Genomic DNA, 288358 nt, shown 5'->3' with positions numbered 1-288358 from the left:
AGTGTTTAAGATGTGTACCTGTGTGTGTGTGCCTGTGCACGCAGGTAAGATTAGTTTGTTCAGCTCTAGTTGTTACTTTCAGCCCAAATATTAGCCGGAGCTAATTTCATTTTTCCCTTGTCTATAAGGAGGCCTGTGGTCCAGGATCATGTAAATACTACCTGGCATTAAGTCTGCTGAGAATCACAGGAAGAAAATGGAATAGCCCATGTGAAGTTCTTTACACTGTATTTGGCACAATGGGAAAAAAAAAAGATAAAAAAAAAGAAGGGAGTTCTTTAAGGGGAATGTTGCAAGAATTCTCCAATCACATCGTAAGTTAATAGCCTAGCAAAATCACACCCAGGCACATTTGTGTCTGGAAAGATATTGGGTGTTGCTGTCATATGCTTTATTACACATTTTTATCCATAATTTATGAATATAATATACTAACATTTAAAGTTACAGATTTTAAGACTACATAGCACATCATGACATGCATTATAAGTAATCTATTGTAAGTGAGCATTTAAGTTGTTTTAAATGTTTCAATTGTATACATTTGACTACAGTGAATATCTTTCTTTACAAAAATTTGTCTAAAGATAGAGTCTGCTAAGCAGAACTGCTAAGTAAAAGGCATGAATTTTTATAAGACTATTGAAATTGAATGTCAGATGATCTATGTAGGAATATTCCTTTTGCATCATACCTTATCAGGATTATGTGTATAAATACATACACATACACACGCACATTTTATCAATTATAATTATTTTAATTTCCCTACACATTTATTTAAAGAGGTTTTTATATTATTTTACACAATTCAGGTGACAAGTATCAACCCTATTTTTAATTAAGAAAATTGCAAAGCTGAACATATTAATCTTTAAATAAGCAAGGTCTATTTTAAACCATATTCCTATGTTTAGTATTCAAAGCTGTGTATTGACTTGACATGCTTTCTTTCCTGTTTTTTCCTTAGGTGTTAATGTCTCCACAGATTTTGCCTTTCATGACTTAGGTTTATCATTTAAGTAAACATATAATGAAGGTTCAAGTTCAGGTCTTAAGACTGGGCTATCGCAGCATTAATTTCCCTTTGCTATTAATTTTTGGTTACTGATAGGCAAGGCACTTCTCAAAATGCCTGTTTGGCTCTACACTTGAAGAAATAGTTACCTATTTAACTAGCGTTTTTCCCAGAAAGCTAACGTTTGAACTAATAATTTTCTATTTGTAAAGGGATTAAAATGTGAACTCAAATATAGTATGCTATTTCAGTTTTCAGATTCCAGGAAATTTCTACTGTCTCTGAGTCCATACCATGATTCGTATGTTGACTCGCAAATGTAGCTACATCTTGGAACTGATCCTGGCTATAGAATAAGTACAGTTGTCTGAAAAAACCCAAGCACTTCACCTCTCCCAGGAAAAGACTTGTAGCCAGTTCATCCTTTTACTTGCTTACTGATCTAGACCGAAGCATAATGGCCATAAATCCAAACCAGTCACTGGGCAACCGTAAAAGGCATAGACTTAACTATTTTAGTTCATGTGACACAACCCCAAAGTACGCAGACACACTCACATGTTGTTATTCCTATTTGCCCTATTAAAAAAAAAAAGTAAAAAGCAAGCCCTGCATCCAGGGAAACTGATTTAGTTTGGCTTGATGAGTTTTGTTCAAGAGTTCACATGTCTGTGGATGATCTATGTCATATCCACGGGAGGATGGGCTGGTGTATCTCTGTGTGAGCTTTGGTAATGAAATTTGGGTTGGGGAAATACAGTTGGGTGCTATCTGCAAGCAGATGGTTATTGAAGTCATAAAAGTGAAAAAGGATATTCAGGCTGTACCAACTGAGATGAGCACAGAGATAGTCGAGGTGGTGTTTTGAGTGAGGGTGAAAGAAAGAAGAGTTCATAATCGAGTCTGTGAAAGAATGGATAGAGAAGAGGAAAAGAAAAAAAAAACATGAGTGCTATCAGAGATGCCTAGGAGGAATTTTGGCAAAGAGGGTAATATTGATAAGAAGTCAATGATGGAGGAGGGCCGAAAAGTAGCTATTTGCTTTGGCAACATGGGAGTTGTTACAATTGAGGTTTATTAGAATTGGTGGGAGTTGTAGGTGGGGTCCCATTAACGCTGGGTGAGTAGTGTGGTCCCTGAATGGGAGAATACAGTCATGGACAGTCCGAGGGAACAAGGCTCATTGGGTTAGGGTTAGAGCTATTTCAGTAGGGGAATGTAGAGACAGATTTTTATTGTTATGTTATGTTATGTTATGTTATGTTATGTTATGTTATGTTATTTTTACTTTTAAATGTGTCTTTATTTATTTTTGACAGAGACAGAGCACTAGCAGGGGATGGGCAGAGAGAGAGAAGGAAACAGAATCCGAAGGAGGCTCCAGGCTCTGAGCTGTCAGCACAGAGCCTGATGCGGGTCTTGAACCCACAAACTGCGAGATCATGATGTAAGCCAGAGTTGGATGCTCAATGGACCGAGCCCCCCAGGTGCCCTAGAAGGCTCTTATGTTAGAATTGAGAGGACTTCAGGCATATTTGAGTGCGATATCCATCAGCCATCTCTCAGTATCTAGCGTGGAACCCTCTGTCTTATCCAACCCCAACACTCACTGTCTCCTCTTCTCTGCCAGTGCCGCTGTGGCTCCAGTGCCTGGGAGCCCCTTGAATTCTAATTACAGCACTCCTTCATGTCTGCATACGTCTGCTCATTCTTGTCCCTTGGTGTGCAGTTCCCCTCACCCTTCTGTGTGCCTACAGATGGGATTTGAACAGTTTTCACTATGAGGCACTGTGTTACCACAGCCGTGGCTCATCTTTCACTGCAGTGATTCTCAGCAGCGCCCGGTGTATAATCTCGATGTGTTGTGATGATTGTTATTTTTACGTACCTGCAGCACCACTAGGCTTGTATTCCCAGACAGCTTTTATTCCTTTTGTTTGTTTGTTTATTTAGAGAGAGAGAGAGAGAGAGAGAGAGAGAGTATGAGCTGGGGAGGGGCAGAGAGAAAGGGAGAGAGAGAGAGAGAGAGAGAGAGAGAGAGAGAGAATCCCAAGCAGGTTCCACGTTGTCAGCACAGAGCCTGACATGGGGCTCAAACTCACAAACCGTGAGATCCCGACCTGAGCTGAAACCCAGAGTAGAACACTTAACTGACACGTGCCCCTGTGTCCTTTTCTTTGACGTAACAACTTATACTTCAATTCCTATAATGATTTCTGGGATGTATATTGGTCACCAATGTTTTGCATCATGAATGGAGTAAAGTATGACTGAAATAGATGAATGGCTTTCTCTACCAGATCATGCAACTCTCTCAGGGAAGGGATGCGGTTCTATACCTTCATGTACCTAGCACTGAGACAGAAAGCTTTGTATCTAGGAGACATTCAGTCTCCCTCCCACTCCCCCCCACACCCCGCCCAGTAAACAAATAGTCGCTAAAATGGATTGGTTGCACTTTTCCACGTGTTGTTGGCTTTTGCATAGGTTGCTGGGGCTCTCATGCTGTCCCTGGTTTCCCATGACTTCACATGAGGTGAGATCCATTTGCTGTTACTAGCCTAATTCCCACCTATATTCAGGTGACTCTCTGATTTATTATCATCTGCTCTAATCTTCCTGAGTTCCAGAGCCATATATCTCTCTCAAAATCATCATATCCCAAAACACACTTCCAATCTTCCCTACTAGATTGGGTTGTACCCTAGGGTTTTTTTTCCAGTAAGTAACAGTACCATCCACTGAGTTACAGTGTCTAGATGTGATTCGTTCTTTTTCCAATCCTTATGTCTCATATCATTAAAGAGTTGACTTGGAATTTCTGAATAATTCCCGTTGCCATCCCCTTTCCTGCTTTTCTACCTCATTACAATTTAACCAGTTTATCATCCCGTCTATTTTGGAGTGCTGCAGTGTCTCGCTCATTGGTCTGACTTTACCCTCTCTGCTCTCCCCTCCCACGTTCACACACGTATAAAAGTGAGGCCAGTAACACAGGATGTGGACCCATCTGGCAGATCTATCTTTAGAACATCATGTGTCCCACTGAACATGCTTCCGGGACTGTTCCCCTTGGCTTATCTCCTTAGCATTGCAAATAGACAAGGCTTTTTAATGGTCTGGAAAATATCACGGTGGTAACTGTTCAAGAGAATATGGCATTTGAACTGAAAGGAAGCACAGTGATGTAGGAACTTGAAGATCCTTGTGGGTAGTTTCCCATAATGGTTTAAAGCAGCCAGCGCTTTTGAAGGAAGGCCTCAGTCCAGCACTTACTGGCTACGTTATTTAAGGAAATCGGCGTCCAGGCAGCGAAAGGAGAGACAATTTCTGCCTCTTTAGGGTTTTAGAATTTTATTAAGGTGAAATAAGTAATGTGTGAAATTGCCTAAAGTAGTAAATGACTCTTAATGATTATTTCATAAGTGAATGGTTGTGGGAAGGGGTGTGAATTTGGAAAGTAGGTCTTGTAGCACTTTTTGGCCACATTATAGAAACAAACCGTATTTTTTCTGTGTATCGGCATTTCAAAGAGTTCTGTTTTCAGGAAACTGGAAGGTGGAATGAGTAAATTCTAATCGAAGCAAATATTAGAGAAAAGTAGAATTGCTCTAAAAGTTAAGGTAAAAGAAAACTATCATTGTCCTCTTTTTCTCTGGAGTTTTTTTTTTTTTTTTTTTAAACCTTTGTGGTCACAAGGGAACTCCTATTGTCCTGAAATCATGCATTACTGGACTGACAAAGACCTTGGTTTGAAGACAATTACATACTCTCTCAGGAGTCCATCACTGAGTGATAATGAGGTGTGAACACATTCCTCAGAAACCACAGACATGCCAAAAGGGCAATTTAACACCTCTTCAAAAGATAGATGAGATATGAATTATTCATAATGAGCTCGGCCAGACTCCCTCTGCACCTGCCTGGTTCGGAACACTGACTGGAGTGATAGGAACTCTCTTCCATGGAATGTGCCTGTGTTCCTTCTCCCCAGGCAAAGGTCACAATCTTTAATCCTTTTAATACTTCTACAGCAGGGAGAAGAGAACTCAGAGAACTCCCTGTCTCTCTTTTTGCTTGAATTTCATCATTCCCTTTACCACTTCATCTACGATGTTTGCATGTGCATAGATGTGTGGACACCCATGTGGCCTCTCTCTCTCTCTCTCTCTCTCTCTATATATATATATATATATATATACATACATATGTGTGTGTATATATATATATATACATACATATGTGTATATATATATATATATATATATATATATATATATATATATATGTATACACACTACATTTGAGCCCAAAGGTTAGTAAATATTTTCTTTTTTGTCTTTCATTCTTCAAGTCTGCGTATTTTATGCTCTTGAGTCATGACTTCTCTAATGAAAGTTGATGGCACCGAGTTAAAACACAGCTATTCATTCCCTCCAGCTTGGCTGGGTTATGTTAAAATTCATGCCCAAGACCCCGGGTGAAGCAGTGATGTTTGCAGCCGTTCCCATATCTCTAAGCATGGGAAATACTTTCATTGAATTGAGCCAGTAGATGAGTACATGGCCAGACCTACCTGCTTTAAACCATTGTTTGTCAAACAGTTTCATGGACCCTCGATGCTGCCATTCAAATTGAGCTCCTAGAGCCATTTTGCAAATAAAGATTGGTTTTAGATAATCATGTGAAATAATTCGTTTATATCATTGATAAATATTTGCGGAAGGTCTTGATGAAAGTTTTACTTTCTTATCCCTCTAAATCACACACTCATTGATCCAGTAGTATTTTCTCTCTTGAAATCGATAAATAGGCTAGAATATATATTGGAAATATAATAACACCACTAGGATAAACATTCGGGATATTTCTCTTACCGATGAGCATGACTATTAAAAGGAATTCTGAAAGAGACATTGAACAAAGCAGTTTGTCTTCAATGGTACTTAAAATTGAAAACCCATTTTCCTCTTTTAAGACTGTGTTGCTGTTTTTAATGTTGTTACATTATGCAAAATTTATTTATTTTTAAAATGCCCAAATTTAAGGGTTCCTGAGTGACTCAGTCAGTTGAGCGTCTGACTTCGGCTTGGGTCATGATCTCACGGTGCGTGGGTTCAAGCCCCGTGTCGGGCTCCGTGCTGATGGCTCAGAGCCTGGAGCCTGCTTTGGATTCTGTGTCTCCTTCTCTCTCTGCCCCTCCTCTGTTTGTGCTGCCTCTCACTCTGTCTCTCAAAAATAAATGAATGTAAAATAAAAGAAAAATTAAAACAAAATGCTCAGATTTAAACTCTCATTAGTAAATGCAGAGAGAATGCATGCAAAGAACAGCTCAGTGCCCTGATGCAGTAGCCTAGCTGAGCATGTAAGCCCTCGAGGATTGTCTAAAGTGGCTTTTGACCACGGGCAGCCCATCCGGAAGCACCTGTGTCTCTCTTTTTTTCTCCTGTTTTCCATGTAACAGTTTTCTTTCATCAAATCATAATTCCAGATGGAGCCTGAATAAACCTCTTTCATGAAATTAATCTAACCCAAACTCTGTTTCCGTTTTTCTCCTGTTTAATTTTGTATATTCTTTTTTTTCTTAATATGATAGCATTTTCATTTAAAGACACTGTCAATTTTAAGAACACCACCATTTAAATAGTAAATTAGAGAGGAAATAAAACATCATCAATTAAATAAGCCTATCAATTGCATGACACCCCAGATTTTTGAAAGAAAAATTTTTTTCTTTTAAAACATAGTTTTATTATTTTTAAGTTCATTTTTAATTATTTTGAGAAAGAGATTGAGAGCAAGTGGGGGAGGGGCAGAGAGAGAGAGAGAGAGAGAGAGAGAGAGAGAGAGAGAGAGAAAGAATTCCAAGCAGGCTCCACACTGTCAGCACAGAGCCTGATGTGGGCTTGAACTCACAAACCATGAGATCATACCTGAGCTGAAGTCAAGAGTCAGTCGCTTAACCAACTGAGCCACCCAGGTGCCCCTGAAAATAAATCTTTAGTGAGAAAATACGTTTCTTAGAATTTAGAATATAGAGACATTATGCTAAAGTTTTGACCATTTTACAGATTTCAGTCTTAATAGGAATAAATTATTGTGATAATTCCTGCATTATATTATTTTTATTTTCTAAGTTATTTTAAATATACTATTTTACTTCGTTTCAGCTTGCTTTGGCTTGGTTCCCTTTTTTTAATCTTACTTGGACTCTTTAGTAGATTATTTTTATTTAACTTGGTTGATTATTTTTATTTAATTAAGAAAGAGCTAAGGACAATTGTTTACTTCTGAGTGAACTATTTGCTAGATTTCAAAAGTTATGTCCTGAAACATCCCTATTATTATTATTAAGGTCAATTTGTTTATGCATTCAGTTAAGAAAGTGGTCTCCATATTCCACACGAATGGAATGTTTCTCTAATAGATGCTTAGAATAAAGAGAGGGGTAAAAATAAACTCTGACACTCATATTCCAGTCAGGTGCACAGCTATTACACAAATTGTCACACAAGGATGTAAAACTAAAATGTGGCGAGGGTTACAAAGAAGAAATTCATGGTGCTCTGGACAATTAGTTATTAAAATGTACACCTGAGATTTTAATTAAAAGTCGTGACTGAGGGTTGACAGAGAGCAGCTAAGGCCATTGAAGAAGAATTTATCTCTTCCATTTCTTGAAGGGAGGGGGCCAGCAGTACCATACGGGGCCACATGGGAAGCACGAGTGTTGGTCAGGAGGCAGGAGAAGGGAAGTGTGCCCCGGGGTCTTTATTGTGTCTTCCATGGAAAGGGCAAGGCAGGAAAGAAGGAATAGTTGGGGCTCCCGGTTTGAATAATGTCAGCAGGCTTTGGGCTACAGGGGGACCTCTGTCATCTGCTGCTTGCCCTGGGTTGGTTAGGGCAGAGGAAATAAGTAGCTTGGGGGTATGCACTCAGGATTGGTTGGGTTGCATGTGAAAGCTGTGTTCCTGGTCTCTGACAAGTGCTTATAATCTCTAGGAATTAGCCCTGGGACGGCAGTCAGTTCTCAGCCAGCTAGGTCCCTTAAGATGTCAAAATGTCAAGAAGTCTGTTTTCAAAAAGACAAGATTCATACACATTAATGGCTGGAGTTTAACGTAGGCGAGGTGCTTAGGATTTTCTGAATGTTATTTTGGGCCGAAATTGTCACTGAGTGATTATTTAGCGTAAGAATACTTCACTAGGTGAATGCAGACGTAAAATATCTTGCTTGTGTAAAGGGCTCCATAGGAGATGCTTGTGGCTTTGAGGCTATATGATATCTGTTTCAACTACTCACCTCTGCTGTCGTATGGGAAAGCAGCCACAGACAATACATAAGTAAACAAGTGTTGGAGGATTGGGCACCTATATTATTTATTTTTATTTTCAATTCCATTACAGGTAACATACAGTTATGTTAATTTCAGGTGTACAATATAGAGATTCAGCCGTTCCATACATCAGCTGGTGCTCGCCACAACAAGTGCACTCCTTAAATGGCATCCACGTTTAAACACCAGGGAGAGTTTTTGTTGTTGTTGGTTCAAGATTTTACTTAGATTCTAGTTGGTTAACATATAGTATGATATTGGTTTCAGGAGGAGAATTTAGTGATTCATCACTTACATACAACACCCAGTGCTCATCGTAACAAATGCCCCCCTTAATGCACATCACCTATTTAACCCATTCCCCATCCACCTCCCTTCCCGTAAGCGTCCGTTTATTCTCAATAGTTAACGGTCTATTATGGTTTGCTCCCCTCGCTCTTTTTTCCCTTCCCCTATGTTCGTGGGTTTTGGATCTTAAATTCCACATATGAGTGAAGTCATGGTATTTGTCTTTCTCTGACTTATTCCTCTTAGTATAATACTCTCTATCTTTATTCACGTCATTGCAAATGGCAAGATTTTATTCTTCTTGATTGCTGAGTAATATCCCATTGTATATATGCCATAGCTCCTTTATCCATTTATCAGTCCATGGACATTTGGGCTCTTCCCAACTTTGTTTTCCTCTTTCTTTTTTTTTTTTAAACTTGTTTTATTTTTTATTTATTTATTTTTTTAATTTACATTCAAATTAGTTAGCATATAGTGCATCAATGATTTCAGGAGTAGATTCCTTAGTGCCCCTTACCTACTTAGCCCCTCCCCTCTCCCACAACCCCTCCCATAACCCTCAGCTTGTTCTCCATATTTATGAGTCTCTTCTGTTTTGTCCTCCTCTCTGTTTTTATATTATTTTTGTTTCTCTTCCCTTATGTTCATCTGTTTTTTCTCTTCAAGTCCTCATATGAGTGAAGTCATATGATTTTTGTCTTTCTCTAATGGACTCATTTCACTTAGCATAATACCCTCCAGTTCTATCCACGTGGTTGCAAATGGCAAGATTTCATTCTTTTTGATTGCTGAGTCATACCCCATTGTATGTATACCATGTATACCACATGGCATACATATACATACATATACATATACGTATATACCATATGTATACCACATCTTCTTTATCCATTCATCCATCAATGGACATTTGGGCTCTTACCATACTTTGGCTATTGTTGATAGTGCTGCTCTAAACATGGGGTGCATGTGTCCCTTCAAAACAGCACACCAGTATCACGCGGATAAATGCCTAGTAGTACAATTGCTGGGTTGTAGGGTAGTTCTATTTTTAGTTTTTTGAGGAACCTCCATACTGTTTCCCATAGTGGCTGCACCAGCTTGCATTGCCACCAACAATGCAAAAGAGATCCTCTTTTTCTGCATCCTCGCCAACATCTGTTGTTGCCTGAGTTGTTAATGTTAGATATTCTGACAGGTTTCAGGTGGAATCTCATTGTGGTTTTGATTTGTATTTCCCTGATGATGAGTGATGTTGAGCATTTTTTCATGTGTCGGTTGGCCATCTGGATGTCTTCCTTGGAGAACTGTCTATTCATGTCTTTTGCCCATTTCTTCACTGGATTATTTGTTTTTTGGGTGTTGAGTTTGATAAGTTCTTTATAGATTTTGGATACTAACCCTTTATCTGGTATGTCATCTGAAAATATCTTCTCCCATTCTGTAGATTGCCTTTTAGTTTTGCTGATTGTTTCCTTGGCTGTGCAGAAGCTTTTTATTTTGATGAGGTCCCAGTAGTTCATTTTTGCTTTTGTTTCCCTTACCTCCGGAGATATGTTGAGTAAGAATTTGCTGCAGGCAATGTCAAAGAGGTTTTTGCTGCTTTCTCCTCGAGGATTTTGATGGCTTCCTGTCTTACATTGAGGTCTTTCATCCATTTTGAATTTATTTTTGTGTATGGTGGAAGAAAGTGGTCCAGGTTCATTCTTCTGCATGTCGCTGTCCAGTTTTCCCAGCACCATTTGCTGAAGAGACTGTCTTTATTCCACTGGATATTCTTAACTGCTTTGTCAAAGATTAGTTGGCCATACGTTTGTGTGTCCATTTCTGGGTTCTCTATTCTGTTGCATTGATCTGAGTGTCTGTTCTTGTGCCAGTGCCATACTGTCTTGATGATGACAGCTTTGTAGTATAGCTTGAAGTCTGGGATTGTGATGCCTCCTGCTTTGGTTTTATTTTTCAAGATCGCTTTAGCTATTCAGGTTCTTTTCTGGTTCCATACAAATTTTAGGATTATTTGTTCTAGCCATGTGAAGAATGCTGGTGTTATTCTGATAGGGATTGTATTGAATATGTAGATTGCTTTGGGTAGTATTGACATTTTAACAATATTTGTTCTTCCTATCCAGGAGCATGGAATCTTTTTCCATTTTTTGTGTGTCTTCTTCAGTTTCTTTCATAAGCTTTCTATAGTTTTCAGTATATAGATGTTTCACCTCTTTGGTTAGATTTATTCCTAGGTATTTTATGGTTTTTGGTGCAATTGTAAATGGGATCAGTTCCTTGATTTCTCTCTGTTGATTCATTGTTGGTGTATAGGAATGCAACCAATTTCTGTGCGTTGATTTTATATCCTGCAAGTTTGCTGAATTTATGCATCAATTCTAGCAGTTTTTTGGGGGAATCTTTTGGATTTTTCCATATAGAGTATCATGTCATCTTTGAAGAGTGAAAGTTTGACCTCCTCCCAGCCAATTTGGGTGCTTTTTATTTCTTTGTGTATCTGATTGCAGAGGCTAAGACTTCCAATACTATGTTGAATAACAGTGGGGAGAGTGGACATCCCTGTCTTGTTCCTGACCTTAGGGGGAAAGCTCTCCATTTTTCCCCGTTGAGGATGATATTAGCGTTGGGTGGTTCATATATGGCTTTTATTATCTCAAGGTATGCTCCTTCTATCCCTACTTTCTTGAGGGTTTTTATCAAGAAAGGATGCTGTATTTTGTCAAATGCTTTCTCTGCATCTTTTGAGAGGATCATATGGTTCTTGTCCTTTCATTTATTGATGTGATGAATCACGTTAATTGTTTTGCAGATATTGAACCAGCCCTGCATCCCAGGTATAAATCCCACTTGGTCGTGGTGAATAATTTTTCTACTGTATTGTTGGATCTGGTTGGCTAATATCTTGTTGAGGAGTTTTGCATCCATGTTCATCAGGGAAATTGGTCTGTAGTTCTCCTTTTTAGTGGGGTCTCTGTTTGGTTTTGGAATCAAGGTATTGCTGGCTTCATAGAAAGAATTGAGAAGTTTTCCTTCCATTTCAATTTTTTGGAACAGCTTTAAGAGAATAGGTGTTAACTCTTCCTTAAATGTTTGGTAGAATTCCCCTGGAAAGCCATCTGGCCCTGGACTCTTGTTTTGGGACAGATTTTTGATTACTAATTCGATTTCCTTACTGGTTATGGGTCTGTTCAAGTCTTCTATTTCTTCCTGTTTCAGTTTTGTAGTGTATATGTTTCTAGGAATTTGTCCATTTCTTCCAGATTGCCCTTTTTATTGGCATATAATTGCTCATAATATTCTCTTATTATTGATTTTATTTCTCCTGTGTTGGTTGTGATCTCTCCTCTTTCATTCTTGATTTTATTTATTTGGGTCCTTTCCTTTTTCTTTTTGATCAAACTGGTTTAACTTTTTGGTCAAAATTATCAATTTTGTTGATTCTTTCGAAGAACCAGCTTCTGGTTTCATTGATCTGTTCTACTGTTTTTTGGTTTTTTTTTTTTTTGTTTGTTTTTATTTTTTGGTTTTGATAGCATTAATTTCTGCTCTAATCTTTATTATTTCCTGTCTTGTTCTGGTTTGGGGTTTTATTTGCTGTTCTTTTTCCAGCTCTTTAAGGCGTAAGGTTAGGTTGTGTATCTGAGATCTTTCTTCCTTCTTTAGGAAGGCCTGGATTGCTATATACTTAGGTCTTATGACCGCCTTTGCTAAGTCCCAGAGGTTTTGGGTTGTGGTGTTATCATTTTCATTGACTTCCATATACTTTTTAATTTCCTCTTTAACTTTTTGGTTAGCCCATTCATTCTTTAGTAGGATGTTCTTCAGTCTCCAAGTATTTGTTACCTTTCCAAATTTTTTCTTGTGGTTGATTTTGAGTTTCATAGAGTTGTGGTCTGAAAATATGCACAGTATGATCTTTTATCTTTTTGTACTTACTTAGGGCTGATTTGTGTCCCAATATATGGTCTATTCTGGAGAATGTTCACTGTGCACTGGAGAAGAATGTATATTCTGCTGCTTTAGGATGAAATGTTCTGACTATATCTATTAAGTCCATCTGGTCCAGTGTGTCATTCAAAGCCATTGTTTTCTTATTGATTTTTGGATTAGATGATCTTTCCATTGCTGAGTGCGGTGTTGAAGTCTCCTACTATTATGGTATTACTATTGATGAGTTTCTTTGTTTCTGATTAATTGATTTATCTATTTGGGTGTCTCCATTTGGCGCATAAATGTTTACAATTGTTAGGTCTTCTTGGTGGATGGACCCCTTAATTATGATATAATGCCCTTCTTCATCTCTGGTTACAGCCTTTATTTTATTTTATTTTATTTTATTTATTTTTTTGTTACCTTTTATTTTATTTTTTTTTAATGTATGAAATTTATTGTCAAATTGGTTTCCATACAACACCCAGTGCTCATCCCAAAAGGTGCCCTCCTCAATACCCATCACCCACCCTCTCCTCCCTCCCACCCCCCATCAACCCTCAGTTTGTTCTCAGTTTTTAACAGTCTCTTATGCTTTGGCTCTCTCCCACTCTAACCTCTTTTTTTTTTTTTTCTTTTTTCCTCCCCCTCCCCCATGGGTTCCTGTTAAGTTTCTCAGGCTCCACATAAGAGTGAAACCATTTGGTATCTGTCTTTCTCTGTATGGCTTATTTCACTTAGCATCACACTCTCCAGTTCCATCCACGTTGCTACAAAAGGCCATATTTCATTTTTTCTCCTTGCCACGTAGTATTCCATTGTGTATATAAACCACAATTTCTTTATCCATTCATCAGTTGATGGACATTTAGGCTCTTTCCATAATTTGGCTATTGTTGAGAGTGCTGCTATGAACATTGGGGTACAAGTGCCCCTATGCATCAGTACTCCTGTATCCCTTGGATAAATTCCTAGCAGTGCTATTGCTGTGTCATAGGGTAGGTCTATTTTTAATTTTCTGAGGAACCTCCACACTGCTTTCCAGAGCGGCTGCACCAATTTGCATTCCCACCAACAGTGCAAGAGGGTTCCCGTTTCTCCACATCCTCGCCAGCATCTATAGTCTCCTGATTTGTTCATTTTGGCCACTCTGACTGACGTGAGGTGATACCTGAGTGTGGTTTTGATTTGTATTTCCCTGATAAGGAGCGACGCTGAACATCTTTTCATGTGCCTGTTGGCCATCCGGATGTCTTCTTTAGAGAAGTGTCTATTCATGTTTTCTGCCCATTTCTTCACTGGGTTATTTGTTGTTCGGGTGTGGAGTTTGGTGAGCTCTTTATAGATTCTGGATACTAGCCCTTTGTCTGATATGTCATTTGCAAATATCTTTTCCCATTCTGTTGGTTGCCTTTTAGTTTTGTTGGTTGTTTCCTTTGCTGTGCAGAAGCTTTTTATCTTCATAAGGTCCCAGTAATTCACGTTTGCTTTTAATTCCCTTGCCTTTGGGGATGTGTCGAGTAAGAGATTGCTACGGCTGAGGTAAGAGAGGTCTTTTCCTGCTTTCTCCTCTAAGGTTTTGATGGTTTCCTGTCTCACGTTCAGGTCCTTTATCCATTTTGAGTTTATTTTTGTGAATGGTGTGAGAAAGTGGTCTAGTTTCAACCTTCTGCATGTTGCTGTCCAGTTCTCCCAGCACCATTTGTTAAAGAGGCTGTCTTTTTTCCATTGGATGTTCTTTCCTGCTTTGTCGAAGATGAGTTGACCATACGTTTGTGGGTCTAGTTCTGGGGTTTCTATTCTATTCCATTGGTCTATGTGTCTGTTTTTGTGCCAATACCATGCTGTCTTGATAATGACAGCTTTGTAGTAGAGGCTAAAGTCTGGGATTGTGATGCCTCCTGCTTTGGTCTTCTTCTTCAAAATTCCTTTGGCTATTCGGGGCCTTTTGTGGTTCCATAGGAATTTTAGGATTGCTTGTTCTAGTTTCGAGAAGAATGCTGGTGCAATTTTGATTGGGATTGCATTGAATGTGTAGATAGCTTTGGGTAGTATTGACATTTTGACAATATTTATTTTTCCAATCCATGAGCAGGGAATGTCTTTCCATTTCTTTAAATCTTCTTCAATTTCCTTCGTAAGTTTTCTATAGTTTTCAGCATACAGATCCTTTACATCTTTGGTTAGATTTATTCCTAGGTATTTTATGCTTCTTGGTGCAATTGTGAATGGGATCAGTTTCTTTATTTGTCTTTCTGTTGCTTCATTGTTAGTGTATAAGAATGCAACTGATTTCTGTACATTGATTTTGTATCCTGTGACTTTGCTGAATTCATGTATCAATTCTAGCAGACTTTTGGTGGAGTCTATCGGATTTTCCATGTATAATATCATGTCATCTGCAAAAAGCGAAAGCTTGACTTCATCTTTGCCAATTTTGATGCCTTTGATTTCCTTTTGTTGTCTGATTGCTGATGCTAGAACTTCCAGCAGTATGTTAAACAACAGTGGTGAGAGTGGGCATCCCTGTCGTGTTCCTGATCTCAGGGAAAAAGCTCTCAGTTTTTCCCCATTGAGGATGATGTTAGCTGTGGGCTTTTCATAAATGGCTTTTATGATCTTTAAGTATGTTCCTTCTATCCCGACTCTCTCAAGGGTTTTTATTAAGAAAGGGTGCTGGATTTTGTCAAAGGCCTTTTCTGCATCGATTGACAGGATCATATGGTTCTTCTCTTTTTTTTTGTTAATGTGATGTATCACGTTGATTGATTTGCGAATGTTGAACCAGCCCTGCATCCCAGGAATGAATCCCACTTGATCATGGTGGATAATTCTTTTTATATGCCGTTGAATTCGATTTGCTAGTATCTTATTGAGAATTTTTGCATCCATATTCATCAGGGATATTGGCCGGTAGTTCTCTTTTTTAACTGGGTCTCTGTCTGGTTTAGGAATCAAAGTAATACTGGCTTCATAGAATGAGTCTGGAAGTTTTCCTTCCCTTTCTATTTCTTGGAATAGCTTGAGAAGGATAGGTATTATCTCTGCTTTAAACATCTGGTAGAACTCCCCTGGGAAGCCATCTGGTCCTGGACTCTTATTTGTTGGGAGATTTTTGATAACCGATTCAATTTCTTCGCTGGTTATGGGTGTGTTCAAGCTTTCTATTTCCTCCTGATTGAGTTTTGGAAGAGTGTGGGTGTTCAGGAATTTGTCCATTTCTTCCAGGTTGTTCAATTTGTTGGCATATAATTTTTCATAGTATTCCCTGATAATTGTTTGTATCTCTGAGGGATTGGTTGTAATCATTCCATTTTCATTCATGATTTTATCTATTTGGGTCATCTCCCTTTTCTTTTTGAGAAGCCTGGCTAGAGGTTTGTCAATTTTGTTTATTTTTTCAAAAAACCAACTCTTGGTTTTGTTGATCTGCTCTACAGTTTTTTTAGACTCTATATTGTTTATTTCTGCTCTGATCTTTATTATTTCTCTTCTTCTGCTGGGTTTAGGCTGCCTTTGCTGTTCTGCTTCCATTTCCTTTAGGTGTGCTGTTAGATTTTGTATTTGGGATTTTTCTTGTTTCTGGAGGTAGGCCTGGATTGCAATGTATTTTCCTCTCAGGACTGCCTTCGCTGCATCCCAAAGCGTTTGGATTGTTGTATTTTCATTTTCGTTTGTTTCCATATATTTTTTAATTTTTTCTCTAATTGCCTGGTTGACCCACTCATTCGTTAGTAGGGTGTTCTTTAACCTCCAATGCTTTTGGAGGTTTTCCAGACTTTTTTCTGTGGTTGATTTCAAGCTTCATAGCATTGTGGTCTGAAAGTATGCATGGTATAATTTCAATTCTGGTAAACTTATGAAGGGCTGTTTTGTGACCCAATATATGATCTATCTTGGAGAATGTTCCATGTGCACTCGAGAAGAAAGTATATTCTGTTGCTTTGGGATGCAGAGTTCTAAATATATCTGTCAAGTCCATCTGATCCAATGTCTCATTCAGGGCCCTTGTTTCTTTCTTGATCGTGTGTCTAGATGATCTATCCATTTCTGTAAGTGGGGTGTTAAAGTCCCCTGCAATGACCACATTCTTATCAATAAGGTTGCTTATGTTTATGAGTAGTTGTTTTATATATTTGGGGGCTCCGGTATTCGGCGCATAGACATTTATAATTGTTAGCTCTTCCTGATGGATAGACCCTGTAACTATTATCTAATGTCCTTCTTCATCTCTTGTTACAGCCTTTAAAGTTTAAAGTCTAGTTTGTCTGATATAAGTATGGCTACTCCAGCTTTCTTTTGGCTTCCAGTAGCATGATAAATAGTTCTCCATCCCCTCACTCTCAATCTAAAGGTGTCCTCAGCTCTAAAATGAGTCTCTTGTAGACAGCAAATAGATGGGTCTTGTTTTTTTATCCATTCTGATACCCTATGTCTTTTGGTTGGCGCATTTAATCCATTTACATTCAGTGTTATTATAGAAAGATACGGGTTTAGAGTCATTGTGATGTCTGTATGTTTTATGCTTGTAGTGTTGTCTCTGGTACTTTGTCTCACAGGGTCCCCCTTAGGATCTCTTGTAGGGCTGGTTTAGTGGTGACAAATTCCTTCAGTTTTTGTTTGTTTGGGAAGACCTTTATCTCTCCTTCTATTCTAAATGACAGACTTGCTGGATAAAGGATTCTCGGCTGCATATTTTTTCTGTCTAGCACACTGAAAATCTCGTGCCAATTCTTTCTGGCCTGCCAAGTTTCAAAAGAGAGATCTGTCACGAGTCTTATAGGTCTCCCTTTATATGTGAGGGCACGTTTACCCCTTGCTGCTTTCAGAATTTTCTCTTTATCCTTGTATTTTGCCAGTTTCACTATGATATGTCGTGCAGAAGATCGATTCAAGTTCCGTCTGAAGGGAGTTCTCTGTGCCTCTTGGATTTCAATGCTTTTTTCTTTCCCCAGTTCAGGGAAGTTCTCAGCTATTATTTCTTCAAGTACCCCTTCAGCACCTTTCCCTCTCTCTTCCTCCTCTGGGATACCAATTATGCATATATTATTTCTTTTTAGTGTATCACTTAGTTCTCTAATTTTCCCCTCATACTCCTGGATTTTTTTAACTCTCTTTTTCTCAGCTTCCTCTTTTTCCATAACTTTATCTTCTAGTTCACCTATTCTCTCCTCTGCCTCTTCAATCCGAGCCGTGGTGGTTTCCATTTTGTTTTGCATTTCATTTAAAGCGTTTTTCAGCTCCTCGTGACTGTTCCTTAGTCCCTTGATCTCTGTAGCAAGAGATTCTCTGCTGTCCTCTATACTGTTTTCAAGCCCGGCGATTAATTTTATGACTATTATTCTAAATTCACTTTCTGTTATATTATTTAAATCCTTTTTGATCAGCTCATTAGCTGTTGTTATTTCCTGGAGATTCTTCTGAGGGGAATTCTTCCGCTTGGTCATTTTGGATAGTCCCTGGCGTGGTGAGGACCTGCAGGGCACTTCCCCTGTGCTGTGGTGTATAACTGGAGTTGGTGGGCGGGGCCGCACTCCGACCTGATGTCTGCCCCCAGCCCACCGCTGGGGCCACAGTCAGACTGGTGTGTGCCTTCTCTTCCCCTCTCCTAGGGGCGGGATTCACTGTGGGGTGGCGTGGCCCGTCTGGGCTACTTGCACACTGCCAGGCTTGTGATGCTGGGGATCTGGCGTATTAGCTGGGGTGGGTAGGCAAGGTGCAGAGGGGCAGGAGGGGCAGGCTTAGCTCGCTTCTCCTTAGGTGATCCACTTCAGGAGGGGCCCTGTGGCAGCGGGAGGGAGTCAGATCCGATGCCGCGGTTTGGCTCCGCAGAAGCACAGAGTTGGGTGCGCGGAGCGAGGAAGTTCCCTGGCAGGAACTGGTTCTCTCTGGGATTTTGGCTGGGGGATGGGCGGGGGAGATGGCGCTGGCGAGCGCCTTTGTTCCCCGCCAAGCTGAGCTCTGTCGTCCGGGGGCTCAGCAGCTCTCCCTCCCTTTGTCCTCCAGCCTTCCCGCTTTCCAAGCAGAGCCGTTAACTTATGACCTCCCAGACGCTAAGTCGCGCTTGCTGTCGGAACACAGTCCGTCAGGCCCCTCCGCTTTTGCCCGCCAGACTCGGGGGCTCTGCTTGGCCGGGGAGCCGCCCCTCCGCCCCGGCTCCCTCCTTCCAGTCCGTGGAGCGCGCACCGCCTCGCCGCCCTTCCTACCCTCTTCCGTGGGCCTCTCGTCTGCGCTTGGCTCCGGCGACTCCGTTCTGCTAATCCTCTGGCGGTTTTCTGGGTTATTTAGGCAGGTGGAGGTGGAATCTAAGTGATCAGCAGGACGCGCGGTGAGCCCAGCGTCCTCCTACGCCGCCATCTTCCCTCCGGTCCACAGACTTTATTTTAAAGTCCGGATTGTCTGATATAAGTATGGCTACTCCGGCTTTCTTTTGTTGACCATTTGCATGATAGATGGTTCTCCATCCCCTTTTTTTCAATCTGAAGGTGTCTTTAGGTCTAAAGTGGGTCTCTTGTAAACAGCATATAGATGGATCTTGTTTTCTTATCCATTCTGTTACCTATGTCTTTTTTTTGTTGTTATTATAAAGAAAGTTTATTATGATATTCCAAAATGACAAGTTATACAGACTCAGTTTCTTATGTCCAGTAAGATTAAACCTCTAAATGTCTCTGGTAATTATAATAAAATACTAATATTTGTATTTTATAAAATATACAAAATGTATTTTATCTTAATAAAAGAGCTATGAGTTAGGGACTATCAGCTATGCAAAACTAAACGAGCACATCATTTTGGGGAAGATACCAAGTCTCAAAAATTAAAATCACATGACAGAAATTTAAAAAATTCATGTTGTTTCAAGTAAATCTTCACATTAGTAATGGCCTCAATCTAATAACCAGTGGCTATTGAATCATTTATATGTAAGCCACCAGGTTTTATTAATCCCAACCAAATTCTGCAACCTGGATTCCTGTAAAGGAATGAAAATTATTCAGAAATCCTAGGAAACTATCAACATAAATAAAGCAATAACTTTGGGTGTTATAAGAATAATAAAAAATAATTTATATCTATGGTGTTGATGCTTTAGATCAAGTTAGGTGCACTGTGCAAAGCTGAGTTTATAATCTTTGTACCTGTGCAGGTTTGTCTGCTGTTTAAAGGAAAATATTTGGAGACTCAGCCATAATAATATTTTACATTTTTTAAAGGAAAGTATTGAGGGGGCACCTGGGTGGCTCAGTCGGTTAAGTTCCAACTTCAGCTCAGGTCATGATCTCACGGTTCTTGAGTTCGAGCCCCTCGTTGGGCTCTGTGCTGTCAGCTTGGAGCCCGGAGCCTGCTTCAGATTCTGTGTCTCCCTGTCTCTCTGCCCTTCCCCTGCTCATACTCTGTCTCTCTGTCTCTCTCTCTCTCTCTCTCTCTCTCTCTCTCTCTCTCAAAAATAAATAAAAAACATTAATTAAAATTTTTTTTTAAATAAAGGAAGGTATTGAGTAAAATATGTAGTAGTTACTGTTTAAATTCTTGAGACAAATTGGCTTTCAGAATTTATTTAATGGAGATGTAACGTCAATACATCAAATATGAAGCCAAGTACAAATAACAGCAAATATGTCTCTTCACATGTATGATTAGTTCTCACAACTAAAACACTGGTACTCCAGTGATACAGAGGTGCACAGCCAGATCCCCTCTGCTGGCCCAAAACTTTCCTTTCCCCAGGTGTTATGAATGTTGTGGAATGATGATTCACAGCTAGTCGGTCCCTCTAGTAATTACTTCTTGCTGAAGGGAGTCGTCTTTTCCAAGGTTATGCCCCTCCCTAGGGACAGCCTCCATTTAGTGGCTGATGTGGGTACATAAAGTCTCAGATTTCAACATGGGACAGCAACGAAGAGCCATCATGGCTCCAGAGCTCCTGTAGGGTGGGCTGAAGCCTTCGTTGCAATAGCATCACCCTGTTCTGGGTGTTCCAGAGCAGTCACTCTCCAGTTGATCTTCTGTATGTAAATCTCTGTTCAAAATCTATTACCTAGGGAACCCTACCTAAGGCAGGGCTAATTTATTTTTTATTTCCGTAATCAAATATTTACTAAATTGACAACTATATGATAATTGTTGAGTTATTGGGATAGGCATTGGAAATACGAAGACATATTTCCTAATCTAAATTTTCAATTTATATGGGTAGGCAGGGCATATATATAAAACACTGATAAACAATACATATACACTGTGAACCAAATGTCTTTTGTTACCCTATGTCTTTTGATTGGAGCATTGAGTCCATTGACTTTTACAGTGAGTACTGAAAGATATGAATTTATTGCCATTATGATGCTTGTAGACTTGGAGTTTCTGGTGGTGTTCTCTGGTCCTTTCTAATATTTGTTGCTTTTGGTGTGTGTGTGTGTGTGTGTGTGTGTAATTAAAATTATAAATAAACATAAATATAAATAAATATAAAATATAAATATAAATATAAAAATATAAAGAATAAATATATGTAAAAGATGAAAAAATATATTTTATATACATATATATGTGTATATATGTATATATACACACACACATATATATACATATACATACATATATATGTGTGTGTGTGTGTGTGTGTATATATATATATATATATACATACATACATATATATATATATATTCATCTTTTCTCCCCTCAGAGAGTCCCCCTTATAATTTCTTGCAGGGCTGGTTTAGTGGTCACAAACTCCTTTAATTTTTGTTTGTCTGGGAAACTTTTTATCTCTTCTTCTATTTTGAATGACAGCCTTGCTGGATAAAGAATTCTTGGCTGCATATTTTCCTGATTCGGCACATTGAATATATCCCACCACTCCTTTGTGGCCTGCCGGGTTTCTGTGGATGGTCGGATGCAAACCTGACCTGTCTTCCCTTGTATGTTAGGGACTTTTTTTCCCTTGCTGCTTTCATGATTCTCTCCTTGCCTGAGTATTTTGTGAATTTGACTATGATATGCCTTGGTGATGGTCAGTTTTTGTTGAATCTAGAGGGTGTCCTCTGTGCTTCCTGGATTTTGATGTCTGTGTCTTTCCCCAGGTTAGGAAAGTTTTCTGCTATGATTTGCTCACATAACCCTTCTACCCCTGTTTCTCTCTCTTCCTCTTCTGGAACCCCTATGATTCTGATGTTGTTCCTTTATAATGAGTCACTGATTTCTCTAATTCTTAAATCGTGCTCTTTTGCCTTAATCTCCCTCTTTTTTTCTGCTTCCTTATTCTCTATACGTTTGTCCTCTCTATCACTGATTCTCTGTTCTGCCTCATCCATCCTTGCTGCCGCTGCATCCATCCGTGATTGCGGCTCAGATATAGCATTTTTAATTTCATTCTATTTTTTACTTCTTTTATCTCTGCAGAAAGGGATTCTAATCTATTTTCGACTCCAGCTAGTATTCTTATTTTCGTGATTCTAAATTCTGGTTCAGGCATTTTGCTTGTATCTTTGTTGGTTAAATCCCTGGCTGTCGTTTCTTCGTGCTCTTTCTTTTGGCATGAATTCCTTAGTTTTGTCATTGTGAAGGGATAAAAGAAATTAATGAGGTAGAAAACTTAAAAAAAATTAAAAAACATATTAAGTTAAAAACTTAAACACACACACACACAGTCTAATAAATGATGCTAGATCCTAGGTATGTTTTGGTCTGGGTGTTGAAAGTGATTTGACAGATTAGAGGAAAAAAAGTGGGAGGGTAAGGAAATTTTTTGAGAATTTGAAAAAATGAATACACTGAAGTAGACTAAAATGAGATGATGGGAATAAAGTAGAGTTTGAAAAAATATTTACACAAAAGTTAAGAATATAGTAGGGAAAAAAATTAAAGAAACATATTTTTAATAAAAATTAAAAATAAAAATGATTTTTTTCTCTTTCTGTATTCAAGAAAAAGAATAGTGTAAAAGAGTAAAAAAAAGAAAAGAAAAAGGAAGAAAATTGAATAGATGGGCCTGCTAACAGATTGAAGTAGGACTGAAATTACTTCATTTTCCCTTAGAAGTCAGACTATGTAGTGCTTTATAGTCCATAAATTAAGCTGGCGGTGTGACTTGTGTTCTTGAAGAGCGAGGTCGGCCCAGTTGGGCGGGGCTGGCCCATTTGGGCGGGGCTCAGTGTAAAGGCTCCGCTCTCCACTAGATGGCGCTGCTAGCCTACTGGGGTGGAGTGTTGCAGGGTTTGTAGGTGCGTATGCGCATGCACGGGAGTGGTAAAAATGGCGCCACCCAGCAACGCAGTGTGTTCTTCCGGATCAGCAATTGTGCACCCATCCTCTGCCTTCAGCTTTCGTCCACTTCCCACTTTTTCACTCTTCGTGACTAGGCCACAGGCAGTGCCTCTGTCCCAAGTTTTGTCTCAGATGCGGCTGTTTTCCCCGACCCCTTACTTCTCAAGGACTGTGGCTTTGCCCCATTACGCCCCCCTGCGGGAGGGTCTCACTGAGCAATGGCCGAATGAGCAACGGCCAAATATCAGCTGCACCCAGGAACGCCTGCTGGACCGTGCTGCTGCCGGTGCACCAAGACTGTGGCCAGGTGCCAGCTCCACCCCCCCCCCCCCCAAATCGCGGACAGTGTAGCAGCAGCTTTTCAGGGACTATGGAAAATCACAACACACATCCAGCACCTGGCTTCACCCTTAACGACCTTGACCCAGCACCAGCGAATGTGGCCGCCTTCCGGGATCTGCTGGGACCAGGTGGCCTCAACAGTCTCTCCCAAATGCCCTTCCAGCAGTGGAACCGCTTTTCCCCTTGTGGCCCGAGAACCTCAAGGACGCCACTCTGTTCCTGGGGATTCGCCCTTCCCACCAGAGCACTGCCAGGTATGGAGCTGTGGAGTTGCAGCCTTCGTGCTCCCCTTGTTTACAGTCTTAATGGAATTTAAACCCTCTCCTTTCTCCTTTCTCCCATTTTAGTTTAATCCCTGCGGCTGTTTCCAATTTTACACTTTCTCTCCAGCTGCTTTTGGGGAGGGGTGCTTTTCTGTATTCTCCCCCACCCCAGTCTCCGTTCTCTCTCCACCTGCAAAGGCGGCTCCCTGCCTGCCACCTGCTTCTCTCTCCCCAAGTTCATCTCTCTACGCCACGTACCTACTGAATTCTGTGGTTCAGGTTGTGCACTGTTGTGTTAATCCTCCAATCCGTTTTCTAGGTGTGTAGGATGGTTTAGCCGTCTGGCTGTATTTCATGGACACGAGACACACAAAAAACTTCCATGCTGTTCTGACATCTTGGCTCCTCCCCCCTCCTCTTTCAATATGTTGTTCTGTGCTCTGTTTGTTTTCAGAATCAGTTTGTGGATTTTCGCAAAATAATTTGCTGGGATTTTGACTGGGATTTCACCGAATCTACCAACTATGTTGGGAAGAACTGACATCTTGACAATATTGTTTTGTTATCAATGAACATAGAGTATCTCTTCACTTATTTCATTCTTTGATTTCGTTCACCAGTGTTTTGTAGTGTTCCTTATATAGATCTTATACATATTTTGTTAGAGTTTTACCTAAATATTTTATTTTTGAGGTCTTATCTGAATGATATTGTGTATTTCATTTCAAATTCTACCTGTTTATTGTTGGTATATACAAAACTAAATGATTTTGCATATTGACTCTGCATTTTGCCAATTCTTTATATCACGTGTTAGTTCCAGGAGGATTTTTTTTGGTTGATTCTTTCCGATTTTCTACCTATATGATCATGACATTTATGAACAAAGACAGTGTTAGGTTTTCCTTTCCAAAGTTTATACCATTCTTTCTTGATTTATTGCATTAACTAATTCTTCCAGTATAAGGTTGAGAAGGAATGTTGGGAGGTGACCTCCTTGCTTGGCCCCTGACCTTGGTGGGAAATCTTTACTCTCTAAGTTTCTCATGGTAAAGTATGATGTTAGCTGTGGGTTCTTAGTAGATACTTTTTTACAAGTTAAGAAAGTCACTTGTATTCCTATTTTACTGAGAGTTCTTATCATGAATCGGTTTTGGAGTTTGTCAAGTGTTTTTTTCTGTAACAGTTGGTATGATCATCTGATTTTTCCCTTTTTAGATTGTTTTATGATAGATTTCATAGTTAATTTTTGAATGGATCAGTGTTACATACCAGAAGTAAATCCCGCTTAGTCATGTTGTATAGTTCTTTTTACCCTTGTTTGGAATTATGTTGCTAATGTTTTCTTGAGGAATTTTACATCGATGTTTATGAGAGATATTTGTCTGTAGTTATGTTTTCTTGTAATGTCTTTGTCTGGTTGCAGTTTTACACTAATGCTCGCCTTAGAGAATGAGTTAGGAATTATTTCCCTGCTATCTGTCCTCTGAAAAAGATTGTAGAAAACTTGCATTTTCATTTTTTTAAATGATTGGTAGAACTCACCAGTGAACCCATCTAGGCTTGGTGCTTTCTGTTTTGGGAGATTATTATTTATTTAAATTATTTAATAGATATAGGCCTATTGAGATCATCTGTGTTTTCCTGTATGAAAAATTGAATTTCAAGGAATTGTTATCAAATTGTGGGAACTGAGTTGTTCATAGTATCCCTTTAATATCCTTTTAATTTCTAGTGGATCTAGTAACATCCTCTGTTTTATTTTTGTTATTAGTAATTTGTAGCCTCTTTGCCTTCTAAATAGTTAGCTTGGCTAGAAACTTATCAATCTTATTCATCTTTTCAAATAGCCAGGTTTTATTTTCTTTGGATTTATGTTGATTTTATGTTTTCAGTGTCGGGGCGCCTGGGTGGCTTAGTCGGTTAAGCGTCCAACTTCGGCTCGGGTCATGATCTCACGGTCTGTGAGTTCGAGCCCCGCGTCAGGCTCCGTGCTGACAGCTCGGAGCCTGGAGCCTGCTTCGGATTCTGTGTCTCCCTCTCTCTCTGACCCTCCCCCATTCATGCTCTGTCTCTCTCTGTCTCAAAAATAAATAAACATTAAAAAAATTATGTTTTCAGTGTCATTGGATTTCTGTTGTAATTTAATTATTTCTTTTATTCTGTTTACTTTTGACTTAATATACAAGTCTTTTTCTAGTTCCTAATGTTGAAACTTAGATTGTTGATGTAAATTCATTTTTTAAAAATGTTTACTTATTTTTGAGAGACAGGGATAGACAGAGTGTGAGCAGGGGGGGGGCAGAGGGAGAGGGAGTCACAGAATCTGAAGCAGGCTCCAGGCTCTGAGCTGTCAGCACAGAGGCCGATGTGGGGCTCAAACTCATCGAACCATGAGATCATGACCTGAACTGAAGTCGGGCGCTTCACTGACTGAGCCACCCAGGAGCCCCTCTTTTATGGTTTTAATTGACGCTTTTGTGTGATCCCATTTTCTTCTTTCTTAGCGTATCGTTTACATTTCTTACCTTGTTGAAGGCCAAGCATGTTAATAAGCCTGGAGTAGGTAATGGTGAGGTGTATGGGTAGCAGACATGTCCTATAGTCCTGTGATTAGATGTCTGTCTCACTGAGCCTGCACCTCTGAACTAGAAACTTCACAAGTACTTCTCAGTTTTTTGTTTTGTTTTGTTTTGTTCTCTTCTTATGTGGGACAGGCTGGTAGAGTGGGTGCATTCGGAGATTTCCCTTCCTCAGGTCATTTTGGTTCTGGTCATACAGAGGGTGGTTGGGTCGTGGTTAATCTGTTTCTTCTGAGGGTTGGCCTTCGTAAGAGAAACAGTTGGGCAGTGACCTATTTCTGTTTCCTTTCCCCTCCCCCTGCTGGCAGCTCAATGGGATTTTTCTCTAATATTTCATGTGGGAGCCTGGTCACGTTCCTGGCAATAAATCTCATTATATGTTGGGACACCCCCTATGACTGGGTCTCCTTGGAGCTTTTAACTCTCAACGTTTTTGCGCTGGATTACATTTCTGGTTCTCCTGCCCTGACACTAGTTCCTGCTGAGTCTCTGTTCCAGGAGGCCTTGATTCCTTGCATTTGCCTGTCTGTTTCTCCCATCTGGCAGTGGGACTTTGTCCTTCGTCCTCCCCTCCCTTCTGGATCAGCCTGTTCAGCTTTACACTTGTTAGCAGGGGGGAGAGACTTCCGTGCTCCTTATCTGCAGGATAGGAAACCCCGTCGCCACTACTTAAACAGATTCTTCTTTCCCAATATCTGCATTTTTTATTATAGCCTTTTACTGTGTGTGTGGTGATTTCTCATTATGGTTTTGATTTGTTATTTCCCGAGAACAGGTGTTTGTGTGCATATTGGTCATTTATATACCTCCTCACAGAAATGTGTACTTAGTTTCTTACCCATGACTTGAGCTATTTAGCATTCTGTTATTGAGTTGTAAGTGTTCTTTATGAATACCAGATAGAAGTCCCTTATTAGATACAGGATTTGAAAATATTTTATCCATTGTACCTTGTCTTTTCACTTTGTTCATGGTATTGTTTGTAGCCAAAAAACATTTTTTAATGAATTTAAGAAGTTTTTAATGTATAATTATTTTTGAGAGACAGAGAGAGAGAGAGAGAGAGAGAGAGAGAGAGAGAGAGAGAGTTTGAGCAGGGGAGGGACAGAGAGAGAGGGAGACATAGAATCTGAAACAGGCTGCAGGCTCTGAGCTGTCAGCACAGAGCCTGATGTGGGGCTTGAACCCACAAACTGCGAGATCATGACCTGAGCTGAAATCAGACGCTTAACCAACTGAGCCACCCAGGTGCCCCTGTAGATGCCAATTTTAAAGTTGAGGAAATTACCTCATATTTCTAGCCTATTACATGTTTTTGTTTGTTAGTTTTCTCTGTTTTTGGTAAAGATGTGTTGAACTTTTTCAAATGTTGTTTTTCTTTGTCTATTGAGATCTTGTTTTGTTCTTGTTTTGTCCTTTATTTTGTTGGTAGGGCATATTGCATTCTTTGACTTTTGCATCTTAAACCAACTGTTAGTGTTCAACCAACTAACATTTATTAGAAGCTAACTGCTGAGTGTAACAGCAGACCAGCCAGAAGGTGAATGGTGAGACCAGGAAAGAGACAGTAAAAGCTGAACATTTCTGTTAATATATCATAGCAACTCTGGACACTTGACCAGGGCTGGAATTCATTGTTTACTCTTGTGTTGCTCTTCAGAGGATGCAGTCTGGGTATGTGCCCACCACCCAGGGAGGGGTTGTTGTGCTTTTAGCTGGTTTTCATTGATGGCTCTATTGTTTTTTTTTTAAATTTTTTAATGTATATTTATTTTTGAGAGCGAGAGAGAGTAGGGGAGGGGCAGAGGTAGGGGGAGACACAGAATCCGAAGCAGGCTCCAGGCTCTGAGCTGCCAACACGGGGCTCCAACTCACAAGCTGTGAGATCATGATCTGAGCCGAAGTCAGATGCTTAACTGACTGAGTCCCCAGGTGCCCCCCTAAGAGAACCCTTCTTAGCCATCTCTTCTCTGGTCTTCCCTGTTAAACCTCTAATGATCAACTCTCACATGTTGCTATTAGAAGGACAGGAACTTCTATTGAATCACTCACCACCAAGATCTCTATCAATTTGACACTTCCCTTAGGACTGAACGTCCCTAAACTCTGTTCCTCATAAAGTCAGTCCAGTTGGTGGGGTCTGTGGAGCTCTTACAGACTTTCTTATTGCTCTTATGACCTTTATTTAGTTGAATATATTTGACACATAACCTTGTCTGAATCTAAGATATGCACCGTGTTAATTCAATACATTGATATATTGTAACGTGATTGCCATTGTAGTGATATTTAGCACCTCTCTCACATTGCATAATAGTGCACTATCGTTGTCTATATTCATTATACTATGCATTTAATCTGTCTTATTTACTCCCCATTGCAAGTTCGTACCCTTACACAACATCACTCTTTTCCTTACCCCACATCCCCCTGTGGACTTCTTTCCCTCCTGAGCAGACCTGCCCTGTGACCAGTGCTCCAAGGACGGCAACAGGGACAGCAGCTCACTTCTCTGGGAGCGATGCCCCTGTTCTATTCATTGGATGCTGATTCGGATGGTAGTCCTTTGTCCTCTCGTGTCTCGTTATTCACCATGGAATTCATACCCTGATTGTGAGCTGGGGCAGGGCAATTGGGCCCCAGTGTTTTCAAACTGCCATGCTCGGGGTAGAATCTCTGTTCTCCAAGTGGACCCTTGGGTGCAGAGTAACAGCCCCGGGCCTCCTTTGTGTTTGCTTGCAGCTGCGGGCCAGGTGAGACGTGCTGGTGCCCATTCCCTGGGCACTAGGCTGGGAACCTAGCTGAGTGGGAGTCTTCCCTTTTCTACCTGAGCCTGAGCTGAGGCCACACTGCCCTGGGGGCCAGTGGGAGCAACTGGGTCATGGCTTACATGCCGCAGACTCTTAGTGAAGTTCAGTAGATTTTCTTGAATAAATGTTATTTCCTTTGCTTGTTTGCTGTGAGCCCTTGAAGAGATAACCAGAGTCTTCATGTGTTTGTTTTTTTCTTATTTTCACAAGCTGTGACAATTTCACTGTGGAGACAATGCACTGAGTACCTCACATCCTATTTCAGAAGCACTCCCTCCTTTTTTGTTTCCATCTTTTTTTTTTCCTTTTCAACTGTAATCACCACTCCCTTCCCATATCCCCCTGAAACTCACTACAGTGGACCTTGTGCATTTGCTCAATTCTGTATGTACCTTAGAATTTTACGTAGATTTGTTCTGTGGTGTTGTATATGCACATCTTCAGACTTGATATGAGTAGCGTCAATATTCACATACACACACGTGTACACCCATGCATTTTTCAGACTACACACTGTTTATTGAAGATCTTTTTGTGTAAATCTTTAAGCTTCCAGCTCACTCTTTCTAATAACTGAAAAATATTCCATTGTACTGATAAGGTATTTACTATCTGTATGGAATTGAACAGTTCTTGGCACATAATGAACACTTTCATCTTATTGATGAGATTTCCTTGAGATGAACGTGTAATATTTGCATCTCCCTATTGCCACACGCAAGAATAGTGCGATGGATATTCATAATCAGCTGTCCTTGTGGATGGGCGCAGGGAGCTTACTAGAGTATTGTGTCTGTGGATGGGTTCCTGAGCCACTATGAACACTTGTGAACCTTGTGGATGTGCACGGTGGGCTGACTCGAGTATTATGTCTGCGGATGTGTTCCTGAGGCAGTGTGAACCCCTGGGTGTATGTATGCTCCTTAAGATCCACTGGAGCGCTGTCCAGAGAGGCTGTAATAGGCTTCATTCTTATTCAGAATACATGAAGCTTGTTTTTCTGTAGTTGCCAACATCTGGTGTTACTTAACTTTGTAAATTTTTACAATCTGTACAGCAAAAATATTGTTTTAATTTTCAATTATCTGGGTAATACAGTGAACATCACTGTATGAAATTAGTCATTATAATTTTCCTGAATATGAAAAGCCCATTCCCTGATCATTTTCCTACTCTTTTCGTATCATTTTCAGATAATGCATAAATTTTTAGATATTTTTAATTTATATACTTTTCTGATATAGCCAGCCTTTTCTCCTAAATTTTTGAAAAACTCGTAGCCTTTTGTTGTATTGATGATTTTAATTTTATGTAGTCAATGTTTGGCATCATAAATTATGTATTCAGGGTCGTATTTAAGAGGTTCTTCATCAGTTAAAGGAGACAAAGACGTTCTTTGACATTTTTGCTATTATATTTGTATTTTAGCTTTTATATAAGGAATTTAATTTATGAGGGTCTTCTATTGCATATAATATAAGATAGGTATGCAGTTTTATTTGCCACTTAGAGTTTTTATTTCAATACCATTAACTGAAATTTTATATTGTATACTATATATATACATATTTTATATTGTATATATACATATATACACAAATATGTTTATATGTATATATGTGCAAATTGTATGCATAGTTTTCATGTGCACATGGGTATGATATTGAACTGCCTATTCCATTTCATTTACCTGTCTTTGGGTTAGTATTGCAATTTCTTCTTATTATGCCTTGTAGTATAACTTGCTATTGGGTATGACAAGTGTATTCTCATTGGTCTTTATCAAAATGGCTCTAGTTCTTAAATCTTGGTATACATTTGGAAAAATATACTTAAATTCTCAAAAACTGCTGTGGAAATTTTAATCCAGAATACATTGAAATGCATTACTATTAATAGTACATTAATGTACTATTATAATACATACATTATAATGCATCAGTGTGAAGAGGTTTGAAATTAACAACTTTCCTTAACTTTCTCTATCCATGAAGACTGTATGCTCTCCCGTGCAGTATCCCCTTTTTCTTTGAATAGAATTTTAGTTTTCGACATTAAAATCTTCTACTTTTACTTTCAATTTATAGGTATAGTTTAACCTTTTATGAGTATTGTTTTACCTTGCAGCATATTTCCTGGTATAAATAACAGGATTCATTTTTTTTGTAAGGTGGTCTGGTATCCCCAAGATTTTCTTTTCATTTTTTGATTTATATAGGTTCTTGATCCTGTTAAATTTTCACTATACATCATGATTTCATATGCAAATGGAAATGTTCTTTTTCCTTTTGTACCTCTCATTTGTCTTCATGATATTGCATTGTGTTGTCCAGGACCTTCAAATTCTATGTTTAAAAAAAAATAACGGTGATGGACACTGGGTGGAATAATCAGTTGAATGTCGGACTCTTGATTTCTGCTCAGGTCATGATCCCAGGGTCATGGGTTCAAGTTCCCCATCGGGCTTTGTGCTGAGTGAGGAACCTGCTTGAGATTCTCTCTCTCCCCCTCTCTCTCCCTCCACCTCTCCCCTGCTTGTGTTCTCTCTCTCTAAAAATAAAATAACATAATAACAGTGATAGTGAATACCCTTTGATCTTGTTTTCAAAAGACATGAGTTATGATAAAAAGTTTACATGAGTTGTTAAAAACCTATCAGGTTAAGGAAGCTTCCTATTTTTGATGGTTTAATCATAAAAATGTTGAATTGCATTAGAAGTTTACTCTGTTCATTGAGATAATCATGTAACTTATTAATTTATTAACATCATGAATTTCATTGACAGATTTCCTGATATAACGGTACTCTTGTGTTTCTTGAGTATGTTTAACCATCTGTTTCATCATCCACTGTCAGATGAAATATTCCAACTACAATATGAGCAATTAAGTTAAAGCTCAGATGTGAAATAGGACTTTGATTCTTCATCATTCTTATTTTAAAATCAATAGCCCCCTACCTATGGTATATAGAAATAGGACAAAGTATACAAAAAATTGTTAAATTTTTGGAAAACACATTTTACAAAGGTTAATTTTCTTTATAAATTTAATGCAGTAACACGTAAGACATTGTGTTTGTGTGTGTAGATGAAGGTCTTTAGCATTTTAATTGATTTATGGATAATTGCTTATGAATATGTATCAAAATACATTGGCATATATTTATCATTTTGGGGCATGTTTACTTTTCTGTAACTCTTTTTTTTTTAATTTTTTTAAGTTTATTTTGAGGGAGAGAGAGAGAACAAGAGGGAGGAGCAGAGAGAGAGAGGGAGAGAGAGAATCCCAAGCAAGCTCCATGCTGGCTGTCAGTGCAGAACTGTGAGATCATGACCTGAGCCAAAATCAAGAATCGGATGCTTAACCAACTGAGCCACCCAGCCGCCCTTATTTTTCTGTAAATCTTACAATTTTATATTTTATTTATTTCTGTAATCCTGTTTTTGTTCTTGAATAGTCTTTCCAGGTGTTTTCTTCTCCTTTAAATCCATTATTACAAATCTTTTATCCCTTATTTATTATGTTATCACTTCTTTTTTTTTAAATTTTTTTAATGTTTATTTTACTTTTAAGATGGAGACAGAACATGAGTGGGAGAGGGACAGAGAGAGAGAGGGACACAGAATCTGAAGCAGGCTCCAGGCTCTGAGCTGTCAGCACAGAGCCCAATGTGGGGCTCGAACCCATGAACCACGAGATCACAACCTGAGCCAAAGTCAGACACTCAACCGGCTGAGCCACCCAGGCGCCCCTTAGGTCATCACTTCTTTAATTTTTTAAAGTTTATTTATTTATTTAGAGAGTGCTCACGTGTGTGGGAGGGGCAGAGAGAGAGGGAGAGAGAGGGAGGATCCCAAGCAGGTTCTGCAGTGACAGCGCAGAGCCCCACACAAGGCTCAGTGTCACAAACTGTGACATCATGACCAGAGCTGAAATCAAGAGTGGGACACTTAACTGACTGAGCCACCTGAGTGCCCCTGTTACCACTTTTGATCCTAATGATGTCCTCTATTTCACTGCTTCCTTCCCTCATCTCTATTATGTCATTGCTTCTTTTGGGGGGTTAATTGTGTAGTTCCTATTCGAGTTTTTGTGTTCATGCTTCGCACGCTTGTTTGTTTTTTTTTCATTCAGTTTTTCTGGTAAATGTATTTAAAGCTATAGATTTCCTTGTAAATGGTGTTTCAGTACCACAGTTTGTGTGCACTTTTAATGTGTTCTGATTTATGTGTTCTGTGAGATTTTTTTTAATGACTTCTTTAATCCAAGGGTTAGAAGGTGTGTGTAAGTTACTTCCTAGGCATGTGCTTTGTTACTGATTCCAACAGTGAGAGAACATATTCTGTGTGATGATTCTTTAGAATTAGAGACGTTCTTTTCTGCCCTGTACATCATTCTATTTGTTGGTGTTTCATGTACAGTCAAAAATAATATTCACTCTTTATTAAATATAAAATTCTGTGTGTATGTGTATTTATTCATGCATATATTATGTGTGATATGTGTGTAAAATATACAATTTCAGTTTATTTAAATTGTATATGATTTTGAATAATCTAGGTGACTTATTTGTTTCCTAGAGAATATTAAAAAAATAACATTTTTATTTCTTTTTGAGAGACAGAGAGAGATGGGGCACAAACGGGGGAGTGGCGGAGAGAGAAGACACAGGATCCGAAGCAGGCTCCAGGCTCTGAGCTGTCAGCACAGAGCCTGACTTGGGGCTGGAACTCATCAACCATGAGATCATGACCTAAGCCCAAGTCAGATGCTTAACCGACTGAGCCACCCAGGTGCCCCTCGTAGAGAATATTTCAAAAACCCTTAACTATCATCGACAACTAATCTGTGGTTCCATGTCCTGGAGACCAAGGGTGTCTCCTTCTCAGGGCTTTGGCACACACCTTGCCCAGTCCAATGGGGCACCACTGTGCCAGGGAGTTCTGTGACCACTACAGGGAGGGGACAGAGGCAGCCAGCTGTTCGTACTTACCTTTCCAGGAAGGAAAAGCTGAGTATTTAAATAATATTAAAAAAATCTTTTCAGACTTCTTATGCTTTATTGATTTCAGTAATGCTGCCAGTCATTTTACAAACGACTTTAACATTTTGATCTCGTTTTGTTTTTGATGGGCTGAAAAGTCTCCTTAAGTGTTATTTGCAGATGAATAATGTGTGAGTGAGTTGTCTGAGTGCTTGCCTAGGTAACAGTACACTTGCCTTGTCTTAAAGCAAGACCGGCTCTTACACACACACACACACACACACACACACACACACACACTGAATTAGAACTTTCCCCCCATCAATCAAAGGACTTCTGTAAGACCTCTTTCTTGTTTCTGTTTATTATTATTGCAGACACATCAGAAACCATAGGATTTTGTGTTATTTGTAGGTGGCATTTTGGCTTTTGACTTCATATTTTAGGGTCAGTCCTCTTCTGTTATAAGTCAAATATTTTTTTGGGTATCTGATCTATTGATTGCCCCCATCCTCACCCTGTGTATTGTCTCTTACACGATTTGAAGTCATTCCAGGACTGACTTTTTTTCTTCACCCTAATAAGACTGTGAGTGGTCCCTGGTCTCAATGACAGTCTCTACTCTTGCTTGAAAACCCTCAGGGCTGCACGTAGCAGGTGGCTTGATGCACGTCCTTAGGCATGTGTTTTCTGGCAGTGCTGTCCTCATTTCCAGTGTGAGGCGCTCCCGATTCCTCGGAGAAGCCCTGCTGTTGTAAGTTCTGTCCTTTGCTCTTGCGTCTGAGACGTGTACCACTGCAGTGTATTTGCACACATGGGAAATATGGCCTTGGAGATGTTTTGGCCCCTTCAAGCCCCAGCAGATGTGCCAAAGGCAGGTGATCACTAAGCATTGGGCCCAGCATCGAATGTGGGTGTTTCTGGTAAGGGACATAGATCATGGAAGGGAGGAGGTGGGATGTTTTCGTTACTGATCTTGACTTCTCTTTCCTGTGTTGAGATTCTTTCTGTATGGAGACTCCGCAGCTTTCAGAGAAAATAATCCTCGCGTGGTGTTGAAATAGTTTGTTATGGTTTGTGTTCAGCCTATCCATTCCGTTTTGTATCACATATACATTTTAGTGGATGGGGGGGAGCACTGGCATTTTGACCCTGAGATAGAAGAATATTATTTCAATCATAAAACTTTATACACCACTTGAGGGAAAATAATTTCCAGTTTCACATCTCTCTTCCAAACAGGTGTTTTGGGGCACCTGGGTGGCTCAGTCGGTTAAGTGGCCGACTTCGGCTCAGGTCATGATCTCACAGTCTGTGAGTTCAAGCCCCGCGTCGGGCTCTGTGCTGACAGCTCAGAGCCTGGAGCCTGCTTCAGATTCTGTGTCTCCCTCTCTCTGACCCTCCCCCGTTCATGCTCTGTCTCTCTCTGTCTCAAAAATAAATAAACGTTAAAAAAAATTAAAAAAAAAAAAGAAAGAAGTTATAAAAAAAAAACAGGTGTTTTGGGCTAAAATTAGAGAGCAGTATTTCCAAAAGTAACTGAATTTCTTGAAGACTAGCCATAATTTTGAATCTCAATTTTAATGGTAGGCATCGTCAGTGCCAGGGAAAGTTAGAAAACTGCCTCTGGTCTTATAGCTTAAATCTGTGTGTTCCAGATGACAGTTGATACAACTTGTGGAGTCCACCCTCTTAAGATGTTGTGTCAATGATTAAGAGCAAAGCACTGATCGAGCTGGTGGTTTCTGCTCTAAGACATACAACGCACGTGTGGAGCTTGGTGTCCAACCCCACCCATCCTCTCTGGATTTCTTCTCAGGTCCTCGGAGTCTTGTCTTCAAACCAACATTGTGTTCCTAAGTATAAGATACAATATGGAAGATATGATATGAGAAGACAAACCCTGGGACATACGTAAATGCAAGAAAACTCAATGGAAGGCTCAGTTTTCCTTTCCTTGATATAGCAGTTTTTCTCCATACTGTATAATGTATTAGAGATTTTTTTTTTAACTATAAGGAAGAGAATGATACATTTTCACTGCATTGCTGCCGGATACTCCCTCCCAGCAGATGTTCTAAGGCCACTGGAATAGCCAGGTTGCAATCCAATGTCATGATATAAAGAAATTTGCAATGGGAGCCAAAGCTCTTGGTCTCAGTATTCCAGGCAGGGCTGGCTACACCCTGGGAGGAAGAGCACATCTGATCCCAGAGTCTATTTTAGTAAATGCTTCAAAACCCAGGTTCAGACATCTGGGAACCAAGTGCAATTCCATTAGAAAACCCCAGAGAAACCTTGTGCGTCTGGATTTATGCTGTTTGAGGAGTCACTGTTACTCTCCAGACCACTTTGGATGTAAACCAAATTGAGAAGATAGTGAGGAAGAGTGCAGTGATATTTGGCATGTTTTTCTCTGGAAAAGTGCGTGCCTGTACCTTCTGGACAGTCTTTAAATAAGAATCATTTTAGAACCTACTTTGTTTCTTTTTTCCTTGAGTGACACTTTACAAAAGCTTTATTTAAAATCAGAATCTCTACTGAGATTAATTTCTGACAAATGTATATCTTTTTGAATCAAGTGGCTGCAATGCGTTCAGGGCTGATGTTTCTAAATAAAAATTGAACTAATAATAAATGCATGAACGTTATGGTAGTTTCTTGGGGATGAAATAGTGCATTGCAAGAAAAGAGGTAAGAGGAATAGGATTCCCCCCACCTTTCATTTTTAGTTTAAGATGTTGCCAGAGAAATCTTATCATACCATTTAATTATAATTAAATACTATCATTATATATATTATAACCTTATATTATTAAGGTTATTTTTTCTTTTTATACTGGTAATACTGCAATTAGATTGAAAATGTGAACTCTGTCTCGTGTCTACCAGAAGGCATGGGGAGTAAGATTTCTTTCTGTGTCTTTGCATTTAAAGAAATCTCTCATGTGGAGTTCTGCCAGGGAATTGAGAGTATCTTTTAGCCAGTTGAGTATCACCTGTGTTGTGTGTGTGTGTGTGGTGTGTGTGTGTGTGTGTGTTTTGTGTTTTTTTGTTTTTCATGTTTTTTGGTGTTGTTTCTCACCAGCACTTGCTGTGTTCCCACTCATCATTTTAGCTCCTCCTTAAGATCTGTAAGAAACCACATCACCTTTGTTTTATAGAGGAGCCCACTAAAATAAAGAGTGAATTTGAGTGGATGGTCTGTAATGTCGTTTCTAATTTTAATATTCTACGAATCTAGTATATTTCTCAATGTCAAAAGAAAACATGTAATTATGTGTGCCTGTGTCTTGTGCAGATTTTTAAACATTTGATATATAGCCACATGATGAATGAATAGATAGCAGGCTCAGAAAATATGAATAAAGTGACAAATATATTGAAAGGAACTCCTTTTCTGTGTTCTCCCAAGGCCTCAGTAGGGCACTGTATCCACTGACCAGTCTGTTGCGGATGAATGGCCGAGCTAGAGTTCCTGACAGAAATCTTCTACAATTAAAAGTGGAAAATGAGGTTGAAAGGTGAAGTGGCATTGGCGAATAATCGGGACCTGTGTCCTTAAAGTGGATACAGCTCCAAATAGCTTTTTGAGGTCATGATTCTAGGACTTGATTCCCTCCCATGAAAGATGAGGGAGTTGACTTAGGTGGTTTCTGAGGTCTTTGCTCACTGTGTATTTCTGAGATTCTATTTAATATTCACCATTTCCACAGTTATTCAACTACAGAGAATGAACAGCTACATAGCAATGTCTTCAAAGTTCTACTCGTGGAACTAAGCGTAATAGAAATTTACTTTAACCTTGATACAAGTTAGAGCAAATGAAATGGAAAACATTAGCCTGAATGCCAAAGTCAGATTAAAATAAAATGGAAATCTAGATTTTGCTCTGTTAGATGTATTAATTTGACTTTCCTTCTTTACTACATTTGTAGTAATGCTATTTGACATTAGTATTAGGAAGTCAACTTAAAACATTATTAGTTCAGCTAAGTGTCAGATTCTCATTAAAGTCTAAAGAACTCAGGTAAAAAAGAGGAAAGCAGTGGTTATCATTTCTAGAAGGAACAGCTATATGTTCAAAGTGTGCATTTATGTAAGTAGAATGTAAGTCTGAACAAGAGGATTGCATAACTACCACCTAAATAGTTATTGTGATGCATATGAAGACCATCTCAGGAAACTTACAAGATTCAAGATTTTGTTAATTTCACAAGCTTTGAGTCAGGGATAATGGCTCCAGATAGGGGGCTATTTAAAATAGTCCACAACAATGAGAAATGATAGGACCCTGGACTAAAATTTTGTCAGTCAAGATAGTAAGAGCTAACACTTACAGTGTGTTGTTTGTGTTAGGCACTTTTCTTTGTGCTATACATGTATTAGTTAATTCAATTTAATTCCCACTATGATTTGTGATCATAACCTCAGATGTACAATGAGGATGCCCTGTCTGACTCCAGAGCCTATGCCTTGAATCATTGTCTTACACTGCCTCTTCAAGTACAGAAGGTCAATAAGGGACATTTTTGATGAATGATCACTTGTTGAAAACAAAAAACGGTGGTGGTCACTTTGGTGTAACTAGTCATGCAGAGCCATAGTGAACCAAGTATGAAGGTTTTCTTCCAGAAATCTTCTGACTAGTAAATACATATATTTACATGCATATTTATACTCTATATGTGATTTCACAAGCACCTCACTGATACTTTAACAGTTCTTGTGAGGTGTTTATTAACACTGTGTTTTCAGAAGATGAGTGTCTGAGATCTGAAGTCAGTCATCTGAATTCACACAGGTTCAGACCCCTCCTTTCCCACCACAAATCCAGGTTGGTTTGTTTTTTGTTCTATGACATTACAGATTCATGAGGATTCAGGAAGAAGACAAGTGAGGCAGCACCAGCCCTCTTGACTTGTTTATTTTATAAATAACAATCCGGTACAGAGATTTTCCTGAGTTTAGTTTTTTGTAAGATCATAGTTCCCAGTCAGGTAAATGCTAGTCTGACTTATGTTATGATACTGATGGCTCCAGTGATGTTCATGAACTTGATTTTTATTAGCTCATCATTGGAGTTCAAAGATGGACTTTTAAAATTCATTCCACAGTGCCCGGGAAATGTGGACAGTATTACTTCTTATATGACTATTGTGGAAATAGATTTATTTCTCTTGCTATTGAAAGTGGGTCATACTCCCCAGAGTTCTTCATGCAAATATGGAATTCAGGATTAGAGGTTTGATTGATTCTGGTTGTTTGCCTCTGGAAAGAATAAGATGAAACAGAATCAATCAATCCATTAGACTTCAATAACTGGCTCAAAATGTCCTGTCATGCAGTTAAGTGGGAAAAAAATCTGAAAAAAAAAGAAAATAAAGAAATGGAGAAATGCATTAAAGTTGTTTTATGTATGAGAAAGAACAATTTGAGTCAGTCATCATAGATAAGTGTGCTTTTAGCACTTAAAACAAATTCAGAAGTCCTGGAATAGCTGAATAATTTAGGCAGACTTTATTTTTATTTGGGCATGTCTCTTTTAATATTGCAACAATAGTAAGGTATCTCTTTGGGTCTATATCAGTAATTAGGTAGGAATAAAAATAGAGTCCTAGGTCCTTCATTTATTTTGACTTTTCTCCTTAAAAATAGAGTGCCCCAAATCTCTTGGGACCTCAAGTGAGTTCACTAGAGGTGAGAAATGAAACACATATATTCAAATATGAAAGGTGTGCAAGGGGCAAAGTAGTGTAGGGCACTGAGGACATCTTGAGTTTTGCTAGCTCGTGCACTTAGGCAGGACACAGCCAGGAAGGTAATTGCCGGGGAAATTAATCTTTAGATTTAAGGATGATTTGGACAGTTTAGTGTGGCACAAATCTTCAACAATTATACACAGTTTTCATTAAGCAAATTAAGGCGGCTTTGAGAGGAAGCCTCAGTGGGAAGCTGAGGTAATAGAGAAAGGAGAGCCAGATTAGGGCAGTGTTGTCAAATCCACAGAGGTATAAGTAAGGCTTGGCATTTTGAAGTGGAAAAGAGTATGTTTTCCTGTCTTATTAGTTTTTCCACCAGAAAATGGCTTGCGGTTCACACTTGTGGTGGGCGTGCTTGCACGTGTGAGTTGAGAGGAGGGATTTCATTTCCATCCTTGTTAGTTTCTGCCTAAATCACTGCATGGGATTCATATGGCTGGCTCCAGTAATCGTAAGTATGTTTTGCCTGATTTGCTAAAGTAGGGAATGTGGACTATATGGGGAAGTCGGGTTTCATGCCAACATGTAACTGGTTTCTACAATGCTCGACACTCTCTTTACATTTGATGCTTCTCAGATTGGGAATGTATAATCAAAGCTCGTATTTTATTACTCATATGGAGATCACTAACATGGCAAAGAATTATTCTGGCTTTATATTCAATATCGAGAAGACATTGACTCCTTTCATATTCATCCAAAAACCTTCTCCCTCTTTATTTTGGCATGTTGACAAGTTGGGAAAACTTAGAATCAGGAAGTATATCACTAATATTTCTATATTTTATTTATGTCCAAATCACTTATGTTTCCCAAGGACTATATGTATGGGAATCAGAATTTTGCTATGCATGTAAAATATTGTCTTTTTAAAACTTAAATAGGGGTGCCTGGGTGGCTCAGTTGGTTCAGCGGCTGACTCTTGATTTTGGCTCAGGTCATGATCTCGTGGTTTGTGAGTTCGAGCCCTCCATCGGGCTCTGTGCTGACATGTAGAATATGTTTGGGATTCTGTCTCTCACCTTCTCTGTTTGCCACTCCCCTGCTCTCTCTCTCTCTTTCTCTCTCTCTCTCTCGATAAATAAATTAACATAAAAACCATTTAATTAAATAAAAGCACTTTCTTGGGGAACCTTGGTGGCTCAGTGGTTGAGCATCTGACTCTTGATTTGGGCTCAAGCTCCTGGAACTGAGCCCCATGTCAGGCTACCTGCTGAGTATGGAACATGCTTGGGATTCCCTCTCTCTCCCTTGCTGCCTGTCCCCTGCTCATGCTCTTTCTCTCTAAAATTAAAAAAAAAAAAGGGACTTTCTTTAACATAGCTGTAAGCATAGTATAGTGGGTGATGAACAAACTTATGGTGAATGAAGCCATGGTTAAAGGAATCAAACACAAGTAGCCCCTTGATTCTGTAAAATGTGTAACTGGAAAAAGGGAGAACGAGAATGTTACAGAAATACTTTTCAGCCATTTGCAAAACCATGTTTGTGGTAGCTACTTAAATACTTGACAGCCTTAATTTGGTCATCTTTGTGAGAGACGCTGGAACGTGGCATTGTGGTGCTTATGAGATGTTGTCCGTCACCTTCTCCTACTCACTCGTGTGCTGTGGTACCACTGGAACACCCCCCCTGATACACAGCATAACAGGAGGGGGCGGGGGAGTGAATTTCAGACTCAGCATCTCCTCTGATTTCTCTCTCTTTCTCTTCTGTTTCAGAAATTCAGACATCCGTGAGCTTCTTCCACATGTGAGTAAGTACATTTATTTTCTACTTTCTCTCGGTTGCCAAACAGCAGTCCTCACCAATGCCACGGCTCTTTCCTATACGCTGCATTTTCCCATGGAACATTCACCGAGTGGGGTAAGAACTTGTGGAGACTAACATTTTGCATCGTCCAGATAGGATTTTATGGAATTCATAATTGTCCGATTAAATGACAGTCAAATTCTCAGGTATTTCATGAAGTTTTGAATGCTTAGTTGTGGTTTCCAATGTGAGATGTGTGCCAAGAAGATTCGTAACCCAGGGGATTATTAATGCTTCATATTTTAGTTTATTACTAATTCCCACTATATTGATAGGGAAGTGATTTTTTCAGGTGCATAAATAGATACTGGTAGACCTCTTAAGTGGACATGTTTCAAAGGACAATAACATGAGCCTGAAGTTTAGAGGTGATGTCAAGACTAAACACATAAATATTCAGATCTTTGGGGTACACAGGACTAATGTGTTCACCGTGTAAGTAAGCGAGTAGAAGAAGAGAAAACAAGTCCCATGGATAAGTCTCGAGCATCCCAATGCATAAGGGTTGGCAGAGAGTCCTCAGTAGTAGCCTGAGAAGGAGGGGACAGTGGAGAAGAAAGAAAATCGCATACTGCATTGAACAGTGAAGTATATTCTGTAGGCTAAAGAGAATGTGTTTCAAACAGAAGAGAGTCATCCACTGTGTGCAGGGTGCTGAGGCTTACCAAGAAGAGGTCTGAGAACTGTCCATTAGCTCTGACAGTATGGAAATTGTCAAAGACCCAGGCAGGAGCAGGGAAGGGACCAAAGCCTAGTAAGTATAAATTGAAGAGAGGAAGAAGGGTGGGGATAAGTGGAATTTCAGATCATGGAGTGGTAGGTGAAGGAAGAGGTGTTAATAGAAAGCTTTTACAGTTGAGTTCCGTAGATGTTCAGATCGACCATGTTATTGCACTTTGGTTTGCTGATGACAGTGAGTACTAAAAGGGTGGGGAGGTGGGAGATGATGCAAGAGGTAAGAAGAGAAAATTGCTGAAGCACAATGCTTGCGTATGCAAGGGGGAATCTGGTCCAATGTATAAAGTGAGGTATTGATATTCGGTACAACGTGTAGAGTAATATCACTGACATGGGAGATAGAGATGCTATGCATATGTGAATTTCCCCATGAAGTGAAGACTGCCATAGTAATAATTTATAGGATTTTGTGGACAAATCCTCTGAAAGTGATTATGCACCCTACCATTGAATTTATTTTTGCCCTTAAATTATTCTAGGTCTCTGATATGGACTGAATATGCCATGCATTATGCAGGTGGTTGACTGATGGACTGTTTTTGTCTTCAATTTCTCTTTATAAGAATCTTAGCCGTTGTTTCATCCTCATAGATACCAGAGATTTTTCTCATCGTAGGAAATGTATAAATATAGCAGGAGAGTCAGGAATAGGAGTACACAGTGGTTGGAACAGGGAAGTTTTAATATAAATAATTATTAACTATCTATAGGAGATTATATAGTAAGCTGAGATGAGGCAGAACACTAAAGAATACCCTGGGACTGAGAGAGAATCTCAAGGACAGGTCAGGCTTGGAGGGTGTCATCCTCCAATTCTCGGATGAAAACTTGAGTGCAGAAGGTGTGTTTGCAGCCCAATATGGAGGAAACTCACTGGGTGGCCGTCAGCCGGTGCACACACGTTGGTCTGCTCTGGCAGGAAGCCTTCCACTGCAGCAGACATGGGCTGAAACTTGGGTTGCCAATGGGCCGGGCGGGCAGGAAACTACCGGACGCCAGCATGGCACATCTGGAGGGCAAGAAACTATGGCCCAGACCTGACAAGTGGGAAACCTTCTGTCAGGACACAGGCAGGCTGAAGGTGGCAGGCAAGCGACCAAAGACAGGAAAACTTACATCGTCCTAAGAAATCCAAAACACAGGCCAGGACTGGCAGGTTGGAAGATGAAGGCCACCAGGTGGCTCTTAGGTGTTAGAAGGAACAGAGCAAGCACAGGGGACACCTTCCTGCCGCAGTGGTGACCACTGGCAAAGGAGGGGGGTGTTTATTTCATCCAGCTTCCTTGTAACAAGCTTCCTTGTAACATTCAAGAAGTACCTGGAGCTGAGAGGCAGATGCTGTGTGACCTCTCTGTCTATTTATGACAGTTTTTCTTACCACTGTTAAACCTTTCCTAATATCTTCTGTGTGCGTTAGAGATGATCAGATTGATCTTGAACTTCTTCTGGCCAAGGAAAGAAGGTTTAGAAAAGTTTTTACCGTATTTTTAAGCAGTGGGGAGTGGCAGAATGATACCATTTTATAGGCACAAACATAATTTAAATCACACCCCATCACATTAAACTACCTTAAATTGTGAAATTAGATTTTAATAGTTAGAGCATCCCACTACAGTTTTCTAGTAAATGACTTTCTCCATAATAATTTTTTTACATGCAACATTGCCAAATTTAACCAGCCCCCATGTGTAACCAAATAATATAAACCGCCTCTTCAGGAAGAGAATATATGGCATGTATGTGATTTATTCCCATCATGGACCAATCATTTTTTTTAATGTTTATTTATTTTGAGAGAGAGAGAGAATATGAGTGGGAGACACAGAATCCAAAGCAGACTCCAGGCTCTGGGCTGTCAGTACAGAGCCCGATGCAGGGCTTGAACTCATGAACTGCGAGATTATGACCTGAGCCAAAGTTGAAGGCTTAACCGGATGAGCCACCCAGCCACCCCTGGACCAGTCATTTGGATGATAAAGAGACCACACAAACTGTTCCGTAATCTGATAGGTTTCATATCAGACCATCTTCTATCTGTCACCTGTGATGATAAAGCATCTGACTGGTACATTTAGTTGTAACTTCTGGATGATATTTCTGAGACGCTATTGTCATTACAGAACATACAAATATTTCTTTACTAAGCTTTTTAGGAGATACTTTTCTGTGAAACCTGAGTGTGTAAGTGGGTGCTACTCTAATCTGCCAGTAATACGTCCTGCTATGTTGGGAAAGGAAGAGTCAGCAGCAAGTCAAAGCCTTTTGTTTCCTTCTACTTGAACAAGTTGAAGGAAAGAAAGAAAAACAACATCAACAAATCTCCTTGAAGATATACAAATAACACACCTAATAGCAAATACATGAATGCCATTTACTAACAGGAAAGTCTTTATGTATCTAATACTGTGTGCGAGATGTACTTGGGCTTTCTAGGATTTCTTAGGGGAAGGAAACCTGAAATTCATTAATTTGTGGGGCATGGTTCCACAGAAAATGTCATGTAGCCACCAGAGTATAAAAAGGAGGACATAAAAGAGTGTTTAAAGATTGACATGGCTTCCTCTTGTTTAAATATAGACCACACTCATCACTTAGAAATCTCATATGTTAAATCTGGACAAGAATATATTTTGTATGGAACATAGGATGTGCAGCAAGTGATTTTTGATTTTAAAAAGATATTGATGATTGGTTGGTATTTAACTAAGTGCCATCGAAATAATTTGGAATTGTAAAAATTGCACTAGCTTTAGAAGATAGCCCAATCACAAAACAAGGGCAGGATGGATTTTCCTAGTTTTTGTTTTGTTTTGTTTTTTGGTGTGTGTGTGTGTGTGTGTGTGTGCGGTGATCTACAATTACAGCATGGTGAATAAGCACACAAACAAAATTAAGAACTAATTTATTTGAAAGTAGAAAAAAATAACCCTGGATTCATCTAGTAACAACGGAAATGTTTTAAATATAGAGTTTTTCAAAATTTGTTTTAATTTATTTTGAGAGAGAGAGTGCTAGTGGGGGATGGGCAGAGAGAAGGGGAGAGAGAATCCCAAGCAGGCTCCCATGCTGTCAGCAAGGAGCCCGGCATGGGGCTCAATCTGTGAGATCATGACCTGAGTGGAAAGCAAGAGTCAGATGCTTAACCAACTGAGCCACCCAGGTGCCATGAGTATAACTTTTTAAATGAAAGTCTCATCCACGTCCAATGTTACCTTCGGCTCTGGTGAACAACCCGACAATGCCATAACTGTGTGGCTGGCTGTACTCACCGTGTGTGGAGCTACCATCTGTCTGTGTGACTTATGACTAGTTTGTGGTCTTGCTTTCTTGCCTTTTGGTATTTCTTGTGGGAAATCTGAGCTTTATGGAGCTCTCAGAGGTAAATAAGGCATCTCCACGTCAAGATTTTTGCCTTTCATGAAAAGACATGCTAGAATGAGGGAAAGAATGGGCACATCAACAAGTTCTCCTCAGTTCCTATGCCTTCAAGGCACAATCCAGTACCTGTATTGGCCAAAGGAGACCACCATTCAATGTGAAAACCTCCGGGTGGGGCTTAAACCTTTCACTGCCTGGAAGTTTTGTTGACTTTAGTTTATAGGTGACAACAAAACTCTTAAAGGTAACATATTACTTTGTTCTAGTGTTCCTTTCCAGTTTCTCTTTTGTTTTATCTACTCACCTCTTTCTCTAATTTCTAAGACAAGTGCTTTTGTAAAAAATCACAATATTGGTTGGCAACGCTGAACTCTAGAAATAAGAGCATCATTGATCCTCTTTATCACATCTCTCAGTGCTTCACATTTACATAATTAAACATCTCCAGTAGAGTTCCTGAACCAAAATATCAGCTACTGTCTATCATAACTTGACTAAAGACCTGTTTTTTTGAGCTTCTATGTTTTAAATTAAGATCTTAGTTTTAGGAAAGGTAAGGAAACTTCTAAATTCTTTTAGTCATCATTTGTATTCATTTATTTAAAAATTTGATGTTTTAAATAAATAAATAGCCTAAAGATCACATTTAGGCTTATGTTTATTTGAAAAGTCTTGAGATTGAACTCTGTGTAAAATGAGCTAGAATGACTTTATTTTTAAAAAATTTTTTTTTTCAAACGTTTATTTATTTTTGGGACAGAGAGAGACAGAGCATGAACGGGGGAGGGGCAGAGAGAGAGGGAGACACAGAATCGGAAACAGGCTCCAGGCTCTGAGCCATCAGCCCAGAGCCTGACGCGGGGCTCGAACTCCCGGACCACGAGATCGTGACCTGGCTGAAGTCGGATGCTTAACCGACTGCGCCACCCAGGCGCCCCATAGAATGACTTTAAAGGACAAACACTACTAAGTGGGAAATCAGGAAGAGCATGCATTATTTTCCCCACAAACATTGAAATTAGGTAAGGTTACCGTTAATAACAGCATCTTTTCAATTAATGATTTCCTGTAAAGTACAAGATGCATATTTTCGCTTGCGGTATTCTAAGTGTTTCATTTTTGTCCCTTCCACGAATGATGAGATAAGACACACCAACTTCTGATGTTGTGCACCTCTTTGCCCCCTTTCCATGTTTGCTCTGTTTTTTTGTTTTGTTTTGTTTTGTTTTGTTTTGTTTTTGTGGCCTGCAGCTGACCTCCAAGGTTTTCTAGAAGTTTGAATGGGGCTAAATAAAATCTATGATGCATTCATGTCTCTGATGATCCCAGAACTTCAGTCTTAGTCCAGCTCAGCCACATGTTCCACACAGATGAGCTTAGTAGTTGTTTTTAAGAACTTTTCGTTGTTACCACATACCGAAAATTTTCTGAAAAAGTGGCATGTGTGATTGAGCCCCATTCTTCAGATCTTAGAGTCACAGAAGCAAAATTTTGATGTCTAATATTTTATTTTAGTATTGTCTAAAGCAAAATTCAGATATTTTGAAAGAAAGGAATGAATTCTAGATATCAATAAATTTAAACTCAAAATGATGGTTACCTTATTTATTCACATATATACTTCTGTACATTTTTTTAAAATATAATTTATTGGCAAGTTCGCTAACATACAGTATACAATGTACTCTTGGTTTTGAGAGTGATTCCCATGATTCATTGCTTACATACAATACCCAGTGCTCATCCCAACAAGTGCCCTTCTCACTGCCCATCACCCATTTCCCTGCACCCCCATCAACACTCAGTTTGTTTTTTGTATTTAAGAGACTCTTATGGTTTGCTTCCCTCTCTGTTTGAAACTGTTTTATACCTTTTTTAAGCAACACAATATTCCCTGATGCTACTATATATTAAAATATGTTTCTATAATGGTGAAGAAACACATCATTCTTGCCATCAGGAAATTGAAGCATCGTAGGAGAGATGGCCCTTCGTCAGTTAATCACAACATCCAAAACAATGCAAAGCTATAACTGTGCTAATTGATATGAAAGAATGATACATTAATTGATAAGTGTACAATATAGGTAGATTTGGCCTAATCTAGAAGTTAAATAGAGCTTCTTAAAGATAGTATGACAAAGTTAAGATTTGGAGTAGGGAGAGGAAAGTACTCACTCAAATGCTCTAAAACAGAGGAGAGTGGAACCTGTTATACATGCTGAAACAAGGCAGCATGGCTTGGGCAGATATGTGAGGGAGAGCATGGTGTAAGGGGAGTTTGGGCAGAACAGTGCAGATCAGAACATGAAGCACCTTGTAGGCTGAGACATAAATTGATTTAGGAATACAAGTTAGGAGACTGTGGAACACTCCAAGAAAGAAGATACAGTGTTTTCTACTAACGTTTGTGGCAGAGATGGGTTGACAGTATAAATTTTGAAAGGCTTTATAGGCAAAATGTGGGCACCCTGAGATGTCTAAGTAGAGAGATACAGAAGTCAGGCAGGTATGTGCATCCAGAGCTTAGAGGAGAAGTTTTGGATGCTGTATGAGGGCTGGTACCTCATGTGATTTGCTTTCTGACACTTGGAGCATTGTTTGGCACAAAATCACTCAGTTTGTAATTCATGAATTAATAAATGATCAGTTAGTGAGGATTTTGCATCCAGCTGCTAATTCTAGCCATGGGTACTAATGAGTCCGTTGGGAGAGAGATTATAGTCAATAGTGAGGAGGAGGTGGACCAGAACTGAACCTTAACAGCAACTTTATCAGATCACTGAGACATGAGGGTGACCCCATATGAGACTGAGAATAAGTGGCCAAAGAGGAGTTGAATGGTCATAGTCACTGCTAAAAAAGTCATGTAGCATAACAAATAGGTAGAATCTTCCTAGATGGCAGAGATGTATAATCATAAAAGAGAGCAAACATAGGAAGGAATGAGGTGGGATAGGCTGGGAATTCTTTTGTGGAAATGGGGAAAGTTAACCACAAGTGAAATGCTCACCATGAAGGAAAGAAGTCAGAAGGATGGTAACCAAGGTATAAGTGAGAGCAGAAGAGAGTTGAGTTAAAAAAAAATTAGAAATGTTTGAACAGATTAAAAAACTCATGGGAAGAATGAAACTGATAGGAAGGAGTTGAATATTTAAGAAAAAAATGGGAAACTGATAGTGTAATAGTTCAAACTGATAGAAACTTTAAATTGTTATTTGGAGATGTATTCTTTCATGATAACTGCAAGAATTTATCGAGATGATAATATTTGTGAATCTGCATTTGCTGTTTCACCTTTTGAGACTGCATTAAGAGTGTGTGTGTGTGTGTGTGTGTGAGAGAGAGAGAGAGAGAGAGAGCAAGAAAGAAAGAGCACAAAGCACTTGCACTGATGCACTGAGACCATCATAGAATTCCATGCTGATGATAGGATTCTAACGCTTGCTATTTTCCCTCTGCTGTTTTCTTCCATATCTGCTGTGTTGCTTAAAATGCCTGGAGAAGTATATTATCTCTTTCTAAACAACATCAGCATCAAGACATAAAATTTCTCCATTTTCAATTCTGAAAAATCTGCTTAAGTTTGCCAAGCACGGAAGCATTGTATAAACAGCTATTGGCTTACTCAGTTCTCAATTTTCCCTTGAGGCTTCTTAGAACTTTTCTGTAATTACTTTTGTCTATCAAGGGACCCATAAAAACCACTGGAATTGTTGCTTATTTCAGGCATTGTCTGGGTGCATTGACATTCTTTGTGGTGTTGAAAGTATTCACCATACTCTTTGCAGAGAATAGTTTGGTTCACACGAGAAACAGACATGATTTTCCAGAGAATTTGTAGAGTGCCAGAATTAAGGCTACATTCGCATATGGCTACCTGGAAGAAACAGGAAGTGGAGTCACCCTGTGGCCCACTGCCACCTGCATTCCACCCACTTAGTGTCATTAATTAGATTGGGGGTTCATTATGTTGAACTTACAGTGAGTTAGATATATGGATTTTTCATGATAAATAAGACATCAGTCCTCAGATGAAAATTCCATTTAATTGGCAGAGTGAGAAGATACATGTCTAAACTTCTCCTTCTGGGATGCAATTCAGTTTAAAAAAGAAGTCTTGACGGATGCTTTTTCAAAAAAATGTAGATTAAATAAGTAACATCATAGAAATCAGTTTTCCGAGGTCAAAATTAAATACACCTTGTATTTTTTTAATTTTTTTAAATTTTTTTTTCAACGTTTATTTATTTTTGGGACAGAGAGAGACAGAGCATGAACGGGGGAGGGGCAGAGAGAGAGGGAGACACAGAATCGGAAACAGGCTCCAGGCTCTGAGCCATCAGCCCAGAGCCTGACGCGGGGCTCGAACTCAGGGACGGCGAGATCGTGACCTGGCTGAGGTCAGACGCTTAACCGACTGTGCCACCCAGGCACCCCGTCACCTTGTATTTTTTATTGGAATGATGTTTGTCAGACAAAAATCAAACTGCTTGATTTACATAATACATTTCGATGATTACATTTTTCAATAGCTTTTATCTTGAAATAATTTTAGCTGTATAGGAAATTATCAAAAATAATACAGAATTCACATATACTCTCATATACTCTTTATTTCGCTTCGTTAATGTTGAATCTCTTACCATAATGGGGCGCCTGGGTGGCTCAGTCAGTTAAGCGTCGACTTCGGCTCAGGTCATGATCTCACTGTCCGTGAGTTCGAGCCCTGCATCAGGCTCTGTGCTGACGGCTCAGAGCCTGGAGCCTGCTTTGGATTCTGTGTCTCCCTCTCTCTCAGACCCTCCCCTGTTTATGTTCTGTCTCTCTGTCTCAAAAATAAATAAACGTTAAAAAAATTAAAAAAAAAACCCTTTTACCATAACCATAGAACAGTGATCAAAGATACAAAAATAATAATAATTGGGACAATTAATTCACAATTCCTCAAATTTCCTCTAATGTCGTGTTTCTGTTCTGGGATTCAAGCCGGGTGTCACATTATATTTGGTTGTCCAATATTTTCTTAGTCTTCCGTCCTTGACACCCCCTCTTCTATTTTTTTTTTAATGTGGTAATGGTGGTAGGGGGTGTCTTTTGTGCCCTTGACATTTTGAAGGGTTATTCTGTGTAAAATTATTCTATACAAAGTCCCTTCATTTGTATTTTCTGACTTAAGTGAGGTCATGTATTTTTGACAAGAATATTGTAACAATGGTGTGTCTTCCTAGGGGCATCATCTCAGGTACTTAATATAAATATGCTTTATTACTGATCATAAAATTGTTCCCTTAGTTAAAGTGATATGGCTAAGTTTCTCTACCTTAAAGTTATTATGTTTTTCCTTTTTTAATTTAAATACTTAGGAGAGAGATCTTCAGGTTTAATATTTATATTATTTCTCTGCAAACTTTCACCCAATAATTTTGGTAGCCATTAGTGGTTCTTGCTTGCAATAATTATCAGTGTGCAATGCCAGTGGTGTTTTCTATCATTCTAACTCTTGGAAAATTTATTCTTTGAAATGATGAAATTATTTATTCATGTCAGTATGGATGTATGACTATTTTACTCTGTGTGTTACGATCTGATACTTATGTTATTTAATCTGTTGGTCAAGTTGTTCCAGTTTTAACCATTGGGGCGATTGCTTCCTTGATTCCCTTTCAACATGCATCCACCCTTTTTTGAGTAATTCCTTATTTTATGACACTACAATATATTCCGGGCTCATCTTGTGTTATAAATGATTCTTGAGAAACTTAGCCTCTTCTTCCATGTCCGTATTAATACCCTGAACACATATCATAATAGAAGTTGAGAAATGAAAGTTACAATGTTTTCAAATGTTCCCCTCTCCAAACTTTGTAATAACTGGAGTATTGGAAACTTATTTTGTCTTCATAATAACTATGGGACCATTGTTCCAAGGCTATTGCTGTATCTAGGCAGATGGGCCAGGAAGTGATATTTCTCTATCACACTTAATGAGGAGTAAACAAAATAAAGCTGCTAATTGTCCCAGATTGCAGAATGTCTACAACTCCTTGTGCAGTGAAAGATCAAATAAATCATTCACCCATTCATTCACACAACTGATTGGCACATTAAACAGAGGAGGTCAGAGAGAGAAAACAGGTGCCTGATCTCAGCAAGATTGAAGTCTAAAGGCAGAACACATCAATCGAATTTTCATAAAATATAATTACAAGCTCCAAGGGCTAGCAATTAAAATCAGAGGTGGAAATTTAAAAGCGATATCATTTATTATAGCATCAAATACATGAAATACTTTGAGATAAAGTATTAGGAATTAAAATATTTCAAGGACTTTTAAAATGAAAACAACCAAACATTGCTTAAAGAAATCAAAGAAAACCTAAGTAAATGGAAAGACACACGGTATTCATGTGTCAGAAGACTAAATCTAGTTAAGAAGTCTGTTTTCCCCAATTTGAGTTATAAATTCAATGCAATCCCAAGCAGTATTCTGTCGGTTTTTGTAAAAATTAACAAAATGATTCTAAAATTTATATGGAAATTCAGAGGACCTGGCATAGCCAAAATAGCTTAAAAAGAAAAGGAGGATGCACACTGCCAGATTTTAAAAATTATTGTACGGCTAATAAATGAAGTCCATGTGGTGTTCATGAAAAGATAATCAAAATAAATCAGTGAAACAGAAGCATAAATGGACAGCTGAATTTGAAAAAGATACAAAGGCAGCTTCATGGAGAAAAGATGGTCTTTTCCACAAATGCAAAATATGAACTCCATTTTTTTGTACCATATACAAAAATGTTACCTCAAGTGGATCATAAGTCTTGATGGAAAACTTGGTACCATAAAGCATCTAGAAGAAAACATAGGGTAATACACTTCTGACCTTAATTTAGGCAAGTATGAGATATAACACCAAAAGCAAGATCCAGAAATCCACGATTTGATTAATAGGATTTCATAAACATTAAGAATGGCTCTTCCAAAAACACTGTTCAGAGAATGAATAGAAAAGACTCGTGCTAGAAAAAACTATTTGGAAATCATTCATTTAATGATAGACTTCTTAAGAAATTATAATGAATTATCAAAGTTCACTAATAAGAAAACAACCCATTGGGGCGCCTGGGTGGCGCAGCCGGTTAAGCGTCCGACTTCAGCTCAGGTCACGATCTCGCGGTCCGTGAGTTCGAGCCCCGCATCGGGCTCTGGGCTGATGGCTCAGAGCCTGGAGCCTGTTTCCGATTCTGTGTCTCCCTCTCTCTCTGCCCCTCCCCCGTTCATGCTCTGTCTCTCTCTGTCCCAAAAATAAATAAACGTTGAAAAAAAAATTAAAAAAAAAAAAAAAAGAAAAAAAAAAAAGAAAACAACCCATTAAAATGTAAATATAACGTTAACAGGCACATCAAAGATGATATGTGAGTAATACAATTTCCAGGGAAAATAACAACAATGTCATTTTAAATTTCATTTAAACTACCATTAGTAGACTTTCAGTTTCTGGTCTAGCATGTAGAACATGAAAGTTGTCACTCTTTCCTCACAACAAGAAAAAACCTGAACACACTGAAAATCTACAACTCTTTTTAGATCCATTAGAGAATTGGAGTCATAGGGCAAACTACCTCCCTAAATATTGACTAAAGACAGAGGTGAGCACAGAGAATGAAAACTTGCCAGAGCAGAAGCCACTGCAAGAACCATCAACCAGCAGGGACACTTACAAGGTAGTTAACTAAGTGCTGTGGACCAGTGTGGGAGAGAAAATCTCCTGGGGTCCACCCTTAATGGAGACCCATATTCTCTTGAACTTTTCCTCCAGGAGCCTCTGCAAGTACTCAAGGTCAAGATTGGAGGAAACTCCCCTCATTCTCATGTCAGAGGAAGGAGAAACCTAACCCTTATGAAACAGCGTTTTGAGTTATTTTGCCAGAGCCTAAGCGCGCCTGGTGAAGGAACATTTCCAAATGTAAAAAGGGAAATACAACTGCAGCTCCATCTAGCTCCCTGCCTCTCTAAGGGGAGTCTGGACATGGTGGCATGGGGAGAACACAGGAGCCCTGGCAGAGGACTTGATGGAGGGCAGGGGGAGAACACAGAAGCACTGGCAGAGGACGTGGTGGAGAAATGGGGAGAACCCGGACCCCTGGCAGAGGACGTGGTGGAGGGCTTGGGGAGAACCTGGAGCACTGGCAAAGATCGCAGTTCAGGAGCATATTTCACTAAAATACTGTGCCCTGATCATAGGACTATGAAATGCTTTTCCACCTTTCACCCTCAACATATTGCTGCTACATTAGCAGGGCTCATGTGTCCTAACAAGAAAATATAACTAAAAGAACGGCTAAGTTCAATGAGGTACTAAGAAGGAACTTCTAGGAATACCCACGTATTAAAAAATAATAATAAAAAAATGGGAAAAGATATTGTAGGAAATGTTAGGCTCTGAATCTCACAGCTATAATAGTACAATCAGCCTGACTTGCAGTTAGAGAAACAAAACCACACACTAAATGCCTATTTATCAGTTTATGAATAAATTATGTCTAGTTTTAAGCAAAGAATTGCGAAGGACCCTGAAAGGCAAACAAAATGTTGTACGATAAAGACACAATAAGCATTAGATCCAAATTCAGAGAGGACAGAGATTTTGGAATTATATGACTTTGGATGTAAAGTACCTATGGTTAACACGCTAATAGCTGTAATGGAAAAAGTAGACAACATTCAAGAACACATGACTAATGTAAGGAGAACAATGGAAATTCTAAGAATCCAAAGAAAATGTTAGAATTCAAAAACACTGTGGCAAATGTACATAATGTCTGTGCTAGATTTATCAGCAGGTTGCACACATCTCAGGAAAAATCAGTGAGCGTGAAAATAAGTCTATAGAAATGCCCCAGATTTAAAACAACAAACAAGAGAGAATGGAAAACAGTTACACATATGATAGATATAAATCCAGTTATATCAATAATCATTTTAATTGTGAAGAGTCTAAATATATTAACTAAAAGACAGAGACTGTCAGAATAGATAAACTGAGACTCAACTGTATATATTGTCAACAACAAACCCACTTTATTTTATTTTTATTTTTTATTTTAGAGAGAGAGAAAGAGAGCATGAATGGGGGAGAAGACAGAGGAAGAGAGAGAGAGAGTGTTAAGCAGGCTCCATGCTCAGCACAGAGTCCAATGCAGGGCTTGATCCCACAACCCTGGGATCATGACCTGAGCTGAAATCAAGAGTTGGATACTCAACCTACTGAGCCACCCAGGAGCACTCCCCTGCCAGACCTACTTTAAATATAAAGGCACAGATACACGAAAGTAAAGGTATGGAGAAAAACATGTTGTACTAACAGTAATCAAAAGACACTGGGAATACCTATATGAATTTTAGTCCAAGCAATCTTCAGTATTAGGAAAATTATTCAAATATAATAGCGATTACACATAATGACAAAGGGGTCAATCCTTCAAGAAGACATACAATCCTTAATATGTAAGATCCTAACAACATAACGTACGTAACACAGACAACTTATAAAGCTACACAGAGAAACTGACAAATCCATTACAGATCTTCAAGTTGTGATGGAGTTACATCCCAATAAACACATGGTGAGTTGAAAATATATTTAAGTTAAACATGTATTTAGTGCATCTAATTTACTGAATGTCGTAGCTTAGTCTCGCCTGTCTTTAACTTTGCTCAGAACACAAACATTAGCCTGACAGTGACAAATGGAATGGTTGTTTGAGTACAGAATGGTTGTATGTGTTCTGGTCGTCTAATCTCATGATTATGTGGCAGACTGGAAGCTGTCACTGCCACAAGAAAGGACTTTGTGGCAAGTCACTAGCCAAGAAAAGGGTCCAAATTCAAAATGTGAAGTAAAGTTTCTACTGAATACATATCATTTTTGCACCATTGCAAAGTTGAAGAATTGTTAAGTTGAACTATCCTAAATTGGGGCTATCTATATTATAGTTGGAGACCTCAACACTCTTTGAACTGGAATTGACAGATCCAACAGACAGAAAATCATTAAGGATGTAGTTGAAGTAAACAACACTATGAGTCTCCTGAATCTAGTTGACATTTATATTATGTTCCACCTAACAATAATATAATGCACATTCTTCTCAAGATCACATGGAACATTCACCAAGATAGGCTACATTCCAGATTATAAAACACACCTTAAAAAATGGCAATCATATAAAACATGCTCTCAGACAATAATTAAGTTAAAGTAGAAATCAATAACTGATAATTAAAATATATTTGGAGACAAAGCAACATCTATATAACACATGAATCAGTGATAAAGTATCAGGAGAAAATTTTAAAATAACTTGGAACTAAATGAAAAACCAAAATATAACTCATTAAATTTTGTGGGATACAGCAAAACCAGTATTCAGAGGGAAATTCATAGCATTGAATCAATATATTACAAAAGAAGCTCTAAAACATATTTTCTAAGCTCCCATCTAGGAAAGTAAAAAAAGAAGAGCAAATTAAATCTAAAGTAAAAGCAGAAGAAAAAATAACTAAAGAGCCAAAGGACTACTGTCTTTTATGGACACAATAAAAATTCTCAAAAAATACTAGGAAATTAGGTTCAATTATGTATAAAAATAATTATGCACCACAATCAAATGAGATGTATTCCAGACATGCAAGCCTGGTTCCACATTCATAATTCAGTTACTGTAATCCATTATATCAACAGGCTAAAAAACCTCATGTGATCATATCAGTAAATGCAGAAACAGCATTGCACAATGTCCAACACCCACTCATGATGAAATTCCCAGAGGACTAGTAATACAGCCAAACTTCCTCAGCTTGGTCAAGGTCATCTACTTTTAGTTCTGCCCTCAGAAGCAGAAACATCTCTGTTTTAATAGGATTTATGTGATTATATTCCCTTTATAATATTAAGGAACATAACAGAAATAGCAGCAGGATGAAGGTTATGGGGCCATTGTAACATCCTGGTTACCCCACATGTACAAAAAGAGACTTGCTAATTATACAGACATGGGATGGGAGAGGGCATTTGGCTATTTCTTATGAAATAGATATATTTATAGTGGCTCATGCTTAATGTGTAAAGTAACAATGATAGTTATATGAATGACTTTTGTGAGTGGCATATATCTATATCTATATATCTATATCTATATCTATATCTATATCTATCTATCTATATATATATATATATATATAGAGAGAGAGAGAGAGAGAGAGAGAGAGAGGAGAATGAGGTAGGGAGGGACAGAGAAACATAGAGACAGAGAATCCTGAGCAGGTTCCATGCTGCCAGCACCAAGCCTGATGTGGGGCTCCATCCCAGGAAACTGTGAGATCATGACCTGAGCTAAAACCAAGAATCAGATGCTTAACCAACTGAGCCATCCAGGTGCCCCTGCGAATGGCTTTTTAAGGTTTAGAATGTCCCCATTGATTCAAAAAATCATCACTGGTGCTAAGCACAAGAGATATGCAGTGTGGTAACCTTGACCGTGTGTTTGCGCTTGAGTCACCAGGGGAGTTAATGGGCATTGAATGGTCATTGTTATGTCTATGCCATCTGAGATCTGCTGCACTAAGGCATAAGATTAGGAGTTTGTAGAGCAGTTTGTAAGGGAGGGTGCTGTAGAAAGTTTCTTCAGGATGTGACATCAAAGCTGAAATGAGTGATGTTTATGGCTTTCCTCAGAGAGCATTTCAGAGAGCAAGATGTGTACATATATTTTTAATATATATGTATTTTTATTTATTTGCATCCACGTATATAAAGTATAGTCATAAATATGTAAGTAATATATCATGCATGTATATATAATTTATATATACACATACACACTTATATACATGCACATACATATATAAAAGACGTAGAGGCAAAACATTTCAGCACATAAGTCAAGAAATTCAGGGTAGAATGCTTGGCTCCACCAGGTGGAGGTCAAACCAGATGTTAGGGACGTGGAAGAGCAGTTTGGAGGGACATGTTGAATTCAAGGCCCTGACAGAAGCCCCAGAAAAGACACCTGGAAGGTAGTCAGGTGTGCAGGTGCAAAGGTCTGCAGTAAGGGATGGGCTGGGAGGACCGAGATGAGTGTGGTGGACCCAGGGATGGCGGTGGTGATGTTGACCCCTCTGCAGGGAGCCAAGAGCGAAGAGAATTAGTCAGGGTTTTGTTGGTAGCCAGAAAATGGGGTTGCCTCTTCATTTTCTCCAGTGTAACTAAATCCACGAGGCGGCATATAGGCAACCTAGTTTTGCATGAGGGGAGAAAACATTCTGGAGGAAAATACAGCAAAACCTTTAGGGAGATTTGGATTAAAAATGTATGTTCTAGCCGCAAAATGAAATAAGATGTTTCTCTGTTGCCATATCAACGAACACCGATGAATACTTTTTCTAGTTTTAAGAATCTAATTGAAAATGCGTGCTAGGGGCGCCTGGGTGGCTCAGTCGGTTGAGCGTCCGACTTCGGCTCAGGTCATGATCTCGCGGTCCGTGAGTTCCAGCCCTGCGTCGGGCTCTGTGCTGACAGCTCAGAGCCTGGAGCCTGTTTCAGATTCTGTGTCTCCCTCTCTCTCTGACCCTCCCCCGTTCATGCTCTGTCTCAACGATAAATAAACGTTAAAAAAAAAAATTAAAAAAAAAAAAAAAAAGAAAATGCGTGCTATATGATGCGTTCCGAGTCACATCTGGGCTACCCCGGGAAACTTGAGGGGAAAGAATGTGCCTGGCAGCTGTCGCTGAGGAACCACTGAGGCCAGTCAACTGGTGAGAGGAAAGCCATGTTATATGTATGAAAGGGCTCTGGGCACGATAATGATCCTCCTCTATTTCTCAACATCAGAAGTTGCAAACATGAACCATGGGAGTATGTAGGTCCGTGGCCTAGGAGGCATCCAGTTGCCAGCAGCATGTCTCAGTTTGGTAAACAATGTGCTGTAGCAAGCAGTGACAGAAATTAATGTCTCCGGTGAAGGTTACTTATTCATCAGGTAATGCTAGACGGGCCGGCTACTAGTTCAGCAACTCAGAAATTCTGCCCAAGTTTCCAGCCTTTAGATGCAAGACTGCCATATTAATTCTCCCTGTTGGCTTGCCCTACGGATTGCGGTCTTACATTCTGGAGGTAGAATTCTGGTTTCCCCAGGAAACTTTAGCCTTTGCTCCTAGGGACTTCCAGCTGATTGCATGAAGCCCACCCACAGTGTGAAGAGTCATCTCCTTTGCTTCAAGTCAGTAGATTGTAGATGTTAATTGCATCCACGGATACCTTCACAGCAACAAACAACTGGACACTGTCACCTAGCCAGGTTGAGGCATACATTTCGCCATGACAAGTACAACCTCTAAAGTAGAGCTTATCAGTTTTTCCTGAGCTACTGAATTCTTGCTTAAAAATTTAATATGAGACCGCTGATCTGATTGGCTATCTTTGCTGAGAACTTGCATACCATTACCCAGCCAGAAAGAAGTCTTGCCCATTCCAAAGGAGTTATAGACATTTCAGCACTTTAATAATTACCAGAATATTAGTACAATTAAAATAAAAGTCATTCATCATCCATGGGCATTTTGTGGTTGATGCTTTGTTATTTATCCTGTTTTTATATTTAACTATCATCTTTGATCTCACACAAGAACAAAGTATTCATACACACACTCATTAATCAAGAATTTCAGAAACGAATAAAATAGACATGTAACAATGCTTTACAAGCTAATTGATGTTTTCCTCATGGTACTTAATATATAGTCATTTCAGTTCACCGTGAACTATGGCAGATGTGTTTTTATGCTCAAGATCTTTAATAGAAACCTGTGTAGCTTCTCTTTATGATAGAAAGTTGAACCTCATTTTCATTCTAAGGCATAGAAGATGATAGTTACTGTTATCATAAGTAATCCACATGTTTATGCATTTTTATCATACCCTTTTATGTTTGACTTTTCAGTAAAGCCAGTCAGAATAATTTAATTATAATATATAAAGAGAAACCATAGGCATGGTCCAAGTGTATATGGACATAGGACTCCTTTCCTCCATTCCTAGTCTGACTAAGGATAGTCTGGAAAAATATTTCACAGGTCTTCAGGGATAACCAATCTGATTTTAAATGCTGCTTGGGGTGTCATATAGATACTTCACTATAGTCCATATTATGGGTTGCTTTGTGTCCCCCAAATACACATGTTGAAGTCCTAATCCAGTATACCAGAATGTGACTATATTTGGAAATAGGGCCTTTTAAGAAGTGATTTGGGTAAAATGAGGTTCTTAGGTCAGGCCCTAATTCAGTAGAACTGGTTTCCTTATAAAAAGAAGAGATTAGGACACAGATAAGCACACAGGGTTGACCATGTGAGGACATAGTTAGAAGGGGCCCATCTACTAGCCAAGGAGAGAGGCCCCAGAAGGAACCAAGCCTGCTGATGCTTTGACCTTGGACTTCTAGACTTGAGAATCTTATGTGGTTCATCTTGTTGTTTCTGTTGTGGTACTTTGTTATAGTAGAATTGTAGAATCGTAGAATCTAGTACAGTCTAGTATCCAGGAATAAGCATGGATTTATCAACTGTGAACTTCCTGGAATTCAGCATGTCTGTAATATGATCCTATGCTCTTTGGGTATTAAGTTTTCACTCCATGTTGAAGATGGGTAAATCTAGGCGACACGGTAACAGAACTAGTTGCCATGTATACATTCAGAACACATTGTTTCTGCAAGAACACTGACACAGGAGGCTTACTCTTTACTAGCAGGTGACCCCAGAACATCATTTCTCAAAGGAATTACATGAAATCTCTCCAACATTTCAATAAGTAATGGAAATGACAGTATTTTAGAGTTTTACAATGCCTTCCATGAGGCACATCCATTTAGGTAAAAATGGGGATAGTTCATATCATTTTAGAATTTTAGAACTAAAAGGAAAATCAAGAAACATACTAAATATCCATATAAACATAATGAATAGGGTAAGTTTCTCCTTTGCAGATACACAGCTAGTCAGTGCTAGACATAGGAGCAGGAAGCTGAACTGGAATGGCAACCCAATACTCTAATGGTCTTGATCATGACTTAGATCCCATGCAGGTGGATCTCCTCCGTCTGCCAGTGACTCTCAAACATCAGTACACACCATCATTACATGCAGGTGTAATGCAGTCTTGTTAAAGACTCAGATTTAGGGGGGCGCCTGGGTGGCTCAGTCGGTTGAGCGTCTGACTTTGGCTTGGGTCATGATCTCACGGTCCGTGGTTTCAAGCCCCGCATCGGTCTCTGTGCTGACAGCTCAGAGCCTGGAGCCTGTTTCGGATTCTGTGCCTCCCTCTTTCTCTGCCCCTCCCCTGTTCATGCTCTCTCTCTCTCTCTCTGTCTCAAAAATAAATAAAATGTTAAAAAAAATTAAAAAAAAGACTCAGATTTAGGGGTTGTACCCCCAGACTTCCTGTTTTAGTAGATCTGAGTTGGAACCTGATGATTTGTGTTTTTCCCACATTTCCAGGTTGTGAGGTTTTCCACAGATGCACGTGAGAACCTTGGCCCTATGCTATTTTCGTTCTGTAATACATACCATCACTTCCTACTGCTTAGTCACTAAGATCCTCCAACTTTCTAATTCTCTTCTACCACCCTCAGGTTCATTCACATTTGCAACGGCAAGTAAGTCTGGTTTTGAGGCAGCAGGCAGCTAGCTGTCTGTCATAAGACAAACACCCTCACTAGTGGGTGTCGTGATGTCACCTGTACCCCAGCTGTTCCAGTCTTTACAACGGGAGGTATGCGGTGCTATTCTTCTATCAGCTGCACAACAATCCGTTTGATTCATATTTCACTGTCTGTTGGAAGGGACCTAGATATAAGCAAATGATACCAGATGATGATTTTGGTAACAGAGATAGGTGGAAAGTGTAGGATAAGCAGAGGAGGTAAAACTTGTGCTCTGGGATCCGAAGATTAGATACTGTCAGAGATGAGGCTTAGAGAATGGAATATGAATAGAGGTACCTTAGGTTTGCAAGTTGCAAAGCATGTTTGAGAATGAAGTGCTCTAAAGAGTAGTGATGTAAGTCATTCAATCATTTCATTCACCAACCATAACCCTTTAACCAAATACAAGCCTGTATTTCCACTCTGCGTGAATATTGTCTGTTGTGCAGACAGAGCATGGGAAACAAAACAGAAATAGAAACAAAACATAGAAAACAGAGCATTGTGGGTGGTTTCATGGTCACTTTGTCAGGATTCTTTCAGAGAATTGTAGAAGAGAGTGACTCATTTACTGTAAATCAGCAATTCTTATATGACGGCAAAGTTAGGAAAGAAGAAAGTGCATACTATCCTAGTTTTCAAGTTATTAATTATATTTACAATCAGAGTATAGTAACTAAGGTGGACTGTTTTTTAAAAAAAAAACAAAAACAAAACACAAAAGATCCATACACTTATATGGGCTCAAACACAAACTCACATACGTTCTTGGTAGACAATTGGCTCCTTGCACCAGAGCAACATATGGATCCAAGCTCCTGCCATGTTGTAGCTCTGGCACCCTCTAGGGTCCTGACAACATTGACATTCAGCTGGTAGAATGAGAAATAACCCAGCAGTGGCTGTGATTAAGTTCACATGGAAATGGCACCAGCCCTTTGACTCATGTTGCGTTGTCTAAATCAGTCCCCTGGCTCCATCTTGTCTGGAAGAGCAGGGGATATAGTCTAGCTGGTCCAGGAAGAAGAACAAATGAATTTCACTGAACAACTAGCTGTTTCAGCCCCAACAACTTAAAAGACTTTCAATTTGCCTAGTGAAGTGTGTCGTACAAGGGTCGAAGGAGAGAGGATACCTGGTATAATCGCATATACAAAGGCATGGAGTGGGAAGGAAGAATCGAAAACAGTTTTCTTAATTACAATACATCAGTTCACTGGGCAAGCTGTACGATTAAATCACCAAGAATTAGAACTGAAGAGAAGTGGATGATTTAGGTTATGCGTTTCTGATTCATTCTAAACATAAAGAATAATTGGCCAACACATTGTAGGCTAATGAGTTATTGTTGGCCTTAATAGAACACTCATGAATAAAGTTATACTTTATAACCAATTACAGGACAGTTGGCATCATTTTATAGAGCAGAAACCCTGACCCAGAAAGTACATATCGTTCAGTCTTACACACTTCGTTGCATTCATGAGCAAACTGAAAGCAAACATGGAAATGATACTTCTGGGTAGTGGCAGAGGTGGGATTTAAACTCACATTTCTTGAGCTCTGATATTTTTCTTCCTAACCTATTAGAAGTTGCAGGATAAAAGACTTTACAGAACCCAAGAAAAGTAGCAGCAGAAATGGGTAGTAGCTGTTCATTTCCCCACAAGAATTAGGTCAGTCGGTGCTGAGTTTCACTCCTGATGCAGGGCTGTCTGATGCTTGCACAACTTCACTTGAATATAGATGCATGGATCGTTAGTGGAAGTTGTTCTGCAAAGTGACAAAAAACCTTGTAGAGAAGGCTGTGGCGTAAAAACAGGTTTATTGAGAGCGGGTGAGGCGCTATCATCAAAAACATCTTCGGTGGCCACAGACCTATTTGGGTCTTGGGGGGGCCCAGGCATAGCCATGGGCTGGCACCAGCTCTCCTCCTGAGGGAGTTGAGGATTCTGACTCAATTTTGATTTTTTGACCAATTAACAAAGAAGCCTAGATTTAACCTTGTTCGGGGCACATGGGATCTTTATCATAACATATAGTCCATTAGAAGTGCTATACAAACATAACATACATGGCTGTTTATTTTTCTCAATATTTTCTCTGTGGGATATGTGGGTACATGGATAAGTGCTGGTAGACACTGCTGATTGTCAGTCGACATTTCCGTTTCCTCTCCTTACTAATGGAACCTGCAGTTTGCTCAGCGATGCAATGTGACTGGCTTCGAAAGATGATTTTCGGGGCACACTTTATATAGATGATTTTTTAAAGTTTTTATTTTAACTGCAGTTAGTTAACAGACAGTGTTAACTAATTTTTGACTCGCCTTGTTACATAAAGCATTGCAAAAACAATCTGTTCATTGTAATGAATGGTAGGTCTACCGAGTAGGTCTTTAGGGAAAACAACGATTTACCTGAATAACAACAATATGCTCTTCCTGACATGTGCTTCCTGCCTTTTCCTTTAATATTTATTCCTTTTTGGACTCTAGCTGTGATGGCTGTAAGAAGTAATTCAATCTTGCCACCGTGAGGATATGAACCTCAGGTTGAAGACAATAGAATGATCTCTAATTTTTTTTAAGTTATATTAAATGGTTATTTATTTATTTTGAGAGAGAGACAGAGACAGAGACGGGGGGGGGAGGGGAGAGAGAGAGAGAGATAGAAAATCCCAGGCAGGCTCCACGCTCAGTGCAGAGCCTGACACGGGACTCGATCTCATGAACCATGAGATCATGACCTGAGCCAAAGTCAAGAGTTGGATGCTTAACCCACTGAGCCCCCCCAGGAGCCCCTAGAATGATGTCTAGTTGATTGATAATGCCATTGAGCCACTGTGCTATTTGTTACTGCTCTCCTAGTAACATCATGTTACTTGGTAAATATAAACCCTTCTTTGCTTAACCTGTTACTAGTAGAATCACTGTTGCGTGTTATAGTCAACACTTGGACAAGGTCCATTAGTGATATTTTCTTTTGTGTTGTGAAGAAAAACAATTTTTTCGCCTTCTATGAATGAAGTGAATTAAGGAACTCTGGCACTTTACTTCCTAGACAAGTATGCTCCATTATAAACAATATTCTTTATTTTAGAATAGTTTTAAAGAAAATTGTGAAGGTACTTTGAAGAGTTCCCATATAATCTGCACCTACTGTTTTCTAATGTAATACCCCTAATATAACACTTTATATTAGTTCAATGAATAAACTAATATTAACACATTATTAATAACTAAAGTCCATGATTTATTCAGATTTATTTTTACTTTTACCTAATATCGATGATGTGTTCCAGGATCTCGTATAGTGTTCCACAGCACATTACATACGTGGTCATCATTCCTCCTCAGTCTCTTGGCTGTGGCAGCTTTGAGACTTTCTTGTTTTTGGTAACCTTGACACATTTGAGGAGTGCTGCTCATGTATTTTGTAGGATGTCTGGGTGAATGAAATATGTCTGCTGTTTTCCTCATGATTAGACTGGAAGTTGTGGGTTCCCTGAGAAGATCACAGATGTAAGATGCCCTTCTCATCACATTATGTCAGGGGTATGTACTGTGAACATAACTTAGGACTGTTGACTTTGACCTTGATCACCTGGCTGAGGTAGTGTTTGCTGGTTTCTCCAATATCAAGTTATTACCTTCCCACTACTTTTCCATACTGTTCTCTTTAGAAGGAAGTCACTGCAACCACCCCACACTTAAAGGGTGAAGAGTTATGTTCCATTTGTTTAATGGTGAACTATCTACATAAATTATATTATTCTTCCACATGGGAGATTTTTCTTTTCTTCCCTATTTGAAAAATATTTAATAATTTGTTTATGTCACTGTGGTTTTGTAGATATTTGTCTTGTAATTTGGATTATAATCTAATACTACTTTATTAATATTGTGGCTTGATCATATTTCAGTTTCGGCCATTGGGAGTGTGTTCAATTGGCTCCAGTGTCTCTTTGACACACCCTTATCTCTGTGTGTGTGTGTGTGTGTGTGTGTGTGTGTGTGTGTGAAAGAGAGAGAGAGAGAGACTGAGACAGAGAGAGAGAATTTGAGTACTTATCCACTTTCTGGCACTATGAGGTTCTCTAGCCTCACTTGTATAATTTCTGTCTGAGTTCCAGAATCAGTCACTTTTCCAAGGAGCCCTGGTTCTTTGTTGGAGAATGGTATTAGCAATCAAAATCTGTGAAGTAGGTGTACTTGTTACTACTGGGGTTTTATTGTTTCTAGTCCCTCTCAACTGACAGAGCAAGGGAATGTAAGTTTGTATACTAAGTCTGGCATGTCAAGACATATTTCTATAATGTAGCCATCTCTGTCTGTGTCAAGCTGTATATGAGTCCTTACTGATGTCCGCAACTCTATCCCATTGCCATATGCATTGTCACACCTTTGTCCTGATTTTCCATAACTTTCCACTCCAACAAAAGGATCTAGCCCCCCACCATCTACCGCCATCCACCACCAGTTAATTGTTCAATTCAGTGTGTGTATATATATATATACACACACATATATGTATATATGCATATATGCATATATATGTATATATACACATATATGTGTGTATATATACATATATATACATACGTGTGTGTGTGTATATATATATATATATATATATATATATATATATATATATATATGGAGAGAGAGAGAGAGAGGTAGAGGAAGAGAGAGAGAGAGTTTTAGAATTAACCCATACCTCAATGAAGGAAAAGAGTGACTTTTTCACATTTGCATACTTTAGGTTTCACTCTTCACTCTGTAACGTTCTATGAATTTTGATAAATGTATCCTGTCACCCATTAGAGTATCATCTGGATAGTCTGTACAAACAATAAAATAAAATAAAACATTGGCAACTTCTGATCTGTGTTCCATGCCGGTAGCTTTCCTTTTCTAGAATATTATTGTCACGGACTAAATGTTTGTGTCCCTCATATTTCATATGCTGAAATCCTAACCCTAAGGGTGATGGTAATAGGAGGTGAGGCCTTTTGGAAGTGATTTTTTTTTTTTTATAAATTTTTTTTTCAACGTTTATTTATTTTTTTGGGGACAGAGAGAGACAGAGCATGAACGGGGGAGGGGCAGAGAGAGAGGGAGACACAGAATCGGAAACAGGCTCCAGGCTCTGAGCCATCAGCCCAGAGCCCGACGCGGGGCTCGAACTCATGGACCGCGAGATCGTGACCTGGCTGAAGTCGGACGCTCAACCAACTGCGCCACCCAGGCGCCCCTGGAAGTGATTAAATCATGGAGGTGGAGGTGGGCACTCACTAGACACTAGATATGCCATCGCCCTCATTTGGACTTCATAGTCTCTAGAACAGTGAGAAGTAAATGCCTATTGCTTAAGGCATCCATTCTGTGGCATTTTTCTTATAGCAGCACAGATGTAAATACAGTATTTCAGACTACCTTAGTACAATGAATGTAAGATTCGTCCATGTTCCTTCATGTTAGCTCTTTCTTTCCCATTGCTCAGTTGTTTTCCATGGTATGTCGTACATCCGTTTGTTTACTCTTTCACCTAATGAAGGGCATCTTGGTTGCTTCCAGTTCTGTCAAAAAAGGTAAAACTACTAGAAACATTCATTTTTATGTGGGCATAAGGTTTCAAATCAGTTGAAAGGTCATGCCTAATGTGCTTGTTGTATTGTATGCTAAGACTGTTGGTTTGTAAGAAATCATCAAATTGTCTTCCATCATGGCTGTGCCATTTTGCATCCCCACCAGCAATGAGTGAGTTCTGCTGCTCTGTGCTCTCACCGGCACTGGATGTTGTCGGATTTTGCACTGTAACCTTCTGATGGGTGTGTAATGGAACTTGATGTCATTGGTTTTCCCCAGTGACAAATGATGTTGAGTTCCTTTTCATATGTTTGTTTGCTGTCTCTAGATTTTCTTCATTGAGTTATCCATTTCTACCACTAATGGACTTTTTAGTTGAGTCTGTTGTCCTCATATTGAATTTCAAGAGTTATTTGTGTAGGGGTGCTGGCGTGGCTCAGCTGGTTAAGCCTCTGACTTCAGCTCTGGTCAAGCCCCATGTCGGGCTCTGTGCTGACAGCTCAAAGGCTGGAGCCTGCTTCAGATTCTGTGTATTTTACCTCCAAATCCATTATTAGATATGCCTTTGTATGTATATTCATCTGAGTTTGTGGCTTGTCTTTTGATTCTTTGACAGTGACTTTTGCAGAGCAGAACTTTTTACTTTAATACAGTCTAACTCAGCAATTTTTCCTTTCATTGATTGTGGTTTTGGGATTGTATCTAAAAACTCATCACCAAATCCAAGGCCACTTCGATTTCCCCCTAATTTCTTCTATAAGTTTCATAATACTGCATTTTATACTAATGTCTATGAGATATTTGGGCTAATTTGGCAAAAGGTATCACGCCTCTGTATGAGTTCATTTTTTCCCCATAGCTATCCAATTTTTCCAGCACTGTTTGTTGAAAAGATTTTCCTTCTTCATTGAATTGCTTTTGTGCTTTTTTGGAAAGATCAGTTGGCTGTATTTTGTGGGTCTATTTTTGGCCTGCCTCTGTGTTCAGTTGATCTATGAATCTACTGTTTCACCGATACCATATTGTCTTGATTACTGTACTTTTAAGGTAAGTCTTGAAATTTAATGGTGTCAGTCCTCCAGTTTTGTGTTCTTCTTCAGGTCGTGTCTGTAATTCTAGAGCTCTGCCTCTCCATAGAAACTTCAGTGTCAGTTTGTCAATATCTACAAAATAGCTTTCTGGGGTTTTGATTGAGGTTGTATTGAATTTACAGATTAATTTAGGAAAAAAATGACATTTTAACAATATTGACTCTTCCAACTCATGACCATGGAAAATATCTCCATTATTTCAGGTCTTCTTTGATTTCTTTCATTGATGTTGCATATCATTTACTTTTTGAAACTACGATATTTAGTAGATTTTAATTTTAAGGTGTTTTTTTGTTCTCCATGTGTTCCCCCAAAACAGATGAAGCAACTCTCATGGTAATATTGAAATAAACGTCCCAAGCTTGTGACTGTTGAGTGCCTTACTTATAAGTCTTCAAATGTCATCCAAATTTTCTGTGTTAGCCGACTTTTTCTAGAAGGTAGCAATTCAAGCATCAACACTTTATTGGGAAGGTGCAAACCCGGAGTAGTGACACTAAGGGAAAAAAACAAAGACATATGCAGATGAGTTTCACGTCTCTCTGGACTAGATACCGTTTCAGAGCAAGCGTCAAAGTCACAGCAAGTCTGGACTTAGGACTTTTACTCAAAGGCTATAAGGACAGTCCCACTCTTGGGTGGCCCAGAGGAGAGAGATAAATGAGTTGATCTGCCTCAGGTTTTCCCATTGCCTGTACCCCCTGGGCCAGGTACAGTCTGGGAAGCAAGCTCTTACTTCTGCCTTTTGCACCTCAGATCTCTGGCACCCAGTCTCTCAGCGGCTGCTCAGGGATGCAAATGCCACTCCTGAGGTGAAAGTGTCTTCGTGACACTGGAAGTAGAGGGGCAGCCATGCAAACCATAGACACAGACCAAAAGGAAGAGGAGGAGGAGGAGCACCAGAGTGGCTCAGTCGGTTAAGTGCCAGACTTGGGCCCAGCTCATGATCTCATGGTCCATGAGTTCGAGCCCCGCATCAGGCTCTGTGCTGACAGCTCAGACCCTGGAACCTGTTTCGGATTCTGTGTCTCCCTCTCTCTCTGCCCTTCCCTGCTTATGTTCTGTCTTTCTCTCAACTACAAGTAAACATTTGTAAAAAATCAAAAAGGAAAAGGAGGGTATTTGTGAGAATGTGAGCTAGCACACATGGGTTATATCCCAGTGCGTTACTTCAGGGCCACACATCCTTGAGGCATACCTCAGAGACTAAAGGTAACTCCATCCAAGTCCTGAAGACAGTGTCTCTTATTCACCAGTATCTCCCCCCCCCCCCACCCTGCCTAACCCAGAACACTGCTGCTTGCTCTCCGGTTGCCCGTGAACTCATCAGCCCTCTTTGTATCCTTGTCCCTCTGGGGCCCTGCCTGTGTGATCATGGACAGTGCAGCCTCTTCTTATCTTGTCCAAATAAACAGGAAGTCATATTTCCTTTAACTCTTACATGCCAGCCTTCTTTGCTTGATGGGTTTTAGGTTAAGTAGGCAGAGACAATTTTATTCCTATTATAAGGTTAATAGCTAAACACATACTTTTAATTGTCACAGCATAATATCCTTGGCAAAACAATAGGTAAATTATTTTAGAAGAAATGCGGGATGATTTTTCCAGGCTTATAAGTTGTTATGATGCTATTTTCCATTCATTATATAAGTAAAACTGCATCATGTTGGGGGGAAAAGTAAAATTAGAAGCTTACAACAGAAGAGAGATTTGAGATTGTGGGGTGGAAAGAAACTGCAGATAATGTGGGACAGATGTATGACGTAGCTGACGGGGCCACATTTTCTTTTTAAGTCCTAGATCTTTCCTTTTGTTTAACCCCAAAATGTGAGACTGATTCTCTGTGCTGTCATAGTTTAAGAACAAAGATCTCTGAGAAATTTAAGTGATTGCAAATGGTTCCTGCATGCTTTGCAAAATTGGTATTCTTGCTTCAAACTGGAATTCACAGAGGAACATTATAGACATGTACCAATGTGATTTGTTCAGAAAAAGTGTTCGTAAGGTTAACTTAGATCAATACACATGCATTTCTATTATCTCTTTCCAAAAATCCCTGTTAGGGGCATCTTTTTCTTGGCTTAAAAGTCACGTAAAGCCTATGGACTATATTACACCATTTGGACAAACCACACAATTGCATAATTAATAATCCTATTTTAAAAATGGGTAACATTTTTACTTTTTCCAAAGCATTATCAATTGGAGGACTCCACTTGTATCTCGCACAAAATGCCCTGTGAACTTAGTAAGGAAATTATATAATTTGATTTTTCTGGAAGAAGAAATTCAGATCTAAAGATACTGAGACAATAGCTGGTTAGTGGTGATTATGAAACTATGATACTGGTCACAAGACACCTCTATTTCAAAACTTTATGTAACATTCCATTTTTTTTTTTGTTCCATATAACAATAAGATAGCTTAAAATCATTGCCTTTATTTTTTTTAATTTTATTTTTTATTTTTTATTTTTTAAAATTTACATCCAAATGAGTTAGCATATGGTGCAACAATGATTTCAGGAGTAGATTCCTTAGTGCCCCTTCCCCATTTAGCCCATCCCCCCTTCCACAACCCCTCCAGGAACCCTCTGTTCTCCATATTTATGAGTCTCTTCTGTTTTGTCCTCATTGCCTTTATTTTTATTTCATCATTATTTAAATCAAATTTACTACTATAATTTGCTTTTATAATATTCTTTACTGTGGTCAAATATATAAAACAAAAATTTCCATCTTAGCCATTTTAAGGGTACAATTCTGTGCCACTAATTGCTTTCAGAATATTGTGTAACTATAACCACTCTCTATTTCCCAAGGTTGTATTACCCCAAATAGAAACTCTGTACCCGTTAAGTGGTAACTTCCCATTCTGCCCTGTCCCCAGGCCCTAGTAACCTTTAATTTCTAAATACATTAGTTTGTCTACATATTTTATGTAAATGTAATCATGTGATATTTGTTCTTTTGGGTCTGGCTTACTTCATTTAGCTTAATGTTTCAAGGAGCATCCCTACTGTAGCAAGAATCAGAATTTCGTTCCTTTTGTTGCTGAATCATCTTCCGTTGTACACAAATGCTACATTTTGCTTACTCATCTGTTGATGGAGTTTTAGGTTGTTTCCACCTTTTGGGCTATTGTGAATAATGCTATAATAAATGTTGGTGCACATAAATCTACTGGAGTCCTCATTTTTGCTCTTTCTGCGTATATACCCAGGAGTAGAATTTTGGGGTCTGATAATAATTTTATGTTTAACGTTTTGAGGAACTGCCCAACGGTTTTTCCCAGTGGCTGCACCATTTTACATTCTCACCAGCAATAAAGAATGCTTCTTCGCGTTCTTCCCAATCTAGTTGTTTTCTTTTATTTTAAAAAATTACATCCATCCTTTATGATGTGATATGGTATCTCGTGATGGTTTTGATTGGCATTTCCCTAATGACTAATGCTGTGGAGCGTCTTTCTTATGCTTATTGGCCCCTTTTGCATTTCCTCTTTGGAAAAACATGTCTATTCACATGCTTTGCCCATTTTTAAAATCTCCTCACTTGTGTTTGTTCTAGGCTGCAGCAATTCTTTATATAAACCATAATCAGATATATGATTTGCAAACATTTTGCTCATTCTGTGGGCTACCATCTCACTCTTATAGTGTTTTTTGAGGCACAAAAGTTTTAAATTTTAATGACATCCAATTTGCTTATTTTTTTTTTTTTTATCCTGTTGCTTCTGCTTCTGCATCGCATCTAAGAATGTGTTGCCAGATTTGAGGTCAACAAGATTTATCCTTACATTTTCTTTGAAGAGCTCTATGATTTTAGCTCTTCCATTTAAGCTGTTGGCCCATTTTGAGTTAATTCATGTATATGGTGTGAAGTAGGAGTCCAAATCCGTTCTTCTGCACATGGAAATCCAGTTGCTAAAGTACCATCTGTTGAAAAGTCTAACTTTTCCCCATTGACTGGCCTCAGCACCCTTGTCAAAATCAAATGGCTGTTGATACAGGGGTTTGTGGGTTTATTCTCAACTCTCTTGTATCATTCTACCTGTTTGCCCAGTGTCAGTGCTAGACAATTGTATTTAGTATAGATTTGTATCTGTTTTAATTAGTTGTATTAAGCTTTGAAATCGGGAAGTGTGAGTCTTCTAGCTGGTTTTTTTTTTTAAAGATTTCTTTTGATTATTTTGAGTTCTTGCAATTCCATATAAATTTAGTGATTGTTTTTTCCATCTCTAGGGGGAAAAGCTGCTACAATTTTGATAGGGATTGTGTTCAATGTGTAAATTGTTAATACTATTCATAGCCAACAATATGAAGTCTCCCAAATCCGTGAACACATGATTCTGTCATTTAGGTCTTTATTAATTTCTTCCAGCAATGTTTTATAGTTTTCTGGATGATTATATTTAATCTCCTAAATGGATAACAATCTAGTTTAAACTATTGCCCATTTGCCTCCAATAGCATATGAAAATTCTACTGCCATTCAACTCTCTTTCCCAGTAACATTGTCATATATCTTATACGTTGTATGCCTAATACATGCATTTGCATTTTTTATGTTTTATGCATCTGTTTTTTTTTTTTTAGTTGTGAGAAGCAACAATTGGAATTACAGACCACAACTACCTACCAGTTTTATCTGTAACCTTTTTTTTTTTACTTTTTTTCCCCATGTTTTCCATCAACTCTTTGAGCATATTTAAGTCAGTGCTTTAAGTCTGTGTTAATAAACCCAACATCTGGATTCCTCAGGGGTGCTGTTCATCGGCTGGTTTTGCTCCTTTACATCAGGCATGATTTCCTAGTTCTTTTTAAATGTTTGCTTATTTATTTTTGAGAGAGAGAGAGGGAAAGAGAGATGAGGGGAGGGCAGAGAGAGAGGGACAGGGAGAATCCCCAGCAGGCTCCAGGCTGTCAGCCCAGAGCCCCATGTGGAGCTCGATCTCACCAAGTGTGAGATTATGACCGGAGCTGAAATCAAGAGTCAGATGCTTAACTGACTCAGCCACCCAGGTGCCCCTTCCCCATTCCTTTGATGCCACGTAATTTGTTGTTGAAAACTGGGCATTGGGACATTATAACATGGCTGTGGTGGAAATCATATCCTCTCCATTCCCTAAGGTTTTCTGTTTTGTTTCGTTCTTTGAAGGCTTACTAATTCAGTTTGTGTAGTGACTTGATGTTTTCACAAGTATTTTTGCAGAGATTGCTTCCCTTTTCATGTGTGATTCCTCAGGATCTCTGCTCCTTACGGTGCATTCTGCTGGGGTTGTGACAAAACTCTTCATGAATGCCCGGAGAGGTAAAACAGAAACAAAAGCAAAGCAAACCTCTCCTAGTGTTTGCAGATTGACCTGTGCTGGGCGCTCCTTCCCCTGTCTGCCACACTTGACCTGAGCCCGACGATCAGCCCGAGGTGTGAGAGCACAGGGACGTCTGAGACCTTTGTGGAGCATCCACCCTGCCCTGGGACACACAGGTGGCTCTTGAAATAGTGCTTCTGATGCCCTGACCAAATCGACTGTCTCCGGGCCCTGTCTCCCAGGACTTCGGTGGTTGGTTGTGGGCTCTCAACTGTAATCATTTTGCCCAGCTATCTGTAGCTTGTTCATCGGTTTACAATATTGTCAGCTAATGCCCTGTCCTTTCCCAGCCGGGTGAGTGCCGAGGCAGGTACCACAGAGAAGAGCACTAGACCTCTGTACCCCAGGTGATGGGACCAGACCTGCGCAGGAGCCCGTGACTGAGTTCTGCTCCGCTGCCTCCGGGGTCAGGGCCAGCGTCCCCCACTGGGAACGCGGTCTGCTGCCTTCATCACCACAGTGGAACCACCGCTGTCTGGGGCTTGGTTACCCTTGCCTTTCCCTCGATTCAGCGTTGGCTTGGCTGCTGTAAACCTTTGCATTTTTTCCAGAATTCTGACAAAGCGTGTTCTGACCATTTCTGCTTGTTTTGAAGTGACCTGTGAGGGTCAGGGGGCTTGTAGCTGCCCATGCTGCCCTGAGCTCCCAGCGTTCACTTGTGATAGTTTGCTGGTGAGTTCTGTCAGCCCTAAGGGCGCTGGCAGCCTTTATGTGTCAAGTTTTAATGTAGGTGTAACACAGGATTATTAACAAAAAAGTGTGATTTGTCCCTGAACTGAAATCAAAATTGACCATGTTGGGAATTCATCCCGGGGTACAACAGTATTATACTTATTTCCACTATTGGCTTTTGAGCATTTTTAATACTTTCTTTCTAGATGGCTTATGGGATTTTTAATTTTTTAATTAAAAAACTTTAATGTGTTATTTTATTTTTGAGAGGGAGACAGAAAGAGAACAGGGGAGAGGCAGAGAGAGAGGGAGACACAATTCCAAGCAGGCCTCAGGCTCCAAGCTGTCAGCACAGCGCCCAACATGGGGCTTGAACCCATGAACCGTGAGATCATGACCTGAGCCAAAGTCAGACGCTTAACCGAGTCACCGAGGTGCCCCAACTTTTTTTTAATTTTAAAAAAGTGTTTGTTTAAATTCCTCTTCTTTAACATACAGTATAATATTTGTTTAAGGTGTGCAATGTATGGGTTTTTTTTTAAATCTTTATTTTTGAGAGAGAGAGAGAGAGAGAGAGAGGAGAAAGGAAGAGACAGGCAGAGAGAGAAGGGGACAGAGGATCCCAATCAGGCTCTGAGCTGTCAGCACAGAGCCTGACGCGGGGCTCCAACTCACAAACCATGAGATCGTCATCTGAGCTGAAGTCGGACGCTTAACTGATTGAGCTACAGGAGTGCCCCTATATGGTATTTTAAATGTCTTTTTTATGGCAAGGATTCTAATTTAATACTATAATAGTTTTTATTTTAATTATATACCTATATTTTATATAATACATAATTAAAATTATGTTTTTACTGTTAATATTTCTTATATTTTTAAAATTTGTATTTTTTCAAAGTGTTTAGATGTACCAGTTTTGGTGATGTTCATTGATCAAAACATACTAATAGATACAAAAATATTAGGCATAAGGGAAATATCTTTAAGATGCTGGTACCTAAGGGATATGATAAATACACTGTTGGGAAATTCTGCCCCTCACACCCACCTTCCAACGTCAGGCTATTTATTTTGCCTTTATTATGACAGGGTAGTCGCATGTTTCTATAAAACTTCCTAAAATATGATAAAGTACAAAGAAAAAAGACCCTTATGTTTTAAAATGAAGAATAAGAAGAAAAAGCCCTTTTTCTGTCTCAAAAATAATTAAACACAATTAGAAAGAGAGAGCATCCCAGTCAAAGCAGACCGTGTTTGTGTTTCTCAGACACATTCCAGGCAGGGATGCTTAAAAGCACCAAGGCCAAGTCAGCATACCAGAAACAGGTCACTGTTGGGGTGTCTGAGTGGCTCAGTTGGTTGAGCATCCAACTTCGGCTCAGGTCACGATCTCGTGGTTCGTGAGTTCGAGCCTTGCGTCGGGCTCTGTGCTGACAGCTCAGAGCCTGGAGCCTGTTTCGGATTCTCTGTCTCCCTCTGTCTGCCCCTCTGCTGCTTGCACTCTGTCTCTCGCATTGTCTCAAAAATAAATAAACACTAAATGTTTTTTTTTTTTTTTAAATAAACAGATCACTGTGGTCTCTGCTTACAGCCAAGGGACATCCAGCAAAGGATAGTTCTTCAAAGCAGGTGATGCACCCTTCACAAGGACTGGAGCAGGACATTTCCTTAGACTTTGTCCACCATTCCTTACCATTCCTTCTAGAACACCTGGAACATGTCCGCATTTTCAGGGAAGGCAGGGGAGGGTGCTTCTGTATTCAGAGCAAGCCAGCCATGCTGTGTTTCAACCATAAGGAAAAGTAAAGGTTAAAACGTCTCCCATGTACCAAAATCCAAGCTGAAATAAGATTTCTCTAGCCGGGCACACCACCCTGCCCTGTTCCCTCACCCGTATCTGGTTTTTTGTAAACAGCTCATTCAAGAAAAATGAGGAAAGAAATGAAAAAAGAGCTGGCCTCCGATCACCGTATGGAAAGAACCATGCCAAAGGGGCTGTGGGTAGGAAAAACACGGCAACAAAGAACACTCCATTGGCAGGTCTTGCCAGAATGCAGATGACAATCAGGCCCAAATATATTGGTGTGAATTAAGAGAATGAAATTTTAATGAAGCAATTGCTTTTATAAAATAGGAGAAAATCCCCTGTGCGAAAGCGTAGGGGAAGACGTGGTGGAAAACAGACGCTAAAACATGAGCTGGCAGAGCTCAGCAAGAAGTGGAAAGAATAAAAGTATAATTGAAATGGGAGTCACAGCAAAGCTAACAAAACAAATGAATCACCACCACTGAGAACAACACTACGTGAGAAAGAGAGGACTCAGAAACATGCGAGCAACAAATTAAAAATAAATGTATAGTTAATAAATATTGTGAATAAATTGCACAGGGAGAAGACAGGCCAAGGATATTCATCATATACCTATTTGGTGTCTACTGAATAGAGAATCAAAGCCATAGCGAAAAAAACATGACAATTATAATGTGAAGGTTATTTTTAAGAAATAAGAGAATGTTCCCAATGTACATTGGAAAAAAAAAAAACAATGCACAGATATTCTGCTAAAGTTGCTGCTTGACAGAGTTAAGGAAAAAAGCTCTTTAGGTATCAAGTCAAAGACTTTGCAGCTTTTAAGAAGGAAAATACTGGCCTGGTTCACATCGCTGGTGGTAACCTTCAGTGCCTGAAGAGTAGTGACGGTTACAATGACATCAGTTCAAGTGTCACCTAATAATAAGCTTATAGCCAACCCAACCGTCATACACATACAAAGCATGTCTCAAAGATATTGAAAGAATTCTGTGAGTAGAGTTGCAAGAGGCTTTTCTCATAGAAAATACCGGGCCAAAAACTTTGCTGGACCATAACTGAAAACAACCTGGGGTGGGGGGGAGGGGGGCGGGGCATTAAAAATATTTCACTGTAGAATTAAGACTAATTGAAGTGGACGTTCATGTTACATGTAGAACACAGATGATGCAAAGCCGATAATGTAAATAAAATAAGGTATAAGTAGCAAAACTTGAGGGACAGTAAAGAAGTTGGGAGATATCCAGGGCCATGTAAGTGCGTTTATCTTCAATATTGTTTTTAAATGTATTTGTTTATTTTGAGAGAGAGAGAGAGTGAGATCAAGGGAAGGGCAGAGAGAGAGAGAGAGAGAGAGAATCCCAAGTAGGCTCCAAGCTGTCAGCACAGAGCAAGATGTGGGGCTCGAACTCATGGACCATGTGATGATGACCTAAGCCAAAATTAAGAGTAGGATGCTTAACTGACTCAGCCACCCAGGCACCCCTAAATGTGTTTACTCTTAAAAGGAAAACACTAAGGAAAAAGAGAGAAAAAGAAATCCTATACAACTGACTGCAGAGGGTGGGAAAAAAAGACATAGAAACAGGTGAATGTCCTCCTCACTCAGAAAAGCAAATCAGTGGATACTATGTGAGAAAAGAATTAGGATCATGACACAAAATTGACATTATAGAAATAACTATTGTAGCAAAAATGAAATTTCTGTAATGAAAACAACAGAACAGACAGCAAAATCTAACCTGTAAGCGACACATACAAAAACACAGATTGTGCAGTGAAAACTCTTAAAAGGAAAGATAAAAACAAAAATATAAGGAAGTATAAAATTACCACCAGTTATATGTGTCCAGTCTACAAAACTAAACTGCCTAGATTTCCCTATTAGAAGCAAGAATTCCAAGATTATGTACCTCAGTAAAATCCATCCACCCACGTTGAAAAGTTATTTATGAGTGTTGAAAGTAAACAGAAAGAACACAGAGAACCACAGTCTTAATCTCACCAGAGTTTGACTTGGGGAGGAAAGGCCATCAAGAGATCGAGGCAGAGCAATTAGTGAAAAAAAAATCCAAACGTCTATATATCGTGAAAGCAAAAATGTAGTATTTTTTGGATAGTCGAGTGCCAAGTGACGAGGTCATAATGCAAAAGCAGGAGAAAATGTGAAGTAATTATGTGGGGAAACAGTAGATTGTGGGAGGGACTGGCACGTCACTGCTCACAGGCCGGTGGATTCTGATTTTGTCATGGGAATCTCATCGGCATACAGTGGTGTCCTTTGGTCTATTGGCCAGTGGCTTTTTTGTGCGAGCTACGAAGGAGGAGCTAACTCATTTCAACAGAGCTGGGATGGCACATACAGCCTAAAGTATTTACTCTGTGATCCTTTATAGAGAGAGTTTGCCAGCCCTGGTCTAGAAGACTTTGGCCACGATAATAACTGTGGAGAAGGGGGAAAACCCCACAAAACACCAAATAACAGAAGAGTGTAAATTATTATTATACTATGTTTATGTTTATATATGATCATCTAAATGCAGAAAACACACTCAGAGTGCCGATCACCATTTTAAGAAATAAAAAACAACTTCTCTAAGTCTACAGAGTAAGCAATGTATTCTACAAAGTAGAAAAAGACATTGGCAAATTATCTGACTAAGGTTCAATAAGCTAAAAAATCTCAACATCATCAGAAAATGAAATGATGCTACTACTTGGGAATTTCAAATATTTTCCTTAAAGATCATTTGGGTCAGGTAGAAAAGTGAAATAAAGTATTATTGGGTACCTACAGTATAACAAAAAACAAACCATATGTTAAAACCTGTGGGACAGAGTTACAGCAAGGCCAAGAGAAAGACATACTTAATGTTCTAAGAAAGTAAAAATAAAAGAATTCAGTGCTTGGGGTGAAGGAGTTTCTGGTGAGTGAGGTGAAGAAGTAACTCTATAGGGGCACCTGGGTGGCTCAGTTGGTTAAGCATCTGACTCTTGATTTTGGCTGGTGACCATCAGTTTGTTCTCTGTAGTTAAGAGTCTATTTCATGGTTTGTCTCTCTCTCTTTTTCCCTGTGTTCATGTTTTTTTGTTTTTTTTTTTTTTTCTTGCATTCCACCTTTGAGTAAAATTCTAGGGACATATTTTTGACAGTCTGATAATCTGGGGCGTATTGGAACAAAAGAACAATTTGCCATGCTTGGACTCTCTGTCAGTGTGAAAGAGGTCTGCCTAATGTGGTGGGGCCCTATGGGCCTTTTAGATATCACACAGCACACGTGGATATATGACCAGTTGTTATCGGAGATCCTGAAAAAGTGGGAGCGTCCATTGGGACCAGAGCACGGAAAAGTCTGCAGGTGGTGTTGGGACTCACGTGCAGCAGTGAGCAGAGGGTCTGCTCGTGTCTGGAGCAGGCAGAAGCCTCCAATGGCGTATGATGGTGGCTGGTCCTCTCCCAGCCAGAATCTCCTGCTAGCTCTGTAAAATCCTCATTTTTGCAACCCTTTCCAAGTCCTCTCTTTTGAGATTCCTGTTAAGTCATGGGAGCCTCTGCGAATTTTCTGTCTCATGCCCCTCAAAGATGAGACAGCCAGAGTCCTTACCTAGTGCAGGTTGTATCCAGTAGCTGTGAGGATGCCCCGCTCCCCACGGCCTCCAGCGTTTTGCGTTTTGTTCTGATTTAGGAGAGAACAGAGATTTAGGAGAGAACGGAGAGTGTTTGGCTTGCCCTGGAGGGCTCGGGGTTGTCAATAAACAGATAATGTGTGAGATGGTCTTTGAGGAGGTGATATTGTTGTGACTGTAGGGGTATAAAGAGAGGTGTATTAGGTAGAAAAGAATGAGAAGGGCAGCTGGGAAAATTTGTGAAAGAATCTTTTTATATACTTTTCTCAATCACATCAGAAGCATCTTGAGGACCGATGACATAGCTAATGTAGGTTTCTCTGTCTCCTACAGACAGTACTAAGCATAGAGGTATTTTCTCCCAGGAAAATGAAGAACCAGGATGCTTAACCCAAATGAAAGCTGGTATCATAGGTATATTAATTTTGCCTTTTCATATATAATAAATATATATTGATATGTTTTATATATATGTATATATAGTAGATACACTGCATCTCTATATATCATAGACATATCTTGTGTAAATGGATACTTATATTTTATTTTTTTCTGACCACAGTTTTACCCCGTAGTTCCCATTCCTGAGTTTGTCTTAAAGTCGGTGAAAGAGCTTTTCAAAACCTACAGATTTTCAGGACCGACTCTTGATATATAAAGTCAAAATCTCAGAGCCGAGATATCCAGGATGCTAAAAGGAGGCTTTCCTGGGATACTGATCTGTAGATTATATCTTTGGGACCCACTGGAATCTACGACCAGTTATAACTGGAAGTTTGGTTATATAATTTGATATCAGGTTATATAGATTAATTTGCACTGGTTGTCTTTGGCAAAGTTAATGCGATTATCCCTAGTAACTTTCTTGTCGCCTGATATTAGTCAAAATGCAATATTCATTGGTACTTTTCCTCTTAATTAAGTTATTTGAGAAATCTTTTGGGTTGTATTTGTGTGACTACTTTAAGTGATTTTACCTGAGGGATTTATGGAGGCATGATAAAACTCCTATGCACACTCCAAAAATTACCGTATGTGTTTCCTATGACCTGTGATGAAGTGTATCGGCAATGAACATATTGTTTTTGCAGTTGTTCACATTGAGGTATCCACTGTTGTGTTAAAATTCATGTTAACACTTCTGGAGTATGTATTATATATGCACACACATATATATGCACACATGTGCGTGTGTATCTCTAACTACATAGCTATAGCCTGTATAAATATCTGTAGTGTATATCTCCAAACGTCTTGGGACTTGACTGATTTCCAGGTTTTGTGAATGTTGGCAAAGTTTACCAAAAATCTGCTACTCCGTGAACTAGATACCAGCTCAGACCTACCAGCCCAGTTAAATATGAACGTAAATCAATAGCTAAATATAAAACATTAAAATAGCTGCCTGCGTTTTGCTTTCAGATAATAAGTGTTTAGCAAACAAAAAGGAATAAAGTATCTATAAGTGCAACATCTGAGTGGTTTGTTATTCATATTGTAGTTGCTGTAGTAAAAAAAATGAATCCTGAATGAAAGAACACCATAAGGCTGTTAAATGTTAATGAGGTATGATACGTTTCCAGAGTTGGAATTAAACATTTATAAAACGCTTTATTTCTGTGTGAGGCCTTGCTTGAGACTCCAGTTTAACACCCACAGCAGCGCGTCTCCTTGAAGTATACTTCTGGAAGGAACTACAAGATGAAGGTGTCGTCTCAATAAACTGCAAAGTGCATGACCGACCGAATTCATGTTTTGAGCTCCCCAACTGCATTTTCTAGTTTAGACTCCTTAACACACTAGGAAATAGGTGCCGTTTCTGGCGCCTACTTTAACAACGGAACAATGAACCTGATACAGTGCGGTCGCCTACAGTATTTCAGGCTGTGGATCTTGAGACCAGCTTTTAAAAAAGCAAGTGTCTAAAGCTTTGGGGTTGGGAGTTTGGTAACACATGTGTTATTTTCGAATGGGAACGAAAATGCTCCCCAGCCATAAATGACATAAAGAAAAGTCATCCATTGGCTGAGAAGGTGCCCAGAGAGCCTCGCTGACACTGGAGTAAATATCCAGTTTGTTTTTCAATCACTTGAAAACTGGTTGTCTTGGTTTATTTTCCTAACACATTTTGAATCAAGTAAGGATTTATTTCCTTCATGGATTTAAGTTTGTGAACAAGATACTCTACCTCATTGAAACAACTCGCCCCATTTTATGGGGTATTAGAAACTTTAGAATCCAGGATTCCTCAAAAGTAAACTAAATGCTTTTCCAAATGTTTTTATTTTGTCCTTTGGGAGAAGAGTGGGAGACTGAAATCAAGGTGGGCAGTGCAGGGCACGTCTTTCTTAGGCTTTATGATGCCTGGACACACTGCAGACCAAGATATCTGGAAATGGGTCAGCCACGAGCTCAGCTATCCACAGGCAGAAGCTTGGGGTGGTAAAGAACCTTACATACTTTCGACCTTGTGAAAAAACAAATGATTCGGCCCAAGGCAGGGAAAAAAAAATACTCAAAATGGATACCAATGGTTGGGTTCCTACCCCAACCTCTGTTTTGTTACATTTTAAAATAATTAATTATATTTAAAGTAATGGCATATTTACATTTTTGAGTAATCTAGGGAAAGATTTCAGAAAGACAGACTCAAAGGCTGCTTCCAGCATTTTTCTCCCTACTGTGTGTGTGTCTTTTCTTTCCTGCTTAGGGGACCATTGATCCTAGAATTCTCTGCCTTCTCTGTTTTCTTTCTGCTACTTGGTTTCTATTCTTACCTAATATAGCATAAGGCAGCACCTATAAAGTTGAGAAAATACTAATGCAATGTGTCCAGAAATATTTTCGAGGCTGAACACATCCTGTACCTGCCTGCTTGGGCCAAATGATCAAGAATTTTAAAACCAAGTAGATTCTTTATAGGATAAAAGAAAAAAAAATAAAAGCAATATGTTTTCTCTCTCATTGAACACAAGTGCTAAATTTATAGTTTTATCCTTTGTCCATGCACAGAGCAATGAAGAACAGAGCCTCACAAAGTGATGCATCTCTTACATTCATTATTTTTGATGACTGAATAATTATTTTCTGGCCATGTCTCCTTGTCCGCCTCATCACCTAACTCTCCGTCCTCAGGCCTCTTTTCTTTTTGCCTTATGAACTTAGTATCAGGTCATTATTCCCCATACTTCATAGCCATTGCCTTCAAGGTTTTTCTGACCTACAGGCTAGAATTTCCAGTTGCCCAAAGAATGTATGCATATGGATTCACACAATATCTAACTCAGACTTCATTTCTCTCTCCTGACTCTGCCACTCCGCATTCATTATCGACCTCAGGTCGTGGCACCATATTCTTCTGGCGAAGCGTCACAGAGCTCAGCGACACTAGGGTGGGGTATGGGCTCTGGCTAACTGTATGTCTCTCCTTTTTTCCCACGGGGAAACGAGTTTGACTTCCTGTCTTCACGTAACTCTGCATCCCCTGCTGTCACCTTTTTCAAAACACGAATCTGGGCATCCACATTTTTTTAAAGCGGAATATCTTAATTTCGACGTAATGGCAACAAACTCAACAAATAGCCTTCTGTGGACCAAAGAAAGTCTGAGGCCGACAGATTGATAAGCGCTTGGGAATCACAGCATTTGCTGTCTGGTCCTTCCGCTTCTTCTGTGGCCCTGGGTTCACACTTTGATCATTCCTTTCTACAGGCCTTCCTTCTCCATTCTTCCTTCCTTCCTCAATTTGGTACCAGTTGTTTTCTTAACAGATTCTGTCCTTCTCGTCTGCGGTCAGATAGCTCTGTGGCTCCCGATTGCTTACAAATGAATCCAAATGCTGTTCCTCACAGCTAAAGTCCATGAGGGAGCTTCATCTTTGCAGGCCAGGACCATCCCTCACATCCCCTTTGTGGACAACCCCGTGCGATGCTGCCCTTCTTGGTTCATGTCATTCTCTCAGTGGGACATCCTCTTCTCCTTCACAACTAAACTTCCACTCATTTCCACGTGCTCTCTCCTCCTCAGAGTACCTCTGTGATAACGCACACCTAGGAAGACGTTAAAAAACAAATTAGGGGCCCATCTATTTGTCTCAGCCATTGTAATGGGTATCAATAAATCATTTGACACATAGAGTTGGTTGATTAATTACGTCTTCTGATTGTGCCGTGGCTTATACTTTGCCCAGTGCGCTCGCACGTGGAAAGGCTGTTCGTCCTCACCACCACCTTGGGACGGAGGCCGACCCACCATGATGAGCAGAGGTCACTAAATTGCCTTGTCCATGCTGCTTGGTATGACAATGAGGATTAGAACCCAATCTACCGACTGCCAGAGGCATAGAGGAAATGAGATTCGGAAACTGAGTCTGCACTCTGGGAGAGGCGCTACCCTCGGATGGAGAATATGAAAATTCAATTTGGAGCATGAAATTCAGAAAATAAGCATGGCGATGACGGGAGACATCCCGAGGCAAGTGCGGGGATGGCAGAGAGCAGAGATGCCCGGGGCGGGGCAGAGGGGAATGAAGGGGGGAGATTAAGGGCAGTGCCTGGGAGAAGTTAATTTGCAACGCAGTCACCTTGGAATGATTCATCCCTGCGTTTGACAAATATTGGTTAAAGCCTGGCCAGACTCAAGGCTCTGGGCCAGGCACTGTGTGTGCTAATGGGGGAAGCGTACGCTTTAGTAACCCAAACAGACGTTTCATCCGAACGTCAACTAGAACCGAAAAGGGAATCTGTGAATTTAAGATGTCCTCCTGCATTACATCACCCTTGAGAGGAATGTCCTGTGCTAATGAATTGAGTCCAGACTTCAGAAAGCTTTTCGGTGGTCACGCGCATCCTATGGCCTTCTTCTCTGGGGTGCAGAGGGCTTATCTGTGTGAAGACCATCTTTCACATGCAGTGAGATAAGAGACTCAAGTGGACCCAAGTTTTCAAGCAAAACCTTTTTTTAAAAAGTGAGCATATCAAGTCTTTGTCTACTATGCCATTAAAGCAGTTCAGGCTTGTCCCCACTCTCCTGACTTGACCTGTGGGGTTCCCAGCTGACATTGGTGTCATCCACCTGTCCTGCCCTCTTACCCAGGCTTCGGGGCCCCCTTTGGAGTTTCCTCTCTCCCCATTAAACTTCCCAGTTAAGTTGTCCTCCACTGATGTCTCTACCCCAGGCTTTCTGTGATTCTTACTTGTCTAAAATATTGCAATTGAAGAGGGGTTTATTATGATGCTAATAATGCATTGGAAACAGCAGATATCATTGATTCATGAATTACAATTGTAAGTATTATAAAATTTGGTAAAATCATGCGATCTTATATAAAATAATTGTGATTGTTCCACATTTGATTTGTTCCTCGGTGGAAAGCCAGAAACTTTCTGTAGTTCCTGTAGTTTCATAGTATGTGGCCTATGGGGAAGGAGAATATTCCATAGCAGACACTCAGTATTTGGGAGAGATCAAATACACCATATCTATAAGATGATAGGATAATGTATGAGCATTAGACAGGCTCAATAATCTGAACAAAATCTCATAGATACTACATCACATGGCCAGGATTCAGCCTGTTTTTCCCCAACTGTCTCCATAATCAATATTTGAATTGGTTAAGCGTCCGACTCTCAGTTTCAGCTCAGGTCATGATCTCGTGGTTTCTTGAGTTCGAGCCCGGCATCAGGCTCTGCCCTGACAGTGCTGAGCCTGCTTGAGATTCTCTCTCCCTCTCTCTCTTCCCCTCCCCCACTCACACTGTCTCTGAGTCTCTCAAAATAAATAAATAAATAAAACTTTAAAAAAATATCTGCATTGAACCTATTTTTACATTTGCTGTGGCTTTTTAATAACCATATTCATAATTGTTAATTTGGGGTGTGTGGTACACGCATCTATTTCATTTATATTTTAATAATCAGTGGACTACTAAATTTCTATGAATCCTACCAGAAAAGGAAAGTAAAAAAAAAATCATTCCAATAATTGCACATGTGGTATTCTTGAATCCACTTCTCTCTCTCTCTCATGAACGATAAAAGATTAATCTTTTGAGAAGAACCAATTGAGTAAAATGTGTCCTTAAACATAATGATGTCTTTGTGGAGTGCAGTCAGAAAGAGCTCAAGAAAAGGAAATTAGACTTAAAATATAGCAACAGCCATAACCATTTGCAGGGTGCCTAAGAAATTGGAGTGTCTTATCAATTATGTTCACCACTGCATTTTCATAGCATGAAGGCTATGCAGGTGTTTGGTTAATCATGTCACCATTGCTATTGCTGTTGCTAATGATTTGTTCAAGCCAAACGTACCAATTTCAGAGGCTACTTCTTGTAAACACACCTAAGTTATTATTAGATTTATTTGCTGCCAAATTCCAGTCACAGCTGAAACAAAATCAAAATAATAATTAGAATGTTGCACGTCTCCGACTTAACACTTTTCTTCCCTATTTCGTAGTCTTTTGTACTTTCTTTAACTGCCGTGGATTCTCTTACCAGGGCCTGATTTTATCTTTATCAAATTATGAACTCGATAGTCATTTCTCTCCTTCTCACATGCTAAATATTTTCTTAAATTGACCTCCAATATTTCTTTCATTTCAAGTGGATCAGCGTACAAATGAGTCATCCTATCCTCTTATAGTCTCTGCATTTTAATCACTTTGTATGCTCAGTGACAAGGAATGGGAATTATAAATAGTATCGTTATGGCATAACAATGGGAAAATCAGTGGGGCAACTTCACTTCCAAATGAGAACATTAATGCAGACTATGAATGAAATTCATGCACTTCAGTTTTGAGCGGATAATATAAAATATTGCAGTTAGAGTTTTAGATACATGGAACACATCAATAGTTGTTTCCTCATAAAGTAATGGAGAAATTTTCATTATATCATTATTTTGGGTAAGAAGCTGAGATGTCTCGTCTAAAAATGCTGTGTCCAGGTAATTTCCTGAAATTAATTTATAAAGTGAGCTTAGAATGAGATACTCTGGTCCTTCATTACTCCTTCCTCTTTCTCTGTAATAGGAGTTTTTAAACATCATTAGAAACTCATGTGAAAGCGTTGATCCTCTCTGGGTGGGCCTAAGTTTCAACGTCTGTGAAAAAGGGATAATGTTAGCATCTACGTTACAGACTGTTGTAAGGATTTCTTAGGAAACACATACAAAACATTCGATGATCACTTCATACAGTCAGCAGCCTGAGAATGTAAGGTGTTTTTAGTAGGAGCGCTATCTGTCTGTGAAAGTAGAAGTTGCTCTCCGGCAGGAAATGAAATTATTGATGCAATAATTTTTGTGACTTAACAACTGGCACACATGTCTTCCTAATTCACTTTCCAAAAAGGAACGTCAGTTTGGGACAAGGTTGGTTTTCAGTTTCGAAAACAAATAAATAATGTTCCTATTGGCATGAACTGCCTTAGCTATTTTGAGGACGATGAAGACGTCTATGATTTCACTAAACTTGCCCGAAACTCTGGGAAATAGGAAAGTTTAACCCTGAACAAGATACTAAAAATCTGAAATGCGGAGAGATTAAGTTACTTTCCCAGGGTCACAGAACTCGTCATTGCTGAACGGAACCAGTGCCTGGTCAGAGACACTGTCTTTTTTCTCCATCACTCAGCATTGCTAAGAAGGGGCCCTTTGACTCTTCACTGTGAGTGGGTGTAGCCGTGTCAAGTGATCGCACCTTAACTTGGGGGCCTGTAGAGTGTGGGTGAATACATGGAAGACTGGATTTGAAGTAACTCCTTGGACTATGAGTCTATGGGTACATCACCTCTTTGCTTTGGGGCCCGACAGTGTTTCTAAATCTGGACTTGAAATTTTCCCTGCTGTTCATGAACCTGAAATTGTGCCATCACATCTAGTTTATATCAGCTATCAACTGAGCCCACACAGAGAGATGTGGGTTACTTACCTCTTCATGGGCCATATTAATTCCACTTGCTGAAGAAGGAAAGAAGAAAAGGTCAAGCATACAGAGCAGAGAGGGAAGCCTGGATGGTGATGAGGGTCCCAGTCTAGGGGGGAAGCTTATTCTGAATACCAGAGAACCACCAGGAATGGGACAGGGATTTGCATTATATGCATGGAGTGTGTTTTGGGTTGATTCTGTGTCCACTGTTTCTCTGGATAATCTGACCTTCCTGAGCAGTCATACACCTTTCAAACACCACGTGGGGAATGTGACAGCTTTGTGGAAACAGCTTTGGAAGAGAGAAACAACTATTCCTGAGTGAGCTGTGACAAAATAGGACCAGTTTGGATTGTCCATTGAGACCAGAAAAGGATGAAATGTGTGGGTTGAAATGTGTGGTTTTTGGTTTTCACTTAGTACTAAGCAAGCCTATTTTTGTTTCCTTTGACTTCTTGTTCTCTCGGGCTTATTTTTGCCTCTAGGTCTGTTCTCAGAAGAATTTTTTTCCTGGTGTTTTGCAAAGGCCACTCACTTTGTCTTTTTCAAGGTTTCACACTTTATTTATCTCCTCTTTAGCCTGTTTTATTAATCTGGCCTAGGTACTAGGTTTTTGTCAGTCTCCAAATAGACATGCACAGCCAAACAAGAAATATTCCTACAGATATACCCTACAAATACCTTCTCCACCAATCATTCCTTTATCTTCTCCATTTCATTGTAAAATTCTCAATTCCTTACTTTAATTACCTCACTTTTATACACTCAACAGACCATTGTCATCTTTTTCTTTCTGTAAAGCATCCCTGAAAACGCACTTGACAAAGCAAAACAAACAAAAACAAATAAAAACCCCACAAAAGATCATGTTGCTGACTCTGATGGAAACAGCATCACTAACCTGTTCCCTCTTTTTTGAAAAAAAAACTGTTTTGTCTTCACATATTCATTATCTCAACTATATGTTTGTCCTCCTGGAATATGGGCTATTTATTTTCCATAACTTTTCTGTAGTTTGTCTTCAAATGCCTAGCTTCTACATGGTTAAGAACCTTGGGTGTTCTCGATTCTCACCTTTTTTTTTTTTTTTTTTAGCTTTCTCTCTTTTGAAGATATTCTATTTATTCCATAGCTCTTGGTTGTGTCCATTTACCAATGGCTTTCCAATATCCATGTCAGTGTCTCTTCAGGTCTAGATTTATAGTAGTTCAACTTTTTTTTTTTTTAATTTTTTTTTTCAACGTTTATTTATTTTTGGGACAGAGAGAGACAGAGCATGAACGGGGGAGGGGCAGAGAGAGAGGAAGACACAGAATCAGAAACAGGCTCCAGGCTCTGAGCCATCAGCCCAGAGCCTGACGCGGGGCTCGAACTCATGGACCACGAGATCGTGACCTGGCTGAAGTCGGACGCTTAACCGACTGCGCCACCCAGGCGCCCCTATAGTAGTTCAACTTTTAACACATCCACCCCTCGTCTACATTTCATTTGTTTATATTATTGGCAGGTACCTCAGGCAATGTTAGAGGCAAGTTATTAAATGAGTGTTTATATTTTCCAGTCGGAATAAAATTCAATTTCAATCTATTCATTATTTTAAAAATTGGATGCTTGTCATCAGCATACCTTCCCAATGGACTAAGATACCCTAGTTTTCTAGAACACTAGAAGAAGATATTTTAGAATCCTTATGATCTGAAAGATAAGATGAGAAGGGAAACACTGTACTTATCAAGAGGTAGATCAACTTGGAGAATCACCAAACAATAAACTAAATGATTTCTGTCTACCGACTGACTATGATTCATTTAATCCTAAAAAGGGACGAGAAATAATGCCGCCACAAAAACATCATTTTTTTAATTCTTCCCAGCCATGAAATTCATTTTTATATTTTCTCTTAGATGATAGTTTAGTCTCTGCATGCCCATAGCTTAATATGGATAAGTGGGATTAAATATTTATGTATCATATGTCTATAATCAGGACTTCTATGTAGGATATATAAAGAATTCTAGCAATCTTAAGAGTAAAAAAATAATAATAACCCAATGAAAAATGGGCAAAAGATGTAAATAGACATTTCTCCAAGGAAGATATACAAATGGCCAGTAAGTACATGAAACGATGCTCAACGTCTTTAGTCGTATGGGATGAATATCAAAGACACAGTAAGATACCACATTATATCCACAGGGATGGCAGATTAAAAGAAATCATACAGTAACAAGTAGTGATGAGGATATGGAGAAATGAAAACTCTTATACATGACAGGTGGGAATGTAATATACAGCCATTCGGAAAACACTCTTCCAGTTCCTCAAAACGTTCAACCTAAGTTACCCTATGACCTAGAAACTCCACTGCTAGGTTGAATAAGAACCTATGTCCACACAAAAACTTGTATACAATTGTTCAGAATATCCATGAACTGATCAATGAGAAAACAAAATGTGTTATAACCATATAATTGAATATTGTCCAGAAAACAAATGAAGTAGTGATTCATCCTCAACATGAATCAACTTTGCTTTTTAAAAAAATTTTTAATGTTTATTTTTGAGGCAGAGAGAGACAGAGCATGAGCAAAAGAGGGGCAGAGAGAGAAGGAGATGCAGAATCCAAAACATGCTCCAGTCTCGGAGCTGTGAGCCCAGAGCCCAATGCGGGGCTCGAACCCATGAACCGTGACATCATGACCTGAGCTGAAGTCAGATGCTTAACCAACTGAGCCACCCAGGCACCCCGACATGAATAGACTTTGAAAGGAAGGCTACGTGAAAGTAGCCAAACACAAAAAAGTCACATAATGTATGATCCCATGGATAAGAAATGTCCAGAATGGACAATACTATAAAGACAGGAAGGAGATCAGTGGTTTCCTGGGGCAGAGGACAGTTGGAATTATAGGGTGATACCTAGACTAAGAGTTTTCTCTTAGTCTAGGATGCTGGAATATTCTGAAATAGATTGTGGTCTTGGTTGCACAACCCTGTGAACATATTAAAACCATGGTAGTATATACATTGTATATATAAGGTGAAGCAGAGAACTATTAAATCAGGACCAGATCCCGTTTCTAGAGAATTAGATACAAAAAATCAATTCCTCTTCTGCAACAACAGCTGACCTCATTACTTTTTCAGTCACCGCCATGACCTCACCCCTGCTGGCACACTGCCCCTTTCCTTCGGAATCCTCCTCATCCCCTTTATCTGCATCATTGCTCCTCTTCCCCTAGCCAGTGTTTCCCACCTGTTTGTCTGGTAGCTTCTGTCTTCAGCCCTGCAAGGTGCAGCCCCTGACCTCACTGACTGGTACCAAGACATTTGCAAGATAACCGTGTGTCAAATACTGCTCACTGTGTAATATATACATGTTCTTAAAACACACACACACATTGAAGGCTCAGAAAAAGTTCACTGGAAGGTGGATTCAGTCTCTAAAGTTTTAGCTGTTGTTACAGTACAAAGTAACTAGATTAATACCTACTGTAGCCTGGACCTGGGCTTCTGTTGTTTTGCTTTGGTCTGGTTTTGATTCGGTTAAATCTCAGTGCATATGCTGATTCTGAATTCAGTTTTCTCTGATTTTCTTCTCTCTGATTGGCCTTGTTTTCTTGACAAACACAATGTACAAATCAGCAATCTGTTAGAAATTCAGGGACAGAGTGGCTATTAGTAGGGAAACTTATCACTGCCACTCAGAAAATTAATGTCATTTCAGAAATAAGCATAAAACCCTAAATTAATAAGGGGTATCTTTATTGGTATATCACTGCTGTTTGAATGTGGAATAATTCATCCAAAGTGCCTTAAATCTGGTTTCTGGAATATTGATTTGCACTGTGAGCAGAAAGGTGTGTATATTCTCAGATAAAGAAAGACTGGGCTCAGCTTCTAAAAATAGAAGAGATAGTTTCCGTGAGACTGTTGCCAGGTGAACTGGGGAGACCCCAGGCCCTGAAGTCTCAACCCAGCCCATCCCAAAGATGTCACTGAAACCTCTTGGTGTCATCACGAGAAATAATTCAATTAAAGACACAGAACACAGCCAACAAGTGACACAAGGGAGAAAGGTTCTTAAAGTAAAAGTATACTCTTGAGATGTCTGAGCTGGTGAGGTCAAGGAGGAGAGACAGAGAGAGAAAGAGAGAGAGAGAGAGAGAGAGAGAGAGAGAGAGGGACTGAGACTAAGAGAGAGAGAACTCTGTTCCCTGGGGGTTGGGTTTCTTTTATCGACAGTTGTTAACAAAAGAGTGGAATATTCATTACTTGGGGCAGGGATTTCTTGGGAAGCCAGGTTTCCTGCCTTTTCTTCCTTATTTGGTCAGGGAGTTCCCGTCCCGGCCCCTGCCATCTTGGGCCTGTCTGGTTTGATCCGGTTTCTTGTAGCATGCTGCAGGACAGGGCTCTGTCTTTCCCACCAGCTGGCCATGATGTCCTCTCTGCTGGCCTCCAGGCATCCTGTTAGAGCCTAGTTCCCCACATACTCAGCCGAGCCTGGGGAGGACTACAGCAGTGTCTCTGTGTACTCAGGGCCGGTGGCTCAGGGTTCCAGGGCTGAAGCGCTTTGCTTCCATGGTCTCTTCCCTGGGCTGCTGGAAGAGCCACCACACTGGTCTCTAACCCTCTTCACTGTGGCCCGTGTTCTAACCCATTTTCTGCACTGTTGCCAGTTCGGTCCTGTATGAGATACCATTTCTCTTCCCGGGACATCAGAACTTCTCCAGAGGCCCTACAGAGGCTGACGTGATGTCCTCTTTGCATCTCTCTGTCTTCACGTCAACCTCGTGCTGAGCAACACGGAAGCCGTCCCGCATGCCACACATTGGCCACCATCGCTGTGATTACTTGCCTGTGCTGTTCCCTCTGCTTCGTGCACTCTTTTCTTTCTGCTTCTCGTAGATAATTCCCACGTATTCTGTAGATCTCAGATCACGTATGCCGTCCTCCGCCCCTGGGAACATGGATTTCCCCCACTGTACGACCTGCTAATACCTTGTTTGCAAAATTGCCTGTAAATTGTCATTAATACATACAAGGGGCTTAGCCCTGTACTTGGAAAATACAGACGATGTCATGCCTACACCCATACGTTATAAGGATAGAGTAAAATAATACATAATCATAATGGATCAATTGCTCAAGAGATGAAAGGAGAAAATTGAAAAATGGCATGGCCAGTCATGAATGGATCTCACACAAGAAGAGTCATATTGTTTGTTAGAAGAAATCTGTTGCTGCTCAACAGACACAGAAAACAGAGCGCCGTGGCTCACACCTTCAGAAAGAAACAAATTCTGCTGGATGTAATTATCAACGTGAAACTGAACTGTTCACAAGTAGACAGTCTCCCAAGACAAAGCAGACATATTAGTCACACTGTTAATGGCGGCTCAGTCATGTGTGAAGAAGAAAATAAGCAATTTTCTAGCATTTCTGGAGAGCTTCATGAGATTAACCGTTCAGTTTCCTTTTCCTGCCTGTTAAAAACCCACATATTCTGCAGGTCATATTATAAGAGAAAAGGTCTTTATTAAAGAGAATTATTTAAAATAGTTTCAATATTTTGTCTGCATATTTTGGAGAGTGATGTATTCCACATGATATAGGTCAGTGTAATGAACTAAGCTGGTGTGGACAGGTCACTCTTTCTTCCAAACACACAGAAATTCTTGATGAAATATGAAATGGCGGAGTTCAAAAGAAATAAAATATTTTTTTTAATTTTTAGTTAAAATGTTTAATGTTTATTTATTTTTGAAAGAGAGAGATGGAAATGAGCCATCAGTGCGTGAGGGGCAGAGAGAGGAGACGCAGAATCCGAAGCAGGCTCCAGGCTCTGAGCCGTCAGCACAGAGCCCCATACGGGGCTCGAACCCATGAACTGTGAGATTATGACCTGAGCCGAGGTCGACCGCTTAACTGACTGAGCCACCCAGGCACCCCAAGAAATAAAGTATTTTTTCAAGTGTATTTTTCAAGTGTGTATTCAAAACAAACGAAGTATATTCAGAAAGAGGTTTAGGTCTCACGTGGAGGAACTAGGATCAGGATTAATACTGAAGTGGGAACACCATCCTTAGAAAGCGGGAAGAAGATTCCAAGCAAATGAGAGTCACAGCTAGCAATTAAGTAGCCGGAACCAAAAAATCCTAGATTGCTGTTAGCTCACAGAAGGTCAGAATTTAGAGCCTCTGGATGGTGTAATCACTTCTTTTTTTTTTTTTTTTTAAAGCAGAAAAATATAACGGGGCTCCTGGGTGGCTCAGTCGGTTAAGCGTCCGACTTCGGCTCAGGTCATGATTTCTCAGTTTGTGGGTTCAAGCCCCGCATCTGGCTCTGTGCTGACACCTCAGAGCCTGGAGCCTGGAGCTTCAGATTCTGTGTCTCCCTCTCTGTCTCTGCCCCTCCCCTGCTCATGCTCTGTCTCTCTCTCAAAAAAATAAATACACATTAAAAATATTAAAGAGAAATATATCTAAAACTGGAAAAATTCTTACAGCTTTAGCAGAAGGGAACTAAAAATATATCTGTATTTTTCACAGTGAAACTTCATTAAAATTAACTTTTATGGATGATGATGAATATAATAGAGAGAGAGAGAGAAGGAGACAGTGAGAGAGAAATTGAGATCAAGAGTCAAGGAAATAGCACCTTTCCCTGTGTCTGCTTGCCCTCTATGTGTTTTCTTTGGAAAAATGTCTATTCAGGTCCTGTGATCAGTTTTAAATCAGATTGTTTATTTTTGTTTTTGTTTTGGTCTTGAGTTTTATAAGTTCTGTATATATTGTCAATATTAACCCCTTATCAGATATATCCTTTGCAAATATTTTCCCCAATTTAGTAGGCTGTCTTTTTAAAACAAAAATTTTAATGTTTATTTATTTTTGAGAGAAGGAGAGAGAGGACAGAGTGAGAGTGGGGGAGGGACGGAGAGAGAGGGAGATACAGAATGTGAAGCAGGCTCCAGTCTCTGTGCTGACAGCTCAGTGTGGGGCTCAAACTCATGGACCCTGAGATCATGACCTGAGCAGAAGTCTGACGCTTAACTGACTGACCACCCAGAGGTCTTTTGTTGTTTTTTTTTTCCAATTATTATTGATGGTTTCCTTTGCTGTGCAAAAGCTCTTTATGACAGAGAACCTGAATTGACCTTTCCAAAGAAGACTTACAAATGTCCAACAGACGCATGAAAACTTCTCAGCATCACTAATCACTAGGGAAATGAAAACCAAAACCACACTGATATTTCACCTTACACTTGTTAGAATGGCTAAAATCAGAAAGACAAGACATAACGAGTATTAGCAAGGATGTTGAGAAAAAGAAACCCTTGTGTCCTGTGGGAATGTAAATTGGTACAGCCATTGTGGAAACAATATACAAGTTTCTCAAAAAATTAAAAATAGAAATACCTTATGATTGCATAATTCCACTACTGGTTATTTAACCAAAGAAAATGAAAACACTAATTTGAAAGGATATATGCAACCCTAGGCTTAATGCAGCATTATTTACAATAGCCAAGATATGGAAGCAATTGAAGTATCCATCCATAGACAAATGGGGTGTGTGTGTGTGTGTGTGTGTGTGTGTGTGTGTGTGTACCATAAAGAAGGATGGTATCATGTCATTTAAGACAACATGGATGGACCTGGAGGTTTTTATGCTAAATGAAGTCAGGCCGAGAAAGACAAATACCATATGATTTCGCTTATAAGTGGAATTTAAAATACATAGCAAAGGGCAGAATGAGACATAAACACAGAGAACATGGAAAGGGGTGAAGAGTGGGGAAAATGTGGGAAAGGGAGAGGGAGCTTCAGGCTTCCAGTTATGGAACCAGTGCATCTCATCAGACAAAGCAGGAGCACACAAAATACAAGGACTCTGGGGAAGGGACCCCAGTTTGGAGCTAAATGTCTAGCAGAAATATCACTCATAAGTCAGGGAAAATAAAGAAAAAAATTAATATTTTCCAAACCAATAAAGTGGCTAGGTGGGATAGTAGTTTGCATGTTTAGAAAGGCAGCTGGAGAGCGAGATGTGTGAAAACCACTGCGTGAGGACATTCGTCCTGCACAGTGTTGTTCCAAGTGATGAGAGACAAAGCTATTCGGTGTCCTTTGCTTCTGCTGACTCTTCTTCCTCTTCCCCTCCCTCCCCATCTAATACTGATGTATCGTGTTCATTCAGCCCCCATCCAACCTACCTGTTCTTATCACAGTTTGTTTTCTCCGGAAGTTTGCCATTGAGACCAGGTAAATACTGATGATCTAATTTGGGGTGGAACATTGAACTAGGCAAGGGATATGGTCTGTGTGAACCCCACCTTTCACTTAAGACAGTCTGAGCATTTCTTAAATACTTCTCTTGACCACATTAAAGGTAAGGTACTTGGCACCTCAATGACTTATTTGTATTTTTTATGTTTATTTTTTTAATGTTTATTTTTGAGAGACAGTGAGGGGGTGTAGAGAGAGAGGGACAGAGGATCCAAAGCAGGCCGTATGCTGACAGCAGAGATGTGGGGCTCAAATTCACAGAAGGCAAGATCGTGGCCTGAGCCAAAGTTGGAGGCTTAACTAAATGAGCCACCCGGGTGCCCCCAAAGGATATTCTTTTTAAATAAATGGGGACATTTGGTGGGGCGCCTGGGTGGCGCAGTCGGTTAAGCGTCCGACTTCAGCCAGGTCACGATCTCGCGGTCCGTGAGTTCGAGCCCCGCGTCGGGCTCTGGGCTGATGGCTCAGAGCCTGGAGCCTGTTTCCGATTCTGTGTCTCCCTCTCTCTCTGCCCCTCCCCCGTTCATGCTCTGTCTCTCTCTGTCCCAAAAATAAATAAACGTTTAAAAAAAAAAAAAAAAAAATGGGGACATTTGGGAAAGGAGTAAAAGTGAGTAATCCAGTTTGACTGTGTCATAGAGCATTGCTTCTCAAACTAACTGTGGTGTATTGACCAGTATTTTGTTCTAATTTTGATGCATTTCAACTGATATTTTGTAAAATACAATAAAGATTAATTACTGGAGAATTAAATAAAAACACAAAATATAAACCCAAATTGCGTGATAAGATTCCCTAGCCATAAAATTACCTTTCAATAAATTTAATAAAAACATATAGAATGTAGACAAAATAATTACAAACACATACACCATTCATTGAAAATGCACCTATTTCTGAGTATGGCGTAATTTCTTGTAATCTTTATTTTTGAGAGAGAGAGAGGGAGAGAGAGAGAGAGAGCATGAGCAGGGGAGGGGCAGAGAGAGGGGAAGACACAGAATCCAAGATGGGCTCCGGACCGTCAGCACAGAGCCCCACATGGGGCTTGAACCCATGAACCGTGAGATCATGACCTGAGTCAAAGTCAGATGCTTAACTGACTGAGCCACCCAGGTGCCCCAGATTATGGCAGAATTCAACAAGAGAACAACTGCTAGACTCTAAAGAACCAAGTCACTTTACTTTGGATTCATATCAATGGAAGATTTAGCGGGGACTAACGTCTAGGAGTGCCTGATCTTTTTGTGCACATGCTAAATGCAAAACAAAGGCCCCAAACAGACAACACTTACAAACACGCAAAGCAAAGCAAAACTTCAGGATCACATGATCTGACCCAGAAGCGACTTCTGTGACAACTAAATCATGCCCATGGTTTTGCTGCCTGAATTGAAGAACATTATTTGAAGCAATAATCCATACCCAGCCACCCAATTTATGAAACTCTTGGTGCAATTAAAAAAAAAAATCTTTATTAGTAAACAAAAAAATCAGTGAGAACTGAGCGAAAATATAATGAAAGGCCTTGATAAATGAAGTGACTAACCTGAAGAGACTGTATGGAACAGTGTCATCCCTCAGACAATGATCCGCTGGATTTGCCAAGACAAAGAGAAATCTGACATGGACACTTTGAAGAGTCATTTCATGGCTCAGCAAAGCTCAGCATTTCAAGAGTCCTTGTGAGGAGAAAGCGAATGAAGGTCAGAGCTCTGAGGTTGGGTGGTGATGAGTGTCATGTGACTGTGCAGAGGGGCACTCTCTGATCAGCTGTGTTCTGGTGCGTCTCAGTGGGAGAGGTCTGGTGTTTTCATCGGACCTCTCCCTGCCCCCCAGACTTTTCACTGCCTCTCTGCCTAAAGCAGGTGTTGTTAGTTTGAGACAGAGACGCATTGGAAGCAGAAACCTCTCTCCCTCTAAGACTGAGTGGCCCAGAAAGGACATGATAGATGAGATTTATCTTTTATATGCTTTACCACCCCACACCTCTGACCCACGGGCTCCGTTCCATTTCGACATATCTGCACTAATGTAGTACAGACATTCTGACTTGTACATGTTGGTCCAATTCACCCTGTGGCTACTGAGTAGCTGTCTATGTCCCTATAATTCTAGAAAAGAAACAGTTGTGATAAGAGGAAAAGAGTAGTGATTCTTCATATTTGTGTTTCAGTGAATGGAAATCATACTGCTTCTTTAATTTAGAGCTCCACTGTCGAGTTTCTAACAAAGACTAGTTTAGTACTGTCCTTTCAGCCACACTGGTGACTTTTTTGGGGAGTAATTGGTTTTCTTAATATACAGTTAATTAATCTGCACTTCAAATACAGGAGACAGTTTTCTCTACAGAATATGAAAGTCAGAATGACCTATGGTCGTATGCAAAACAGAGCAATGAAAAGTATATTTGTTCTCATGAAAACGCTAATGCCTATGAAATACATTTTTATGCTTTAAATTGTAAGCCTGCCTGTGCCTTTGTTTTTAGAGACAGACAGATGGTAGATGGGTAGATGATAGAGAGATACAGACTGATAGTGAGGAGGGAGAGAAAAGAACTGGTTTAGTTATTTCTTCAATGTATTTTAAAGAAATGGAAAATGTTAAAAAATCACTTTGAAAGATACATCTTTCCTTCTTATAATAGTTGTCTTCTTTATTGTATGTTTGGAAGATATGGGAATTAGACAGAAAGAATAAAATCAATAATCTAAGCCCTCTGACATACCCTATGTATTTTTTATATTTCTTTCACTTTTTTTCTTTTCAAATTCATTTTAAAACTTCTCAAATAATTGCAAATATTCTGAGAAAAATACAGACTAAAAAAAGGCACTCATCCCCCTACTACAATTCACTGTCTTATTCTCTATTTGCTTCAAATAATGATTTACTGAATCAAACTTCAAGTACATTATCGAAATGTCCTTTGCAACCCTCCTGAATTCCGTCTTAGCGCTCTGTTTCTGAGATCACGTGTCGTTCCGTACCATGCCTTTCGAAGCTTACCATAAGTGTACTTCTTTTGCAACACCGGGTTTATTATTCTTTTAAGATGTACAAAAAATGGCAACTCATTGGACCTACCTTTTGTGGTATTTTGTGTTTTGTTTAACATAAAAGAGCCTAAGATAGGTATAGTTACATGTTATTTATTTGTCTACTAATTTTTTGTTCGCTTATGCTACTCGTATTTCGTTGATGCATGCATTTCAGATAGCTCCTAATGCATTTATTTTGCCAAAACTGTTTAAGTGTTAATGTATCATAACATATCCATGTTTTTGTTATTCTTTGTGCTTTTTCTGTTTTGCCCAAGAAATTCTTCTATATTTGGAATGTACTCATTATCATATTCTCCATTGCTGTAATGTTTTTGAAGTTCTGCATTGATCACTTAGATCTTTAATACGTTAGAAATGCATTTTCTGAGTCAAGTGACATAGGAATGTAATTTTCTATTTGCCACTTAGCCAATCCACCCACCGTGAGTAATTCAGTTCATTCCCACTGGTACCACCATATCGATTCCTACAAGCTCCCATTTATGGAAGGATCTGTTGGGATTTGTCTAGGCTATTTCCGTGGTCTAGGTACCTATTCTTAAACAAGAGTCTTTTAATTATCAGAGCTTTGTGACAGTGTTGATATCTGATGATGCATGTTCTCTCTCCTTAGTCTTCTTCTAGACAAATCTATTTAGGAAGGGACCTAACGGGAGGGAGCAGAGCAGTGCAGGAAAGCCCCAGAAGAAAGAGCAGGTGTCAGTGAGCATACAGAGCTATGGCAAGGATTCGTTCATCACCAGCAGATGTGCAAGTGCCCTGCAGAACAGACATGACTGCTTCCAGTTGCCTGCAACTGCTGTTAAATTTCATCATCATAGCATATCAAAAGCCGGCAGGGATAAGACTGGAATTTCATTATAGGGCAAAGCACAAAACAGCTAAGCCCTGATGTAGTACAGTCCATGAATGAGGGTTCTTGTTGGTCCTTGAGTGCCAGTGTTACAGCACCTGCCCCACTTACCATTCTCCATGCAAGGTAAAGTCGGTAATTTGGGGGTTCATCCGGCAGTCATGTAGGTTGTCCCAGCACTTAGAGCAGTGGTTGTCTGTACAGGCTGCACAAAGGAATCACTTGAGGGGCTTTTAAAAATACTCATGTCCGGAGTACTGATGCATAGGGGCACTTGTACCCCAATGTTTATAGCAGCACTCTCAACAATAGCCAAATTATGGAAAGAGCCTAAATATCCATCAACTGACGGATAAAGAAATTGTGGTTTATATACACAATGGAGTACTACGTGGCAATGAGAAAGAAGGAAATATGGCCCTTTGTAGCAACATGGATGGAACTGGAGAGGGTGATGCTAAGTGAAATAAGCCATACAGAGAAAGACAGATACCATATGTTTTCACTCTTATGTGGATCCTGAGAAACTTAACAGAAACCCATGGGGGAGGGGGAGGGAAAAAAAAAGAAGTTAGAGTGGAAGAGAGCCAAAGCATAAGAGACTCTTAAAAACCGAGAACCAACTGAGGGTTGATGGGGGGTGGGAGGGAGGGGGGGGTGGGTGATGGGTATTGAGGAGGGCACCTTTTGGGATGAGCACTGGGTGTTGTATGGAAACCAATTTCACAATAAACTTCATATATTGAAAAAAAAATACTCATGTCCAAACCACACCCTTGTACAACGAAATCAGAATCTCTGAGGGTGGGATCTTGGCCTGACTCTGTCGTTTTTAAAGCCTCTGATGATTCTAATGTTCAGACAGTTTGGATAACAGCTTTAGTGTCAGCGCAACTATGGGGTCTCCACCTGATTTGGCATAATCAACTAGATAAGAAGGAGAGAGTTCTAGGAGGCATTCGGAAGCCTCAGCACGTCTTCGGCCGGAGTCAGAGGCACTGCCACTGGCATAGGACTAGAAATGGCTGCCTGAAGGATACTGTGTACATCAGAGAGCTAGGTAGAGCTACTTTAATGTAGCATCGAAGTGCCATGAACTCGGGGAAATTAGTCAAGGTCGTGCATCACCTGCTGTAACACGTAAAAGAGAGTTTTAGAAACACAGGGCAAGTTTGGCACTTTTTGCAGTCAGGCACCGGGGCTACCTCTCCTTTGTTCCTCTGCCCATGCCAGGGTGCTAGATAGTCCAAGATCGTTCTCCAGCTCTTCTACAGCCTGGCCAGAAGAATTAGGACAGGGAAGTGGAGGCAAATACCTTCCCTAGAAGTAACGGACACATCACTTCTTCTCTTATCCTGTTGGCCAGAAGGTAGTCACACGGTCTTGCCCACATACTAGAGTCTGAAAACTACATTCAGCGTGGCTGCATTCGAAGCTGAAAAGAAGAGTATACAGCGGATAGAAGTCAGCAGTCAGCCTTTCATAACGGAGGTACTTGGGAAAATAATACAGTTCAAATATGCATTTGAATGCTTGGTATGGCTGTTGCCACCATGGCAAACTTCTAATTGTAGAGGGAGCAGTAGAGGGGGACACGGGAGGGAGCAGTATGCCAGGTCAGCTTTCTCCTTGAACTTGGTGAAAGCATAGTGCCGATGTGCATCTCTGCCTGATCCCGGTCTCTCATCTGAGTTTCTCCTTGGAGAAGGACCTGGCTGTGTGACACATGCCCGGTGAGTCCGGAGCATCTTGTCGTGCCCAAAAGGGAGAGCTAAAACACACACACACATGCCTGCACACTCATGCGTACACACTGATGATGAGGCCACGTCAAAGGGACGTAAGAGCCAGCTGAAAGAATTGGTTAATGGTCAAAACTAGAACATTTTGAACAACAAAATAAATGCCGTAATAGCCTGTCACTATAAATACCCATGACTGATATAAATAAGATTGAATAAACCAGCTAATGGGGGAGGACAGACAAATCTCACATAAGGAAAAAATCAGAATAGTTCACGTAGATACGTTCCCCTAAAGGAGGTGGATTGCAACTCTCTACTCCTTAAGTCTGAGGCACATCCATTGGCTTATTTCCAGAGAGCACAGCATAGAAAAGGAGGGGATATAACTTTTGAGTCGAGAAAATGGACAGCAGCCAGTTCTCAAACTTAACATCAATAGGAATGAATCATGCTGTTAGTGATAAATCATGCTGATCCTTTTTCAACGTGAAAGCATAAGCCACTTTCTGTTAACGTGATTCTCATTAGCCAATTCAATTATATTAAGTTTTTAATATTATTTATTTATTTTGAAAGAGAGCGAGACCATGAAAAGGGGAGGGGCAGAGAGAGGGAGAGAGAGAATCCCGAGCAGGTTCCGCACTGTCAGCACAGAGCCCGACACGGGGCTCGAGCTCATCAACCGTGAGATCATGACCTGAGACAGAATCAAGACTTGGATGCTTAACCAACTGAGACCCCTAAACACCCCAATTATACAAATTGTAAGAAACAGTTCTACTGGATCAATGTCTTGATAAAATGTGGTGAAAATAGCACTTTACCTCTGTGGTCTTCCTCTTGAAAACTCATTACTCCCATGTTTTTCATGGGAAAAAACATCAAATTCCAGAATTCTTCAATTTGCCTGGCCACTTCTCTTCAAACCTGCCAAGGTCAATTAAACTGAAAAGCTGTCTACTGCCAAGAAATGCTGAGATAATGACCGCTAGCTGTGATGTGGCTTCTTGAGTGAGATAACGCAGCAGAAAAATAGCATTAGTTAAAAACTAAGACAGTCCGAATAAAGTATTGACTTTTGCCAGTAATAGTAAAAATAGCAACAAGCGATGGGCTAGGAACATCACGTATGCCCGAACAATAGAAAAATAATTGGAAGGAAGAAGAAGGAATATTTCTGTTAATTGGGTTTGTAATCACCTGACAAGAGATAAAGGGAATTTGCAATGATATTTGTTTTTCCTTTAGAAGGTAAAAAAACTTAGAAATATTTATCTTCTCATAATGCCAGTGAATATATCATCTCATATGTGAAATGTATAAATTGCTTGGAAAGTACAAAGTGCTACATAGGACGTATTATGCATGAACAAGGACATTTGTAGGTTTCACATAATTTTTGGCAACTTTCACCTCTTTTACCTTATGCTTAAAACACTATCACGGTGTGTGTATGGAGGGAAACATGTTTTCCATGATTTGAAGCATATTGATGGTTATTGTCAAACCTGGTAAGATATGTACAGTTTCAAATGAAGAAAAGGATGGTTGTCCAGCAAGCATTCCGTTATCATTCTGTCAAGAGTCAGAGTTAACTTATGTCACTTTACCAAGCAGTGGGCTCCTTTTTTTTCACATCCTGGGCTTAATGATGGCATTGATCAAAATGTAAATTTATGTTGATTTATCAAGACATGATGATTGTAGTGATAAGCCTTCATGATTGGTACTTCCAAAGTAAATGTACTGAAATGATAAATGTGTGTTTCCCTGGCCACAGAAATGGATTTTGCTCTGCAGTTAATGTTTCATATAACCCAAGTTCATTAGGCAGAACTCAGCTAATGACATCATGAATTTGTTTCATTTTATCAAATTGCATTAATTAGGGAAATGTGCTGAATGTTGATTGTGAAGAAATTTACTCTTTTTCCTTGGAATAAGGAAAGAAAAAACAAGGTAATTGGATTAATTTGTTCTTTTTTTTTTTTTTTTTTCTTAACCTCCATTAACTAGGATTGTGAAGATCCTTTCTCAACAAGAAAGCATGAGCAGTTTTGTGTTAACATGATTCTCATTACCCAATTTAATTGTAGGAATTTTAAGTGAGAGTTCTTCTGGACCAGTGCCATATTCTGAAAAACATATTAAACACTGTATCTCCAGGGGAGCACACATTTGATAATGAAAGCCCAAGGTTTCCTATAATGGTAAAAAAAAAAAAAGAAAAAAAAAGAAAGAAAGAAAAAAAAAAAAAAGGAAAGGAAAGAAAAGAAAAGAAGCAGGCACTGAGTACTTTCTCATGCTTCTGTAAATTATATATGTCTGGTCTGTTGTATCACCCTTCTGCCCCTAAAGCTTAGAATAATATTGTGTCCTTGGAGTTTTGTTTTTGACAGTGTACTCCAGGGTCCGTATGATTCATGGTGGTTTGTGAGAACTATTTAAAATATTGTTGTACTGTGTTTAATTATAAAAACAGATTATCCCAGAAGTTTAAAATCGTATCGTTTGCATGTAATTGTGTGTGTTCTCTAGGTTGGAGGGGGGTAGTTTTCTTTAATGAGAAAATGTGGATCTTTTGTTGCCTTTATTCCCTCAAGAACATTACTTCCCTTTCAAGTGGGAAAACGTGGTTGATGGATACAGTAATATGCAGTCCAACAATCGCCTGTATTCAAACCCAGAGAGTGCCTCCCCAGAGTGGCGTCAAATAGACCACACCCTGGAGAGGCAAGTACCTTCTGGAGTCAAAGCTGAAGTCATCTTAATGCTTCAGCTCTGAGTAACCAGGAAGGAGCTGGTGATTGTTTCATGCACAGGAATGCCATAGTCAGAGGTAAGATAAGCAAATGAAACAGGGGTTTTCATAGAAAAGTATTGAAATGTGTATACATGCATATACGAATGGATATGTGTGTCTACACATATAGAGTTAATTGTCAAAGAATGGCTCATTAGTCTCTTTGCTATCTTTTTTTAAATGTTTATTTTTGAGAGAGAGCGCGCGCATGCGTGCATGAGCAGGGGAGGGGCAGAGAGAGAGGGAGACACAGAATCTGAAGCAGGCTCCAGGCTCCTCGCTGTCAGCACAGAGCCCAACGCGGGGCTCGAACCCATGAACCGCGAAATCATGACCTGAGTCGAAGTCAGACACTTAACCAACTGAGCCACCCCAGGCACCCCTAGCCTCTTTGCTATCTTAAGGGAATGATTTAAAAGGCATATGATGAAATATTTAAAAAAAAAAATACATGGGTAATTCTCAATTTAAAATTTGGCAGGTGCGTGGCATGCCTCAAGATTTATACCACTAACTAAAGACTTCGTCAGTCTCTTCTCTTTGTAGAACTCAGTCAACTTGTGTATAAAATAGCTCATTTCCACCCTGATAGCCTATGACTCTATGATTTAAAAATTAAGCATGTCCCATCATTTAAGTCGTCTTGAATCAGCTGTGTAAACGATCTTTTATCATTATATCAATAAGTCGTCTTGAATCAGCTGTGTAAACGATCTTTTATCATTATATCAATAATGTCAATTCATCAGGCTTTATGAAAAGTAAAAGATAAGTACAGCATTCATGTGATGAGTGTATACTAGTTATCCAAATGAAAGTAGTATTCCTCTAATAATTTTAGAGAATGAAGTTAGAAGTCATGGCTGCCATAGATAGAAGGAAAGCTGGATAGGATCTAAACACGTCAGCACTTCATTTCCATGAGGTAGAAAATTAGGAAACAGGGATTTACATGTAATGACACAGGTGGAGAGTGGTAGGGCTAGAGCTTAAACCTACCAAGTAAAGGGGTGCCTGGGTGGCTTAGTTGGTTGAGCGTCCAACTTCGGCTCCGGTCATGATCTCACGGTCCATAGGTTCAGGCCGTGATCTCACAGTCCCTGGATTTGAGCCCCACTTTGGGCTCTGTGCTGACAGCTCAGAGCCTGGAGCCTGCTTGGGATTCTGTGTCTCCCTCTCCCTCTGCCCCTACCCTGCTGATGCTCTGTCTCTTTCGGTCTCTCTCTCTCTCTCTCTCTCTCTGTCTTTCAAAAATAAATAAAAACATTAAAAAAAAAATTTAAACCCACCAATTATAAAGCTTTTTCTATCACTCCTTGAAACTTTAAGATATATAAAGAACTATGAGGTTATCTGACTTGAGACAAAAATGAAGATACTAAGCATATTTAAATCATGTATTTACGTTAAAAATATTTTATTTGGGGGGCACCTTGTGGCTCAGGTGTCTGAGAGTCTGACTTCAGATCAGGTCATGATCTCATGGTGTGGGAGTTTGAGCCCCTCATTGGGCTTGTTGCTGTCAGTGAGGGGATCCTCTGTCCCTGTGTCTTTCTGCCCCTCACATGCCTTTCTCTCTGTGTCTCAAAAAAATAAACATTTTATTTTTTTAAGTTTATTTTTGAGAGACAGAGAGAGAGAGAGCAAGTGAGAGAAAGAGAGTGACAGAGGGAGAGGCAGAGAGAGAGAGGGAAAGAAAGAATCCCAAGCAGGCTCCATGCTATCAGTGTGGAGCCTACTGGGGGCTCAAACCCATGAACCATGAGATCATGACATGGTCCAAAATCAAGAGTCAGATGCTTATGAAAGTGAGCCACCCAGGCATTTCTGCTCATAATATTCTTCACGACATTTTCAATACACATGGGATGAGTAGAGATCAGTAGAAATACCTCTTTTATTTCTGACACTGGTAACTTTTACCTTCTCTTTTTCTTGGTTAGCATAGCTAAGTGGTTTGTCAATTTTACTGCTCTTTTCAAGGAGCAACTTTTATTTTTAAACTTCTATTTATTTTTGAAAGACAGAGAGAGAGACAGAGCGCAAGCAGGGGAGAGACAGAGAGAGAGGGAGACACAGAATCCGACGCAGTTCCAGGCTCTGAGCTGGCAGCACAGAACCCAATGTGGGGCTCAAACCCATGAACTGTGAGATCCTGAGCCGAAGTCAGACACTTAACCAACTGAGCTACCCAGGCGCCCCTCAAGGAGCAACTTTAATTATGTTAATAGTCTCTGTTGCTTTCTTGTTTTCAGTTTCATTTATATCTTCTTTGAATTTGATTATCTTTTCTCTGCTTGCTTTTAACATAAATTGCTTTTCTTTCTCTAGTTTCCAAGAAAGGAAGCTGAATTTATTAACTTTAGATTTAAAAAAAAAATTTAACATGTATGTTTAGTGCTATAAATATCCGTCTGCACGCTATTTTCATAGCAGCCTACATATTTTGATAACTTTTATATTTATTTTCATTTAGTATGAAATATTTTAATTGTCCTTGGGACTTTTTCTTTGACCAATGTCATTTTAAGTGTGCTCTTTAATATTCAGATATTTCAAGATTTTCTAGTTCTTTCTATGTTATCACTTTTAGATTAGTTCCACTGTGGTATGTGAAGGTACTTTGATTTCTATTCTTCTAAATTTAAGATGTGTTTTATAGCCTGTATTGTACCTATTTTGATGAATGTTACATGTGATCTTAAGAAACGTGTTGTTTTTTTGTGGGATGGAGTGTACTGTAAATATTTAGTTCAAGTTGAATGAGAACTGATCTTAAGACCATCTATTTCCTTATTGATCTTTTTTTGCTTGTGTGATCTATCATTTCTTAGGAACAGACTGTTGATGTCTCCTACGATAATAATTTCCATTTCTCCTTTTAATTCTGTAAGGTGTTACCTCACGTATCAGACATGCTGCTCTTACGTGGACACATGTTTAGGATTGCCATGCACTCATGGATAATTGATCCTCTGTGTCATATGCAGTATCCTTTTATATACCAGATGTCTGCTTTTGTGTGAGATTGATATAACTCATTCATGTCATTTTTTAAAAGTTTATTTATTTTGAGAGAGAGAGAGAGAGAGAGAGACAGCACTTATGAGCAGGGAGAGGGTCTGAGAGAGAGGGAGAGAGAGAATCCCATGAACCGTGAGATCATGACCTGAGCCAAAATCAAGAGTTAGCTGCTTAACCACCTGAGCCACACAGGTGCCTCCATATCATTTTTGATTAATTTTAGCATGATATATCCTTTTATTATTTACCTATCTTTTGCTATTCACCTATTGAGATTGAGTATTTATATTTAAAAAGAATATTTTATACAACATTTAGTTGGGCTTCATTTTTGTTCTAGGGTTTTGTTTTCTTTTTCTTCTTTAAAGACCTTTATTTATTGTGTTTAACTTTTTTAATGCTTTCACTTATTTTTGAGAGAGAGAGAGAGAGAGAGAGAGAGATAGCGTGAGTGGGGGAGGGGCAGAGAAGGAGGGAGACACAGAATCCGAACAGGCTCCAGGCTCTGAGCTCTCAGCACAGAGCCCCCGTGGGCTCTCAGACTTACAAACTGCGAGATCGTGACCTGAGCCAAGGTCAGACGCTTAATGGACTGAGCCACGCAGGCGCCCCTCTTTAAATCTCTTCTGACAATCTGTTTTTCCATCGCTGTATTTCGAACATTCATATTTGAAGTAATTCTTCATATATTTGGATTAGTAACTACCATGTCTGTCACTGTTTTCTATCCATTGCGTTTTGTTCTTTGTTTCTTTTTCCTTTCATTTTCTGTCTTCTCTGAATTTAATTTAGTATTCTATATGCATACACTCTTTTCTCTTAGCATATCAAAGTCTACTCCTTTTAAAAAAATTTATTGGTTCTTCAACATACATTTATAACTAACCTAAGTCTGCCCCCAAATAACACCATAGTACTTCATGTGTAAGGCAGGTGTCTTACAACATATTATTGACAGTCTCTCTCTGTGGTCTTTTATGACTTTGTTTATTCATTTCACTTATTCATGTGCTATATTACCTAGTATGTGTTTACTATGATTATTTTAAACAGCTCTCTTTTATAACAATGAAGAATAAGAAAAATAAAAGATTGTGTTTTACTTTCATTAATTTCTTCTTAATTGGGCTTCCTTGATTCATGTAGATTCAGGTTTCTTTCTTATATCATCTTTCCTCTCCTTGTGAATTTCTTTTCACATTTCTCATAGGACAGATCTAGAATTATGAATTCCTTCAGTTGTTATTGAAATGACAAAGTTATTATTTTTCCTTTTTTAATAAATTTTTAATGTTTATTTATTTTTGAGAGAGACAGGGTGCAAGTGGGGGAGGGGCAGAGAGAGAGAGAGGGAGACGCAGAATCCGAAGAAGGCTCCAGGCCTGGAGCTCTGATATGGGGCTCGAACTGTGAGATCATGACCTGAGCAGAAGTCAAACGCTTAACCGACTGAGCTACCCAGGCGCCCCATTATTTTTCCTTTTCTGAAGAATGATTTCACTGAGTATAGAATTCTAGTGTGGGGAACATTTATTATTATTTTTTTTTACTTTCAATATTTTAAATATTAATTTCACTCTCTTCTTCCTTGCATCATACATTTTTTTTCCTTGCATTAAAGTGTGGAGATTTCAGCTGACATATCTTCAAGTTCATTGACTCTTGTCTTGACCATGCCCAGTCTTCAGGTGTGTCCATTAAAGTCATTCCTCATTTGTGTTACAGTGTTTTTGATTTCTAGTATAATCTTTTGATCCTTTTTACAGTCTCCATGTCTCTTACATTTCTTGCAATGTCACATGATGTTCTTGTATGTTATCCACTTTTTCCATCAGTACCCTTAGCCTATTAATCATAATTAGTTTAAGTTTTGTCTAATAACTCTGAAATTTCTCCCACATCTGAGTCTGTGTCTGATGCTTTCCTTGTCTTTTCAGGCTCTTAGCTGTGTTATAATTCTTCTTGAGGACTAGACACAACGTGCGAGGTAGTAAGAGGATCTGTGTGAGGTTCTCTGTTTATCTGGCTGGGAGTTGGTCCACGTTTAAAGTTTGTCATTACCACAGCTCTCAGACCTTTCATTCTTCCAGTGACCTTGTCTTTGTGCTTGCTATTGAACTTGGGATTCCCTAACAACTCCTCTTCAGAGAGCATTTGTGTTTTGTAGCTTTCCAGCTGCAATCCACTGGTATACTGGTTCCCTGCTGGCATGGAGGTGAGGTGTTAGGGAAGGAAATGTCATGTAATCTTATGATTATAGCTTAGTGTTTTAGTGGGCCTGTGATCTTTACAAGTATTGCTTCAGCAGAATACTTCTATTTTTAACCCATTTGGTGAGCTAGGAAGTCTAGAGTTGCTGCTTGGGAGCAGTGTCCTTCTCCCAGCTGGTACAAAGCCCTTGTAAAGTCATTTCCCTGCTCAGTAGGCATGTTTGTGAAGAATGCTCTGGGTGAATTTCATAAGGATTTCTCCTCCCTCAGCCTGCCAGAGTCAGGAGGGGATATTTCTCTGATCTTCCCAAGAATGTGTGTGTGGGGGGGGGTTCTGGAGATAATAACCATACAAGTTTTGTTTTTAAGGCTGTAGCCCCTATATGTTTTTCTCTTCCATGCTAGTACAAATTTAGCCTGGAGAAATTTGTCAAAATTATTATTTCACACATTCTTCCAGTTTATGGCTTTAGGAATGGCTGTTCGAGTGAAGCATGTATCTCCTGAAACTCTCTAGATTCACCTGTCCTTCCAGATTTGGGGGGTTAGCTGTTCAATTCACTGATGTACCCAAGAATAGTCACTGATTAACAGTTTGTTTATACTTTTCTTGTTGTAGGAACCAAGAATGGCAAATTCCAAGTGTTGTGTGTGTGTGTGTGTGTGTGTGTGTGCGTGATTTTTGTGTGTGGGTTTTTTTTTTGTTTTGTTTTGTTTTTTTGGTTTGTTTTTGGTTTGTTTTTGTTTTGTTTTGTTTTGTTTCTTTTACCTGTCAGACCTGAAATGAGAACTCTGAATAGTTTATTTTACAATATTTTTTCCTATCATTCTTCTTTGGACTTTCCTCTGTAAGCACTTCCCTGTTATGTAATATGAAGGTGTGTACATATATGCATTTCTTCGAGATGCTTCCTGAAGTTCTAAGCTAGAGGTTTTTTTTAAAATTTCATTTAAAGTTTTTTTTAATGTTTATTTATTTTTGAGACAGAGAGACAGAGCATGAGCTGGGGAGGGGCAGAGAGAGGCACAGAATATGAAGCAGGCTTCAGGCTCTGAGCTGTCAGAACAGAACCCGACATGGGGGTCGAAATCACAAACTGCGAGATCATGACCTGAGCCAAAGTTGGATGCTTAACCAGCTAAGCCACCCAGGTACCCCACTTAAGCTAAAGTCTTGAACAAGCAAAGACAATAAATATTATCAGGGGAAATTCACAAAAATGATAACTGGCATTTATGTATGTTACTCTTTATAAATCATTCTCGTAAATATTCACACAGTTTGGCCCTCAGGGCTGAGCAACTGTTTATCTTGGACTCCTAGACCCTTCTCCTTGACTGCTGCTTTGTGTCCTGATTTTCTGACTCCTTGTGCCATTTCTGGAGTTGGAAGAAATGCTACACCACGTGATATAAAATCTGGCTTCCCATAGAGTGCCAAAGAGCCAGAAGATGTCACCAGGAAATGCATAAAAACATTGACTATCAGGAAATCTGAAAAAAGGGCCTGTGTGCAGACAAACTTCCTTTCCTTCCTCCCTTCTGTAGACTGCTCAACAGCATGGCTCCCCCTCCCTCTCATGGACTGCCCCAGGCAAACTTCCCCTGTGTAGTTTTTCAGGGACTTCAGGGGGCCAAATAGCGAGCACCTCCTGGGTGGTAAACAGTGTCTCTATTAAATCTCTGTGGTGCTGTGACAAGCTGGTGACATTGCACCTTGAGTTGCATCATAAATGTGCCCACCTCAGAAAACATGAATAGACACTTCTCTAAAGAAGACATCCAGATGGCCAACAGGCACGTGAAAAGATGTTCAACATCGCTCCTCATCAGGAAATACAAATCAAAACCACACTCAGATATCACCTCACTCCAGTCAGAGTGGCCAAAATGAACAAATCGGGAGACTATAGATGCTGGCGAGGATGTGGAGAAACGGGAACCCTCTTGCACTGTTGGTGGGAATGCAAACTGGTGCGGCCACTCTGGAAAACAGTGTGGAGGTTCCTCAAAAAATTAAAAATAGACCTACCCTATGACCCAGAAGTAGCACTGCTAGGAATTTACCCAAGGGATACAGGAGTACTGATGCATAGGGGCACTCGTACCCCAATGTTTATAGCAGCACTCTCAACAATAGCCAAATTGTGGAAAAAGCCTAAATGTCCATCAACTGATGAATGGATAAAGAAATTGTGGTTTATATACACAATGGAGTACTACGTGGCAATGAGAAAGAATGAAATATGGCCCTTTGTAGCATCGTGGAGTGTAGCAACTGGAGAGTGTTATGCTAAGTGAAACAAGCCATACAGAGAAAGACAGATACCATATGTTTTCACTCTTATGTGGATCCTGAGAAACTTAACTGAAACCCATGGGGGAGGGGAAGGAAAAAAAAGAGGTTAGAGTGGGAGAGAGCCAAAGCATAAGAGCCTTTTAAAAACTGAAAACAAACTGAGGGTTGATGGGGGGTGGGAGGGAGGGGAGGTGGGTGATGGGCATTGAAGAGGGCATCTTTTGGGATGAGCACTGGGTGTTGTATGGAAACCAATTTGACAATAAATTTCATATATTAAAAAAATAAAATAAAAATAAATGTGCCCACCTCACTTCCCTTTTCTTCATGAACACTGCCCCAGAATCCTATTTGCAGAATACAGTATCCACAGTTATTACTTATTCACCTCAGTGTTTCTGGGGAACCTGAGTTAAAATGACTGTCAGTGAATTAATAATCTTAGATTTGCTGCATCTTAGAAGAAGCCAAGTGATAATGGGGATGTGATATTCCTTAATATTTTTACTTTTGTAATTCATTATTTTATGTGTAGTGAAGCCTTAAATAATCATCTCCCCTTGTTCTTGAAAATTTTCAATCCTGGTCCGTCTTTACTTTCTCCATTAATAATCCTCCAATAATATTTTGAGTGTTTAATATCCATAAAAATACTCTTTCTTGGGGCGCCTGGGTGGCTCAGTCGGTTAAGCATCTGACTTCAGCCAGGTCACAATCTGGCGGTCCGGGAGTTCGAGCCCCGCGTCAGGCTCTGAGCTGATGGCTCAGAGCCTGGAGCCTGTTTCCGATTCTGTGTCTCCCTCTCTCTCTGCCCCTCCCCCGTTCATGCTCTGTCTCTCTCTGTCTCAAAAATAAATTAAAAAAAAGTTTAAAAAATTAAAAAAAAATACTCTTTCTAAAAACCTAGCTCTTGAAGCCCTTGACCTTTATGCCAATGATTGTGTTGTCTGTCTTTAGCCATTCCTTCCCTCTGTCACATCATAGCATACACTTGTGTAATTGCAAACGTCATCTCCTCTACAATCTCAGTTTGAAATGTTTTAGACAATGAGCTACATACTCTCAGCTTCATTCATTTCACTTCAACAATTTTTCAGTTTCCTCTGTACCTGTAATCTATTGATTCTCTCAATTTCTCACTGTTCCCCACCATTCTCAATCTGTGGTCCTCACTCTCTGCTTACATGCCACAATTGACCTTTATTGTCACCTTCTTACATTCAGCATTGCTCCCATCTCTGGGTTGCCCTCCATATGCAACCTTGGTACCATTCTTGGTCACATCCAAATATCGGCCTTCTCCCTACACACCTGCACATGACTGGGGAGAATGTGCCATCATGCTAATTAGAATGACTCTAGGCCATGACCATTCACCACAGTGGGCTCTTGAGGATGGACTTGTGACCCTTTCCCTCATACTGTCATTCTCCTGTGCTCATAGATGACTATCTCCTTGATATATATTCTCCTCTTTGTACCCATCCTGCTATCTCATGATCCCTGCCACCTCTGTTTTAATTTCTCTGCTTTTTCACCAACAGCAAGAAACAATATTGACTTTTCCCTAATTCCTTTTTCATCATTTTTTCCCTTCTGTCAAAACAAACGTTGCTCCAGACAAAGTTAGGCAAGGAAGAGTTTTTTCAAGACTATTGCAGGAGGGGAGAGAGACCAGAACTCAGCCAGAGCTCAACTCCACTGAAACTAAAGGTAGAAAGTTTTTTTTTCTATTTTATTGTATCAGTACCCAATAAACTGTATGTATAATTAATGTATACAACCTGATGAGTTTGGAGGCTAATATATCCCTGCTGTTGACTGTTTCCCTGCCAAATCTGTATGTTGAACCTAACCCTCGGTGTAATGGTATTTGAAGCTGGAGCATTTGGGAGGTGATGAGGTCTTGAGGGTAGAGTCCCCATGAGTGGGATTAGTGCCCTTATCACAGAGACCCCTAGAGAGATCCTTTGCCCCTTCTGCCATGTGAACCACAGTGAACCATGAAGCAGGTCCTCACCAGTCACTGGATCTGCTGGAGCCTTGATTTTGGATTTTATAGCTTTCAGAACTGTGAAAAATAATGTTTAAGCCACCCAGTCAATGGTAATTGGTTAAAGACCCTGAATTAAGATAACACCCATGAAACCATCACCGCTATCCAGGCCATAAACCTATTCATAACCTCCGAAGTTTCCATTCATTCTTTTACTTGTTATTATTTGCGAGGAGGGTTTTTAAGAGCTAGTGTTAGGAGATCATACACTAAGTTTATTTATTGGCTTTATTTGATGGAAAAGTAAACTTTGTTCATGACCAGAGGTAGTTTTGAAGCTTGGAGCAGGTGGGCACTGAGGTGAGGCTCCCACAGAGACTGGGAGACAGGGGTACTATGTTCCTTAATGATTACATTTCAAAAGATGGCCCCTAGGTCCTTGAGAAATATATTATTGGGTTGTAAATCTGATGAGTCTTTTTAAAAGATTTATATAAATCTCAAGGGAGCAGAAGGCAGGTAAACAATTTATAGCTACAGGTTTTCTAAAGTAAATGCTCGAAGCAAAGGGAAGTCCAGTCATAAAACCAGGAAGAAACCTGTCTAAAGGATAACTCGTGATGAGGAGAATAATAAGGCCATCCCGCTCAGTTCTTGATGGAGTGCTTCACTTAGGCGTACAAACACACTGCTATTTCTACCATTGTAAAACAAAACCCCAAAACCAAACAATAGTTTCCCTCTAGGGTCTACATCCTTCTCTGTGTTCTGTGTCATTTCTCTACTGCCCTTAGAGGAAAACTACTTGGAAAGTTAATATATTCTTTCTGGTTCTAATTTCTCTCCTCTTATTGTCTCCCAAATCTAAATCAACATCTCCTCCTTCTCCTTCTTTAGTTAAATTGGTCTTGTAAAGATCATCAATCTAAGAGAACTATGCAACTTATCGTTCAAATCCTGACACTTTAAAGGGTTCTAAAGTCATTGCCTGGCTTTAATAGATCTTCTAGGTCTACGCTAGCAAACTGGTATGCGTGTTGAGCCTGAAAATCATTTCCACGTGACTAAATGCAGTAGTCAATTGTTAGCCCTCATCTTAATTGACCTAATAGCAGAGTTCAACCCATTTATTTATTTATTTATTTATTTATTTATTTATTTATTTTTTTTTGTAAAACAGGTTTCACACTTGGTTTCTAAGATGCTCACATTGTCTGGCACATCATCCTCCTTTCCTGGACTGTCTCATCTGCCTCTGTCTCTTTTGCTATTTTTTCCTTATCTCTTTATTCTCTAAAGTGACATTGACCAAGGTAAATTTTTACAGTAGTGGGAATGATCCCTGTGCTGCCCCATTTAGTAGCCACTAGCCACACATGGCTAGTAAGCAGTTGAAATGTGGCCAGCATGCCCGAGGAACTGAATATTTCATTGGACACTGGCACAATAGCACATTGGACAAGGAGGCTCTAAGTGATGGGGTGTTCCAGGGCTGCCGCTGGAGTCTCCTCTCTCTTCACTCCCTAGGTCTTCCTCTCTTAGGACTTGAAACATCATCTGCACACTTCTGACCATCACTTTTAAAAAAATCAGCCATAATTTCCTGTCATATATATGTATATATGTTATATGTATGTTATACATATGTTATACATGTTCTATATATGTTATACATACACATATATGTTATACGTATGTAATAACATGTTATACATATGTGTGTGTGTTATCTCTACTTGGAAGTCCAACAAAACTCTTAAACTTGACATGCCCCAAATTGTGGCCTCCCCTTCCCCACCCCAGTGTACCCCTTTCTCATCCATTCTTATTAAAAAAGTGGTAACTCAGTCCTGCTAGATATGCAAAGGAAAAGCCTTGGGGTCATCTTGGACATAATGTTGCTTTCATACCTGTATCCACTATATCAGGAATCCTGTGGACTCTATTTTCTTTTTTACCTCCTCACAATAGATTCTGCCACAACGGTAGTTCAAGCCATTATCAACACTTGCCGTCTATCCCCCATATTTCCTAGTTGAATTTCCTGCTTCTCCTCTTGGACCGATCAGATCATCCCCCCAAATGGCAGCCAGTGAGTTCTTTTCATACCACACATCAGTTAATGTCACTCCTCTGCTCAAGTCCCCCAATGGCTTTTTTCCTTGGTCCACAGTCCAGCTCTTAGTTTCATTTGACACTTTCAGTGGGACCTCCCCTGGTCATTCTGTTCAAAATTGTAAGCTGTCTCCCTCCCCTCTCTGCTTTATCTCTGTACTTAGCAGTACTTTCTATGTAGGTGCTCTTTACAATCTGTCTCACTGACCTGAACATTAGCATCATGAGAACAGGCTCTGTTGGTCTGTTACATTCACTGGTGCATCCTGTACACAGTTATTGGATGTACAAGTGAACTTATTTTTACCCTCAAGGGAGATAGGGGTAGCTTGAATACATTAAATTAAATGAATGATTGCTTTCCACACTTTTTTTCAACTTTACCTACATTCATATGGTCAGTAATATTGTTAGTTTGATGTCCTGGGCCCATGTAACTGAAAAAAAGAAAGACAGAGAGAGAGAGAAGGAAAGAAAGAAAGAAAGAAAGAAAGAAAGAAAGAAAGAAAAGAAAAGGAGAAAGAAGGAAAGAAGGAAGGAAGGAAGGAAGGAAGGAAGGAAGGAAGGAAAAGAAAAGGAAGGAGAGAAGGAAGGAAGAGTCCCCTTTGTTAAATGTTTTCTGAAAAATGTTTACCTTTCTCTGTTTACCAAAGAGGCAGGTGGATCAGGGCAACAGAAAGACCACTGGCACAGGGACAAAGACACTTGGTTTCATTTGGTTCTCACTCTGACCACTTTGCTTTACAGGCAATAAATTATTGAACATCGTTCAGTTCAACTTCATCACTTACAAAGTGAGGATGATAATCCTTATCCTGAAGCACTCGTAAAAGTGTTGCCAAGTTCAAACGAAAGAATGGGGTCAAAGAGCAGTCTGTACTATGTCATGGAACACCAATGTGAGAGTTTATTCTACAAGCCTAATTCTAGTTAGAAATCAACTATATATATATATATATATATATATATATATATATATATCCATTTAATCTAGCTTGGATGTTTTCAGAATGGAATGTGCCTCCCCTATAGGTCTGAAAAGGGTCTTAGGAATTATATATATATTATAAAATTCTAGTTGGAAATAAATGTATATATATATATACTATATATATACACACACATATATGTACATATATATTTCCACACAATGAGGAGATAAAAGCAAGGGGAAATGTACAACGTAATTTCTAACTATCCCCTCCCTTCTGACTCTCCCTCTCCTCCTAACCTTGATTAACTCACTGCTGGAGAAACTCAAATCCAAAGGAGATGTGACCTCCTCCTATAAAGAAATTCTTGAATTTTCACCTAGTTTGTTATTCCCTTGAAAAATACACACGTTTAATTTTAATGTTATCAAAACGTCACGAGGATCTGTGTGGCCAACTTCAAGATTCTGTGTTGGGAGGAGTTCCAAGGACGACCACGTGTTGAAGAAAGCACACACAAACGAGGATTACTGTTGAAGGGTAGGGTCACGAGTGCTGAGAGGAGACGCGCCTTTGGAAAGTTATGTGTTACATGTTGTAGGTGCAGCTGGAGCCCTCTGACTCTTGTGATTTGTCCGTATAGTTGTTTCTTAGGTGTTCCTTGATGGAGTCGTGGCATTTGTTCATTTAAGGGATGCCACAATTCCGTGGTGGAGGAACCTGAGATTGGCCTCCTAACATCTGTGTCTGAAATCGGACGGGGCTACCTGCTGGCCGTCTCAGGGTCCCAGTTCCTCCCAGGTTAGAGAAAGACAACGCCAGAGTCTGCTTTACCAAGTTGTAGTGAGGATAAAATTGCGTAAGTGCAAATTGGAGCCAAATTGGAGCCATGCCCCTTGGGTCAGACCCTGGCTCGCCATTTACTGTGAGTGCGGAATCGGCCAGGACACAGGAGCTCTGTTCCTCCGATGGAACCGCCTCCAAAAAGTCTGTTGCGAGAGCTACATAAGCTCATGCGTGCAACGCACTCAGAATAGAGCCTGGCACACAGTAAGGACCGGGCAACTGTTACCTATCGTTGTTATTGACACTGACTAGATTATTACGTGTTGTAGAAGTTGGTTTTAAACCAATCCACTCACTCTTTAGAAATCCATGTAAAAATCATTTACCTTATGAATTTTTAAAAAAAATCATACAGCTTTTATTTCAATATTTTAATCACAGATCTGACATTCTCTACTGTGCTACAGAGATAGTTTTCAATCTTATCACATTATCCTCTACAGAGAGCTCATGGTCAGTACTTACTATGTGCTTGGCACAGTCCTGTTTGAAACACTGGTTTCCAATACCATTAAATGAGCCACTTTTAATGAGCAACAGAATTTTGTGATGTCGAATGAGTAAAATTTATGTTATAAGCTGTGAGAATTAATAGCCAATGGTGGGTAGGATAATCATCCCTGATATTTTAATTTTCTTAGGTGCAAAGTGACTGGAAAGCCCCATTTCCATAACCACAGGTAATGGGGTCTCGGTGCTGTCACAGGAACAAAATTCAGGGAAGCAAAGTGGTTTTTTCTGTTTTGTTTTTGTTTTTGTTTTTAATATGTCAGCGTTCACAAGTTCTGGAAAGTACAGTGCATGCTGTCACTGACAGCAGGAATGTATTCAGTGGGTCTCGTGACTTCCAAGCCTCATGGACACCATGGTGTGCTGTCACACGGTCAGCTGGCTGGGTGGTTGTTGGCTGGGACACGTCTACACCTGTCCCCACCTGTCTGGTGGACGGGGGATGACCTTGGGGAAGGGTTAACTTTACAATGAAAGGGTATCTCACTCTCTTTTGTCAGCTCCATTCACGTCCTCCTTGTCCTGCAAGTAACGCAACAAAGCTAGTTCTAGAGGTGGTATTAAATAATCTCCACCCTCCCCCTTTTATTTCTTTTCCACCCCACACACGGTTCTTCTTCTAGCCAAGACCTTCCTGTGACCCTTTTCAGACCTATAGGGGAGGCACGTTCCATTCTGAAAACACCATGGGATCCCAGCTAGATTAATTGGGCAGATCTACTCTCATCCTGCCTCTGCCAATTAGTAGTCAATTAGTGACTCTGGAGAATTACAATTTCTCTGAATGTCTTCTGTAAAATAAATATATTGTCATCACCTTCTTAGTTTCTGTAGGGATTGATTGCAACAAATAACGTGGAAGTGTTATGTAAATATGGGTTATCAGCCTTCATTTGCAAGTGATAATAACCCAAAGCATTTTCTCTAATGGAAAGGATTTTCACCTTTTATGAAATCAGGTCTTTAGGCTGGAGGGAGGAGGCCCTAAAATTGGGGAGATGGGCATACATATCATAGGGTAGGGACACTGAAATTTCCCTGGCACCTTTTATATCATGCATATTTGGAGAAAAGGAAACAGCCTTATGGAGAACTCACAGGTAAGTCCTAGAAGTGAATACAGTCAGAAAAGCTCAGCTCAAGGACACAAGGAGAATTCATCCTAGGCACTCAGGCTTTTATGGCGTTGTGAAGTCATCTTACCCTGGACTCTTTGCACCTGGCATTTTCTATCTTGATGCACCCTCATTGAAACAGAATACCAGGTTCAGAAGTTCTCAAATGGAGAAAGAGAGAGCCAGAGTGTTGCCTGGGCATTTTCCTTCTCTTTATCCTAATTGCAGGACATCCATGTTTAGTCTAAAAGACATAAAACACCATATTGGAGCACACACAAGGTTAATGTGAGTGGTTTTCCAGGGTTTTTTGCTGCTGTTGTTATGCCTTTGTGACATAAATGAATTGCTGTTACGCTATTATGTTTGCCTTTGTATCAGAATTTCAGTACAGTAGAAGAAATTATAGTCTCCTACCATGCTCACTCACAGAACTCAGTGCAGTTGGTAGGGACATGCACAATTGTGTCCACAGCTTCAGAAATGTTATGTAACAACTAGAGAAAGGGCTGACCCCGAGCCACAGGGTACGTTCATGCTGAGCATGAGCTCTGCTCCCTGGGCCATCCCCTGCCTCAGGAGGAAGCCTTCTGTGTCTCCAGAAATTTCAACCATGTTAGAAAAGAACAGCCCTGCAGTTTTCCAGGAGTTATGTCGTTATTTTTTTATTTTTATTTTTTTTACTGTGTTATTTCTTTTTTAGAGAGACAGAGCACAAGCAGGGCAGGGGCAGAAAGAGAGGGGGACAGAAGATCCGGAGGGAGCTTTACAATGCTGGCAGCAAATCCCATACAGGGCTCGAACTCATAAACTGTGAGATCATGACCCGAGCTGAAGTCAGATGCTCAACCAACTGAGCCACCCAGCTGCCCTGTTGCAGCAATTTTAAAAATGTACTTTATCTATCAGTTGAAGAGTGTTTCCAGTATGCACACCCTTCCTTTCCTGTGTACATTTAGTGTGAGTCTAGATAGTGGTTTAGGCAATCAGATAACAGTGCTTATTTTTGCTAATGTTACAGGTGACGCCCGAGCTGGTGCTCAATGTTGTAAGGTATTAAAATAGGTGCCATTCCTTAATATAAAATTTCATTTTTTGGAAGCTTTTGCATAACCTTTTTGTAGTTTAGAGGAAACCCTCAGTCTGAGGATCTCAGGGGCTAAGAAAAACTGATCACTCGTGCCTCCCACTCACTGGTATCCAGCAGACAAGGGCAGGTGATTAGAGAATACAGTAGAAGCAGAAGTAGACCCTTTCCTCTGAGTGCGTATGTGAACTTGGAGGAGGGTGGGGGGGGAAAGCAAGGTGTACAAAAAGGGTGTCTGCTAATTGACAACGGAATCAGCAGACAATGCCAATCCCTCAGAAGTCGCATGGGCAGTAAGGCACAGCGCAAGAGAGGGGCGCGTGAATGCAGCTGTTTGTGACAACACAGTGTTATCATGTGCTTCCCCATCGTCAAACATGGCATCATGTTCTCTGATTTCAAATTTCATGTTCTCGTCTACTCAAAGAGTCATGCAGTAACCCATCGACTTCTCCGAGGGTACTTAGATGGATGAGTATGCATGTGAATATGTTCCCGGGGACAGTGGGGACATTCTGGGACACGTGCTGAGCTGGCTTCTTCCTAACATGAAAAGTCATGCTTCTTGGGGCGCCTGTGTGTCTCAGTCAGTCGGGTGTCCAGTTTTGGCTCAGGTCATGATCTCACGGTTCCGGAGTTCAAGGCCCTCTTTGGGCTCTGTGCTGACAGCACAGGGCCCGCTTCAGATCTTCTGTGCCCTTTGCTCTCTGGCCCTCCCCTGCTCATAATCTCCCTCTCAAAAATAAATAAACATTTAAAAAGAGAGTGAGTTATGCTTCTTGCCCTCTAGAAGCCCTGATGGCTAAACAAAACTTATATGTCAGACTCCGTTGTCTCAAATTACTTAATGTGATAGGACCACGGATGAGTAGGTGTTCAAGTTTGCTTTGAAGTGTTAGAGATGGCCGCTCTAGGAAGGTGACTTCTGTGTCCTCAGGACTTCTTATGGGCCACTGGTCTGGGGGCTTGGAGGAGGGGAGTGCATCGGATAACAGCTCCTGTGAAACTTTGGTGTTATGAATGAAAAGGAAGTCCATTTGATTCTACTGTTATAACTTTACAAGAGCAAGCATTGTTTTTTTGTTTGTTTGTTTTAGTCTTTGTAGTTGTTCTTTGAGCCTAATTCTTGTAATGATGGAGGTAGTTGCTAACTTTCCCCCTCTGCTGTCCTTCTCCATCAGCGTAAATACAGATTCCGCACATAGGCTGTAGGTCTTATTTTCCCTGCTGTAACATGGATTTCTCCTATTGCGATATATATCTCGGTTTCACTCACTGATTTTGTGATCACGTTTTTCTTGGTTCTTGCACTTCAAGAAAAAGAAAATAATGAGACATAGAGGGGCGCCTGGGTGGCTTAGTCGGTTAAGCGTCCGACTTCGGCTCAGGTCATGATCTTGCAGTTTGTGAGTTCAAGCCCTGCGTCGGGCTCTGTGCTGACAGCTCAGAGCCTGGAGCTGCTTCAGATTCTGTGTTTCCTTCTCTCTCTGCCCCTTCCCTGCTCATGCTCTATCTCTCTCTGTCTCAAAAATGAATAAAACATTTTAAAAAATTTTTAAAATAATGAAACGTAGAGTTTATAAATTTCCTGTTTATATTTTTTTTCCCTTTCTTTTAAGTTTGTTTATTTTGAGAGAGACAGAGAGAGCAAGAGAGAGGGAATCCCAAGCAGGCTCTGCACGGTCAGCACAGAGCCCAGTGCGAGGCTCCATTATCACAAACCGTGAGATCATAACCTGGGCTGAAATCAAGAGATGGACGCTTAACTGACTGAGCCACCCAGGTGCCCCTAATCTATATATTTTTTAAATAGAGACATTTTCTGTGAAAAAATTTAACTGTAAAGAATGCCTTTACTTCTTGCCTGCATTCTTTCTGTCTCTATATTCCCTTCTCTTCCCCTCCCTCCTCTTCTGTTCATCTCTTTCCCCTCTTCCCCGTCTTCCCCTCTCCTATCTTTCCCAAACAATTCAGTCAGAAACCATCAGATAGGACAGAGCAAGGGACGTGTTCCTTTCATAGGAAAGACACACGGAAATACGAGGGGTTGATGGACGAGAGTCTGTGATCTCAAGAAGGAAAAAAAAAAAAAAAGTAGCTGATTAAGTAGATTGAACCAGATGAAATGGCTGCACACTTTGCCCCTAAAAAGTGCTACGGTACTAACGGAAATACATAAACAATCGAAAAAGAGCGATGAATCGGAGGAGGAGATCTTCATGTCAAGATAGGGGCTTATGTCCAGCAGCTCACCAGCCTAGGAGAGTCCGAGAGGGCTTCCCTGCAGAAGCAGTTCTAAGCTAAGCAAGCACATGTGACTCTCTGCCGGTGACAACTGAGCAGACGGCGGCTGGGCGATGCAGTGGGCATGAGCAAACCAACTTCACAGGTTCCAAGGCTGTAAACACAGTGGACAGTTGAACTTAGAATGTCGAGGGAGGTGTATGACGGCTTCAGGGAACCGAGTGAGGAGGAGAGCAGCATGGAATGAGGCTGCAGGGGGGTCACCGGCTAGATCTTGCCAATTAAGAACTTGCACATTAAGAAAATTGGGCTTCATTAAAAGATAATTTGAGAAGCCTATTATTCTTTAGTCTTTAGTTTAACTGTGATGCCTCCAGCTCCTGTATAGTTGAAAGCTCTTTTCTCTTTAGCCACATTTTTATCTTGGCCACCAGAGCCGTAGGATCCCTTCCTCCTCGATAGGAAAGTTCATGAGTGTTCCCCTAGTTCCTCTTCTCTACAGAATGCTGAAAACTTCGGTTTATGAACTTTTATGGCTGCAATTTTCATCTCTGTGTCTGTGTGTCTATAAATGGCATCACAACCGATCAGGTACACCAATCCACTTTTATTCCATAATGCATGTCTTCTTCTAGCACACTATATAATTTACTTATTTAATATGTCCTATGTTTATTTCGCCAAGTCAAATGTAAAATCTGTAATTACCCCATCCCCCCCCCACACACACACAAATTATGTTTGAGAGCTTACAAATTTGTCTGGTATACGGTAATTAGGTTCTCAACAAATTTCGAATGAGTGAATGGATGCCAAAGGACACCTGCATATAGTTCCGTTTCAGTCTTCTGTTTTGATCTCCATCATAAATATCCAACTATTTACTAAATATTACCATTCCAGGATGAAATTCTCCATGTCTAAAGCCCCATCCTTTTTGTACCTACTTTTCTTCTACTCTGCAATATCTTAGTAAGTACCACTACCATTTGCTGAGTTGTTCAGTGTATCTGGTATAGCATCTTGACTCTGTTCTATTTCTGGCTGATAACATCTAATCCTATCCTTCTTATTCTCTCTCTCTCATACCTCTCATGTCTACACTCCCATGTTCATTCCACCACCACCTACACCATTTTGATCAAGATGATAAAAAGCTTCAATGCCAAGTAATCTCATTGTACACCCCATCCAAGGCTATTTTTTACATGCAGAGTTGAATAGAGTATTTCAGTACTGTGCCCTATAGACCTCTTACAAGTTGCAATATGGACATCACTGTTGACTAAGGAAGAATACCTTCCACTGGATGGTGGAGACACAATTTAGATTATACTGGATGGAAGCATGGTATGTAAAAAGTGGTCAATAATGTTTGACCATTTCAAGAACTTTTGCTCAGAAAGGGAGTAGTGAAATAGGTTGATAGATGAACAAAGAGATGAGTTCAAGTGAGGTGACTCTTTGGAAGTTTGGGAGATTAATTTGTGTGTTTAGGAGGCCTAGGATACTGCTGAAGAATCAAGTATAATGAGGACTTTATTTATTGGAATAATCATCTCGGAGTTCATGTTGATTCTCAAGAACTCATTGGAGTGATGGGGATCAGAAGGGATATTGGAGTGGTTTGGAGAGTAGGTGGTTTAGAATGTAAAACAGAATATTTAAAACTTCAGAAACTTAGCTATAAAAAGAAGGTGGTATATACTGTGGTGTATGGAAGGGTATGTTGACTCAGAGGAATGTGTGTCTCTGTGTGTGTGTGTCTTTAAGATAGGTACAGATTGTGGATTTATGATAAGCTGTAAGTACATATAAATACAGAAGACACCATTGCTAATGTAAGATTTTTTCAGAGTGCAGGAGGAAATAGTGCTCTAAATGAGAGAAGTGAAGCCTGCTTTTGGTATCAGGAGACAAAAGAATGACTGCAGCCAAAGGTCAGACAGAGGTGAAGACATAGGTGGGGAGGGAGGGAGGGAACGAGGGGGTGGTAGATGACAGACTATATTGATAATGTGAGCAAAGAAGTTGACTTCAGTTTTTCACAGTAGTGCTAGATAAAATTACCACTTAAGAATGATTAGGGAAACATCAAAGGCTTTTAGAGAGAAGAATAAGCAGTTTGTAAGAGTTGTGGAAAATAGAAGAAGAAATTGATTGGGAAATGCAGATGAATTGGCACAACATTGGATGCTTGTTGGAGGTTCGTTGTTATGTACAGATGGTCCCCAGCTTATGATGGTTCAACTTACATACATATATATATATATATATATATATGTATATATATATATATATATATGTACAATGTGTGCATTTACACTTTACAATGTGTAAAAGTGATACACGTTCAGTAGAAGATGTACTTTGAACTTTGAACTTTGATCTTGGGCTAGTGATAGGGAGTAGAGACTCTCTCGGTGCTGGGCCATGGTGACCTTAGCTCCCAGTGCTTACTACACATATCCATTCTATTTTTCACTTCCAGGACAGTATCCAATAAGCTATGTGAGGGGTTCAACATTTTATGATACAATAGGCTCTGTTTTAGATGATTTTGCCCAACTCTAGGCTGTTCTGAGTGTTCTGAGGATGTTTAAAGTAGGCTAGGCTAAACTGCGATAGTTGGTAGGTTAAATGTATTGAATGTGTTTGTGGCTTGCAATATTTTAAACCTAACTGTCTTAGACATTCCGTATCGCCTCCTATAAAATGAGAGCGTTTGATTACATGATCTCTGCGATCCTTTACATTTCTAAAATTAACTTCAGGATTTGCATTTAAACTAGAGAGACTTCCAACCTCAAAGTAATTCAGCTCAGTTCATCAAATACAAGACATTTTTATTTTGTAACAGCTTTGACATGAACACATTAGCCAGGGGTTATGGCATACTTATGGCGATATGTACCTGTTCGGATGTGAAGGTCATTGGCAAGCCTCTATTGCTCTAGATTATTGCTGTCATCACCCATCATGAGCGCCAGAAGCCAACATATAAAGATTCAGTGTATGCACATGTACATACAACTCTAGATAGTAAGTGGAATTAAAATCTATAGCTGTCTAAGTGCTATGTGATTTTTACATGCTTGCTATCTACTGGCTTTTTATTTATTTACTTTTTAAACATTTTTTTAAAGTTTACGTATTTTGAGAGAGACAGAGAGAGAGAGAGAGAGAGCATAAGCAGGGGAGGGGAAGAGAGAGAGGGGGAGACAGAGGATCCAAAGCGGGTTCTGTGCTGACAGCACAGAGCATGATGCGGGGTTGAACTCACGAATGGTGAGATCATGACTTGAGCACAAGTCAGACGCTTAACCAACTGAGCCACCCAGGCACCCCCTGGCTTTTTATTTCATTGATTTTTGTATCATCCACATTTTCTTTTAACCTATGGCTAGCTGGTTATTCTTGTTTTCTTCTCTTTCCTCCTTACATACTCTTTTACGTTATTTAGTCATATTTCATTTAGAGATTTGTTGGGAAGATAAGACTGTGCCCTTTCTCCTCCCTTCAGGCCTTAACTAGTGGCTATAAAGAATTTAACGAATTTGGAGGTCTTCACTGAGTGACCAATATATCAGTCATTGAAGACTAGTGCAGTATAATTTTGGTGAGTCCTGCCCTGTGGGACAGTATTTAACCAGATAGTTCTTCACGCAGTGATGGTGGTGGGGACCATTGACTCTAATGGCAGGTAGTGTATCAACCCGGAAAAATATTTCTTGTTGAAAAATAAATATGAATGATAATTTTCTTGAAAACAGGTCTGGCCTTATGAGATACTGATAAGTAAAAAGTTTCTGCTGGCAATCGATGTCTTTTCTTAATGTTTATTTATTTTTGAGAGAGAGAGAGACAGAGACAGAGCATGAGCAGGAGAGAGGCAGAGAGAGAGAGAGAGAGGGAGAGATACAGAATCCTAAGCAGGCTCCAGGCTCTGAGCTGTCAACACAGCCCGATGTGGGGTTCGAACCCATGAACCATGAGATCATGCCCTGAGCTGAAGTCGGCTGCTTTACCGACTGAGCCACCCAGGTGTCCCTGATCGATGTCTTATTCAGCCCAGGGCATGGGGTTCATTTCTTCTTTAACTTTCTGTGCACATGGACAGTTGTGGACATTTCCGTCCATGTGTCTGAGCCTTTGGGTGCTACTCCCACCCTGTTGGGTGGCCCCAACAGGGGACATTACCCGAGGGGAAGGACCACAGAGCTGCCGCTCACCAATCCTCAGAGTGCATTTGGCTGTTTCTGGAGTACCGAGACAATAACTCAGTGGCTGTGTTTCCGAGATCTAAATCTCAAAACAACCCACACAGCCCTTCCAGAGCCTCCCAGAAAGATTTGCTGCCCTGATGCCAGCGTTCAGCCCATGCAATTTGGAATAGTTTATATGTGCAGCCCTGCTAATCGGAGCTTATCATGGAAACGCCATGGCAGCCTTCACAATAGACAGGCCATTAGCACCGCTGTAATTCTCCGGCTTCTGCAGAGCCTGGCCATATTTTATCAAGTTGTCCGGTAAATCCTCCCACAACAGTGAGGCTGTCAGGCCAGGAGGAAGCCATTCTGTGAGAAGCTATAAAACCGTATGAAGAAGTAGGTGTAAGTGGTCTGAGTGTATAAATTATGTATGCTGGTAATTAAATTAAAAATCACAGAAAGAGAGGATTTGCCTCGGTGTTTCCAATGATGGCGAATCTTAACTGAATGTTTTGGAAAACCTTTCCAGCACATTGGATTTTCATGAATCAAATACTTGTTATTTTGTGAATCTTGGGTGACACAAAGTTTTATTTCTCTGTGCAGAAGATAATACAAAAAGGTAAAAATGAATCACACTGAAACATAATTTATAGAAACAAATCTGTATTAAATATTATGATGGATTACAAAGCAACCCCTGATGGATAGGAAAGCAGTGTGTGCTGTGAGTTTTGTTTTACAGTAGTTATAAGACCTTTTTTTAAAAACTTTTAATTTATTTTTTTTTAAATTTTTTTTTTCAACGTTTATTTATTTTTGGGACAGAGAGAGACAGAGCATGAACGGGGGAGGGGCAGAAAGAGAGGGAGACACAGAATCAGAAACAGGCTCCAGGCTCCGAGCCCCCAGCCCAGAGCCCGACGCGGGGCTCAAACTCACGGACCGCGAGATCGTGACCTGGCCGAAGTCGGACGCCCAACCGACTGCGCCATCCAGGCGCCCCTAATTTATTTTTGAAAGAGAGAGAGACAGAGTGCAAGAGGAGGAAGAGGGAAGGGCAGAGAGAGAGGGACACAGAGAATCTGAACCACGCTCCAGGCTCGAAGCTGTCAGCACAGAGCCCGACATGGGGCTTAAACTCACAGACTGTGAGATCCTGACCTGAGCCAAAGTCAGGCGCTCAACCCACTGAGCCACCCAGGCACCCTAGTTATACAGGCACCCTAGTTATAAGAGCTTTTATTTTTTAATGTTTTTATTTATTTTTGAAGGAGAGAGAGACACAGCATGAGTGGGGGGAGGAGCAGAGAGAGAGGGAGACATAGAATTTGAAGCAGGCTCCAGGCTCTAAGCTGTCAGCACAGAGCCTGATGCGGGGCTCAAACTCATGAACCGTGAGATCATGACCTGAGCCGAATTTGGATGCTTAACCCACTGAGCCACCCAGGCGCCCTGTTGGAAGACTTTTTAAAAGGTCCTTATAAAACCCCTCCAGTTCTTGGTCCTTAAAGAAAAAAACTCAGGCATGTTTCCATGCAGCCTAAATCTATTAAGAGTTATAGAAGTTGGTACCAAAATTATGCCATTAATTTCAGAATCAGGACAGATAGGATACAATTAAAATTCTGTTATGAACTAGCTGAGTGACCTTAAACACTGCATTTCACCTCTGAAGAAACTAAATTAACAGATCTTTATTTCACACTTTTTTTTTTCTGAAACAGATTTTCAAAATGAGAAAGGGGGGCATTCACCTAAAATCTCACTCTTTTGTTTCTATATCTGTTCTCTTATTGTAGCTCACTGATAGAGACAAAATAACATTATGTTTGTTTGTTTTTAACCTGGATTAACATACACTTCAGAGTCAGGGAGCTTGAATGGGTTTGAGGGACATATAATTGAAACATGTAATCAACCAAACGTGCAGTTTTATTAAGGTATACATTTAAAGCCCTCCATGTGGGAATGCCTGGCTGGCTCAGTCGGTGAAGCATGAGACCCTTGATCTTGGGGTTGTGAGTTTAAGCCCATGCTGGGTGTAGAGTTTACTTAAAAATAATTAAATAAAATGTTTAAAAAGTTAAGTTCTATATGTGGTTTGCAGTATATATTCTTCATTATTGCAACACTTACTAATGATAAAAGATAGCATTCCTTCAGTTCTTACAATATGGTTTTGGATGCATTATCTCAATTTAATCATTGAAATAACTATGTAATGTAGATGTCTGTTATTATACTCATTTGCCCCCAAAAGTACTGGGACTTAGAGTACACATTTGCAAATATTAAAAAGTTATTAAGTAAGTAAAAACAAATTGAAAGAATCATCCTGGAATCAGAACACCCAGCATTTATTTAGTGATACCTAAATCTGAGATCTACAGTAATATATATATACACATACATACACACACTCACATATATACATATATATATATATATATACTTAATATATATACATATATTATAATCTAGATAGAGCTATATAAAATGATATGTTTATATTATATTACTATATATATTATATATTATAGTCTGGATTGAGCTGATTTATATTATATTATATTATATTATATTATATTATGTTAATTGTGTTATATTATATTATATTATATTATATTATATTATATTATATCATGGATAGGCCTATATAAACTGGCAAGGCATCAATCTAAAAGCTTCAAAATAGGGAATACACACACACATCATATATATACACACACATTATACATATACACATACATGTATGTGTGTATATGTGTATCTATCTGTATCTATATCATCTATATCTATATCATCTATATCTTTATCATCTATATATCATCTATATATCATTTATATCTATATCTATATCTATATCTATATCTATATCTATATCTATATCTATATCTATATTTATATATAGTTTGTTTGTTTGTTTGCCAGGACATGGAGTCCTGAATTTTATTTTGGAAAGTATTAGTGCTTTCCTAAGTTCCTCTTATGCACTGCGTGAAATAAAAGAGAAAATAACAATTCTCCCAGCAGAGGCTGAGTTGAGTTCTAAGTTATGTAAAATGGATTTGGCAACACTTTCCTGGATGAGATGAGAAATGAATTTACCCACAAAGGAACAGTTGTTGGAGGCCCATGTCACAGTGTTGGGTAGAAGGCATAGTGTGTGAGGAAACTGAACAGAATAGCCCAGAAACAGTGGCAGTTGTAGGAAGTGGGACAGGGGAATGAGAAGTGTTCCTGCAACAATCATCAGAAAGAGGGGGAAGGGTGTAGAGGGGGATGAGCTCTCCCAGGTGCTGAAAGTAACTGCACTGAGGGAAAGAAGAGGAATGTGCTTCTGGGGGCAGATATTTCCACTTCTCTCCTAATATTTATGTTCTATCCAGAAGTCTTTGCAGTGTTATAGGAAGTACTAACACCAAGCGCTTCTCCCTCTGAGGTCCAAATTTAGCCCTGGCATTTTTACATACCTTGGTTACTGCTCCAGGAGCATTTGGGTTACTTTTAAATAGATGAGTAATTTTTTTCAAAGTACAAATAGTCTATGCATATAGCATCTGGCATGGTACAGTTGAAAATGGATTTGAATCCTGGGAGTTGGCTCCAGCTAACCGCAGGATTGAAAAGATGAATAAATTGCTAGAAGTGTTTCTACTTTTAAAATTGTGAATCATGGGGAATGTTTGCCTGATTAATTTTTCCTACTTTTTAAAAAAAGTGTTCATAGTATTGTGTTTGCATTTTATGATGGAATATGTATAACAGGCAAGTACTGGAAAAAGCATCAGTAATAGGTTAAAAAAAAAAAAGATCCCAAAACTTCCTTCTACTGGCTCTCATTGTTGAGAAGACATTGCATTTTTTTTTTTTATATCTTTTACATTCAACCTTCTCTTCTGCAACGAGAACAAAACCAGAATAGCATGGTGGCATTGCATGGGGAAAAAAAGTCTCAAAGTGCATTCGGTTACCACTGTATAAAAACCCAGTAACATTTTCTCTCGTGTCAGTCCCATTTTTTTTTAAATGGCATTGCTTTGGTTAACTTTTGATTGAGAAGCAAAATGGTCAATTCATCTATTAAAAATAGAGTTTTATGTTCAAAGTACTATTTGATCAATAAAAGATGATAAAATGCCAGAAAAAAAATTAATCACACTTGAAAATTGCGGTATCAGTTTTAAGCAAACGAAGCCTGACGTCCTCCACTTCATCAGAGAATTAAGAATTATTTAGAATTTTTGTAGATGGCACTTAGATGTCCACATCAAAGAAAAGCAGCATCTTATGAAGACTGTGTGCCCGTTTCATTTCTATGAGGAAGCTTGAATATCACTCAGGTTGCTTAGAAGATGTTTTCTTTAGCGTTCAGGTAACTGTCACACTTCGTGTAACTGGAACTAACTCTTGGAGTGACATGACAGCTAAAGTGTGGAATTAATCAACAGGTGAGGAGGGTTATGGTTGCAGAAAATGTGAATGGCTTGAGGATTTCTTGATAGTTTTTAAACTTTTTTCCATTTGCTAAATGACCTTCAGATCAGGCCTCTGTATGTTTTTACCGTACATTATTAAATTAACCTATTAATTTCCTCAGATGGGTATTACAAGAAATACTAATTTCTAAAAAGGAGACATTAATTTTCTGGTTATTTGTCATCTAGTTAGTCTGGTCTTTAATGTTAAACAGCATTATTATTGCTAAATTGTTTCTTTGCTTCAACAAATATTGGGGACCCATGCAATGCCCAATATTCTATGATTCATCATGAATGGTTCAACTTGTCTCTTGGTGGTTGTAGCCAAATCTGCTAAGTCGCCTTCAAATCTACTGAGAATCACGAACCTGACACAATAGGAATACATTGTGTGCATTCAAGAAAAGCCTATTTCTTTTTGGTGGGTCCCCCTTATCTAAGATGGGTTAAATATACTAAAACTATACTGTTCTAGATTTTCTGCCTTCTTGGTCAAGGCAAGGAACCTTATGCAAGGGCCATGCTCTGTCAGTCATTTGTAGTTCATGCTATTACAGGGAATGATTGGACTTCAGAGTCTGGTCTGAATCCTAATCCCAGTTTTGCTGCCTTGTTATGTTTTTAAGTTTGGATAAGTGACATGTATCTGTTTCTCATGTGGAAGAAAAAAAATAATAATACCTAATTAGAGCTTAATTACAATGAAACTATATATAAATAAGGTAACATACATGAAGTATCAAATCATAAGGAATACAGAAAAAAGGGGAAAAAACTACATTTTATCACCAGTTATGTCTCTTTGTCCTTTAGAACTTTTTATTTTAGGGGCACCAGGGTGACTCAGTTGGTCAAGCATCTGGCTCTTGATGTTAGCTCAGATCATGATCTCGTGCATCGTGGGATCGAGCCCCTTGTCAGTGCAGAGCCCACTCGGGATTCCTTCTCTTCTTCTGTCTCTGCCCCTCCCCCTCCCATGATCATCTCTCTCCAAAAAAACAAACATTAACATTTTCTAAATTATATTTGAGATGCTCTGCAAGTTACTGTAGGGAGTAAAACAAAATGTCAAGCTGTTTTCTGCCACATCTCTTTCCATGAATGGGGAATGCTTTAAGCTACATGAGCCAAGTTATAGGAATATGGCATGCAGATTTTTTGAAGGGAAAAACAATCACAGTGAGGAGTGAGGGATAACTTCATAACCGAGCTGGTATTTGGTCAGGGTGTGGAGTAGGTTGTGGAAAAGTGGGTAGGGTTTTATCTCTGTTGAACAAAATAATGCCATTTGCTGAAACACAGAATGTGAGAATGAGGGAGTAGAGGGTAATTCACGGCTGGAGAATGGAGTGCACGGAAAGGTAGGTGGAGCAAGGAACAACGAATCGCCATGAAATGCGTCCAGTTACTCTAGGAAGGGGCATCTAGCAGAAATGGGGTCGAATCCCCAGGACTGTTTCAGCCCCAGTCTTGTGCCTGCTGTTTTTTCTACTTGCATGCCTCTTTTCCCCATATGTCTGGCATCTGCGTGCCCTAACCCTGCATTTCTTGAAGCTTTCCTTAATGTCCCTAGCTGCAGACTTCCTTCCTTTCAGGGTCTATTTTGACATGTGTGTGCATGCAGTGGGACACAACTAGGTAGTTAACAACTAAGTTGTTCACTCTCTGGAGTTGCCACCACGATAACCCTGTCTGGTAACATGACAAGCACACACTAGATTCTCAATAAATACCTGAGAACCTGGTTGTTGACTGAAGTAAAGGGTGTGTGTGTGTGTGTGTGTGTGTGTGTGTGTGTTGTAAATCTATCCAGCTTATTCACCTCTGACCATATCAGAGATAATGTCACTTAGGACACAGGTGGGTTAAGATTACTTCATGATTGACTCTCACCCTAAAAACAGTGCCTCTCTGTGACTCTCACCCTAAAAACTAATTATGAGAGAGCTAGAGTATACAATTTAAAATTCCTTTCATTTCTAAGAATTATAAGTTTATTATATGCAGAAATATGAGACACACCTGTGCATTTTGAAAAGCAGTTGTTTTACGGTGTCTTTTTTAAATTTCACTGAGTCTTGATCATTTATGTTTCTTTTCAGTTTAACAGTAATAGTTATTGATTTTCCTTTAATGTCAGTCCAATGAAATATTTAAGATACAACTACCAATATCCCAAAAAATGAGTGGGAATTATGATAAATTATTGGCAAAAACCTGTGTGATAGTATTTCTCTAAATAATAAAACTTATTTCAAAATTCTCATCTTCCAAATTGACTGTTAAAACTCAAGGTTAAGCCAACCACTTAGACAACCAACAAAACCTGATCCTGAGCTGATGAAAAGAAAGAAGTTGGTAGAAAACATATTTGTTACACTGACTTATGAAAGAATCAGTTTCTAATTAATACTCCAAGTTCATTTAGAAATAGGTAGAGTATAGGGATGTGTCATTTATTTTCTTTCAATATGAATATTATATACATTCTTTGAATATGACATGGGTTTTTTGCAGTTTGAAATAAAGGTTTAGACATCTGTTACTAGCAATATTATTTATTTGATATGTTAAAAAGTTCTCCACTTTAGGAGTGCCTGGGTGGCTCAGTCGGTTAAGCATCTGACCTCAGCTCAGGTCATGATCTCAGGGTCCGTGAGTTCGAGCCCCACGTCGGGCTCTGTGCTGACAGCTTAGAGCCTGGAGCCTGCTCCGGATTCTGTGTCTCCCTCTCTTTCTGCCCCTCCCCTGCCCGTGCTCTGTCACTCTCTCTCAAAAATAAACATTAATTAAATAAGAAAAAGCTCTCCACTTTATTTTTTTATTTTTTTTTAATATATGAAATTTATTGTCAAATTGGTTTCCATAAATATGGCCTTTTGTAGCAACGTGAAAAGCTCTCCACTTTAAAGCAAATAAAATGGTAGAAGTCTTTAAAAACCTTTTAAGGGTTCCATTTAGCTGGAAAGAAAATAGAAAATCTTTAAGGGGAAAGAAAAAAGAACTACAAGCTAGGAAGGAATCCAGAGTGTTCGGGAACAGCTGGAGCCGCTTTCACATGGAAGCATCTACATAGGCTAAAGGTCAGGGAATTTAAGCTTATGTTCTGTGGATTTAGACAGGTGCCTCACCAAGTTAGGAGCCTCGCATGAGATCCCCAGAATAAAGAGCCCAAAGAGCTGCACCCTTATGCATAAGATCAAGTAATCATATGAATGAACACAGACACACATGTACAGAAAGGTGTATCAGGTTATCCAATGAAGCTTTTAAATAATGGCAAAACACTGAGAACACCCTAGACACCCATCAGTAGGAGCCTAGATAAATGAATGAATGAATCCACCCAGTGGAATACTATGCAGCTGTATAAAATGAACGAGGAAGCTCTTTCTTTACTACCAAAGAAGATCTCCAAGTTATAGTGAGTTAAAAAGATGGATTGCATATGGTGGAATTTGTGTAAAAGGCAGCAAGTTGATAATCTTTTGGAGTATTTGCTTACATTTGCAGAAAATGTCTCCAAAAAGATGCACACAGATTGAACCTCCTGTGAGGAGGCGGTGTTGAGAGGCTGGAGGACTGGAGTGGTAGACAGCTTTCCAGTGCATGTATTTCTGCATCTTGATGAACTTTGATCCATCTAAATGTGATACTCATTCAAATACTGAATTAAAAAAAAATCAAAGGCTTGACTAAGCCATCACATTCACCACAATGGGTCAACAAGGATGTCTGTGTGTCTCTGAGACAGAATGAGTGAAGGGGGAGATATTCCTTTAGGAATTTGTCACCATAGCCAACCTTCACATGACTTTGTGTTCCTCATCTGTATAACTTGTGTTTTCCGGGGAGATCTAAAGCCCGGATTCACATGCAGGTGATCTTTGTTGGTGAAGGCATGGTGGTTCAAACTAAGCTTCTTTCAATTCTTTCCTCAAATATCCCCTAAAGATAAAGTTTTAAAAAACACTAGCTCATAGTAATAACAACAAAACAAAAATAAAATATGGCACAAGCCAGGAATCACCCAAAGGATGCACACCAGAATGCATTTACAGTGGTTTTAAGTGTTTAAACTTTAGTCATACATCTGGAATAAGTACTTTGAGAAGGTAAAGATAAGGTTGTAAAATTAACAATTGTATTTTAAGTGAATAAATAAAACTTCTAAGAGTATACAGTAGAATACCCTAAATTAAAATACGGGGCTGGGTTAAACAGATGATTGGACACTATGAAAGAGAATGTGCGGACTGGGAAGCTATCTGGAGAAAGAGTCTCAGTGCATTAGCATTGAGAGTCAAACAGTGGAAACATATGAAACAGAAGTAGAGTTCTGAAGGATGATGGGAACTGCTATCGTAGATACCTACCTGAATTTCCAAAAGGAGAAAGGATATAAGCAATAGTGAAAGACATTTTGGCTAAGAATTTTGAGAGTGATTAAAAATACCAATTAAATGATCTAGCAAGCCCAGTGAGTACCAACATATGTGAAGGGAAAGAAGTTCCATATGTAGGCACATAGTAGTAAATCTTAAGAATCCCAGCAGAGAAGACTGAAAACATGAACAAAGAACAATTTCTGTAAATAAAAACGGATAAATGGCTTTTCAGTAGTAATTATATTTTCATGAAAATTACATGTTCAGTAATGTAATTATGTTCTAATTATGTTGAAAATGATGCCTTTACTGTGCTGAGAGAAACAGTAACAACAAAACAATGACAAAAACTCATAAGAAAAGACCCAGAATAGGCAACATAATATTGAAGGAGAGCAAAGTCAGAGGACCAACACTACTTGATGTCAAGACTTACTATAAGGCTAGAGTAGTCAAGACAAGCAGTTATTGGTAAAAGAACAGGCAAGTAGATCAGTGAAACAGAAAATATAGCCCAGAAATAGACCTCCATAAGTATAGTCCACAATGGAGCAAAGTTTGTCTTCAACAAATGGTGTTGAAACAACAGTGCATCCACATGCAAAAAAAAAAAAAAAAAAAAAAAAAAAAAGGAGAAGAAGGGGAAGGAGAAGGAAGAAGGAAGGAGGGAAGGGGAGGAGGAAGAGGAGGAGGAGGAGGATGAAGAGAAGAGGACAACGACCTTGAAGCTTGAAGGCTTCACATAATTTTACTCAAAATGGATCACATCATGCCATGAAAGAAATAACTAATAAGCTGGGCTTCATTAAAACTAAAGATTCCTGCTACACAAAAGACAATATCAAGAGAATGAGAAGGCAAACCACAGAATGGGAGAAAATATTTGTAAAAGATAGATCCGATAAGGGACTGCTACTCAAAATAGGCAAAGAATTCTTAAAACTCTACAATAAAAATACAACCCAGTTAAAAATGGACCAAAGACCTCACCAAAGACAACATGCAGATGGCAAATAAACATATGGAAAAAAAAGTTGGCATCTACAAGCCAGGGATCACCAAAGATTGGTGGCAATTAACTGAAGCCTGGATGAGGCAGAGAAGATCCTGCTCTAGAGACGTCAGGTCAGAGGGATCATGGACCTGCTGGCACTCTGATTGCAGACTTCCGGCCTCCAGAATTGTTAGTGGAATACATTTCCATTGTTTTAAGCCACCCCGTTTGTGGTGTTTTGTTATGGCTGCTCTAGGAAATTAATATAGATAACAGTTCTTCCCATATTGACTTTTAGATTTAATAAAATTCCAATTAAAACAGCAATAGTGTGTGTGTGTGTGTGTGTGTGTGTGTGTGTCTGTCTGTGTGTGTGTCTGTGTGTGTAACTACCCACGCTGACCTTAAAATTTACATGGTTGCTTGAAGTTCCAAGAATAGATAAGTCACTAGGATCATGTTGAGGGGACTTACCTTACCACATATCAAGACTTTTAATAAAAAGTATTTTTATAACTGCATGGCTGTGTTGCAGGAATAGAAAAATAGACCAGTGAAACCAAAAGATAACCCCCAAATAGACCATGAATATAGGTGACCTGGATGGACGATGGTTTATTTTGCCCAGCAGTGAAGAGAGAAAGCTTTATTCAGTAAATTATCTCGTCACAAGAAATGACTCATTTAGAAAGAAAATGACAGGCATTGGATTCCTCCTACACAACACAAATAGCAGTTACTGTGGGGTCATTTAAAATTCTCAAGGTTAAAGAAAGGCAAAATTATAAAATTTTAGAATACAAAATAGACTATGTTATGATTGGAAATATATATATTTAAGTCAGATATAAAGATTCCAAACCATGAATGAACAAGAGTTCTAAATTCAACTACATTAAAATTAAGAACTTAGCTTCATCAAAACCTTCCATAAAGAGAGGAAAAAGTAAAGTTGCATAAGAGGAGACCGTCAAACATGATTTACAAAGGGATTTATATCCAGGACATTAAAAAGAAAAGTCTTACAAATCAATGAGAATGTCAACAATTCACTAGAAAAAAAATACGCAGGAGACCTGAAGAAATATCATATGAAACAATCTGCAACCTAATTAGTTATCAAGGGAACTGCCAATTAAATCTGCAATAAAAACATGGACGAAATGTGTAAAAATTCAAAAGTTGGACAGTATCAGGTATTGGCAAAGAGGAAGGATTCTTGGATTGTTCTGTCCTTCAGATGATTTTTTTTTTTTAAAATGGCTTTGTTACTGGGAAAAAACCTGTCACTGTCTAGTAAAATTGAAGATGTCCCCATCTTAGCTTAGAGAGACACTAGCTTAGAGGACCTGTGTTAGCAGAGTCATAGCTGGAAAACGTGTAGCAGGAAAATGATGGAAACAATCCAGATGTTCATCAACAGTATAAAGGATACATGATGTATGGTATATACAATTCCTCTGGTAAGCGAGGGAGGAGGAGGGCTGGGGTGGGGTTTTAAAGGTACATTTTGTATCTTTTATAGAAGGGGGTTCATTTTATCAATGATTTCTTGATACCGAGATAGAGATCTCTCAGACCGGGAGGGTTTGTGAGTGAACTCTCTAGAATGACATGGGCATGGATTCTCCATGAGACATAGCGCAGATCTAGCCTGGTGGTAGCTAAATTCTTACCATCCCTGAAGGACAAGAGCGAAAGATTAGCAGGTGAAATCTGGAAGCATAGAGACAAGGAAAGGAGCTACCATGAGAAGTACCGTGTCTTTGAGTCAAGGGACAAAAGCAACATCACATGGAAGGAACTAGCAGAATAAGCAGCCTGTCTTAAATGTCCTTCCTCTGCCCGATCTCCTCATAGGGCTTCCACTTGGTGGAATACAGCTAGAAGCCAAGGGGTCAGAGGCCCTGACTATGAATCCCAGAAAGGTCCTGGGGATAGGACAATGTGAAAGGAAAATGGGAGAAATCTGGCACAGTTATAAATATCCATTTGTGTATATTCAAAATGCAGTAAATTTCGCAAAGTAATTATACTCTGCAAAGAAAGGAGAAAGAAAGCCTGGGTGAGCGTTTGAATATTAAGAAGGCAAACCCAGTGAATAAAGAATTAGGAGAAATGACAAGAACATGGGGGCAAGAGGAGGTCAGGGAGTAAGAAGACACGGAGGGTGTTTTCTGAAGAGCTAATTACAGCCATTTAGCTCCACTTTCCCTTGGCCATTTCCAGTAAGGGTTCTCACTTTTTAAGAACTCTTTATTTCTCTTGTGGTAATTTTCCTGTCAAAGTGTTTCCTCTGAACAAATCTGCTCCTCCTAGAATTACACCTCATAGACTTTGTCATACTTGTCCATGCAGATCATCAGAAACAGGGTTGATGTTATATTTCTATGTAGCAGCAGCTCAGAATGGTTTTACTCTGAACAACCAAACAGCCCATTTTATGCAAGTCTTGAACATGTTCAACTTTATTCTCTCACACACCAGCAAGTCTATCTGAAGTCGGCTGGATTTACTTGGGGGTTACCCACTTACGGGGTTAAAGGCTACACCTTGATTTAAAATGGCCACCGTTGGTTCATATCTGATTAGAAGCAGGAGGCAAGGAAATCAGTTTCTTCCCTTTTTATCTTATTTTGTTTTTTAACATTTATCTATTTAGAGGGAGAGAGCTCAGGGGAAGGGCCGAAAGACAAAGGGAGAGAGAGAATCCCAAGCAGGCTCTGCACTATCGACGTAGAGCCCAACTTGGAGCCTGATCTCACAAACTGTGAGTTTGTGACCTGAGCTAAATCAAGAGTCAGTTGCTTAACCGACTGAGCCATCCAGGCACCCTGTGTTTTCTTCCCTTTTTAAATTCAAACATATTCCAATTAGTAGATTTGTAAGACTGAAACTTATCAGCACTGAAAATGTATTAGATTGTTATACACATATAAAATTGTATGAGTTTAAAGATGTTTGCCATCCAACAGTTAATTCTGGGAGCTGTTCCCAGTGGGAAAGAATGGGCAACAGAGTCTGAGTTGCCTTTACAACCTCTTTGGTTGACATGGATGGCCAGGCTGGAGTTTCCTTTATCCCTTCAGGGAAAGCCTAGGAAGGACAGGTCCTGCCATGCTGGTGCCATATAGGAAACACTGTCATGTTATTACTTCAGTAGATTCTCCAGAAATTTAAGTTGCCCACTTCCTATACATTGCCTTATAGGATAAATTACAAATTTATAGAAAGTTAGGGACGAAGGAAGGGAAGAAACAAAAGACAGGAGGAGGAAAAATGTAGAAGAAAAACACGAATACACAAAAAAGGAAAGTATTATAAACGGAAATGGGAATTCATACAAACTCTGGTTTACATGTCTTGCTTCATCCTGAGTGTGTCTTCCTTTTAGTTTAAGAACTATTAGTAAGTGACAACTTATGTTTCCGGGGCCTTACGAGGCACTGCAAATAAAAGTTTGCAAGTTGCTATCATTGGAGCACTACATTCAGATTCCACACTTATTAGCGAGGATTTAAAGTAAATTTGACATATTACCATAAGCATAAGAGGAGACACATGTTTATATGTCAAGACGAAAGAAAAATAATGATGCAATCACTTCTTTTCATCTCAATCTTTACGTTCTTTTTTTGAGAGAGATCTCTTAAAATTACCTATATATTATCTATTTCTCAGGTGCTTTATCAAAAAGAAAATATGAGTGATATGAACACTTACTGTTTGTAAGTTTCCACATTCCCTGTGCAACCATCTCAACACAAATCCAATTATCCTTCCATCTCCTTCTTTTCTTTTTCATGGTGTACCATCCTTTGCTATATTCAAAGCATTCATAGTGAGGTGGAATTTCTTAAGAGTGCTCTATAGTCAACTCCAAGATTCCTCCTGAGTGGTTAGCTGATGCTTGCATGGACTTGATTTTTCCCAGAGAGTGTCAATGGAGCAAATCTAGACAATCCAATTATTATAGCCCTTCCTAAAATGATACTAAATTGTTGACTCCATCATGTAGTTTTCCAGTCATAATACGGGGATAGCAAGTGATTTCCCACCTCTAGCCCACTGACAACTATTGCTGTCTACCTGAGCAGTTAGTAAGACACAATATAGATATCAGAGAAACTGGGAAAGAAGAGAAAGTAGGGCACCTGGGTGGCTCAGTCGGTTAAGCGTCTGACTTCAGCTCAGGTCATGATCTCGCAGTTCTTGAGTTCAAGCCCCACATCAGGCTCTGTGCTGACAGCTCAGAGCCTGGAGCCTGTTTTGGATTCTGTGTCTCCCTCTCTCTCTGCTTCTTCCCTGCTCATGCTCTGTCTCTCTTTCTTAAAAATAAATAAACATTAAATTTTTTTTTAAAAGAGAAGGTACACCTTACACATGAGTTAATATGGTAATTTAATCGACAAAGCTAGTCTAATTGTGAGAGTTGTCATCCAAATGAGAGTTATTTTCTGGCAATAATATAATCTGACTTAAGAAAAACATCAAACACATAGCGCCATGATAACATGGTAAAGCAATATAAAGTTTTTACCTATGTTGGCCATATCACTTGGTTTATAACCATTGTCCTAATACACAGCCAGGTTTAGAATTTTCTCAGGATTTCTCATTGTTTAATGATGTATGTATTAATAGCTGCAAGAGAATAATTTGGTGTGCCTTTAATAAGATTCCATTTTCTATTCCACCTTTAGAGGTTAGTAATTATTTTAAGAAGTCTGTGCCCAAAAGATTATATGGCCTATGCAGCTGCATAAAATATGTTTGCCCAGTACTCTGGAAAGCATATTTCATTTAGATCAAAAGATTGTTCTAAATTAATGTTCCTCATTTTGGAGTTGATGTTTTCCTGTGCATATACAAAAAGTATTAAAGTCACAGATGCTAATATGTTGACTCCATTAGAAGAATAACTTCACAGTTAAGTGATGTCAGTTTTGTATCCATTAATTCCAATAATTTTCCTCTTTTTCATTCAATTCACTGAATAAGGTAATGCTTTTGTAGTTCATTCTTTTGAGTGTAAAAACATTCTAAGTACTATCATAAATTAAGTTAAAAAGTTTAGCAATGAAAATGGAATTATTTGTTTTTACAATGATAAATAAAATATACTTTTTTAATGGAGAACAGCCTTGTGGCAAAACCCCTATGCTTCCTAAAATCAGATGCTTATGAAATAGAAATGTGTTTGACTTGGTTGTGAGGCACTCACAATTCAAACTTCCCTTCAAGGAAATGAAATATATTTACTGAGAGATCAGAAACTATGGGTCTAAACATAGGAAGGAAGGAAGGAAGGAAGGAAGGAAGGAAGGAAGGAAGGAAGGAAGGAAGGAAAGAAGGAAGGACAGTAGGGACAGAGAGAGGGAAGAAAGGAGGAATCTATCATGCCTAGAATGGAGACAGACTCATAGTAGACACAGATATTTGTTGAATGAGTGAATGAATGAGTCGTTGCAAGAAATCCAAGCCCCAATTGCCTACATAAAATAAACTACTTTCCATTTATTTTCTTTCAATTTTAATTTTAGTATAGTTAACATATGGTGTTATATTAGTTTCAGGTATACAATATAAAGATTCAACAATTCTGTATATTACACAGTGCTCATCATGATAAGTCTGCTTTTAAGGTGAAGGGGACTTCACCTACTTCACCTGTCACCCTACCACCCTCCCCTCTGGTAACCATCAGTTTGTTCTCTATAGTTAAGAGTCTGTTTCTTGGTTTGTCTTGATGTTCCCTTTGTACGTTTTGTTTCTTAAATTCAACATATGAGTGAAATCATATGGTATTTGTCTTTCTCTCACTGACTTATTTCATTTAGTATTTGGCATTATACTCTCTAGGTCTATCCATGTCATTGCAAATAGCAAGATTCCATTCTTTTTGCTGGTTGCGTCATATTCCATTATATATGTGTGTGTGTGTGTGTGTGTGTGTGTGTGTGTGTGTATCTTCTTTACCCATTTGTCTATCGATGGACACTTGAGCAGCTTCCATAATTGGCTATTGTAAGTAATGCTGCAATAAGCGTAAGAGTGTGTATATCCTTTTGAATTGGTGTTTTCATATTCTTTGGGTAAATACCCAGTAGTTGGATTACTGGATCATATGGTAGTCCTATTTGTCATTATTTTGAGGAACCCCATACTGTTTTCCATAGTTGCTGCACCAGTTTGCACTCCCACCAATGGAATATGAGGGTTCCTTTTTTCCCCACATCCTCACCAACACTTGTTTCTTGGGTTTTTGATTTGAACCATTCTGACAAGTGCGAGGTGACATCTCATTGTGGTTTTGATTTGTGTTTCCATGATGATGGTTGATGTTGAGCATCTTTTCATGTGTGTGCTGGCCATCTGTTTGTTTTCTTTGGAGAAATGTCTTTTCATGTTTTCTGCCCATTTTTAATTATATTATTTGTTTTGCGTGTGCGTGTGTGTGTGTGTGTGTGTGTATGTGCACGCGCGTGTGCCCACGCATGTGTTAGGTTGTGTAATTATTTATATATTTTGGATACTACCATTTTTGGGATATATCATTTGAAAATATCTTCTCCCATTCTGTAGTTTGCCTTTTAGTTTTGTTAATTGCCTCCTTTGCTGTGCAGGAGCTTTTTATTTTGATGTAGTCCCAATTGTTTATTTTTGCTTTTGTTTCCGTTGCCTCAGGAGACATATCAAGAAAAATGTGGCTGCAGCTAAAGTCAGAAAAATAACTGCCTGTGTTCTCTTCTAGGATTTTTATGGTTTCAGGTCTCACGTTTAGGCCCTTAATTCATTTGGAGTTTATTTTTGTGTGTGGTGTAAGAAAATGGTCCCGTTTCATTTTTTTTCACATTGCTGTCCAGTTTCCCAACAGAATCTGTTGAAGAGATGGTATTTTTCTCATTGCATATTCTTGCCTCCTTTGTTGAAGATTAATTGACCATATAATCATGCTTCTTTTTTTCTGGGCTCTTTATTCTGTTCCATTGATCTGTGTGTCTATTTTTGTGCCAGTACCACACTCAACCACTTTCCATTTCTATGTTTTACATGAATCTCTCTTTGTTTTGCTCTCAATGGGGTCTCCCTTAGGAACAATGATTTCTGAAAGGTTTCTCTCTTTGGTTTCCCTGTGTATTATTCCACTCTAGGCAAGGAACCATAATAAGATTCCAGGTGAGTGAGAGGCCTGCATACCTTTGGAAAGTGGAAATGGGAATGGGAGATTGGATGTTGGAAGAAGAACTTCAAACTGAGAGCTCAGGTTAGGAAAGACAAAGTTGGGGAGTAGAGGATTTGGAAACGGAGTCCCTTAAGCTCCCGTGCCCACATAAGAGAGGAATATGTTCCTCTGCATGGCTGAGCACTCCACTTTAATGATTGAACTTTGAAATGAAAGAAAGTTGAAATTGGTGAGTGCAGTGTTACCTCAACAGATCGCCTCAGGTGGCATTATCATAATATGGTAACCATATTCCAAGGAATTTTCTTGATAATTTTGGGACTTCCCAAAGACTACTCTCTAGCATTTCGATTTGGAAATTTAATTATTCATGATCTCCCAAATCATCTGGTTATTGAGTTTGATTTGGCATAACCAAATAAACCTTTGTACTAATATGTGAATATTGTTCCTTAATTGATACTGAAAATGATAACTATCAAATGTCAACTTCTATTCACCAATGGGCATATTGTCTCTCTTTATATATACCAAGTAAATGATAAAAGTTATGAAAAAGATTGGTTGGTGACCACAAAATCATATCAGAGTACTAGTGGTATGATCCTATTAGCCAATGTCATCAAAGCATTCTACATGAGAACTCTCTTTAATAGGGGTGTCTGGGTGGCTCAGTCAGTCAAGCATCTGACTCTTGATTTCAGCTCAGGTCATGATCTCATGGTTCATGAGACCAAGCCCCATGTTGGATTCTGTGCTGACAGCATTGAGCCTACTTGGGATTTCCTTTCTCTTTCTCTCTTCTTCCCCTCCCCACCCAACCCCCCTCAAAAATAAAGTTTAAAAAACCCCAAATCTTCTTAATAAAGGCATTTGTATATCTGCCACACAAAATTGCTAGCACATTTGACCCTAGATAGTTCTAGGAACACACTCATCATGCTTACTTCTCTGACTTCCTTTTTGTAGCTTTCTTGAGTCCATATTCTTCACTAATGCAGAATATATATAAACTTTTCCAGTAAAGATTACAACCTAGTTTTCCTAGATTGAACTTAATTAAGTATATATAGAAAAATAACTGGGGTATGCTTTAAAGATGCTTGGTCTCATCATTTATATTTAATTTTACCTAATTTCATCCAGAGAAACAACTTAAACTATGTAATATTTATTGCCTTTTTTAGTTTCAAGTACAAGCTGTAACACCATCTAAATTACATAGCCCTAGACTAGAGAGTATGTACCATTAACGTAGGAACATAGTAAGTCGCTTTAGAATTTGTAATGTCCTCAAGTGGGTTAATGGGGCTGTCTCTGTCTGTTCCCATGGAGGTTAGCATCAGAGACTTTCTTGTGAAAAGTGTACATAAGTGTGACTTTGGGGTCACTAACAAAGCAGGGTTGGGGACCTGAAAACCTGGCCAGCTAGATCCCATTTTCAAGATGGAGCAGAGAAATTTATAGATTGAGACCACAGTCTAATTGAATATTCTCCCATGTCGTTGATCTCTCCATGGTCACAATCTATGTCCAATCTTTTTTATTTGAAGTATATTTGAAATAATGAGCATTTGTTTTTTGGTTTTGTTATCAAAATATACAGCTATGGTCTGGATGTCTGTGTCTCCCTGAAAATTTCTACACAGAAATCTTAACCCCAAGGTGATGGTACTGGGAGGGGTCCTTCAGGAAGTGATTAGACGACCTCAAGAATGGGACCCTCATGATTGGGATTAGTGCTCTCATATAAAAAGACCTCACAAACTTCCAGCCTTCTCTGCCATGTAAGGATACAATAAGTCTGCAACCACAGAACCCAATCGTCCTGGCACCTCGATTTCAGACTTTCAGCCTCCAAGACTTGGAGCAAAAAAAATTCTGTTGTTTATAAACCACCCAGCCAATGGTATTTTGTTACGGCTGTCCGCACGACCTAAGACACATACATATGCTTTATGTGACACTTTTATTGATGTGAAAATTGCTTTGTTTTTGTAAGAAAATATATTCAGTATCACACATGCTGAATTAATGTGTTGGACAGCTTCCAATTTTCCCTTGGATGAAACAATTTTAAAAAGAAGTCATTACACAATGCAAACAATGTTAAACAGACTACCAACTGTATAAAACAGGTATCTTTAAAGTGATGGAAATGTTGTAAGGTTAGATTGTAACAATGGCCCGACAACTCTGCAAATATCCTAAAAATCACTGAAATTGTACACTTACAGTGTGCAAATTTTATGGTTTGCGATTTATACCCCTAAAAAACCGGTAAACATACCCACACACACACAGGAAATAGCAACAAAGTTTCAGAAGTCATGTGATCCTAAGAATGAGTACTAGTAGGTGATACTAGTCTAGACAATTCTATGCATTTTTTAAAATTTAAGTTTATTTATGTATTTTGAGAGAGTGTGTGTGTGTGTGTGTGTGCACATGAGCAGGGGTGAAGCAGAGAGAGGGAGAGAGAGAATCCCAAGAAGGCTCCACAATGTCAGCACAGAGCCTGATGCAGGGCTCAAACTCAGGAACCAGGAGTCGGATGCTTAACCAGCTGAGCCACCAGCTGCCCCTAGAGAATTGTATTTAAACAGGAGTCACCGAGCAGCATGAGATTCATAGGAGATACTGCATGCATTTCTACAGAATATGAGTGCATAGCAGAGAGAAATAGATCACTAATAAGTTTAACTTCACCAGGATCTAGATTTGAATAAATAAAAAAGGATTAATTTTTAATAGTTACATGTTGCATCTGAATGCTGCAAAATAAATATAGTAATTCACTGCAATTAATTTCAGACATGCTAAGTGTACATCTGAAAATATAATCCAGTACTTCACAGGAAGATGGAGATTCCTCAGCCTTTTTTTTTTTTCTTTTGCTTGGCCCTGTCTCCCTCTTCACACACACAGGGGCAGGTGTCCTATTTACGTCGACAGAAAATGACATGCCTGTCAGTACATTTGCACATGTTCCAGCCATGTTCTTAAGGTGTAGCATCTGAAAAATTAAGAAAAAAAAACACCTAGATCTTAATAAGCATCAAAATAAAGCCAAACCATATCTGTGACATTCCACATGTTATGTCAAAAGGATATTATTTCAAAAAATAAGCAATACTAGTTAAAACTCGAAGGCATCGAAGCAAAGAATTGAATAAAATAAAAGCTCTCTGTTGACGTTTCCGCCACCTACGCTTTACCTCTTTTGGCATATGCTCCATGGTTCTATATTATTCATAAGGAATTGAGTGTTTGGAAGGCGGCAGGAAGCCGCACGGGATTGGAGGTGAAGAGCTCAAGTTCATTTCTGCTGAGAGACTGCAAATCAGAGATGGGCTTATATTACAGGAGAGGGGATTTAGATTACACATTAAAAAAGAACATTCTTTTATCAAGACTCTGAGCCACCAGACTGCATTGCCAAGAGAGCTCATAAAATTGCATGGTTTATAGGGAAGCAGGGGCATGAAGGAAATGGTCTCTTAGACTCATTGTACCACTTGAGGGGTTCAGATTTGATATTTTCTTATACACATGCATGAATTCGACAAGGGCTTTTTTTTTTTTTCTTTTTTTTACTTGCCATCCTTACTGTATGCTGATAGCTTTGACTGGTGCTAATTTGCCAGTCATTTCTGACTGAGTGCATTGCTTTCTAAATGCAGTTAAGTGCAATTTATTTCTAGTAAACCACTCATTAGCATTAGCAAGATCAGCATTTACAACTTAATTACCTTTGCTGGAGGCATAAACTACAGGTTTATTTGGGGTTCAGTATTTTAAACCCACTAGAGGGGAAATATATATATTATATATACATAATATATATAAATATATATATATATATATATATAACGTATGTTTGACAGGCAGATATCCTTTAAATATATATATGTGTGTATATATATATATATATATATATATACTTATGTATATCTCTCTCTGTATATATTTGTTAAATAACAATTGAAATACCAAAAAGCTTTACCTAGCTTTTATTCATAATAATTCCCCAGCAATGTTTTATGAAGCAATAATACACCTCCCCAGTGAATTAACCGTGAGGTTGATGGCTGGCTTTCACCACCAGGATGCCAGATTATTGTCCCATAAAACAGTCCAACAGGACTGTTATTGGCAATATGTAGTGTCCTTGGAATCCATTCTAACTTGAGTGTATAAAAGTAAGTTACAAGGCAAAGTGATTACGTACCAGAAAAAGAAATGTGCAGAAATACTACACGCACTGGGTCCCCGAGTGGAAAGCAGATTCCTAAAATGTGACGGGGATATTTGCAGTATTAAATGTTTCCTGGTTTCCTGCAGTCTCCGGAGGCCAGATTCAGCCGGCAAATCTCTGGTGCCTCGTGCTCCGTGCATCCATTTTCCTTACCTCCAGCCACGCGTGCTCATGAGGCCCCATCATCTTCTGTGATTTGGTGGCGTTCCCTTGCCGATGGGGCACAGCTGGCCACAAGGCCTGTTTCCCGGTGGGAAAGCTCACTCTAGTACCGACCTTCGCTGCCCCATCCAGAACAGCTGCATCCATTTCTCCCCTGCCTGCGTTCTCTCTCCAAAGCCGTCTACGCAAGCGAGTGGGGTACATGTGGCCAGCGTTGGTGGAGGGCGTACCGTGGGACAGTCCTCCTGCTCGGTGCTCGGCCTAAACCGCCGTTTTTAATACTCATGGCCACCCCATGAGAGAGGCGTTGCCACGATCCTAACTTCTATCTTCAAGAAAGCAGAAGTGGGGAGTAAGGGGCAAATTAACCTGCGGACCTGACACCTGTAGTAAAGGTCAGGGGCTGCAGTGCAGACTTGGGAAGCTTCCGTGTCAGGCAGGAGGGTCCTTCCAGGGGGCTCGTCTTTGGTTCCCCAGAAGGGAGTCCAGTACCTGACAAACCACTGCCCGGACTGCGGAAACCGGGTGACTGCTGCTCAGGTCGATGACATTCTTCACCAACGGCTCCGGGACCTGGGGAAGGTTGCTGGAGAGTCCGCGGGTATTAAAGGAAGTCCCTGAACGCAGACTCCCTCAGGACCCTGCCTCCACCTCCAGCCGCAGAGAAGAGGGACCCCATGCTTCAGAGGGCGCCTGTCTCTGCAGGAAAGGAAGCCGCCCTAGGACTGTAGGTTTTTATAACTCATTCCTGCTTACAGCTTTCCTTTGTCAAATCTTTCCCCTGCCTCCCTTCATCTTTGCTTCATTCAGGTGTGTTTCTTTTATTGTTTGCCTTGTTTCGTTTCTTGTTTTGTTTTGTTTTACTCTGTTTAATATTAGTAACATATTAGGACTCCGTGCATAATCTTGCTACTTAGCTTTTATGGAGCTGATACTATAGGCCAGGCAAGGAGCTGCATGGGAAATTTCTGTGCATTATCATGTTAATCACATCTCTGCTTTTTCTGTAAATCACCTGTCTGCTGATGACTTGCAATCAGCAAGTTTGGGTAATGAACCTGATGAATAGAGGCTCACACCTGGCCCTCTGGTTTTTCATCACTGTGACCCTATTTCAGGAGGAAGATGTGTCTTTTAAGAACCTCACCCTTGGGGAGTTGGGAGTGCGATGGGCATAGATCTTCCTAAATACGATCCTTCACAATCATCTGCCATGGTTCCATAGGTCAAAATTTGTAAATCTCTTCCCCGGAGATGAGTCTCCTTCCATCTCCGAGAACCCCAAGCATGTTAGGGGTAGCTGTTGAAACGTGTAACTAAGAAAGCCCTTTTGTTTTCATAATTTAGCCCCAACATTTAGTGTCGAGCATCCAGGGGAAGATTTCAGAGCCACTGACTTGTCGGAAATCTGCACGATGAAAGCCCCAAGAGCTGTGTTTAGGAATCTCCTAGTCACTGGGGCCAGTACCAACATCTGGGTTGCAGAAGGATTCCCCCTCTCTCTCACGAAGGACTAAATGGACCTATGGAAGAGATAAGTAGTGACGAAGCAATTTTACCTTTGGGCCAAGATAAGCAAAAGTATTGCCACAGACAAATAGCAACGGATTGCCTACGTGGAGGCTCAAAATATCCTCCTGATAGCAATCTGCAGGTATGCATTGTTCACAACTGAGATGCCCAACCCGCATGGCTCTGTGTATGTACCTTAGCATTGCTGATCTCCTGGTGTATCAGAAGTTTCTCCTTCCATGGCCAGGACCATACTGTCAGCTGGAAGTCTGTGCATGTGTTTTAAATATTGCTTTTTGGGGCGCCTAGGTGGCTCTGTCAGTTAAGCATCCCGCTTAGGTCATGATCTCACAGTTTGTGGGATCAACCCCCATGTCAGGTTCTGCGCTGACAGCGCAGAGCCTGCTTGGGATTCTCTCTCTCTCAAACTTTAAAATATTGCTTTTCATTGGAATATTTACCGTTGGATGTAAGGCTTTGAACGACCCCAAAGTATCAGTATATAAACATTAATACATGTTGAATTTTCTGACATCTTATAGGTTTAAAGTTTCCCTTGAGATAGAATCTCATTACATCTGAAAAGCCTCTCTTCTTGCTCTAATCAGAATCCTGAATTGAAGTAAATTCAAATTAATGAACTTAATTTCTTCTAAAATTAACACCATGTGCCTGACACAGACTAAGTACTTTACATTTAATCCATGCACCCAACCTTTGTGGAGGTGATATTCTGTACCATTTGGAGTTGATGAAACATAGCACCGTTGCTCAAGATCAGTTACCTAGTAAGGTGTCGAGCTGAGATTCGCTTCTAGTCATTCTGATTTTGGTTGACTTTGAGGGTTTTCAGAGGTGGTGAAAATGCCTGTTGCTAATTCAGGGGCAGTTGTTCAAGAGGGGCCTGGAAACCAAGCCAGGCTGCAGCCTCAAGCAGATTTCCTGAGGGTTACTTCAGCGTGGTCCCATCCCAGCCCACATCAGTGGAGGTGGGTCTTTGTTAGTCCTTTGAAAAAATTGGAAAAATCATTTTCATTTATTGAAAAAACCAACAGGTGTCGTGGAGTCCTCTGTGTCCATCAGCACAGGGTCATTGAGAGATTGTATTCACTGACATGGAAATAGAACAGTCTGCAGCTTTTAAAAAGAGTTGTATTTGTGTTAGCTTACCTTATTTGTGTCTGCAGGTAGGCTGTCTAGACAGGAGGTGATGGTCCTCCAGGATCCTTGGTGGCCCTGAGCGCTGGGCTGTGTTCCTCTCGCCTTCTGCTCTGTGCTCGTCTGTGGGTTCCTTTGGTCTTGATGATTACCTCTTGGCTGCTTGCCTCGAGCCTCCTGCAGATACACTGGGCAGGAAAAAGAAGGATGCTTTAGGGAGAAAGGGACAACCTTTACATCGGGAAAGCAGAACGTTCCCTCAGGGATCCACTAGGGTCCCTCTTACCTTTCATTTTCTGGAACCTTGTCACATGGCCACATCCAGCTAATAGAAGCACTAAATTATGGTTTTTAGTGCTGCATGTTCTCTCCTGTGTGTCTCCCCCTAAAACAGTGGATATTGAGAAGGTGTCGTAGGGTCCCCAGAAGGAAACCCTAAAAGAAAATTTCTTGTGAAAGGGAATCATTAGGACGATTTCCTAGGAGAAAACAGTAGAGACGTGAGCAAGTGGGCCAGGGAAGCAGAGACAGTCAAACAAGGATACAAGGTTACGCCCAGTCCACAGAAACTTGGCTTAATGCTGGCGAGAACTCCTGACAACCTAGGAGATACTTATTCAAGTCATTAGGAAGGAAAATGGAATGTGATGCCTCTGCATCTGGGAATCATTGGTAGAAGCCAGCAGGGGGAGCCCTCCCAGCTCTCCTTGTATACAGGCAGGTGGGGTCCAGCAAGTCTGAGCTGAGTGTCCTGCAAACACTTGGTGGCTGGCTGCCTCGAGTGGAACACACCTGGACCCAACAAGGGGACCGGGACAGAGTACCGATTGTCCGCTTCCTAAGGCCTCCACCGGTGTCTGCAGCATGTGGGCCATGTGACCGCTCTCCAAAAGGCAGTGTAAGCACTTAGCATGTGGCTCAAGAAATCAATACCAAAATGTCCCAGGACATCTTTGCTATTATTTACTTTTATTATTTTTTAATTTAACACTTGTATCTTATCTCTCCAATTAGAGTTGGTTTCCTTGAAGGTTGGTAATTGTGTATAAATTTCAGTGAGCTCCATGACCAAATATTTAATGTAGCTCAGCTCAGTATAATTCTTGTTCTAGCTGCTCAAATGTTTGAGTAGATTGCACAGTAAATTCGCCAATCCAGGTGGGTGCGTGCAAACCGTCTCTAATTGCTACATTATTTATGTATTTATTTTTCGTTTTTTTTTTTTTTTTTAATCTTGAATTGTGTCCAGTTGCTTTACAATCAGTTGGTCTCTAGTATCACTTCTGGTATGATTACATATGGGTAGCACTTTGGGCAACAGTGTTTCACTGTCAAATGCATCTATTTTGTTAATAACCATTTAAATTGAAGTTCTCTCTTGAAGCTATACTAAATTCATCTAGGCTTTCCTCTGTTCTGCATATCTGAAGGGAAACACATTGTGTCCTTATTGTAATCTGTCTTTCTTAGTTTTTCCAACCAAAATTTCTAAATTGTCAGTGAGACAAATTAGCATTCCAAAGCATCTGTGTAAGTATAAAGATTCTGACATTTGTGTGGCCATTACACATTCTAACTTTGCTTTTCGGACACTTCTTGACCTTATATTAAATGTGAAACATCCGGTGTTGCTAGAGATTTTTCAGGTCAGCTAAATCAGTCTTCCACTTTCCAAATAGGAAATTAACACCAGGAAGTAGCTTGAGCAGTGTTACAGAACTGCACGGTGACTCAGGTTCTGGGTTTAAGCAACTGAGCTTTCTTGTGTACAGCCACACCTTGTGTGATTTAATAGTTCAGTCCCTGTTTCTCCCAAATCTCCTCAAAATGTTGAATTTGGATGGTCTTTTCTAATCGGGAAACAGAACCCTTGCATGCTGCATTATGTTGATTTTTGCTTAAAACCAGCCCTGATATTTTTATCTTGCAAATCCTTCCAGGCATTCTGTCATTACTTTTTTTTTTTTTAATGTTTATTTATTTTTGTGAGAGAGATAGAGCGTGATTGGGGTGGGGGGGGGGTGGCAGAGAGAGAGGGAGACACAGAATCTGAAGCAGGCTCCAGGCTCTGAGCTGTCAGCACAGAGCCCAATGCAGGGCTTCAACCCATGAACCGTGAGATCATGACCTGAGCCAAAGTTGGATGCTTAACCAACTGAGCCACCCAGGCGTCCACGGCATTCTGTCATTTCTTTTGACTTGTTAAGCCTTAGACTATGGTGCACAGAGAGGAAATTATTAGCTTCGTGATGAAATTCTGATTGCAATCATGATAGAAGTGTTAAGATAAAGATTTAAGAAGGGCTTCTGACTGGCACAGTTGGTGGAGCGTGCAACTCTTGATCTTGGGGTTGTGAGTTCGAGCCCCACGTTGGGTGCAGAGATTATTTTAAAAAGATAAAGATTTAAGGCGATTGCTGAAGAGTCACCTGAGCTCATGGCTTTTTCTCTTGCTGCCACAGTAGACCTGCAAACTTGTGTGGGCCACGAGGCAGTTGTATCTCTCAGTGCTTAGAAATCAACAATTTTAGGCTTTAGTTGCTTAGAAATCAACAACTTTAGAATTTGGCCTTTTATGATTTTTGTTTGTAGATCTCATGGTCTTCTTACCTTCTGCAACTTGAAATGATTCAGCCCTGCCATGTATACGTTAATTGGCAGTGATTTAGAAATTTGAAATTCAAGTGGAGTGATATAGGGTCGGTACTGTAGGGATGCATGAGTCCAGGCGTATGTATAACCCAGGGGTAAGCACTCCAAATATTGGATAAATGCATAACTTCTTGTTTTCTTGACAAGTTGACACTTTTGCAGTTTACAGATTATGAAGGATAGCATCAAAAATGCAAAGATGTTTTTAAAGTTAAAAAATTACTAAATTTTAATAATCTCTTTGTCTATATAGTGATGTAAATAGTGTAGTATAGGGGAAAGGATGTATTCTCCCCCAAATCAGAGAAATCTTGTTGAAAAGTCTATGCCTTCATTTTCTATTTTTTTCAATTAAAAAAAATTGTATATGTGTGTGTGCCTGTCTGTCTGTGCTTTGAGGCTTGGTTTACCTAGCATTTAAATTTCAAAAATGATAGGCGCCTGGGTGGCGCAGTCGGTTAAGCGTCCAACTTCAGCCAGGTCACAATCTGGCGGTCCGGGAGTTTGAGCCCCGCGTCAGGCTCTGGGCTGATGGCTCAGAGCCTGGAGCCTGTTTCCGATTCTGTGTCTCCCTCTCTCTCTGCCCCTCCCCCGTTCATGCTCTGTCTCTCTCTGTCCCAAAAATAAATAAACGTTGAAAAAAAAATTAAAAAAAAATAAATTTCAAAAATGATTGCTGTTATGTTTTAAGCAAAAATTTCAGATGAAATATGTAAAACAACTTTTGCATAATAATTGGTTGTTAAATATTATCTTCTTTCTAAAATAATTTATTTCTTTTATTAGCTTATTTTTATTTATTGAAAAAAAATTAAATTTTGTAAGCTCTGACTGGGTGCTGGGTATGCGAAGATAAAACACACTGACTTTTCTATTTTTCTCATTTGTCTACTTCTGGCCATTTTGCCATAATTACATTTTTAATGCCCCATTCACATCAACATCTTCATATTTTAAAAATTGTATTTTGTGGGTCTAATCACTGTAGGACGCAATCACGAGGTAGGATGCTCAAGCTGTGCAGGCAGATCCTAGGTGCTTCCTGTTGATGAGCCAGAGTCCGAAGGAAATACAGGAAAACCTTGGTTTGCGAGCACAATTCGTTCTGGAAGCGTGCTTGTAATCCAAAGCCCTTGTAAATCAAAGTGAAACTCCCCATAAGAAATAATGGTAACTCAGACAATTTGTTCCACAACCCAAAATTACTTGTATAAAAATGATTACAAGACAGTAATATAATACAAAATAATAAAGAAAGTAAAAAATACAAACAGAAATAAACAAATCAACCTGCACTTCCCTTTGGAAACCTTCGTGGCTGGAGTGAGGGAGGCCAGAAAGAGGAGGGTCACTGTGTAGGACGACTTGCACTCTCACTAACAGAATCACTGCTGTCTACTGGCTCCATGGGATCTTTTTCTGCATGGGGGCCATTGTATACACTCTCATGGATGTTGACTACAGACCAGTGTTAATAAACTCTCATCATACACTGTGTTTAATGGAACCGGCAATAAGGCAGCAGAGGAAAGGGTCTATACCTGCAGGCGCCTGACCTAGAATGAAACAGAGCATTCCTAAGCTCCCTCTTGAATGGAAAAGCAAAGGACTGTCCACGGGTGCTTGGAAGTGACAGAAAATACACGAGTGCCCGTTGTGGGCACCTTCCAACGTTCTGAAAAATTAATGATTTCTACAAACACTACAGCCTGAGACGGAGCATCCGAGTATGGGAGACGATCACCCACAGTCCCGCAGAGAGAGAGAGAGAGAGAGAGAGCGAGAGAGCGAGAACGAGCCATTGGCTCAGTGGTAATCACGTTCGGCAGCAGGTAAGACTCGTATTGCAAGACACTGCTCGTCTGTCAAGTTAAAATTTATTAGAAATGTTTGCTCGTCTTGCGGAAGCCTTGCCAGACGAGTGGCTCACGATCCAAGGCTGTGCTGTGCTGTATTTGTGAAGGGGAAACCAGTACCACCTCGCACAGCGGACCGCAGCACACCTCTCTCCTAAGGGCTGTTTTTTGGGACCAGCCCATTCATTTCTGCTGCCTTTGAATGGAGGTGACACGTGGACCGCAGTCACTTCTTCGGGATAAATATAATGAAGATGAGTCAACAGGAAGTGAAAAGTTCTACAAAGATCCCCGAGTGAGCTGGCAGATTCCGCATGTGGCTTGGGGAGTTCAGCAGAAAGTAAATTATTAACAGATTAATATCATTAATATTAAATATTAGTTTAATAAACACTTTGAACCAGAGCATTTGAAGCAAAATGATTAATTTTATAGTTGACTTTTTTTTTTTTCCAACGTTTATTCATTTTTTGGGGACAGAGAGAGACAGAGCATGAACGGGGGAGGGGCAGAGAGAGAGGGAGACACAGAATCGGAAACAGGCTCCAGGCTCTGAGCCATCAGCCCAGAGCCTGACGCGGGGCTCGAACTCCCGGACCGCGAGATCGTGACCTGGCTGAAGTCGGACGCTCAACCGACTGCGCCACCCAGGCGCCCCTATAGTTGACTTTTGATAGAAAATTAGCCTAACTGGCTCCATATTGCAATTATGATAAATAGAAATTTTGTATGTAGATGCGTGTGTGTGCATGAGAGAGAGAGAGACAGAGAGACAGAGAGGGAGAGAGACAGGAAAGATGGCCATTCTTTTGTCTTTACTACAGATATTTTTTTATAAGAAATTCATTGTCAAACTGGTTTCCATACAACAGCCAGTGCTCATCCCAACAGGTGCCCTCCTCAATGCCCATCACCCATTTTCCCCTCCCTCCCTCCCCCCATCAACCCTCAGTTTATTCTCAGTCTTTCAGAGTCTCTTATGGTTTGCCTCCCTCCCTCTCTAACGTTTTTATTTCCCCTTCCCCTCCCCCGTGGTCTTGTGTTAAGTTTCTCAGGATCCACATAAGAGTACTACAGAGATTTTTAATTCCAGATGAAAAAGATGTGAAAATTTTGAGATTGATGTTTTTGTAGAAAATTAAAAAAAAACTGCATCAATATGAAACTCAAACAGATAATTATTAATCTTCAGTTTTGACTCTAAATGGCAAAAGGTGCTTTTAAAACCATTTGATTAATTAACATTTGAAATTGAAGTATAATAATTTAGTGATTTTTCTGAAATTTATCCCGTGTTTAGAAGATTTTTCCTAGGTTTGATCTTTAGATAGAATTTCTATGGGATTCTGAAATTATTAATTGCCCATGTTATCCTAGGTATATGTTTGGTAATTTTATAAATGTGTTTTTACGGGCTTATTTCAAAAACATAACAGTCCAGGGGCGCCTGGGTGGCTCAGTGGGTTGAGCGTCCAACCTTGGCTCAGGTCATGACCTCACGGTTTGTGGGTTCGAGCCCTGAGTCGGGCTCTGTGCTGACAGCTCGGAGCCTGGAGCCTGCTTTGGATTCTGTGTCTCCCTCTCTCTCTCTGCCCCTTCTCTGCTCATGCTCTGTCTCTCTCTGTCTCTCAAAAATAAATAAATCTAAAAAAAACCCATAACAGTCCAGAAATACTAAAATTATGAAACCTGAGGCAGTGGCCAATTCTGTCTTATTCATGATATTGTCTCTAGTGTATACTTCCAGCACACAGTAAATATTCAGTAAATGAATTCTCTCGGAAATAGGGATGCAATTCAGGGTTAATCTCGCCAAAGCTATTCCCAGCAAGAGCATACGAAAAGGTCATCTAGATTAAAATATGAGTCAAAGACATGTGAACAATATCTTTATTAGTGTAGAAAGAAATCAGTGTTTCGATTGTGTGAACAGAAAAGGAGGATTAATTGTGACATACCTAAACAAAATTAGATTTTCTTTCCTTTTTGTCACTGGTTAGTTAATTCAGTATATGGTAAGTAAGTGCTCAATAAATATTTCCTATTGGCTTCAGTTGAGTGCTTGTTATGTGTTCTTATTCTGTGACTCAGAGTATTCCAGAGACCCTGCCCAAAGCCAGGTGTGGAACAAATACAGCACAGTTAGGATTTTTGTGTGCATGTTGGGGGGTGCGGCTCAAAGGGAATTGAGAGGCCCACCTTAAAGTTCCTGCGATGACATGCCAAGGAACTGAAGCATTACGTTCTGAGTGCTAGCCACACAATCCTCAGTACTCCCAGCATCAGTTGTAACTTGGGAAAGGAAGCTATCTCCAAACAGGCTGTAGTAAAAGGAAGCAAAGAGAACAGAGGGTGGGACAGAATGGAAGGAGCCATTTCTGGAAAAGAAAGCAGAGGAAGAGAAACTAGGGAAAGGGGTCAAGATGAAATCTTGAGAGCGCTGGGAAGACATTGCAGAACTTAGAAGTTAGGTGACCCTGGCTTACTCCTGGGGTCCAGCCTGAGGAGGTGCCAGGTAAAATAGAGGAATCGCGGGGAAAGCACAAACACTATTTCTGAATGTTTACTTTTTATTAATATAACTAAGAAGGGTCTACAACAGTTGATCATTTGTGATTCCACAAAAGCCTTTTGTTCAACCTGCTTTTATTCATAAATATTTTGATGAATCCTAAAAGTAATAAATGCTTATTGTCAACAATGGGAATATATCAAAGTGTAGAAAAAAGTTCTTAAAGAAAAAGGAATTCCTAAATTCTCCTCACCTAACTGCATCACAGGGAACAGGTTGGTGACTTTATTTCCATTATCTTTTAATGTAGTTTGAGTTGGTTTATTTTTGGCTATGTAGCTAATGACATAGTAAGCACAGTTTTTTCAGCCTACTTTATTCCTTGTTTATTGTGGTAAGAATACTTAACATAAGGTCCCCCCTCTTGATAAATATTTAATATTTATAAGTAAATATGTATGAAATAAATATTAAAGTATTTAAATTAACGATTGGTATTCAACATTTATTAGCTGGAGGTACCATACTGTAAAGTACAAGTGTACTCATCTGTCATAACTGAAACTTCACGCTGGTTAACAGCAACTCCCCTTCCCCATCTTCTCCAGCCCCTGGCAGCCACCATCCCACTTTGGTTTTATGAATTCGACTCTTCTAGATAGCTCATGTGAGGGAAATCGTGTAGTATCAGTCTTTCTGTGACTGGCTTATTATATCACTCAGCATAATGTCTTCCACGTCCATCCGTGTCGTTGTAAACGAGTTTCCGTCTTTTTAAGGCTGAATAATACTCAGTTATGTATATAACTTGTATTTATCCATTTATCTATCCTGTTGATAGACCTTTAGCTTGTTTCTCTATCTTACTTGCTTAATTTTTTTTTAACATTTTTTGTTTATTTTTGAGAGAGAGAGAGCGAGCGAGCAGGGGAGGGGCAGAGAGAGAGAGGGAGACACAGAATCCGAACCAGGCTCCAGGCTCTGAGCTGTCGGCATAGAGCCTGATGCAGGGCTCGAACCCACGAAGAACCCCGTGAGATCATGACCTGAGCCCAAGTCAGCCGCTGAACCAACAGAGCCACCTGGGTGCCCCTCTCTATTTTGCTTATTATGAATGATTCTGTGGTGAATATGGAGTACGGAGACCTCTATGAAATCCTAATTTTAATTTTTTTTGAATGTATAGCCGGCAGTGAGGTTGCTGGCTCATTTAGTTCCATTTTTAGTTTTTTTGAGGAATCTCCATACTGTTTTCCACTGGAGCTGTACCATTTTACGTTCCCCCTAACAGTGCACAGGATTCCAATTCTTCTACCACTTCAATAGCACTTATTTTGGTTTTTCGATAATAACCGTCCTAAGAGGTGTGAAGGGATTCTTCACTGTGGCTTTGATTTGCATTTCTATGATGATCTGTGATGTGGAGCATCTCTGTATGTCGGCCATCTTGTGTCCTGTTTGGAGAAATGTCTACTCAAGACCTTTGTCCATTTTTTTGAACAGGCTACGTCATTTTTACCTATTGAGTTGTAACAGTTCCACATATACATTGATATTAACTCCTTATCAAATATATGTTCTGCCAGTACAGTTTTTCCTATTCTGCAGGTTGTGTTTTCATTTTGTTGATTGTCTCCTTCACGGTGCAGAAGAATTCCAGTAGTAAAAGGAAGCAAAGAGAACAGAGGGTGGGACAGAATGGAAGGAGCCATTTCTGGAAAAGAAAGCAGAGGAAGAGAAACTAGGGAAAGGGGTCAAGATGAAATCTTGAGAGCGCTGGGAAGACATTGCAGAACTTAGAAGTCAGGTGACCCTGGCTTACTCCTGGGGTCCAGCCTGAGGAGGTGCCAGGTAAAATAGAGGAATCGCGGGGAAAGCACAAACACTATTTCTGAATGTTTACTTTTTATTAATATAACTAAGAAGGGTCTACAACAGTTGATCATTTGTGATTCCACAAAAGCCTTTTGTTCAACCTGCTTTTATTCATAAATATTTTGATGAATCCTAAAAGTAATAAATGCTTATTGTCAACAATGGGAATATATCAAAGTGTAGAAAAAAGTTCTTAAAGAAAAAGGAATTCCTAAATTCTCTTCACCTAACTGCATCACAGGGAACAGGTTGGTGACTTTATTTCCATTATATTTTAATGTAGTTTGAGTTGGTTTATTTTTGGCTATGTAGCTAATGACATAGTAAGCACAGTTTTTTCAGCCTACTTTATTCCTTGTTTATTGTGGTAAGAATACTTAACATAAGGTCCCCCCTCTTGATAAATATTTAATATTTATAAGTAAATATTTATGAAATAAATATTAAAGTATTTAAATTAACGATTGGTATTCAACATTTATTGGCTGGAGGTACCATACTGTAAAGTACAAGTGTACTCATCTGTCATAACTGAAACTTCATGCTGGTTAACAGCAACTCCCCTTCCCCATCTTCTCCAGCCCCTGGCAGCCACCATCCCACTTTGGTTTTATGAATTCGACTCTTCTAGATAGCTCATGTGAGGGAAATCGTGTAGTATCAGTCTTTCTGTGACTGGCTTATTATATCACTCAGCATAATGTCTTCCACGTCCATCCGTGTCGTTGTAAACGAGTTTCCGTCTTTTTAAGGCTGAATAATACTCAGTTATGTATATAACTTGTATTTATCCATTTATCTATCCTGTTGATAGACCTTTAGCTTGTTTCTCTATCTTACTTGCTTAATTTTTTTTTTAACATTTTTTGTTTATTTTTGAGAGAGAGAGAGCGAGCGAGCAGGGGAGGGGCAGAGAGAGAGAGGGAGACACAGAATCCGAACCAGGCTCCAGGCTCTGAGCTGTCGGCATAGAGCCTGATGCGGGGCTCGAACCCACGAAGAACCCCGTGAGATCATGACCTGAGCCCAAGTCAGCCGCTGAACCAACAGAGCCACCTGGGTGCCCCTCTCTATTTTGCTTATTATGAATGATTCTGTGGTGAATATGGAGTACGGAGACCTCTATGAAATCCTAATTTTAATTTTTTTTGAATGTATAGCCGGCAGTGAGGTTGCTGGCTCATTTAGTTCCATTTTTAGTTTTTTTGAGGAATCTCCATACTGTTTTCCACTGGAGCTGTACCATTTTACGTTCCCCCTAACAGTGCACAGGATTCCAATTCTTCTACCACTTCAGTAGCACTTATTTTGGTTTTTCGATAATAACCGTCCTAAGAGGTGTGAAGGGATTCTTCACTGTGGCTTTGATTTGCATTTCTATGATGATCTGTGATGTGGAGCATCTCTGTATGTCGGCCATCTTGTGTCCTGTTTGGAGAAATGTCTACTCAAGACCTTTGTCCATTTTTTGAACAGGGTACGTCATTTTTACCTATTGAGTTGTAACAGTTCCACATATACATTGATATTAACTCCTTATCAAATATATGTTCTGCCAGTACAGTTTTTCCTATTCTGCAGGTTGTGTTTTCATTTTGTTGATTGTCTCCTTCACGGTGCAGAAGAATTCCAGTTTTTGATATAGTCCTTCTTGTCTATTTTGCTGTTAGTTGCTTGTGCTTTTGGTGTGATAGATATCCTAGAGACCATTGCCTAGACCAATATCATGAAGCTTTCCCTCTGTGTTTCACAAATACTTTTTTACTGTAAGTATTGCATGGGACATATAGGCACATTTTCTTAAAAATCTGAGATTCAAATTGAATTATCTGGTGCAAAAAATAGTGGAGTTCATTATATGTAAATTATTTTCTAATTCTAAATTCTGAACTTTCCTTGAAGATTGGAGACAGTTTTTATAGGTAAATTTGCTGTTTGAGCTAGAAAGTGTATTAGAAGATGCAGTCTAACCTCCAAATCTTTCTCCCAGGAGCAGGGGTAACAGCCTCTGTTCTCAGAGCTGCCTTCCTCTGGAGTAGGATAGAGTCTCCTACTGACTGCTGTCTTTCTGTGTGAACTGTACATGAAGTCCCCCCCTTTCCAAATAATGGAAACAGCATTCCTTGCAGTGTGTTTTTCCAGTTACAAATGACAAGATATTTGCTTATAGCACATTAAGTACCCTATCTCTACTAGGGTTTCTGTGTTCATTGTAGAAACCTGTTCTCTGGATGCAAAGTACACATATGCATTTAAAAGGTCAAGGGCAGGGAGGGAGGGAGGGCATTTGATGCATGTTTGACTTCTGAATTATTTTTTCTTTTCCCAAAGGCTAGACTCTCCATTTATAGCAGATGATAATGGTTTTGAATATCTGAAAGTTTCTCCTGTTTTTTTTTAATATACCAAAAGTTTGCTCAGCAGTTAAATAACAGCCATCTCTTTAAACGCCTGCAGAACCTCTGCACTGAGTCATAGATGTGAACTTGTATAGAGTATGATAGTGTGATTCATTTACACACAGAGCAAACTTGAACTGAGGGTCAGCCACATTTAGTGAAAACTTTGGCATTTAGCTAAACACTTGTGAATGAGAAATAAGCATGTTGTAGCCACAAAGACCGTGGGGTTGTTCGTAACACCACGTTTTCATCGCCACATACCTAATTCACATAACTCATACCAATATCCATGACTCAGGAGCGGAGGCAGAATTATAAAGAACTGTGGTTATTATTCCTGTTCTGGATATGCCCAATTAGAAAATGGGATGAAGACAGAATTCTCAATTAGTAACTAATACTTCCAAATATTTAGTTTCAGAAACCATGCGTGGAAATATGAGTTGGCATTAATGGGAGGGTAGTTTGGGAAACCAATTCAAATACACCTTATTTTGTACATCTTACATTTTTCCTGAATCACAAATCACAATAATATCATACCCGTGAGCAATTTATATACCTGTATTCAATATACCCATATTTAATACATATATATCTAAATACATGCACATAGATATTTTATCATACCCTAATATGGTATTCAGCAGCTTAAAGAGATCAATTTTTTCATACCCATCCTGAAATTCACAGTAAGGTTTAACAAAGACCTTTGTACATAGTAACAATTAAACATATACATGTTTATACAAATATAAATTTAACATATATAACATATAGATGTTATATATATTATATCTAATACATATATTTATTCAACGTGAAACCAGGGAATATAACTATATTTCTATTAGTGCTCTAAGGAACAAAAAATAATTATTCATAAAAGAAGTCAACATTCCCAGTGTCCTTGATTTGCAATTTTTTTGTTTTACATTTTAATAAGATATATTGAACCAAACATAATTTTTATCAGTTGCAGTTTTGAAAATGCTTTATTTACGAACAATAAAAGCATACTTGGAAAGAACTTTGTTAGGTGTCTGACAATGTTGATTCATATTTATCTTTTCAGTGTTTGAAGAAACCAGTCTCTCTTCAGGTCAGATTTAGTAATAAGTTGCTTCATGTTATTATTTATGAGTAATCCAGTCCTCCTAATTCTGTGGTAGGAGAACTGTCAAATCCTGTATGCCTGACAAATGAACAACAGTTTATTTCTCTCTTTGTGTTAAAGATATGTGAATGTGATTTTCATGAAAGTCGATTATTTCTTGCAAACCCATGGCGGGGAATGTTCTTTCTCCATATCTTTTTCTTTTAGAACAACTGACCAGGAAGCAATTATGCTGGCTGACCTACCTGTCTTCATGGTTTGAGCTCTGGTCTCTTCTCCCTTGGGCATAGGTGTCCTTAGTGACATTATAGTTCTCACGCAGGTTCCAGTCAGCGTCACTTTACTTTGCCTTGTTATTCTGGCCAGCTAGACTATAAACATCTAAGAGGCACCCAACATATCATATAATGGAAATGGTAAGGATAAAATTATGTTTAAACATTTCATATGGTGACTCAAAATGACAAGTGCTAAAACTTTCCAGTCATAATATTCTTACTACTAGGTGAGTAACTCATCCACTTTTCATTCATTCATTCATTCATTCATTCATTCATTCAGTGAGTTAGTCAATTATACGTTAACCTTAAAATCAGTGGGATACAGTGGAAAATATGGCTTTGAAATAAAACTGAGTTTGAAACCCACTTTGACTACTTATTGGTTTTCTAACCTTAGACAACACATTTAATAATCCTAGATCCCAATGTTCTCTTCCCAGGAGGAGAAAAACATACTTTATCATATTTTAAAAAAGTAAATCTACTATGTAACAAGTCTATTATGTTGTGAGTAGTCATCAAAACATTTGATTCCTTTGCTCTAGTTTAGTAGGATATGGTATCTTCCCCGTTCTCTTTACTACCTGATACACATTTGTTAATTTTTTTTTAAAAACACATGATAACAATTATTAGATTTAATTCAATACAGAAAGCTCACCATCATCAAGGTGCACCAAGTTCAATCATCTGGAATGTATGTGTATTAAAAAATAAGTATTACTTTTTTCTCTGTCCCTTTCTTCTCCAAATGTTCAAAGCACTGTGGAGTGACAATACCTGATTTGTATAAATGGAAGGGAACCCCTTGCGTGGCACATATATAGGGTCTATACTATTCCTCAGTTACACAGAGACATCAAGAACGAATTCAGGCGGCCATATATACCTCACGTGATACAACGTGCATTGCTAGGCCATAGTTTCAATCTTAGGTATTTCTCACCACCACCTGCTTTTTTCTCATTTATGCAGATTGAAGGTGGTGTGAAAATTTCCTTTGTTTACAGTTTTTAAGAAATCTAGTCATTGCAGAAGGAAATAAAGCATTCATATACAAACATCCAGCTGTTTTCAAGATGAGGCTCCTGATAATATTCTAAACCTTTTGGGATAAAGGCATAGGGTGGGAGAACTCAATGCTAACATGTTATTTCTTCCCACAAAAACAACAAAACAAAGATTATTGGATAGTTTCATATAGATGCAATATATACATATTCATATACATGTATGTTTATTCAAATATCATTTGAAATGGTAGCCCATTTAAGTGATAGATTATTCTCGAGCATCAAACTATGCTAGTTATGAGCACAGGCTATCTATTTGTTGTGTTTTTTGTTTGCATCAACAATACATCATCACCTTTTGTTCTCATAAATTTTACCTCAAAATTATAGCGAAAGGATGCACCTGGGAGAAATATATCTGTGTGGTTCATATAAAGTGTGGAGAAGTGTTTTGTAGACAGTGTTGTTGAAATATTGTTATTTTGTGTATGAAAAGTAACAGCAAACGCTTTTTTGACTTCTGCCTTCCCAGTGCTTATGTTCTCGTGTTAACGGCATGTCACTAAATATATACATATACATGTGAAATACATACATCTGTGGAAATATATACAGAAAAGTTCGTGAATTACAAGAGCATGTCTTATAAATATTCATGAAACAAACACACCCATATGACCAACACCCAGAATGTAAAATAAATTACCAGAACATTATCCTGTGACCCATTTACATACATCTCTTCCCTGCCATTATCCCATCCACCTTCCAAAGGATAACGATGCAAGTAACTTCTAACTCCATCCATTTGTTTTGTTACGTTTTTCTTGTTTATTCTGGCTTCTTCTATGAAAAATGTACTTGTGAAAGCCATTACACTTTTGCATGAATATCCCACAATTCTTTGTTGCCGGTATAACAATGATGAACATCTGATTTGTTTATGGTTTATGGTTATTTCGAACAATGCTGTACTAAACGTTCATGTAATTGCCTTTGGTGCATTTACTCACACATTTCTACTGGGCATCCATGATCATATATTCAGAACGAGGACACACTGTCTAAAATTTCCCTAAATAGTAGTTTTGCCAGTTTACACGTCCACTAACATTACATGACTCTTCTGGTTTCTCCACATCCTTACTGAGATGTGTTACTATGTTCTTTTTGTTAAATGTCACAGTTCTGGTGAGTTTGTAGTGATATCCAATTTGGATTTTAATTGTATGTCCTCGATTATTAATGATTTGAAGCACTTTTTATGTCTTCTTGATCATTTGGATGTTGTGTATGTACCCACACACGTGCATATGTACGTGTGATATCTGCGTCTTTAACCCACTTTTCTGGTAGATTGACTGTTTTATTGTTGTTGTTTTACAAGAGTGATATTTATATTCTACATACTATCCTTTTTCCTTATGTTCACTAAAGATATGTTCTATGTTTCAGTGGCCTTTTCTTTCTTTCAATAGTGTTCTCTCTTCTGTGACTGAAACCCAGTTGGTATTAATGAATTATTTTTTATATGTAGTTGAAATGTTTTGCTAATATTTCTTTGTGCTTTTCATACCTATGTTCATCAGCAACCTGCCCTATAATTTTCATTTCTATAAGGTAATTGTTAAATTTTGGCAGGAGAATTGGGTTGTTCTCATAAAGCAAGTTGAAAAATAATTATCCCTCTGCTAGGTTCTAGAAAAGTTTGTGTAAAAGGAATATTACGTCTTCCTAAAATATTTAAAGAATTCACCAGTGAAGTCACAACACCTGTAGAGGAGGTTAAACTGAGTTGTCCATTTCACAGATTATTGGGCTCCTCAGTTGTATTTATTACTTTGTTTTCTTCATTTGTGCTTTTTCTAGGAATATGTCTACAACTAAATTTGAAAACCTTGTGGCATAAATATAATTGATAATCTCCTCTTATTTTAAATGTCTGCAAGACACATATGTTAACTGACTGTTTTCTTCTGTTTTTTTGATGACTTTTCTTGTTTTTTCTTGATTATTATATATTTTGTTACTTTTAAGAAATTATCTTTTGCTATCTTACCTTTCGTTTTTGCATTTTTTTCTATTTAATAGCTTTATTCTCATACATGTTACTTACCTCATTCTCCTGTCCTCAAATTTAAGTTACTATTTTTTCCAAGTTCCTGGGGAAACTGTTAGCGATCCAAAATATCCTTTCAACACTAAATCTTTTCTTTAAGCATAACTTTAGATACATTCCACCAGTAAACTCAGGCCATATTCTCATTATCATTTTATTTAAAATGCTCTCTATATCTATCCTGATCTAGCCTGACTTCTTTGTTAACCACTGTATTATTTAGGGGTATATGACTTAATTTCTAAATTGATGATTGCTAATTACATTTTTATTACCGATTTCTAGTTTATTTGTGCTGTGGTCAGATAGCATGCTATGTTTTAATCCATTATTGGACACTTTCTAGGACTTGATTTATTTCCCCAAGATATGATTCATTTGGGAAAATTATGCATATTCATTTCAAACTACGTTCTACTTGTATTGAGTTCAGTTGAGTGCAGCTTTAAGTCAATCAAGTCAAATGTGTTTTTTAATTAATTCAAAATTCTAGCTCTATTTTTTCCCTAGTTTTTTCTTCTATTACAAAGAGAAGGATATTAGTTTGTTCTTATCTCATTGTGATTTTGTATTTGTATTTTTATTTTTTCTTTTTAGTTTGTCATTTTTTGCTTTATGTAATACTATATTACAGTTGCTTGTAATTATAGAAATATTATGTTTGCTGTATTTCCTTTGTGTTGTCTAAAATGTCCCTATTTATTTCTGTTCAATGCTTTGTGTTTTATAGTCTGGTTTGCATAGCCCCACCAGCTTTGTTATGATTGGCGATTGCAATGAATATCTTTTTCTGTCTTGCATTTTTCTTCATTTTCACCATTTCTGTGTCTTTGTATTTAAGATATGTCACTTTAAAAAGTCATGAAGTGGAGCATGTTATTTAAATCAATATTAAAGTCTTTATCATTTAGTGTACTGAGTTAATTTACTTTTAATGTAATTATTGATATATTTGGGTTTACGTACATCATTGAAATTGTGTTTGATATTTGTTCTGCCTGTTTCTCTTTTCTTTTGATTATTGGCTCCTTCTGCATTTGTCAAGCATTTTACCTCTTTGTTATATATTCACTTTAAAAAAAGTTATTTACTTAAATTGAAGTTAGTTAGTATACAGTGTAGTATTGATTTCAGGAGTAGAACCCAGTGATTCATCTCTTCCATACAACACCCAGTGCTCATCCCAACAGGTGCCCTCCTCAAGGCCCGTCACCCATCTAGCCCATCTGCCCACCCATCCCCCCTCCAGCAACCCTCAGTTTGTTCTCTATGGAAGAGTCTCTTATGGATGAACTTTAAATGATTCTTTTTGCCATTGTACTTGAGAGTAATCACTGACTGATTATATCTAGCATAAGTTAGTACTTTTTCACATCTTGATCACTACGGTTTACTGAGCTCTAGAAAGGATCTAATAATAAAAAAAAATGGCTGTAATTTATCCAATGATTCATCTTCATGTAGTCATTATTTCCCATAAAACTTGACAGTAATATTGCATATATTTTTAAGTGGAATGAAGTCACAAAATAAAAGAAAAATATGCAAACACAAAGCAAAAAGACGTAAATAAATCAGCATGTGTTGATCTTAATTTCAGTCTATTTAAGCACTGTGTCAAGCTGGAAAATGTTTAAATATATACCCCTATTGAGAATAATCCGAAGGACATAGTTGATCTGTAAAGACATTATATACTAGACCATTCCTAATTCTTTCCAGGCTTTTGAAAAGCTATGTGTTTTGTGTGATTGTTTTTCTGCTATGTAGATCTAATATACATCTAAGCAATCCATTTTTCATTCCCCTTATAAATTTTGTTTTGGAGTAGTTCTGGATTCTTTTCAGGTTTTATCCTTTTACACAAAATCCCCAGTATCACCCTCGTCTTCTGGTTTGTTTTGTTTTCTTTTCTTTAGTGCGATTCCCATTGTACACAAATGGATGTTGTGTCTGCCATTACTTTCCTTAGGCTTGCTGTTGGATTTATAAGCATTCCTGGTCATTGTGTTCAGTAATCATTTGCAATGCCTCATCAGCGGTATTGATTTTCCCCTTGTGTGCAGATTTCCCATGAGCAGTGCCTCTGTGAACCCCGGAGCAACGTGCTCTTCCTGCTTGTTCCTGACCTCCTCAACAGCATCGTGGCATGTGAGTACTGAATTTATATAAACATTTTCAAGGGGCGCCTGTGTGGTTCCATTGGTTAAGCACCTGACTCTCGATTTGGGCTCAGGTCATGACCTCGCCGTTCATGAGTTTGGTCCCACATCGGGCTCTGTGCTGCTGGTGTGGAGCCTGTTTGGGATTCTCTCTATCTCTCTGCCCCGCCCCTGCTTGTTTGCTTGCTTGCTTGCTTGCTTGCTTCCTTCCTTCCTTCCTCTCTCTCTCAAAATAAATAAACATTAAAAAATAAAATAAAATAGGCGGCACCTGGGTGGCTCAGTTGGTTGAGAGGCTTACTTCGGCTCAGGTCATGATCTCATGGCTTGTGAGTTTGAGCCCCACGTGGGACTCTATGCTGACAGCTCGGAGCCTGGAGCCTGCTTCAGATTCTGTGTCTCCCTCTCTCTCTCTGCCCCACCCCTGCTCATGTTCTCTCTCTCTCTCTCTCTCTCTCTCTCTCTCTCTCTCTCAACTAACTATTTTCAGGATTTTTTTTTCCAGTTTCATCAAACTGGTTGGTATTTTTGTGTAAAAAAATGCTTGAAGCTTGTGAAATGTTTAGAGAGGAAAATAAGAATTTAATATGAGAGTATATGGCTTTCAGTGAGGCTTCAAACGAGTTCCTGCCTAAGAGTAATTGACCTGTTTTGTTGAAGTTGAGGGAAGCTGGGGAGAGACTAAACCTTACAGAAATATTTTAGAGGTACACACCGAGGACCGAATATGTCTATTTATTGATCAGCCTAGGAATCTGTTGGACATATGCAAGTATCCATAGAAGAATGGCAGAATGTCTCAGCCAATGGGGGTCTTGTTTCTTTGGGCAGGCAAGCTAATCAGATGAATTATAATATGACAAAAGTTCTCTAATTATGTATAAATAAGTTTTGAAGTATTCAAGAGGTCTTTTCTGCATGGCTGCTTGTTGATAACATAGGATACAAAATACCAAAATTCCTGGTTGTAGGTTGAATATTTAAATGACTACAATCTCTCTGCATCTCAATCATGCTGGTATTTTTTTCACAATAATATTTCAAACTACAGTGTTTTTAATTGGATCAAGGGCAACATTCTTAAGAAGTATTATGCCTTCGCTCTTGAATTGAGCTGTGTCTCTTCACTTATTTGTCACTGTTTCCCAAAAAGTGCTCTATGCTTTAGTCACTTCATGTCTCTGCATCCTGTAGTCTCACCAAAATCATTGCAATATTGTGGTTTTCCTTGAGTCATCCTATTTCCTGAATGTCTTCCTTCTCCTATCACTTTAGATACATGTTCAGCTTTCCTAAATGCTCCAGTCCAACCAAGCAGCTAACCCAATGGACCAGAGTGTTAGACTCAGTTCTAGATTTATAAGCAAAACCACAAAACGCAGTGCAACATGGTCTGATACTTATGTGTGGTTGGATATTATCCGAAACCTGTGTTGTGTTAAAAAAGGATGTCGCGCTTAGGCTCATGAAGGACAGAGAGCCAGTTTTTGTGCTTATACATTATTACTCAAAGAACCAACATCTTAAGATAGCTGATAAATATTTTTAAGTGATGTCTCTCTGATGAATTTAAAATCTCTGCACCTTTGGGAGTCAGGAGCTCTGAAGAGTCTGATAATTCGCCTTTTTTCGAAGTTAATAATTTAGTCTGCCTGAATACCATGGGTCTAGCAGGAAGACCTGAGACTTCTGAATCAGAAATGAATAACTTTTAGCCTCAGCACAGCAGTAGACACATGGTGTCTCTCCACAGACTTGTGGATTCCTTATGGTCCAGCCTTTTGTTTTGCCTCTCTCCTGCCGCATCCAGTATCAGAGCTCCCCGCTGTGTCTCCGCACTGTTGTCCACAGTTGTCTTCTCAGAACCGAAGTGCAGGCTTTCGTTACTTACCGCATCAAATAGCACACAAACTTCTCTAGCTGATCTCTCTGAAGTTAAGTCTTTCTTCTTTAATTCTCTATGTGCCCGGCAATTACTTTCTAAAGCACCAATGTTATAGTGCAGCTTCCTTATTTAAGTTAAAAAAAAAAAAAAAAAAAAGGCAAAGCAAAGCACACTTAGATTTCTCATTAAAGAAAGCCCAGACCCGATAGTGGCTTTTCAGGTGTCCTCTAGGTGGGTTCAGTGCACGCGTTCCTGGTTTCAATCCCGAGTTGCTTCACTTTACTGCCTTGCCCACCTCTACCCGTTCGTGTGCCCTCTGACCTGTTCTCTCAAATCCAAATAACCGATCTCACTTAACTGGCAGCAAAGCGTGCTCTTGCCGGCTGTTCCATGACACCTTTCTCTAGTCGCCTACTGGAGACTATCTTGCCCTCCTCTAGTGCTCCAAACATCTTTCCTATTCATTGGTTATTGGCTCAACTTGCTATTTCGAGTTATAATTGTTGCTAAAATTTGATAAATATTCAGGAGACTTAGTGTTTTCATCAGAAGAATCCCATAGTATTTTGGGGGCAAAACCCAAATTAGGTCATGGGTCAGTTACATGGGTACAATTGTACATGGGTACAATTACTAAGGTGTGAATTCCTTTTAAATGCTTTGTTATTTTTGAAAGTGATACTGCCTTCATCCATTTGTGACACCCTCTCTATTTAAACAGTAGTACATCCAGGTTTCTCCTCTTCTGGGATTGTTTGTTTTATTATATTTAAGGATAATAAAACACTTACGAATTTTATACGTTAAGTTCAATAAATATTTGCTTCTGAACGGTACTTTTTCAGTTGAAATTACACTGATTTTTGTAGGTGGCATTTTTATCGGTTAGCTGCAAAGTATTATTTATGTCATGTATTTTTGCCTTCCTTTATAAATTCATTTAGATACATTAATATCCCAATTCTGATATATTTCTTGAAATTTTATGGGGATCTGAGGACTCTCCATGGTGTATTTTCAACATTTCGTGAGATCTAATTAATAACGAGTGGTGTGGGCGCATTCTATCGGATGAAAATCTTCCTGAATGTTAGCACTGCACAACGGCATTCTGTAGAATACACAAAGGCTGTGAATCTTTGGGGGCTCTAGTGATTTAGAAGAACCACTTACATAATACCCTGAGCTGTTACATCCAAGCTACAGCAAGTGGGGAAGAACTGGCATTTGTCTGCAAGACCATAACGAGACTCTTCTCAAAGCTTCAGGTAAAGAACATGGGGCAGAAAGAGTCTGCTTCTGGCTGTCTGTATAATTGAATACAGTCACATGAACAAATAGTGGAATCAGCACTTATTAAAGCTGTGTTAGTTGTAGAATTCTTAAAATGTTGTACACCTATAATAACATTTCAGGTGGTAGCAAAATATGTTTTATTTTAATCTAGAAGCAAAGTACTTCTCAGATATACATGTTGAAAAAGTTAAATAACACGCATGCAATTAACCAACATGCCATTAGCTCTTCTCGCTGCTTATAATTTCAGCCATTTCTCCCAAAAGAAAAATGCATCCGGATCTTATTTTCCCTACAAATGAATACAGTAAAGTGAAAGTTAAATCAGTATGCATTCTTTGTAAAGAGTAAAATTAAGATCGTTTTTAGACTGTCTTAAATGTGATTTTTTTAAGACGACAACTGGTAAGTCAATCCAAATATATTTTTGAATAGGGGATTTTTGGTATGAAAGTAAACATAATCATCTATATGGGGAAAAAATATAACCTGTGCAGTTATCCAGATTTTCTCAACCCATAGTATCATAAAATCAGGAATCTGTTCTGTAAAAGTTAAATGATTTTTAGAATATTTTTGAGTATTAGTATCTGTAGGCCTAATCTCTGAATCTACACTTTGGAATTACACGGATGTTACTGACCCACCAGCCTCGTGCCTGAAATGTATTTGATCTGATGTAAGATCATGGATGTTTTCTGTGTGGGATGAGAAATTGTCTCCAAAGCTGTCGTATGTACAAGTTAAAGAGAATTGGAAACAGCTCTGATGTAATTCACATTGGTTGCGTAAGTGACATGCATTTTCTTCTTCTTGACTTTTTATAAAAGTCATATTTAAATGAAGATTAGTCTTACCCTCTCATCAGGCTGTAGGATACTTGAGGGCAAGGGCCCTGTAATACTTGTCTTCATATCCCCAGTGTGCAAGGCGATTCAAGGATTTCAGGGGGGATTGAAATCCCCCGCTAGGTGATGGTAGTACACACCAGCAGTGTTGAACGTTGCTTTGACAGGTTTGCCGAGAAGGGACATCCCTCACAGGCTGTGTCTGTCCCAAGGCTATACGCTCAGATGCCAACATCCAGAAAAAGAGGAGGGCAAGGGCACTCCTGGAGAAGAGGAGTGTTGGAGATGACTCTCACCTTCATGGCAGAGCTCTCTGTCAGGGTCTGAATGACAACAGTGGCTGGGAACCTGCACAACCACAGACTATCTTATTTATGCCCCGTAGATACAGGCTGCAGTTTTGTGAAGTATGCAAAATAGTTATAAATGGCTAAATATCTGTTTATCTGGGATATGTTTAACACAACTGGACATACAAAATTTTCAGTTGGGGGACGCCCAGTTGGGTGGCTCAGTTGGTTAAGCGTCCAGCTTCAGCTCGGGTCGTGGTCTCATGGGTTTGAGCCCCGTGTCAGGCTCTGTGCTGACAGCTCAGAGCCCGGAGCCTGCTTCGGATTCTGTGTCTCCCTCTCCGTCTGCCCCATCCCTCCCGCCCCCCACCCCCGCGCTCTTTCTCTCTCTCAAAAATAAATAAACATTAAATTTTTTTAAAAAAAATTAAATTCGGTGTGATCAGGGTTTTGAGTTTCAAGGGTCTTCGCCTGCTGTGAAATATAAGTAATGCAGGGACCAACCTACAGAGACTGTCTCTGGCTCATATATACAAGACAGTGCCTATCATAATGCATGGCACGTAGCGGGGCAGATATAGGTCTGCTGAAAATATACAGTCAAATCATTTTTCATAATGAAATAATTGTGTAAGCCTCCAATGACAATCCAATTTTATTTCACTTATGGAAGGTAAGACAAACCAAGATTAAATTCCAACATTGATCTTCATAAAGGCTCCATTAGGACAGGACTGTGCCCTGGAAACAAGCATCTTTCTTATCTCTCCTTCAGGAATCACATGTGTTTATTTCTGTTCGTTCTGTAGGCTTGAAATTGCTTTATATAAGGGATTTGAATTTCCTCTCTCTTTTTTTTTTATCAAAAGAGATTGTGGATTGTGCAGATACATCCATTTTCACTTTTATACTTGCTTCAGATACATTAGCTCAGTTCATCCTTAACAGCCATAAAGATTGCGCTGAGCAGTCTCTCGTGCGAGGTCTTTAGCACCAAGGATGGATGGCTTAATGTCCGGTGGGGTAATTACTGAAGCAACTGGAAAGGGAAGGAATCAGAAGGTAAAGAGCAGTGTTGGGACTGATTGCTCTAGCAAATATTTGGTAAAATTGCCAGCCACAGTAAATTCCTCCCCATCCAAGCTTTTGGCTTCAGGATAGAAATCAAAAACAAAACAAAACAAAACAAAAACAGTCAAACAAAAACTATAGAATGTTGCTGCATGCGACCACTCTTTGATGTTCCCAGCCTGGAACTGAAAGAAAATTAAAATTAGAGAAATGTTAGCCAGTTTGTAGACTGTAGGCAGAGAAAATTCTTTAATAGAGCTGTGTTCCAGTTCATCTCGGCTTTCAATCTAAGATATTTAAATGTCCAGCAATTCAGGGCCTGCCAGGATTAGAAAAATCAACTACTTCTCTACATCAAACAACAGAGACACGTGTGTCCATCAGCTTCCTTCTCGGTAGCCTCGTGTTGTGAATCCAAATGCAAGCTAGAAGTCCGCGGGCAGTATGGACGTCTGTTCCATTTTCTCCTCCACATCTGTGCTCACGCTTTCGCTGCCCGGCTCTGTACCCTGGGAATATTGGCCCCCAGAGTGCACCATTGCACCCCCTGTGGAGAAGCCCTGGAATGCAGGGCAACAGAACAGAGAGGCAGGGGTGTCCATTCCCTCCGTGCTGAACTCGGTTTGGTAGTTTCCGCATGCTTCCTTCTGTGCGGCACCCCTCTCCTGCAGGCCCAGAGGAGGAACACGCTTCTGTTATTTTGAGTCCCCAGGTGCTACGTCTCAACCCTGCCCACATCTTCCTCAGTCTCTCAGAATCCCTTCAGGTGCCTTTGTGGAGTTTGCCAGGACTTTCCCATGGGGAGCCCGGCACCCACGAATCCTTATGAATCTCCTGAAGATATGTGCCATTACATCCAGGGCGACAATGACAGGCCAGTCACATAAGCTCATACAGACAGATAGCAAGCTAAAATACTGAAATCAAACATATCCTTGTCTCTTGTCATTCCTGTTCCCGCTTTCCTGCCTTTTAAACAGTACTTTGGGGGTGCCTAGCTGGCTTATTAGTTGGTAGAGCATGCGACTTTTGATCCCGAGTGTGTAAGTTCGAGCCCCACACTGGGTGTGCAGGTTACCAAAAAAATAAAATCTTTAAAAACAATTATTTTGTTATTTTTTGGATATCTGTTTTATCTATTAGCTTTATAACTAGCACTCCTTACAGAATCTTGGTAGTCACTGTAGGGATTACGATACATATGAACTTTTTCCAGAATGCTTGGAGTTAATATTTCACTGCTATGCATAAAGTAGGAGGCTTTTCAACACTGGAGGTTTGTGTACACCCTGTTGTGGCCTTTACTGTAGCAATGCAGTATGTGGTGCATCTACATATGTTATAATCGTCATAAAGCTGTGTTAGAATGTCTGTTTAATAATCATTTGAGGGCGCCTGGGTGGCTCAGTCCGTTAAGCGTCTGACTCTTGACTTCAGCTCAGGTCATGATCTCACAGTTGGTGAGTTCAAGCCTCGCATCAGGCTCTGCGCTGATAGCGTGGAGCCTGCTTGGGATCATCTTTCTCTCTTTCTCCCTCTCTCTCTCTGCCTTCCCCCATCTCTGTCTCAAAATAAATAAACTTAAATAAATAAATAGATAAAAAATAGATAATAATTTGTATGCTAGAGAACTTAACGAGAAAAAACACAGTCTTATGCATCTGCCCTTATATTTATATACCCGGTGCTCGTCACTTGTAGCCCATCCGATATTCTTTCCCTTCAGCTAGAACATCCTTTAGAGCTTCTTACATCAAAGGGCTGCTGGCAGTGAATTCTCTGCGTTTTCATTTACTGAATATGCTTTATTTTGCCTTCATTCTGCAATGATATTTTCCATGTAAATAGAATTCTGTGTTGGCAGCTCTTTATTTTGTATTTCTTTCAGGACTTTAAAGTTAGTGTTCTATTGTTTCTGATGAGAAATCAGCACGCATTCAGATTGTTCCCCTCTACATAACATGTTGTTTGTCTCTGGCGGCAGCCATGATTTTCATTTCGTACTTGGCTTTCAGCATTTTGACGGCGAGATGCCTGAGTCAGGTTTTCTTTCTATTTATCGTCCTTGCGGTTGAGTTATCTTTTTGAACTTTAGGGCTTATGTCATTCCCCCGATATGGGTGATAGACATTATTTCTTCCATACTGTCAGCCACTTTCCCATTTTCCTCTCCTCCTGGGGCTCCAACTGTTGTTTTAGACCTTTGGATATTGTCACAGATGTCCTTGACACTCTGTTATGTCTTAAAATCATTGTTCTTTATGTTCTTCAATTTAGGTTTTTCTGATAAGCTATTTTCAAATATATCAATTCTTCTATGTCTCATTTGCTATTAATTTTTTATTTTAAATTCATTTTTATTCTAGAATTTCGATTGTGTTGTTTCTTATAGTTTTCTTTGTACTGCTGAAAGTTCCTTTTTTATTCATTATGAGTTTCATTCATTATGTTTTCTTTATATATAACTATGGTAATAAAAACTATTTAAAAATCCTTTTCTGTGTATTGCAATATCCAAACTTTTGGGGGGGGGGGTTGTTCTGAGAATAGAGTTTCCTATTCCTTCCTGTGTTGTAAAATTTTGGGTTGTATTCTTCATATTGTGAATGATACATTATACTTTTACTTATATCGTGTGTTTCTTATGAGTACTGATATTTTAGCTGGTGCTTACCTTGATTACATTCAAATAGCAAATTCTGGATTAGCTGTGTTGCATGGCAGCTGAAATTTCCTTTGAGTTACTTTACCTTTGGAAGAGCACTCATGTATGTATATCTATTAATATATTAGTTATAAATTGCTGCATAACATATTATCCCAGTACTTAGCAGCTAGAAACAACAAACAGTAACTCACATAGTGTGCAGGGCAGGAATCTGAGAGTAACTTCACTGTATGATTCTGGATTAGAGTCTCTTAATGGGGCCGCCAACTGGGTCTGTGATAATCCGGGATTCGACTGGGACTAGCACCCACCTCCAGGCTCAATCACAAACTCTTCATGGTTTCTTTCCATAAGGGATACTCATGATGGCAGCTAGCTTTCCACAGAGCTAGTGATCCAAATGAGAGAAAAAACCTGAAAGAAGTTTTGCTTGTTGGTTTGGTTTTGTATCCTAATGTCTGTAATTGTAAACCACCGTATCGGCCACATTCTATTGGTTACCCAGACTATTCTTGGTCCACTCTGGGAGGGGAGCATAAGATGGCTTGAATACCAGGTGTCAGTGACCATTAGGGGACATCTTGGAGGCTAGTTACACTGTCTTGTCTGTCTTCTGTCTTCTAATGTTTCATGTCCCTCCCACTAGAAGACTTGTTCCTTCTCATGACCCTCAGAAGTCTCATCCTGTATACAATATCAGGTCAAAGTCTGTAACATTGTCACCTAAATCAGGCCTGGGTCGGGACATCCCTTGGGCATGGACATCCCAGAGTATAGGGCTTCTCACACTTCTCCTCCTCAGGTACCAGACAGGCGGCGGTGATGCAGCCATCGTGTGTGGTGCTCCTGTTCAGGAAGCGGGGACGTGGGATTTCACACAGCTCTTGGTTGCACATTCTTACTTTTCCATTCATTTTTTTTTCTGTGACTTCAGAACACGTAGCTTGCCATAGTTCATCCTGACAGCTTCCCTAGGAAGCAGATATTAATACTTCCGTCTGATTTGGTAGGAAAGGGTTCCTACTGGTTAACTATATGAAGCGGATGTGGTTGTTCATCACTTTCCAGCCCTGTCTTGCTCTGCTGTTCTGCACGCTGCCCTGTGCCCCGGTTCAGGGGTAGGGCTGCCGCACATCCTGCTTCCATTGGGCTCCTTTGCCGTCAGACGTTCTGTTGACGTCAGCCCATGGGAAATAGTATCAGAAGCACAGACGGTCGGTGAAGGGAGAGTTCGGGACCTTCTCTTTCCTTCGTTTTCCTCAAGTATTACCTTCACTCTGAATATTCTCCTTCCAGAATTCCACCTGACCTTTGTCCCCAGTGCCACCTTTCAGTCCACTTGGCCCCGTGACAGAGGGTAGTAATGTCTTCCCACTGCCGCTGGTCCCCGACAACCTGACCGGTATGTTATGATTCCCCACCTCTGAAAATGGCCTCTGTATTAATTTTCTTTAAAATCCTCATTTGGGATTTGTTGTGTCTCTGAAAAGGATCTCGAATGATAAGCTTTTCCTTTTCTTGTAAACAGTATCCTAGTATAACATATAGAATATAAATTATACGTGTATATGGTATATGAAACATGCATTATATATACATATATCATAGTAAATATATATGATATATAATATATAAGTATATATATGTAAATTATATATAAACACATATACATATACTTATCCATACAGATGCAAAAATGTGTGTCTATGTGTATATACACTCACATACCTACATATGTAAAGAGGGAGGCTTTCAGTAAAGGAAAATTAAACATACAGAACGTACCTTAGTGTGAAAGTGTTTCGAGCCTTCAGAAACAGTGATGGGCAGCTCCCTAGCAGGCTGTGATAGAAGCTGTTTCGTTAGCCATTGAGCAGAGCCACTAATGTATCAGTAATTATTTCCTCATATTGCATCGTTTTCTGATGTTTAAATGTCAATGGGTGTCCGTCCCGTCTAGGCATAGACAGATATTTTTTTTAATATAGAAAAAATCAATTTTATTTATTTTTTTTTAGCTTTTCTTTCTTCTTCTTCTTTTTTTTCAATATATGAAATTTATTGTCAAATTGGTTTCCATACAACACCCAGTGCTCATCCCAAAAGGTGCCCTCCTCAATACCCACCACCCACCCTCCCCTCCCTCCCACCCTCCATCAACCCTCAGTTTGTTCTCAGTTTTTAAGAGTCTCTTATGCTTTGGCTCTCTCCCACTCCAATCTCTTTTTTTTTTCCTTCCCCTCCTCCATGGGTTTCTGTTAAGTAGACAGATATTTTTAAAGTCCAACTCTAAAAGATGAAAGAATGATCACAGATGCCTCATGTGAGACCATGAGCTCCTGTGTGCTCTGATAAGAAAAGAAAGACTTCTCTTTTAAGGACGAAGCCTCCTTCCACCGCTCCCCTATGATGCTCAGAGTTCTAGCGTCATTCTGATGAACCTGATGCCACAAACAGCCATTTGCGTACTATTTTTTCCCCTAGCAGCTGGTGGGTGGAATTTTGATGAGCTAGCTCAGGTAGGTTGTTCAGAAGACCAAAACACATCCCTTAAGCTGCAGGAGTGACAGCTGCCACCGACTTCTGCTAAACTTCCTCTTGGCCACCTGAAGTCAGTGATAAAGGAGAGCAGCATAGGAGAATTTTCATTACGAGCTGGCCGTTCCATCAGGAGGGGTGTGTCTCACACTCGTCCTATTTCTTAATAGGTTCTAGTTATGAGTCAGGCTGTGTTCACTGAGCAATTCCTTAATCTCCTTCAGCCTCGTTTTATTCTCTGTAACCTGATCAGTTGAGAAGCATGACAAATAAAAGACAATTCATAAAAGGAAAATTTCAACCTCCTTGCTTCATGCACATTCTTTGAAGTAATAATTCCTATTTGTCAGCGTGGTAATATAAGGACTGAATGAGATGACAAATATAATAGGGCTAAGTATGTAGTAGATACTGAATATATGTGAGTATACATGTTGCAATTTAATGGATGAATAAAGCCATAATATACTGAGCCCTAGGCTACGAGTTGGAGAGAAAAACTGACGTGTGTGTGTGTGTGTGTGTATACATATATATATATATGTAAATAACTGATTATAGATCAATCTGGAGAAATATGCACACACATATAATGCACATATGTACAAAATGTATGTATGTGTGTGTGTGTGTATATATATACATATATATGCAAATATTAAATAAGAGTTTTCCTATTTCTTGCAGTATTGAGCCTAAGGTCCCAAGCTAAAAACAATAAGAACTTAAAACACTCATTTTCTAAGGAAAAAACGTTCAAGCTACCAAACAGTCCCCTGGAGTAAGAACTGAGAGGTAGTGGAAATGGTCTCCATTTCTATCTCCTCCCCAATATATACAGCAATGAAAACAGAGCCGTGAGGGACAGCCGTGTGACCTGGTAGGTTACTCCCTGTCCTTTGCAAAAGACACACTCAACCATGTAACCTTAAGAGGCCACAAAGAATCCTCAGTCAGGATTGGACACACGTGCAAGGGGTGGCTGGAATCTTATGCAGCTTGTCACGCAGATGATGTTCACATTCCCAACCTGGCGCTGCTCCCGTGGTAACAAGGATTAAGGAGGTTTTGAGACAGCCAGGCTTAATCTCCGGAGGAATGAGTGGGTGTGTGCACAAGAGACAGGTGCCCACTCTGGTACACAGATGTCAGAAGACATAAGGTTGCCAGCGATGCCTACAAAGAGGCTTGGCAAGCTGATGAGATGCCCCTGCACATCTATTGGAAAGGCCAGAATAAAGAACACTGACAACATCAAATACTGGTGAGACTACAGAGCAGCAGGAGCTCTCCCTCATTGCTGGCGAGAATGCAAAACACTCCAGCCACTTTGGAAGACACTTGGGTGGTTTTTCACAAAAATACAAATATTCTTACTCTATGATAAAGTAATCATACTTCTTGATATTTACCTAAAGGAATTGAAAATTCATGTCCACACAAAAACCTGTACGTGGATGTTTATAGCAGCTTTATTCATAATTTCCTAAAGTTGGAAACCACCAGTAAGTGAATGGATAGACAAGCTTTATTATATCCGGATGATAGCATATATTCAACACTAAAAAGTAATGAGCTACCAAGCCATGAAAAGACATAGGGGAACTTTAAATGCATATACTAAGTGGAAGAAGTCAATCTGAAAAGGCTACATTCTATATGGTTCCAACTGTATGACGTTCTGGAAAAGGCGAAACCGTGGAGACAATGAAAAGATCAATAGTCTCCAGAGGCTGTGGATGGTGGGCGGGGGGTTGGAGTGGGGCAGAACACAGTGGATTTTTAGGGCAGTGAAACTATTTGTGACATCATAATGATGGATACAGGTTGTTATCCATTCACCTAACCCATAGAATATAAAACACCAAGAGTGAATGCTAATGTAAACTTGAACTCTGGGTGACAGTGATGTGTCCACGTACATTCATTATTATAACAAATGCATCGTCCCAGAGGGGACGTTGTTGATGGAGAAAGCTATGCATGGTGGGGAGCAGGGAATATATGGGAAATCTTTGCAGCATCTCGTTAATTTTGCCATTAACCTCAGTTGCTCTAAAATAATAGTCTTAAAAAGTAAAAAAAAAAAAAAAAAAAAAAAAAAAAAAGCCTTGATATAGTAGGTGTGGGATAAGGATTGGGACAGCCACCATATCTGTTCTGCTGCCCGCCCCCCCTGGGAATGGAAGAAGACAGTTGAGTCAGAGGCTTCATTGTAAGTATGGACGCGCAAGATGAGGCATACAGTGTAGGGCTCTCTAGGAAGTCCTAGGACAAGTAGAATTACATGGGAGTTGGGATACATGTGATCAGAATATTTATTGTTGAGGGAATCAACTGGGATGAGGCTATCTCTGAGAGGTTGCTCTGTGACTCACCCTAACGGGGTAAGTGTGAACTGAATATTACCCCAACATAACTACATCTACCTTCTAGCTACTCATTTCATGTTGGACCTGTTACGTGTTTTATGAGTGAGTATCCAAGGCTCTATAAAAATTAAAAAAAAAATTAATGTTTATTTATTTTTGACAGAGAGAGAGACAGAGCATGAGTGGGAAGGGGCAGAGAGAGAGAGAGAGACGCAGAATCTGAAGCAGGCTCCAGGCTCTGAGCTGTCAGCACAGAGCCTGACGCAGGGCTTGAACCCACCAACTGCGAGATCATGACCTGAGCCGAAGTTGGACACTCAACCGACTGAACCACCCAGGCGCCCCTGTAAAAAAATTTTTAAAATGATGCATCCTTTAATAGAGCCAGGATCTGAACCCAAATATAATTCTCAACCATTACCCCAAACTGGGCCCCACAATAGGGGGTAGTTTATGACTGAAAAAATACCAAGCACAAAATCTAGTTAAAAAAAATAAAAGTAGGCTTGGCACCTATGTCTCTCTCTAATAATTGAAGATGATGGCTACATTTATATCTGTGTTATTCATCGCTGGTTATTCTGTCATCCTGCTGAAGGACTTGGGCACATGGTTTTTTACAGTAGGTGCTGGCTAAATCTCAGCACTGTGCTTGCAATGATTTCCCACTGTCCCTGGGATTTATTTGATAATAAAAGAGGGGTAATCAGGTGAGCAAAGAACTTTCCCCAGGATCCTAAACCTGAGATTCCAAGAAACCAAGCACAATTTAAATAATTGAATAAGAAATCTCTGTGGACTGGATTTTCTCCCCAGAAAACTAACACATTCAATTCCTATTTAGAGAATTGAAATGTTGAAGAAACTACGTTTCTTATTTTACGGTTAAATTCAGACACCAGTAAAGGAAGCTAAGGTGTAAAGTGTTTCCCTGTTATGTACATCCAAGGGGAAAACGGATGCAACAATTTTAAGTAGTTATTTTGTGTCCAGCACAGTGATAGGCAGTTCACATATTATTATGTGATATCTCCAAAACTCTTTGAGATGAATATTATTTTCATTTTGTGGATCAGAGAACTGAGAATCAGAGTGTCCGCTGTCACGCTGCTAGACGTGAATATTATGACGTTTTGTAAAACTTTCTGTGATAAATTAGTCGACGTTTCTGAAAACCAGGAAGAAAGTATTTAATCAGATTTTTGAAATGTGTTGGGTAATTCCCAGTTTTATGTATCAAGGTGAGAGAATGAGTCATCTGAGACTTCTGCTCAGAAATCTGTATTACGATTTGAGTCACATGGAATACAACCCCAAATATCGTTAATTGTTCATCCTTTGATTTCAGTTTAGTTCAACAAACACACTGAACATCAAGTATGTATTTTCATCCATTTGTTATTTATTAACAACCCTTAGTGAGTACCTACTATATGCAATAATGTATTATGCAATAATGGAGATGCAGTAATGAATGTCATTCTCATTATTGAAAACTGACAAGTAGCTAATACGTGTATAAAGTAATACATGTAAAATGGTAAGCAAGAGAGCAAGGAGAGGGAAATGCATGGGAACAATATAAAACAAAAAAAATAGGAAAAGGATATCAACAAGGAATTTGCAGAGTTTGAAATTCAAAACCATGAAAACATATTAATGAAACTCAAAATTATTTGCTTGCAGATAAAAAAATACAACAAAAGTACTATATCATACTATACCTATTCAACTGGCAAAAACCCACAAAGCTTGACAACATCGAGTGTTGGAGAGGATTTGGGAAGGCTGAGCCCTCCGTGTGACTGTTGGGGGTGTAGAGGCCACCTTTCTGCCACATTTATTAAATGATCTGTTCTTAGATCTAAGTCCCAAAAAATTCTCACAGAAGTCTGCAAGAGACACCGCCACAGTGCCCATTGGCAAGGGGATAGTGCAATTGTCACCAGGAAGATGGGGAACAGACTCCCATCTCCCGTTCTCATGAATGTAGGAGTTGTGACAGTTGATCTTGTGGGTCAACTTCACTGGGCCATAGGGTGTCCACACTAAACATTATTTGTGTGTCTGAGGATATATTTGGGTGAGATTAGCATTTGAATGGGTGGGCGCAGTGAAGCACCCTTCCCAGTGTGGGTCAGTGTCATCCCATCCTTTGAGGGCCTGAATAGAACAAAATGTGGAGGAAGGAGGAATTCTCCCTTTATTCTTCCTGTCAGGTTGCTTGAGCTGCGATGTGGATCTTCTCAATGTTCTCAATGCTTCTCAATCTCTCTCAGGCCTTCAGATCCTGACTATAATCTCTATCTTCAGCTCCCCTGGTTGTCAGGCTTTTGACTTTGGATGGAGTTCAACCACTGACTCTCTTGGGTGTCTACCTTGGAGACAACTAATCATGGAATGAATCATAACTACATGACCAAATTCCTTGTAAGGAATCTCTTTACACACACACACACACACACACACACACACACACACCTTCTATTGGTTCTATTTCTGTAGAGAATCCTGACTAATACAGTGGTCTATAATGAGAGAGAAAAGAACTATGATAGAGAATGTGACAAAAAGCAATAAATAAATGACATAGAAAGGGACCTGGCATGGATAAATACTAATGTACTGTGAACTGAGTAAGATTTATTCCCACCTTAGTATATGAGATCAAAGAGAAAAAAAGAAAAAAAAATTCTGTCCCATTGAATCCAACTAAAACTAATTTTAAAATGGTTTCAATTGCAATATTGACCAAGACTCTAAAGTACCTAAGGATAAACACACATACATGTATTAATATCATACATAGGTATGTGTTTACATATGCATATGTGTGCTTTCTATTGATGGCCACTTAAATAAGAGCAGAGAAAAGAGGAGATGTTCTTTATTTTTTTTGTTATGAAAGGATTCAGTTCAGAAAACCCAGTAATGGAAATTCTTAATTACTTCATTGAACCTGTATGTGCATTGTTACTGCAAACACAAATGTCAATGCGGGTTTTTACATTTTTTCTTTACTTTGGTTGTCTCAACAATTAGATCTTAAAATTCAAGTTAGAAACCAAAGGATCAATGATACTAAAGATATATTAGAAGAAAAATATGGTTGAAAACTTACTCTACCAGATACTAGGACTTCAGACTCTGAGACTCCTTGCTGAGAAAGACAAGCTGACTAGTGAAACAGAAAGGGAAGCCCAGGAATAAACTCATACATACTAGGAAACAGAGGTGGGTTTTCAAATCAATGTGGAGGGGATGGTCCAATCAGGCAATGGTTTTGGACAATGGATTATCTGTGTGGATATATATAAGTGAAGTATCATATGGTATATTGGTGAAGAATGCAGACTCTACATGGATTCAAAACCCACTCCTGTCTATGATACACCATTTGCAGGAAGTTATTTTACCTTAGTATCCTTATCTGTAAAATGGACTTACGGACTGCCTGACTCATAGGGTTAGGGGGATTCAATGCCATCACATTAGAAGTGCATATAGTACACAACAGATATTTGTTAGCTACTGTACTCACTATAAATCCAATGGATAGCCTGCATAATTAGTATTATTTTCCTCCTAATTAATTCATATGTCCATCCAAAATGATTTATTGGACAACTACCATGTACCAGGTACTGTTTTGAGTAGTGGACATAAGAGAATGTAGGAAGCAGACGTAAATCCTGCCTGCATAGAACCCTCAGTCTTCGGGAAAGAGATTAATTTTACTCTCAATTGCCACCTCTTTGTCTTTTTGTGGAAAAGCCACTAAAAATGGGGCATTCACTCCATGCCATTTCCTCTGCCACATCTTATCTAAAATATACATACAGTTTTCAGCTTCCAACATCCTCAGATTTATGTTGTTGTTGCTTATGTACAATATTTAGAGAAGTCATTTTCAGGAGAAACTCTTTATTAGGGTCTCTTTGTCCAGAGCAGAAGTAAAAATTTTGCCCCTTAATATCTAATGCTATTGATTGCAGATATTTTCCTTTGTGCAAGGAGCATGGTTATTTTTTTTCCAAAAACTTTAAAACACTTATTTTCCTGTTCATATTTTTCACTTCTTCTTTGATTTTAAAACATATAAGAACTGACACTTATTCCCATTCTGGTACAGAGCGTGTGTGTGTGAGTGTGTGTGTGTGTGTGTGTGTGTGTGTGTGTGTGTGCGTGCGCACGCATGTGTGAAGTTTATTTGTTGCAATCTCTGAATCCAGGATTGTAGGTATAGTCTAGAGGGAGGATTTACACTTGCTTCTGTGAGGCACCACTTAAAATATTCATAGCCTATGGTTTTCCTTCTATACTGGTAGTATGCTTTATACCTGCAAATCCATACGGGATTCTCCTGTGAGTACAGATTCTCTCACCAAAAAATTATAGCTTTACAAGTAACCAAGGTCAAAATGCATTTTTTTTCTGCTTTCTTCTGTGTGTTAGCTTCAAATTTCCATTGGCTAACTTATACACTCCCAACCATATAGAGAATCTTTAATTAGAATTACCATATTCACAGAGCATGGACTTTGCCTTTGAGGTCCTTCCAACCCACTCAGTTTTCAAAGGAATACCTGGTGATCACTGGACACATCAGTACTCCCAGGACAATTAAACAATGGATACAAAATAAACCAAAAACCCAGCACATAGTTACATCTACCTACTCTACATTTCTGCTTTATTTTTAGTCACTCAATTTTGACCAACTTAGTAATGCAACTTAAAATACAATATTTATACAAGAAATGTAAATTTTCTAGCAGATTTCAATAGAAATATTGTTTGAGATAACAATATCTGGAAATTGAAGTGTTCATTTCAAATTTCTTAGTTCTCATTGAAGTTATAATCCTATTCAAATGTAATATTTTAATATTATTTAAGAATGACTAATGTAAAAATCCAAAGTTATTCAGTACCTCTTTTACAATCACAACCCATAAAATGAATTGAGAATATATTAATTCTGATCACTGACTTTCATCCCATAGGTTATTTTTGTCCAATGATTTGCTTCTCTCTTATTTTTCCCATCCCCGTATATTAGATACCATCCTTTCTCTACTCAATATTTCTTTGTCTTTTTCCACTTATTACTTTAAAAGTTTATCTAACAGAAATATGTTGGCAATAATCTATTTTCTGAATCACCTTTACTTCTGTCTTTATTTGGACTCTTACACATTATAGAATTCTTATTTAGATATAATTCTTATTTCATATATTCCATAATTGTGTGATGTTGAGAAGGCTGCTGTCAGCCTAATTTTTAAAAACCTTTTGACTTTATTTCTTAGAGACATTTTCAGGTAACAGCAAAACTGAGAGAAAAGTCCAGAGATTTCCCATAGATACCCTGCCCCTACATAGGCACAGCCTCTCCCATTATCAACATCCCTACCAGAGTGGGACATCTGTTACAATCAATGAACACACAGTGACACATCATCATCACTCAGAGTCCATACTATGTATGAAGGTCACTCTTGGTGTGGTACATTGTATGGGTTTGAACAAATGTATAATGATGTGTTCCATCATTATGGTGTCAGAGTATTTTACAGCCCCTAAATCTTCTGTTCTCCACTTATTTATCCCTCTCTCCCCTTTAATTTCTGCCAGCCATGGATTTTCTTTTGAACTTTCTCCATACTTTTGCCTGTTTCCAGAATATCATGTAGTTGGAATTACAAATTTGTAACCATTTTAGTTTGGCTTCTCTCATTGAGTAATATGCATTTACGGTACCACCATGTTTTTTCATGATTTAATACCTATTTCTTTTTAGTTTATTTACCCATTCACTTGCTGAAGTCAATTTTGGTGGCTTCCAAGTTTTGGCAATTATGATTAAAACTGCTATAAACATCCATGCACAGAGAGTTTTGTGGACGTAAGGTTTCCATTCCTTTGGATAAAAACCAAGGAGGGCACTTGGTGGGTCATTATGGTGAAAGTAGATTTCGTTTTCTAAGAAACTACCAAACTATCTTCAAAGTGACCATGCCATTTTGTATTCTACCAGTAATGAATGAGGTCTTATTGCCACAAGTCTTCATCTGTGTTTGCTGTTGCCAGTGTTCTAGATTTTGGCCAGTGTAATAAGCATGTAATGGTATTTCATTGTTTTAATTTTCATCCCCCTGATGGTGTATGTTGTGTATATTATTATTATTATTATTATTATTATTATTACATAGTTGACATCCAATGTTACATCAGTTTTGCGTATACAACATAGTGATTTGACAATCCTATACATTACACAGTACTCACCATGAAAGTGTACTTACCATCTATCACTATACACTGTTATTACAATATTATTGACTACATTCCCTATGCTGTCCTTTTCCTCCCTGTGACTTATTTTATAAATGAAAGTTTTGCCTCTTCATCCTTTCACCTATTTTGCCCACCCCATTAGCTCCCTCCTCTCAGACTCCTACCGGCTTTTCCTCTGTTTCTTATTTGCCATCTATATGTCTTCTTTAGTAAGGTATTGTTAACATTTTTGTCCTATTTTAAAAATTATTTTGTTACTGAGTTTTAAGAATTTCTTATTTATTTTTGATAGAGTTTTTTTTTTATCAGATATGTCTTTTGCAAATAATATATTCCAGTTTCTGGCTTGTCTTCTCATTTCCTTCGCGTTGTCTTTTTTCAGACTATTAAATTTTTCTTTAAATAAAATTGAACTTATCAATTATTCCTTTCATGGGTAATGTCTTTGGTATTATATCTAAGAACTCATTGCTATATGCAGGGTTATCTCTTGGTTTTCTCTTATATTATCTTTTTGTAATTTTATACTTTTGCATTTTACAGTAAACACTTTGATTAATTTTGAATTAATTTCTGTAAAGAGTGTTAAGGTCTGTGTCTACATTCTTTCTTTTTACTCTTTCTTTCTTTCTTTCTTTCTTTCTTTCTTTCTTTCTTTCTCTTTTTGCATGTGATATGCAGTCGTTATAGCATCATTTGTTGGAAGCAAAGCATCTTTGCTTATATGTATTGCCTTTGCTCCTTTGTCAAAGTCAAATGATTATATTTATTGGGGTCTATTTCTGAGCTTTTATTGTGTTCCTTTCATCTATTTGTTTATTCTTTCACCAATTACACACTACCTTGACTACTGTGGCTTTATAGTAAGTCTTAAAGTCAGGTACAGGTAGTCATCCAAACTGCTTTTTCTCCTTTAATATTTTGTTGGTTTTCCTGAGTATTTTGCCTCTCTTTGTAAACTTTAGAATCTGTTTGTCAGTATCCACAAAATGATATTCTGGGACTTTTACTGGGATTTCATTTAATCTCTAGATCAATTTAGAAAGAACTGACATCTTAACATATTGAGTTCTTTTATCCGAGAACATGAACTTCATTTATTTAGTTTTTATTGATTTTGTTCATTAAAGTTTTCCTCACATAGAGCTTATACAAATTTTGTTAGGTTTATAACTAAGTATTTCAGGGTTTTGGTGCTAATGTAAATGGTATTGAATTTCTGATTTTGAATTCCACTTATTCATTGCTGGTTTTGGAATGACATTAACTTTTCTGGGGCGCCAGGGTGGCGCAGTCGGTTAAGCGTCCGACTTCAGCCAGGTCACGATCTCGCGGCCCGTGAATTCGAGCCCCGCGTCAGGCCCTGGGCTGATGGCTCAGAGCCTGGAGCCTGTTTCCGATTCTGTGTCTCCCTCTCTCTCTGCCCCTCCCCCGTTCATGCTCTGTCTCTCTCTGTCCCAAAAATAAATAAACGTTGGAATGACATTAACTTTTCTATATTAATCTTGTATCCTCCAACCTTGCTATAATTGTTTATTATTTCCAGACACTTTTTATTGTTGTTGATTCTTTCTGCATACATGATCCTGTGATCAGCAAATAAAGTTAGTTTTATTTCTTCCTTCCCACTCTGTACCACTTTAATTTTTTTTGTCTTATCTTACTGCATTAGCTAGTTCTTCCAATGTCATGTTGAAAAAGAATGGTGAGAGGAAACACCCTTACCTGTGCCTCATTTCAGAGGTAAAGGTTTCTTCCCATCAAGTATTATGTTAGCTGTCATTTTTTATAAATTTTCTTCATCAAATTGAAGAATTTTTCCTCTGTTATGAGTGTGAAAAATATTTAAATAAGGAGGTCATTATACTGGGATGGCCCTATTGCCTATGGAAACAAACCAAAATATAAATCAGGCCACCCCACTAGAATATGAGAAGTGAACCATAAGAGCAACCAATCATAAACAGCCAGCAAGGCTTTGCCAAATAAGGTACCTGTTTAGAGTATAAACAATCAAAACTAGTTATTGTTATCATGATTATGATTATGATTATTTGTTTTACTTCAGTGTGTTGTCTCTAGTGCCTTGTCTCCGGCTCCTGTCACTGGATCACCCCTAACCACATTTGCTTTTGCATTATTCAGTTTGAATCAACGTATTCTCAAGTAAATCCTTGGAAAAAAAATTGAGTATGCCTCTGTTTGCCTTCTAATGTTAGCTTACAAAGATTTTTAATATGAGTAGGTTTTAGATTTCGTCAAATACCTTTCCTGTATCAATTGATATGATCATGTGACTTTTCTATTCGTATTTACATAATGGATTACATTAATTGATTTTAGAATATTGAAACAGGCTTGCATACCTTGGATAAATTCCACCTAGTTGTAGTGTATAATTCTTTTTATACATTGCTGGATTTAATTTGCTAACGTTTTAAACAGTATTTTTGCATCCATATTTATAAGAGATATTAGTATTTAGTTTTCATTTCTTATAATGGCTTTTCCTTGTTTTGGTATCAGGCTAATGCTGGCCTCATAGAATGAGTCAGGGAATATTTCCTCTGTGGCCTTTCTCTGAAAGAGATTGTATAAAATTGGTATAATTTCTATCCTAAATGTTTGGTAGAATTCATCAATGAACCCATCTGGGCATGGTTCTTTCTATTGCAGGAAGTGATTAATTATTGATTCATAATTATTTACTTGGGCCTATTTAGATTGCATATTTCTTCTTGTGTTAGTTATGGCAAATTGTATCTTTCAAGGATTTGCCCCATTTTATCTGGGCTATGAACTTTATGGAAATAGAGTTGTTTGTAGTATTCTTTTATTATCTCTTAAATGTCATAGCATTTATAGTGATGCCCCTTATTGCATTTCCAGTGTTAGTAATTTGTGTCCCATGTTAGTTTTCCTCAAGTAATCGGATTAGTGACTTACCAATTTTATTGATCTTTTCGAAGAACCAGCTTTTGGTTTCATTCGTTTGTCTATTGAGTTTGCGTTTTCAATTCTATTTATTTCTGCTCTCCTTTTTAGTATTTCTTTTTTCTTTCTTTGGCTTTAATTTGCTTTTGGTTTTGTTTTTTGATTTTTGTTTTCTGTTTTGGTTTTTTTTTTTTTTTTTAGTTTCTTAAGGTGGAAACTTATATTATTGATATCAGATCTTCTTTTCTATTACAGGTTTCCCCTTCCATCCTAAACTAGAGAATCCCCATGGAATCTGTTTTGAGCCCAAATGGCATAAAGTGAAGAAGCAGTTACCACTAATTTCCATAGAAAAATTTTTGAGTGTTCCCAGGTCCCCAAAATAACCTCTCTTGGACTCTTCTGATACTTAATGGTTGCACAAAATAAATTGAGGTGAAACACAGATGCTCACAGTTCAAAGCTATGGCCGCTTGATGCTGAGACAGCGAGTGTTTTTCCCAGGGAAGGGGTTTCACGGTGCCACTCTGTCTGCTCATGGTACGTGCCACCCCTGTAACAGCTCACGGAAAAACAAATACTGAGCACTATTTTCAGTTTTCATCTTTTTTTTTTTATAACAGCAAAATCCTCTTTGAAACTTTCAGTTAGCAAACACAGGTACTAATACAGTCTTTTGCAAAAGAGAAGCAGCATAACACAGACTTTCAAAAAAGTAGAGGATGCCTGCAAATGGAAACGAAGCTGTACATTTCTCTCTAAGCGCTGCTTTTGCTACACCCCACAGATTTTAATGTACGTATTTCATTTTTATTTATTGAAAGTGAAAATGTTACATTTCACTGGACATTTCTTCTACTGCCATTTGTTATTTCTAAGTTTGTTGTCTTAGTCTCCATGTATTTTGGAGGCTTTCCGGTTACTTTTCTGTCATTTATTCCTAGTTAAATTCAATTGTGTTCTGAGAACAGAAGTATAACTTCTGTGTTTTCTGATTTGGTGAGATGGGTTTATTGCCCCTAAAGTGGCCTGTCTTGATGAATGTTGCATGTGAGCTTGAGAAGAATATGTACTCTACTGTTTTTGAGTGAAATTGTCTACAGGTGCCTATTATATCAAGCTGATTGATGACTTCTTCAAGTTCAACTGTGTCCTTACTGATTTTCTGCCTACTGGATCTGTCAATTTCTGATAGATGGGTGTTGAAGTATCCAACTATGATAACAGATTGATTTATTTCTCTGCAATCGTATTAGTTTTGCCTCACATAGTTCACTGTTCTCTTATTAGGCACCTATGTGGGAAGCATTGCTATATCTTCTTGGAGATTAACCCCTTATCTTTATGTAATGCCCTTAGTCATCTCTGGTAATTTTTTTTTTTTCAGCTGTGAAGTTTGCTCTGTCTGAAATTAATATAGCTACTCTTGCTTTGTTTTGATTAATATTATTCTGCTGTATGTTTCCACTTCATTTTTTAAGTTTGTATGTCTTCACACTTAGAGAGTATTTCTTGTAGACAACACATTTTTATTCTTGTCTCGTAAACTACCCTGGCAGTCTTAATCTTTAAATTTGTGCACTCAGGCCATTGATATTCAAAGTGATTATTGTCGTAATTGGATTGATACCTACCATATTCGTTACTGTTTTCTGTTTATTGTAGTTATTTCTTTTCTTGTCTGCTCCTTTGCTGCCTTTTGTGGTTTTTGTGAAGCATTTGTATGATTCCATTTTTGTCATCTTTCTTAGTATATTGGTCATACCTCTTTTTTTAAAAAAATTAGTGGTTTCATTCAAGGTTACAATATATGTTTGCAGCTAATCCAAGTCAGCTTTCAAATAACACTGTTCCACTGAACAGGTAGTGTATCGTATATTAACAAAATAATCCAAATTCCTCCCTTCTGTGTTTATTATCATTGCTGTTATTTATATTACATGTAAGCTTATATAAGCGTACATATACATACACATATGTGATATATACATACCCCAGCATACATAAAAGAATAAATTGTTGGTATTATTTTGAATAAACTTTTACCTGTCAGATCAATTAAAAATAAGAGAGATAAAAGTTTTTATTTTAACTTCACTTATTCCTACTTTAATGCTCTGCCTTTCTTTATGTGAACTCAAATTTCTGACTTATGTTATTTTCCTTCTCTCTAAAGAACTTTTGACATTTGTTGTAAGTCAAGTCTTTGGCATGAAATTCCTTATATATATGGTTATATTTGTCTGATAAAGGTCTTAATTCTCCTTCGTTTTTGAAGGATAATTTTACAATGTACAAAATTCTCGGTTGGTGTTTTTTTCTGACAATATTTAAAATACTATGCCCCAGTTTCTTCTTGCTTGTATGGTTTCTGAGAAGATAGATTCTTATCTTTGTTCTTACTTAGGAAAGGTTTTTTATATTTCTGGCTTCCAGGATTTTTTTTCTTATCTTTGATTTTTCTGAAGATGATATGCTTAGGTGACTTTTTCTTTTTTCTTTTTCTTTTTCTTTTCTTTTTTTTTTTTTTTTTTTTTTTTTTGCCTTTATTCTGCTTGGTGTTCTCTAAGCTCAGTGCATCTGTGGTTTGGCATCTGACATTAATTTGAAGAAATTCTCAGTCACTAGTGTTTATTGTACTTCTTCTGTTTCTTTCTTTCTTTCTTTCCTCTTCTAATATTCCCTTTATATACGTGTTACACCTTTTATAGTTGTCCCACAGTCCTTGGATACTCTTGTTTCGTTTTTCCAGTATTTTTTCTTTACTTTTTCAGTTTTAGAAGTTGCTATTGAGATATCCTCAAGCTCAGAGATTCTTTCTCAGTCATGTCCAGTTTACTCAGAAGTCCAATGAAAGGCATGCTTCATTCCTGTTACAGTTTTTACGATCTGGCATTTATTTTTGGTTCTTTCTTAGGATTTTCATCTCTCTGCTACTGTTGCCTATCTGTTCTTGAAATATGGTATACTTCATGCATTATAACCTTTAACATATTACTCATGGCTGTTTAAATTCCTGTTCTGATAATTGTAACATTCCTGTCCTTTCTGGATCTGATGCCCTCCCTGTCTGTTCAAACTGTGGTTTTTGCTTTTAGTGTGCCTGGTGAATTTATTCTTTAGTCTTATTTTTATTCTTTTATAGATTATCTGGGTTTTTTAAATCCCATTAGTGGGTTTTAGCTCTTTATTAGTTTTTTTAATCTATTATTCAACTATAGTTACATGTATGTTTTTAAACCTTTGTTCCACTTGCTCTGTTACTGGTTTTGAATCTGAAGATTTATGTTTCTATCAATCCTAAGAATTTCTCAGCACATTCTTCTGCCACTCTAATTAATCATATGTCAGATTCTTTCATTCTTTCTTCCACTTCTGCAATAATTTTTTTTATTTAATTCTGTATTAAACTCTGTGCAACAGCCTAAATAAGTTCTTTAAAACTATCTTTGGTGAGTTGAATTTTCCTTTTTAGCTGTATCTGAAATGCTCCTAACATATTCATGAGTTTTTGATTTCAATAAATGAAATGCTAGGTAAGATAAAATTGAGAAATACAGGTGACCCTTGAACAATGTGGAGTTGGCACATTGACCCTCTGCGTGGTCCAAAATCTATGCAGAACTTTTGTCTTCCCCAAATTTAACTACTAATAGATTACTATTGACTGGAGGCCTTCACAATAACAAAGAATCCATGAACACGTATTTTGTATGTTATATGTATTATACACAGTGTTTCTACAATAAATTAAGCTAGAGAAAATAAAATGCTACCAAGAAAATTATAATGAAGAGAAAATACACTTAGAATACTGTAGCACATTTATTTATTTATTTATTTATTTATTTATTTATTTATTTAATTTTAATATGAAATTTGTCAAATTGGTTTCCATACAACACCCAGTGCTCCTTGCAACAGGTTCCCTCCTCAAGACCCATCACCCACCCCCCGTCAACCCTCAGTTTATTCTCAGGTTTTAAGAGTTTCTTATGGTTTGCCTCTCTCCCTCTCTAACGTTTTTTTTTACCCCTTCCCCTCCCTGATGGTCTTCTGTTAAGTTTCTCAGGATCCACATAAGAGTGAAAACATATGGTATCTTTCTCCATATGACTTATTTCATGTAGGATAACACTCTCCGGTTCCATCCATGTTGCTACAAAAGGCCATATTTCATTCTTTCTCATTGCCACGTAGTATTCTATTGTATATACAAACCACAACTTCTTTATCCATTCGTCAATTGATGGATATTTAGGCTCTTTCCGTAATTTGGCTATTTTTGAAAGTGCTGCTATAAACATTGGGGCACAAGTGCCCCTATGCATCAGCACTCCTGTATCCCTTGGGTAAATTCCTAGCAGTGCTACTCTTGGGTCATAGGGTAGTTCCATTTTTAATTTTTTGAGGAACCTCCACACTGTTTCCAGAGTGGCTGCACCAGTTTGCATTGCCACCAACAGTGCAAGAGGGTTCCCATTTCTCCACATCCTCACCAGCATCTATAGTCTCCTGATTTGTTCATTTTATCCACTCTGGCTGGCATGAGGTGGTATCTCAGTGTGGTTTTGATGTGTATTTCCCTGATGAGGAGCGACATTGAGCATCTTTTCATGTGCTTGTTGGCCATCTGGATGTCTTCTTTAGAGAAGTGTATATTCATGTTTTCTGCCCATTTCTTCACTGGTTTATTTGTTTTTCAGGTGTGGAGTTTGGTGAGTTCTTTATAGATTTTGGATACTAGCCCTTTATCCGATATGTCATTTGCAAATATCTTTTCCCATTCTGTCAGTTGGTTTTTAGTTTTGTTGATTGTTTCCTTTGCAGTGCAGAAGCTTTTTATCTTCATGAGGTCCCAATAGTTCATTTTTGCTCTTAATTCCCTTGCCTTTGGAGATGTCTCAAGCAAGAAACTGCTGAGGTCAGAGAGGTTTTTTCCTGCTTTCTCCTCTCGGGTTTTGATGGTTTCCTGTCTCACATTCAGGTCCTTCATCCATTTTGAGTTTATTTTTGTGAATTGTCTAAGAAAGTGGTCTAGTTTCATTCTTCTCCATGTTGCTGTCCAGTTCTCCCAGCACCATTTGTTAAACAGACTGTCTTTTTTTCCATTGGATATTCTTTCCTGCTTTGTCAATGATTAGTTAGCCATACTTTTGTGGGTCCAATTCTGGAGTCTCTATTCTATTCCATTGGTCTATGTGTCTGTTTTTGTGCCAATACCATGCTGTCTTGATGATTACAGCTTTGTGGTAGAGGCTAAAGTCTGGGATTGTGATGCCTTCCACTTTGGTCTTCTTCAGTATTACTTTGGCTACTCGGATCTTTTGTGGTTCCATGCAAATTTTAGGATTGCTTGTCCTAGCTTCAAGAAGAATGCTGGTGCAATTTCGATTGGGATTGCATTGAATGTGTAGATAGCTTTGGGTAGTATTGACATTTTAACAATGTTTATTCTTCCAATCCATGAGCACGGAATGTTTTTCCATTTCTTTATATCTTCTTCAATTTCCTTCATAAGCTTTGTATAGTTTTCAGCATACAGATCTTTCACATCTTTGGTTAGGTTTATTCCTAAGTATTTTATGATTCTTGGTGCAATTGTGAATGGGATCAGTTTCTTTATTTGTCTTTCTGTTGCTTCATTATTAGTGTATAAGAATGCAGCTGATTTCTGTACATTAATTTTGTATCCTGCGACTTTGCTAAATTCATGTATCAGTTCTAGCAGACTTTTGGTGGAGTCTATCGGATTTTCCATGTATAATATCATGTCATCTGCAAAAAGTGAAAGCTTGACTTCATCTTTGCCAAGTTTGAAGCCTTTGATTTCCTTTTGTTGTCTGATTGCTGATGCTAGCACTTCCAACACTATGTGAAACAACAGCGGTGAGAGTGAGCATCCCTGTCGTGTTCCTGATCTCAGTGGGAAAACTCTCAGTTTTTCTGCATTGAGGATGATATTAGCTGTGGGCTTTTCATAAATGGCTTTTATGATGTTTAAGTATGTTCCTTCTATCCCGACTTTCTCCAGGGTTTTTATTAAGAAAGGATGCTGAATTTTGTCAAATGCTTTTTCTGCATCGATTGACAGGATCATATGGTTCTTTTCTTTTATTAATGTGATGTATCACATTGATTGATTTGTGAATATTGAACCAGCCCTGCATCCCAGGAATGAATCCCACTTGATCATGGTGAATAATTCTTTTTATAAGCTGTTGAATTCAATTTGCTAGTACCTTATTGAGAATTTTTGCATCTATACTCATCAGGGATATTGGCCTGTACTCTTTTTTTGCTGGGTTTCTGTCTGGTTTGGGAATCAAAGTAATGCTGGCTTCATAGAATGAGTCTGGAAGTTTTCCTTCCCTTTAAATTTTTTGGTACAGCTTGAGAAGGATAGGTATTATCTGCTTTAAATGTCTGGTAGAACTCCCCTGGGAAGCCATCTGGTCCTGGACTCTTATTTGTTGGGAGATTTTTGATAACTGATTCAATTTCTTTGCTGGTTATGGGTCTGTTCAAGTTTTCTGTTTCTTCCTGTTTGAGTTTTGGCAGTGTGTGGGTGCTTAGGAATTTGTCCATTTCTTACAGGTTGTCTAGTTTGTTGGCATAGAATTTTTTATAGTATTCCCTCATCCCCCACGAACTCTGTCCTTCCGGGACTCAACACCTCTCCCTCCTATAGGCCCCAGGTGTTTTTCAAACTGTGGTTCCAGCTGGTAACCCTGTGGGCTCTTTGTCCCACAGTCTCTTTAGAGGGAGGACTTGATGTGCTCTAGCCCTCCCCGCTGTCAGAGAGCAGAGCTGCTGATTTTTAATATTCCAGATGTTAAGTCCCGCCGACTGTCAGAACTCACGCAGTCTGGCCCCTGGGCTTTTGCAAGCCAGACTTAGGAGACTCTGTCTTGCCTGGTGGGCTGCCCCTCCACCGCCCCGGCTCCCTCCCATCTTCCTTTCCTCTTCCATGGGCCTCTTGTCTATGCTTGGCTCCAGAAAGTCCATTCTGCTAGTCTTCTGTCAGTTTTCTGGGTTATTTAGGCAGACGTGGGTGGAATCTAAGTGATCAGCATCGCTAGGTGACCCCAGCATTCTCCTATGCCACCATCTTCCTCTCTCCTTATGCCTGTGGTTCATTTATTTAAAAAATGTACATGTAAGTGGATCTGTGCAGTTCAAGCCTATGTTGTACAAGGAACAACTGTAATTCACAAGAAAGGAACAAGACGATTTCAAAACCTAATGAAGGATATATTTAGGAAAAGAGCTTATAAGAACTTTTAAAACTGAGAAAATAAAGTACTATTCTCTTTTTAGAGTCTGATTTCCATAATTTTAATGCCTGGGCTTTTATGGCCATCTTTATTTGTTTGTTTGTTTATTTACTTATTGTTAAATTTCTGTATTCACCTGTAGTAGCTTATTTCCTTTTGTGTTTTGTAGATTTGCATTGTGAACTCATATGTGGTTGGGCTATACCTGTGAAAATCCTGAGGGGCCTGGATGGGCTTCCCTATGAAAATTCATTCAGTGCTACAGAACACTAAAAATCATAATCTAAATTATTTTCTCAGATTAATATTTTGCCAGACCACACTGTAGTATACATTGGACCCATAGTTTCATATGAGGGCAAGAGACTTATTTTTTAATGTTTTAAGTTTAAAAAATATCTTGCCAGAGCTCTTGAGCCAAGACATTTCTCCCATATGCGTATGGTTAGTGGGCATACCTTACGTTTTTGTATTCCATGTCTGCACTCACAGTATCATTCTTGCACTTCTGGATTTCTTTGGAGTTCAAACTCCACGACATGGGTGAGCCCAAGGCTTTGTCTCCCCCCGTAGGCAAGAGCATTCTCTCTAGAGTCATGACTAGTTGGGTCCCCATCTCCTTCCTCAGGACCCTGCTAACATTGAATATCCAGCTCCTTTTTATGCTTAGACCATAGATTGTTTAAAGGATTTTTCTTGAACTATTTATTTAAAATCATATTGGTTGTTTGTTGTATAGAAATAGGTTGCATTTCTGTACACCAGTAACGAAGCAGCAGAAAGAGAAATCAAAGAATCAATCCCATTTACAGTTGTACTGAAAAACATAAAATACCTAGGAATAAAACTAACCACAGAGATTAAAAATCTATACACTGAAAAGTATAGACAGCTTATGAAATAAATTGAAGAAGACACGAAAAACTGGAGAAACAACCCATGCACATGGACTGGAAGTACAAATATTGTTAAAATGTCAATGCTACCCAAAGCAATCTGCACACTCAATGCAATCCCTATCAAAATAACACTAGCATTCTTCACAGAGCTAGAACAATCCTAAAATTTCTATGGAACCAGAAAAGACCCTGAATAGCCAAAACAATCCTGAAAAAGAAAACCAAAGCAGGAGGCATCACAATTCCGGACTTCAATTTGTATTACAAAGCTGTCATCACCAAGACAGTATGGTACTGGCACAAGAACAGACACAGATCAGTGGAACAGAATAGAGAACACAGAAATGGACCCACAAACGTATGGCCAACTAATCTTTGACAAAGCAGGAAAAAATATCCAATGGAAGAAAGACAATCTCATCAGCAAATGGTGCTGGGAAAACTGGACAGCGACATGCAGAAGAATGAACCTGTACCACTTTCTCATACCATACACAAAAATAAGCTCAAAATGTACGAACGACCTAAACATAAGACAGGAAGCCATCAAAATCCTAGAGGAGAAAACAGGTAACAACTTCTTTGACCTTGGCTGAAGCAACTTTTTACTTGATATGTTGTCTCTGGAGGCAAGGGAAACAAAAGCAAAAATGACTGACTGGGACCTCATCAAGATAAAAATTGCACAGCAAAGGAAACAATCGGCAAAACTAAAAGGCAACTGATAGAATATGAGAAGATATTTGCAAACGACATATTAGATGAAGGATTAGTATCCAAAATCTAGAAAGAACTTATCAAACTCAACTCCCAAAAAACAAATAATCCAGTGAAGAAATGGGTAAAAGACATGAATAGTCTTCTCCATAGAAGACATCCAGATGGCCACCGACACATGAAAAAATGCTCAACATCACTCATCATCAGGGAAACAGAAATCAAAACCACAATGAGATACCACCTCACACCTGTCAGAATGGCTAACATTAACAACCCAGGCAACAACACATGTTGGTGAGGATGCAGAGAAAGAGGAACCCTTTTGCACTTCTGGTGGTAATGCAAACTGGTGCGGCCACTCTGAAAAGCAGTATGGAGGTTCTTCAGAGAATTAAGAATAGACCTACCCTATGACTCAGCAATTGTACTATTAGGTATTTATCCAAAGCATACAGGAATGCTGAATCAAAGGGGCATATGCACCCCAATGTTTATAGCAGCACTATTGACAATAGCCAAAGTATTGAAAGAGCCCAAATGTCCATTGACTGATGGATAAAGATGATGTAAATACATACACAATGGAATATTACTCAGTGATCAAAAAGAATGAAATGTTGCCATTTGCAACAACATGGATGGAACTAGAATGTATTATGCTAATAAGTGACGTAAGTCAGTCAGAGGAAGACAAATATATGATTTCACTCATGTGGAATTTAAGATATAAAACAGATGAACATAGGGAAGGGAAGCAAAAATAAGATAAAAACAGAGAGGGAAACAAACCATAGGAGACTCTTAAATACAGAGAACAAACTGATGGTTGCTGCTGGGGTGTTGGGTGCCGGGATGGGTTAAATGGGTGATGGGCATTCAGGAGGGCACTTGTTGGGATGAGCCCTGGGTATTATATGTAAGTGATGAATCAATAAATTCTATTCCTGAAATTAGTATTATGCTATATGTTAACTAACTTGGATTTAAATTAAAAAAATTAAAAAAGTTCATTTGTTGCTTGAACTCCTATTTCAGGAATTAAACCTCTGAACACATATACTTGTATATCCTCAGAAACAGATGTTCCACCAGTGTTTTAAGAGAGAAATTAAGAATGTTGGAAATTTCATCCAACGTCTGCTTACTCCATTTAGTGACTTTATTAGTCATGTGTAAATGGTACTTATTTGTATCTGTCACAAATATAAAGTGCCTTCACTCTCAACCAAAACAAGAATATCAAAACCCACACACCAAAACTGGGTGTGTACTGTCTATCACTTCCCATCTTAGAAACACTAGTGATACTTTCAAAAGTCAGGTAGCATATGTTTGGGACACAGAGTACCTTTCCTTTGACTTCCACGCAAGGAAGGTCTGCATTGCCCACAAATACGAGAAAATCAGGATGTCTTTTTTCATTTACAATGTTGGAATAAACCTCGAGTATCCAGAGATTGTAGCACAAGTCCAAGATACAGAGCTTTGAAATCATCACCATACTGTTATTTTATAATCACTATGCTAAAAAGTATTTTTACAAATGATTTTCTTCAGAAGTTTTACTGTTTCATAGTAAGCAGAAAGTCTGGGTTGTTTGTTTGTTTGTTTGTTTGTTTGTTTTGCTACTTTATTGTAGATTGCAGAGTTGGGGATGATTTGGTCAAATTTTCATTTGCCTAAGATCTAACTAGATAATGTAAGTAGTGATGGGCAATTGTGCTAAAGAGGAAATATCTTGCTTTGGATTATTTAATTTGGTATAGATTCAAAGGGTGCTAAGTTGTTTTTGAAGCACAAACTACTTAGGAAATTGTAATTTTCCTTGCCTGAAGAGCTCAGCTAGATAAAAACTGACATTTTCAAATAAATAAATTTATTACTATTTTTAGTCTTGGTACAATTTTATTTTTTCCATGTCTTACCAATCATGACTGGCCATTTTTAAATAGATTTTATTTTGTCTGTGACCATCTCTGCTTGATAAAAACTGACATTTTTGAAATAAGCCATAATATATTTGCTATTTTTAGACTTTATCAAATTTTATATTTTCATTTCCAGGTCTGTCTTTATATAAATTCATTAACTTTAGTACACTGTTGAGAATTGGAGCGTGTGTATACTGTTTAATAAATTAATAAATTAAGTTGCTCTGCAGATTCAAATATACTTGTGGAAAATAAATCTAAAATAATATATATCAAATCAGTTGCAATTACCCTGCAATTATCCTTCTTGTGAGTAATATCTTGTGATTAAATCTCATAGGATTATTAAAAATGTCCTGGAAGTTTTATTTATTTTATTTTTTTTATAATATATGAAATTTATTGTCAAATTGGTTTCCATAAAACACCCAGTGCTCATCCCAAAAGGTGCCCTCCTCAATACCCATCACCCACCCTCTCCTCCCTCCCACCCCCCATCAACCCTCAGTTTGTTCTCAGTTTTTAACAGTCTCTTATGCTTTGGCTCTCTCCCACTCTAACCTCTTTTTTTTTTTTTTTTTCTTTTTTCCTCCCCCTCCCCCATGGGTTCCTGTTAGGTTTCTCAGGATCCACATAAGAGTGAAACCATATGGTATCTGTATTTCCTGTATGGCTTATTTCACTTAGCATCACACTCTCCAGTTCCATCCACGTTGCTACAAAAGGCCATATTTCATTTTTTCTCATTGCCACGTAGTATTCCATTGTGTATATAAACCACAATTTCTTTATCCATTCATCAGTTGATGGACATTTAGGCTCTTTCCATAATTTGGCTATTGTTGAGAGTGCTGCTATGAACATTGGGGTACAAGTGCCCCTATGCATCAGTACTCCTGTATCCCTTGGATAAATTCCTAGCAGTGCTATTGCTGGGTCATAGGGTAGGTCTATTTTTAATTTTCTGAGGAACCTCCACACTGCTTTCCAGAGCGGCTGCACCAATTTGCATTCCCACCAACAGTGCAAGAGGGTTCCCATTTCTCCACATCCTCGCCAGCATCTATAGTCTCCTGATTTGTTCATTTTGGCCACTCTGACTGGCGTGAGGTGATACCTGAGTGTGGTTTTGATTTGTATTTCCCTGATAAGGAGCGACGCTGAACATCTTTTCATGTGCCTGTTGGCCATCCGGATGTCTTCTTTAGAGAAGTGTCTATTCATGTTTTCTGCCCATTTCTTCACTGGGTTGTTGTTCGGGTGTGGAGTTTGGTGAGCTCTTTATAGATTCTGGATACTAGCCCTTTGTCTGATATGTCATTTGCAAATATCTTTTCCCATTCCGTTGGTTGCCTTTTAGTTTTGTTGGTTGTTTCCTTTGCTGTGCAGAAGCTTTTTATCTTCATAAGGTCCCAGTAATTCACGTTTGCTTTTAATTCCCTTGCCTTTGGGGATGTGTCGAGTAAGAGATTGCTACGGCTGAGGTCAGAGAGGTCTTTTCCTGCTTTCTCCTCTAAGGTTTTGATGGTTTCCTGTCTCACGTTCAGGTCCTTTATCCATTTTGAGTTTATTTTTGTGAATGGTGTGAGAAAGTGGTCTAGTTTCAACCTTCTGCATGTTGCTGTCCAGTTCTCCCAGCACCATTTGTTAAAGAGGCTGTCTTTTTTCCATTGGATATTCTTTCCTGCTTTGTCGAAGATGAGTTGACCATACGTTTGTGGGTCTAGTTCTGGGGTTTCTATTCTATTCCATTGGTCTATGTGTCTGTTTTTGTGCCAATACCATGCTGTCTTGATAATGACAGCTTTGTAGTAGAGGCTAAAGTCTGGGATTGTGATGCCTCCTGCTTTGGTCTTCTTCTTCAAAATTCCTTTGCCTATTCGGGGCCTTTTGTGGTTCCATAGGAATTTTAGGATTGCTTGTTCTAGTTTCGAGAAGAATGCTGGTGCAATTTTGATTGGGATTGCATTGAATGTGTAGATTGCTTTGGGTAGTATTGACATTTTGACAATATTTATTTTTCCAATCCATGAGCAGGGAATGTCTTTCCATTTCTTTAAATCTTCTTCAATTTCCTTCATAAGCTTTCTATAGTTTTCAGCATACAGATCCTTTACATCTTTGGTTAGATTTATTCCTAGGTATTTTATGCTTCTTGGTGCAATTGTGAATGGGATCAGTTTCTTTATTTGTCTTTCTGTTGCTTCATTGTTAGTGTATAAGAATGCAACTGATTTCTGTACATTGATTTTGTATCCTGTGACTTTGCTGAATTCATGTATCAATTCTAGCAGACTTTTGGTGGAGTCTATCGGATTTTCCATGTATAATATCATGTCATCTGCAAAAAGCGAAAGCTTGACTTCATCTTTGCCAATTTTGATGCCTTTGATTTCCTTTTGTTGTCTGATTGCTGATGCTAGAACTTCCAGCACTATGGTAAACAACAGCGGTGAGAGTGGGCATCCCTGTCGTGTTCCTGATCTCAGGGAAAAGCTCTCAGTTTTTCCCCGTTGAGGATGATGTTAGCTGTGGGCTTTTCATAAATGGCTTTTATGATCTTTAAGTATGTTCCTTCTATCCCGACTTTCTCAAGGGTTTTTATTAAGAAAGGTGCTGGATTTTGTCAAAGGCCTTTTCTGCATCGATTGACAGGATCATATGGTTCTTCTCTTTTTTTTTGTTAATGTGATGGATCACGTTGATTGATTTGCGAATGTTGAACCAGCCCTGCATCCCAGGAATGAATCCCACTTGATCATGGTGAATAATTCTTTTTATATGCCGTTGAATTCGATTTGCTAGTATCTTATTGAGAATTTTTGCATCCATATTCATCAGGGATATTGGCCGGTAGTTCTCTTTTTTAACTGGGTCTCTGTCTGGTTTAGGAATCAAAGTAATACTGGCTTCATAGAATGAGTCTGGAAGTTTTCCTTCCCTTTCTATTTCTTGGAATAGCTTGAGAAGGATAGGTATTATCTCTGCTTTAAACGTCTGGTAGAACTCCCCTGGGAAGCCATCTGGTCCTGGACTCTTATTTGTTGGGAGATTTTTGATAACCGATTCAATTTCTTCGCTGGTTATGGGTCTGTTCAAGCTTTCTATTTCCTCCTGATTGAGTTTTGGAAGAGTGTGGGTGTTCAGGAATTTGTCCATTTCTTCCAGGTTGTCCAATTTGTTGGCATATAATTTTTCATAGTATTCCCTGATAATTGTTTGTATCTCTGAGGGATTGGTTGTAATCATTCCATTTTCATTCATGATTTTATCTATTTGGGTCATCTCCCTTTTCTTTTTGAGAAGCCTGGCTAGAGGTTTGTCAATTTTGTTTATTTTTTCAAAAAAACCAACTCTTGGTTTCGTTGATCTGCTCTACAGTTTTTTTAGACTCTATATTGTTTATTTCTGCTCTGATCTTTATTATTTCTCTTCTTCTGCTGGGTTTAGGCTGCCTTTGCTGTTCTGCTTCTATTTCCTTTAGGTGTGCTGTTAGATTTTGTATTTGGGATTTTTCTTGTTTCTTGAGATAGGCCTGGATTGCAATGTATTTTCCTCTCAGGACTGCCTTCGCTGCGTCCCAAAGCGTTTGGATTGTTGTATTTTCATTTTCGTTTGTTTCCATATATTTTTTAATTTCTTCTCTAATTGCCTGGTTGACCCACTCATTCGTTAGTAGGGTGTTCTTTAACCTCCATGCTTTTGGAGGTTTTCCAGAGTTTTTTCTGTGGTTGATTTCAAGCTTCATAGCATTGTGGTCTGAAAGTATGCATGGTATAATTTCAATTCTGGTAAACTTATGGAGGGCTGTTTTGTGGCCCAGTATATGATCTATCTTGGAGAATGTTCCATGTGCACTCGAGAAGAAAGTATATTCTGTTGCTTTGGGATGCAGAGTTCTAAATATATCTGTCAAGTCCATCTGATCCAATGTCTCATTCAGGGCCCTTGTTTCTTTCTTGATCGTGTGTCTAGATGATCTATCCATTTCTGTAAGTGGGGTGTTAAAGTCCCCTGCAATGACCACATTCTTATCAATAAGGTTGCTTATGTTTATGAGTAGTTGTTTTATATATTTGGGGGCTCCGGTATTCGGCGCATAGACATTTATAATTGTTAGCTCTTCCTGATGGATAGACCCTGTAACTATTATATAATGTCCTTCTTCATCTCTTGTTACAGCCTTTAAAGTTTAAAGTCTAGTTTGTCTGATATAAGTATGGCTACTCCAGCTTTCTTTTGGCTTCCAGTAGCATAATAAATAGTTCTCCATCCCCTCACTCTCAATCTAAAGGTGTCCTCAGGTCTAAAATGAGTCTCTTGTAGACAGCAAATAGATGGGTCTTGTTTTTTTATCCATTCTGATACCCTATGTCTTTTGGTTGGCGCATTTAATCCATTTACATTCAGTGTTATTATAGAAAGATACGGGTTTAGAGTCATTGTGATGTCTGTATGTTTTATGCTTGTAGTGTTGTCTCTGGTACTTTGTCTCACAGGGTCCCCCTTAGGATCTCTTGTAGGGCTGGTTTAGTGGTGACAAATTCCTTCAGTTTTTGTTTGTTTGGGAAGACCTTTATCTCTCCTTCTATTCTAAATGACAGACTTGCTGGATAAAGGATTCTCGGCTGCATATTTTTTCTGTCTAGCACACTGAAAATCTCGTGCCAATTCTTTCTGGCCTGCCAAGTTTCAAAAGAGAGATCCGTCACGAGTCTTATAGGTCTCCCTTTATATGTGAGGGCACGTTTACCCCTTGCTGCTTTCAGAATTTTCTCTTTATCCTTGTATTTTGCCAGTTTCACTATGATATGTCGTGCAGAAGATCGATTCAAGTTCCGTCTGAAGGGAGTTCTCTGTGCCTCTTGGATTTCAATGCCTTTTTCCTTCCCCAGTTCAGGGAAGTTCTCAGCTATTATTTCTTCAAGTACCCCTTCAGCACCTTTCCCTCTCTCTTCCTCCTCTGGGATACCAATTATGCGTATATTATTTCTTTTTAGTGTATCACTTAGTTCTCTAATTTTCCCCTCATACTCCTGGATTTTTTTATCTCTCTTTCTCTCAGCTTCCTCTTTTTCCATAACTTTATCTTCTAGTTCACCTATTCTCTCCTCTGCCTCTTCAATCCGAGCTGTGGTGGTCTCCATTTTGTTTTGCATTTCATTTAAAGCGTTTTTCAGCTCCTCGTGACTGTTCCTTAGTCCCTTGATCTCTGTAGCAAGGGATTCTCTGCTGTCCTGTATACTGTTTTCAAGCCCGGCGATTAATTTTATGACTATTATTCTAAATTCACTTTCTGTTATATTATTTAAATCCTTTTTGATCAGCTCATTAGCTGTTGTTATTTCCTGGAGATTCTTCTGAGGGGAATTCTTCCGCTTGGTCATTTTGGATAGTCCCTGGCGTGGTGAGGACCTGCAGGGCACTTCCCCTGTGCTGTGGTGTATAACTGGAGTTGGTGGGCGGGGCCGCAGTCCGACCTGATGTCTGCCCCCAGCCCACCGCTGGGGCCACAGTCAGACTGGTGTGTGCCTTCTCTTCCCCTCTCCTAGGGGCGGGATTCACTGTGGGGTGGCGTGGCCCGTCTGGGCTACTTGCACACTGCCAGGCTTGTGATGCTGGGGATCTGGCGTATTAGCTGGGGTGGGTAGGCAAGGTGCACAGGGGCAGGAGGGGCAGGCTTAGGTCGCTTCTCCTTAGGTGATCCACTTCAGGAGGGGCCCTGTGGCAGCGGGAGGGAGTCAGATCCGCTGCTGGAGGTTTGGCTCCGCAGAAGCACAGAGTTGGGTGTTTGCGCAGAGCGAGCAAGTTCCCTGGCAGGAACTGGTTCTCTTTGGGATTTTGGCTGGGGGATGGGCGGGGGAGATGGCGCTGGCGAGCGCCTTTGCTCCCCACCAAACTGAGCTCTGTCGTCCGGAGGCTCAGCAGCTCTCCCTCCCTTTGTCCTCCAGCCTTCCCGCTTTCCGAGCAGAGCTGTTAACTTATGACCTCCCAGACGCTAAGTCGCGCTTGCTGTCGGAACACAGTCCATCAGGCCCCTCCGCTTTTGCAAGCCAGACTCCGGGGCTCTGCTTGGCCGGCGAGCCGCCCCTCCGCCCCGGCTCCCTCCCGCCAGTCCGTGGAGCGCGCACCGCCTTGCCGCCCTTCCTACCCTCTTCCGTGGGCCTCTCGTCTGCGCTTGGCTCCGGCGACTCCGTTCTGCTAATCCTCTGGCAGTTTTCTGGGTTATTTAGGCAGGTGTAGGTGGAATCTAATTGATCAGCAGGACGCGCGGTGAGCCCAGCGTCCTCCTACGCCGCCATCTTCACAATTCTGTCCTGGAAGTTTTAAATGTATGCAAACACATGAAAAGAATTTAAAGAAACTTACATTACAGTGTATGTTTATAAAATAGACACAAAATTCCACCATCTCCTTAAAATTTTACACATAAACATTGATATCTGCTATGGTCATTGTTAGCATAAAGCCATTTTGTAAGACCTCATATAAATGTTACCCAGCTGTTTTCTATTTTTAGCACACATTTTGTCTCTAAACCCCTTCTCTGCCTCATGTTTGCATTGACTATAAGATGCCTATTATCCTTCCCTGTCCTTGACTTTCCCACAAGAACCCCAATGTTGCACATGTTGTACCACAGTGAAAGCCTTAAGACAAAATGAGTAAATTCAAAATTACTACGTTCACTCTGATAGATATCAAATCAGATGACCCTGAAGGAAGGAAAGTCAGTGTGTGACAGTCCTCACAATATAAGACACTTGCCCCAACCTGCCTATCTCCACATCAAAAGAGGGAAAAACACTACCCCAAGAGGCTTATCAACAGTGATGGTTTTCTCAGCTAGTAAGGATTTATCTAGACTGCCCTGGGTCACAACTTCGGTGTTTTGATTGGAATTTGGATAGCTATGATTTCTCTAAGCCTTAGCACAATTTCCATTTCTTTCTTGTCTTGTATATTATTTATTTCTTATTTATAAATTTGTTTATATCTTGTAAAATATAAAGAAATTGATTTTTTTTATTTTAAATAAATTGGAAAAGCCCTATTTTACTTAGATTATATAAGCCCATTTATGCTGTGGAGAAAAATTAATCTGAAATCCGAGGGGCTTGTAAAACAGAGGGTATCTATGAGTGGTTTTGTAGGAAGATTCTGAGCTCACCTCTCAAGGATGCACCAAATCTATAGCTACACATGCAACAATTCCCTTTGAAAAAGTTGAGAAAACTAAACCGTTTCTCCAGAGAAAAAGATAAAAGGACCATGTCAAGATGGAGAAGAGAGACAGAGATGTCCTCTCACTGTTAACCCACAGTTGGGAGGAAACTCACAAATAAGGAGCTTCTCCTTGAGGAGCAGTGGGTTCATATCCTATATCAGGCACATGTACCCTATAGATGTGCACCCCAGAGACAAACTTCCAAAATGCCTGGCTTTGAAAATAAATAGGGCTTGTGTCCCCAATACCCACAGAACTGCAAGGAACTGAGATTCTCCTTTTAAAAGGTTTGCAGGCAGACTCATTTGCCCTGAAGCCCAACATAAGAGCAGCAGTTTGAAAAGTGCCTAGACAGCATGTCAAGGAGATTGAGTTGATAATCTTAGAGCATCTGGCAAAGAGGCTGGGCGGGTTGGGATTTCTCTGGGGATGGACGTGCTGATGGGTGCAATTTCGACTCTTTTTTTCTGCCTTGCTGGTGCAGGTTGGCATTCATAGTAACAGCACTCTCCAAATGTCCTGCTAAAGAGAATGCTCACCCTGGTCCTGGCTCTCCCACTGCCTCATTAACACAGGTGGATGTGCCCCTCCAGGCTCTCCAGCAGATCTTCCTGAAGGTGGCATATTCATGCAGTCTACACAGGGGATGTCTCTTGATCAGCTGATTCTGGTGGCCAGGAGGGCTTGTGTTCATGGGCTCCAGGAGACTGTAACAATCAAAAAGACAGTTCTTGGCAGCTACCTCCCCAGGGCACTGCACAGATGGCCTACTGAAACACACTCGCAGTGTGCACTTGAAAAAGCCCTATGTACTTGTCCTGGGGCTTCATTCTGATAGGGGAATCTTCAGGTTTGCCACACGTCTAGAGGCTCCAGAAGTTCTTTCATGGAACATACTCAGTGCACAGCATCTTTGCTCCCTTTATTATCTCATTATAGCTCACCATGAATGGAGCTAATATAGTCTGTAGCCCCGAGTTTTTCATCTGTCAGCTAGGGAACACCTTTAGATTGCCTGGTCTGAAGGACCACAGGGTTTATGATTGCAGTCCTACAGGATTGCATATATTTGCATACCGTAAAGGTGTTGAACATTAGACTTCCAAGCAGCCTTAAACTAGGTTCTAATTTCCCCCCTTTGAAACACTGGCAGGTGTTGACACACCCTCCAGCTAGGACTTAATAAGAACAAATCAGACTGTTGACATAATCACAAATGTTTGTAAGACAATCTAAATCTAGGGCAAGATTGAATGATAAGGTTAATCTCCTACAAAATGCCACTTCCTAAACACCAGGAAAGGAAGTAGCTGTTTCATCTAATGCGTAGAAATCAACACACAGAGAGCCAAGCAAAATAAGGAAACAGAGGAACAAGTTCCAACCAAAATAATAAGATAAAATCTCAGAAAAATACTTTAAGAAAAGAGAGAGAAGTAATCTACCTTATAAAAAGATAAGTGATGGTCCAAAAATGCCCACCAAACTTGAGAGAAGAATGTGAGAACTTCCACAAAGAGATAAAAGTATAAGAAAATACTGTATAAAAAGTCACAGAGATGAAGAATACAGTACTTGAACTGAAAAACACATTTGGGTGGTCCATTAGCTAACTAGATGACTGGATGAAGCAGAAGAAGAGGTCAGTAAACTGGAGCACAGGGCAATGGAAATGACCCAGTCAGAGTAGCAAAAAGAATAAAGAATTTTAAAAGGCCAGTTTGGTTTAAGAGACCTATAGGACAATATCAAGCAGAATAACATCCACCTTATAGGGGTCCAAGAAATAAAATAGAAAAAACAAAGGCAGAAAACTTACTTGAAGAAATAATGGCCAAAACTTTTCTAACCTGGGGAAAGAAATGGATATCCAGGATCAGAAAGCCTGGACAGTTACAAATAAGATGAACCCAAAGAAATCCACAGCAAGACACATTATAATTAAAATGTCAAAAATTAAATATAAGTTGAGAATCTTTAAAAAGTAAGAGAAATACAACTTTTAAATACAAGGGAACCCTTACAAGAGTACAAGGAGATTTTTTTCAGCAGAAACTTTGCAGACCAGAAGGGAGTGGCTTGATATATTCAAAGTGCTGAGTGTAAAAAATATTCCAACTACCCAGCCAGGGATTCATTCAGAATTGAAAGAGAGACAAAGAGTTTTCTAGACAAGCAAAAGCTAATGGAGTTCATCACCACTAAGCCAGATTTATAAGGAATGTTATAGAGGCTTCTTTAAGTGGAAAAGAAAACATGTAAATTATTAACAAGAAAACATGTCAAAATAAGAACCTCTCTGGTTAAGCTAAATATATAATAAAGGTCATATATTAATCACATGTACAGTGAGTATGTAGATTAAGAGACAAAAGTAGTAAAAATAAGTATAACTACAACTGTTAGCTAAGGGCTACACAAAATAAAAAGATGTAGAATGTGATATCAAAACATAAAATGTGAGTGCGGTTAGAATACATTCAAACTTAATTTTCTATATACTTGAGATAGACTGTTTTATATATATAGGCTTTTATATATGACCCACATTGCAACCACAAAACAAGAATTGATAGTAAATACACAAAAGATAATGAGAAGGTTATTTAAGCATAACACTAAAGAAAGTCTTGAACCCACAAGGAAGAGAGCAAGGAAAAAGGAAAGGAACAGAGAGGAAGTAAAAAACATCCAGAAAACAATGAACAAAGTGGCAGTAAGTACATAACTATTAATAATTATTTTAAATGTAAATGGATTAAATTCTTCAATCAAAAGACATAGAGTGATTGAGTGGATGAAAGAAGGTCCATTTATTTGCTGTCTATGGGAAATTCACTTTAGGTATATTAACACACACAGACTGAAAGTGAAGGGATGGGAAAAATATTTCATAAAATGGAAACCCAAAGAAATCTTGGGCAGCTATAATTATAGAAAAAAAAAAGACTGTAAGACTATAATAACATACCTCCAAAAGAAGACATTACATACTGAAAAAGGGTCAATCCAACAAGAAGATGTAATATTTGTAAATATTTATACATCCAACATAGGAGGACCTAAATATATAAAGGAAATACTAGCAGACCTAAAGGGAGAGAGATTGATAGCAACACAATAATAATAAGGAAATTTAACACCACACTTACATCAATGGGCATCCAGGCAGAAAATCAATAAAGTAACCTTTACTGACACACTGGACCAGCCTTTCATGACACATTGGACCAGATGGATTTAGTATATGCAAAACCTTCCATCTCAGAGCAGCAGAATACATATTCTTCTTAAATGCACATGCAACATTCTCTGGAACAGATCACATGTCAGAGCACCAAACAAGTCTCAAAAAATTTAAGAAGATTGAAATCGCATCAAGCGTCTTTCCCAACTATGATGGTATGAAACTGGAAATCAGTTACAAGGAGAAAACAGCATGCTATTCAGCAATCAATGAGTCATTGAGAAAGTCAAATGAGAAATCAAAAAATACCTTGAAGATAAATGAAAATGGAAATGGAACATACCAAAATCTGGGAGATGCAGCAAAAGTAATTCTAAAAGGGAAGGTCAGAGCAATACAGGACTACCTCAAGAAACAAGAATAATCTCAATTAAGTTTATACCTAAAGGAACTAAAAAAGGAAGGACAAGGAGGAGGAGGTGGGGGAAGAGGTGGAGAAGAAGAAGAAGAAACAAAGTCCAAAGTTGGGAAAAGGGAGAGAAGTATAAAGATCACAGTAGAAATAAATGAAATACAGACTAAAAAGACTATAGAAAAGATCAAATAAATTAAAATCTAACTATTTTTTAAAAATAAACACAATATATACATTTAGCCACACTCTCTAAGAAAATTAAAGAGAGAGGGGTCAAATAAAGCAAGAAATGAAAGATTCCAGAGGATACTGAAGAAATACAAAGGATAATAAGAGACTACTGTGAAAAAATTATATGCCAATAAATCAGACAACTTAGAAGAAATGGATAAATTCGTAGAGATAAATAATCTTCTAAGACTGAGTCATGAAGAAATAGAAAATTTGAATAGATTGATTACTAGTCAGGAGGTTGAATCAGTAATCAGAGTCTTCCAACAAACAAAAGTCCAGGACCAGATGGTTTAACTAGTGAATTATACTAAACATTCAAGGAAAATTTAATACCTATGCTTCTCAAACTTTTCCAAAAACTTGAAGAGGAAGGAACACATCTAAACTTATTTTGGGAGGTGGTGGGCAGCATTATCCCAATACCAAAACCAAACACAAATCTCTCTGTCTCTCTCTGTCTCTGTCTCTGTCTCTCTCTCTCTCTCTCTCTCACACACACACACAGACACACACACACACACACACACACACACACACACACACACATATCATAGGCCAATATCTCTATATACTTGACGAATATACTTGCAAAAATCCTCAACAAAATACTAGGAATGTGATTTCAACAATACACTAAAAGGATCATATACGATAAGAAATTGGGATTTATTACAAGGAAGTTAGGATGGCGGAACATCCACCAGTCGGGCAACATGATCAATGACATTAACAAAATGAGTCAATGACAAATCATATGGTTATCTCAACAGATACACTAAATGCATTTCACAGAATTCAACATCCATATATGACAAATATTCTCAACACAGGGGCATATAGGAAATGTAGCTCAATGTAATAAAGGTCACATATGGTTTTGTGTGTGACATGACCACAGCTAACCTCATCCTCAATAATGGAAAGCTGAAAGCTTTTTTTCTAAAATCAGGAACCAGACGGGCACACATTCTTGCTGCTTTCATTCAATGTAGTATTGGAAGTCATAGCCAGAGCAGTTAGTCAAGAAGATGAGATAAAAGGCATCCAAATTGGAAATGAAGAAGTACAACGGTCAAGATTTGCACATGACAAGATTTAAGTTTATAAAACTCTAAAGATACCACCAGAAAAATCCTGTTAGAACTAATCAATGAATTTTGAAAAGTTGCAGGGTACAAAATCAATATATAAAAATAATCTGTGTATGTATAAACTAACAATGATCTATCAGAAAGAGAAATTAAGAAAATGATCCCATTTTAAATTGCATCAAAGGCTTCTGGGAAGATGGCGGCGTAGGAGGACACTCAGCTCACCCTGTGCTGCGGATCACTTAGATTCCATCCACACCTGCTTAAATAACCCGGAAAACTGCCAGAAGACTAGCAGAATGGATTCTCTGGAGCCAAGCGCAGATGAGAGGCCCACGGAAGAGGGTAGGAAGGGCAACGAGGCAGTGCAGACTACACGGACTGGCAGGAGGGAGCCGGGGCAAAGGGTCAGCCTGCCGGCCAAGCAGAGCCCCTGAGTTTGGCTTGCAAAAGCGGAGGGGCTGGACAGAGTGTGTTCGGACAGCAAGTGGGACTTAACACCTGGAAGGTTATAAGTTAACAGCTCTGCTCAGCGAGCGGGAGGGCTGGAGGACAATGGGAGGGAGAGTTGTTGAGCCCCAGACGACAGAGCACAGCTTGGCGGGGAACAAAGGCACTGGCCAGCGCCATCTCCCTCACCCATCCCCCAGCCAAACTCCCAAAAGGAACCAGTTCCTGCCAGGGAACTTGCTTGCACCTTGCAAGCACCCAACGCAGTGCTTCTGTGGATCCATCCCTCTGGCAGCAGGTCTGACTCCCTCCCACTGCTGCAGGGCCCCTCCCAAAGCAGATCACGAAGGAGAAGAGCTGAGTCTGCCCCTCCCACCCCTGTGCACCTTGCCGATCCACCCCAGCTAATATGCCAGATCCCCAGCACCACAAGCCTGGCAATGTGCAAGTAGCCCAGACAGGCCATGCCACCCCACAGTGAATCCCGCCCCTAGGAGAGGGGAAGAGAAAGCACACACCAGTCTGACTGTGGCCCCAGCGGTGGGCTGGGGACACACATCAGGTCTGACTGCAGCCCCGCCCACCAACGCAAGTTATTCAAGACAGCACAGGGGAAGTGCCCTGCAGTTCTGCACCACTCCAGGGACTATCCAAAATGACAAAACGGAAGAATTCCCCTCAAAAATACCTCCAGGAAATAACGACAGCTAACGAACTGATCAAAAAGGATTTAAACAATATAACAGAAAGTGAATTTAGAATAATAGTCATAAAATTAATCGCTGGGCTTGAAAACAGTATAAAGGACAGCAGAGAATCTATTGCTACAGAGATCAAGGGACTAAGGAACAGCCAGGAGGAGCTAAAAAATGCTATTAATGAGCTGCAAAATAAAATGGAGATGACCACAGCTCGGATTGAAGAGGCAGAGGAGAAAATAGGTGAACTAGAAGATAAAATTATGGAAAAAGAAGAAGCTGAGAAAAAGAGAGATAAAAAATCCAGGAGTATGAGGGGAAAATTAGAGAACTAAGTGATGCACTAAAGAGAAATAACCTACGCATAATTGGTATTCCAGAGGAGGAAGAGAGAGAGAAAGGTGGTGAAGGTGTACTTGAAGAAATAATAGCTGAGAACTTCCCTGATCTGGGGAAGGAAAAAGGCATTGAAATCCAAGAGGCACAGAGAACTCCCTTCAGACGTAACTTGAATCGATCTTCTGCACGACATATCATAGTGAAACTGGCAAAATATAAGGATAAAGAGAAAATTCTGAAAGCAGCTAGGCATAAACGTGCTCTAACATATAAAGGGAGACCTATAAGACTCGTGACCGATCTCTCTACTGAAACTTGGCAGGCCAGAAAGGAATGGCAGGAGATCTTCAATGTGATGAGCAGAAAAAAAATATGAGCCAAGAATCGTTTATCCGGCAAGTCTGTCATTTAGAATAGAAGGAGAGATAAAGGTCTTCCCAAACAAACAAAAACTGAAGGAATTTGTCACCACTAAACCAGCCCTACAAGAGATCCTAAGGGGGATCCTGTGAGACAAAGTACCAGAGACATCGCTACAAGCATGAAAGGTATAGACATCACAATGACTCTAAACCCATACCTTTCTATAATAACACTGAATGTAAATGGACTAAATGTGCCAACCAAAAGACATAGGGTATCAGAATGGATAAGAAAACAAGACCCATCTATTTGCTATCTACAAGAGACTCAATTTAGACCTGAAGACACCTTCAGATTGAAAGTGAGAGGATGGAGAGCTATTTATCATGCTACTGGAAGTCAAAAGAAAGCTGGAGTAGCCATACTTATATCAAACAAACTAGACCTTAAATTAAACGCTGTAACAAGAGATGAAGAAGGGCATTATATAATAAATACAAGGTCTATCCATCAAGAAGAACTAACAATTATAAATGTCTATGTGCCGAATATGGGAGCCCCCAAATATAGAAAACACTTACAAACATAAGCAACCTTATTGCTAAGAATGTGGTAATTGCAGGGGACTTTAACACCCCACTCACAGCAATGGACAGATCATCTAGACACACAGTCAATAAAGAAACAAGGGCCCTGAATGATACATTGGATGAGATGGACTTGACAGATATATTTAGAACTCTGCATCCCAAAGCAACAGAATATACTTTCTTCTCGAGTGCACATGGAACATTCTCCAAGATAGATCACATACTGGGTCACAAAACAGCCCTTCATAAATATACAAGAATTGAGATCATACCATGCATACTTTCAGACCACAATGCTGTGAAGCTTGAAATCAACCACAGGGAAAAGTCTGGAAAACCTACAAAAGCATGGAAGTTAAAGAACACCCTACTAAAGAATGAAAGGGTCAACCGGGCAATTAGAGAAGAAATTAAAAAATATATGGAAACAAACGAAAATGAAAATACAACAATCCAAACGCTTTGGGATGCAGCGAAGGCAGTCCTGAGAGGAAATCCTGAGAGGATTGCAATCCAGGCCTATCTCCAGAAACAAGAAAAATCCCAAATACAAAATCTAACAGCACACCTAAAGGAAATAGAAGCAGAGCAACAAAGACACCCCAAAACCAGCAGAAGAAGAGAAATAATAAAGATCAGAGCAGAAATAAACAATATACAATCTAAAAAAACTGTAGAGCAGATCAATGAAACCAAGAGTTGGTTTTTTGAAAAAAAAACAAAAAACAAAAAAACAAAATTGATAAACCTCTAGCCATGCTTCTCAAAAAGAAAATAGATGACCCAAATAGATAAAATAATGAATGAAAATGGAATTATTACAACAATCCCTCAGAGATACAAGCAATTATCAGGGAATACTATGAAAAATTATATGCCAAAAAACTGGACAACCTGGAAGAAATGGACAAATTCCTAAACACCCACACACTTCCAAAACTCAAACAGGAGGAAATAGAAAGCTTGAACAGACCCATAACCAGCGAAGAAATTGAGTCAGTTATCAAAAATCTCCCAACAAATAAGAGTCCAGGACCAGATGGCTTCCCAGGGGAGTTCTACCAGACGTTTAAAGCAGAGATAATACCCATCCTTCTCAAGCTATTCCAAAAAATAGAAGGGAAAGGAAAACTTCCAGACTCATTCTATGAAGCCAGTATTATTTTGATTCCTAAACCAGACAGAGACCCAGTAAAAAAAGAGAACTACAGGCCAATATCCCTGATGAATATGGATGCAAAAATTCTCAATAAGATACTAGCAAATAGAATTCAACAGCTTATAAAAAGAATTATTCACCATGATCAAGTGGGATTCATTCCTGGGATGCAGGGCTGGTTCAACATTCACAAATCAAGCAACATGATATATCACATTAATAAAAGAAAAGAAAAGAAAAGAACCATATGATCCTGTCAATCGATGAAGAAAAAGCATTTGACAAAATTCAGCATCGTTTCTTAATAAAAACCTTGGAGAAAGTCTGGATAGAAGGAACATACCTAAACATCATAAAAGCCATTTATAAAAGCCCACAGCTAATACCATCCTCAATGGGGAAAAACTGAGAGCTTTCCCCCTGACATCAGGAACACGACAGGGATGTCCACTCTCACCGCTGTTGTTTCACATAGGGTTGGAAGTGCTAGCATCAGCAATCAGACAACAAAAGGAAATCAAAGGCTTCAAACTTGGCAAAGATGAAGTCAAGCTTTCACTTTTTGCAGATGACATGATATTATACATGGAAAATGCGATAGACTCCACCAAAAGTCTGCTAGAACTGATACATGAATTCAGCAAAGTTGCAGAATACAAAATCAATGTACAGAAATCAGTTGCATTCTTATACACTAATAATGAAGCAACAGAAAGACAAATAAAGAAACTGATCCCATTCACAACTGCACCAAGAAGCATAAAATACCTAGGAATAAACCTAACCAAAGATGTGAAAGATCTGTATGCTGAAAACTATACAAAGCTTATGAAGGAAATTGAAGAAGATATAAAGAAATGGAAAAACATTCCGTGCTCATGGGTTGGAAGAATAAATATTGTTAAAATGTCAATACTACCCAAAGCAATCTACACATTCAATGCAATCCCAATCAAAATTGGACCAGCATTCATCTTGAAGCTAGAACAAGCAATCCTAAAATTCCTATGGAACCACAAAAGGCCCCGAATAGGCAAAGTAATTTTGAAGAAGAAGACCAAAGCAGGAGGCATCACAATCCCAGACTTTAGCCTCTACTACAAAGCTGTAATCATCAAGACAGCATGGTATTGGCACAAACACAGACACATAGACCAATGGAATAGAATAGAAACCCCAGAACTAGACCCACATAAGTATGGCCAACTAATCTTTGACAAAGCAGGAAAGAATATCCAATGGAAAAAAGACAGTCTCTTTAACAAATGGTGCTGGGAGAACTGGACAGCAACACGCAGAAGAATGAAACTAGACCACTTTCTTACACCATTGACAAAAATTAACTCAAAATTGATAAAGGACTTGAATGTGAGACAGGAAACCATCAAAACACTAGAGGACAAAGCAGGAAAAGATCTCTCTGACCTCAGCCGCAGAAATTTCTTACTTGACACATCCCCAAAGGCAAGGAAATTAAAAGCAAAAATGAACTATTGGGACCTCTTGTAGAGAAAAGCTTCTGCACAGCAAAGGAAACAATCAACAAAACTGAAAGGCAACCAACGGAATGGGAAGATATTTGCAAATGACATATTGGACAAAGGCCTAGTATCTAAAATCTATAAAGAGCTCACCAAACTCCACACCCGAAAACCAAATAACCTAGTGAAGAAATGGGCAGAAAACATGAATAGATACTTCTCTAAAGAAGACATCCAGATGGTCAACAAGCACATGAAAAGATGCTCAATGTCGCTCCTCATCAGGGAAATACACATCAAAACCACACTCAGATATGACCTCACACCAGTCAGAGTGGCCAAAATGAACAAATCAGGAGACTATAGATGCTGGAGAGGATGTGGAGAAACAGGAACCGTCTTGCACTGTTGGTGGGAATGCAAACTGGTGCAGCCGCTCTGGAAAACAGTGTGGAGCTTCCTCAAAAAATTAAAAATGGAACTACCCTATGACCCGAGAGTAGCACTGCTAGGAATTTACCCAAGGGATACAGGAGTACTGATGCATAGGGGCACTGGTACCCCAATGTTTATAGCAGCACTCTCAACAATAGCCGAATTATGGAAAGAGCCTAAATGTCCATCAACTGATGAATGGATAAAGAAATTGTGGTTTATATACACAATGGAATACTACGTGGCAATGAGAAAGAATGAAATATGGCCCTTTGTAGCAACGTGGATGGAACGTGTAGCAACGTGGATGGCCCTTTGTAGCAACGTGTTATGCTAAGTGAAATAAGCCATACAGAGAAAGACAGATACCATATGTTTTCACTCTTATATGGATCCTGAGAAACTTAACAGAAACCCATTGGGGAGGGGAAGGGAAAGAAAAAGAAAAAAAAAAAGAGGTTAGAGTGGGAGAGAAAGCCAAAGCATAAGCGACTCTCAAAAACTGAGAACAAACTGAGGGTTGATGGGGGTGGGAGAGAGGGGAGGGTGGGTATTGAAGAGGGCATCTTTTGGGATGAGCACTGGGTGTTGTATGGAACTAATTTGACAATAAATTTCATATAATAAAAAAAGGAAAAGAATAAATTGCATCAAAAAGAATAAAACACTTACAAATTTAACCAAAGAGGTGAAATACCTGTACACTGAAAATTATGACAGTAATGAAAGAAATTGACGAAGACACAAATGGAAAGTGTTCTTTGCTCATGTATTAGAAGAATTAATATTGTTAAAATGTCCATAGGACCCAAAATATTCTGGAGATTCAGTGAAATCCTTTTCAACATTCCAATGATATTTCTCACAGAAATAGAACAAAAATCCTAAAATTTGTATGAAACCACAAAAGATACCAAATAAGCAATGGCATCGTATGAAAGAACAAAGCTGGGAGCCTCACACTACCTGATTTCAACTATATTATAAAGCTATGGCAATCAATACAGTATGGTGTTGGCACACACACACAAAGACACAGAGATCAATGGATCACAATCGGTCAATTAATTTAAGACAGAGATGAGAGTATACAATGGGGAAAAGAGGGTCTTTTTAATTAATGGCATTGAGAAAACAAGGAAGCCACATGCGAAAGAATGAAAGTGGGCCACTGTCTTATACCATGCACAAACATTAAGTCACCGTTTAAAGATTTGAATGTAAGACCTGAAACCACAAAACCGTTAGAGGAAAACAGAGGGTAAGCTCCTTGACATTCAATCTTGGCAATGATTTTTTGGATCTGACTCTAAAAGCAAAGGGAAGAAAAGTGGAAATAAACAAGTAGGACTACATCCAACTACAAAGCTTCTGCAAAACAAGGGAAACAATCAACAGAATGAAAAGACAGCCTACTAAATGGGAGAGATATTTGCAAATTGTATATCCATTAAGGCCTTAAAATCCAAAATGTATAAATAACTCATGCAACTGAATATCAACTGAAGTCACCTTCTCCAGGGAGCAGAGCCTAAGCCAAGGATTTTTGTGTATGTGATTATTCAGAATGGACTTCTGGGACATTCCATTAAAGAAAAGCATGATAAGGAAAGAGGGAGAAGATACAGCAGAATTTTACCAATTCTTAAATATTTCTACATTCATGCTGCAATTTCAAGTCATGTGTTTTCTTTTACTGTCCTCTAACACAAGAGCATATTTATTGAAATATTTCATTTTTAAACTATACTAAGTCACCATTTTCCATAGTGACCTATGAAGAGTTCACTTACACTGTTGTCCAAATTTGTCATTCCCTCTCTTTTCTTTTTTTCTTTTATTATTTTTGAAGTGCTACCTCACTGGATTTACCGTCACACATATACTACCAGATGATTTCTTTATTTTGGTGTCATTACCAGCCCAAACCAACTGCCAGATAAAGAAAAAAAAGTTATCTTCATAGTGACTGTAAGTAATATAGAAACAGAAGATGCCTAATATTTCACATGGCACTGTGTACAATTAGGAGGGGATTGAAAAGAAAGTATAAAACAAATACAGGGCTTGAGATTTTTTGTCTCAAATGTATTGTCACTACTTGGTCTTAATGGATGATAGCACTGTTTGCCTTTAACACCTAATTTCTTTAATGCTTGAAAATGGTACTAAAGAGTTTCCTTATTATCAGGTCTTTTATTGTTATATAAATACTCTAATCCAGACTTCACAAGAAAAAAAAAAAAGGTAAATTGTATGTAGCATTTAAAATTAAAAATATATACAAAAATATGAAAGATATGTGTTAAGACCTTGGATATTCTTAATTGAAATGAATAGCATTAGATTTGTAAAGGTAAGAATATAACAAGAATTCACACAGAGAAACAAACTACCAAAGCTGAAAAACTGAGCAAAGTTTCAAGTTCCAAGGCACTGTGAACAGCACGTAAATATCAGTTGTGTTTCTGTACTCCCGCAGTGCACCATCGGAAGAAGGCCTTAATATTAAGAAAACAATTCTGTGTAGAAAGTGTTAACGGATGGGGCGCCTGGGTGGCGCAGTTGGTTAAGCGTCCGACTTCAGCCAGGTCACCATCTCGCGGTCCGTGAGTCCGAGCCCCGCGTCAGGCTCTGGGCTGATGGCCTGTTTTCGATTCTGTGTCCCTCTCTCTCTGCCCCTCCCCCGTTCATGCTCTGTCTCTCTCTGTCCCAAAAATAAATAAACGTTGAAAAAGAAAAAAGAAAGAAAGTGTTAACGGTTAAGATGACAAGTTTTGGGGGCGCCTGGGTGACTCAGTGGGTTAAGTGTCCAGCTTTTGATTTCAGCTCAGGTCATGATCTCAAGGTCCATGAGATCAAGTCAAACCCCACTTGGGGCTCTGCACTGACAGTGAAGAGCCCGACTGGGATTCTCTCTCTCCCTCTCTCTCTGTGCTCCCCTACCCACTGCCAGCTCGTGCACACGTATATGTTCATTCTCTCTCTCTCTCTCAAAATAAAGACATAAATAGTTTTAAAAATTATAACAACAACAAAAATGGTGACAAATTTTGAAGCAAGACCACTTGAGTTCAGGGCCCAACTGTCACTCACCACTGACTGGGGGAATAGTCTTGACCATTTATGGGGCAACTTCGGTTAAAATGCCCAGTGTGTTTCAAACAGTGGGTAAACATGGATGCTTATGATCTGTTTCTACTCACCTTTTCAAATAGCAGTTCATTTGCCAGCAAGAAGTATCCAAGAGATTTAAGACTTTTTTCAAAAGTTTTAAGTGAAAAAAAAAATATTCCTTGGTTCTGTATTCATAAACATCGCAAGCCTTTCAATTAAAACACTGCACTTGTGGTTCTTTTTCCACATTCCCTTTCAACTGTTCTTTGAGGTATTTGCAAATACATTCTAGGTATGGTTGGCTCAAGCAGAATGTTCTTTCCCTCACGAAGTAAAGAAGAGGGTTCATTGTGGCACAGCTGTACAACTTTTGGCGCAAATGTCTGTGATGTAATGGAGCACAATGTCCTTTGTGTTACCCCACGCAGTCGCCACGGAAAAGTAGCCACGTCCCATTAATGTTTTCAGTAATTCGGTAGGGAAGGCCCAGTAGAATCTCCAGTGTGGGATACGGCTGTACCAAATCCACGCGAGCCAACAGGAACCTTTCTGCTTCCTGTAGGCGCTCTGCCGGGTCCTGCAGGATGCAGGCAAGTCTGCTCTCTTTTGGCCAGAAGATTTGGCCTTTACTTCCTTTAAGAAGATAACATCTTACTCCTCTTTTATGTTTTATTACCTAAGATCACACTGTTCTTTGAGAGACGTACTTCACCATAGTTTTCAGCAAATCCACCAGCTTTTAAAATTGTCATGGAGAAACATTTAGTTAGTGGCTATATATATATATATATATATATATATATATATATATATATATATATATATGATTTGTAGAAGTTAATCTCAAAAGTGGCACCTGGGTGGCTCAGTCAGTTAAGCATCCGCCTTCTGCTCAGGTCATAATCTCACAGTTTGTGGGTTCGAGCCCCGCGTCAGGCTCTGTGCTGACAGCCCAGAGCCTGGAGCCTGCTTTGGATTCTGTCTCCTTCTCTCTCTGCCCCTCCCCTGCTCATGCTTTCTCTAGCTCTGTTTCTCAAAAATAAATAAATGTAAAAAATTTTTTTTAAGTGTTTTTAAAAAATTTAATCTCAGAAGGAAAACTCACCTCAGTTTATTAATCAGGTTCCCCTTAGGGAAATTTGCTCATCATTATCACTTCTAGAATTTCTTTTCTTATTACACTCAGGCAACAGTTTGTACTATATAAGCATCTATATTAATTTTTTCAGGATAGAGTTGATGGAAACCATAAAAAATATTGGGCTAGTCTTAAATATTTACCCATGGTCTACAACTAGATAAGATGATTATTTTAAGCTTATACATAGCTTAAATACCCAGACTTATGTAATAGTGACACTAATTAAGAATAAAATAATGAAATTCACAATCTCATTAAACACTGTTCAATGGTATTTTAATTTGACAAAATATGTTGAAGAGTTTCACAAGGAATTAGGGACACAAACAACTTGTTCATTTTAAGTAGATATATCTTTACTGCATCAAAAACCCCACAAGGAATTCTGAAACATTAATTAGGAAAATTACATCTTGAGACCAAAATAAGTCCTATATCTCTTAGGAGTTCAAGTAGTTTAACATTCTAGAAATAGCCAAGTGTTCTTCATGGCACAACACTGCCTTACCTCCCTTTATTCTGCTTAACATACTGGTTCCTGAATATTTTAAGGCTTCCTAGTTAGATGTGCACATTTTCACAGCTTTTAATACATCACTTATTTGCAGGTGAGAGCAGAGTTTTGGTTCCTATGATAAATCTCAGGGAGTTGAACTTTAATTACTTTCCAATGGTCTTTGAAAAACTTCCTATTTAGTCTTAACCAGTTTGTAAATATTTCAGAATTATATTTAGTTGTTTTTTTTTTTACATGCAGAAAGACAGTAATTCAACATTGTCATTCCTGTAACTAATTTGAAAGGAAATTAATTTACATGACTGGTTCCCTGTAATATATGTGCATTCTATTTATTATTTATCAGAGGTTATGCAGCGGTGGAATATGTTTCTCCATGAGGTTTATAAGTTATCATTTGTAATTATCATAAGTGGAAGTTTAGGCTATTTCTGAAATGTTGAGATTAATATTTTTGTGAAACTGATTGAATAATAAAAATGTACAAGCCATCGTTTTTCTCAATAATTTTAAGATCATTTACCAGTTGAAATTATTTTGACCACATTTACTGGATTCATTTTCACCTTCCTTAGCCTTTAAAAGTACTGCCCATTTAATTGATTATCTATCTATCTATCTATCCTTTTACTATTTTCCTTTCTATTTCAGTTTACTTAAAACACTTACAGTATTTTTCAGAGGCACGTATCTTTCTAATATTTTAACTCAAATGCTGAATTAAATCAGCAGTAATTTCCTTTTTGTGATTTTTTAAAATCCTTTTGAGTTTGTACACACTGTCCTTCAGGGTTTCGTTGGCTGCCTGTATGTTGCATTGTTAACTGACCCTTACTGTAAGAAGGACACAAAGTGGCTCAGTTTTTACCAATGAACTGGTATCACCTTTCAGATGACTGATGGCTCACACTCCCTCAGAGTAAAATTGGGAAAATCCACATTATCAGGGAGCTCTTAGGCTCCCTCTTTCCATTACCCTTTGCTGTTTTTTTTTCTTTTTCTTTAAAATTCTTCTGAAATATTGAGGCAAAGCTGTTGGATCTAATGTAAAATTTCATTGTTTCTGAGTGTGTCATAGCCCCTCTGCTTTGAGACAAAGTAAAAAATTTCTGGAGATTCTAAGCACAATGGGCCCCAGGCACAGTACTCTGGAGGTGTCTCCCCTAAGATGCAACCTACATGCTTTCTGTATTGTTTTCTGCTGTCTTGAGCCCTTGGTCATTTCTCCATTTTAACTCTTTCTCAATGTGGAGCTGGTTTTCTGATTTGGAGAAATTTCGGGACATGAGAAGATTTGGAGAAAATTGCAAAGGGTCATACACATCAAAATGGTAAAGGCAAAATGCTGGGGGCAAATAAGTGTGACCCCCAAGAAGAGGATGATAACAGAAGAGAGAAGGTTAAAAAAGCACGTGCCAAATTAGCTTGCTACCTTTCCAAATATGGAACTGTTGAATTCATAGAGGGAGTTATTTACTATTTAATCTACTAGATTCTATTTAATATTATTTTTCTAGAATTTTCCACCTCAGTTAATTCAGATATATTTTAAAATTTCTTTATTCTGGCCGTTTTTTATTAGATTTTGTTTTAGAGTTATTTCATTTGATTTTATTACATGAAGTAAGATTGTTGCAACTTAAGTTTTATAACAATTCCAGTAGCATGGAAAATGTCAATTATTTTGAAGGAATCAAGGAATATACTAATCCAGGTCTGCTGGTATTTTGAGGGAATGAAGATCGTCTTCCTAACCCAGATTAAACTCTAGGTCTGGCACCCTGTTTTTCACATGGCCCTAAAATGATAGTAAAAATTCTACTTTCTTCTTAAAAGAGAAAACAAAAGACAAATATAGACAACAAAGGTAACTACTAAAGAAGAAAATAATAATTCTGTCTGTATTAATAAAAATAATTCATCTGCTTGGCTTCTCTGGCTTCCTTTGCTCAAACCTCCCTACCTCAATAAGGCTGCCATCTTTGAATATCATTAGGTCACTATTAGGCCAAGGAGAGCCTCTTTTTATAAAAATATGTTTTTACAATTACATTCTTTAAGTTTATGATGTGGTATGAAAATTTTAAAGGCTACTTTTGACTGTCATTTTAAATGACGTTGGAAATGAATGTGAGTCCAGGATTGGTTGTTTCTTGACGGTTGCTATGTTGTTAGAAGCTCATAAGACAATATTTTGAAGTGTTAGTCTTAAAAGCACTTGAGTCCATTTATGGCTGGGCTAAATGTTCAGTTTAGAATTTCCTTTAAAAAACATCCTGACGTTCTCTGGTGAAATTTTCTCTCTCTTCACCTGTGTTTTAAAGAAATTCAGCATATCTGTTTTGCTCTTCTGTGTTTATTATTTCACTCTCTGGATGACCTAGGTATCTGTCTTGATCCTCTGTTCTTTTGTTTTTTTAGGCATGTTTACTGTGTCCTTTTGTGCCCAGTATGTTTTCATTTAATATCAGACTTTACATATGAAAAACTATAGTATTTTAGATCATTCAATTATAGAAAATGATAGTCTTATAGATAAAGCTATCTTTTCCCAGAGCTTATTTAAATTTCTTTCAGGCAATCCGGGTATGAGTTAGGTGGCTTGATCCAGTTGAGGCTTTTCCATTTCCATTTGACCCAGCTCTGTGATGTAGCCTTTCCAGTGTTCCCAGCTAAGACCGTTCAGTGTTTACCAGATCCACTTCTCTCTGGAGAACCATGATCTCCAATTTGGGTCTCCCCAGATCCATGGAGGTGACAAAATTGGCTATTGGCTGATGAGCCTCGTCCTATTCCTTGGTTACCCATGGGTTATCTTCCTCGTATATAAGTTGTGAGTGAGCAGATGATTTGAGGGAAAATTGCACAGGGAATAGCAGTTCCACTCTCTTTTTTTTTCTGACATATTGGTTCTCCAGGATTGACTGTGTTGGCATCCACGAGATTAAGTGTGTTAGATCTTTGGCCTGGTGAGCCCGTCACCCATTCTAGGCTCCTGCTTTCTTTCCTGTCTCAATGCTCTGAAAATACCAACACATTTCAAGGAGAAAAATGTTCTCGAGAATGAAGAGTACACTTTATTATAAATTCCTTTTGTCTCAGAGCTTAGCTCTTCAAGTATTGACTCTTAATGCTGTCAAACTGTTGTTTATTTCATTTGATTCACTATGCTTCCATAGTTATTATCTTTAGTAGCAGTAATCTAATACAGCTCTGTTTTCATTTTTTTTGTGTGTGTGTTATTTTTATTGCCACTCGGGAATATTTTCGTCTACTTCTAAAAATATTAACAAGAATTGGAACTCTTCTCTCCGTTCGTTTTTCTTTTTAGAACTCGCATTCCTCTACCATTAGCTTTCTTCATCTGTTGTGCAAGGCTCTCCTTTTTTGCATGCTATTTTTCTTCACCTGCTCTATTCTAGGTACTTTGTTATTTACACTGCTGTCACAGAAAATGTCGAGTGATAAATTTTGCAGTCATCTGTGCTCTCTGCTTTGGAATCCCAAAACCTAGCCATTTTGTAAATTTTTCAAGGTGCTTGAGAGGAAGTGAGCTTCTCTTATGTGTAAGAAAAAAAATATGTGTATGTAGGTATATCATGCAAATTTTAATTATATTATTCAAAAATCTCTATATTATTGGCTTGACATGTTTATACATGAGCATAAGCTCAGCTCTCCCATTAATATTTGTCAACAGAAATTTCTCCTTTAGTTCTTATTCTTAGCAATTTCTATTTCAGTTGTACTCTATTTGGCATACATTAAATTATGACATCTGTACATTTGCTGTGGAGTGTTTGTTGAATCACCCTAATGTGAGCTTTTTTGCACAAGTAACTTTTAAATTGATGTCTGTTTTTTCTCATATCAAAGTCCTTGCTTCAGTTTTATTAGAATTTTGTTTTGTTTCAAACTAACCCCAGCAGCGTACTTCCAGAACCAGAGCCAAAGAGATTTTTCTGGTGTGAGGTTCTCAAACCTGCATTGGAAGGCTTTGTCAACAGGGCATACTCTTTCCTGATTTTTTTTTTCATGAAATATAGTTGACATGCAATGTCATACTAGTTTCAGGTGTACAACACAGTGATGTACAAGTCTGTACATTATGATTGGTGATTCTTTGTCCAAATATTTTCCTTCAGGGACACCTGGGTGGCTCATTCAGTTGAACCTCCACATCTTGATTTCAGCTCAGGATCCCAGGATCCCAGGGTCATGGGATTGAGCCCTACATTGGGCACCACACAAAGCGTGGAACTTGTTTAAGAATCTCTGTCACTCTCTGCCCCTCTCCCCTGCTCGCATGCTCTCTCATTTTTTTTTATTAAAAAGCAATGAATTAATTCAAATGCTTCCTTTCAGAATTTTATAGCAGAAGGAAAATGTTTCACAGTCTTTCTTCCCTATGATCTGGGATATGTGAGGATTTGAGCCTGAGTTGAATCCAAGTTTCCTGACTAACTTAAAAGAAATATTCCAGGGGCACCTGGGTGGTTCTGTCCATTAGGTGTCAGTCTCTTGACTTTGGCTCAGGTCATGATCTCTGGGTTCGAGCCCCGTGTCGGGCTCTGTGCTGACGGTGTGGAGCCTGCTTGGTATTCTTTGTCTGTCTGTCTGTCTCTCTCTCTCTCTCTCTCTCCCTCCCTCCCTCCTCCCCAATCTCAAATAAGGAAATAAACACTTAAAAATTGTTCCATTGGAGATTTGGGGTATGAGAATCTTATGGAAACTTGCTATCTGTAGCTCATTGTAGACATTGTTGAGTATTAAGAGCTTGCACTTCCTTAGTCAGTCATACTGATAGCACGTATCTGTAATGGGAAATGGGTGTTCTTCACATACCTGAGTGGCTGCTACCTGTCTGGAAAATATAAAATCTGAGGGGACCCCAGAGTTTCATTGCATACAGGTGGTTCGCACCTCCTAGAGGCCACTATAATAATCAACTGGATCTTATGTGGGGAGGGAGTGGGAAATTCAGAAGCCTTACCTGGGAGTCATGAGGTTTCCACTCTGCCACTGATGATCTAATTTTTTTTCTTAAAACACAGACCCAAAAATAGTAAGTGTGTGGGTTTTGAAGCTCATTTAGCATTAAGAATGTGATTGGCAAATTTAGAGCAAAGGCTTTCCTGTTGGAAAATGGAGAATTGCTTTTCTTTTCCTTTCTAGATAAACTGTTTTCTTCACTTGGGCGTTTGAAGAAACCGTTTATTTTCATTCAAATTTATTGATTTATTTTGCCACTACTGTGCATGGGACCTGACACAAAGTGAGTCTCTGAACATCTTCGGACTTAGGTTCTCCTTTTAGTACCAACAGAGTCCCTATTTTCATGTATTTTACCACTTTAAATTCTACTTTAGTTATTCTTTCCAACAGGGAAAAATATGTGTATGCTCCACTGTCTTTCCACTATATTTATTGTGTCATAATTTACCTTCGTAGTCTCCTTCTCTGAATTCTGAGTTTTTAAGCATCTCGTCTCACTAGCAGACAGCTTTCCTATTTATTTTTCTTTTCTGCTTATGTTCGGATGGTTGGACTCCAGGTGCTTGTTGGTTCTTTGTAAAGTTTTTATAAACTTCTTTATAAATGAGAAAAAAAGTCTCATTTTCTATTAGAGTGGCTCCTTTAACTGTGTAAAATGTTCTCCTTCAAAGTGCACCAGACATGAATGATTTCCTCAGCACAGTTGACTTTACCGATCTCATTCTGAGGAACTAAACACAGATTTATTGTGGTCTGATTATCATGATCTCCGTGAGTTTTGCCCACTATGTTTCCTCCCCACGTTTCAGTTATCCAGATGAGAAGATCTCTACCAAATACCTTGAGACCTTGAGTTGGTGATATGGATAGCACTTCCTCTATTTTTTCTATTAATTTTCCCTGAAAATGCATTACTCTTTCTGTTTTTAATTTTTGTAATGTTCATTTATTTTTAAGAGAGAGAGAGACAGTGTGAGCAGGGGAGGGGCAGAGAGAGAGAGGGAGACACAGAATCTGAAGCAGGCTCCAGGCTCTGAGCTGTCAGCACAGAGCCCCACGCAGGCGCGAACCCATGAACTGTGAGATCATGACCTGAGCCTAAGTTGGACACTTAACCAACTGAGCCACCCAGGTGCCCCGTGCATTATTCTTTCAAGAAAGGAATTGTGTGTTTGAATCAAGTATAGACCAACCATTAAATTATCTGTCCAAAATTCGTCAGATGTGTGCTGTGTTGTTGAGACCAGCATGTTTCCTAAAAATCACAGTTTACCTCCCTTGGGGCGCCTGGGTGGCTTAGTCGGTTAACCATCCAACTCTTGATTTCAGCTCAGCTCGTGATCTCATGGGTGGTTCGCGAGATCGAGCACCATGTCTGGCTCTGCGCTGACATTGTAGAGCCCGCTTGGGCTTCTCTCTCTCTCTCTCTCTCTCTCTCTCTCTCTCTCTCTCTCTCTCTGCTTTTCCCCTGCGCATGCTCTCTCTTTCTCAAAATAAATAAATTTGTTTTTTTTTAAAAAAAGAATCACACCTTACATTTCTTACCTAGAAGTATATTTCACATACCGACACTGATCAAAACTTCTTTTTTTATTTTTATTTTTTTCAATATATGAAATGTATTGTCAAATCGGTTTCCATACAACACCCAGTGTTCATCCCAAAATGTGCCCTCCTCAATACCCATCACCCACCCCCCCCTCCCTCCCACCCCCCATCACCCCTCAGTTTGTTCTCAGTTTTTAAGAGTCTCTTATGCTTTGGCTGTCTTCCACTCTAACCTCTTTTTTCTTTTCCTTCCCCTCCCCCATGGGTTTCTGCTAAGTTTCTCAGGATCCACATAAGAGTGAAAATATATGGTATCTGTCTTTCTCTGTATTGCTTATTTCACTTAGCATCACACTCTCCACTTCCATCCACATTGCTACAAAGGGCCATATTTCATTCTTTCTCATTGCCACGTAGTACTCCATTGTGTATATAAACCACAATTTCTTTATCCATTCATCAGTTGATGGACATTTAGGCTCTTTCCATAATTTGGTTATTGTTGAGAGTGCTGCTATAAACATTGGGGTACAAGTGCCCCTATGCAACTGATCAAAAACTTCTAAAAAAATGTACCATTTTCTGTTTTAAGGTTAAAAGGCTTTCATAATTTCAGTCACCACTCCTAACCCCAATAGCACTGTGTTTTATTTAATAAACTTTATGTTTTATAAGAGTAAAATATTGGTAGAAATATTTCAAGTTATGTAACACAGAACATTCCTACATACCCCACGCCAATTTTTCTCTCTCTTCGGTATAATACATACACATGGTACTTTGTTACAATTAATGAAATGATATTGATACACTACTATTAAAATTCACAACATTTTCATAATTCTTTAGTTTTTACATAATGTCTCTTTCCATTTCAGCATCCCATTCATAATGTCATGTTAAATTTGACTCCTCATGACTCCTTAAGTTCCCGACTATGACAGTTTCTCATAATTGCCTTTTTTTTTTTTTCTCATAACTTTGACAATTTTGTGGAGATCTGGTCATGTATCTTGTTGAATGTCCCTCAGATGGGATTTTCCTGATATTTTCCTCATGGTCCAATTGGACTTATAATTGTTTTTAGGGGGGAGAGACCTCAGAAGTAACATATTATTTTCATCACACCATGTGTGCTATCAACACGATACATCACTATTGACGTTGACCTTGACAACCTGCTGAGACAGTGGTTGTCAGGTTTCCATCTGGTGAATTCCTTTCCTTCCCTATTTCCATGCTGTGCTCCTTGAATGGAAGTCATTGTGTGCAGCCCACACTAATGGAGGCGGAGCTATGGTTCATCTCTTTGACAGGAGAGTATCTCTAGGAGCTATTTGGCATTATTCTGCAAAGATTTGTTCCTTCTCCCACATTTATTTACTTATTTAATCATTAATTTATATTGATATGGAGTCATGGATATTTATTTTTATTATTTTCTTTTTCCTTTGGGCTCTAGACCAATACCATTTTATTTTCTTGCTTAAATTCTTCCAGCTTTGTTCACTAGGAGCTTTTCCGTGTGGGTCTTGTGTGCTTTTGACATGGCTGCAGCACCATGAAAATTAAGATTCCTGGTCAGGAGACATGCTCTAAAGGAAAAGCTGAAGGTGTGGATGGATGATGATCTTTTGCTGAATCCTCAGAAATATCCAAAAGTCAAAATATTCAATCACACGAAAGGCCTTTCGAATGCATTCACCATTTAACACATAGACCTCCCCAGTATTTGCAGCAGAAGCCAAAGAAGACAGTTGAGTATTTAGGAAAGATCCATGGTGGAATCCCTTGTCTAATAGAGTCAATCTCCATGGGCTACATGAGACCCACAAGGTTTTGATAATTTTATGTCAGCAGAAACAATGCCGGCTTGTACTGAAAGAGGCAGAGAGAGGACAAGTGAAATGAGGCTACTGAACACACAAAATTGTATAGGTTGATAAAACATACGATACCCTTCATTGAGAATGAAGGATAACCCAAGTGTGAAGTCAGGACAGGGTGGCGGGGTGGAGCGTGGAACAGAGAAGCTGGAGCTGCCAGCTCCAGAGAACGGTTATTGGTCGTGAAATCTGGTGGAGTTTGCCCAGCTGGATTGCGAAATTTCCTAGGATCCGAGAGTTCTTTTTCCTTCCATTTTCTCTACTTTCAAACAGAAATGTCTACAAGTGTTACACTAAGCCAGACCCAGTTTATTTGGGGAGTGGACAATTTACGGTCTGGTTTCGTAGAGCCGTGGATGGAGAGGAACTATGGTCCAGGATATACTATATGCAGAACCTGAACCATCTCTAATCTTGAGGAAGGAGACGAAAGAATTTGGCATTTGAGGCTAATGAAACTTAGATGAGATTTGGGACTTTGAGGTGATGGTGGAAAGGATCAGGACTTTTAGAGACTAGGCGTAGGGTCAAGTGTATTTTGCTTGTGAGACACATGTGAATCTTTGGGCCCAGAGGGCAGACTTTGGTAAACATAATAATGTCCTCTTCCCCACATCTGTCCATGTCCCAGTGCCTCTTGACTGGGATCTTAATGCACATGGCAAACAACAGTTTGAATGTGGAATTAAGCCAATGACCTTGAGAAGTGAGATTATCCTGGATTGTTTGTTTGCTAATGTAATCACAGGTGGAAGAGGGGGGCAGAAGATGGCCTGTGATCACAGATTAATGACACAAACACTTCCCAGGGGAACAGAAGCCAAGGAAAATAGGTGCCCAATGGAAGCTGGAAAGAGAAAGGATGTAAAATTTACCCTAGACCTTCCAGGAAGGAGAACAGCCCTGCTAACATTTTCTTAAAATGTTTTATTTTATTATTTTATTATTATTTTTATTTTTATTTTTATTTTTATTTTTATTTTTATTTTTATTTTAGAGAGATAAACGTGGAAGCAGGGGAGAGGGGCAGAGGGAGAGAGAGAGAATCTTTGGAAGTCTCCATGCTCAGCCCAGAGCTGGATTCAGGACTTGCTCCCACAACCCTGGAATCATGACCTGAGCTGAAATCAAGAGTCCGATGCTCAACTGACTAAGTCACTGAGGTGCCCCTGACATTTTGATTTTAACCCAGTGAGACACAGGTTGGATTACTGAGCTGTAAGAGAATAAATTATATTATTTCCAAGCCCCTGAAATTGTGGTAATTTTGTTATGGCAGCAGCAGAAAACTAATTAATACATTGGTATGGTTTGATTAATATCTTCCATGCTTGTAACATTTCTATTCCAAGTCTTTTATTTTTCCTTTTTTATGCATTCTTATGCATTCTAAGTTTTAATTGAGCATTTATATAACTTTATTCTTTTTTTGCATACCAATTATACTTCTTTTAAACAATTTTTAATGGTTTTCCTGGAAGTTGCAATATACATTTTAAACTAATGGGAACCTACCTTGAAATAATACTATACTGATTCATGTATAGGGCAATTACCTTGTAACAGTGTTTCCAGTTCTTCCCTCCCATCCCTTGGAATATCCTGTTATTCATTTCATTTTTCCATCTATGTAATCACTCAATACATTGTTACTACCATATCATTAAACAGTTATCTTTTAAATCAATTAAGAGTTTAAAAATACTATTTTATCCTCCTTTATTTTTCAACACTTTTCCTTTCCATACGTCATCCCAGTTTCAAAAGTGTATCATTTCCCTTCTCTTTGATGAACTTTTTTTGTTAACATTTCTTTCAGGCAATAAATTCTCCTAGGTTTTCTTTGTCTGAGAAAGTCTTTCTTTCTCCTTCACTTTTGGAGGGTAATTTCCCTGGGTATAGAGTTCTAGAGTTCTTCCCTGCCCTCCCTTCCCTTCTTCCCTTCCCTTCCTTCCTCCCTCCCTTTCCTTCCTCTACTTTATTCCTCCCTTCCCTTCTTCTCTTACTCCCTTCCCTTCTTCCCTTCCTCCCTCCCTTCCCCTCCTCTACTTTATTCCTCCCTTCCCTTCTTCTCTTACTCCCTTCCCTTCTTCCCTTCCTCCCTCCCTTCCCCTCCTCTACTTTATTCCTCCCTTCCCTTCTTCTCTTACTCCTTTCCCTTCTTCCCTTCCTCCCTCCCTTCCCCTCCTCTACTTTATTCCTCCCTTCCCTTCTTCTCTTACTCCCTTCCCTTCTTCCCTTCCTCCCTCCCTTCCCCTCCTCTACTTTATTCCTCCCTTCCCTTCTTCTCTTACTCCCTTCCCTTCTTCCCTTCCTCCCTCCCTTCCCCTCCTCTACTTTATTCCTCCCTTCCCTTCTTCTCTTACTCCCTTCCCTTCTTCCCTTCCTCCCTCCCTTCCCTTCTACTCCTTCCTTCCTTCCTTCCTTCCTTCCTTCCTTCCTTCCTTCCTTCTTTTCCTTCCTTCTTCCTTCCCTTCCTTTCTTCTGTCTCTCTTCCCCTCTCTCTTTCCCCCCTTCCTCTTTCTTCCCCTCTCTCTTTTTTTTCCCTTTCAACACTTTAAATATGTTATCTCACTAAATCCTTGATACATGGTTTCTCATGAGAAACATGCTTAAATGTTATTCTTGTTTGTCTATTGGTAAAGTATCCCTCCCCCATTGGCATCTTTCAAGATTTTTGTCTTTATCTTTGGTTTTATAGTTTGAAAATTATACATCTAGGTATAAATATTTTCGTATTGTTACCTTTTGATATTATCTGAGTTTCCTGTATGAAGTGTCTGCCATTCATCTGGTTTGGTATCTGTCATTGATTTAGAAACATTCTTAGCCATCATTACTTGGAATATTTCTTCTCCTTTTCTGTTTCTTTTCCTTCTGATATTCAAATTGTGTGTATGTTAATCCTTTTGGGATTGTCTCACAGCTCTTGGATGCTCTGTTCTTTTTTTCTTTTTTTTTCTTCTTTTATTGTATCCTCCCCCCGCCCCCTTGTTTCTATTTTAATTTGGGAATTATCTCTCTTCAAGTTAATTCTTACCTTGGCTATGTGCAGGCTCAAGTTGAACCCATCAAAAGCAGTCTTCATTTCTGTTATAGTCCTTTTGATTTCTAGCATTTTCTTTTGATTCTTTCTTTTAATATCTATCTGTATATGTTGTCTGTCTGTTCTAGTATGCTTTCTTATTATTCCATTAGAGCCCTTAATATCTTAATCATACTGATTTCCACTTCCCGGTCTGGTAATTGCAACATCTCTGTTAAATCTCAACCTGGTTCCTGTTATTTGCTTTTTTACTTCAGAATGTGCTTTTCTCATATTTTCTTAGAACTTGTAATTTCTCACTGAAAGCTAAACATGCTCTATTGAGAAACAGGAATTGAACTAAGTTGGCCTTTTCGTGTGAGGTTTATGTTACTCTGGCCATGAGCTGTGCTATATGCACTGTTTGCTATAGCTCCGGGTGCCAGAGATTTCAAATCTTCTGGTGTCCTGGATTTTGTTCTCCCTCTTGACTCTAGACTTCTCAAATTCTGCCTTTTTAAAGGAAGTCTGTATCTTGAGGCTCTTGCGGTTCTAACCAGTGGAGCCTTTTTGAGGTGATAGTAAGGATGTGGGGGGAAGAAAAGTATTCTATAATCCTGTGATTAATGTTTCGTATTTTAGTGGGTCTTTGACCTTAACAAATATTTCTTAGCTTTCCTCTTCCCTTAGGAGACACAGGAAAGGTAGAGATGCCTGCGGTTGGAAAAGTACCACTCTGCCAGATGAGAAAAGTCTCTATAAAGTCTTTTCTGCTGAGGAATAGTCCTTTGTTTTGAAGAATGCTCTGGTTATATCCAATAGCAGTCGATTTTCCCATGACACCTGCCAGGACCAACAGGGATCATTCTTGCCCGGGAAACCTGGTGGAGTTCTTGGGAGATGAAACCCATGAAAGTATGGGCACCCCCTAAAAGTCAAGCCCCCAGGAAGTTCTCACTCTCAAGAGTCCACATTAGGTCTCCAGCAACTCATTAAAATTGCCATTTAAGTATCCCTAACCTCTATGGTTCTAGCAGCTTCTGTTCTAAGAGATCTTAACCATGACTCTGGATTCACCTGTCTCTGTGGATTTGGGTTGGCAGTTTGCTCTGTGACCTTCCTTCTGTGATGGATCCAAGAAAAGGTATTGGTATTTCAGCCCTTCTGAAGAAAAAGGATAGGAGTGATGACTTTCCAGGCTTTTACACATCAGAACCGTTTCCAGAAGTATCAGCAGGGTACCCCTCTCCTCCCTCCATCTGGATGTAAAGTCAGGTCCCTGCACAAACAGCCTTGCTTCATGCCTCTGGAGTGTTACACCTGTTTCCTCTACTTCTCCCGGTGCCCTGTGCCTTCTGAGCCGCGTCTTGTCTCTCATACCTAAGAGTAAATGCAACTCTGGGGTCTCCTTATTGATCGATTGCTTCTGTCTTCCCTCCCCTCCCCCGCCCACTGATGAAGGCAAATGAGGCACATAATGAAATTTTGGAAGCTTTGCTTCCTGTTAAAAAATAGATGGGTTTTGCTTTTTAAAACACTATTCCCCAGCCCTGCTTCACATAGTTCTTAGGGATCATTTTTCTCTTGCTTTGTTTTGTTTGACGTCCTGGAACTCACTGGTCTGAATCAGCAAAGTCACTTTGAGAATATTTGATTGATGTGGGAGTAGAGGGAATCCACTGATTATAGTACATACTTTAAAAAATTAATACAAGAATGCTAATTTATTGTATTAGGCATGATACATATCACCTCCAAGGAAGAATTTTTATTTTAGTGATCACTTGCAACATTACCCAGAATTCTAAGCTTTAAGTAAAAAAAGTTATAAAAACTATCAAATGACACATTTAATATGGAGAAGTAATACTTCAGCTCACCAATATTAAATATCTGTATTTTAATACTAAATCCCTATAATTTAAAGATAAGCATAGTCATCAATGAATTTATATTTCTATTTTCAGCTAAAGTCTTATATTTCAGAAACATTTTCCGTATTTTAAATCTCATAATAGTCACCTTATATTTATATCATATTTCATTACATGTTTAAATGTTTTAAATGTAGGATATCTTTATATCTGCTTTTTTTTTTTTTTTTAATTTTTTTTTTTTTCAACGTTTATTTATTTTTGGGACAGAGAGAGACAGAGCATGAACGGGGGAGGGGCAGAGAGAGAGGGAGACACAGAATCGGAAACAGGCTCCAGGCTCTGAGCCATCAGCCCAGAGCCTGATGCGGGGCTCGAACTCACGGAGTGCGAGATCGTGACCTGGCTGAAGTCGGACGCTTAACCGACTGCGCCACCCAGGCGCCCCTATATCTGCTTTTAAATATTATTTACTTCACATACCTGATGTCATCAAACAAAACAATACTTAATCTTTTTTCCTACTTCCAATTTATGGATATCACTAGAACATTAAATTCTATATATTCTGTATGTGGTACCTATGCAATTAATATAAATAAATATGTTATTAACATACATCATTTTATATGTCAAAATAAAAATACGATTTTTTCTTCTTTAGCTCCGGAGTTCTTAGCTAAAATTTGATCTAAATTATTAATCTTAAGTGTGAAATAACAAAAATCTTTAAAGTCAAATGGCATAAAGTACATTCAAGTTAACAAAGCTATTTAGACACAGAGCATTAAATAATCCATTTTTAAAATAGAAGTATGTAAAAGAAAGCAAGCGAGTGAACCAAAAAAAATAGTTTTAAAAAGTTTAGTTTTAAAATCTCTATAATGCCCTAAACACACAATAAATGGGAAAAAAAAAAAAAACACAAAAAACATTTTAATGTACACTCTTAAGGAACACAATTTAAAAGCAACAAAAAATGAGGCTAATGGGAAAAATCAGATAAATGTTACTTCAGAGGTTGGTATGGATGCAATTTGTAACTAAGTTGGGATTTTTGAGAGAATAGATCGATGCACATGCATTTTGCAGCAATGAAGCTATTCTAAAACCATTTTAATATGCAAGAAAATAAAAATGCTTTCCAAATGAAATTGATGGAAAAGATTTTAAGAAAGTTTTCTTTGTTCCAGTGTTAAATTCTTTAGAAGATATTGATCTAGTTAACTTCTCAGTAGTTAAAATATTTTAAGTAAATTAAGTAGGAAATATCAGTATATCCACATCCTTTTCAATTACTTGTACTTTTGTCTGCAAAAATATACCAATGTAATCACTTTTTATTTTTTTAATGGTTATTTTTTTGAGAGAGAGAGAGAGAGAGAGAGAGAGAGAGAGAAAATCCCAGGTAGGCTCCACACTGTCAGCACAGAGCCTGACACAGGGCTCGATCCCACAAACTGTGAGATCATGACCTGAGCTGAAATCAAGAGTCGGATGCCTAACTGACTGAGCCAACCAGGTGCCCTGCCACTGTGTTTCAATGTGATAAAAGTATGCAATGTGATATTATCTTAACCATATCTTAACCATATTTTCATACACTCTTGCTGTTCATTAAAATATATGTTTTAGGGGCGCCTGGATGGCGCAGTTGGTTAAGCGTCCGACTTCAGCCAGGTCACGATCTCGCGGTCCGTGAGTTCGAGCCCCGCGTCAGGCTCTGGGCTGATGGCTCAGAGCCTGGAGCCTGTTTCCGATTCTGTGTCTCCCTCTCTCTCTGCCCCTCCCCCGTTCATGCTCTGTCTCTCTCTGTCCCAAAAATAAAATAAACGTTGAAAAAAAAATATATATGTTTTAGTTTCAATCTGAAATGTTTTTAGACCTGGAAAATTTCAGAATATTAGATTTAAAACTTGTGTTATATATATATATATATATATATATATATATATATATATATATATATGTGTGTGTGTGTGTGTGTGTGTGTGTGTGTGTGTGTATGAAATATATTATGACTCCATAACCTTAGACTCATTTGCAGGTGTGTATTGCTTTTCTTAGTGTGAGTAAGATATAATATATGTACAGGCTGTTAGTCTGTGTTCTTATGTAGCTGTGGTCCAGCAGAGAGCAGATATGGTGAATAAGTTCCATATGTCTCAGAGCAGGAGAAACATGGGGGACTAGCCAAGCAGGATGAAAGTGATCTCATGAGGTCTGAAGGGTTACCAAAGTCACCTGTAAGGGAGAGCTATCACAACTCAATCTGGAAGCATCAGCCAGGTTTGCCTATCTATCTAGGGTTTTGGGTGAAGAAAAGTCTAGAGAAATGGTACCTCATGTCCTCAACTCCAGAAATGATGGGGCCTCCCAGAGCTGAAGGAAGCCTTCCTTATATTCCTGAACACAGAGAGAAAGCTCACAAGTAGCCAGAAGTAGGCTGGAGAAGTAACTAAGGGGTATATTTTGTAGGAATTTGTAAGCCACGCTAGGGATTATAGAGTTTATCTTTAGGTGTGTCATAACACGATGAGATCTGCACACATACACACAAATACAATCACACTATTGAGGTGAGGAAGAATCCATGAGAAACCTCTGCAAAGGAATCTTACACTATTAACAGCATCATCATTGAAATATATATACACACAAAGATGTAGATATTACCACTGGATGCCTGTGATGGATTTACATTAATTGTGAACTTATTCACGGAACCCCCAAAAGCCCTTCATTTTGCTTCATTTCAGTCAGTAGCCCTGTAAGGATTGCCATTATATGAATTCTAACAGCATCAAGTCATTTTGCTAAATGTTATCAATAATGTGAATAGAACCCTGCAGTAAGCTTTCTCTTCTGTCATTTGTACTCAATGTTATATTTGTGACACTCGTGCATTTTGGCGCATGGAGCCACAGTTCACTGATTCTGAGCACTAGGTATATGTCATTGTGACAATACATTTATTTTAATATCATAAATAAATTTATCCAGTCACTGTTAATGGGCGTTAATTGTTTTGGTTTCAGACTATTCACATAGTGCTGCTAAAATATTCTGGTGCATGTCTTTTGGTATACACTGTACCCAATATATATATCTAGTAGATATATATATATATATATATATATATATATATATATATATTAGTAAAAAATATATAAATGGTGTAGTGAAAAAGAAAGAGTGGTCAGAAGAGCAGAGCTGAGATCCCAGAGGACAAAGCTAACAGCCATGGAAGAGAATCCCCAGGTCTGGAAATCTAATGGAGTTTGCTCAGCTGGATTTCAGATCTGCTTTGGACCAATAACTCCTTTTTACCTCCTGTTTTCATGCTTTTTGAACCACAATGTCTATAACTCTTATTGTGTGCCTGTCCCATCATTGTATGTTTCTTTTGGAGGTACATGCTTTGTCTGTTAGCTGTAAAGTTTCATTGATGGGGAAAAAATAGATCCCAGGAGATGTAATACCCAGAGAGCTTCATCTATACCTGATATTAATGATAAGATTTTTAGATGTGGCCTGATTCCCTAATGGGCTGAGGATTTTAGGACTTTGGAAGGAGGCAACTGTAGCTCACATTTAGGATATATGTGAATCTTTGGGGGCAGAATATATACTGTGGTAGGCAAAATTCTGAAAACATCTCCCTTCTGAAATCCTTGCCTGTTGGTTATCCAATAAAAACAGTAATATAGCTACAACTGTAAAGGACATTTCAAAAGCGATTGGAGTCCTAGGTCTGTTGACTTTCAGATATGGGAATTATTGGCAAGTCTGGATTTATTAGCTACATGATGCCTTGGAAAGCAGAACTTTCTGCAGCTGGTGGTGGGAGACTTCAGAGAGATGGGCTCTTGCTGGCCTTGAGGAAGAAAGTAACCAGCTATGCTCTGAACTGCTGATGCAGAGACGGGGGCCTTGAGAAGCTTAAGGTGGCTGGAAAGAAAACACGCACTTTTGTGCTACAACCACAAGGAAATAATCTCGGCCAACAAACAGCGTGCTTTAAGAAGACCTCGGGCCTCCAATCAGCATTATAATTACAGCATCAGTGACATTCTGCTTTCAGCTTGTGAGGACTACTCAGGGCATATGGCTGACCTGTGATTGTACTCTTGAGTCATGGAAACAGAGATAATGCGTGTCGATTTAAGTTGGTAAGCTTGTGGTACCAGTTAAGACAGCACAAAACTAAAACACAAAGATAGTGCAGGATAAGAAAAAAAAAAAAAAGACCCATTTATGTCACAAAGATAGTTGTAAAAACATAAAAAAAAAATTAATGAATTAAATGTATTGATTCAAAATGTGTAAAATATATTACCACGATGTGGAGTAAATAAGAAAGTAAGGTTGTTGTAACATTTATAAATCAATTCATATATTATATCCCATTAACAGAACATTTCAAAATAATTTTAGCAGTAACGCAAAACTAGTATATGATTTAATCTCCATTTAGGATATACTTTCATAAAAAAAAAAAAAAAAAACCTGGGAATGGAAAGGAACGTCCTTATTTGATAAAGGGCACCATGAAAACACACAAAAACTGATGAGGTGAAATAAAAACCTCAAATTTATTGGTGGCTAATTACTCTGGTAAACTTTGCCCTAGCAGTCAGTGTTGAGGCAAGGATGCCTACCATCAGTGTTACAAGTGCCCAAGATTTCTTATCAGTTTCTTTTGTTTTTTCAATCTTTAGGGTCTTCTACATTTAATATCCTGTCATGTACAAATAGAGATTACTTATTTGTTTCCATTTGGGATGTCTCTATTTCACTTTTTTTAAAGGAAATCCTTTTTTAATGTTTATTTATTTTTGAGAGAGAGTGAGCCAGGGGTGACAAGAGAGAGGGGGACAGGTGATCTGAAGCAGGCTTCAAGCTGTCCGCACAGAGCTGGACATGGGGCTCAATCGTACAAACCGTGAGATCATGACCTGAGCTAAAGTCAAAAGCTTAACCAGACTGAGCCGCCCAGGCATGCCTGCATGTATCTATTTCTTTTTCTTGCCTAATTGCTCTGAGTAAGACTCACAGTGCTAGGTTAATAGAAGTGGAGAGCGTAGACATCTTTGCCTTATTCCTGGTTTTAGAGGAAAGGTTTTCAGTTTCTCAGCATTGAGTGTGTTGTTAGCTCTGGGCTTTTCATACGTGGTCTTTACTATTTGAGACAGTTTCCTTCTGTCCCTAGTGTATTAGTTTTTTTTTTTCTTTTTAATCATAAACAGGTATCAGATTTTATCACATGCTTTTCCTATTATCATCTGAAATGATCACGTGGGTTTTGTTCTTCGTTCTGTTACTTGAGGTATTAGATTTGCATATATTTCACCATCCTTGCATTCCAGAGACAAAATCCCACTTAATTATGGTGAAAAAAAACCTTTTAATGTTCTGCTGAATTCAGTTTGCTAGTACTTTGTTGAGGATTTTTGTATCAGTATTTAACAGGGATAATAACCTGTGTTTTTTCTTTCTTATACTATCTTTGTCTGGCTTTCATATAGGGGTAATGCTAGCCTCATAAAATGAGTTTGAAAATGTTCCTTCCTCTAATATTTTTGGAATAGTTTGAAGAGGATTAGGTGTTATCCTCATTTAAACATTTAATATAATTCTTTGTGGACACCACCTGGTTCTGGGCTTTTTCTGATTGGTTACTCAATGTCTTTACTAGTTATAGTCAGAAGATTCAATATTGGTAAAATGGCCACATTACCCAGATTTACAAATCCAACTAAATCCTCACCAAAAATCCCAATGCCATCTTTTGGATAAGCAGAAAAAAAAAGTCTAAGATTCAAGTGCAAAATGAAGGAAACTTGAATAGCCAAAACAATGTTAAAAAGGAACAAGTTGGAGGTCTCATACTTTCTGCTTTCAAAACATATTTAACACCTGCAATAATCAAAACAGCGTGATGCCAGCCTAAAGTCTAGTGGATGATAATAAATAGCCCAGAAATGAGCATACACATGGTGTGGTCAAATGTTCTTTGACAAAGTTTCCAAGAGCACAAAATGTAGAAAGGATGGTCTCTTTAACAAATGGTTATCAGGAACACTGAGTATCTACATGAAGAAAAATGACTATAACTTTACATCATCTGCAAAAACTAGCTCAAAATGGGTTGAATGGCTAAAGGTAAGTCCTAGAGTTATAAAACTTCTAGAAAAAAAAAACATAAGGGAAAAACAGCATGACATTGTATCTGGCAATGATTTCATGGATATGACATCAAAAGTGCGGATAATAAAGATCAAAATAGACAAATTGTACTGTATCAGACAAAAGCTTCCACCCCTCAAAGGAAATAATCTACAAAGGGAAAAAGGCAAACTATGGCATGGGAGAGAATAATTGCAAATCATAGATCTGATATAGGGTTGCTATTCAGAATATATAAAACTCAGTAACACATAAGCAAATAACTCAATTAAAATGGATGAAGGACATTAATAGACATTTATTCAAAAAAGATACATAAACGAATAACAAGCATACCAAAAAATGCTCACTATTACTCATCATTAGAGAAACAGAAATCAAAACCTAACGGGGAGCAACTGGAACCCTTGTGTGCTGCTGGTGGAACAGTAAAATGGTACATCTGCTGCAGAAAACAATATAGAGTTTCCTCAGAAAACTATCAGTAGAATTACCATATGATCCAGCAATCCCACTTATGTGTATATATCAAAAATAATACAGGGGCGCCTGGGTGGCGCAGTCGGTTAGGCGTCCGACTTCAGCCAGGTCACGATCTTGCGTACCGTGAGTTCGAGCCCCGCGTCAGGCTCTGGGCTGATGGCTCAGAGCCTGGAGCCTGTTTCCGATTCTGTGTCTCCCTCTCTCTCTGCCCCTCCCCCGTTCATGCTCTGTCTCTCTCTGTCCCAAAAATGAATAAACGTTGAAAAAAAATTAAAAAAAAAATAATAATACAGAGCAGGATCTCAAAGAGATATTTTCACACATGTGTCTACTGTAGCATTATTCATAATAGCAGAGAGTTGGAGGCCCAATGTCCATTAACAGATGGATGGGTAAAGAAAATATGGTATATACGTCCAATGGAATATTATTTAGCCTTTTTTTTAAAGGAAGAAAATCCCTTCACATGCTATAACATGGATTAACCTTGACGACATGGGCTGAGTGGAATAAACCAGTCACAAGAGGGCAATACTGCATGATTCCACTGTATGAGCTATCTTGAGTAGTCAGTACCACAGAGACTGAAAGAAGAATGATGGTTCTTACTGGCTGGGAGGAGGAGGAAAGGAAGAGTTGCTGTCCAGTGGACATAGAGCTTTAGTTTTGCAATATAAAGTTCTAGAGATCGTTACACAACAAGGTATATAGTTAACATGACTGAACTTTACATTTAAAATGATTCAGAGGGCAAATCTAGGTTGTTTACTTGAGATTTTTCTTGCTTCATGAGGTAGGTCTGTATTGCTACAAACTTCCCTCTTTGAACCACTTTTGCCACATCCTGAAGATTTTGGACCATCGTGTTTTCACTTTCATTTGTTTCCTTATAATTTCTATTTCTTCCTTGATTTCTTGGTTGCCTAATTCATAAATAGATAGATAGATAATATAGATAGATGGATGGACGGATGGATAGATAGATAGACAGATAGATAGATAGATAGATAGGCAAGTAAACGTTAAAGAGCCTCACAAATACAATACCTGGAATAGGTCCCCTGGAAGATGGATAAACCTGCACTACTTGAGGGTGGGCATGCATCTGGCATCTAGTGGTAGAAGCCAGAGATGCTGCTGAACTGCTTACAATGCATAGGACAGCCCTCCAGAATAAAGAATTACCCAGGCTTGCATGTGAATAACCCCAGGATTGAGAACCCTACTTTAAATTCGTTTTCAGCTTATGATTTATCACATTATATGGGTGTTTTGAATCTAGGCTCAAAACCATGTAAATTTGATTATACACATTTGATAATTTGTGATTATAAATTCTTAGGGAACAATGTTCACTGTTGTTTTCACCCAGAATCCAGAGCAAGCCCACTGACACATCTTGCTCACACCTCTTGAGTCATGTTTCCTTTTAATTTTACCATTGGAAAAATTATCTTTCTTTCCTTTCATCAAGCCATACTTCATGATTTTGTCTATATTTTTAAAATTCAGCAGACTTTTAAGTTATGTTCTACCAGGAGGAATTTTTGCATACACCTGCATTCCCCTAAGGAGATTGATTCTTTATATAAGCACTTTGCCATTAATCTATATCTTTGTCCAAACCCCTATGAGCATCTGTATCTATATATCAGTATTCATACCATATTTATATCTATCCATTTTATGTAACTAATGAATAGTTTACATTAAATAGTTTAAAGATCTTGAGATTACCTAGATGCCCTGAACAATGTTGATGTTTCTCCTCTATGGGGATTTGTACCTGCCATTCCTTTAGCTATGTTAATTTGAGAAAGCCAACTTCTCTATCAGTCTGTCTGTTGCCTTATCAGTAATACTGGGATAACAGTACCTTCTGCCCATATCACAGGATGTTATTGAATCTTTAAAGCACATTCATGAATGTTTTTGAGTAAGATAACATATTTAAATAAGCTTCTAAAATTCCAGCATGCAAATGCACCATTATTATTGATTTAGAAAAAAATAAATGAAATCATATTATCATCTCTGATGTTGCCCTTGCCTTCATGAGCTGTTTTGCTTCAGGGCATTTTCATCCTTCTCTAATGGGTATTCTTTCTCTAGGGAACAAGACTTTGAAACTGAGAATTGACAACATTATCTGATGAAGTCTGAAATAATTGTGTGTTTGGGGATGTTAGGTTAATGCATTATCAAGTGGTGGAGACATGCATTTTTACCCTTTAATCCTGCCCTCTTTATGCACTAAGTAGAAAATCATGCTGTACAAAATTTACATGTTAATATCAAATACAGTCTCTATGATTTTATTAAAAACCTCTCTGTACATGCTATTTGCACTAATTTTCATCCTAACTACATCATATTTCATCCAATCGTACCCAAGTAAATTAAAGTCAAGGCCACAGTTCCCTCTCTCTACCACTTAAAGTGATTTAAATTGTAGAGAGGATTTTAAATGTATGCAATAGAGAATATCTTATTAAGCTGTCAAAAAATATGCTCATAAAACACTGAAAGATGCAACTCATAATATTTTCCTATGTTCCACATATAATCCTAATTAAATTCCCTTATCTGGGTGCCAACACTAAAAAAAAAAATAACAAAGGAAACCCACTTTTGAGCTCATAGGTTTTATGACAAACAGATAAACTTAGAACTGCCATGAACTCAAGTGGTTGTCAGATTCTTTTATCCCTTGCTCATTTGCTTAATGTTTTATTTTGAAAAAAATTCACTCCCCAAAACGTGTTATATTCCCATACAACCTCAAGCAGAATACCCAAATATTAGTGTGTTAACCATGTCCCCATGAGCACTTACAACCCCCTTCCTCCTTTTCTCCCTCCCTCTCTCTGCCTGACTTCTCATTCTTTCTCTATTCGTCTCATCTCTACTTCGTGATGGTAAAGTGTATTCCACAAACCTACCCTGTAATTCACGATTTCAGTCTTAAACCTTAGTCTCATTATCAAGATTTCCATTTTTTAAATATAACAATAGTGCAATATTTTTCACTCTTATAAAGCTTCTCTGATTGTCCATTTGATACTTATGACAGGAGGATCTAGCTATTTTTGAAGAAATATTCTTTTAATTATCAGTAAGAAAAAAAACATGAAAAAATGTGCTACTGATTCCCCATGGTGACTGTGTTTCAATTTGACTAGTTTTTGAGTGTTCAGAGCCTGAGGCTTTTCTCATTTTTCAATAGTCTGGTGACAGTTGTTCTTTTAATCATATCATAGATGAGTGTGTAGTCAAAAGAACCATGTAGGTTACTCTAAATATTTGATTCCAGTGAGGAAATACACTTTAAAAGAAAAAGACAATATTATTTGTTTCCTTTTGCCAGTCTGGGTATCTGAGGGTTCATACTGGGAGAGACACCTTTATACACAAGATTGAGCTTTCGGAGCAGGGAACGTCTTCATTCAAGAATAGTCAGACTTACCTGCCCCAACCTGGATGGTGACTGTATTTCTGACTTGTGCTAAATGTGGATTTCCAGGGGCTTCCCTACCTGCACTTGTGACCCACGATGGCAGATGAGTCTCAAAGCAATGTCTTTTCTACAAAAGCTGGACCTGCTCAAAGACCTGAGAAGCATTGCCTAGACTGATCCAGAGTTTGCTAACAGGGTTTTGGTTGGATGGAGACATGGGGTGTACTCTCTAGTGAGTGGGTGAGCTTTCGTAGCTCACGTAGACTGGACTCTCTTTCCCACTTTAAACTCCAAGATTTCCTGTTGATATTTCTTAGTGGTTCTGGAATGTTAGCAGAGACTCCTAGATTTGCAGTGGTCCTAAATCGCGTTGTTTCCCAGTGATTATGTGCTGCCCTTGAGCAGCTGGGAGGAAACTCTCAGAAGGGAGCAGATTCATCATTGGATGTAGGAAGCTTCCTGTGTTTTACATTTCTGTTCAGTGGGAAGAACAATTTAATTACTTTATGCTTCATATTAATTATGTCATTGTTTACATTCATGGCTACAAAAATCTCGGCTAAATATTCAGAAATATGCTACAGCCTTTGCTGCTGGGAAACAAGTAACGTGCCTGAATGTTGTCACTCTTCATTCTTTTCATTCCTGATATAACATCATCTTCATATTTAATTCCAGCTCTCCTTCATTTTTAGGTAAAATGCAAAGAACTTCTCATTTGCCCTCTTTCAACTAAGTAAGTATGATTTACTAATTCCAGGGCAATATTAATTATCCACTGCATGGCCTTTTCCCTATTTGTTCCTGTTTTTTGGCTCCGTTTCATTCTGTACCGTCAGCCAGTGCCTTAGTTTCCCAGTCTGCTATTTTCTCTTTTCGTGTGTCATATATTGTTTGATAAAGTATATAATATTTTTGGTTTTTGAGAGTGCTCTTGAATGTTTCATAAATCCTGTATCTCCTTATGTTGTAATTTCACAAGATACGTGTTTCAATTTGTTGATGTTTATTTACTTACTCTGAAATGATGAGTGCCCCAAATGGGGAGGTTGATACCTACCCACCAGCATAGTTAAAGAGAGAAGAGGGACAGTAGTTAGTGCTGATGAAGATGGGGACCAGTCGCAACTTGTGTATGTATACTCCTAGATCCATTGCGTGTTTTTGCAACGATGGATGCTGTCTATGGAAAGTGATTATCACATACTCCTGTGTCCCAGGAATTCCACTGTTCGAAATAGGTGCATATATTTAACAAATGCACACTAGTGTTTGTAGTGTTTGATGAAATGTTTGATATATGAACACCGTTCAAATGTCCATCAAACAGAAGGATAAAATATTGTGGCATGTTCATATAGTAGGATATTATGCAGCAATGATAGTAAACAGATTACAGTTCCATGCAGTCAAGTAATTGGAACTCAGAACCATAATACTGGATGAAAGATGTTAGATACTAAACAATACACAGTGTGTAGTATACATAACAACAAAAATATTTGACGTTGAGAGTCGGGGGAGTGGTGGTCCTTGAGTATGCATGTACATGCCTTTGGGATGTCATATAGTGAACAAGGAGACATTCAGGGGTGCCTCTAGTGTTTTAGTTATTATTGTATGCTGTTTGACAGTGACTTTCACATTGTAAAAAATAATCAAGATTTATATTTACGATAGTTGCGTTTTCCTTCTCAGTCACCTTCTCTACACATATATGTACCCACAAATATTCATATACAATATTTAATTTGAAATGTAAATGAAAATAACATATTTCAAAAAGAAATTGTGCTGCCTAATAACCACAGGTACAATTTACCACTTCATAGAGCTGTAGATACGTTAGCCCTACGTTATCAACAGTGTTTCATTTGAATGAATATTTTTAATAAAAACTGAATTAGTATATATAACTTCTATTAATGTTTATAGTTTAGGCATTCGTTTTAATAACGATAATATCTAGCTGTACTCAACTATTGATTTTATTATTTGACCACACAGAATCGTGCCGAAATGTGTATTCTGTGCATTTCCACACACACATACATGTGCACATGCACCTAAGTCCTTAATCTCCCATCTACTGCAGACGAATTTTGTAAAAGGGTTGTCTACACACTTCCCCATCCACTTATTCAACCCCTTATGGTTGTGGATCTTGTCTCTGCTTTTTCAGCCACAGCGTTCTAGCTAAAATAATTTGTGATGATTACACTATGAAATACAACGGCCATCTGAAACTTACTGTTGTACCTTCACCTCTCCCAACTTTTTGCAACATTGATCTCTCTTCTTTCTTGAAAGTTTGATCTTAGTCTCTGTTACCCAGCATGCTTCTTGTCTTCTTGCCATTTCCATGTCACTCCTTCATGGTTTATGGTGCAAGATTTTTTTTTTTTTTTTAAATATTGTGTTTTCTCAGTGTTCAGCCGAGGTCATCCCTCTTCTTACTCTGTACGCTTATCTTGAGAAATATTACCCAGACCTATTGCTTCATGGTGTAAATGTCTCCGGAATGTGTATCTCCAGCCCGAGTGCTGTAGACCATTACATCCAACTGCTTAATGCATGTCTTCTCTTTGATGTATCTAGGGTTCGACACACACAGAACTAACTCATGTTCTCCGCTGCCCACTTACTCTTTGCTTTCTGTCAGGAAACGGCAGCACTCTCCCCTGCTCTGTGCCCCACCCCCATGATGCCCCATGAACTGGACCCTCTGGGGTCTCACATCCCATCCTGCCCTTGCTCTTTACCACTGCTGCTGTGCAAGGCAGTAACGACTTGATCTCGAAATAGCCTTCGACAAGGTTTCCCAGCGTCCTTATTGCCCTCTTACAAGCCTTTCTCTCCAATGGCGCTCAAATGACCTCTTTACAACTCAAATTTAGTATTTTCAGTCCCTTATTTAAAACGTCTGGATGTCTTTAAACCGCCCTTTCATCAAATCCACAGTGTTGAATGCATCCCCTCAGGCCCTGCATGCTGTGGCCCTGATCACTACTCAGGCCATCCCTCCTATCCCGCTGACCGTCCTGGCTTCCAACACAAGAGTTTACTTGTTCACGTCTCTGGTTGGTGCCCTGTTCTCCTAGGCACTTGTACACATGGCCTCCTCCTCATGGAGTAATGCCCCCCCCCTTATTCATTTAGATAAAAAACCTCAGTTATCTTTCACATATCAATGCATTTTTCATCATAACTTCAAAGAATTATTGACTGACCTTTGCTAGGTCTGACCCCTGCTTATATACTTTCATAGCCATGCACATCCCTCCTTCCCAGCACCTAGCATAGTTGCAAATTAGCATGCAGAGTTTACCTTCTCTAAGCTGAGGCATCCAGTGCTGCTTCTGCTCAGTAAATACTTCTTTAATGGATGTGCCACCAGGATAGCAATATAAAGGAACCATATTGGAATTAAGAGTATGGGAAATCCCTGGATGATCTTTTTCTCTCCTCTGCTTATTTTTATTTATTTTTGTTTCCCTGTATTCAGAATATGTCTTTATGTCTTGTCTAAGCTGCACACTGGAATGTTCTTAGTCTTTGATCTTCTTTCCAGTATGGCTGCCTACCAAATCCAGTAGATTGCAGATCCCTCCAAGCTCTGTTTGTTTGTTTCCCAGTTTTCTGTACTCATAGCCTGACAGGTATCAGCTTATGAAGACTGTTGATTTCTAGTGGCAAACATATTTCGAGAATACATGATTCCCCTCTACCCATAGCTCATCATTCTTCCTCCTAAGTAGGGTGTGTTAGTAAGAATTTTCCAGCATGTACTCTACTTGTTTGCCATATACCACGATGAATGCTCAGGGAAAAAAAAATCAGTATGATATAGGTGTATTTATTCAGATTGGTCAATTTGCATTAAATTTAGAAGAATGTTCACTAATTTTGAGACCTATACATTCTTTTGAAGTTTAGACTTGGGTATGCGTTATTTATTTCATGTTGCAATTCTTTGCTTCAGCGTGGACCTCAAGTGGAGAAGTTGTCATCTCAAGTCACTGTTTTGCACTAAAAAGGTAAATTATTTACTTTTTGGAAGAACTGAGGTATGTGTATGAATTTAAGTGGCTTCGATATTAGAGGGTGAAGAAATTTCTATGAATATAAGCATGTGACTTTTTATTTCAAGATTTATATCCCACTTGTATTAGTCAGCGTTCTCCAGACAAATAGAACAGTGAGAGAGAGTTAGAGATTTAAACTAGCATTTGACAAAAAACTGGGAACTGTAGGCTAACCAACCTGACATAAGGTTAATCATCAGTACTAAATGATGAAAACAATATAAAAACTTACAGGTTTTTGTTCTTGAATTTTTAAATGTAATTTTGAGCACTCTCAGGTATTCTATACTTGTGCTGATCTAGACACTCCCTGATCCTATTTTTAAAAGTGCTGTATTTGTTCAGCTGCTAATTGGAGTATGAGTGTAGAGAAATGCACCTATGAATACAGGCAGAGAGAGTTGTTTGTTTTTACCCATCATTTGCCTTAAGAATGTCCAGAGAAGACTCTTGAAGTAACGAGACACTTTAGAAAAAAAAAATAATAATAATAAAAACAAGTAGTTCTAAATCACAATTGAAAATGAATGTAACCTTTTTAGAAATCACCAGTCTAGGCATAAAAACATTCTAGAAAATTTCCCATAATATGATAGAAGGTTGACGTCACTTCATCCAGAGCAACATTTGTTCATACCTTATGCAGTTGCACGAATTCGAATGAGTGTTCATTTTCTAATGGGAGTTTTTCTGAGTTCTAATTTTTCAAATCTCAACTAAAAAGAATTTTAATGTGGTGCTTCCTCCATCCATGTAAATGGGTGAAAGTCATCCGCACGATCGTGTTCCTCTCACCATGGTAGTGTTGCTGCTTATTCTATGTCTCTTTAGGCATACAGGATAGAATTAATCACACACTGCGGTCTGAAAACACTTCCCTGAACTCACAGAGGGCAGATGCCTCCCATGGGGATATACAGTTTATTTTCAAAGGGGAATTTTGCACTTGTTTCAGGTATATGCTGTTAAGTGAATTAATTTTTAATTTCCATGAACACTCTCTACACCATTCTATTATATAGGTATAGGCTTTAGTGGATTAAAAATAAAACCTCCAGACTACTATTTCTTAATATGCTTTGGCCTGGTATGGTATAAATAATAAAGGGATTAAAAAGTATTTTGGAAGTGCTAAATGGAGGAAAGTGCTTTGGGGCCATAGCAGTTGGTGCTAGTCAGGACAATGTGTATATATGTTTACATCTACTTAGAATTTGAGTTCTCTGAATATGGTTATGTACTGAATATTTTACATGATCCATTAATGCATTTCTGGTATTAAAACATCCCGCTGTCTGTAAAGTATCCACTTTTTATTTATTTTTGTGATCACATAAGCCAATAATATCCATGTCTCTCAAAAGTTGTGAAATATACATACAGCCCTTATATATTCTCGTGAACTCGCTTATGCTCATATGTACAAATCTATTCCCAAAGCCAATGTTGAGTATTCATATACAATGGGCTGGGCACTGAACTAGGCCAGATTTGATTCATGTATATAAATAAGAGAGAAAGAAAAAAGGGATAAAAAGAAGAAATGATACCTTTATGTATGGTTTCTGAGAAGATACCTAATGTAAAACATTATACTTGGCATTAGAAATTGTGGGATAAGTCTAGTGCCATCATTTGCTAGCTGTGAGAACTTAGTCATCAAGAATCAGCATGCTCAAATTGGGATGGTAATATCTTCCTCGTAGGTAGTCATTAAATAAAAAATAAATTAAAAATCTTCAATAAATGTTAACAATTTTCTCCTTAAATATTAGACACTGATCCCATATCCTCAAGGGTTACTTGAGAATTTGAAGGTATCTAGAAAAGCAATTCAGAAAAATGCAGGAATGCATAATGATTGATGCCCAAAACCCAAGAACATCTGCTTTCAAGGGCAAAAATGTACTTATATATTCTCTGTGCGTTGTGCTGGAGAGATCCAAATAGTGTACAATAACAATGGCAAAAATAATTTTGCTTTTTTTGTTCTCTTCAATGCTTCCCTTTACACACACTTTTGTGTGTGATGCATTTTGTTTTTGCTCTTTTCAAAAAATACAGTATTGGATACATCTGTAGTAAATCCCACACCCTCTTAATATTTTGGGGTTCTTATTTAAGTTCCTATTAAACAACTGAGGTCTGGGGAAATCCAGCGCTAGTGAGTTACGTCTTTAGGGCATAGAAATTGATTTCTCTCATCTTTTATCTTGTCATATAAAGATCAGTAGAATGCCCTTTGGATCACAACCCAAGGCCATGCTGTATTACTGGCAGAAACAAAGTACAAATTTAGGTTCCATGCAGAGGTTCATGTAAATGAAGGAGTTACTGCCCTTTGGGATTTTATAAATGGTGGGTTTAAAGTGCTGTATTTCTTTGGAAAATCAAATCACCTATAATCTCTGTGTTTAAAACTCCTTGTATAAGTATTGTGCCAACCTTCCTAACACTCTGTTATATGTGTTTATTCTTTTTAAAATATTAGTTTATTAGGAAATAACACAATATTTCCACTCTCCAGTCTGTCACTGTCATTAGTTAGCTTGGTTATAGGGTAAACTAAATGTGTGATGTTTATGTTGAACATAGCCTGAATGTCATATTATAGCAACATACCAGCAACATAGGCCAGTCTGATGTTAGAGAAAGATGGTGATTTTGTTTAATAAATAATGAACAGAAAACTATACCCTTGTATATGCCTGCCTGTTGAATTACCAATATCACAGGAGGGTGTCGGCAGCCCCACTGGTTAATAAGGAAAACACTGAAGCCTTGTGTTTTCAAAACCAAATTTGCACCTTTCACTCTCTTTAGACCCAGAACACTTTGTCTTCCATTAATATGATTTCCAGAGACAGAGTAGTCAATAAATTATTTTTCTCAGTACTCTCCGAGCAGATGAACTAAATTTGGCTTTGGGCTTTCTCAGATCCTAACACATATGATGGAAAGAACTCCAGATTTCTTTCAATCATTCAATGTTAAAATTAACACTATTTATTGAATAGGTAAAATGGCTCCAAATCAGCAATGATGGTAAACTTCAAAAATGCAGAATTTGTGTTTTATTGCTTTTGTTGAGTATTTAACTTTCATTCTCCATTACAAAATAGTCTCATAGGGATGTATAAATTCATAAAGCACATGATATTTTAAAATATTCTGTCTGCCTGATTTTTATGAAATCAAATAGAAGAATTTCATGCTCTTAAGAATGTATGCAAGATTTTCATACATAAAATGACAAAATCTTCTGCAAATTAAGTACATTTTCTAATCAAGAAATTTTGGGATGCTGATTTTTTGAAAGGCAACATGACTTATGTAAAGATCACTCAACCTTTGCTTGTTTCAAAATGATCAACAAATCTACATGTCAATAGTTCACCATTCACCTACTACAGTAAATAGAGTTAGAAGTACACCTGTGTGTATTTGAATGCATATAAGCCACCTTGCTAGCTTTTGACCATGATGATATTTGGTCATATTACACTTTAACAGCACAGTAAAGATTGCAGTAACATCGGAAAACATGTGTGCTTTCAGATAATTTATTGTAAAGAAAATTCCATAAAATCCAACATCTTTGGTGCATTACTATACAAAAATTCATTCTTAAAATCCTCAGATTCTTGGAATAGCTAAAAGAACACACCTCTCTAAGTAAAGCTGAAGAAACTGGCTCATTCAAACCACATTCTTGTAACTAATATATGAATATGCTACCATGGTTTGAGATACATCTTTTTTTTTTTTATGTGCACCTGACTTGATAAAGGCAAATGAGATTTTAGACTATACTGAATGGATAAAAGATGGAAAAACTATTTAAAAGCTAATTTTTTTCCCAGGTAAATAGTAATAGACTTTTAGGTGATAAATAATTTACTGAAACAGAGCCAGCATAATGTCTGGAATATAGTAGGTGCCTGATAAAGAATATATATTTTCAAAGCTATTTTAGACTCAAGGGAAAAAAGTTGCCTTTGTCTTACATTTTTATTGCCATCTATTAAACAACAAAACTCTAATGCACATTGTCTGTATAAATGATGAAATATAACATTTTTAAGACTGAAACTAGCAAAGATAATTATCTTAATCAATTAACAGAGAAAGTATGAAACAGTAAGAAAAAAAAAGGATTTCCCCCCTTGTTTTGTGGATGAGAACACAGACAAAGGGAGGCCAAACTAAGACCACAGTGCATGCAGTTTGTCAACACCAAAACTCCCTGTCTTGTTTGAAACCACCCTAACATGTTTCTTCTCTTGTAGTACTGCATATATGAGCAAAAAATGGCTGAATGTAAATTTATTCACTGGTGCATGCAAATAAATCACTTTACTTTATCTTCCTTTGGGAAAAAATAGAACACATTAATAAAATTAGACTTTTATGTTAAATTTAATATCCGACAGTTCGACGTATAGCATAATCCATTTTTTCTTTGCAAAAATTGTCTAATGCATACAGAATATAAACTTTCTATGTAGATATTTATGTGAAAGAACCATGAGTAAAATTGAGTTAATGCTCTGTACATGAGTTACTCTTTTAGAAATTTAATATTTAGGACAATGATAATATAATCAATTCCTGTTTTATTTGCTTCCCGAAGGAGTTCTACCATATAGAAATTCATATTGAGAAACTGGATGAAGGCCATGATGTTAGGTCTCCAAAAAACATTTTAGATTGGTAAACCTATGCAAAATAGTAACATTTGAAATCACAGAAAATCCAAAAGTTAGCTAGCATGACTCCCTTCTACAAATTTCAGGACAGTGACAAGTCAACAGGTAATAGATATGTTGGTTGTAGTACTATTGTTATAAAGCCTCAGACACTGTCCTTGATGTCCATGCCAATTTTTTACTTACTTCTTATGCTGCAAAGGTATAAATATTGCCATGGGAGGACATAGGTAGTCACTGATGCTGACCTACCACCACCTCTCCAAAACAGTAGTGATTCCAGAACAAGAAATCTTCCTCATCTTGCCCCAAACCAACACCCTATGTGTGTCCTGTTACATATCATCTGTTACCTTTTTGGGAACTTTGTCTATTGATTCCCTTTTGGTCCTGTATTTTCATGGGCTTTACATTCTGGCCCCCTGGATGTTGTTACCATGTAACTACCACGTGGATGTTGCTTACACCTGCCATGGAAACACAACCGACTTTCAGCACAAGCTACCGTTTCTTCACATCCTCTGGCTCTGATTTCACACCCAGCTTCTCTTTCTCCTGAGGGCTTGCACATGGCTGTGTACTCACATAGGTTCATTCCTGTAAGATGTGGGATTCCTCCATTGGACCCCTCTGGCTTGAGCACTCTGCAGTGGCTTTGTCTAAACATTTGTGTAACTGCACTGCATTCTGAGACTTCGACCACTCAAACTCTTTCCTTCCTTCTCTTCTTCATAAGTGCCAGACCCACATCTCCTTCTGAAAGCTCTCTCACTTTCCCCAGTTCCCTCTCTATTCAAATCCAATATAACCTGTTCTTGCTTTCATTGTCTTTACCTCTGCCCTAGCACTGCCCTCACTAAAGTTGCCTTTGATTACATGCTGTGAAATCCGATGGTCACTTTTATCCTCATATACTTCCCTTGCCTATGTGTTCAAGGTCACTTCCTCCGTCTTAAATTGTTTTTGCTTTGACGTTCATAACTGTACTTAATTCAGTTGGTCTCTGATTCTTCCTTCTCACTCTTACTACTGAGCTCATGTCCACTACCAGCATCTTAAATGTTACTTTTCTGTTTTATTCAATCTTAGGACCTTTGTCCTTTCCCCTGTACATTTTTCCTCAAAATCATTTCATCTCCATACTGACCATCATTTTGCAGATCTGGCCACGTCTCGGGCTCTTAGTGGAGTTTTGAAGTTATATATCAAAATGCACTCTGAAAATCTCTTATGTGATTTATAATTTCTTGAAATTCCACATGGGCAAAATGGAACTCATCATCTTTACCATCTAATCCCTTATTTCGGTAAATAGCACCCTCATAAAGTTGGGTGTAAATCTCCTCCTACTTCTCAGTGTCTTCATGCAGCAAATAACCAAATGCTATGGACTCTAATCCTAGTTGATCAAAAATTTATCCAATAAACGTTATGCTCATTGCCACTATTCAGACATGGGTGATCATTGCCTTCTGCTTGACTTAGTATAATAGCCTCCTTGGTAGTCCCCTAGTCTGAAATTTGAACTCACCTGATTCGGTCAGCGTGATCATTTTATGTGACTTGGTACAGCCACTCTGGAAAACAGTATGGAGCTTCCTCAAAGAATTAAAAATAGAACTACCCTATGACCCAGCAATTTCACTACTAGGTATTTATCCAAAGAATACAGGAGTGCTGATTCAAAGGGGCACATGGACCCCAGTGATTATAGCAGCACTATCTACAATAGCCAAAGTATGGAAAGAGCCGAAATGTCCATCAACTGATGAATGGATAAAGAAGAGATGGTGTATATATATACAATGGAGTATTATTCGGGAATCAAAAAGAATGAAATCTTGCCATTTGCAACAACATGGTTGGAACTAGAGTGTATTATGCTAATTAAAATAAGTCAGTCAGAGAAAGACAGATATCATATGATTTCATTCATATGTGGAATTTAAGAAACACAACAGATGAACATAGGGGAAGGGAAGCAAAAATAAGACAAAAAAAGAGAGGGAAACAAACCATAAGAGACTCTTAAATACAGAGAACAAACTGAGGGTTGCTGGCGAGGTGTTGGTGGAGGTGGCTGGGCTAAATGGGTGATGGGCATTAGGAAGGACACTTCTTGGGATGAGCACTGGGGGTTGCATGTAAGTGATGAATCACTAAATTCTATTCCTAAAATCATTATTCCACTATATGTTAACTAACTTGGATTTAAATTTTTAAAAAAGTAGAGTGATCATTCTAAAGATCAAACATTATCCTGTTGCTATCTTCCTTAAAACCCTTAAATGTCTCCTCCAGATAGATAGATCCATGTTAGATAGGATGGCCCTCTATTTAGGTGGGGCTGTCTAGGAAATGCGTGCTAAAACTCTGAAATCCATGTTGCAAACTTCAGTGGGAAGGGCTGTCACATTTCCTGGCAAGTGTTCTCAGAAGCAGTACTTGCAAAGGGGATAGGCAGCATTATTGGTGACAGAGTGGAGCTGTCTGTAATGGGCATGTAGCATATGCCTCCGTTAATGCCTCAGGGATCTCCAGATCTAGAATAACCTTTTAGAATTGTTTCAGATTAAAACAAGGGGCCAGGTTTTTCTGCTGCTAGCATGGAACCGTCATTGAGTGCAGTCTGGGAGGGAATATCACCTTGTGAAATTCAACTTCCTTTGGCTGAGAGCAATTTCTGGAAAGGACACAATTGTGTGCCACCAGGATCCAACATTTTCTCCAGATGAGAGGATGAAGAGATGGCCCAGGACAGTGCACATGGCACACACCTCCCTATACCCCCCAGTTGTCAAGGACAATACCCATTTAGGCCCCTCAACCCAGTGCAGTTATTAAGAGTTCCAATTGCATTCTTATAAGTGTGCTGGATTTAAACAAAACAAATTATACAGTCACTGTATTAACTTGCTAGGGCTGCCACAACAAAATACCAGGCGAAGTGGCTTAAACAGCAGACATTTTTTTCTCACAGTCTCTAGTCTGAAGACTAGAAATCCAAGATCAAGTGTGATGAGTCTGGTTTCTCCTGAGGCCACTCTCCTTGGTCCACAGGTAACCTGTCTTCTCACTGTGTCCTCATTTGGTCTCTCCTCTGTGCGTGTGCTTCCCTGGGATCTCTGTGCCCAAGGTTCTACTTTTTTTTTTCTTTTTTAGGACACCAGTCATATTGGAATCGAACCCACCCTGATGGCCTCATTTTAGCTGAATCATCTCCTTAAAGGTGACTGAGGTCCTGGGACTTAGGACTCCGGCACATGAACTTTGGGGAGAACAATTCAGCCTGTAGTAGTCACCTTAGTTTTAAGTAAGCATGTCTTTCATGTCTTTGCCCATGTTTGCCTGTTCAGTTTTCTCTCTTGCCATTTTTTTATTCACATATCTTCTTTTTGAGTCAGAGACCTATTTTTAGTTTCCCCAGGATGCCATATACTCTCTGACTTTCAGCTGCAAACATGTTGCTCCCTGCACCGCAGGTATCAGCTGAGTGATCATTTCCTTTAGAAATGCTTACCTATCCCACTGCACCAAGGCTGGTTTCCTCTATTGTAGTGTCTTCTCCTAGAGTGACAGTATACTGCTGTCCTAGCATGTATCATATTGTGTCCTCTCCACAGACTTCTTGTCTGTAGCTTCCAATAACCTGAAGCTACATGAGAAGAAGCACAACGTGTGTTCGCAGTCATTTCCCCAGGGTAGGTCTCAGAACCTGGCACATCATAGATACTAGGTATATGAATAAAGGTGGATATAGATTTTGAGGGGCATTATTATTTTAAAAATGCATGTTTATTTAAAAGAAAAGAGGATAAATTCAGTTCAGAGATTTTAAGAAGACTATGACCTGGTGGTATGCCTCAATGTTCTCCACTTTCTACTTTGAATCTAGCCCATCTATATCTCCCTTCCAAACATCTCCCAGAGGCGCGGGGCAGGTGGGCAGAAGATACAGGGTTTCTGATTCCCAAGCCAGTTATGGGGCTCAGGATTCTCTCATTCATTGTACCTAGCAGTTGTACCTGAAGCCCAAAGATTTGACGATGAAAATGGTAATAATAAAAATAACATACAATTTAACTAAGAGGGCCTAGCATCTATAGAGAACAGTGACAACAACAACAAACCATTATTCATATTCTTCACGAAAACATTTCTTCATGAGATAGGGCTGCTATGAGAAAAAGATGAACACTTGAACAGTAACACCAAATTTATAGTAAGACAAGTTAAGGATTTTCACACAGAAGAATAAGTGTACACAGAAGCCACACAAAGAAGAACGAATCCTCTGGAACTGATGAAGTTGATAAATGCCTTAGAAGAAAAGTCAGACATGTTTGAGCTATAAGATCCTAGAGCATCAAATGGAGGGACTTAAAACCAAGAATAAAATATAAGGAAATGTAAAATATGTTGGGAGATTTAAAGATACTTGGGGAATATAGATAATTATGGGGGGAAATAAATTTATAAACAAATATTATATAAAGGATTTCCCTGAGAAAAAGAGCAGTCTAGACTTGAAGATAACTTTAGGGAGTAATGATGATAATAGTGATAAGCCCATCATCTGGATGTTTTGTCTCTTCCTTGCAAGCTAGAAGCCGTGGAAAGGTCTAGAGACTACTGAGATAAAGATGGCTGCCATTCAAGAATTTTCTTCCTGACCAAGATGCTCCGCTCTAAAGATTAACTAAAGCTCTTTTTGAGCGAGCATTGAGAGACTATAAAACCCAGATAGTCTGCTTGAAGTATTTTAAACAAATGTAAAGTTAAAAAAACATAGAGATTCAGAAAGATATAATTGGAAGAATGTTTTAGGATGTAGCAAACCCTGTGTGGACACACATGCCCACATACATGCACGTATGCCCACAAGTTAAAAGTTATTTAAATATGAAGAGGAGACAGCATGACTCAGTGACTGAAAGCCAGATCCTACAGCTAGATGTCCTGAATTTAAATTCTTTCTGGCCAGCTGTGTTGACCTGAAGTGTGTCAGAATGTCCATACCTCAGTTTCCTCATCTACAAATTAAATATAGTAGTACTTACATTACTTATTCTTAATGTGATATTAATGAATTTAATATTTGTAAACTTCATAGAACATTGACTGTGTCGTAATAATTACCATGTGTGTTTATTAAGTAACTAAATGGATCACGAATGATAAGGAGACCTTAGTGAGTAACAATCATGTGTTATGTCACACAATTATACATGCAAACTGTAATCCAAAATTAAATTATCTCAAGACAGTACATCCTGGGGAGAGGAGCATGGAAGGTGATGTATTACATCTACATCAGATAGGGTAGGAGTGGTCAGTCAAGGTATTGATGTGTTCAAAGCCCTCCTTTTAGGGGTTAGGTAAATGAGTTGTAAGACAGGGCACAGAGAATGTTAGTGGGAAAGAGTTGCTGTTGTGTTTCACATGATGGTAGAGAGATGTTTCTTTCATTGAGGTAAATGTAAAACAGCTGTTAATGGAACGGAAAATTTCAATAGAGCTTTCAAATAAACAAAGAAAAGTAAACAAATAGCCCCTTGGTAGAACCAGCAAAATCAGGAAAATGAGGCCAATAAATAAACAAATGATTAATGTAAGTTAAAGCAGAAAGAATAAAACCAGATATAACAATTGTTACGTTATAAATGAGATGAATTCTTCTTTTAAGAGATAGACTGTCAAATTAGTTTAGAATAAGCAACATTTCTGTGCTGTTAAAAAAAACCTCAGTTAATGGACAATAAGCATATTTTAAAAATGGAAAGTAAGTGTTTTTTTTCTTTTTAATGTTACAAATAAAAGCATGGAGAAATCAATACCAGACAAGAGAAAGGAGGAAAGGCAACATTATTTTCAGACAAGGTGAAATTTAAGATTATAAGTACAGGAGGTGAAGATTGCATAGTAATTAAGGAGCAAATTTATTATGGTTATATAACATTTATAAAAATGAATGCATTAAAGATCATGATAACTCTTTGATATGGAACAAATACCCAAATACTATAATTTGAAAAGGAAAGGGAAGCATAATATACATGCAGTGTTATTAAATTTTTCAAAATGACATTTTCAGAATCAGAGACATCAGTGAGAGTGCTTTCTGAAATTACCCATGGTGAAGAACTACGTGTTCCTTTTATCCTTTTATTATGGAGTGATGGTTTATAAATTCAGGAAAAAATTGTTAGGAAATTAAAATAAGTGTTAATCGTAGATGCAATAGAACTAAACTTTCTCCATCAAATTGTTGCAAAAAGTTTCTAAATACTAGCTCTGTATTTCTTTACTTATCTCATCATGGATTTTTACAAACAGCCACACACCAGCCCTGGTTCGTGCATCATTCTTTGAGCAGCACTGATCTAGAGGACAGAGTGAGTGAAGCTCTTAGAAGCTATAGATGCCAACAGTCTTGATTTATCAGCTCTACAAAGAGATCATTACATTCTACACAAGGAAAACATATTTTGGCTTTTCATGGAATGTTTAGTCATGGCAACAAAGAATATCTTAGGTTTAAACTGTAGAATTTCACAGGGTACTGTCCCTATACATACCATAATGAGGTCAGAAATAAATATAAACTCGGGGCACCTGGGTGGCTCAGTTGGTTAAGCATTAAGCGTCCTGCTTCGGCTCAGGTCATGATCTCACGGTTCATGAGTTCGAGCCCTACTACGGGCTCTGTGTTGACAGCTCAGAGCCTGGCGCCTGCTTTGGATTCTCTGTCTCCCTCTCTCTCTGCTCCTCCCCCACTCATGCTCTGTCTCTCTCTCTCTGTCTCAAAAATAAATAAACATTAAAAAATTAAAAAAGAAAAAGAAATTTTAAAAAAGAAATAAATATAAACTGCCTGGACAGGGAAACACTCTCATATCACTTCCTAAAAGAATTTAAAACTGCAGCCAGTGTCTCAGGAAGGGAAATGTAAGAAAACAGTCTATGGGTCATAGCCAAAATTGAAGTCAGATGAAAATGATAGCTTTTCCAATGTTAAAATTAACAAAACAGAAGATAAATACATTAAAAAAAGACCTTAGAGCACATCTTAAAGAATGGTAAAAGTATTTAAGTGAACAAACAAACAAGAAAGTTGGAGAAAGGAATTAAAGACAAAAACTGAAAATTATAGAATTAAAAACTAATGATAAATGATAAATCGGCAAGATATTTTTAGAGAGATAAGCAAAAGGAACTATTCATGAATTTAAAATAGGGATAAAAGAAGAGAATAAAAAAAATCCAAAAATAATAATGAGATACACAGACATTCTATTTTTTTAAAAAGTAGATAATATCCTAACAAAATTAAAATTAACACACTAACATAAGCATTGAAATGTGTAAACAGAACAAATGTCATTGGAGATTTTGAAAAAAAAAGTTATCATATGAAAAAAATAACTAGAGTTTTAGTGACCATTCCATTTCTATTTAAACTCTTTCGGATTGTGTTGAAAGATGGTCCCTCTCAGACTCTCTCCTTTACAACTAAAATTCCCTGGACCTAATACAACAAACAAGCATGAAAAGCATCTGAGAAGTAGAAAGAAAGCAGGCAGCTGGGGACCTTACAGGTTGAAGAATGATGGGTGGTAAGTTTCTGGGTTTCTTACTGACTCCCAAATATCCAGAGAGGATATAGCAGAAGCTTCCAATTTTTAACCACCAAGAGTCACAGAGTAAAACATTTCCAAGAAAAGCCTGTATCCCTGGACGAGGGAGGAAACTTTTAGGGTAATACCCACCCTATTCCAGGGAAATACTAACAGGAAAAACATCCCTTCACCCCACCTCTCAATTACCTATGGCTTCAGTAGGGCCTCATGGTAAGATCAGTGAAACGGGTAAAACCAAAATGTAATGCGGTATCCTACTTGTAATGAATTATTTAAATCATTAAGCAATTATATTTAAAAATGGAAGAGGATAAATGGACCGACATAAAATTAAGTTTTGACACTTCCCTTGAAGTGGTAAAATGGTGCCAGTGACTATGTTTTTTATTATATGGAGACGCCTGAGACGGCCTGAAGTGAACTGTTTAAAGTGATCTCAAAAACACCATAAACCAAATCAAGGTGGAATCCTAAAAATGTTCAAATAATCCAAAAAAAGGTTAGAGAGGGAGACAGCCAAACCATAAGACACTCTTAAAAACTGAGAATAAACTGAAGTTTGATGGGGGGTGGGAGAAAGGGAAGGGGGGGTGATGGGCATTGAGGAGGGCACCTGTTGGGGTGAGCACTGGGTGTTGTATGGAAACCAATTTGACAATAAATTTCATATTAAACAAAAAGGAAGTGGAAAGAGAAAAGCAAAGAAGAGAATGGGAAACATAGAAAATAATAATGAAATAATAATACAAAATGACATACTTAAGCTCTAGCATATCAATAAATAGCCTAAACATAAAATATCTAGGGGGATCTGGGTGGCTGAGTTGGTTAAGCATCCAGCTTCAGCTCAGTTCATGATCTTGGGGTTCATGGGTTTGAGCTCCACATCCAGCTCTGTGCTGACAGCTCAGAGCCTGGAGTCTGCTTCAGATTCTGTGTCTCCCTGTCTCTCTACCCCTCCACTCCTCGCTTGCTCTCTCTCTCTCTCTCAAAAAAAAGATTACAAAAATTTAAAAAATATATATATCAAATCTCTAAATGTATCAAACGACAGAGATTTGTAGCATGGGTTAAAAAAAGAGAGAGAGAGAAAGAGACTCATCAGATTTCCACAACTTTCTCCTGTTTAACTGAAACTCTGTACCCTTTTAGCACCTCCCCATCCCGCTACCACCCTCCCTCCTGGTAAGTACCATTCTACCCTCTGCTTCTATGAGCTTAACTTTTTAATTTTTTTTTATTTAAAAACAAATTTAAGTTTATATATTTTGAGAGAGACAGAAAGCAGGGTAGGTAGGGGCAGGGAGCGAGAATCCCAAGTAGGTTCCACTGTCAGCACAGAGCCTGATGCAGGGCTCAAACTCACAAACCTTGAGATCACAACCCTAGCTGAAGTCAAGAGTTGGACGCTTAATGGACTGAGCCACCCAGGTGCCCCAAGTGTGACTTTTTTAGACCCCACATGTGAGATCGGGCCAATGGACACCATGGTGATGAAACTTAATACCACTGTACTGTGTACTTGAAATTTCCTGAGAGTAGATCTTAAGTGTCCTCACCATAAACACACAAAGAAGTAATATGATATAGGATATGATATAAGGTGATATTGTATTAATTAGCTTGACTGTAGTAATAATTTCACTGTGTATATACACCAAAACATCATGTTATACACCTTAGATATGTACAGTTTTTTAAAAAAAAAATTTAAATAAATGTAGGTTAAAAAAAAAACACTATATGGCAGTTGGAAGAAATTAATTACACATACAACATAGGTAGTTTGAAAATAAAAGGATGAAAAAGTATACACAATGCAAACATTAACCAAAAAAGCAAGAGTGGTCATGTTAATATTAGATAAAGTAGACTTCAAAGAAAGAAATATTGCTGGATAAAATGATGACAAATGATGAATATAGAAGACATAAGGATCCTAAATGTGTATTCATCCAATAAAAGATCTTCAAAATACATGATGCAGAAACTAATAGAGCTACAGGGGAAATAGAAAATCCACAATCAGATTTGATGGCTCCATATATCAATATTACTAGCGAAATAAAATCAGCAAGGACATAGAATAACTGAACAACACAGTCAACCGGCCTACTCAACCTGACATATATAGGATATCCCACTTAACAACAGCGGGTATAAGACAGACTGTATCCTGGCCCAAAAATTAACCTTAAAAAATTAAGACTTGAAATCATTCAGCATATGCCTTCTAGCCATAATGGAATCAAACTAGACATCAATAACGGAAAGATAACAGGAAAATCTCTAAAACCTTGGAAATTAAACAAGACCTATCAAAATAAGTTTATGGCCAGGGGTGCCTGGGTGGCTTAGTTGGTTAATCCCCAGGCTCTTGATTTTTTTATGTCACATTCGTCATTTAGGGCCCCATGCTGGGCTCCACACTGATAGTGCAGAGCCTGCTTAGGATTCTCTCTCCCTCTCTCTCTGCCCCTCCCCAACTCTCTCCTGTGGGCACATGCCCATGCTCTCCTTCACTCTCAAAATAAATAAAATTTAACTTAGAAAAAATGAAGGAATGTACAAAGTAAAGTTTCTATATCAGTAAATTAAAAAAAAAAAACTTTAATATAAACTCAAAACAAGTAGCAGGAATGGAGACAATAAAGATAAAAGCAGAAATCAATGAAACTGAAATCAGAAAAACAACAAAGAAAATCACTAAAACAAAGTAGCTGGTCATGGTAAAAAGAAAAAGTCAATAAATCAATAAAATTGACAAACGTCCACAATAATAACGCCAAGAATGAAGCAGGAGGGATCTCTGCACACCCGGTAGCCATTAATAAAGGAACGTGGCAAACAACACTTTCATAAATTTAACACTCAAAAGAAACAGACCAGTTCTTCAAAAGCCACATACTACCAAAGTCAACCAAGATAAAATGGACAGCCTGAATAGCCCTGTAAATACTAAAACTGAACCCAAAGTTGTAAAAGTATTTCTAAATTTTAAGACACACATTTTTACATTTTAAAAGTGTTCTCAGAAACCCCTGTGCATGCAGTTACATCCTGGATACACCAGTTACATCCTGGATATTTTCCCCAGGGAAATGAAGACATATTCACAGAAAAACCTGTAGATGAACGTGTATAGCAGCTTTATTCACAATAACTAAAAACTGGAAGCAAGCCAGATGTCTTTCAATAAGTGGATGGTTAAATTCATGATGGTTCTTTGATATCATGGCATACTATGAAACTATTACAAAGAACTATTTTTCCTTTTTTTTTCTTATTATTTTATTCTTATTTTTTTTCTCATCAGGGTAAATTCACTCCTTAATCCTCATCAGCTATTTCGCCTATCCACCAAACAACTCCGATCTGGTAACCATCAATTTGTTCTTGGTCTTTCTCTGTTTGGTTTCTGTCTCTGTCCCTCTCTCTTTCTCTTTTCTTCCTCTGCTCATTTGTTTTGTTTCTTATAATCTATATGTGAGTGAGATGAAATGGTATTTGTCTTTCTTTGACCTATTTTGCTTAGTATTATACTCCCTGGTTCCATCCATCTTGTTGGAAATGACAATATTTCATTCTTTTTATGGCTCAGTAATATTCCACCGTGTGTGTGTGTATGTATATGCATATATACACACATATACACCTTGGACACTTAGAATGCTTCCATAGTTTCCCAATTGTCAACAATGCTGCTATAAACATAGGGATGCACGAAACCCGTTAAATTAGTGCTTTTGTATTTTGTGGGTAAATACCCAATAGTTGGATTACTGGATTGTTCGGTAGTTCTATTTTTAACTTTTTGAGGAACCTCTACACTGTCCTCCAGTGTGGCTGCACCAGTTTGTTTTCTCACCAACAGTGCACGAGGATTCCTTTTTCTCCACATCCTCGTCAATACTTGTTGTTTCTTGTGATTTTGACTTTAGCCATTCTGACAGGTGTGGTATCTCATTGTAGTTTTGATTTTCATTTTCCTGACGATGAGGGATGTTGAGCGACTTTTCATGTGTCTGTTGGCCATCTGCCATCTATATGTCCCATTTGGAGAAATGTCTGTTCGTGTCTTCTGTCCATTTTTTAATTGGATTGTTTTTTTGTGGTTTGAGTTGCATAAATTCTTTACATATTTTGGATACTAACCCTTTATCAGATATGTCATTTGCAAATATATTCTCCCGATTCGTAGGTTGCCTTTCAGTTTTGATCGTTTCCTTCTCAGTGCAGCAAGTTTTTATTTTGATGTAGTCCCAATAGTTCATTTTTTGCTTTTAGTTCCCTTGCCTCAGGAGACATACCTAGAAAAATGTTGCCAAGGCCGATGTCAGTGAAATTACTGCCTGTCCTCTCTTCTAGGATTTTTATGGTTTCAAGTCTCACATTTAGGTCTTTAATCTCTTTTGAGTCTATTTTTGTGTGTGGTGAAAGAAAGTGGTCCAGTTTCTTTCTTTTGCAGGTTGCTGTTCAGTTTTCCCAACATTAGTTGTTAAAGAGACTTCTTCCCATTGTATATTCATTTCTCTTTTGTTGAAGATTAATTGTCCCTATAATTGTGTATTTATTTCTGGGTTTTCTGTTCTGTCCCATTGATCTATGTGTCTGTGGTTATGCCAATACCAATCTGTTTTAATTATTCCACTTTGTAATATAAATTGAAGTCTGGAATTGTGACACCTTCAGTTTTGTTTTTCTCTTTTCAAGATTGCTTTGGCTATTCAAAACCTTTTGTGGTTCAATACAAATTTTGGGATTGTACTGTGAGAAATGCTGTCTTTTTTGATGGGCATTGTAGTAAATGTGTAGATTGCTTTGGGTAAATATAGACACTTTAACAATATTTGTTCTTCCAGGGGTGCCTGGGTGGCTCAGTCAGTTAAGCATCTGATTTTGGCTCATGTTATGATCTCACCATTCGTGAGTTCGAGCCCCGCATCGGGCTCTGTGCTGACAGCTCAGAGTCTGGAGCCTGCTTTGGATTCTGTGTCTCCCTTCTCTCTCTGCCCCTCCCCTGCTCACATTCTGTCTCTCTGTCTGTCAAAAATTAATAAACATTATTTTTTTTAATAAAAGAAAACATTTGTTCTTCCAGCCCATGAGCATGGAATGTCTTTCCATTTCTTTAAGTCATCATGAATTTCTTTTATCAGTATTTTATAGTTTTCAGAATACAGGTCTTTCGCTTCTGTGGTTAAGTTTATTCCTAGATATTTTATTATATTTGGTGTAATTGTAAATGGGGTTGTTTTCTTAATTTCACTTTCTGCTGCTTCATTATTAGTGTATATAAATGTGACAGGTTACTGTACATTGATTTTGTATCCTGGGACTTTACTGAATTCATTTATCAGTTCTGGCAGGTTTTTTTTGATGGAGCCTTTAGGGTTTTCTATAAATAGTATCACATCATCTGCCAATAGTGAGAGTTCTACTCCTTCCTTATCAATTTGGATGGCTTTTGTTTCTTTACATTGTCTAATTGCTGTGGCTTTGACTTCCAGTGCTATGTTGAATAAAATTGGTGACAGTGGACTTTGTTGTATTGGTCCTGACCTTAAGGGAAAAGCTCTCAGTTTTTTACCATCGAGAATGATGTTGGTTATGGGATTTTCATATAAGGCCTTTATTGTGTTGAGGTATATTCCCTCTAGACCTACTTTGTTAAGGGATGGTGTACATTGTTGAATCAGTGGATGTTGTACTTTGTCGAATGCTTCTTCTGCATCTATTGAAATGGTCATATGGTTTTTATCCTTTCTCTTATTGATGTGACATATGAGATAGATTTCTTTGCAAATGTTGAACCACCTTTGCATCCCAGAAATAAATCCCATGTGATAATGGTGTATGATTTTTTCAATGTGTTGTTGGACTCACCTTGCTAATATTTTGTTGAGGATATTTGCATCTATGTTCATAAGATATTTGGGTCTTCAGTTCTCTTTTTTTTTTTTTTTTGGTGCCTTTATCTGGTTTGGGTATCAGGGTAATGCTGACCTCATAGGATGAATCTGGAAGTTTTCCTTCTTCTTCCATTTTTTTGGAATAGTTTGAAAACAACAGATATTAACTCGTCTTTAAGTGTTTGTGAGAATTTACTGGTGAAGCCCTCTGCTCCCGGGTTTTTGCTTTTTGGAAGTTATTTGATTACTAATTTAGTATCTTTTCTGATTATTGATCTGTTAAAGTTTTCTATTTCTTCCTGTTTCAGTTTTGGTAGTTTATATGTTTCAAGGAATTTATCCATATCTTTCAGATTGTACAATATTTTGGCATACAGCTTTTCACAGTAGTCTCCTACAGTTGTTTGTATTTCTGTGGTGTTGGTTGTTACTTCTCATTTATCATTTGTGATTTTATTTATTTGGGTCCTTTCTCTTTTCTTTTTGATAAGTATGGCCCGAGATTTGTTAATTTTAGTATTTTTTTTCCAAAGAAGCAGCCCTTGTTTTATTGATATCTTCTAGTTTTTTTTTTTTTTTTTTTAGCTTCTACATCATTTATTTGTTCTCTAATATTTATTACCTCCTTCCTTTTGATGGCTTTACACTTCATTTGTTGTTCTTTTTCTAGCTCTTTTAGATGTAAGGTTAGGCTATTTGACTTTTTTCTTGCTTTATTAGGTAGATCAGTATTGCTATAAACTTTCCTCTTAGAACCACTTTTGCTACATCCCAAAGATTTTGGACAATTGTGTTTTCATTTCCATTTGTTCCTTATAATTTCTGTTTCTTCCTTGATTTCTTGGTTGACCAATTCATTGTTTAGTCACATGTCATTTAACCTTGATATATTTGTGCTCTTTCCAGTTTTTTTCTTCTGGTTGATTTCTAGTTTCATAATGTTATGGTTAGTAAAGATGCATGGTATGACTTCAATTTTTGAATCAGTTGAAACTTGTTTTGTGCCCTAATATGTGACCTGTTCTGGAGGATGCTTCATATGAACTTCCAAAGAAAGTATATTCTGCTGTTTTAGGATGGTATGTTCTGAATATGTCTCTTAAATCCATCTGGTCCAGTGTGTCATTCAAAGTCACTGTTACCTGGTTAGATTTTTGTTTGGAAGATCTATCCATTAATGTAAGTCAAATGTTAAAACCCCAGATTATTGCTATTGTATTACTATTGATTATTTCCTTTGTGTTTGTTATTAACCCTTTTGTGTATTTGGGTGCCTCTATGTTGGGTACATAAATATTTATAATTATTTTTCCTTTTGCTGGATTGTCCCCTTTATTATTATATAATGTCCTTCTTTGTATCTTGTTACAGTCTTTGTTTTAACATCTCTTTTTTCTGATATAAGTATTGCTACCCTCTTCACCCTCTTTTTTCAATCTGCAAATGTGTTTCATTCTGAAATGAGTCTCTTATATGTAGCATATAGATGGATTTTGTCTTTTTATCCACTTTGTCAACCTATGTCTTTTGATTGGAGCATTTAGGCCATTTACATTCAAAGTAATTATTGATAGATATGTATTCATTTTCATCTTGTTATTTGTTTTGTGGTTGTTTTTATAGATTTGCTCTGATCCTTTCTTCTCGTGCTCTCTTTCATAGTTTGCTCATTTCCTTTAATGATATACTTGGGTTCTTTTCTCTTTATTCTTTGCTTATCTGTTATTCGTTTTTGATTTGTGGTTATGATTACATTTATATATAACATCATCTGCATATAACAGTCTATATTTAGTTGATGGTCATTTAAGTTTGAACTCATTCTTTAGTCCTGCCCTCTGCTACACACATTTTAGGTATATAGTGTCATACTTTGCATCCTTTTATTTTATTAATCCCTTCAATGATTTTTATGAAATAGTTGTTTTTACTGATTTTGTAGTTTTTACTTTTTATACTCTCACTTATGATGTTTTCTTTATCATTTTTTGCAGGGTTATTTTAGTGGTCATGAATTCCTTTAGTCTTAGTTTGTTTGGAAAAAATCTTTATCTTTCCTTCTATTATGAATGATCACCTTGCTGGACAGAACACTCTTGGCTGCAGATTTTTTCCCTTTCAGCACATTGAATATATCATGCCACTCCCTTCCAGCCTGCAAAGTGTCTGCTGAAAAATCTGCTGATCATCTTATGGGGTTTACCCTTGTATGTAACTGTCTTTTTTTCTCTTGCTGCTTTATTTTTTTTTTCTTTATCACTACTTTTTGCCATTTTAATTACTATGTGCCTTGGTTTGTACCTTCTTGGGTTAAATTTGTGGTAGGATCTTTGTGCCTCCTGGATCTAGATATCTATTTCCTTCACCAGATTATGGATGTTTTTAGCCATTATTTCTTCAAATAAATTTTCTGCCCCCTTTTTTTCCTCTCAGTTCTGAGATCCTTATAATGTGATTGTTATGTACACTTGATGGAGTCACTGAGTTCCCTAAGACTGTTCTCAATTTGCATAATATTTTTTTTCCTCTCCTTTGCTAAGCTTGATTACTTTTCATTAATCTGTATTCCAGGTCATGAATTCATTCCTCTGCTTTATCTAGCTGTTTACTCCATGAAGTGTGTTTTCAATTTCATTTACTATGTTCTTGATCTCTGATTGTTGTTTTTTTAATCTGTGTTAAGGGTCTCAATGATATTCTCCGCTCTTCTCAAGTCAAATGAATATCTTTATGATCATTACTTTAAATTCTCTTTCAAGCATAATACTTAAATCTGTTTTGCTTAGATCTATTGCTGTGGATTGGTCCTGGGTTTTTTTTTTTTTTTTTTTTTTTCCATTTGGGGCATTTTTCTCCATCTCATTTTATCTAACTCTTCATGTCTGTTTCTATGTGTTAGAAAAATCAGCTACTTCTCTTGCCCTTAAAAATAATAGCCTTATAAAGAAGATGTCGTATAGTGCCCTACAATTGAATGCCCCTGTTTTCAAGGGCCTGATGCTTCAGGATGTGTCTCCTATGTGTGTTACATGTGCTTTGCTGTTGAGTCTTGGCCTCCCTTTCCTTCAGTCCAGTTGTCTTCAGAGGCTCTCTTTGTCTGCTGTGGGCAGTGTTTGCTTCCCAGCAGAGATAGGGCCCATATGAGCAAGGTGTACATGGGTCTGTTTATAAAATAAGACCTCCCCCTGCTGCTGCTGGATGAAGTCCCAGAGACACGCAGGTCAGAAAATGTGGTGTTGGCAGGGTTTGCCTTGGTCCTCCGCAGTAGTGGGCCTGCTGTGCCAGAACTGAGACCACCATGACTGGGAAGGATGGATCCCTGAAGTGGGAGGCAGAGCAGCTTGGTGTAGGCAAGTCACATAAGGAGTATTGTGTAGGAACCAGCCGGTTCCTGAAGGTGGGTGTTGTTTATACTGGCGGGAGTAGGGGAGGGAAATAATGCTTGCAGCTCCTTTGTACCTGGAGGGATCTCCTTATGATCTCTATCTCTCTGGGCCATGCTCTGAGTTGAACAAATTACTCTCCTCCCCTTTGCCCCAGCCATTTATCAAACTGCTGGTTCTATGATATATCTGCATGGGCTGTTTGTCATGATGTCTCTTTAAGGGTGGGAAGTCCACTTCCTAGAGCCTTCCAGGCTCTCCCAGAGGCCAGCCAGCTGATTTTTAAAATTCCAGGCTTCAGAGGTGCCTGAGTGGCTCAGTCAATTAAGCATCTGACTCTAGATTTGGCTCAGGTCATGATCTTGCAATTCGTGAGTTTGAGCCCCATGTCAGTCTCCACGCTGGCCCTGTGGAGCTTGCTTGTGATTCATTCTGTCCCTTTCTCTCTCGCTCTCTCTCTCGCTCTCTCTGCCTCTCCCCAGTTTACCCTCTCTCTCTCCCTCAAAGTAAATAAACTTCAACAAAAACTTAAAAATTCCATGCTTTAAGTACATGGAATTTCAAAGGCACATGTTATAGACACTTGTTCTCTTCACCTTGGGGCTCCCTAGTGTGAAAGTCAGTTTTGCCCTTCTCTCCACCACTGACTCCCTCCCCGCCATGGGATGGCCATGGTCCATTTTCCTTCCAGACTGCATCTTTCCCCTTCCTACCTTCTTCGACGTGGTCTCTTCTCTACCTTTAGTTATGGAGTTTGTTATGCCAGTCTTCAGATCATTTTCTGGGTTGTTTAGTGTAGGGTATGAGTGTTTTCTAGTTGTATTCATCTTAGGGTCCTCCTACTCTGAAACTTCCTCCAAAGAACTGTTGATTACAGAAAAACCTGTATCAGTCTCTAAAGAATTACACCTTTGAACTAAAAAAGCCAAATCCCAAAGTTTGCATACTGTAGGGTTCTATTCATGGAACACTCTGGAAATAGCATTTTTGCTATGGAGAACAGATTGGTAGTTGCCAGGGGTTTTCAACAAGAGGTGGTGGTAGGAGGGACATGGGTATTATTAGAAAAGGGCAACATGAGAGATGCTTGTGGTGACAGAAATGTTTTTCATCTCGCCTGTATCAACATCAGTACTCTGACTTGGACAATGTACTATAGTTTGGTAAGATGCTAACTTTGGGGAGAAAATGGGTGAAGAATACATGGGATCTTATTTCTTACAACTGAATGTAAATCTACAGTCATTTCAAAACAAAATGTTTAGTTAAAAAAACTAAGGACATGAGGCTTAGAAAAATTCTAGGAGTTGCCCAAAGCAACCCTTGTTTAAAATATCAAGATGTAACAGAAAAGATGTACACAAATTAAGAATCAACTAACCTTATGAAATTATTCATTTAACAATGAGATATAAATGTTAAATAGAGAGGAGCAGGTCACACAGAGGAAAAATACAAGATTGCTAAGGCATCTACAGGTCCAAGTAAACACCTGGCACTAAAACAATAAAATAGAACACGATGAATGAGAAAAAAATGAAAGCAGTAACAACTGAGGACAATTAAATACCTAAAAAACACTAATAAAACCTGTATCTATCCCTGAAATCTTCATCTCTTCTCCTCTGTATTAAAATTGCAGTCATCTAATTCCAAAAAAATAATTTTGAATGTCTACTTCAACCCTTGTATTAATCTATTGATACTTATAGAGATCAGAAGGCAGCTAAGTTCTTTCATGGGCTATCTAATCTATGAACAAATTCTGATTCTGAAATACTGACAAATGCTTCTTCCAAGAGTAGCCACATTGTCCTTGGAATACAGCATTACAGCTTGGGATTGATGCTTAGAATGAAGGAACGGAGACCTGGTAAGAAGAAATAAGTTTATTGACGAAATCATTACACAACATCTTGGCATATACCCATTTGCAATGGATAATCTGTAAATGCAAAGGCGTGAATTGGTAATGATAAACTAAAAAGGTAAACTGAATGTATATTAACTAGGAGGCCAGACTTCTCGGTGTTTTTAAGAAATAACCATACTGGAATCAGGAAGGTTAGTGTCCATTCTGCCTTGCCTGCATGATCATGGGTCCTTTTTGCTCAACCAAAAACATGGTTTGTAGACTCTTGTCCCTTCTGCCTCAGAGTTATTGTGAGAACACAATGGGAAAGCCTATTGAAAACATATTGAAAATTTAGAAAGCAACTTAATATCAATAAACTTCCTAATTGTTGTGTACTTATTCTTAGGACTCTGAGAAACTTTCCATGTTTATCTGTGGATACATTTTAAAATATTTACGTAATTATATTACATTTGGTGCAGGAAAAAAAAATAGAGAAATTAGAGGAGGCAAGAAAAACTAATATTTTTTTCTATTTGTTTTATGAAATTTACATTGTGCATTGGGTGCTGTTGGTGTGGATCATTTTGCTCTATCTGGTTACTTTGCTTATCCAAATCTTCATATTCTCTCTTTCTTTGTAAGTAAAGGATGCTAAATATGCAATAAGTAATCCACAGCTGATAGATGGAATAATATAATTAAGGGCTTCTTAAAGAGATGGAGAATCCCTATTGAATGGTTTCTGGCCTGACTCTAAATTGTGATCTTACCAGTTGATAATCATGATAATATCAAATCTTACACAGCATATCTTGACAACAGTTCTGTATTTTGGAACCTCCATTTACTAGTGCTTTTGGGTAAATTCTTCCTCTTCATGCTACGGTAAAACGTTGATGAATCTTTAATGTATCCCACATGTCACATTTACAGCATTACTCCTGGTTGGTTACTTCCACTCAAATAAACTAATTTAATCTTTAAAATAATGAAAATCATCACGATTTGATAGGTGAAGAAACTGATTTTATGTTTAGTTGAATAGCACAAGGCTTCCAACTGATAAAGCAACTTCTGAAATATGGCATTAAAGTCAGTGTTTCACTTCCTTTTTTTTATGCCCAGGACGTCTTTAAAGGATGAACTTTTTTTTTTTTTTTTTAACGTTTATTTATTTTTGAGACAGAGAGAGACAGAGCATGAACGGGGGAGGGGCAGAGAGAGAGGGAAACACAGAATCGGAAGCAGACTCCAGGCTCTGAGCCATCAGCCCAGAGCCCGATGCGGGGCTCAAACTCACGGATGGCGAGATCGTGACCTGAGCCGAAGTCGGACGCTCAACTGACTGAGCCACCCAGGCCCCCCGAAAGGATGAACTTTGAATCATTTCACTTTAATTCATACTTGGAAAATAATCAAAGAAGAATTTTTGTTGAAAAAAAATCTCAACTGAGGCACATTATCCTAATAATCACAATAGATAACAAAGCAGTGCTAACTGAGGATCAGTTTCCAAATCATGATGCTAGGGCCCCTTCCAGGGCCAATCATATATATTTTTGAAGGAGACAGTTAACATCACTCATAGATTGTTCCTCTGATATAAAAATGAACGTTTACTTATTCTTTAAGTAATGTGCATATATTTATAAACTAATTTAAAACACTAAATAGTTTGCATGTTATTTTTATTTGAACTAAATGGAATTCTGATACACCTCTCATCTAATTTCTGTTGAGCTGGTGTTTATCAATAGAAAGATCGATATTTCTCAGTTAAGAAAAAAAATCAAGAGATTTATAAAATAAAATAAAATGTGTGAACTACTTTAAAAAGATTCCATAATTTTTAAAGATCAGTTATAGTCACCATTTGAGAAATGAGGCATATAAATTAAATATGATTCCTCTAATTTAGACTATACAGACTTTGTGGGCATAGCAGTTACACATTCTTGTAAAGATTGATTCTTATTCCTTCATGGCCTTTGAATATGTACTCAGAAAACAAGGGGGTGGTGCCTGCATGGCTCTGTTGGTTAAGCACCTGACTTTGGATCAGGTCATGATTTCGGGGTTCGTGGGTTCAAGCCCTATGTCAGGCTCCATGCTGGTGGGGTAGAGCCTGGTGAGGATTATCTCTCCTTTCTTCTCTCTCTGCCCCATCTGTCTCTCTCAAAGTAAATAAATAAATTAAAAAAAAAAAAAGAAAAGAAAACTAGGTGGGGTCAGAAAGCACAAAAGGTCAGTCCTATACAGATACAAACCATGGTGTATAAACAAAGTCATAAGCAGTCATGTCCCAGGTATATTGTTTAAAACAGATTGTCTAATGGAAACAAGGAGCAATACTTCCCAGTAGCTGTGTTTAGGATGATTAATATGCAAACAGAAGAGGCAAGACTTTGTGAATATATTATCAGCTTACTATCAGCCGCGTTTTGCTTATCATTTTTTCTTCTTTCCATTAGATTAATTTTTCCTCATTACACTGTTGTTACATTTCAATCTAAAATCTATGATTTACATATGGTCAAAATGAGCTGATCCAAACTTGGAGGTGCGTAAATACCTTTGATGAGCAGTCAAAGCCACTCAGACTAAACAGAATAAGGCAGCACCAATCCCAGAAGGAAAAATCGTTGTGATTTATTTCAACCTTTGAGACTCAAGGTGAATGTTTCAGTGTTTCAAAAACATAATGGGATGAGCTCTAATTGAGTCAAGTTTTTTTTTTTTATTGGAAAGCACATTTTCAGTGTTTCTTTTTTCAAGTAAAGTACTTTGATGCTAACTTCAATATTTTCTGAATTTAAACAGGATGACATTCATCCCAAATTATTAAAAACATATATACCTATGTGAATTTATTATATATATATATACACATATATATATATAATAAACACATGTGCACATAAATCTTTGCAATGAAATAGGATTATTTTTTATTTAATGTTTTTATTTTGTATTTTTTCAGTATTTAGTATTTTTAGTACTTAGTAAGGGTTTATTATAAATATAAGAACAGTTCAGAAACTTGTAATATTCAGTTTCAAAACAGCTCAGGATTTTATTAAATCCTGATATTACAGAATGGATTATAAAAAGAGAATGAGGGAGGTGTTTAAGTAGTACAATGAGAGGTGATTATAATTGGTGTTTAGGAAGCAGAGAATTGGTTAAAAGTGACTACTTGATACCATTTTACGAAGATGACTTAAGTCTCTTTTATCATCAGAGACATTTACAAGAATCAGCCCGAGTTAAATTTCAGGTGTTTTGCAGAATAAGCTAAATTAAGTTTCGCTTATCGCTAAATGTTTTTGTCTACTCAAGGATTTTTCAAATCTGGTCTTTATCTTGTGTTAAATTTTAACAGCACCTTGGGCTCACCATCTCAGACACTGTTCTTGAGAAAAAGAGAAGCACTTTGTCAAATTAGTGCATGTCATACAGTAGGGGGGAGAACAAACAAACAAATGTGTGCAGACACACGGCCATAAATGTACGTGTGCACACACACACACATGTTCACTCACACCTGTTTAAAAAATCCAGCACTCACGTCCTTGAAGATTATAAATCATAAAAGATTTCATATGCAGTAGTTTGCAAAGACAAGGGATATTATCTTTTACCACCTCATCTTTTTATAGAATAAAATTCTGAGATTAAATGAATTGCCCCAGCTTTACAATCTCAGAATGACATAGCCACGATGTTAACAAATGCCTAATTTTACTGGTTACAATAATGCTTTATTTCTTGATAAAATGCTGATAGTATTTCAGGGCTTATTTCGAAGCAATCACAGTCCTAACACTAAAATATTACCACAGTAATTTTAAGCATCAAGTTGTATTTTTCTTGTTGACTTTATGATTTGCTATTTAAAATTCAAGTGGTTCCTGCTTATCCTGGAGTTATTTTTGAATATTTTGGTTCATAAAGTCACAGGTTGATAATGTTAGTTTTGTAGTGTGTAGTATTATTTTAAAATGTGTATTTATTTTTGAGAGAGAGAGAGAGAGCATTCACACGAGTCGGGGAGGGGCAGAGGAGGGTGAGAGAGATCCTCGAGCAGGATCCACACTCAGTGCAGAGCTTGAAGTGGGGCTTAATCTCACCACACTGTGGTCATGACTTGAGCCAAAAAAAGAGTCAGGTGCTCCACCAACTGAGCCAGTCAGGTGCCCTTGCAGTATGTAATGGTTTATTTCATGTAGTGTTAGCTTGACTTTTTACATAATGAGCATTTATCATCAGGGTGATTTGAGTGATTAGCTCTTTTGCTGTCACACGCTAGTGAATAAATGAAAGGGAAGGAAGAAAATGAAAGGAGGGGGAAAAGGAATTGGGTAAAGGGTTGGAAGCAGAGAGGAGGAGCAAAGGTGTCAAGAGTACGGATGCCTACCTCTGGGAGGCAGTGGCTTCTGGAGCCGAATTAAGGAAGCCATGGGACATGTCAGAATCACTACCACCCAGGAGGGGAGGGAAATAGGAGTACAGGGGTAGGAGGTGCAAGGGAGGCAGTTCTCCATCAGTCAGGTGTCTTCCTCTTCCCTGGACACTAGAGGTGCTCCGAGGAGTGAAGGTGATTGCAGCCTAAGGAGCCACAGCAAAGCTGTCTCACTGCCATTTAGCAGGTAGCAAACCTGAACACGTGTACTTGGCATGAGGTGAGCTCTGACAAGGGCTTTCCTGGTAAATATGGCTGATGACAGTGAACATCAAAATTCTTGCAAAGTAAGGAGGGGATGGAACACAGAGGAACTATGTCAAGGGTACACTTGAGAGGAAAGACGATCTTTTTATCTTTGTCAACTCAGACTTGTTTGGGCTTCCAGAAATGGTCACTAAAGTACCATACATGGAAACAGTGATCCTGCATAACACCTCATGATTACTCTTGGAAAGTGCTATACACATGTAGGATGCAGCGATGGGGAGGATTCCTGGTCACAAGGGAGAGAAAATGTGTTTCTCTGTGAGGTTAGGCTTTTATTGCGGAGTAAATGAGAAAAACATAAGGCTTAAATAATTTTGATCACAGAAGTATAGTAAAGGAGGTTTTGTGATTCCTTAACCAGGATGGCCATGCTGGAATGCACAGCCACTAATATAAGCAAATTGAGACTAAATATTAAATGCTTTATGATTTTGGGGCTCCTGGGTGGCTCAGTCAGTTAAGTCTCTGACTTCGGCTCAGGTCATGATCTCACAGTTCTTGAGTTTGAGCCCCTGCATTCGTCTCTGTGCTGACAGCTCAGGGCCTGGAGCCTGGTTGGGATTCTGTGTCTCCCTCTCTCTCTCTCTCTCTCTGCTCCTCCCCTGTTCACACTCTGACTCTCTCTCTCTCTGTCTCTCAAAAATAAATAAACATTAAAATTTTTTAAATGATTTATAATTTTTATTAATTTAAAATACAGTGAATGATTCTAAAAATACCAATATATTAAAAAAAGGAATCTCAGTCCTTTCATGAAGATACATTATTAGGTTGAGTGCTTTAAAATGAAAGCCAGTTGAGTGACTGCATCATCTGATTGTGCAACTGAAACCATTCAGGCTTAATAGCAAAGCAGTTGGGATAGAAATTAGAACTGGATTGCGGCTGCAGAAACTTTAAAAATAAGATCCCCGTTATCTCTATTTGAAAATCTATTGAACAAGAATACTCTAAATTAGCCCCATACTGAGGGGCACCTGGGTGGCTCAGTCAGTTAATTATCCAGCTTCAGCTCAGATCATGATCTTGCTATTTGTGAGTTCACGCCCAGCATCGGGCTCTGTGCTGACAATTCAGAGCCTGGAGCCTGCTTTGGATTCTCTTTCTCTCTGTCTCTCACTCTCTCTCTCTCTCTCAAAAATAAATAAACATTAAGAAAATTTTAAAAGAAATTAGCCCTGTACTTATTAACTGTATGGATTAGGGAGAAATAAGAAAATTGATAATCAATTTCAAGTTGGCTGGGACACATGATAAAATTATTTTAGAATAGATATGATAAGACAGTGATGAGAGAAATGAAATTGTAAACAGGATGACAGAATATAAACAAGCAAAAATAACTATTCTGTGTTCATTCTGTCCTTCTCTTTCATATGAATTCATGCCTGACATTTGCTCTATTCCCATGAACTTATTAATTTTACCAAGGCTCATCATGCTGCACGAGCAGTGCTAGGCTCTGGGGGCGAAATGACTGATACCAAATGAAAATGCCTTTGAAAACATATATTTTAATGGATTCAATGAATGATCTCACTATTCAATGAATTCATTGATTTCAATGAATGACTCAATAAGTTGGGTTGATGAATGACTCAATGAATGACTTCTTCACTAATGTACTCTTTAACCTAGGGTAAGTTAGAACTTCGTGTAACCTTAATTACAAAAATGAAAATTATAATTTATATTTCATGAGGCTAACTGAAATACTGTGTTTTAATTCTTTAGGTCAAACATCATCTGGCGCATAATCACTACACAAATTGTAGAAATATTGCCCAGACACTCATCATAAGTTTATTAAAAATTCACATATTAAGTACTTAGTATATATCTTCAAGAAAATTTGATGTAGAAGAGAAATTGCTCAATGAAAATACAAGTGTAGCATCATTAGGATTGTGACCCACTCTTGACTGGCTCTCCAAAAGCCATTCTCAAACCTGTCTCCTTTGTCACCTCCCACAATAAAGCTAGGGGTAAAATACATGTTTGACAACCTCCCTGGAAGCTAGGTAAGTTATTGGTGAAAATCTGATGGAAGGATGCTTTAGAAAGTACTTTTCTCCATGATGAAAGTAAATTTCCCTTTTTCTGGCCATTCCTCCTGCACGTCTGAGATGATAATCTAAAGATAAGAGGACTACACCTTACAGTACCTGTCTTGCAACAAGGGTGAAAGGCAAGGTAATTGCCAAAATGCTGGCCAAGATCTCTGGTATAACAGAGATTTGCATCAATAGTGAAACCTCTTAACTCTCTATTTTTGTGCACGAGAAAAACAATGTTATTGCTTATGAAAATATGAGTCATATATTCTGTTTTTTTAGAATTTCAGTCATTTCTTTTTTTTTTTTTTTTTTTCAACGTTTTATTTATTTTTGGGACAGAGAGAGACAGAGCATGAATGGGGGAGGGGCAGAGAGAGAGGGAGACACAGAATCGGAAACAGGCTCCAGGCTCTGAGCCATCAGCCCAGAGCCCGACGCGGGGCTCGAACTCACGGACCGCGAGATCGTGACCTGGCTGAAGTCGGACGCTTAACCGACTGCGCCACCCAGGCGCCCCGAGAATTTCAGTCATTTCTAATTGATGGAAAGGTCCATTAAGGAATGGTCAAGGTTATTAGGAAGTCTGGAGGAATAATGCCTAATCTTGCAGTCTTCGAGGGAAGACTGAATTCCCTCGGAGGGGGAATGTATTAGAGGGTCATTTCCTAGAGAAGGGAAGATGCAAATTGAATTTTAAAAAATAAGTAGTAGTTCTTTTAGTTTTCATAAATTTAGTTGTGGTATGTCTTACTGTGGATATATTTGAGTTTACCCTATTTGGGAATGCTATGCTTCCCTGATCTGTAGGTTTCTGTTACTTACCAATTATGGCTTCAGCTGTAGTTTTTTGGATTTTTTTTAAGTCTGACACTTTTTCTCCTTTCTATCTTGAATGTTATGATACATATGTTAGGTCTTTTTTATAGTCTCAATGCTCTACATTGCTTTCCAGTTTACTTTCTCTCTGTTTATCATATTGGACAGTTTCTATTTTTCTCTCTTTAACTTCTCTGATTCATTTTACTACTACTCCTTTCTGCTGTTAGGCCATCCATTGAGTGTTTTATTTCACTTATTATATTTTCAGTTTGAAAATTTCCACTCGATTCTATTTTATACCTTCTATTTCTTGGTGGAATTTTCTGTTTCTTTGCAGAAATTTTATATATTTTTTATTTGATTCAAGAAAAAAAACTCACAATGAGATAAAAATGATATAGTATTTCTCATCAGAAATAGGGAAGGCTATAGGGAAATGGCAAAATATTTCTCAAGTAATGAAATAAAATAACTGTCACCTGTCAGCCCAGAATCCTATATTCAGTGAAAAAATCCTTCAGGAATGAGGGGAAATCAAGAGATTTTCAGATGAAGGAAAACTGAAAGCTTTGACACCAGAATATCTATCCTAAGAGAATAGCTAATGAAACATCTCTAAACAGAAAAGAAACCATGAAAGAAGGAAATTTAGAACATCAGGAAGGAAAAAAAAAGGGGGGGGGGGAAGGAAAAAAAAGACAATACACAAAGCAAAATTGTGGGTGACACAATAGTCTCTTTCTCCTTTTACGGTTTCTAAACTATATGTTTTCATTAAAGCAAAAGTTTTAACACTAGATAGAGAGGAAAGACTTAAGTATAAATGGGAAAAGGTAAAAGGACCTACAAGGAGGTGAGTTCTTTCTGTTTTTAATTTTACTCAAAATGGCAAAATAACACCAATAGATAAGGTTTTATATTTATGATATAATACTGAGAGCTGTACTTTAAAAAGCTGTACAGAGGGGCGCCTGGGTGGCGCAGTCGGTTAAGCGTCCGACTTCAGCCAGGTCACGATCTCACGGTCCGTGAGTTCGAGCCCCGCGTCAGGCTCTGGGCTGATGGCTCAGAGCCTGGAGCCTGTTTCCGATTCTGTGTCTTCTTCTCTCTCTGCCCCTCCCCCGTTCATGCTCTGTCTCTCTCTGTCCCAAAAATAAATAAACGTTGAAAAAAAAATTTTAAAAAAAATAAATAAAAAAAATAAAAAGCTGTACAGAGATACACATAAAATCACTACAGATCAAAATGGAATTGTAAAATATGTTCAAATAGCTCACCAAGATATTTCATACCCTAGGTCATAGCACATGGCTGAAAAAAATTAAAATAATTAAAATCATGCAGGATTATGTTCTCTGATCACAATAAAATAAAAGTAGAAAACAATAATAGATAACAGAAACATTTTCAAACACCTGGAAACTAAACAACATACTTCAAAATAATACAAGGGTAGAGAAAGCCTTAAAAAGTACATTGACGTTGAAAAAAAAAATTAAAAAAAAAAAAAAAAAAAAAACTGGGCTGATGGCTCAGAGCCTGGAGCCTGTTTCCGATTCTGTGTCTCCCTCTCTCTCTGCCCCTCCCCCGTTCATGCTCTGTCTCTCTCTGTCCCAAAAAAAATAAATAAACGTTGAAAAAAAAAATTAAAAAAAAAAGTACATTGAAGTGATTGAAAATGAAAATTAAAAATTATCAATAACTGTGAAAAAGCAGAGAAGTAAATCTATAGCAGCAAATTCATACATTACAATAAAGTATACACATGATATCAATAATGTAAGCTTCCACCTCAAGAACATAAAAGAAAACAAAATAAAGCAAACAAGGAAAGGAAGAAATAAAGAGAAGCATAAATCAATGAAATTAAAAAAGTAAAATCAACCAGAATATGAATAAACGAAGAGCTTATTTTTTTGGAAAAATTAATAAACTTAAGAAATGTTTAGCAAAACTGACAAAAAAAAAGTAGAAAAAATTACCACTGTGAAGAATGAAACAGTGATCTGCAGACATCAGTAGAAAAATAAGGGAATACCTCAAACGATTCTGCACATGTAAGTTTGAAACATTGCTAAAATGAACCATTTCCTCTAAGGAAAAAAAAAACAGTCAAATGATCACAACCCACTCAACATAAAGTAAATTATTTCAATAGTCCTATTCCATCTATTAGGGAATTTTAATTCATAGATTAAAATAAAACTCAGGTGATTTCACTGGAGATTTATAACAGAACTTTAAATAATAATTGACTCTAGTTCCATTTAATCTTTTCCAGAAATTAGAATAGTGAGTAATTCATGAATCACTTTATGAAACTCATCTTATTCTAATAATAAAACCAGAAAATACAGTACAAAAATAAACACACACACACACAAACACACACACACACACATACAGAAAACAATTACAGACCAAAACCTATTATGAAATCTATTTTGAATGTAAGTATACAAATCATTAACACAGTAGTACCAAACAGAAAACATCATTATATAAAATGAATTATACACCATGGAAAAGTAGTTTATTTTAAAGTTTCAAGACTGGTCCAATATTAAAAAATGAATCAATGTAATCCACTATATTTACAGGCTAAGGAAGAAAGCCCATAATCATTTAGTCAATGTGGAAATAGCCTTTAACAAAATCCACCACTCATTTGTGATAGAACTTATCAGAAGAGTCTGAATAAAGGTAGCTTTCTCTACTTGATAAAGAGCATCTGAAAAACACGCAAAAAGTCTACTTAACTGTAAATTTTGAAAAGAAACGCAAATTTTGAAAGACTGAATACATGTCTCCTATAATAGAATAAGATAAGGATGTCTGCCCTCACCACTCTTAAAATTTTTTTTTTCAACGTTTATTTATTTTTGGGACAGAGAGAGACAGAGCATGACCGGGGGAGGGGCAGAGAGAGAGGGAGACACAGAATCGGAAACAGGCTCCAGGCTCTGAGCCATCAGCCCAGAGCCTGACGCGGGGCTCGAACTCACGGACCGCGAGATCGTGACCTGGCTGAAGTCGGACGCTTAACCGACTGCGCCAGCCAGGCGCCCCTGACCACTCTTAATTTAACACAGAGTTGGGTGCTTCAGCCAGTGCAGTAAGGCAAGAAAGAGAAATAGAAAGCATACAGATTGGAAAGGAAGAGATAAATTGGGCTTATTTGCACATGGCATGATTGCATATTGTCTTAGTCAGTTTGGATTGCCAGAACGAAAATACCATCGAGTGGGTGGCTTAAACAACAAGCCTCTGTTTCTCACAGTTCCCAGACCCTTTTGCAAAGTGCATGTTATCTGGGTTCTGAATTCAGAACTGGATTATGTGAGGATGTGGATTGAAAACAACAACAACAACAACAACAACAACAACAACAACAACAACAACAACCAACTGTGGTTCTGGAGCTGGAAGCCATAGTGATGGTTTCTAGTGTTACAGAGTGAGCCCTCTGACAGACACAGAGCTGAAGCTTACCTGGGAACATATATTCAGGTGGGGACTTTTGGAGTTGTTTCTGGAAACTTAGGCCAGCATCTGTCTTTTCAGCGCTCCTAAAACTTCCAGATGCCATTTAATATTTTGTCATTAATCTTTTTCTGTTTAAACCAGCTGGAGTGAAATCTGTTTCCGCCGCTAAACTTTGACCGCCATGAGGCATGTGTACTGTGTTCCTTGTACCTTTATTCACTTTGTTGGAACAAAGGGAAGGTGGTGATCCAGAGCTTGCATTTGGGGAAGAAAATGTGACACATTTTCCACTAGCATAGTACCAACTTGTGGTAGGTGATATCTAGCCTGTATTATTTTTCATGGGAAAATTTCTTATTGCATGACCAGGAGTGTGGTTTGCTTATTAAGATGCCTATGTATCTTTTTCTAACTTTTAAATCCACCCAGAGACTTGGAAATGCCAATCTGTTTACTATTATAGTTGAGCTGTTTTAAGAGACTTGGAGATCCAAATATTACAGATTCTACTGAGTAGGTAGCATTCTTGCTGATTATTTCATTTAGATGAATTTATCATATAAGGTAATGCAATTAAGTCTATAACCACTTTATTATTTCCTACACACTTTGATGAGTGGGGCTTCAAAGACATAAAAGAAACAAGATAAAACACATCCTCACTTTAAATCTTGTGCCAAAGGCTTAATGATGATGTTGAAATTTCAGGGATCAGAGCTTATGTTTGGGCCATTAGCCAGTAGTGGCTACATCGAGACAATTTTGATAGTGTGAAGAATAAAAAGGAAGCTATAAGCTGTTATAGGTAGAGAAATCAAAGAAAAGTCCCTGGACCTTTGACAGAAGCTGACCACTTGTCATTCAAGGGGGTTGACATGGAACCTGAGAGGACAAATTACCACAAACTTAGTGGCTCAAGCAAGAGAAATGTATTCTCTCACATCCCTGGAGCCCCAAGCTCTCAAATGATGGGGTGCAGGGTTTCTCTCGGCTCTAGGGGAGAACTTCTCCTGCCCCTTCTAGCTGGGGTGTGGGGGGGGTCCTCCAGTCTCTGTCTGCACCCTCACGTGGCCTCCTCCCCTGCATGTCCCTGTCCCAGTGAATCCCACAAGCTTTGTGACATTGTGTTTTTGTTCTCATTTATCTCAATTTATTTTCTAATTTCCTGTGTGCTTTCTTCCCAGACCCATTGGCTGTTTAAGGGTGGGTTGTGTAATTTCCACATTTGTGAATTTCCCAGATTTCCTTCTGCTATTAACGTCTAGTCTCCCTGCATTATGATTAGAAAAAGCATTTTGTATGACTTCAATTTTTTATGCATTTATTAACACTTCTGTGGCCTAATATATGGTCTATCCTGGAGAATGTTCTCTAGACATTTGAGAAGAATGAGTGTTTTGCTATTGTTGGCTAGAGTTCTGCATATGTGCATTAGTCAAACTGGCTTATTGTGGAGCCAGACCCTCTCTTTTCCTGCTGTATCTTCTGGTCTGGCTGCTCTATCCCTTAGTGAAAGTGGGGAATGGAAGTCTGCAACCATTATTTTAAAACTGTCTATTTCTCCCTTTAATTCTGTTAGAATTTTGTTTTATATAATGTGAGTATCTGTTTTTAGGTATGGAAATATAATTGTTATCCCTTCTCAATGTATAAAAACTTTGTAAAAATTAAGTTTATTTATTTATTTTGAGAGAGAGAGAGACAGAAAGAGCATGAGTAGGGTAGGGGCAGAGAAAGAGGGTGAGAGAATCCCAAGCAGGCCCCATGCTGTCAGCGTAGAGCCTGACATGGGGCTGGAACTCACAAACCGTGAGATCGTGACCTGAGTATGACATCAAGAGTTGGACACTTAACCAACTAAGGCACCCA

This window comes from Leopardus geoffroyi, chromosome B1 (assembly GCF_018350155.1).
Source record: "Leopardus geoffroyi isolate Oge1 chromosome B1, O.geoffroyi_Oge1_pat1.0, whole genome shotgun sequence".
NCBI classification, from domain to species: Eukaryota; Metazoa; Chordata; class Mammalia; order Carnivora; family Felidae; genus Leopardus; species Leopardus geoffroyi.
The sequence above is the reverse complement of the archived record's forward strand: the minus strand, read 5'-3'. Positions refer to the sequence as shown.